Genomic DNA, 288,358 nt, shown 5'->3' with positions numbered 1-288,358 from the left:
CCATCCCCCATCTCCAACCCTGCTTTTAAGCCTCTGTGTCCTGTGAAGAATCCAGTTTGCACAGGGCCGGATTTAGGTTGGATGAGGCCCTAAGCTACTGAAGGTAATGGGGCCCTTTATATGTCCAGCTGTTCTTTGTCAACCACAAATTTTCGCTGTTTTTTTGTGTTGAATATATGCTATATGGTAATTTATGGACCTAACAGGTATCTAAAGCCATTTGCACATGCAGAATGTAGGCACCCTATATATAGAAATGAGCAAACCAGTGATATTTTAGGGAGCAGGCTAGCAGGCGGGGCCCATGACTTACATCATAGGAGCCTACACAACACAAAACATTGTTGCTGTATGTAGGTTTTATTTTATTTGTTTTTTTATCTTATATTTTGGAAATGTACATCCAGTTTTATTTTCCTTTACATTTTTTGGAGGGCCCCAAGAGAGTGGGAACCTAAGCTATGGCTTGTTTAGCTTATACGTAAATCTGCCACTGAGTTTGCACATTATTTCCTCTTTTTGTCAAAAAGCCTTAGCAGTCATCCATCCCTTCCCGGCTGGGAGTTTGCTTTGTCCAGTTTGTTCCCTGAGCTATGCTCTGCCCTCTTTTTGCTCCTGAAATTACTTCATTTTCCCCCTGCCAATTGACTTTGCCTGTCTCCTCGCTCTCCCCCTTTTTTTCAAGGAAACCTCGCCAGCTCCATCTTTAGAGGTCATCCATTTAATTTGCTGCTTGTTAATCAGAAAGGGGTCCTGGTCTTCCTTCCTTCTCTCTCTCTCTCCCTCTCTCCGCCTTCAGAGTTCAGACTGGAGTGCCACCACCCCGACACACACACACACACACACACACACACAATCACACACTGCTTTTGCTCATCTAGCCTCCATCTGCATCTCCTTTCCTGGATTCCTCCCCAAGTCTTCGTGATAAAAAAGTACCAGATTGGAGTTACTGTGTAAAAGTGTTCATTTGCCATTTGCCACCATATGGGCCCAAAAGCAAAATCGTCAGCTAGGCGATTAAATCAAGTATGTCGAACAAAATGTTATGAACTGACATTATGGGTATATAATTTTATGCCATTTGTTGCCATCTGTTTATCTAAACAGTGCCTGTTCCACACAAACACACACAAATCTCTGCCACACACAAGGCTCACCGCACAGCAGCCAGCCAGCTCTTGAATCTCTCTCGCTATTCTGCTTCTCCTTTTGCCCTTCTTTCTGCTTTTTCCCTTCTGCCTGACTCCCAATGACAAGGGGCAGAGAAGCAGCATCACCTGCAATTTTATTGCGGTGGCTGGGGGGTGGCGGAAGGAAGGAAGGAAGGAACAATTCAATAAACAGTGGGAGCGCCTCTTTAATTTCTGTCCTTTTGCTCCCCTGTATTTATATACCAGCTAAAAGTCAGTCTAATAATAATAATAATTAATAATAACAATAATAGTTACCTGCCCCTCAGAATAAGATTCCAGGACTTTTAAAAATAAAATAAAATGAGCCAGTACTCACCATGAAGTGGTAAACTTTCTATAAATGCCACACTTTTAACGGGGGGGGGGGGAGGAAGGTGCCAGTTACAACCATGTAAACATACATTAAAATTAGTTAAAACATGATGTGCTACCCTGGATACGGAACTCCAAACATTTCTTAGTTTAAGAGAATCCCCAGGCTTTATAGAAGTGCATTAGACAATCCGCCCAAATCTATAACCCAGCAAAAACCTCAAATTAGCCTAAGAAAAATATGAAACCGAACTGCATTCGCAGTGAAAATCGGTTGTTTTGAGACTTCGGAAACGGAATGTTGAAGTGCACTCCTTGGTGAAGTTGAAGGCCAACATATCTCAAAGAGGAAGTTGTTTCGTATGTCGTATGTTTCGTATATAATATCTGATTTCTTTTTTAATGGAAAATATCCCCCCCCCACGCTTCCCGGAAAAATAAATAAAGGTATTCTCCAAATCATATTTGGATTCTGAAATGTAATGTGTGAGATTCAGGAACCAAAATGTTGGATACTGAGATATTGTGTGTAAGAATGAATTTCAAAATGCTACTGTAATAGCGTGGGGTTAGTGATTCAGCACCTCAGCATAGCGGCAGGAGACAGCTTCTTCATGTATAGGGACAGAAGACTGGCTAGAAAGGATACATTTTGGAGGGAACAATCTCAAGCAATCACAAAGCTGGCTTTTGGTGGGAACGAGTAAGACTGAGGATCCAAATGCAGCAACTTGAATGAACCAATAGTAGCTGTGCCTTCTGGAACAGGAAGGCAGTTACTTTCCCCTAATGTGAATACAGGCAATAGTAATACAGATAAGATAACCCTTGAATCAATACACAACAATAACAGAGTTTGGGGAAGTGTCGGGATTCAAGCTGAATAAAGAAAAGTCAAAATTATTAGTAAAATAAACGAGGGTTCTGCTTTGGCTTTGCTCAACAGCAGGAAATTGTTCTTTGGGGTAGCTTTTCTACCATCGTTCCCTAGATTTCAGGAGGGATTGAGCTATTTGCAGGGGCTAGTGTAAGAAGGCTTGCAATGAAGGCCATCACCCTGTTCAAGGAGTTTTGATTAATCGTGTAAGTTTTGTTCTATTAATTGGCCGGTTTGCATATAATTAAAATGGAAGTTCTGGAGGGTGGGAAGCATGCGTTGCTTTTAGATGATGCACCCAGGTGTCGCAACAGAAGAGGCATTTCCTCCAAAGGAGGAGGAAGGACTCTACTACAATGATTCCGTAAAAGATGGCTACCTTCTATGAAGGCTCTTTTGAAATTAACCTAATCAATTAATTTATACTTATAACAGGACTACTTCCAAACTATCCTGTTGGAGAAGCCTGCTCCAACAACTGTAAGAAGGTCGTGAGGGTGAAAAAGAAGGCAGCAGAGGAAACGAAGGAGACGGGACAAACAGGAGACTGCAGTTGGGATCTGGTGCACACATAGAACAACGGACGAATCCTACCGCTCGCACCCAGGCGGGGACTTTTATTTCTCAACCTTTTTCTGACATAACCACACAATTAGCCAATAACAACAACACACACACAAGTATTTCCTGGCGGGAACAGCTCTGGAGCGTTACCGCGCTTGGTGTTTCCTGCCGCGCTTTTCTCCGACATGCGCAGCGCTGCGTTTGACAGGTCCTGCTGCATCTTCTTCCGTCCTGCGCGCAGCAAGCGCAGCAGGCTCGTTTGCAGCTAATGGCGGCCACGTCCAGCATATTCCCACACTATCCTTTGTCCAATGTGCTTCTTCCTCTCCACACTAGACTTGGGCCACCAGGTCCAATAATCCAAATATGCATGTGGAAGGTGTTTGTGTTACCATTCACCTGAACTTGGTGCTGCTCCTTACTCCACCCCAGCATCTTCTGTCTGAGGCAGCTCCCTCACTCTGCCTAATGTCAGAGCTGGACTTTGTGGGAATGTTTAGGAGTGTGGATGAGTATATATTATTTATATATCTCAATCCCAGCTTGTGTGAGCAAGCTCCAAACTTAGCAGAGTTTACATTCCCTTTTAAAACACAGCAGAAAAACGTTTGCATAGGCTTGCTTAAGCCAGCTATATTCCTGGTATATTCCCCTTGTTCCCTCTTAAAAGTAGAAAGACACAATACTGATTATAAGATATAAAAGGAGTTTACTTACAGACATCCATGAGTTACAGTACATGCTTCAAGGAGGCAGACAAACTTAGATAAATGTATTTACATGCAGTGAAGCTGCTTCCATAAGGGAACAGCCTTCACCCCTGCTTCTCTCAGCTGCAGGCTGAGAGATAGCATGCTGCTTCTTCAAAGGATGAGGCAAAAATGGAGAGTGATCTTTGGGATCTTCCTCCCAGGTAAGACCACACCTACTTCTGGTTCCTGTAACTCAGTCCAGGTAAGCAGGAAGTTAAGCCTGGAGGACTGAGTTACCTTCATGTCCTCTCTAGGAGTGTTGTGTTTGGCTGCTCTGTGTTTACATCCCACAAACCCCTTCTCAGACGAACACAACATACAAAAATATACAACTTTATTCAACCACCCAGAGTCCCAGCTTGACACGTAGATTCTGGAAACTCTCTCTTGGGAGGGGCTTCGTCAGGATGTCCGCAGCCATCTCATTGGTGCAGCAGTACGACAGTTCCACAAGTCCATCCTGGACTGCCTGACGTATATAATGGTACCTCACACCTATGTGTTTTGTCCTGGCAAGGAACTTTTCACTCTGTGTCAGTTTTATGCAACTCTGATTGTCCTCCAGCAAACTGACAGGTTCCTTCCTCACCAAACCAAAGTCCTTGATGAGTTCATCCAGCCAGGCAATCTCTCGGCACGATTCCGATGCGGAAATATATTCAGCTTCTGTGGAAGATAATGCTACACAGTTCTGTTTATAACTGCCCCACACAACAGGTCCATCCCCAAACATAAAAATATGACCACTTGTTGATTTATAATCAGCATTATCCCCAGCCCAATCTGCATCAGTGTACCCCACCAACTTAGGGTCACTGACAGCTGGCAACCTTAATTTACAGTTCACTGTACCCTTCAGATAACGCACCACCCTCTTCACACCAGCCCAATCATGCTCAGTGGGAGAACTCACTTTCCTGCTAAGAATCCCCACTGCATTGGCTATGTCAGGTCTACATGTGGTAACTAAATACAAAAGTTTACCAATTACCGACCTATATTCACTGTTATCTGGCAACAGCTTCGAATCCTGCTGATTCTTCAGGAAGTCTGTGGCCATGGGCGTTGCAACTGTGTTTGCATCTTGCAACTGCATGCATTCAATCAGTTCATTTATTTTCTGTCGCTGGCTGAGAAGAAATGATCCGTCTTCTTCTCTTTCCACTTGGATTCCTAGGTAGTACTTGACGTCTCCTAGTTCTTTGACTCCCACCTCTTTGCTGAGGTGTTTCACAATTTGCACATAGTCTCTGTTATTAGATGTTGCGATAATCAAGTCATCAACGAAAGCCAATATATAAGAAAATTGTCCATTACTTGACTTACTGTACAAGCACTTGTCAGCGTTTCCTTGCTTGTATCCAAGTTGCACCAGCATACTGTGCAATTTCTGATTCCAAGCTCTAGCAGCCTGCCTTAATCCATAAAGTCCTTTTTCTAATTTGCAGACTAGATGAGCCTCATTCGGTTTTATAAAACCCTTAGGCTGTTTCATATAAATCTGTTCTGTAATCTCGCCATGCAAAAACGCAGTCGAAATATCGATGTGACGCACGTCCATTTGCTTAGAGGCTGCTATGCTCAAAAGCATTCTTACGCTACTGTATCTTACAGTTGGTGCAAATGTTTCATCATAATCTTCACCATATTTCTGTGAAAAGCCTTGTGCTACTAGTCTTGCTTTGTAGCGTTGCACTTCCCCTTCTGACCCCTTCTTAACCTTGAAAACCCACTTGCAACCAATGGCTTTCTTACCCGGAGGTAGTTCTGTGAGGGTCCAAGTCTTGTTTTGATGCAGTGCATCCATCTCCTCCTGCGCGGCCTTCTTCCAGAGACTAGCTTCTGCAGTTGGCATCCGCTGAATCTCTTCCCATGTGGAAGGTTCCTGTGGTGACGCCGACCCTGCAAGGTAGGACAACCTTACCGGTGGAACACCTCTGTTGGTTCTGGATGAGCGTCTGACCTCTGGTTCTGGTTCCTGAACCGCATCAGCTTCTTCATCATCCTCCAACGCTGGCATGTCCCCTTCTGGATCCTCTTCGTCTCTGGAGCCGCCAGGATTCTGGTCCTCTGCGTCTTCTGGTGCATCACCTATAGGGGGCGCTATGACACTAGAATGCAGATTAGTACTTTGTGGGGTTACAGAAGGAAAGTGTATAAGTTCTTGAGTCCATTCTGACTCTTTGGAACAGTCAATGACAGTCTTCCTTGTGTCAACCTTTGCAGACTGGCTTTCTGAAAGATCAACCTCATAAACATTATTGATTAGCTTTCCTTGGATATACACTTCACCATGCTTGGTTACATTGCATTGTCCATTTTCAAATGTGACCTTGAAACCTTTCTTTTCAAATGTGGATACACTAAGTAAGTTGCAGTTCAATTCTGGTACAAACAGAACATTAGACACTTTGGTTCTAAATGGTTCATTGTCTACATTGAATTCCAAATGCACAGAACCTGCACCTTTTGACTTCAAAATGCGGCCATCTGGTATCTGAATTTCAGATTCTTCATTATTTAGTTCATCAAAGTAGTTTTCATTAAAACAAAAATGGGAGCTCGCTCCAGAATCTAAATACCACTTATTATGCACATTTTCATAATTCTGGACAGCTAAGCTCCTTTCTTGCAGCAGCATGTTGCACTCATGCTTCCCCCTTTTGTCCCCTTCTGGCTTAAAGGGGCGGGGTTTGTTCACTTTAGGAGATTTACAGTCCTTTGCTATGTGACCTCTCCTCTGGCAATTAAAACAAGTTATTTCTTTGGCCTTTTTAAATTGCTTTGAAGCATAATTACAGTCACTTCTCCTAGAGTTGCGTTCTTGAGAATCCAAGCTTTCTCTGCATTCCTCTCTTAAGTGGCTGATTAATTCATTAAAAGTCAGATCTTTTGTGTGATCCATTAGGCTTCTAAATGAAGAAAATGCTGGTCCTAGCGATGCTAGCAAGAAAGTCACCTTAGTCACTTCATTAAGAGCTTCAGGAGTGAGAGCAATTCTTTGCACAATCTCTGAAAAACTCTTAACATGCTCTGTGAACTGCTCTCTGGAGTTCATCTTTAACTTGAGCAATTTATCTAGCAAATGCCTGTAGGAGTTCTGTGTAGATGCTCCATAAATCCGCTCAATGTCTTTTAAAATCTGGGATGCATCATCCTCAATGTTTATTAAGGATAGATGCTCATCGCGAAGTGCACTTAAAATTATGTGCTTGGCTTCGCTATTCTTCCTTTCCCAGGCTTCAATTTTGGCTAAATCTTCTTCTTTATCTCCTGTAGGCTTTTCATCTTTTATAGCCTGCAGAACGTTCCTTGCACTCAGATATACCATTAAGCGTTGCTTCCAGTGCACAAAATTATGGTCGTTCAGCAGCATATAGTTTGGCCTTGCTTCACTAACAAAAGCTACACTAGCCATCTTAAAATTCAAAAAGTTGAAAAAATTTCAAAAATCCAAAAATTTGTCAAAAATTCCAAAAATCAAAACCTCAAAAATGCTCAAAAATACAAAAACCTCAAATAAATCTTCACTGCCTCTGAGTACTGTAAACTCTGAGGGAGGGGAGGGGGTTAATCCCTTTTCAGCACAAAGAACAAAGACAAAGAAACATGTGCTCACCAGGAAGTACTTTAAAAAAAAATCCAACTCAACTCAAAAACACAATCCAATGCAATCCTTCAAAAATACACAAAAATATGCAATACTGGGGCCAATAACCCTTTGTGGGAATGTTTAGGAGTGTGGATGAGTATATATTATTTATATATCTCAATCCCAGCTTGTGTGAGCAAGCTCCAAACTTAGCAGAGTTTACATTCCCTTTTAAAACACAGCAGAAAAACGTTTGCATAGGCTTGCTTAAGCCAGCTATATTCCTGGTATATTCCCCTTGTTCCCTCTTAAAAGTAGAAAGACACAATACTGATTATAAGATATAAAAGGAGTTTACTTACAGACATCCATGAGTTACAGTACATGCTTCAAGGAGGCAGACAAACTTAGATAAATGTATTTACATGCAGTGAAGCTGCTTCCATAAGGGAACAGCCTTCACCCCTGCTTCTCTCAGCTGCAGGCTGAGAGATAGCATGCTGCTTCTTCAAAGGATGAGGCAAAAATGGAGAGTGATCTTTGGGATCTTCCTCCCAGGTAAGACCACACCTACTTCTGGTTCCTGTAACTCAGTCCAGGTAAGCAGGAAGTTAAGCCTGGAGGACTGAGTTACCTTCATGTCCTCTCTAGGAGTGTTGTGTTTGGCTGCTCTGTGTTTACATCCCACAGACTTGTCTCCCCTATCCAATTTCTACCCAAACATACACAACAAATATTTTAAAAAAAAAACTAAGATCATGGCCGCTGGTCCCATCACCTCCTGGCAAATAGAAAGAGAAGAAATGGAGGCAGTGAGAGATTTTACTTTCTTGGGCTCCATGATCACTGCAGATGGTGACAGCAGTCATGAAATTAAAAGACGCCTGCTTCTTGGGAGAAAAGCAATGACAAACCTAGACAGCATCTTAAAAAGCAGAGACATCACCTTGCCGACAAAGATCTGTATAGTTAAAGCTATGGTTTTCCCAGTAGTGATGTATGGAAGTAAGAACTGGACCATAAAGAAGGCTGATCGCCGAAGAATGGATGCTTTTGAATTATGGTGCTGGAGGAGACTCTTGAGAGTCCCATGGACTGCAAGAAGATCAAACCTACCCATTCTTAAAGAAATCAGCCCCGAGTGCTCACTAGAAGGACAGATCCTGAAGTTGAGGCTCCAGTACTTTGGCCACCTCATGAGAAGAGAAGACTCCCTAGAAAAGACCCTGATGTTGGGAAAGATGGAGGACACAAGGAGAAGGGGACGACAGAGGATGAGATGGTTGGACAGTGTTCTCAAAGCTACCAACATGAGTTTGACTAAACTGTGGGAGGCAGTGGAAGACAGGAGTGCCTGGCCTGCTCTGGTCCATGGAGTCACGAAGAGTCGAACACGCTAAACGACTAAAAAACAACAAGAGCTGAGATGCTGTTCCTAACAAAGAGCACTGCTCTTGAAGCTCCCTCAGGTAGGGTGTCATCTGGAGACATGGATTACAGCTGTGGGTATGGAGCAGAGAGAGAATGGGGTGCTCTCCACATGTTTTTGGATGGTAATTCTAATGATGCTTTATCATTGGCTGTGCTGGCTGGAGCTCCTGGGAGTTGGAGTCCAACAATATCTGAAAGGTGCCATTTTGGCAGCCATGGCATAGTCTCTGACTAATTACAGTATTGGAGACATACTTTCATGCTATGCTTTCCTCTGAAGGAGATTTATGCTCTCTTGTGCCTATTTTTGGGGGGTTGGATCCAACAGTGACACTTAACAGTAAGGTTTCTGTCAATGGAATGGGGAAGGAAACAATTTTCAGCAATTCCCCACTTCCCCCCTAAAGTCCCCTTCACTCCCTGTATCAGCTATGGAGGGTCCCCCAATCTCCTGGATCAGGCTTAGTGGTGGAGGGATGTATTACTGAAAATTACTTCCCTTTTGATCCTTACCATTGTTACAGAAATTATGGGGGGGGGAGTCACCCAAGCAAAGTCTCCTCCCGAGCAAACTCATTGGGGTATGGAGTGATGCCCTTAAGGGAACCCATCTCTCAAAATGCTTCCTCTAGATCCACCCAAGTGACAACTATGCAAACCAAGGTTCTATTGTTCTTTCCCAGTAGGTACTCAGGATGTAATACTTATCTCTTTTCCGGTATAACCCTTTCATTTCCTGATGTAGCAATGATGAAGTGTTTTGTCCCTCTTTTCATCCACAGCAAAAAAAAAAAGAGTAAGGAGATACAAACCGTAATTTTTTAAAAATCTTTTAGTCTTTCTTCCCTGTTATGCGAAACAAGTTTGAATCCCTGCTATATTAGTTTACTTCCCTATATTTTTAGGTTACAAATAATCTGCTTTTCATTTATTAAATTAGTTTTCCATTATGTCTATGAAATAAGCACAACCAAGTATTCTTTTGTTGGTGTTAACCCATTTTTCAGTATTTTTGCTATTAACATTCTAGCTGATGTTGTCACATAAACTAACACTTTTAGTTTCATTTGGGAACCATTGTTAGAAATTGTGTGTTTTAGCATTTATTTTTGGTTCCTCATAGATCATGTTTTTTATATTTTGGGGACATGTCGATCACATGTTGTCATTTGTTGCATCTCCTAAACTTATGGCTGATATTTATTTATTTATTTATTTTGACTAACTTGGATGGGGTCAGGTACCATCTATAAGTTTTTTTTCTCATAAAGTTCACTTTTATCAGATAGCACATTGTTTAAATGTGGATCTAATTTTTGTGCATGTGTTTCCTTTTAAAATTTTCACCGTTGGGGGGGGGAACTTACCAGGTAATAAAAGTAATTATCTAGAAATGTGATGATAATATTGAAATGAATAAAATGCTTAACGTGTTAAGATTTTATTTTGCAGAGACCCAAGGAGACTTTCCCTTTGGTTCTTTTGCCCCTTCCCTCCTAACTGTCTTTTAGCCCCAAGTACTCTTATTCCATTACAGGCTATTCCTTCAAAGGATGTGTTTATGAAAACTGGACAATGAACCTACAGTCTAACTCTTCAGCAGTTGAACATCATCAAAAGTGGCCACATCTATCTCACTCCAAAAGGATATGGACTGACTGGGGGTGGGGGGCTGCTGACAAGGGGAGGGGGAGCTGAACTGTAAGGACATTTTCTCTCCTTTGACTTCAAGACTCTGTGCCCCAGAATTGTCTCAAGATCACTATTGCTTCAAGATATGGAACTGATATATAATTGCTACGTTTTATGTTGTGTGACATTATGCAGAAACCTTGAACTATGTTTGACAGTATATATTATTTCCACAAAGGGGGGAACCCAATTTTTGTGTGTAATTGTTTTCATGTTTACTGTATGGTGTCTTGGTGTATATTGCTTACACCCCAATGGAGGATTCTCATGCATTTTATGTTTTCTAATAGATCAGACTATTGCGTAGCCCAATATTAAGTTAGACCAATTTATGACCACATTCCTTGTCTCACCTGGTATTCCAACCTTCCCTGCACATTTTAGATTGTTTTAGGTCATTTTATCAAGAAGAAACTTCAAGATCAAAACAAAACCCCAGATAAATGAAGGTGTTTATGCTTTGATTTGGCAGGAATGGTTGCATATATGTTAAATTATTAATTGGACCACTGCCTTTTTAGAATGGTTTTTCACAGATTGGTTTGGAAAGTGAGAACCATGGGCCTATATAAATTTTAATTGGACTTCATTTGAATTGGACAAGTGTATCCAAGGTGTCATTGGCTTACGTCCCTTTAAATAGCAAGAGCACGGGCCCACCCCTTTGAGAGCAGGACCAAAGCCACAGAGGTCCCAAGGATGGGCAGGATGGGGCATTTCTCTCCAGGGAGTGTCACACCTAACCACATGGGGGTAAAAGGCTTTAGGTCAAGTCAATGCAAGCCCTTACACCAGGGATGCATGTTGATGGGTGTTGCTGTGGCATGCTGAGGGTCAAGAGACCAGAGGACAGCTAGCTTTGACACCTGGGAACACACACAAAAAAGAGAGAAAAACAAAACAAACTGCATTTTCAGTCACTGGCGGACCTTTCTGGTAAATAAGCATAAACCACTATTGGAAATGATTCTCCCAAAGTGCTAGAATAGTAATTTAGTAACAAAATGTAGCATATGTTATTTTTACGTAATATCCTATGACTAGCTAGGTACACTGATACACTTCCAAAGGGCCTTAAGAGGCGTGACATGCAAGTCCCTTTCAGGTTACATACACCCACACCTGGGAGGTTGGATGCCATGATAATATTTAGTGTATATAACATGCGGGACGAAAGGGGGGTGGGAAATATGTCTATCTCTGAACTGTAGTTAAGTGCGGAGAAAGGATTTGCGGTTCTTTAAGAACCTGATGCAAATCTATCTCCGAAGGGGGGACTGTTACGGAAATTGTGGGGGGGGGGTCACCCAAGCAAAGTCTCCTCCCGAGCAAACTCATTGGGGTATGGAGTGATGCCCTTAAGGGAACCCATCTCTCTGCCATGATCCAGTAGGCGAGAGACCACGTACACAGGGAAATGCCTCAGCAGGTAATCTCTGGGTGCTTCAGGAAGCCACTGGGCTAATATCCCTCAGCTGGAATCCCATTGTTCTCTCCCAGATAAGTGCTCAAGGTATCCTTGCCAATACTTAACACCAATTCACATTGGCTCAGGGCTATCTCCCTGATATTGCTCTGTTTCCCCCATATGTTAATCTTGTTTTTCCTATATGTTAATCATGTATAACCCTTCCCTTTCGTGATGTAGTGATGATGTTTTAGTGATGTAGTAATGATGTTTCCAAACTGTATTCTGGGATATGATAGTTTTTAAAAGTTCTTGTAACGCTGCTCTGGGTGTGCAGTTTTGACTGTAACCTATTGCGCAATAAACCCTGTCTTGTCCTTGCTCCAGTGGCTGGACTTCTTTTATTTAACTCCGCAGAAACCAGTGGGCTTATCCCCAAGGGCCAGGTGCCTGGGCAGTTCCACACCTGGGATTTTCCGTTACACCATTGGACTGAATGCATTATTTATCAATGTTGGTGCAGCATAAAGTTGTGCTAGAACTGAGTCTCAGCCAACTCAAAGCATAACAAAACTGCTTCTCCCTTCTCCACTCTCCCGAAGGCAAACTGGGATGGCCTCCGCACAGAAGATTGTGGGACTCAATCTTCTACTGTCTTGTCTGTGAGTTCATGCCATTCTGCTCAAGAGAAAAAGAAATCTCTCTCTCCTTTGCACTGCAAAACTTTATGGCTGCAATGTACTAATTTTCCAAAGCATTACTGTTCAGGATCAGAGCAAGATATTCCTAGTTGGTTGGCATGGGTGTAAATCCTCCAAAAGTATTTAAAAGCATTAAAAATACTTAAGAAACTGAGATTCTGCCTCCACCAGTCCCACCAGAAGTCTCCCCCCACCCCAAACAAAAGTCTGCTCCCCGTAATGTCAGATTTTTACATTCGAAAGAAAATGTCTGTGATCTCCCCCAAAAAGTTCAGCATTTTTTAGGTTCTGCCCCCTCAAAAAATCCTGGCTACGCCCATGGTGGTTGGTGAAGGATACCAAGACAAGGCCCCGTTTTCAATTCTGTAGTTTTCTAGTCCATATCCTTCTTTTCTATTTTTGTTTTTCATGAATTCTCTTAGAGCCAAGATTAAGAGCCACCAATCAGAAACTGAGCGGCCTCCCTTGACTAGATTATCCTTGCACATCTCGACATTTATAACTCTGCCTTTAATGATTTACTCAGCAATTCTTCCTGCTCCAGATGTGAGGCTCATTGAAACCTGTAATTCCCATGATTGCCCTTAACACCTTTTGTAAAAAGACATGAGTTTTGCAGGTTCACCTCCAGCCCTCACTTTGTCAGCTCTTTTTTTATGATAGATGACGCAGCTTTTCTTAGATCTCCTTTAAAACACACACACCACGTGCTTCCAGAGTTATTGTTGTTCTAAATAAGGACTATCAGTTCTTGGGAAATTCACTGCAACTTATTTGTTTGAAATATTTCAATATCCTTCACTCCAATCATTTCAAGCAAAAGGGAACCTCTGCTACCATCTTACAAGTAGGGCAGTGGTGTCCAGACTTTTTTCAAAGAGGGCCAGATTTGATGAAGTGAACATGTGTGAGGGCCGACCAAAGTTGTTGACCTTTTCTTAGGATTGAAGCTGTTGACCTGGTTTAAGGATTTTACCCAAGGAAATAAACTGATGCAGGTAGGCCGGATTAGGCCCCCAGGCCGGACTTTGGACATGCCTAAAGTAGGGCAATTGTTGTTTGCATCACACACACACACACAATCACAATATCTGTATCACCACCACCCACTACCTAATAAGGTGTTCTGGGGGTTCTCCTGAACTTTGGAGCCAAAGTAGTCCATGCAGCAAAATATTGGGGTCCAAGCCATTGCTCGCTCTCCCATGTAAAGACACATGTACCAAATATCATACACACCCATCCTACAAAGGTGTCTCCCTGAGGTGGGAAGAAGACAAGTCCATTGGAAAGAGTGTGCAGGTTGAACATCCCAACTCACCTGTGCCTCATTTCCCCTATTTGAAGAATGACAATGTCACCTAACTTGCAATGTCTTGGAAAATGAGGTGATGCATTGCTTTTTCCCGTGGAACTCCTTCTGTGTTGTGGCCAAGGATGAAGGCATCTTCAGAGGTTGTCATCTTTCAGGAAAAACTCAGCCCTTAGTTCTCCAACACTTTCCCTCCACTCTTTGCAAATGCTCCAAGGCTGAAGAAGAAGCGCATAAAGGGGAGCAGGACCCTGAGAGTCAATGTCTCTTCCAATTGGGAATACCTTCTCTTGAGAGATCCACCTCAAGTCAAAGCCCTTGGTATCTGCCCCCTCCTAACCATCAGTGGAGATGGTTCTTTGTGGTCAAGGCTAAACAAGAGGCAAGAGGGGCAGCAATATCATATCTCCTGCCACTCTCTACTTTCTTTCGATTTCATATATAAGTCTTTAGTTGTTGTTGTTTTAACAACTGGCCCAGATCAGGAAAGTATGGGACAGAATAGAGTGGAACCTCGGTTTTCGAACATAATCCGTTCCAGAAGACAGTTGGACTTCCGAAACGTTCAGAGACCGAAGATCAAAGGGCAGTCGGCAAAATCTGTTGAAAATATGGAGAAACGCGCCTCAGAAGCCGTTCGACTTCCGAGGCGTGTTCGAAAACAGAAGCAATTACTTCCGGGTTTTTGGCGTTCGGGTTGCGAATTGTTCATCGATGGAGACGTTCGCGAACCGAGGTTCCGCTGTATTTTTAAATGCTTGGCAGGCACATCCTCCTCAGGCGCAGCATCTTCCCAATTCTGGCACATGGCGTGTGGGGAGAACCTGTGGCAACTTAGAAGCCCTGTTTTGTGAGTAACTACGACGTACGTCTGAACAAGAGCAAAGTAAAACCCAAGCAGGGATCGGCACAGGTGTGTAGCTAAATAGAGAAATGTGAGGAAGTGCGTAAAACCCAAGTTGTCGTGACTCTGTCTTTTCCTAGGCCTAAGACCCTCGTAGGAAAACTGTGCACTTTGGTTTCCAGCAGCTCTCTGTGACTTGGAACGCATCCCAGGCTCATTCCCTGTGCAGCCCCTGCCTCCTGTTCTGGTCCCCGTTCCTTCCTGCTGTCAAGCTCTTTCCGAACAGAGTTTGCTGAAAGAGAGCGTCGCCTCCCCTCGCCCTCCCCCTTGCCGCAGGCAGGCGAGCAATATGGTACAGTGAGGTCTCCAGCTTCCCTTTAGCCAGTGTTTAAGCATTTTCACGCTGTATTTGAAATGAGATTATAGACTGGTCCACTCAATTGACTTAATGGATTTTAAGAGAGTAGATCCTATTAATGCAGTTGGTGCCCCCAGGGCGTCTCTCCTACTGCAGACAAGATAATCTGCCATGCAAATTAAATCCTGCCTCAAGATGCAGGGTCTGCTTAATGTGATCCATTACACAGTTTACTTGTTTATATCTAATATTGTAACAGGAATAGGCTTCTGAGCAGCAGGACCCAACTGAAGAGAAGAGTAAATTACCAGGAAAATGAGCTTTTAGCGCCTCTCCCTCTCTCTCTCTCCCTTCTTTTCTTTTTTTCTCCCTGTCGCTTTTCTCTCTCTCTCTCTCTCTCTCTCTCTCTCTTGAAATCAGGCTCTTCTCACACAGGGAGGCAACCAGGGAAAATAAAGGAAAAGCAAATTGCTGGGTGGTTGGCTGGCTGGCTGGCATAAGGGCATTAAGAGATAAAAGGTGCTAATCTAGAGGCGGTGAAGACATTAAGAGCCCCAAAGAGATCCCAATTCCTTCTTTGGCCATTCAGGAACAGAATCGTCTCTTAAAGGTGGAGAGAAAGATATTTAACCAAGAATGGCTGTCCTATCCTAGATGCGTCTTGAACTACCTTCTTCCCACAAGCTACCAATCTGTTGTTGTCTCTGGGTGATCTTTGAGCCAGGGGTAGTCAACCTAAGGCCCGTGGGCCGAATGCGGCCCAATCACCTTCTCAATCCGGCCCACGGACGGTCCAGGAATCTGCGTGTTTTTACATGAGTAGAATGTGTGTTTTTATTTAAAACTAGCTGCCCGGCCACGCGTTGCTATGGGGGTTTTTGCTTTTTTAAATTCTGACCCCAAAAGTATTCTGGAAGCTCCTGTTTTCGTTCTTCCCTGTCCCTGTAGAGTAGGGGTCAGCAAGGGGCGGGGCCGGGCCGGTGGTATTGATCACTTGGGACTGTGTGTGTTCATCATGCGAAGTTGCGGCGGCCATTTTATGTGAGGGCACTGGCCACTTTATGGAGGCCTACTGCGGGCCTTGCTCTGATTTTTTTTACTGTAAAAGCGCAACCCCCCCCCACAAACACCCCCCTCCTCACAATTAACTGGCCCCATGCTCTACGCCATTAAAAAGAGCATTCTCCCCCACCCCAGTCCGAAAATTACGCACCCCAGCGACAAAATCCCCTCAGAGCCGGTCTTACTCACTGCGACCTCTCAGGCAGCCTTTGGCTTATTTTGCTCCCCCCTCTCTTCTGCAACTGCCCTGGATGCTGTTGGAGTCTTCAGTTCTGTTGCTGGTAATGTGTGCACCAATTTTTTTGCCTTTATTCTATATTTTAGGCATGACAGGTGTGTTTTTTAAAAAAAAATTATTATGCTAGATCCTTCCTTGATGGTCATGTTACGCTTTGTCCTAATTTGATGCTGTTTGGTGCAGCGGTTACAGAGCAAGGTGGTGTCGCACACGCACGCAATGGGAACATTTTTATATATATAGATGTATCTCTGGGTTATTTGTGGGGCCTGCCTGGTGTTTTTACATGAGTAGAATGTGTGCTTTTAATTAAAATGCATCTCTGGGTTATTTGTGGGGCATAGGAATTCATTCATTATTTCCCCCAAAAATATAGTCTGGCCCACCACATGGTCTGAGGGATGGTGGACTGGCCCACGGCTGGAAAAGGTTGCTGACCCCTGCTTTGAATGGTCTCAGTTATCCCCGGAGAACCGTTCTTTGCAGGATTGACACCAAGTCTTGAAATAATTACACCAGTGCCTCTATCAAATGAGCCTACACTTTAATCCACTGCAAGTGGATGGTATCCACTCCAGTTTGCACTAGGGCTGGGCGATGTATCAATATATTGTCCAAAACTGGTTTGAAGTCCATATTGTGATACTGGTTTCATAATTTTTGACCTGTTAATATATTGTGAGTCATGATGTGTGTGTGTGCTATGCAAAAATCCAGTGCTTTTTTCTGGGGAGATGCAGGGGGATGCATACCCTCATTGAGGGGCAGTATTTCAACATGAGTAGGAAAATGAGAGTACCCCTAAACATTTTATTAGGGGAAGAGCACTGCAAAAATCACAATGTGGGAAACACCGTTAAGCCATCCAGTGCCTCTACATAGCTCCATCCTTATTTCAGGCATTGTGACATGTATCCTTGCATGAAGGCAATCATCATCATCATCAGGGCTTTTTTTCAGCCAGAACTCAGTTCTGGCACCTCTCAGGTGGGTGCCATTGCCATTATAAGGGTGGTTTTCACAGTGAGTTTTGACACCTTTTTCCTAGAAAAACAGCACCTATTATTATTATTATTATTATTATTATTATTATTATTATTATTATTATTTCCACTTGCTGCACCCCCTGCTTCCTTCTTCTTAATGGAGCAGCAGTGGCAATGATATCTTCCTGCTCTCCCCCCCCCCCCAGATTTTTAATAAGAAAGAGAAAGTCTATATATACCACAGCAAAAGCAGTACTGACAGTTTCTCTGCGACCTCCTTGCCACCTGGAGTGGAAAATAAGTGGAGAGGGGGGCTGAACTGGTTCATTCAGTTCAGTTTTGGGAGCTACCAGTGTGCGGAAACTTGAGCTTCGGTTTTTCTTCATAAGATTTAACCAAAAAAAACCACACACACACACCATGGCCACCTATGAGGGTGGCAGGAGAAGCCATTCCCCACCCCGGCCCTTTGATGTTTTAAATTAAAGATGCTATGGTCATTGTGGTTTTAAAAAACTGCATTAGTTGCAGAAAGAAGAGGAGAACAGAATGGGAATCCTGGAACTGCAGCTGGTATAGTGCTCCATACTTTCTTCCCATAAACAGACATCCATGTTTCCATACCCTGCAGCATTTCTCCATTGAAAATAGGGGTGTCCTGCCACACCCTCCAACACTGACCTGATGAAAATAGGCATGTCCTAAGGAAAAGCAGGACATTCCAGGATCAAATCGGAAACCGGGACGGCTTCTGTAAATCCAGGACTGTCCCTGGAAAATAGGGACACTTGGAGGGTTTTGAAGTATAACTGAGGATCCAGGCAGGACTGGATCCTAAGTCAACAGACCCAAGGCAATCATGGAAGTTTAATGGCAATAGGAAGGAATATCAGGGTCCTCACCTGGAAGAAAGAAAGAAGGGTGGCTGCTTGAATCTGGGAAACATGGCAGCAAATCAGAGTTTGGCTCTGTGTTTCAGGAGAGCTCTGAAATAGTACTCTATTCTAGAACGAGTCCCAAAACAGAGCTGACTTGGTATGCGTTAGTTCACAAAGCAGGCTGGCAGCCCTATCCTATGCCAGCATCCCCAGCGCCTTCAGAGGTTGGTGGAAAGGATGTTCTCCTCCTAGTTGCAAACTCTATGACTCAGCATCAATGTGTTCACACATCAGCCATAAACAGCTGCAGAGGTGTGACATATATTACACTGTTCCAGAAAGTGGACATGATGTAGATTATTGGAAACACCCAAAGCAATAAATCAATAGCAAGGGAGGAATGCACGAAATGCTGTTGCACCGGACACTGACCAGCACAGAAGTGATGCTACAGCTTTGTTCACACGTACATAAATCAAAAGATTTCAAGGCAAAAGGAGGTTAGTTAATGAAATAACGGCGAACAGGCCAGATCAATCATAGACTTGTGCAATAAAGAGAAAAGAATTAAAGCTAGGGCCAGCCCTACCATTAGGCAGAGAGAAACAGGTGGCAAATGCTCACAGGGTGGCAGCAGCTTCTCAGTGCTCCTTCTGGACCCCCAACTATTCTCCTTTGTTGCCACATGACCTCTTCTGTGCTTTATCTGGCCCGCTGTCTCAGGTGTGGTGGGATGCTATCCTGTCACCAGTTTTGCAGCAAGATTTAAGTGCAGTCCAGTTGGCTCCTACACATGAAACCAGGAGGAGGTGTCATCTTGTCCTTTGCTTCGGGTGGCAAAACACCTTGAGCTGCTCCTTATTAGAACATCAAATTATCTGTTAAGTGTTCCTAGGATTGGGCCAGGTAGACACAAGGATATCTATTATCATGAAACTGCAGGTGTTAAGTAGAAGCAATAGTTAAATAAAATGACACAATATATATTTTTTTGCAGAGCACTCAAACATGAAACAGGTCCATGAGAAGTGGTCTCTCACAGCAAGTTCTTTATAAGAATCACACAAGAGACATTTAGCAGAGGTCAAGTCTCTTCTTTTTTCTTTTTTTAAATAGTGCTTTCTTTTACTGAAAATCTGGAGATTTTCAGGACTAAACGACTTGTGGCATTGCGTGCTTTGGTTTAAGAAGTGTGGATCTTTTAGCAACAGCAAATAGCAGCTGGGGGTGTGTAATCAGGATCAAGACATCGAAGCAGGGAGGGAGAAATGAACCCTTCCCTCTGTGGCAGTTCTGATGAAAATCACACACACCAAGCATTGGGAGGGGAAGGTGTTAAACAGGGAAGAAAATAAACAATGGAAGAGGAGCCCCAAGGCACCGACAGGCAGCTACCAACAACAGCAGTGCCTCTATACTTTTATTTGCAAGACACCTGTACAAAATAGGGCAAACCTGGATGAACTCTGCCAGTCAACTGTCTGATGGGAAAGGAGATTCAGGGGAGATTCAATCAAACCTGTCTCAAATGGTCAATAGGGGGGGAGACCCCTCAGTCTGGAGCAGCCCTCATTTTTTCACACAATTTCCGATCCAGCTAGGAAGTTTCAAGACACGGGAAACCACATTAACAAATTTTAAAATATCCCCTAAACACCTCACCAGAACCAAGAGAGTGCATACAAAGCAAGCAATCATTTCAGTGAATTTCAAATTTCAAGGTCAAACGTCTAAATTTAGGAATCTCCCAAAGTTCTGTTTTCCACAATTGTTCATACTTGTTCATGCACCTGTATGGTACCTTATGGTTTGGAAACAGTTTGAGCCAGACATCTTGTTGCAGATGACCAGAAAACAAGGAAAGACCGACATTTCTCCTGGTTGTTGCCATTAATACATATAATTTCCAAAAACACTGGCATCCTTATGAACTGAACACATCCAACGGGTAGTGGCTGCAAATGTCAAACAATTAGAAGCAGTTGTGAGATTTTGCTTCTGGCACACTTTTAAAAATAAGTCATGATTGCAGTAACGCCATCTTTGTCCAAGGCAGACAAAGGAAGCATCTCAAACAAGCAGAGTCCCCGTGGACCCCATGATTTTGAGACCTCTCTCTCTTGTCTCCCAGTCTCACAACTGTGCTGGGTTCAAATCCTATACACTGTTCAAAGAACGCTGGTGGTCCTCTCCCTGCCCCCCACTCAAAGAGGCTTTCAGCGCCGGCATTGCTACATGTTGAAAGTTGATGATCTGCCCCTCCGTCCTGCGCTGTCATAACCCTTTCGTCCATTATGAAACTCCATTGAGATGGGAGAGGTAAATTACGCTATCCATCAACAAGAGTTTGTGACAGCAGGTTTTTGCGCGGCGACCACCAAACCAGGCATCTGTCACTAACTTGCCTCCTGGTGAACCCGAGGCGCACTGTTCCCTCTTCTCCCACCCACCTCCTGCGCCCCAGCTGAGGTATGCCGGAGCTGCCACATAAGGCCAGTGTTTTGTTTTTTTATGGGATGCCTTCTTATCAGGACCCTGAAACTATTTGAGACATGCAGGCAGACAAAAGGCCTGTCTCTCAGCCGCCAAGCAGGCTGAAGGGATCTCTTTCAGCGATCACAGATTGCTCTGTGTTCTCTTAATTGACAGACCTGGCCAACTCTGACAGCAGTGGCATGCAGCTGCTTCTGGCTACTCCTCCTTCGGCAAGGCCACCTTTCAGCGGGGAAATTGCTCTTGATTGGTGTTATCGAGGGCACCTTTTCTTTTCCTGCACTCGAGGCCTGAAAGATGCTAACAGCTTCTCGTCGGGGACCTTTCCTCTCCTGCAGGCATCGATCTCCTTCCTCAAGACCACAGGGCGGGAAGGCCACTCCCCTTGCTGTAAATCGTTCGCACTCGATATTCAAATGCTGTCCAAAATCCCAAGGCCATTCAGGTGTCCAAGATTCTCTTCATTTTCACTCATGGGATCATAGTAATAATAATAATGAGGATGATGATTTATTACCTTATACCCCGCCCATCTGGCAGGGCCTCCTCAGCCACTCTGGGCAGCCCCCAGCAGAATATTAAAAATGCCATAATATATCAAACATTAAAAATTTCCCTAAACAGGGCTGCCTTCAGATGTCTTATAAAAGTCAGGTAGTTGTTTATTTCCTCAACATCTGATGGGAGAGTGTTCCACAGGGCAGGTGCCACTGTAAGACCATAATGGGCTCTTGAGCTCTTGAGCGGTGGATTCAGGAACACGAAGAGGCAAAACACCATGCAGGGTTCAGCAGGATTTATTTTGAGTTACATATGTAAAGCAAAAGGCACAATCCAAAAGTTGGACTGAGCACTGAGAGACTGGCGCGTACTGCTTATAAAGACAATACAGAAACCGAAAATAGAAACCGAAAATTGGCTCAAGGTTCACATGTTCCTTAGGAGTACAACCTCCCAAAGCCTCCCCAACTCGCTCTCCCCAGTCTGGGAATGTGTACCTGGCGAGCTTTGAATGTACTTGGCAGACTTCCCAGAAATATAGCAACATCACCTAGCTTGTCAGTACACAGATCCGCTATTGTATGCTGAAGGTCGAACCTATTCATAAGACATGTGTGTGTGCCTAATCAGCAAGAAAGCATAACTTCAATTAACCGGCAATAATACCTGTTGCATTAGATAGGAAATACAAAAGCATAAATCAATAATACCCATGCAGGGGGATGAGTCTACTAACTAGGAAATACCTTACATCTTAATGGACTGAATACAATATTAATACAGTTGGCAGGAGCCAACTCCAGCTGCATTCCTCCTGTCTGCTCGGAAAGCGCATGCATCCCGTCCAAGGCTGAGAGCCCCCCTTGCTCACACAACTCAGAGCTGCCCCTCTCCCAAAGACCCATAGGAACAATACACAAATATGCAATCAATACATACCAATACATGTAAGGATACGCAACTCCAACAAGCCTGACGCCTCCAGTATGATCAATCAACAAGACCAGCTCTTAAGCCCATTAAAGGCTAACCACAATTAACGGCACATTCCTTAAAAGGGGCTTTCCGTCCCCCTCTCTCATGATGGTGTTTCTATGGTAACAGCCAAGGTGCTATTTCTGTATTAACAGGCCATTGTTTATCAAAACCTTGAAGCTGCTGGCTAGTTTTGGCTGATTTCCCAGAAATAGTTGAAGAAGCAACATTAGGCACATTCCTTTTCCAAGGTCTCTGCCTCTAAGAGACTGTCTCTCTTAATATTCAGCAATACAGAAAAATTATATTTTAAACAGGTTAGAAAAGCAATTAAGGCATTTATAATCAATATGGGATATTTAGCTATTTGAACTGTCCCCTTCACCACTACTGAGAAGGCCCTCTGCCTGGTTCCCTGAAACTTCGCTTCTCACAGTGAGGGAACCGCCAGAAGGCCCTCGGAGCTGAACCTCAGTGTCCAGGCTGAACAATGGGGGATGGAGACGTTCCTTCAGGTATACTGCGCTGAAGCCATTGAGGGTTTTAAAGGACAGCACCAACACCTTTAATTGTGCTCAGAAACGTACTGGGAGCCAATGTAGGTCTTTTAGGACTAGTGTTATGTGGTCTCAGCAGCCACTCCCATCACCTCATCCCGCTTCAAACTGCAGAAATGCCACTGTTACAGGTGCCAATTAATGCTTGTTCAGTCTTTTAGTGTGGCAACTTTGGAACTCCCTGCCTATTGACATATAGCTTTGTTTAAGGTATGGATGAAGTATAAAGATTTACTTGAAAGGAAAACACCCAGATGGCTATCACCTCTAGAAGCAAAAGCCCATAAAAGAGCAAGTATGGACAGACAATGGCCGGAATATAGTGACATTTTGATACAAGAAGAAGTATTTCTCTATATTCTTGTCTTCCACTGTAATATTGGTGATTGTATTTTGTTTTTGTCTCTTTTTTAACTGCCATGCCAGTAATTTACCACATTTATTTGCAGATTCAAAAGTATTTTGCTTCATTAATTTAATTTTCCACTCTATTTCCTGATTTATCAAATTGGAATATTGTACCTGGAGAGCCTTTATTTCCTTGTGGATCTGTAGATCTTTTGGTTTGCTTCTCAATTTTTTCTCCTTTAATTTGCTTCAGGAACAAATCTTTTTTCGTATTCTGCTCCTTTTTATTTGCCGCATTCTGTTGTATAAAGAAACCTCTCATTACTGCTTTACTTGCGTCCCAAATAACCCTTTTATCCAACGATGTAGCTAAATTAATATCAAAATAGTCCTTTAGGGTTTTTTGGGCCTGTCCAATAATTGTTTCATTTCTCAATAATGAGTCATTCAACCTCCATCTAAATGAACCCTAGGGAGTCAGTCTTAAGTCCAATTGTACAGCATTATGATCCGAACATGTCTTTGGACAAATTTCCGCCTTTAAAATTTTTGGTGCCTGGTCTCTTGAAATCCAAATATAGTCCAATCTGTTCCATGCCATTTTTGCATCCGAAAAAAGTTGACTGTTTCCATTGGATTCTTCAACCTCCATGAATCAATCAGATCTAAGTTGTCCATCATATCAAAGAAAGTCTTTGGAAGTTTTCCATCATTGGTATATTTGGATCTTTGAGATCTATCCATCAAAGTGGAGACCACTCCATTCAAATCTCCCAGACATATCAGTTTTTAATCCAATATAGTCCAATAGCATATCATGTAACTTCTTGTAAAAATCTGCTTTACCTTCATTTGGTGCATAAATTCCCAAAGTCAAATTATTATTTTTTTACCTTGCACTGTTATTTCCGCCGCAACATATCTTTTTGCATGAATTAAAAATGGGCCTTCCCCTAGGGTCCTGATGGCCAGAAATTTGGAAGTGTCTTTTACGGGGCAAGGACCCACCGCCCCCGTAGCAGGCAGTCTAATTAAACAGCATCCCTACCCTGGTGATCAGTTTTTGAACTTCTAATTGTGAGGACCACCTCAGAAGGGGACAGTGAAACATCCTGCAACACCAGTCCCCTGGATCCCCCACCTCGAGTGGATTCCAGTACCACTTCACCGACTCTTAGTGAAGTAGAAGGAGGAGACCTGACGTCGGCCGATACAGCCTGACCATTAAAATATAAGAAATCAATCCACGCCTTCCTATAGGTCCTCAGGGTGGAAGGGGCAATGGACGTGGCTACTCCCTGCAGGACTAATTGTTGCCAAGGTTCCAGAGATGGTCCAGGAAATATTCCGGATGTTCCTGCACCTCTGGAGCAAGGGACCTGAAAACACGATATTATAACGAAGGCAGTGCAGTACAAAAGCCCTAAGTAAGGCCGATACCCCAGAGGAATGGGAAGACTGCTTGGCCAACACGTTCACCACCGCCTGATTGTCGGACCAAAAACAGACTCGATGATCTCTGAACTCCTCGACCCATAAATGGACCGCTACTGCAATGGGAAAAAACTCGAGAAAAGTTAAGTCCCACATAATGGCCTCCCCTTGCCAGGCTGTTGGCCATTGCATGGCACACCAACGACCCTTCCAGTACAGCCCAAAACCCAGGGAACCAGCCGCATCTTGCAGCCTGTTGAGCACCCCCCCTTCCTCCTCGAAATGGCTGCTTGCTGCCAAAACAGGCTGAAGTGGGGTGATTCCCTCCACATTTTTCGCACACATGAGGGAATTTGCAGGAGGGACGCTGACAGAACCCTTTATTGAAATCCCAGCAGCAAATCCTGCAAGGTGCTTTGAATGCACGCAGCTTCAGCTTCTGTTGCTCCGGAGCCTTCTTCACCGTGTGAGGGGCCACATAAGTGGACCATACATCCAGATCCCTGTGATCCCAACAGGCTGAGTAGATCTTATGAGCCCTAGTTCTAAATTTTTTATCATAAGCGGTTGCTGCAGCTTCCACATGGAAAAGACCATACGCACGATGGATTGATACACAATTAAATGAAGGGCTCTCTTCGGATAAGCTGCTGCAATCACCCCTGCAAAAACTTGAAAACAATTGAGCCAACGCTCAAAAGTTTTTTCTATTTTTTGTGCATCAGCACACCTCCTGGTGGAAGATGCCATCTTCTCGTTCGTATGTACTATCCTCCGGAGGGGCAAGTTTAAATATGTCTACGTATCAGCCCTCCAAGATCCTAGACCATATTTTTGAGGAAAGGTGACATCCCAGGATGATGTCCTTAACCTTATTGGTGGACACTTTAACCTCTGGACCGGCACACCATCCCTATACTCCTGGGTGGCCCCATATTTGGCTCTATGAGCGTTGGCTGCCACGCCCACCTAGGAAGGCCCGAGGCCTCACCTCCAAAACCCCAGTAGAGTTTCAAGGAGTCCTCAGACTCCTCGTCAGAGCTCGAGGAAGACGACCCAGTGGAAGATGAATAAAATTCGCAGTCCAGGCACTTCTAGTCTGGTTGGCGCCTCCGAAAGCAACCAGCTGGACACAGCTCTGCTCCCCTCCCCTGCTGCGGGCTCCGCTTTCCCTACTTCCACTTCACGGCGCCCTGACCTTCCACTCTCCCCCCTCCCTCTGCCACTGACGACATTGCAGCCAACTTTTCCCTTTCCGTCCCCGTCTCCTATCCAACCTATCCATTCTTAAGGAAATCAGCCCTGAGTGCTCACTGGAAGGACAGATCCTGAAGCTGAGGCTCCAATACTTTGGACACCTCAGGAGAAGAGAAGACTCCCTGGAAAAGACCCTGATGTCGGGAAAGATGGAGGGCACAAGGAGAAGGGGACGACAGAGGACAAGATAGTTGGACAGTGTTCTCAAAGCTACTAACATGAATGTGACCAAACTGCGGGAGGCAGTGGAAGACAGGAGTGCCTGGCGTGCTCTGGTCCATGGGGTCACGAAAAGTTGGACACGACTAAACAACAACAATGCTTTTGATTCTGTATTTTCATTCTGCTTGCACTCGGGACTATTTATTGTCCTAGGTCCCTAATGCAACAACAGCAACAGTTCAGGACTTTCCCCAAAGCAACATCAATAGTTCAAGACTTTTTCGAAGCAGGGAAATGGTGCATTCCTATGTTAGGAAATAAAGGAAAAATTGTGGGGTTTGGCAAGGGAAGACACAAATTATGGACGAGCAGGGCATTACCACTTGGTAGGAGGAAATCTTCCCTGAGTTTTTCATTTTTCCTGCTTTAAAAGTGCTTGTGAGCACTTCCATAGTTGTAGAGACGCTGTGTTGGGGCTTCTGTTTTAAACTGGAAAAGCCTCAAAAACAGTGTAGCACTTGGGAAACACAAATGGCATCCAGCAACGCTTCTTCTGCACTCCCTCTGCTTTCCCTGTGCTTCTTGGCGTTTTGCAAACGCCTCCTGTGCTGTGTTGTGTGTATGCCTTCTTGCCAGCAATAACTTCCACAAAGTCCAGCTTGTTTCAAGCTTTATTTACAAGCATAAATCACAGACCCTCCCGGACTTACGGGACACATCTCGCCCGTCTCCGGTTAAAAGTGAAACTAGAGTAAACAGAAAAACAACAGTGCGTTATATATCACATAGACATCCTGTATACAGCAGATACCCCAGATGTTGTGACATCATCTTCCCTGTGGGCGGGCCAGACTGTTGAGCTTATTAACCCTAAAAGCTCCAAACCTCACACGCTGTGAGGAATGTTTGGCATCTAAAGTAGTCAGGAGTCAGAAAATTGTTCATCTGATCGCTCTCTTCCCCCAAACAAGCCGGGCATTTATTTATTTATTTATTTATAACATTTAAAACCAGTTTTTTCCTATGTAAAACAATATAATCAAGGTGACCACCTATGATGGCATTTTAAATAATGATAATAATAATAATAATAATAATAATAATAATAATAATAATAATAATAATGCAAAAGTAAAATAAAACTAAAGTATAAGGCAGTTGACAATGGAATAAAAGCAGCAGTAAAAGCTAGTGGTGCACATCAGCTCCACAAAGCCTGATGCTACTATGCTGTTCCTGTACCATATAGTTTCATATGTCTCTATATTTCTCTAGGTTCATGGGCTTTGCCTGTAAATTTCATCCACTTTGGCCCCAAGGGGGAGAGTTAGGGTTTGTAGATTCCTTGTCAAAATGAATAGAGATCACAGAGCTTTGTTTTGTACAAAGCAGCTCAGGACCCAAAATACAGATAGAAACAGAGAGAGCACTCAGAAACAGATTGGAATTTTCAAAAACAGAGAGATACAAAGCGAAACCTTTTTCAAAAGACTGTGTCTAAAAAGACCTACCCTTGGAAGAAATCTTAGCTGCCTGCCAAAAGATGAGCAGGGCCAGACAAACATCTTTGGATAGGGCAGTCCATTTTCTTGGCACTGTAAAGAATCTCTCCTTGGTGTCTATTCACTATACTTTCACCAATGGGTGGGAGATACTGAGCAGCCTCTTAGGAGATCCTAAAGTTTGGCCAGTTTCATACGTAAGGAGACAATTACTCAGATATTCCGATCCTGGATCGTTTAGGGCAGAGGTGGAGAACCTCCAACCTAAAGGCCAAATTTGGCCCAGGAGGGGTCCCAAATTGACCCACCATGGTTTCCCCCCCCCCCCGACGAACGAAACCACTACCTACCTGATAACATATTTGTACTGAAGTTGTTGGATGGATTTCAATAAGCAGGAGAGGATATATAAAACTTAATTTATCTCCCCAGTCTCAGTTGAGTGGGGTTTAGAACTCTACTGATTTAAAATATTGCCATCATTTTGCAGAGTAAAATGGAAACTTGAGACTAGGCTGCTTAGCCTTAAATATGCTTATCAAGACTGCCCTAGCAGTCTGAGTTTCCCCTCTTTCTCTCCTACAAAAATAACCAGGCAACAAGCTCTGTAGTAAGTATAAGAAAATGCTATGTTTACTCACATTTAAGTCTTGCCAGGATTCAGCAAGGTACAGTGAAGAATGAATACAAGGCAGGCTGTGATACTTAATTCTTACTTTCTACATTCTAAAATGTGCTAAGAGCAAACTATATGCCCATCTCCACCAGCAGGCAAATGAAAAAGAGAGTGATCTGAGGCAAGGAGGAAATACTAAGGATTTAAATCTTTTGTCTAAGTTTCCCGCCACAGAATTAAAGGGGAATGATATCACAGAGTTCTCTCTAGGCATTCAGCTCTCTTCATAAACTTGTACAGTAAACATAAATTGGCATTTTGGCTGCAGATTTTTCCTACAGATGTGGCTTCAAGGGAACAGCCAGAAGCTTAAAGTGAGCTCCTGGTTGCTCCCCGTTTGTTGGAGCAAAGCACAATCTCGCCATTCATCAGCTGATGGGAGCAGGAAGCTATTTCCATTGAAACCTCAGCTACAGTGGAGCAAAACACCCTCCATTTTAGTAGTGTTTTTGATGGGAACAGCTTCCTGCTCCTGGAGGACTCCTCTTTGGAGGTGCACTGGAATCCCATTAGGAACGATAAGTCAAGGAAGCCAACAGAAGGCAGAGACACAGCCTATGATAGGTGCAGATGACTAATTATATCCCAACCGCCATCCTTCTTCCTGTTGGGTTATGTAGTGACTATGAAGGAGGAATCTGAGAGCCAATGCCACACCCTAGGCTGGTTGTAAGTAAGAAGGCAAGCAGATAGGGGTTGGCTGAGGGCAGACTGAAGTTGGGGGGGTGCCCCATTCACTCCATTGGGCCAGCCCCCAATGCTTCACTGATTAAGTAACCATCCAGGCCCCAAGGGTGATGAGTGCCAATTGAGAAGATTCCTTGTTTGCATTGTGTGCAGCTCCGAAAGAATCGAAAGCCGCTTGCGTGGAGAATGGACTGGCGCAGGCAGTTTCAGAGCTAGTCCTGTTTTGCTGTGCAAACAGGTAGCTGTCGGGATAACCAGTGCCTCACGTGTCACCTCACACGGGGCACCAGTTGTGGGGATTGTTGCAACCGACGCCTCTCGTGTAGCTGTACACGGGGCACCGGTTGTTGGGGCAGCCTGCGGCCGGGACGGCTGGTAATCCTGGAGCCTGCTCCCACCGCGCCGTGAACAAAGGGATCCGCTGGCTGCAATCTGAGGGTTGAGTTCTGTTGAGTCCGTGAAGATTTTGCCTCGTAAATGATTGCAAGCGTCTGTCTGGTCCAAAAAGCTCCGAAGAGGAAAATAAAGCTAAAGGTGGCCAAAACTGAGTGGCCAAATAAAATACTTTTAAAGCAAAAGTGAAAATAAAAGAACCGAGACTGCAGTCTGGAGGAAAATGGCTTTGGCTGCCCTGCGTGGATGGTTTCGCTTTCGCTTTGCCTAGGCTTGTCACGCAACGTTCTTCTCACTGGGCTTCTCCGCGCATTCTCCACACCACAAACAGGGAGCGGCAGCTATTTACTGAGTGAATAACCAACGTCATAACCAATACATTAACCAATCACAACTCTGTTGCTGCCCTAAATTGGGCGGGAAGCAGATTAACTGACCGTTGCCTAATTCAAAGTTTGGAGCCACTAATTGTCCATGGAGGGATCCCAGCAGTGAATCGCCTGCCGGATCCTGCTGCTACGTTTCCTTCCAGGTGGAAGGATACAGTAAAATTAAGCACAAATAAACACAAATAACCACAGGTGCTAGCGCACCTGAAAAGTATATTCCCACAGGTAGCATATTGGGGTTTTTTTTAAAGCAATATATGGTCTCCTTCAACATGCACACATAGGTTATTAAATTAGCTCTGATCCAGAGAAGTATCAATTACTGCAACTAAACGTTATATGCAAGCTTGTTTACTGCAAAGCAGCGTGGGTCGGAGGCACCTTGGCAGGGGAATGGCTACTCCTGAAACCTTCCCCGCCTCCACGGAAAGTGGCCGTCCTTCTCCTGACCTTGCAGGGTTCCAGATGCATTGTCTGTGAAGTCGACATGTCTGGAACCCTGCAAATGATTTCCAGTGGGTGGAGAGAGCACAGAGCAGGGGTCAACAACCCTTTTCAGCTGTGGGCTGGTCCACTGTCCCTCAGACCATGTGGTGGGCTGGACTATATTTTGAAAAAAAAAATATATGAACAAATTCCTGTGCCCCACAAATAACCATTTTAAAGAAAAGGACACATTCTACTCATGTAAAAACACCAGGCAGGCCCCACAAATAACCCAGAGATGCATTTTAAAGAAAAGGACACATTCTACTCATGTAAAAACATGCCAATTCCCGGACCGTCCACAGGCCGGATTGAGAAGGCCCATGGGCCGCATCGGGCCCATGGGCCTTAGGTTGCCTACTCCTGGCATAGAGCTACCCCTCCCTTATCTGTTCCGAGATCTCCCTCCCAGCGCTGCTTCTCAGCAAAAGGAGCAAGCAACCAGGCTTTTAATTCATATGCCTGTGTGTTATATTTAGTTAGCACCTGATTATTCCCAATGGGAAGGAAGGATCCAGTGAAGGCTGAGCCCAGGGATGGGGGTGAGGGCAAGCGAAGGTGGGAGGGCAGCTCAGCTGTAGTAGAGCTGCACAAAGTTGGTCTGTTTAGCTGCCTTTGTGTCACTCTTGTATTTACTGGAGGCAGCAGCAGTTTGTTCTGTTCTTTCAGCTACTGTATGGGACCCGATCAGGGTGCAGATGGAGCTACAAAGCAGCCCTTGTTGTCCGTAATCTGAGTCACATGTCAGACTCTTTATTTGCTGTCAGTGGATTTATTAAAGTCTACAGTTTCAGACCCTCAAACCTTGCCTATTGTGTCCCATGGCCCCACAGATTCTCCTAGGGAGCGCTCACAATTATCAGCTCTCTCACACGAGCACAGAAGCACACTCGGGGGAGGAAGGGCTAACTCCCGCAAGCCCGGGGGGATGCATTTCATAAATTTCGGCAAGCAAGGCCAAAGGAGCTGGTGTGCACACAGGGGAAGGCCATTTAGGGAGAAGGAACAGTCTCCTTAATGCAAGGAATATGCCGCATTTGGATGGCAGGTGCTTTTGTGGGCCATGATTCAACACAAAGGACACAGACATGTGTAAAGCAAGGCCATTAAGAATTGGAATACAAAGTCGTATACAGTGGTACCTCGGTTTACGAACCTAATCCGTTCCGGAAGTCCGTTCTTAAACCGAAACCATTCTTCAACTGAGGCGTGCTTTCCCTAACGAGTACTCTCGCCGCCGGTGCCCTTCTGCCGTTCGGCTTCCGTTCTTATACTGAGGTAAAATTCTCAAACCGGGACACTACTTCCAGTTTTGCAGAGTTCGTAAACCGAATCATTCATAAACAGGACCGTTCTTAAACTGAGGTACCACTGTATAGAATTTGTGGAAAGAATTCCTCACAATCCGCTATTTGGACTGTGTTTCCTAAGCTGGCCCTATTGAGCCCTGCTCTACTGTTTGGACCAAACACTAAACTACTTGCCACACACACACAAAAAAACAACAACAACCTGTCTCTGCTGTGAATTGTGTTAAGGGCCCCAGAATCTAATTGGCATTTTATTTTACAACTGCACACCTTCCAAGTGCCCCTATTTTCCAGGGACAGCCCCAGTTTTACAGAAGCTGTAACGGTTTCTGATATGATCCCAGAGAGACCCGCTTCTCCTTGGAACTTCCCTATTTTCACAGGAGAAAAGTCATAAGAAAGCGCATCTCATCTAGATTAACTTCATCAAAAAGGAAAGAAGCTGTGTTACTGCCATTGCTAATGGGTCGTCATCATGGAGTAAAACACCCCTATTTTCATCAGAGAAATGTTGGAGGGTATGTTCTTAGGGTTTTTTTTATCTTTTCCTCAGACACAGATCAGTCAGCCTTTCATACTGATGGCACCTTCAAATAAAAGACGATCCTCTGACAGACCATCAAATAGAGAACTGTTCTCTGTTAGGTAGGAAAAATGGACACTCTAGAATGTCACGCTCAGTTGTTGCTCCTGTATCTTAAACTATCATTAGCAACTGCTTTCAAAAGCAACGCAGAGGACAAAGCACCTCTGCACTCCCCAACTGTAATGTAATGTACACCAGGAATTAGAAGCTCTGGTAATACTGTAGTTGGGTTTTTTATTCCCAATCACTGCAAAGGTTTGAGACAGAAAGCAATTACAGCTCACTGGGATGCCCCCCCAAAACCAGCAGATGATTAGGGTTGCCATATTTCAAAAAGTAAAAACCACTACACCCCCCTCTCTTTTTTTTGGCCTAAGATCCAAAACGGGCGTCAATTCCGTCTTTGAAATCCCATTAATGTCTGGATGTATGGCAGCACTACAGATGATGCTATCTAGGAACCCATGGCCTACACCTGCTAAAATAATATTATTATAGACTGAAATAGACACCTGTCAATGCACAGGGCAGGGGCTCATTTATTCGTTGCCTTTACAGCTAGAAGAGGTGGCAAGTTTTATATATATTTTTATGCTATATTGTTTTAATGGGAGATAGGGTTTTAACTCGGGTGGGTGTTGTTTTATTTGGGGGTGGGGTTGCTCTAAATTGTTTTTAAATGTGATATGTTAATTTGGATTTTTGTATTTGCATTTGTTATATGTTAATTTGGGTTTTTGTATTTGTTGGCGGGGTGTGTGCTGGTCCCGAGGGTAATGCAAGAGGCAAGGTCCAAGTCCGGTCCGAAGTCTAAGGAGTCAACGAGGGGTGAGTCCGAAGAAGTCGAGGCAGGGTGCAAGGCAGGAATCCAGGCAGGGAAAGGAACACAGGCAGGATCAGGCAAGCAGCAATGCTGCTCCCGCAACCTGGGGCGGGATCTGACCGCCCTTTTATCTCCGCCGAGGTAATGGCCGGTCCCGATCCCCCGATGACTTACCACCCTGCCTCGCCTGAAGGCGAGCACTCCTCCTGCGAGTACTCAGGTCCCTCCTTCTCTCAGCTCTTAGTCTCTGCAGCTCAGGAGACGCCGGAGGGTTACTAGATCCAGGGGCCGCCTCAGGCTCTGATGGCCCAGCTGATGGCAATGAGGTATCCTCAGCACCCGGAGGCAGGACAGGCTCAGGCCCCTGACTCGGCCCAGCTGGTGCTTGTTACAGGGGAACCTCTTCAGGATCAGGCCCCAGACTAGGTTCAACTGATGGCTGCAGCAGAGGATCCGATGCGGACTGAGCTTCCTCCAGTTCTGAGTCTGAGCCAAAGTCCCAGGCCATCACAGGGAGACTGTTGGGGGCTTTTGCTGGGGAGGGTATTTTTCATTAGTTTATATACATTAGTATTGTTTGTCGTTTTAATTATTTTTATTATGTATATTGTGCTTTTATATGGTAACTGTTGTGCTTTTATATGGTAACTTTTTGTTGTGAACAGCCCTGAGACCTATGGGTATACAACAGTTTACTACTACTGATAATAATAATAATAATAATAATAATAATAATAATAATAATATCTGAGGAAACTGAGTCTTTAAACCAAAATGTTGTTTATGATCGCTCAGTCCAAAATCTTTAATTTTTTTAAACTTTAAAGAAGCAGTTTTGAGCTTATATGGCTAGAAATAGACCATATTGGATCATAGTAATATCAACTTTCTCAAAACATTATTGACAGTTGAATCGGAGGTATTTTTCTATTTGTGCTGCTAAGATGCTTTCATGCCTATAAACAATGAAAACGTGAGGAACTGGTAGGAAAATTTCTGGCTATGGCCAAAATTATTATTTCAAAAAAATAAATAAAATTAAATAAAAAAGGGAACTTTTGGGGGAGGCAAAGCTAATGCAAGCACATTTTAATGAGTTTTGGTACTCTTTTTTGATTGTCAAAACAGGTTGAATACTGAAAAATATATTATCACTTCCCCATCCCAATAATGGCAAGCTGCATTTCTTTTGTGATTGTCATACACAAGATTAGTTTTGGGGATCCAGTGCTTTTTTTAGGGGGGGAACGCAGTGGTACGCATACCCCTAAACATTTTGTGAATCTTTGTACGTTTGTCCATTTACTGTATTTATTTTTCCCAATTTGAACTATAAAATTGTGGTTTTCTTGAGTCAAAATGAGAGTACCCCTAAACATTTTTATTTTTTTTAAAAGCACTGGTGATATCCAACATGCTCAGAGCAGACAAAGTCTGTTGATTTCAGTGAATCTACTCTGCACCTTGGATATTGCCTTTAGTATTTAGATATTATTCTGTTTACACTTCAACTAACTGTAATAAAGAAAACAAGAAAAGGACAAGCCCTTTTGGAGGCAGTAAGGATGGCCCCGTGCTCCTCATGGCCACGGGCACTAAAATTATAGACAGACTCGATTCAGCTAAGAAGCAGTGCTGACAAGAGAAGATGCAGTGATGTGGATGGTACCAAGTCCAAGAAGAAGAAGAAGAAGAAGAGTTTGGATTTGATATCCTGCTTTTCACTACCCGAAGGGGTCTCAAAGCGGCTAACATTCTCCTTTCCCTTCCTCCCCCACAACAAACACTCTGTGAGGAGAGTGGGGCTGAGAGACTTCAGAGAAGTGTGACTAGCCCAAGGTCACCCAGCAGCTGCATGTGGAGGAGTGGAGACGCGAACCCGGTTCCCCAGATTAAGAGTCTACCGCTCTTAACCACTACACCACACTGGCTCTCTTAACCACCAGTACTGTCCATGGCAGACGAACTTTCAGCGCAGTAACAAAGTTTGCCATAGCTCAGGCAGGCATGTAGTTCCTCTTGTAATCTCTGAGATTCCCACAAGATCCGAATTCTAGAATACTAGGCATTAGATGCAAAAAAAAAAAAAAAAAGGTTGTGAAATGTGCATATGTTCCTAAATCTGACATTGACTGGCTGGAGGGATCACAAGGGTACGCAATGGTTGTGACTACAGCCATGTAACTTTTCCCAATTCTGGCCCCAACCCACCGTTAGGAGTGGAAATGGAAACCCCACACTCAGGGCTGATCTACATTCCTGCTTCCCCGCCACTTTCATACCCTCCAACATTTCTCTGATGCAAATAAGGACGCCCTATTCCATCTTGATGACGACGATAAAGAAAGATGATGGTTTTAATAATTATACCCTGCCCATCTGACTGGGTTGGCAGTTTCCAGCATAAATAAAAACAGAATAAAACAATAAACTTTTTTTAAAAAAACAACAACTTCCCTATACTAGCTGCCTTCAGATGTCTTCTAAAGGTTGCATAGTTGCTTATCTCCTTGGTTTGGGGGGTCGCATAACTCCACACCCTCCCAACTTTTCTCCAAGAAAAATAGGGATGGAAATTCTGGGATCAAATCGGAAACCACGATGGCTTCTGTAAATCTAGGGCTGTGTCTAAAAAAATAGGGGAGCTTGGAGGGTCTGTGTTTCCTCATGATCTTAAATGTGGAGACATGGAGGTTCAGCAAAATTCTGACTCAATAGAAAGTGGGTCTCCAAAGCAGTCGACACCAAATCACCCCGCTACACAAAGCACCGAAGCAAGGTCTGAACCGAATCTTGTCTTCCATGGACACCCCTGTTTTAAACATACCATTAAACATAACCATATTTTATATTGTCATTGTGAACTATAGCCGTATAACAATATTTTTAGGTGTGAATTGCTTATGGCCAATAGTTCTTACATTGTTCCATTTGTGATCCAAAATATATTGGACTTTTAAAAAAAAATCATTTTGGCTGGGAGGGCGCCTTTAAATAATGTTTTAGATATAGAGTTTAATATCTGGATGTCTTGTACTGTACAATTTATTATTATGTGATTAAGGCTTGGAGTTCTTGTGCTATTTTTGTCTTTGCTCCGAAACTTAGTGATTCAACCTCCTTGATTTAAGACCTGCTTTCCCCCACCTCGTGCCTTTTTATAACTTCTTCAGGAGATATAGATCAATTTGAACATGTCACGTAGTCACACAACGTTTTGTTTTGAACGGGCTTCGTTTCCTCCTGCACTTTTGCAGGAAAAGTACTTATTGCAAGTGGGGGGTTGTTTGGGTAATGTAAGTTCTACCGTCGTTGGAGCTTTTTGGAGAAACACACAGTTTCAAGCTTTTAACTATTGAGATGCCATCTTGGTGTTTGTAATTAATCCTTGTCATATTGGACCGCTATCTATAATTTTATTCTGTGTAAGTAGATCAGCATCTCTTTATGATTAAAGTACATGCCAAAACAGGGAAAAGGCTGGCGTCTATGCTCAGTGGTCGGGAATAACAGCGCTTCAATGAATTTTTGAATCTCTGTTTACTATTCCTCCAAAGCATTTTCAAAACACATTTCCCCCATCAATGAATTCTGGGTGCTGTAGTTTCTCAAGGGATTCTAGAAATAGTAACTCTGTGACGGCTAAACTGCAGTGCCCAGAATTCTTTGAGGGGGGAAATGTGTTTCAAATGTGCTTTACAGGAATATTATATGTTCACAGCTTCATCCATTTAGCTTTTCATGGTAAAAGTAGCAAAGAGGGAGTAGGGACATCAAACATTAAAAACTTCCCTATACAGGGCTACCTTCAGATGTCTTCTGAAGGTTGTATAGTTACTCATCTCCTTGACATCTGACGGGAGGGAGCTTCACAGGGTGGGTGCCACTACCAATAAGGCCCTCTGCTTGGTTCCCTGTAACTTTACTTCTTTACCAGAAGACCCTCGGAGCTGGATCTCAGTGTCCAGGCTGAACAATGGAGGTGGAGGTGCTCCTTCAGGTATACTGGGACAGGGCTGTTTAGAGCTTAAAAGGTCAGCACCAACACTTTGAACTGTGCTCGGAAATACTGGGAGCCCATGTAGAACTTTTAGGTGTTATGTGGTCCCGGCAGCCGCTCCCAGTCACCAGTCTAGCTGCCGCATTCTGGGTTAGTTGTAGTTTCTGAGTCACCTTCAACGGTAGCCCCGTGTAGAGTGCATTGCAGTAGTCCAAGCAGGAGATAGCCAGAGCATGTACCACTCTGGCAAGACAAGGCGCAGGCAGGTAGGGTCTCAGCCTGCATACCTGCTTCCCTGAACACAGCATTGACCTGCGTCTCCATGGACAGCTGTGAGTGTAAAATGACTCCCAGGCTGCACATTTAGTCCTGGCAAGACTTATAGAGTGCTGGAGGGGCTCTATAAAAAAATCCCATACGCCCAAAGACTCTGCGTATGCCCATTAGGGGAAATAGGAAGCCCTGAACACTCGTTCTTCAGATGCCCTCTATATGAAGAAGCTCGAAGGGAGATCATGGACCCCATACTGGTGAGGTTTGCAAGCCTCCCAGAAAAGCAGTTATACAACCTGCTCTTGTTAGGTAAAGACCTGATGATTACCAGGGCGGTTGCCAGATTTTGTGTCCAAATTTGCAGATATAGACCTTCTTCTCAGCCCATCTAAGTTTCTCCTCAATGGAATCTCGAGCGAGCCGGGCTCAGCTTTCTGCAGCCACTATTTTAAATTTTTAACATTGTAATGCAATTAATAATTTTCTTTTCAATCTTGTTCAAAGAGTTTTATATATGTAACATCCCCGGAAACTGTTTCGTCAAAGGGATCCGTTGTATTTATTTTTATTTTTACTTTACCTCCTTTTTAAGAGCTGGTCTTTGACCGTAATAAAGAATGATGATGATGACACAGTTACCCCATTCAGGACCAGGGAGTCCCCTACCCAACCCCTGTCCCCCTAGGAAATATTACTTTGCAGGTGATAATGCCAACATATTTGCCTTCCTTCTCTATATTGTGGCTCAAGATTGAGGCAGGGACCTGGCTCAGCTTATATCTGTCCAGCAATTATTTAAACCTTAGAAATAATAAAACAGCTACCTGTTTGATGCTGTGAGATATAACCAGACTGGACAACAGAGCAGACCTGGTCTCCTGTATGTGCCATATGTATTTTCCCCATCCTGCGCTAGGCAAGAGTTCCTCTTGAAAGGAGCTGTTTTAGCTCCTCTGAGAGTGAACATGCATGCTTCATGCCTTCCTTTGGGTGCTTGAGAGCTCAGTGGAGCTGGACTTATTTTGCAAGCAAACACTCCGTGGTGTTTGCACACACAACACTGCTGCGTATTTTCCTTTGCCCAGTCAAGTGAGAAAAGCGCTGAGCAAAAACAAAGGTTATGGTGCTCCCTGCTGGCCAATTACCTTTTTCAAACCCAGGTGGTCAATCCAGCTTTCTGGCCTCCTCACCTTCGTAAAAGCCTTTGTTTGAATGTTCCAGGCGGCAGACACGCTGATCCGCTGCCCTTCAAAAGGACAAAGCAGGCCTTGATGCTTCAAAGCATCGCCAATTTTGCTCCTATTTTGAATCTTTGCTGGTTCAAAAAACTGGAGGTGAAGTAGAATCATAGCATCGTGGAGTTAGAAGGGACCCTGAGGATCATCTAGGCCAGGGTCTCCGAAACTCAGATCTCCACTTGTTTTTGGACTACAACTCCCATCATCCCTGAACGCTGGTCCTGCTAGCTAGGGATCATGGGAGCTGTAGTCCAACAAGGAGCTAAAAATGCAAGCATGGGAAAACCTGATCTAGTACAACACCCTGCAATGCAGGAATATGCCGCCGTCCCATACGGGGATCGAACCTGCAACCTTGGTATTATCAGCACCACGTTCTAACCAACTGAACTATCCAGTGGTCCATCTGAGCTATCATCCTTTCCATTTTCCTCCTATTCCTCACTCCTGTTTCATGTCGGAGATGTTTCAGCAAAGCTTGCCAGCCTTTCAGCTCATCATTGTGACTGACTTCCAACAGCAGCTTGATGTGCAGGCATCATTGGGTGATAATGCGTACCCCCCTGTTGCGAACAGCTTCTCCGCCTGATGTTCTGCGCATCAAACCGATGACAAAAGCAGGGCAGGAGAGTTTCCAATAAGTTATCTGGCAACCAAAACTTCCTTTCAGGAAAGTCCAGGCTTTGCCTGAAAAGCACTGTCCCTCAGCCTCCACGTTAGGGCATGCTGAAACTAGTTCTTCATCACTCGTTTTAACGTCGAAAGTGTCCCTGCCATTTGTCCAATGGCAGGGTACCAAAGCCATTTCTTCATTCTTCAGCAGTGGAAAAGGACTTCAGCTGGGTGACTGTGGCAGAAGGGAAAGGATGTTGATGCCAGTTGTGTGGGATTGGTGAAGATTGACATCGGGGAATAGGGAGCTGCCTGATATTGTACCAGACCATTGGTCCATCTAGCTCAGTATTATCTGCAGGGGGTTCAGGCAGGGCACATTCCCAGTCATACCTGGAAATGCCAGGCATTGAACCAGGAACTCTCTGCAAATAAAGAAAGTTCTCTACAAGGGAGAAGCAAGATAGAGCAAAGGAGGCAATGACAGGAACATGAGGCAGGCAGGCAGAAGAAGAAGAAGAAGAAGAAGAAGAAGAAGAAGAAGAAGAAGAAGAAGAAGAAGAAGAAGAAGAGTTTGAATTTGATATCCCGCTTTATCACTACCCTAAGGGACTCAGGTGGCACTGTGGGTTAAACCACAGAGTCTAGGGCTTGCTGATCAGAAGGTCGGCGGTTCAAATCCCTGCCACGGGGTGAGCTCCCGTTGCTCGGTCCCAGCTCCTGCCCACCTAGCAGTTCGAAAGCACGTCAAAGTGCAAGTAGATAAATAGGGACCGCTGCAGCGGGAAGGTAAACGGCGTTTCCGTGCGCTGCTCTGGTTTGCCAGAAGTGGCTTAGTCATGCTGGCCACATGACCCAGAAGCTGTCTGCGGACAAACGCCGGCTCCCTCGACCTATAGAGCGAGGTGAGCACCACAACCCCAGAGTCGTCCGCGACTGGACCTGATGGTCAGGGGTCCCTTTACCTTTTTAAGAAGTCTCAAAGCGGCTAACATTCTCCTTTCCCTTCCTCTCCCACAACAAACACTCTGTGAGGTGACTAGCCCAAGGTTAGGTGGCAGGCAGCAGACCCTCCAAAGGTGTCTGTTTTCCAGGGACAGATTTACAGAAGATGTCCCGGTCTCTGATGTGATCCTGGAAAGTCCTGCTTTTCCTTAGGACACCCCTATTTTCATTGGAGAAATGCTGGAGGGTTTGGAAACATGGGTGGCTGTTCTGGGAAGAAGGCAAGGAGCACTGTGCTCTGCTGATATTCCATTAAATTGAATTAGAATTATTTCAGTTGAAGGGTCGCACACACACACACACACACACACACCCCAGCAAGAGCTTATGGGCCGCCTGGCATACTCCTGGGTGGAGAGGGAAAGGCAGGAGAAAACCACAGAGGCTCACCACCTTTCCGTTACCACATATACCAGCGACATATTCAATATTCAGGGCTTCGTTTTGTTGGCCGCCGAATATCGCACAATTTTTTTATCGCCGTTTGTTTAAATTGTATCAATAATCTGCCAAGTTTTAATGGGAGCTTTCTATGAATAGGCAACAAGCCATGAAATGTGGTGTTTTCATCATGAACGACCCAGGAAATTAGTTAGTGTTGCCCTTGATTTATATGGTGCGCTGGCAAGTTCCTCGAGGTAAACGTGACATGACGTGGCTCCATTCTCGTTCCCTCTGGTTCTTTTGTCATCTGTGGGTGGAAGGTATAACAGGCCGCAGACACTCGCTCTTGCCTCCCGTAGGTGGAAAGGATGGGAAATGGCAAGGCCCAGAGTGAGTGGAGAACTTCCATGCCTCAGAATGGGACCCGCGCAAAGTACTTCTAATAATGTTTGTTTCTTTGCTAAATTTGTACATTGTACTTCGTCTGAAGATCTCGGAGAGGTTCACAGCATAAAAATGCAAAGTAAAATAAATAAATAAATAAGAAAAACAAGAAGAAAAACAAATAAAACCAATAGCCCACCTCCCACAAACACGTTGAAATGGACATTTCTCCGATGAAAATAAGGCTGTCCTATTCCATAATATGACTAATAATAATTTTATTATTTATACCACACCTATCTGACAGGGTGGCTTCCAACATATATAAAACCACAATAAAACATTATACATTAAAAGCACTTCCCTATGCAGGACTGCCTTCAGGTGTCTTCTAAAGGTTGTACTTATCTCCTTGGCTCGGGGGTCGCATATCTCCATACCCTCCAACATTTCTCTAATGAAAATAGGGGTGTCCTACCATACCCTAAGGACACGGGTGGCGCTGTGGGTTAAACCACAGAGCCTAGGGCTTGCCAATCAGAAGGTTGGCTGTTCGAATCCCTGTGACGGGGTGAGCTCCCGTTGCTCGGTCCCTGCTCCTGCCAACCTAGCAGTTCGAAAGCACGTCAAAGTGCAAGTAGATAAATAGGTACTGCTCCGGCGGGAAGGTAAACGGCGTTTCCGTGCGCTGCTCTGGTTCGCCAGAAAGCAGCTTAGTCGTGCTGGCCACATGACCCGGAAGCTGTACGCCGGCTCCCTCGGCCAATAAAGAGATGAGTGCCACAACCCCAGAGTCGTCTGCGACTGGACCTAATGGTCAGGGGTCCCTTTACTTTTACCTTACCCCCCAACATTTCTCCTGCATGGCCTCTACTGAGCCAATTGGCAGGGGATGAAGACAGGCGAAAATCTTGGGCAGACTGGATGGCAGCAAAACTCTGAGAGTCAAGCCTACCATATCCTACCACCCCCCATAGCTATGCTGTTGCTTCTCATTCTGTCACACACAAACACACCCTTGCTCTTTTGAGCACTGCCGGACCTGCCATTAATATGTCTTCTTCTTTTTTTTAAGGAAAAAATTAACTCATATAGATCCTAGCGCTTGCCTTTCTATGAAGGCTGCCAAGTGCTACAGTAGCATGGGTTGTAATAATTGCTCAGCGGGCAGCTTGGCCCTTGCGATGAGATTCCCTGCTCTCTTGCACACACTCAAACACGTACACCCCTCTCTGCCTTTCCCCCCTCTCCTCCCCACCGGGCTTCCTGCTAGGCCGTGTACACATCTCCCCAGGTAGCAGCTGGGCTCTTCCGCCTCTCCTTTTGTGATACTGCCACTAAATGAGGCGATTCCCCCCCCCCACCTCAACTCCACCCCGAGCTCCTCTGCCTGGTTTGCCCACCCTTCCGCTCTCAACGTTTGCCCCTTAAAGGTTCGGGTTTTGTCTTTCGTTTGTCCCTCTGTGTCCCCCACCGAGTCAGATTTTTTTACACCAAACTAAAAATTGGAGTACAGGGAAGGAGAAAGAAAGAAAGAAAGAAAGAAAGAAAGAAAGAAAGAAAGAAAGAAAGAAAGAAAGAAAGAAAGAAAGCGAGCCCAAGGGGCTCCCGCCCAGCCATTCCAATCAGGTCAGTGTTTCTTTCCCAATTAGGATGGATGCAATGCACATTATTAAAAATAGGTCTGTGGCCCCATCTGTGTTGATTATTGTCCTCTGTTTCCGTCCTCTGGCCAACTCTGTTAATTAATAAAGAAACTGTCAGGGAAGGGAAGGGGGGGGCGGGCAGGGGACTTCCCTGACTGGAGCCTCCTGTTTAGAGAGTTCAAGAGAGAAATTGGACACTTGAATCTCCCTGTCATCCCCCATTGTGTGCAGCTCTCCTAATGATGTTGGGCTGGAAGTCAGCTCCCCGCACCAGCACCGACTGCCTCTTTCATTCAATTACTCACTTTGGAGTGGGGGGGGGGGCCGGAAGAAGAGGCAGAAGAAGAAGAAGAAGTAGACGAAGAAGAAGAAGAAGAAGAAGCAGCAGAAGAAGAAGAAGATTCTTGTGGTGGAGCCTAGCCAGCACTGCTGCATCCCCAAGACGCACTGGAAACAACTACCAAAACAAATAACAGCACTACGGGATTCGAGTGTGCTCAGTAATCAGTCGGAGGAGTGAGGGGAATCGAGATATCGTTGTGAGGGGTGAAACTTGCCTTCATTGGCCTGGGACTCATTTGTGTTCCACGCGACGCACCTAATGCTGTTGCTCCGTAACCTCCAACATTTCCCCGATGAAAATAGGGACGTCCTAAGGAAAAGCAGGACATTCCGGGATCAAATCCGAAACAGGGACAGCTTCTGTAAATTTGGGGTTGTCCCTGAAAAATAGGGACACTCGGAGGGTCTGTTGCTCCTGCTTCTTGGCCTTTCGGTGCCACTTTGTTAAAAGGGGGACAAAAATCTTCCCTCTTTCTGTATTCACGAGATATCTATACAGGCAGATATAGATGTACATACATGCTTCTGATGGTGCTCTGGCCCATGAACACCTAAACTAGAAAACGTGTGTGGAGCACACTCCTCCAAGAACCTGTGTGGGTGGCAATACCAGACTCCTGCATACCTGAAAGAGAATCTCTACCCCCATCGTTCAGCCCAGACACTGAGGTCCAGCTCCGAGGGCCCTCTGGCGGTTCCCTCCCTGCGAGAAGTGAGGTTACAGGGAACCAGGCAGAGGGCCTTCTTGGTAGTGGCGCCCTCCCTGTGGAATGCCCTCCCATCAGTTGTCAAGGAAATAAGTAACTGTACAACCTTTAGAACAGTGTTTTTCAACCTTTTTTGGGCAAAGGCACACTTGTTTCATGAAAAAAATCACAAGGCACACCACCATTAGAAAATGTTAAAAAAAAATAACTCTGTGCCTATATTGACTATATATAAAGTAATTTTTCAATTTTTCCCACGGCACACCAGGCAACATCTCGCGGCACACTAGTGTGCCGCGGAACAGTGGTTGAAAAACACTGCTTTAGAAGACATCTGAAGGCAGCCCTATATAGGGAAGTTTTTAATGTTTGATGTCTTACTGTGTTTTAATTTGTTGGAAGCTGCCCAGAGTGGCTGGGGCAACCCAGTCAGATGGGTGGCATATGAAGAATAAATTATTGTATTATTATTATTATTATTATTATTATTATTAATTCAAAAGTACTTCAGACACAATTCCCGCTACACCCCCACCAACTAAATGCTGAGAGTGCCAATGGCAGGGCTGTCATACGTCCAGGATTTGCCCATCAAAAATGGCACCCATAAAAATGTCAAGGGAAACCTGGGCAGATGACAGCCCATATCAAAAGTGTTGTTGATTTATTTGCGAATTCCAAAAAAAAAAAAACCCAAAAACTTCTCTCTCTCTCTCTCTCTCTCTCTCTCTCTCTTTGGAGATTTTGCCAAAAAGCTCAACAGCTTTTGGCAACCCTAGCCAATGGAGGTGGAGATGGAGAGAGAAATCATGGAGGCATACAAAACAGGAAGTGTGGTATTAATGGCTAGCTTCCATTACCTCTTACATACGCTAGATTAGGGGTAGCCAAGTTGGTGCTGTGGTCTGCAATTCCCATCATCTCTGACCACTGGCTGCATTGACTGGGGCTGATGGGAGTAGAGAGTCCAAAACATCTGGTGGGCACAATATTGGCTGCCCCCCCACATGTTCTGGTAAGCACAAAGATGCAAAACTTATAGATACCCTAATTCCTGTGCCTTAGAATAGTGGGTCACAGAACCAACCAGAGAGGAAATGACCCCAGACTTAATCCTAAATGGTGGCCGGGATCTGGTGTGAGATGTAAGAACTGGGAAGATTCCCTGTGAAGAAAAGCTACCATATTTTTTCGTGTATAAGACGACCCCTAATTTTTTTTTAACCCAAAATGAAGAAATTAAGTTTTTTAGCTTTTTTGGCGGGTGGGGGAGGTCACTTCTGCCAATCGCTCACCTGCCTGCCCACCACTGCTGATTGCTTGCCAGAGCCACTGCCGATCGCACACCTCACTGCAGCCACCAACTATCTGCCCGCTCACTGCCACCAACAGCCCCCCCACTTGCTACAGCCGCCAATCGCCTGCTTCGCCACAGCCGCCAATCACCTGCCCAATTGCCACAGCCAATCTCCTGCTTGCTGCTGCCATTAATCGCACATCTCCCCCTCTGCATTCACTGTCCATGTATAAGACGACACCCAATTTTTGCCTAATTTCTTTGAGCAAAAAGCATCCTCTTATACACAGAAAAATATGGTATTTAGTTTAGTGGAGGGAGTAACGAATGGTGTCCAAATGTTTTTTTAGGATTGAAGTTGTTGACCTTTTTCTAGGGTTGAACTTGTTGAGATTGAAGGTGAATTTTTAGGATTTTGCCCCAGGAAATAAACTGCCATGGGGGCCAGATTAAACTGACCGGCGGGCCATGTTAGGCCCCCGAAACAGACTCTGGAGTAAGGGGAGACGCAAGCCAGGTATATAAAATTATGCACGCTGTTGAGTTTCTCTCCCTCTCTCATAATACTAAGCCTTGCGGCTCATCCTATGAAGTTGAATGTTGGTCTGTTCAGGACAGGCAAAAGGAAATATTTCACGCAGTGGATTTCATGGATATAAAGGGGGAATTAGACAGATTCAAGAAAGCTATCCATGGATAATAGTCAAGGTAAAGAGATAAGGAGAGCCATGCTGGATGAAGCCAAGGACCCACCTAATCCAGAACTGAGTTCTCACAGTTTCCAACCAGATTCTTATTCTTTTCATATTTTTATTTGCACCCCCGCCTTTCCCCCTGACTGGACTCAGCCAGGTACCAATGCAAAGCCCGCAAGCAACAGCAGCAATCCCCACTTGGGGATTTCCAGCAACTGGTCTTCAGAGGCGTATTGTTTCCACCAACGGAGGCAGAACACAGCCACCAACGCTGGCCTCGCCCTCCATGAATTTGGCACATTGTCTGCTGAAGCCATCACCGCCTCCTTTGGGCTCCACAGGGCTCATCCACAATTCCGTTTGCCCCACTGCTTTCCCCCATTGCAAATTTGTGCTTTAGCGCTAAACTGGAACAAAGGGCAGTTTGGTTTTCCATGATTGCCGTTGGTTCCGATTTAGTGCTAAAGAGAGAGCTGTCTTGGGGTAAGCAGTGGGGCAAAGGCAAAACTGCCCAGAACCCATGCCGAGAAAGCAACCTAGAGCAACAGAAAACCACTCAGGTCCATGCTTTTTTAGGTGTGGGGAAAGGCAGGTGTATGGACAAGCCCATAGTTTAACTGTGTGGTGTGTGATGGAATGCTCTGGTCACAAGACAGAGAATCCACCGAGGAAGGGTTTTAAATATTGTTTGCATGCTGCCTGAGGGGAAAATTACACCGATGTAGGATTAACAAATAAGGGATGTGGGTGGCACTGTGGTCTAAACCATAGAGCCTAGGGCTTGCTGATCAGAAGGTCGGCGGTTTGAATCCCCGTGACGGGGTGAGCTCCCATTGCTCAGTCCCTGCTCCTGCCAACCTAGCAGTTTGAAAGCACGTCAAAGTGCAAGTGGATAAATAGGTACCGCTCCAGCGGGAAGGTAAACAGTGTTTTCGTGCACTGCTCTGGTTCACCAGAAGCGGCTTAGTCTTGCTGGCCACATGACCCAGAAGCTGTCTGTGGACAAACGCCGGCTCCCTCAGCCTATAGAGTGAGACGAGCGCCGCAACCCCAGAGTCGTCCACGACTGGGCTTAACAGGGATCCCTTTACCTTTACCTAGGATTTATGAGCTAGAGGAGGGATGCCTTTGTGGGTGTCTCTTTGGTTTGGGTGAGGTTGAGGAAGAAGTGGGGGAGCTTGAAAGAAGAATCACCCGAGTAGGAGCCCTGGTCTCAGCTATACGGCTGCAAATACAGTGGTACCTCGGGTTAAGAACTTAATTTGTTCTGGAGGTCCGTTCTTAACCTGAAACTGTTCTTAACCTGAGGTACCACTTTTGCTAATGGTGCCACCTGCCGCCGCCGCGCGATTTCTGTTCTCATCCTGAAGCAAAGTTCTTAACCTGAGATACTATTTCTAGGTTAGCGGAGTCCATAACCTGAAGCGTCTGTAACTTGAAGCGTTTGTAACCCAAGGTACCACTGTAAAATGTTTTGAATGTGTTGTGAAGTGCAATATGCAATTCTGACACTTGATGGCAACTGCGAGTTATAGCAAATTGAATGCATTTTTCAAAATGATTTAAGGGGAAAGGGCATTTTCACGTTTTTAACATGTGTGCGGATTCCACCCCTGACCGCAAAGCATCAGAGGGCCCTGCTCCCCTTGCATCCAGTGCTGTCGAGAGGAACACACGGAAAAGCAGAGCAGTGCATGTGCCGGGAGAGGGTCACAACCTCCTCCATTCTTCTCCGGAGGGGGCTTGGATAATGAAGGAGAAAGCAGCGAAGCTGAGGGCTAATTTGTCGTGGCATTTCCTGGCCTCTCTTCTGCCAATGAAGCTCCGTTTCATCTTTTAGCCTTATCAATGCTGTGGTCATGAGGCTTTCTGCTTGCAAGCCTCGGGCCTCATCCGCCCACCCCCCTGCCCCCCACAACCTATCTACACCTACCCTGGTCTTTGATGGTAATGGAAAGGTTGCTGGTGTCATTAATCCACTGAGAGGTACAAATCAAAACTATAACCGCGCATTTAAACACAAGAGATGGTGGCATTCTGATGCTACGTAACCTCTGTTGCACTTTGGCAGGGACTTTCAGACCCTCCAAGTGCTCCTATTTTCCAGGGACGTCCCTGATTTTGAGAAGCCATCCCAGTTTCTGATTTGATCCCAGAATGTCCCGCTTTTCCTTAGGGTGTCCCTATTTCCATTGGAGAAATGCTGGAGGGTATGGAATTATCCGAGCCCCGAGCTGTCTGAAGGCAATCCTGCATAGAGAAGGTTTTTTTTTACAAAAAATGTTTAATGTTTTTAATGTTTTTATATATGTTGGAAACTGCCCAGAGTGGCTGGGGCAACCCAGTAAGATGTGTGGGGTATAAATCGTAAAATTATGGAACGGGATGTCCCTATTTTCATCAGAGAAATGTTGGAGGGTTTGGAGTTTGCATATCTTGATTGGCGGGTTTTTCGTCTTCTCTTCCTCACACTTTTTTGCTGAAATTCAGAAGGTTCCTGTGCCATCCCCCCATTTTTTGGGTCACGTCCAATGACTTTCCTGGATCCTGGATCTTCGGCATGTGTGCCCTGCCTCTGGCCCACATCCATTTTCACAGCTTCAGGGTGCACTTCCGCAGTGCTGGGATGGAGCAGAAAATGCAGAAGGAGCAGCGCATTTGCTGAAGACAGTGTGGCATAGTGGTTATGAGTTCTGAACAAGGAAGGATCTGGGAGACCAGGCTTCAATTCCCCACTCAGCCCTGAATCTCATTGGGTGACCTTGGGCTAATCGCTAACTCTCGGCCTAACCTACCTTGCAGAGTTGTTCTGGAGGTGAAACTATGTGCATCACTTTGAGCTCCTTGGAGAAGAAGGTGGGATATAAACACAATCAGTGAATAAAGCTGCTGCATCAGGATGGAACTACACGTTTGCAAACCCATGTTTACCTGGGACTCAGCTACATTAGTAAAAAAGAAAAGAAAAAAGTGTTTTAAATGCGTTATAACACAGTGGCGCCAGGTGGCGCTATAGAGTTTGATGTGTCGGCAATGTGATTTCCCATTATGAGCTTTACAACATGTTTTCCTGAAGTGTTTTTTTTTTTAATATGTCTAGATCCAGCCCTGGTATCCCTAGGATGGATGTGCAGGTGAGATCTGGAAGCAGGATTCGCCACAACCGATGGGGCAATCTTCCACTGTGCATATTAAAAGGCAGTATCAATGTTCCTCAGTAGCATTTCCAACAACACAAGAGACGACTCTACACATGGACATCACCAGATGGGCAGCATTGAAAGGAGGAGACTCTTGAGAGTCCCATGGACTGCAAAAAGATCAAATTTATCCATCCTTAAAGAAATCAGCCCTGAGTGCTCACTGGAAGGGCAGATCCTGAAGTTGAGGCTCCAGTACTTTGGCCACCTCATGAGAAGAGAAGACTCCCTGGAAAAGACCCTGATGTTGGGAAAGATGGAGGGCACAAGAAGGGGATCACAGAGGATGAGATGGTTGGACAGTGTTCTTGAAGCGACTGGCATGAGTTTGGCCAAACTGCGGAAGGCAGTGGAGGATAGGGGTGCCTGGCGTGCTCTGGTCCATGGGGTCACGAAGAGTCGGACACGACTGAATGACTGAACAACAAAATCAATGTTCAGCTAAGCAAATGCGGTTTGGAGATAGCCACTGATCAAAGATAGCCACGCTTGCCTTCTCCTCTGGTGTCGACACAATGTGTTCATCAATTTATTCATTGTGATCCAGACACTGTTCCACAAAAAATGGCAACCTTCCAGTGTTTTCCCTGTTGCTCTCCATTCCTGTGCCCCATGCTTCCAGTATGAGGTTTCAGGTGTGAACTGGCACAACGCCTGTGGCTCCTGCATTTTGAAGCATTAGTTGCCCTCCGGCCTCCTTGCCATGCCCTTCCCTGTCCACCCTCTTTGCTTTGCCCATTAGATATGATGTGGACGATAATGTGATTAGGCTCTCCCACAGTTTTTGTTTAACCAATTAGCAGCTCCGCAAGGCTACTTTGAAGATCAGGGAAGTGGTGTTTTGGGAGAAGACGTTGAACTCTTTCTTCCCATGACATTTCCTCAATCTGAATCCTTCCCCCCCCCACCACCACCTTTTCCCCTCACTGGAATACTGATTAGCTCCAATTATTTCGCCTCCTTTTTTTGGAGTTTGGATGGTGTTTTTTTTTTTTTTCCAGAGCTTGATTTTTTGGGCGTTTTATTCTGTTTTCCACTTTCAATGGCTTAATGCCATCTGAAGCAGCCTATTAGTTTGTTTAAACATAACAAGGAGAGGAGGAAGAAGTAGCCTTGCAGAGGGTTGTTTTCTGTTGCTTCCACATGTTGCTTCCAGATAACAACAAAAGGTGTAGAAGTGCATGATCTGATCTGTAGCTACCTTGCATCACCATTCATAGAATCGTAGAGTTGGAAGGGACCCCGAGGGTCATCTAGTCCAACCCCCTGCAATGCAGGAATCTCAGCTAAAGCATCCATGACAAAGGGCCATCCAACCTTTGCTTAAAAACCTCCAAGGAAGGAGAGTCCACAACCTCCCAAGGGAGACCGTTCCACTGTAACTCCCATCAGTCCCAGACGGCACAATCTAGAGGTTCTCGGGTTGGGAAAGGTTACTGCAAAGTGCTATGCAATAATAATAATAATAATAATAATAATAATAATAATAATAATAATAATCTGGCTAGATTAATGTAATTTAATAATTTGAACCCTGGTCCTTTCTGCTTTCACCAGCTTCCAGTTCATTTCCAAACCCAATGCAAAGTGTGTGTTTCAACCTATAATGTGTTTTTCAACCTATAAGGCCCTGTCTGGCTTGGGATTGCAGCACCTCTCTTTCTGCAGTGAGGAGGAGGCAGCAAATGCTAGGAGGACAGAGCTGTGGGGCCCTGCAGCCCCAACCCCAAGTCTGCCTGCTGTCTTCAGGGGCAATAGAGGATGACCTCCTGTCACCAGTGCTGAAGCGAAAATCGGGCAGTTTCCATGCACAGAACTTTCAAGGGGTGGAAGGCACCATCTCCCCGTATTGTAGGCTTGTTGGAATCTTAAAAATGGCGCATAGGGAACCGTACAGTGGACACTCGGGTTGCGAACGCGATCTGTGCGGGAGGCGCGTTCGCAACCCGCGCCACTGCGTCTGTGCACGCACGTGACGCAATCCGGCGCTTCTGCGCCGGAAATAACCCATTCCAGTACTTCCAGGTTCGGCGCATTCGTATCCTGAAAACGCGCAACCTGCAGCGAGCGCAACCCAGGGTATGACTGTATACGTAATCCTGCAAAACAAGGATGTGTTAAATTTCAGTAATATGTTCAATGATTGTGTGGGCTGGTGGCATGCAGAGGAGTGGTGGGAGCCTTCAGCTGGAGAACCCCCAAGGGAAGAAGGCTCAGAGCCAGGGGATTGGTGGCGGGATGAGTGGTCGGAGGGAGAAGAGGAAACAGACTGGGAGGAGGAGGTGTCAGAAGCTGAAGAGGGAACAGGGTTTAGTGAGCAGGAAGAGACTGTGGCAGAGAGCAGTCCAGAATCAGAGGCTAAGATGAAGCAGGCTGCTGAAGAAGCCAAGTGCTTGTGATTCCGCATGGCAAAACCCAAAAACAAAATCTCACAAAGGTTGTGATAAGTGCAATCAATTTAGCACTCCTATTTGTCAAGGGCATTTGTCAAAAGCTTCTTGGGGCATCTAATTTGGGGAAAAAATATTTCTCTCTGACTACAGCTTCATTAAGCTTTAAAAGAAATCTACTCAGATGCCTATTCTCCCATTTTTTTCCTGGTGACCACTGGTGAACACAGGGCCGTCTTAGAGGGATCGGCCACCGTGGCGCAGCGATCCCTCGGCGCCCCCGGCGTGCCGCCTCTCCGCCCACCTCCCTCCCGCGCTGGCCGCCCCATGGTAGGGGGGTGGGCGAGCGGGGGGTGAGGGGCGTGGCGCTGGAGTGGCGCAGGGCTCTGCGTGCCCTTCCAGCGCTCCAGTTGGGGCTCCGGGAGGCGAGGGCGGCTGGCTTTCAGCCCGCACGCCCGCCCGTGGGGGCAGGGGCGGGTTGGGGAGGGGTCACCTGGTATGCCGGTGGGCTCGCGGGGGTGCCCCTGGGGGGCCCGGCGCCCTGGCGCAGCGCGCCACCAGCCCCTATGGGCGAGACGGCCCTGGGTGAACACAAGGTAGGATTGGCAATTGACTTAAATTATACCACATCCCTCTACTCTTTACAGCCCCGGAGCAACCAAATGGGAACGGTATGGTCTGTTTGTACACGATACGGCTTGGCATCGGGTCTTAAAACAACATCCTGTGTCTTCAAACACGTATTCCATTCATCCCGCTGTTTTCTGCCTTCCCATTCTGACAGCTACTCGCCTGAATGATGAGACTTCAGGTTATGACCTCATATCATATACACAATGAGCACAAGCCGCTTCTCTTTGTCACTTCCATGTATGTCAAAGCATCCGAGACAGTGGAGGGTACCCCCTGGGCTGTGTAAAACAGTTTCTGCTTTATACAGGTCCGAAGGGTTCTGGAATCCTTGGTATTAACACCTGAAACTATTTTGAAATTAACAATTCTTCCACAAATAAATTCACTCTCGAGTTCAGGCTGGGTCAGGGCCTTTATAAAATATGGGAAAATAGCTTACCACTGCCATGGTTATTTCTTGCACCTCCTGGGTGTGATGCACGATAACAAAATGTCCTGTCTTTGAATATTTCCTGCGCTGTGCTCCTCTGGCTGGGCAAAGCTCTCTGGTGTTAGGAACTTTCCCCACATATTGTACACCCTAAAAGCATGGCCCATTTTGCTGCAGGATTTTGGCACAGGGGTGTGAGTGATAACCATATTTTGCCATATTTCGAAGAGCTAAAAAAGAGGATGTGTTGGTTGACGTCTACTTTTAATGATGGATTGGTAGGACGACTCTCGTTTTACATACCCATGAAAAGGAAGGTGTGTCCTGGGAAAAGAGGACATATGGCAACCCAGCAGCAGCCCACCCTTAAGGCAAAGGGATGCAACTGCCTCGGGCGTCAGCACCCACAGACGCAACAGATCCAGCCTCCAGGGAATGCATCACCTGCTGCTGTGATGGCAGCAAGATCTGCAGACAGCTCCTTGGAAGCCAGATCTTCCACCTCCCCTGCAAGTCCCCCCACCCCACGCCATATCTACAGGTGAAACTCGAAAAATTAGAATATCGTTGAAAGGTTCATTTCTTGCAGTAATTAACCTTAAAAGGTGAAACTAATATATGAGATAGACTCATGACATGCAAAGCGAGATATGTCAAGCCTTTATTTGTTATAATTGTGATATTATGGCATACAGCTGATGAGAACCCCAAATTAACAATTTCTATCTCACATGTTAAACTCCAGTAGCTAATGAGAACAATTGCTTACATAAATGGACTTTTCCATGATATTCTAATTTTTCGAGTTTCGCCTGTACATATCTCTTGGTGCATAGGAGAAGACTACTGCTGGTCTCCTCCCAGCCCTTATTTCCTGGGGTGGGCGGGCTGTTTTTGAACGAGTTCCTGAGTGATTATAGCGTGTGAGGAGTGACTCTGACTAAGTAACAGATGAAAGGCAGGTTTAAAAATAGAGTGATGGGGGAGAGCAAGGGGGAAAGAGAGTCCTGAGCTAAGAGCCAGGCACTTTAGGATAGGGGAAGCTGAAACCCCACTCCTGACCATTATCTGTTTCATGGGCCTGGAGTCGGCTTCACCTGCTGAACAGCAGCCTGAAGGAGCAGAAGGCGAAGGGACTCCACCTGCTGCTGATCGGCCTTCTTGCTCCTGATGAGAACCAGCTGGCTCCAGCTTTCTTAAGCAGGGTTCCCAGCCTCAGTCAGTTGCTGGAAACAACATTCCTGGCCAGACCTTGCTGCTTCTTGTGACCCTGGACCCTTGGCTTTCTTGACACACACACACACACACACACACACAAACCCCAGATCGTCTGGCTACGTGAACTGAGATATTCCTGACCTTGTATACGGACTCTGACTCCAGGCAAGTACCTGGCTTTTCCCTCCCTGCCGTTGCTGGCAGCACAGGACTATGACAATCTGAAGCGGCTGAATGCCTGCAGGGGCTTGGTCTTTTATTAGGTCAGCCTTTCTCAACCTTGGGTCCCCAGATGTTGTTGGACTACAACTCCCATCATCCCTAACCACTAGTCTTGCTCGCTAGGGTTGATGGGAGTTGTAGGCCAAAAACATCTGGGGACCCAAGGTTGAGAACCACTGTATTAGGTGATCATTGGGATGGGTTTACCCCAGGGCCGGATTTAGGTTTGAGGAGGCCCTAAGTTACTGAAGGTAATGGGGCCGTTTATATGTCCGGCTGCCCTTTGTCAACAACAAATTGTCGCTGTTTTTTGTGTTGAATACAGTCATGCCTCAGGTTACGGCTGCTTCAGGTTGTGTTTTTTTATCTTAAAAACGCAGCAAACGGAGAAGTGTTTACTTTCGGTTTTTGGAGCATGCGCAGAAGCGTTCTGCACACTTTGTGCGTGCGCAAAGGTGCTGCTCTGGTTGTGGACTTTTCGGGGTGTGAACAGCACCCCGGAACGGATCGTGTCCGCAAACAGGTACCACTGTATATGCTATATGGTAATTTATGGACCTAATAAGGATCGAAAGCCATTTGCACATGTTGCCATGCAGAATGTAGGCACCCTATATATATGGGCAAACCAGTGATATTTTAGGGAGCAGGCGGGGCCCATGACTTACATCATAAGAGCGTACGCAACACAAAACACTGTTGCTGTATGCAGGATTTATTTTATTTGTTTATCTTATTTTGAAAATGTACATTTTTTCCCCTTTAAATTTTTTGGGGCCCCCAAGAGAGTGGGGCCCTAAGCTATGGCTTGTTCAGCTTATACGTAATTCTGGCACTGATTTACCCAATCCCCCATTCCAATGCTTGCTGAATATCCCTTCCTACACCACTAGTAGGGAGGGATGGACTAACTTGCGCCTGGGTTATTCGACCTTGGGGAAAGTCCTTCTGCTTGTCCAGTCCACCAGCTATATGGACTGACATTACTCACTGTCTTGTCGATACCGTGAGACTCTAGGTAAAGGTAAAGGGACCCCTGACCATTAGGTCCAGTCGTGTCCAACTCTGGGGTTGCGGTGTTCGTCTCGCTTTATTGGCTGAAGTAGCCAGCGTACAGCTTCCGGGTCATGTGGCCAGCATGATTAAGCCGCTTCTGGTGAACCAGGGCAGCGCACGGAAATGCCGTTTACCTTCCCGCCGGAGCGGTCCCTATTTATCTACTTGCACTTTGACGTGCTCTCGGTTTGCTAGGTTGGCAGGAGCAGGGACCGAGCAACCGTGAGACTCTACTTTGGGGCTAAAATATCTCCCCAGCGCTGTTACTCTCCCCTAAAATGCATGTGTTTTGTTTCTATGACTGGCCTACTATGGGGAAACGGGCAAGAGGTCCCTCTGCTTTCCCTATATTTCATTTTGGGATGGGGAGAACGGCATGCATTAATTGTGACAGGTTGCGGAAAGTGGGAGGGAAATAAGTTTGATGGGTGGTGGATGCAGAGAGCGACAGAAGACTGGGGACAGGTGGGCATTGGAGCATGTGACTGCTTCATGACAAGGTGACACACAAGTCAGCAACAGGAAGGAGAAGGTGAGTCTTGCATTTATTAGTTAACATGCACAGGACTGGCCTTTTCAGCAAGTTGCCTCTGCTTAAAATGTTAATTACATCTTTAGAATTTACAAGCAGAACGGAGCAAGTCTGGTGTCCTGATAGCTGGATATCCGTTTTGTTAGTTTTACCTTTCGTTCAGGTTGCGCAAGATAGCTTCAAAGAAGGCTTGCAATGGTTATAGAAACCGAATTCAAAAACTGGAAGCATTCATCCCTCTAAGAGCGAACTGAGGTGGTTGGATGTGCACTAGATTGGTGGCAGAAAGCATCCACTTAGAAGGTTGTAGTTTCTATAAATTTGAGGAGCGACTCTAGGTATGCGGAAACATGCAAGTTCATAAATTTAAAGAAAAACGTTTTTTAACCCCCAAAACAGACGGCGGGGGATCTGCAACTTCCATAAGGTATGGACTGTTGAGGGAAAGGGAAGGAAGGAAGGAGAAACTTGGGGTCTGGAGTAGAAGAGAGAATTGGCCTGCTCAACCCTCTTAACACATTTCACCTGAGAACCACGTGGTCTCTTGTGTCTCCTTGGGCAGGAAGGGAAGCTGTGCTGGACAAGGTCAAATCCAAACATGAGTGGGGCCAAGGGTGCACATGCAAACCATTCACACAATAGATACTTCATGCACTCTCCATTCATGAACATCCACACAGTCCACCCCAGTCACAGACCCTCACTCAAACTATTTGTAATAACTATTATCCTCACTCAGAACTGGAAATAGAGATGGTGGTGGTTATTCAACTCCAGGCCTTGACTGTTCAGAGAAGAAGAAGAAGAAGAGTTTGGATTTGATATCCCGCTTTTCACTACCCGAAGGAGTCTCAAAGTGGCTCACATTCTCCTTTCCCTTCCTCCCCCACAACAAACACTCTGTGAGGTGAGTGGGGCTGAGAGACTTCAAAGAATTGTGACTAGCCCAAGGTCACCCAGCAGCTGCATGTGGAGGAGTGGAGACACGAACCCGGTTCCCCAGATTATGAGTCTACCACTCTTAACCACTACACCACACTGGCTGCTGTAGGCAGCCTTTGCGGTACAACAAAGTGGGGAGCATTATCTTGTGAAATGCACAGACTGACACCACACTACTTACAATTTTCAAACCATGCCCCTCCTCGAATCTGTGTGCTTAAGGAGGTGCCCAAGGCTACCTCTCATAAAAAGCAAAAGTGTGCGCTGATTTTATGTACCTGCCCACACTTCTGTTTGGCCTGCCACTTCCCTCCCCCCCCCCCCCGAGAAACCTGCTCTTCAGCACCAAATGAGAGCAAACATCAGTCCGAAGAAAACCCAACTTGACGTTTTCTCCAATTCGACGGTAAACGGGATGAGCAGAAGGGTGGATGGGCCCTGTGTGTGTGTGTGCTTCAATTGGTACCTTTTCCACCATAGTCTTTCCTAACATCTCGCATCACAAAAGGTTCTCCATCCCCATCCATCCTTTGCTCCAGAGATACATTAGACCAGTGGTTTGGGTCTCTGTTTCTGAACTACAACTCCCATCATCCCTAGCTAGCAAGACCAGTGGTTGGGGATGATGGGAACTGTAGTCCAAAAACACCTGGAGACTAAAGTTTGGGAAACCCTGTTCTAGGCTATGGATAAAGTGTTTTAACCAGAGGAGGAAGGAGTACCGGCTAAGTAGCATCTTGCATAAGCCATGTTTGTGCTTGGGCAATGTTCATTCATTTCAGTATTGATTTGGCACAACAGAAGTGCCCTGAAAGGAGCAGGTTGCAGCTCCTAGGAGTGCCTTTTTACTTTCCCTGAGACTTTGTACTTACATTGTTGTACATGACTACCGAGCAAAGTGGGAAAACAGCCATGATTGAGTCCATGGAACAAAGTACACATTATCTACTTCCCTGTTTGGGTGCAATCTCTGTCGCCCCTCTTATCTCCATAAAATACCATATTGGCCAATGTTCACAGTGGGGGCCTCAGCCAACCATCCAGCTTTTAAAGTTTAAAAAAAAATATTTTGGCACCCCACTCCACCCCCAGCAGCCTTTGAAAAGGCATCAGTACCAAAGAGATCTCCAGCTTCGTGGCCCTTCTCTTTCAGCAGATCTCCAGGAATTTAGGAAGAAGCTTTTGACCAACTCCTATTGTTGGGAGGGAGACAAAGGCTAAGGACCTCGACTTAAGCATAATAACAAGAAATGCTTTCATGCAGAAAAAACTACCACAGAAAGAAACCCCCCTCTCTGATATACACAAAAGGGGGGGGGAGGGAAAGGGGAAAGAAATCTTTGAAAATAACTAATTAAAGTTGTTTTAGCCTCTCTCACACGCCTCCAAGGGCACCTAATCTCACAGGAGCGGTGGCATGTGGAACAATGGACCCTCGGCCCCCCGACCCACCTCCCCCTTCTCGAAGCCCCCAACCTCTGTCTCAGAGTTTTTAAAACAAGAGGCCACTTTAAGTTAATGAGCTCTCAGCTGACTGGAAGAAGCCTCTAATGAAGGCTGATGGTCACACATTCCCTGGCGGAATGAATGGGATCCTGCCAAACCCATAACTGTCAGAAAGTTTCATTCATAAAATCCACATGCCTGAGAGGTAGGAGGGTTGCAAGGGGGGGGAGGTGGACTGTAATGGGTGGAGGTGTCTGCATGGAACCAGGCTGACCACGAAGCCAAGAAGCAGCTTGCACACATTAGCAGCAGTGGACAAACCCCAGGATTCCTGGACCCGAGCTCCTTGCTCCTTTGTCTGACGGTTAATTAGGAATATCCTCCCCCAATGACGCTGGAGAGGCCGACTGTTGGGATAATCAGGGTTGGGGGTTTCTACTTTCCCGCTGTTATGTCACCATCTCTACGAGGGCCAAAGTCTGGGTGGCGGGAGGAGGAGAGAAAAGTGCCAGAATTGTTCTAAGGAATAGGTGTGGGGACGCCGTGGGTTACCAACCGATGGTAAGAGAAAAGGGGAGGAATAGAGGCCAGTCTCTTGGGGATGCCAGAAGATGGGAGAGGAGAGGTGGGCAAGGACATGGTCATGCCCCAAAAACATGGCAGACTCAAAACGGGAGGCTTGGAGTATGCTCCAAAATGGCTCAGACGAGTATTAAGCTGTAAATTCTCAGGGAAGAACTTTCAGCTTGCTTTTTTGTGGTTTGGAGGAGCCAAAACTCCAGCAGAAGTTAGGAGGTGGGGGTGGTGCTGTGGAAGGATTTAGCATCCACTGCTGAAGGTCGATGGTGACCTTCATTTCCTGGCCCCCATTTCTTCTCCCAAAATGCTCCTAGCAGTGACATTACGCAGTGATGTAGCATTGCCCTGATGGGGGCTTTTGGAAGGGGGAGGGATGCTGTTGCCAAAACAAATTGGCCAAAACAAATTGGTCAAAATGCTTCCTGTCTTGCTGCCTGTGAATGGGGGAGATAGATCATTTTGGTTTGGTCTCAGTTGGATATATCCACACGTGCAAGACAGAAGACATTTGGCAAATGTATATTCCAAAAGTGAATACGTAGAAAGTAGCTGAGAAACTGCATTTATGCTACTTTAAGGAAGTAGTCCTTGGAATATGACAACCTGCTTCTCTCTTCCATCCCGTTTTAAATTTAATTAAAATAAGTGTTTAATTGAATGGGCGTGTAAGGGGTGTGTGGGTAAAGGCAGACAACCCAACATGGGAGTAGGCAAGGCTTTTTTTCAGCTGGAACTCAGTTCTGGCATATCTCATTGCCATCCTAAGAGAATGAGGGAGGCGTTCAAGGTGAGTTGTGGCCCCTCTTTTTCTAGAAAAAAAATAGCAGTGGAAGATGGAGAGATTTATTCATTTTTACCTATTCGTGGTTTTTTTGTGCTGTTGTTTTTTTGAAAAGGACAAAGCAGTTTCATAGCAATAGCAGAATTAAAAAACAAACAATATAGTATGAACAACAGCATAAGAAATAAGGCAGGAGAATTCTGCTCTAGATTTGTGGAGTGAAAGCAGGGGAGAACCAAGCTTATCCAAGTCAGAAAACAAACACACTGACACAGTTCATACTTACATCCCGAGCCAAGGAGATAACTAGAAGACATCTGAAGGCAACCCTGTATAGGTTTCTAAATTTTCTTAATGTTTTATTATGTTTTTATATATGTTGAAAGCCATTCAGAGTGTCTGGGGCGGCCCAGTCAGATGGGCAGGGTTTAAATAATAAAATTGTTACTGCTGTTGTTGAATAAGTCCCTATTTTCATCAGGGAAATGTTGGAGGGTATGCAGCTATTTTGTTCAATACACACCCTCCAATTTGCCCTATTTTCCAGGGACAGTCCTGGATTTACAGAAGCCGTCCCAGTTTCTGATTTGATCCCGGAATGTCCCGCTTTCCCTTAGGACGTCTCTATTTTCATTCGATAAATGTTGGAGGGTATGGAATTATCCATCCCCTGAGCCATTTGAAGGCAGCCCTGTATAGGGAAGTTTTTTTAACGTTTAATGTTTTATATTTTTATATATGTTGGAAGCCGCCCAGAGTGACTGGGGCAATAAATAGTAAAATTATTATTATGGAATAGAACGTCCCTATTTTCTTCAGATAAATATTTGAAGGTATTCAATAGCCATGGTCCACACCAATAAGGAGTACGCCTTAGTTGGATATTGTCACCCAAAGGAAAGCATAGAACAGAAAGCCAAATGCAAGATAAAGGGAAATATGTTGGGCCAAACCCTGTGGGTTTTTTTCATTAGGCGAATGGGAAGGAATCATGGTTTCAGCTGCGTCTTGAGAGAGTACTTGTCTGGCACAAGAGGTTTTTCATCGGGAGCAAGAGCTCTTAAACGCTCAGGAGAGACAAAGGCCTGTTTGTGCAGAGCATGCTTGGGACAAGATGTCTTGGAGCCTGCAAATGGTTCGTGAAGTCAAGTGTCTTCCAAATTGACCATAGTTTGGATAAGCAAAGCAGAGGATCATTGTGAGGCTCAGACTAGACATGTACTATACATGCCTTCTACAGCCAGCGCTATTTTGCCTCCTGCAAATTATTCTCTGCCGATTCTACGGTGAAATATCCATTTGGAAATTCAGTATCTGGTGTTTGGTGTCAATATCTGACATCCAGTGAAATTGTTATTTGGTATTTGAGGCTGTTTGATGATTGACACGTGGCGTTTTATTTGACACCTATTTAGCATCTGGCACGATGTGAAATTTGACAACTGATGGCATTTGAGAGTTGACTTCTGACATTGTATATCTGACTTCATTTGATTATTTGAAGACCAATGATGTTTATAGTTGGCTTTATAGGACCAGTACCATTTATCTTTTATCATATATTAGGGTTGTGACACTTCAGAAAATGAAAATTCGGACACAAAAGTTGTTCAGCTTTTTTTTTTAGCTTGTATTTTGCATCATGCATATTATTGGAATTATAAAAATAGTTAATAATATTATTATAATTAAAAATGGAACTGCTTGAAATACCAGGAGATTCCAGTTCATACTTTGCAAACTCTTTTAGTGTTTGACTGGAATTCATTACTGTGCATCATGCTTTTAGAATAAGTAGTTGAGTCTGCAATCCCTTATCGGGAGGCATAGATTGATGTTATCTATCAGTTTTAGTTTCTCTGCATTTCTCATTTTCTCAATCTTTAGTTCATTCAATTTTTGCATCAATTTGTGACTTTTAAAAAAGCTCATTTCTCCTAATATATGCTCCTCTGTATGCAATTTTGCCTAATATGCACTTTATTAAAATAAATTTTTAATAAGGTAATGTAGTTCTGAATATTATTTCTCCAGATATATGCATTTTTGTGCATACATGGAAGAACTGCACCACAAAATTCAGAGAACTGCAAGTGCTGAAAGAGAGCTATATTTTGGTTCACTTGTTCATTTGAGAAATGTGAATTAGGCAAGTTTCCATAAAAATGCAAATCAGACAAATTCCTCCCCAATCCCTGCCTGGGAATAAGTCCCACCAAATTTACATGTATAAATTCATGTTCTGTCATTAATCCTGCTGTTCTTGAAAGCAGTTGTTTCAGATTACTTTCCATATTTCACCCAATATTTTAAACTTGAGGATTTTTTTTTTTAACGGGAAAACTAAAATTGGGAGCAAACAGAAAATGACAGAAGTCCACAGAAAATCACTCTCCTTAAACATGTGTTCTCTTGGGCTGCCCCAGACAGATATTATCTCTCATGCCTTTAATTCTGCTCCAGTCTTCAAGTACATGGTTCAATAGAAAAAGTAACAAAATTAAGCAGCGCATATGAAACGATGACTTTCCAAGATACTGAAAGGGGTTGACAATTGTTTCTGAAATAGCCGTAGCCCAACCCAAACTAAAAGTTCCATGTTATTCTGTGATGTCTCAAAACAGATGGAAGAAAGTTGTGATCCTTCCACCTCTATTATGTATTTTTCTCATCCTTACAAAACAACCCTGCTTTACACCTGGAAAGAGGTGGGTTCCTCATGACCATATCACTGGCTGGACAGGTATGTATTACCTTGGTTTTGTGAATGTTTCAACACAACATGTGAGAAAACCTGTGTTTCAGAGATCCTTTGCCAGAAACTGGGACTTCCAAGCACAGATCTGCCCCCCTTAAAATGCACAGTGTTGTGGGCCCTTGTGACACACAACATTTATCCACTTTAAGGAGAAATATATGTCTATATGAAGACAGGAGTGCCTGGCGTGCTCTGGTCCATGGGGTCACGAAGAGTCGGACATGACTAAACGACACAACAACAACAACATGTCTATATTTCTGTGGACACGTTCCTCTTTTAAAATAACGATAATAATTTGCACCTAACCAATCCCTTCCTCCCCGTTTCCCTTCCAAAAATTCTTGAGTTAAACATTGTCAGGAGAAAAACTGCATCTCTAATAAGAGAGGCAATTCCGTGTGGCAGTTTAACATAAAAAGATCAGCTGGTATCGACCCACTATTTGAACAAGTGTCATGCTATTGACAGGAAGACAAAATAAGTTAGAGTGACCATGTTTCAAAGATTCTGTATGTACACTCAATCATCGCAGCAGAAATTGAAACCGGGTATATAACAACCCAGCCATGTTTTCTATTTCCCCTGTAGATCAATGCTAACAGAAGGAGGGCCCCCTGAAGATGGATGTTGCTGGAGAGGAAAGGGGGGGGGGGAGGCTCAAAATGTTCAGCAGAGGGTTTGGGTGGCTTAGAGGATAAAAACTTCTAGAGCAGCAGCTGTATTAGTCTGTTACGGCAAAACAAGAAGAGGTGTTTAGATCTCAGGGCTGTCTTAAGCATATGCGGCACTGGGGTGCAAAGATCCGCCCGGTGGGCCCCCCCCCCCAGGTTGTCCAGTTCCAGGCGTGCATGGAGGGCAGACCCGGCCAGCTGCCTCAGCGTCTCACTTGGTCAGTCGCCCCCGAACTCGCAACACAGAGCCGTCTGCAGTAGTAGAGCGCGCCACAGCGCTCCAACTGACGGGCGGGCTCTTCCCTGGACTCTCGGCCTGGCGCCCCTGAGAGCCTGGCGCCTGGGTGCCCTGCGTCCCTAGTGCCTATGGGTAAGACGGCCCTGGTAGATCTTCTCCCTACGAGAAACAGTGGCCAGCTGCTGCCCCCGAGCCTAAGCCATAAAGATAAAGTGGGAAGCCAAACATTTCTGTTTTAAGTACTTGCTATAAATGGAAATGGGAAATGCCGCAACTCATGGAACAAGAATGTAGTTATCCACTTAAGGTGAATGAATGCAGCCAGAAGCACTTTTTCCTACCCTCCCCACCAGGGAAGAAGAAACGTTGGAACAAGGGGGAAATGAAGATCTGCACCAGGATCTGCTGCCCCCTTGCATCCTGCCACCTGAGGCGGTCAACTCATATTGCCTCATGAGTGGGCCGGTTCTGGTTCCTGCTACACAGTATAGATCAGTGTTTTTCAACCACTGTTCCGCGGCACACTAGTGTGCCGCGAGATGTTGCCTGGTGTGCCGTGGGAAAATTACTTTATGTATAGTCAATATAGGCACAGAGTTAAATTTTTCAACATTTTCTAATGGTGGTGTACCTCATGATTTTTTTTCATGAAACAAGTGTGCCTTTGCCCCAAAAAGGTTGAAAAACACTGGTATAGATACACACACAGCGGCAGTTCATAGCAATTCCATTTAAATATCATGATGGTTCACTCTTGGCTGGCATATGCTGCATGAACTTGCCCAAACCATTTTAAAGCCATCTAAAGAGTATAGCCATCTAAACATCTGGTGGCAAGTTAAGTACACTTTGTAAAGAACTGCTTCCTTCTTGCATGTATCATCCTGAATCTGCTGCCGATTGGATTCATTTCATAACTTTGATTTCTAGTATTATGAGGGGGAGGGAAAAAATACAGCATCTCTCAAAATACAAGGAAGCCCACCACCATACTCTCCGGTCAGTTTTTTCCTCCTTTTCTCTTTTTCTCCCTTCCGGTCATTTTAGTTTCTTTTCTGCCACTTTTGGCTGCATGATATACTTCCATTGAGCTGTGGTATCCATACAAAGTATTGCTGTGCCATTGATGTATATAATGGCATTACAGCAACAGGAGACTTAAAATTGACAATACTCAAAATGAGCTAAAGTTCTTTCGGTATAAATTAATGCAGAAAATAATATTTAGGGGTTAAAATTATTGTCGTGTCCTTTCAGTGGATAAATTTGGTGGGTTTCATTGTGGCATTAACGGTTACGAATTTTAAAGATTGTACATCGCTTTGTATGGTGATTGTTCAAAAAAGCAGCATCTTAAACAAGTAAATGACTACCTGATTTTTTGGGTTACAGGTAGGTAGCCATGTTGGTCTTCCATAGTCAAAACAAAATAAAAAATAAAAAAATAAATCCTTCCAGTAGCATCTTAGAGACCAACTACTGTAAGTTTGTTCTTGGTATGAGCTTTCGTGTGCATGCACACTTCAGATACACTGAAACAGAAGTCACCAGACCCTTATATATAGTGAAAGAGCGGGGAGGGGTATTACTCAGAAGGGTGGTAGGAATGGGTGATCAGCTGATAGGTGTGGAAAACCTGTTGACGACTGTTAACGACTGCAATTGGTCTTACAGGAAAAGGCAAGGGGTGAGATGGCTAAAGATAGCTTTGTCCTGCATAATGAGATAAGAATCCAATGTCTTTGTTCAGACCAGGTCTCTCCATGGTTTTAAGTTTGGTAATTAGTTGCAATTCAGCAACTTCTCTTTCCAGTCTATTTCTGAAATTCCTTTGTAGTAAGACAGCTACTTTGAGATCTTGTATAGAACGGCCTGGGAGACTAAAGTGTTCTCCTACTGGTTTCTCTGTCTTGTGATTCCTGATATCAGATTTGTGTCCATTTATCCTTTGGCATGGGGTTTGTCCTGTTTGTCCAATGTAGAGAGCTGAAGGGCACTGTTGGCATTTGATGGCATACACAATATTAGAAGATGAGCAATTAAATAGTCCTGAGATGGTATGTTTGATGTTGTTGGGGCCAGTAATGGTGTTGTCCGGGTGTATGTGGCAGCAAAGTTGGCATGAAAACAGCATGCTGAATTATATTTTCTTAAATGAAATGTTTGTTGTATTTTTTCTTGTGGAAATTACATTGCAATTTTAAACCTTTTTTGTACAATCTGTATAAAATCTATCCCTATTGATTCAAAGTGGCTGAAACTGGATGCTGAAGCATTTTGGAAACTTTGTGTCTGAACCAGAATTGAAAAGAGCAGGGTTTTTTTATTTTATTTTGATGCTGATGAACCTAAATCAAAACAGAATTAAAATATTTTTTCCCCCATGGGGACATTTTTCTATGCGTAGCGCTAGTTTTGTCATTACGGTTGGATCCTTTGGCAACTCTGCAGGAAGCACCTTGCTGCTAATAATGTGGCCTTGGAGTGACATCAAGTGTTCAAATGCCGCACTGCTCTTTGTTGACATTGTTGTTCGCAGTCATAAATAGTGCAGCAGGGCCAAAATCAGGAAGTGGCGATTTAAGGAACAATTTCCAAACGCAGAGACACAAATTGGCTTATACCCGTTCAGCAATATTTCATGCTCCTGCATTAACAGAGTGTAAAACCATTCGCAAAGAGGATTGAACAAAGGCAACTAAACCAATGTGCATTCTTCCCGATTCAACTGTACTGATGGATGGCAGACATATCCTAAAGTGCTGGCGGCAAAGGGAACTGTAGGTCCCATCTTCTCTACCATACCCTCCAACATTTCTCCAATGAAAATAGGGACATACTAAGGAAAAGCAGGGCAGGACCAAATCAGAAACCAGGTCCAACAACATGTCCTGGCCAGGCTGTACTGAGTGGCAAATAAATGCATGGGGAAAGAATATTAACCCTTTCATTGTGCTGGGTGGCTAAGATTGCTTGTGTTTAAGAGGCAAGTTTTTCTTGTTTCCTTAACAAGTAACCCAAATGGTGTTTTATTTTGATAGTAAATCCCTAAGTGATCTCCTTGGGTTTCTTATCTCTGTTCAGTGATTGCAAATATTGAAATACTCCGTAGGGTGTGGAGTTATGCAACCCCTGAGCCAAAGAGATAAGTAACTAAGCAACCTTTAGAAGACATCCACACCCTCCAACTTTTATCCAGGGAAAATAGGGATGGAAATAGGGACATTCTGGGATCAAATCAGGAACCGGGATGACTTCTGTAAATCTGCAACTGATCCTCGAAAATAGGGACACTTGGAGGGACACTTGCAGCTAGCGAGTGTATTTTGCAAAATTACATTTTAAAAAGTATTTTGTATTGATTTACTGGATTTATTTATTCACATGATCCAATCCAATTTGAACTCGCAATATATATGCTAGCAGCCCACTAGGAAGGCGCACATTGTCTCTGACAGAAGAAGGAGCGAGCGAGTCTTCAAAAGTTACCAGGAAGTCTCCTATTCGGATGCGAGTGATCAGTCTGCATTTCTAAGTCTATGTGCAGTGATGCTAATCTGGACCACATCCTCCTCCTCCTCCTCCCACTTTGGGATGAAGGAGGATTCGGAGTCACGTGATTCTTTCAATATCTCTACGCGGGAGCGGGCAGAGGAGGAGCGCAGGTCGCCCGGAGGACGGACAGACCGACCTACAGGCAGGCACGCCCCTAGTGAGTGTTTCCCGAAGCTCTTTACTTTAGCTGCTTGTCGTCGTTTTTGCGCCGCCTCCTGAGCATGTGCAGAGTGCATTCACCCTTCCGGCAGCGTCGGTGCCGGGGCTGTTTTGCGCCCTAGGCGAAGCTAAATACTTGCGCGTGCGCGCACCCACACAAACCCCCCTCCCCTGCTAACTTAGATTTTCAAAAGCAGGGTTGGGGGGGGACGACGGACGGAATTAAAACTTGAAGCTGCAAAGTTTATTTTAAATGGCACGAAAAAGCAGTGCCTCGATCTTAAATTGCCTTGGTCAAACGCAAAAGAAAACTAGTTTGTCTAAAACTGCGCCCCTTGAAGGCTAGTGCTGCGATGGCACCCTAATGATGGCCTCCCCCATCCTGCCTGGGCAAAGGATGCTCAGAGGCTGCTCAAACACCCTTTCCAAATTATTACAAAAACACACACACATCTCTTTGGCGGTTATTGATATTATGATAATTATTTGTGTGTGTGTGTGCTTTTGCAACAGACTGCAGAAATATCCAGCTTCTTTATGGTCCTGCTGTACTTCATATTTGTAAACTGGTCCTCTTTTAGTTCCTTTTTCACGGCAGCCAGGCATGCAGAAACCTAGTTGGTGAGAACCTTTCTCTCCCCCACCCCCTGCCCCCATGACTTCACTGCCACGCTAGGGAAAGTATTCCATGGCACTCTTTACAGTTCGGGACACAAAATCCTTCTTACCGTTGTGGTACTTGCACATATCTACACCTGATTTTAGCTGAACGCCATTCATTCGTTTAACTCCCCCGGTACTCCTTCCTTTCCATTCGATATACTTGCCGCCGTGCGCCAAGACAGATCATTGCCGTTATTCCAGAACATCTGGAACGTAAATGATTACGTATGGAGCCTTTGACAGCTCTAATCACATCATCCTGATACGAGCTCAGCAAAAACAAATGCTTGAATGTGCTATTCCTACTTAGCAGTTTTGTCCCTAAAGCATTTACATCTATAGGTTGCGGTGGTGAGCTGTGGGTTTAAGATCCCCTTTCATTCTACTCAGCATTGTTTACATAGCCCGCCCATGGCTAACTTGCAGGTGGGATTGAGACTCCAGGGAGGAGGGGGTTTATGTAACCGTTTCCTGATGAAAATCACACACCAAGTATTATTGGTGCCCGTAGTGGGGGTGGGGTGGGGTGCTTATCAACAGGAGAATGGGAAAGGATTGTATTCCTAGACACGCATGTATACCTGAAGGAGCATCTCCAGCCCCATCGTTCACCCCGGACACTGAGGTCCAACTCCGAGGGCCTTCTGGCAGTTCCCTCCCTGCAAGAAGTGAGGTTACAGGGAACCAGGCAGAGGGCCTTCTCGGTAGTGGCGCCCGCCCTGTGGAACGCCCTCCCATCATATGCCAAGGAAATCAACAACTATCTGACTTCAGAAAGCATCTCTGTTTCGGGAAGTTTTTAATGTTTGATGTTTTATCATGTTTTTAATATTCTGTTGGGAGCTGCCCAGAGTGGCTGAGGAAACCCAGCCAGATGGGCGGAGTATAAATAAATTATTATTATTATTATTATTATTATTATTATTATTATTGCCGTATTTTCCGGCGTTTAAGACGACCCCCAACTTTTCCAGTTAAAATATAGAGTTTGAGATATATTCGACTGCAGATTCTCCACCCGGTGTATAAGACGACCCTTGACTTTTGAGAAGATTTTCCTGGATTAAAAAGTAGTCTTATACGCCAGACTATACAGTATTATTATTATTATTATTATTTATTTATTTATTACATGCAGTGGGGCATGATCCTGATCATGACTCCTGGTGGCTTAAGAGAGAAAACCCACCTGGTATGCTATGCACTCGTGCATTGATCATGCAGAATTTGGTTCTAAGCTGAGTTGTTAACTGGAATATTCCACTTCTCCTTCACCTGAGGCCGTGTCTCAAAATCAGTAGCTTCCCCAGGGAAGAACTGCTGGGGCCTGTGATCTTTCTTGGCACTTTCAGATTGGGGGGGGGGGACTTGCATTTGCTGGGAAATGCCTGCATCCACTCAGTACAGTACAAAACCACCTGAGTGGCTCCTTGATCTGGCAGAGCGAGCACGTCTCGTATTTTGGCCTACAAATTCAGCATTACGCATTGGAGCTCGTGTCTGTTTGCACTTTGAAATTCTCCCTGTGTGTGTGTGTGCTTTCTCTTCCCCAGGACCCACTCCTGAAAGGAAATGCAGCCGGAGAGAATAATCCAAGATAGTTTGTCAGTCTTCATCCAGAATCATATCCCGGGTGCTGACTTGAGGTATGTTTTATCTCACTTTGGGTCTAGGACAGCCATACAGCAGTGCGCCATGTTTTCCATGCGAAATCACGGTGTGGATTTTCACTAGCGGTGTGTCACAACTGTGCTGGCATCTACAAGCCTTTGTGTCCCTGGGACCCCTATGGTGATATTTCAGTTCCAAATCCAGTTTACGGGAGCCAAGTTCCTAATCTGAAACTGCATGGAGAGGCCTTCACGGTGCCTGCTGTCCAACTGTAGGGCTTCCTCCTTCTGAAACCACAAACCTTACGTAATGACTATTTTTATTTACTGTACTGGATCAAAGTCAAAATTGGCTTGCCGCAGCACTGTGGAGGGTTTGATATGTTTTGTTTTTGTAGAAAATTAGAGTGATGGAGTATATAATTTTAACAAGTTGTTATGGTTGAGTAAGCTGGATGTGTAAACAAATTAATTTATGGATGCAACCTCCTTTTCTCCTTTCCTTTCTCCCTTCTCTCTGGATGCTTTTCAAAGAGGGTCTTATGCACAGCATTACAATGCCGTCATGACATAATGGTCCTCCTACTTCCATAGGTACTCCTCAGTCTTTATTTAGCTGTACTCATACAGGTGAAACACAAAAAAATTAGAATATCGTGGAAAAGTCCATTTATGTAAGCAATTGTTTTCATTAGCTACTGGAGTTTAATATATGAGATAGACTCATGACATGCAAAGCGAGATATGTCAAGCCTTTGCTTGTTATAATTGTGATGAATATGGCGTACAGCTGATGAAAACCCCAAATTAACAATCTCAACTTTGGGGTTTTCATCAGCTGTACGCCATAATCATCACAATTATAACAAATAAAGGCTTGACATATCTCGCTTTGCATGTCATGAGTCTATCTCATATATTAGTTTCACCTTTTAAGTTGAATTACTGAAAGAAATGAACCTTTCCACGATATTCTAATTTTTCGAGTTTCACCTGTAGATGTCAGATGATAGCGTCATTAATGGTGAATGTAAAATTCAATTAATAATTTGTTAATTGCTATCAGTGCCTACGGTAGAAAAGCAGTTGCATAATTGTTAAATAGCTCATGGGAGAAGCTTAAGTGTCAAAATACTTATCCGCTTCCCTCTCCATTCTTCACTAGAAAGCTTTCCTTCTGTTACAGCTTACCTGGCATTCTGGACTTCAGGAAAGGTCAGACTCTTTCCTTTAAAAAATGAAAAAATCACAAAGTTATAGACACGCAAATTAGGGCAAACCCAGTATTTTACATAAACGGCATAACTGTACATTTCTGAGCCAACCTTCATGTGGAAGTAGTATCCCTCAGCTTCCATTTCTGTGAACTGTAAATAATCCTCGATGTGGATATTTTAAATAGTTATATTTTAATTTTCCATTCTTGGGGCAGCAAAGCAGAGGAGCAGGCAGGAAATGGTGAATAATATTCTTCAGGATGAAGAGATTGTTGAAGATGGATTTCCAGTTTTAATTTCTGGCTTTGCCTTTGACTTGGAATCAGGCTCATTGCCACGCCAACCTTCAGAGCAAGGTGAATCAAAAGATCTGTTCCTGGCTGCAGCAAAAGCTTTTTCACAGGGACTTAATAGGCTGCCCCATAGCATTAGTCAATCTTGCTTGGTATTGTCTATGCCAGGATTTTACAAACTTGGGTTTCCAGCTGTTTTTGGACTCCAAATCCCATCATCCCTGACCACTGGTCCAGCTAGCTAGGGGTGATGGGAGTTGTGGTCCAAAAACAGCTGGAGACCCAACTTTGGGAAAGCTTGGTCTAGGAGTGGCCAACTTCCAAGAGACTGTGATCTACTCAGAGAGTTAAAAACTGGCAGTGATCTACCCCCTTTTGGGGCGTTCAGGTCAAAGTTGTTGAGCTTTTTTTTAGGAAGGAAAGCCCTGTTTTGGGGGGTTCACATAAAAGTTGTTGAGCTTCTTTAGGGAAGAGGAAAGCAACATTGAGCTTTTTTTTAGGAAGGAAAGCCCTGTTTTTGGTGGTTCAGGTCATTTTAGGGGTGCAGGGCAAAGATGTTGAGATTTTTTTAGGGGAGCCAAAGTTTTTTAGCTTCTTTGGGAGGAGCCACTGATCTACTGGTGATCTACCACAGACGTCCAGTGATCTACCGGTAGATCACGATCTACCTGTTGGACATGCCTGGTCTACGCTCTCAGGCAGGTTTCGTTCTCGGTCCTCTCTGGAGATATCTAGCCGACGGTGAAGAGTTTAGAGAAGGGCTGGGAGATCTTTGGCCCTCCAGTTATTGTCGCAATTCAGCTCCCATCACCCCTCACATTTGGCCAATCTGACTGGGGTGGAGAGAAAACTGCACAGTGCTTGTTGAATAGTGACTTAACGAAGCACATCGTTCACAAGATTCAAAACGTTTGGGTTGCTGCAACAGCATAGCAAAAATGAGTGCCAATATTATTTATTGTTCTGTTTTCATTCATGGCTTTTTAACATAAGCATGTTTTATAAAGCTGATTGGGGGGGAAACCTAAATGAAACATTAACTGCAGTTCACCTTAAGGAACCACGTGGCTTTTATCCAACAGGGTGTGATGAACAAGCAAATGGAACTTGTCTGGTTTCTATAACCTTTTTGCTTTCTTCCCCCCACTCCCAGTGGTCTGGATGACATTGTTTTCTCCTACATGGCAAGTGTCCTGGAAGGGCTTGGATCCCACGAGTCGTTTGAAGAGAATTTTGACATGGACACCTTTATGGAAATGATGGGAGCATACGTCCCTGGCTTTGCTGAAATCAACAGGTAAATGTCACTGCTTTTAAAAGATGTGATCACACCTGACTTCCGGTTAGGTGCCGGTCAATGGCGGACGGGAGTCCGACGGCTCCGTCCTCCATAAGGCTATAGGGACTACCGTGCCTGCGCCGCGGGTCCCTTAAAGCCACGGGAAGAGCGTCCCGTGGACCGCCTGCCTCGTGGGTCCCAGACGCGCCGTCTTTGCTCCTGATCGACCCTCGTAAGGGGGTAAATCAGGCGAGCGAAGCGCCGGTGCGGGGCTGAAGAGGCGACTGCCTTTGGAGGATCAAAGCAGCGATCCCGCCAGACTCGAGCACCCGACACTTCCTATGAAGAAGTCTCAAAAGGAACTCTGTAAGTAGAACTTTGGAACTGATTTAAAACGCTTAAAGAATAATAACTTACAGAGGAAAGATAAAAGGAAGCCTGCTCCCTTTGAACTGTTTACCGGAGCTTGGTAGCGCTAAAAGATCAAAGCCGCGACTAACGGAAAAGTTTTGCGAACTCTGCCAAACTTTTTAAAAGTGGATTAAAAGTTGTTCTAAGGATGTTTAAAGACCTAAAAATGAGAAATATGGCAAAAGAAGACACCGCTCTCCCTCAGGATTAGGATTCCGGGTCGGTAGCGGGCTGCAGTTATTTGTTGCCATTTTTTCTTGCTACTGTGTCAGTGACTGTTTACCAGTGGAGACTTTTTAGCTATTTTGTGGCCAGTTACAACTCAAAACAAAGACTTGGTGGTAACACTGCAAGGGAAACATAATTTCTGACTTGGATTAAAAAAGAACTAATTTCTTTTTGACTGAAAACTAGTGAGTTTTAAAAATTGTGAACTCTGTGCTTAAAAGTTAAACTGCTGGACTTGTGTGGAACTCCTGGCTCAGCAGTCTCTTTGTTCTCAGGAGGGAATTGCTGGCCACCTGGTGTTTACTCTTAAGACTGTTGGCTTTCTGCTGTGAATGTCTGAGACGGTTACCACAGCAACTGGAGTGACCTTGAGATTACAATTGCAGAGCTCACAGGACATGCATGAGAGCACTAGATCAAAAACATCTAGCTCTGCACAAAGAAAAGGCTCTATTTCCCTAACTTTACAAGAGCAAATGGAGAAATTAGCTGCAAGTGTAGCAGAAATAGCAGAAGGACTTAAATGTGTGACTGAGGGGTTGAAGCAAACGCAGGCTTCAGTTAATACAATCAGCACATCGGTTAATGCTACAGTTAACTCTGCAATAGAAAAACTCCAAGTGGACTTAAAAGCAGATATAAAAAATTCCACAGATACTTTGGAGAGATCAATTGGCCAAATTGAAGAAAATGTAAGAAAGAATAGAGATGAAATAAATAAATTGGCACAGGAGGTAACAACGCTAAAAAAGGACTCTGAGGAATTTAAAGTGGTTAAGGAAAAAATTAAGAAAGTGGAACAGAAATTGGATAATATTGATTTGGAGAATTTAGAGGGAATTGGCACACGACAGAGAACTGTAGAAGAATCTCTTGCTTTTCTTCAACTCCACCAGAGAGAGGGGAACATCCGTCTCAGGGGTCTTCCAGAATTGGAAGGAGAAGACCTAAAAGCCTTTATTGTGAAGCAATTTTCGTCATATTGGGAATTGGAAGAAGTAAACGTCGCAGCACGCATAGTGAAAGCCTTCAGATTTGGGCCTAGAGGGTCCAGAGGGAAGAAAAGCAGCAAAACAGTCAGTGACTGTCTGCTGGTATTGCACGATAGAAACGACAGAGATTTCTTTCTGGATCTACACTACAGAAACAACCTGGTGGTACAGTGGAGCAAAGTCATTTTTTATAAGGACATCCCCAGATTTTTTTTGGACAAAAGAATTCCATACAACGATTTGGTTGCAGAATTAAGAAGGAACAACATCTCCTTCAGTTGGGAATTCCCAGAAGGTCTTGCATTTACATTTGAAGGAAAAAAGATAAGAATTAAATCCCTGGCTGAAAAGCAGAAATTTTTGGATAAACACCTGGAAGAACTCAAGGCAGGGTCACTTGATCCATCTCTACATAGACGCCCAGGAGTATTCCCACCGCCGGGGGTACCAGGACCAAGCGATAAAGACCCAGAAGAAGACAAGAAAGCACAAGCAACTGGAGGAGAGGATTAAAACAAAGGAATATGGCGTTGAAGTTATTGACATGGAATGTACGGGGATTGAACCAGAGACCAAAGAGACGCAGAGTATTTCATGGATTGGAAAAGAAGGATTTGGACATTATATGTTTACAGGAGACACACATAGTTCGGCGACACAGAAGATTATTACAAAACAAAAAGTTAGGCCAAGAGTTCATTTCATCTGATAAGGTCAAAAAGAGAGGTGTGGTAATATACGCAAAGGAGAAATACAATCCAAGACAGTTATTTAAAGATGAAGAAGGGAGATACATCGCAATTGAGATTAAAACACAAGGCGAAAAATTCTTGATTCTGGGACTTTATGCACCAAATGATGGAAAGTCAATTTTTTACAAAAAAATACATGACTTGCTGTTGGACTATTTGGATTACAAACTGATTTGCCTGGGAGACTTCAATGGGGCTGTTTCCACTTTAATGGATAGATCCCAAAGAACCAAATTAACAAATGATGGGAAACTGCCCAAGACTTTCTTTGAAATGGTGGACAATTTAAATTTGGAGGATGCCTGGAGGTTGAAAAACCCCACCGAGACAGAGGCAACTTACTACAGTGAATCTCAGCAGTCATGGTCGAGGATAGACTACATCTGGATATCGAATGAATTGACATCTAAAATATATAAAGCAGAAATCGGCCCAAAGACATATTCGGACCATAATCCTGTACAGGTAACCCTCAAAATGGTTTCCAAGGGATCCTTTAGATGGAGAATGGATGACGCGTTGATGAGAGATACCAAGCTGGTAGAAAGAGCTGTGAAAAAGATGAAGGAGTATTTTCAAATCAACTGGAACTCGGAAGTAGAAAAAAGAATTGCATGGGATGCAAGTAAAGCGGTAATGAGAGGATTCCTCATAAGTGAAAAAGCGAAAAAGAAAAAACTACAAAGTGCAGAAATGGAAAGGCTGTTGAAGTCAATTAAAGTTAAAGAAAAGGAGTTAAGAGGTCATCCCAAATCTTTAAGAATTCAAAAGGAAATTAAATACTTGCAATCCCAGTATGCTAAAATTATGAATCAAGATTTAGAATGGAAATTGAAAATGATGAAACAAAGATCATTTGAATCAGCGAACAAATGTGGAAAACTATTAGCTTGGCAATTGAAGAAAAGACAAAAGGCCAACGTCATCGGCAATTTGGCAGTAAATGGGAAAATAGTGGAAAACCCGGAGGAAATCAGAAAGTGCTTCCAAAAATTTTACAAGCAACTGTACAAGGAGGAGAGGATAAAAGAAGAAGAGATAGACCGGTTTTTGCAACAACATGGTCTGCAGAAAGTCCCAGAGGACAGACTAACAACTCTCAACCACCCAATATCGATCCAAGAAATTGAGGAGGCAATTAAGAACATGCAATTAGGAAAGGCCCCAGGACCAGATGGACTAACTGCAAAGTTTTACAAGACTCTTAAAGATTGGCTTTCACAGCCATTGAAAGAAGTATGCAACAAAATATTGGAAGGAGATAGGGCACCAGAGACATGGAAAGAAGCCTTTATCACGCTGATTCCAAAACCAGACACAGATAGAATGCAAATGAAAAATTACCGTCCAATTTCCCTATTGAATGTGGATTATAAAATTTTTGCAAATGTTATGGCTACAAGACTGAAAAGAGTGCTGAAGGACTATATACACAAAGAACAGGCGGGTTTCCTTCCAGGAAGACAAATAAGTAACAATACGAGAATTATTGTGGACATTCTAGAAAAACTGGAAAGAAACATAAATACCGAGGCAGCACTATTGTTTATTGATGCGGAGAAAGCTTTTGACAAAATATCTTGGATGTTTATGAAAAAGAATTTGGAAAAGATGGGAGTTGGAGAAAGATTCTTAAATGGCATTAAAGCCATTTATACTGAACAAAGAGCTAAAATAATAATAAATGGCGTGATATCGGAGGAAATTGAAGTTGAAAAAGGAACAAGACAAGGGTGCCCTATCTCCCCTTTATTATTTATTACGGTCCTGGAGGTCCTTTTAAACATGCTACGAAAAGAGAAACAGGTAAAAGGAATCAGAGTGGGAGAGAAAGAATACAAACTACGCGCCTTTGCAGATGATCTGATGCTATCCCTACAAGAACCGGAAAGCAGTGTCCCCAAAGCCTTAGAATTAATTGAACAATTCGGACGTGTAGCTGGCTTCAAACTAAACAAACAGAAAACCAAAGTTTTAAGTAAAAATATGAGTGCAGAACAGATACAAAGACTACAGGAGGGCACCGGCCTCAATTTTGTTAAATCGGTAAAATATCTAGGTATCAATCTCACAGCAAAAAACGTGAACCTGTACAAAGACAATTATGAAAAACTGTGGATAGAGATAAAGAAAGACTTGGAGATATGGACAAGATTGAAACTGTCGCTATTGGGAAGAATAGCCGCCATTAAAATGAATGTTCTACCAAGGATGCTGTTTTTATTCCAAGCCATACCAATTTTGGATAAAATGGACTGCTTCAAGATTTGGCAAAGGGACCTATCGAAGTTTATATGGCAGGGCAAAAAGCCGAGAATTAAGTTTAAGGTGTTGACAGACTCCAAAGAGAGAGGAGGCTTTGCCCTGCCGGATTTAAGACTCTATTTTGAAGCAGCTGCCTTTTGCTGGCTAAAAGATTGGTTCAAATTAGAGAATGTAGATGTGTTGGACTTGGAGGGATATGATAATATGTTCGGTTGGCATGCATACCTTTGGTATGACAAAGTTAAAATTCACAGAACTTTTAAGAGTCATATAATCAGGAAATCTTTGTATCAGGTCTGGATTAGGTATAAAGACTTACTGGAGAGAAAGACTCCTAGATGGATATCACCAGTGGAGGCTAAGGCCTATAAGAGACCAAATATGTCTGCTAGATGGTTGCGATATATGGACATATTGCAACAGGAAGGGGACTCATTTAAGCTGAAAAGCTATGATCAAGTCAAAAGTCAAGTCCCTGACTGGTTGCAATATCATCAGGTACATGAAACTTTTAAACTAGACAAAAAAGTTGGTTTTCAGGTGGAGAAATCAAAACTGGAAACAGAACTGATCGAATCGAACTCAAAAAACCTTTCCAAGATGTACAATTTGTTGCTAGAGTGGCATACTAAAGATGAGTTGGTTAAATCAACAATGATAGATTGGGCAAAAGATGTTGGTCATAATATTATGATGGATGACTGGGAGAGATTGTGGAGGAAAGATATTAATTTTACCGCTTGCAATAGTTTAAGAGAAAATGTAATGAAAATGCTATATAGATGGTATCTGACACCAGCCAAGCTAGCTAGAATGAACTCTAAAATGTCGGATGTGTGTTGGAAATGTAAATCGTCAAAAGGTACTTTTTATCACATGTGGTGGTCGTGTTCAGGGGTAAGGGCCTTCTGGGATAAGATTTATAACGAGCTTAAGAAGGTAATGAAAATTACCTTTTGCAAGAAACCAGAGGCTTTTCTCTTGAGCATGACCAATGATGAGATACCCAGTCAGGATAGAGTGTTTTTTATGTATGCCACAACAGCTGCTAGAATTTTATTGGCAAGAACTTGGAAGGGCGAAGAGATACCGACAATTGAAGAATGGCAGATGAAACTGATGGAGTACATGGAGCTTGCAGACCTTACCGCCAGAGTCCGAAACCAGAGGGAGGAGAAGGTGTCACAAGATTGGAAGAAATTTAAAGACTATTTAGTTAATCATGTTAAAATGAATGTTTGAATGTTTGTGCAGGAATATATAAAAGAATCGGCTTTAGAAGCATAAGTAGAACTATAATTGTTTAAGAAGATACTATTTGATTGGATAGATCTATTTGTATAAGAAGATGATAAGATATAGAATATATGTTAAGGAATATTTTGGTTTAGATAAATTTAAAAAATATTAGAATATTGAGTATAAGTTAATGATAAAAGAAATGAAGCTACCTAAAAAGTATATATGTTTTTGAAGACAGAGGAGGGACCAGGGGAAGTCCCCCCAAGAAGTTAAAACAAGTTTAGAAACAGAGATAAGTATTTAGTAAGGTTTGTATAAGTTTGTTTTGCTGTATGGTTTTGTTGTATTTTTGTATTGTTGATTGTTTATTATGTTTTTATGGTGTTTATGCATGTAGGTTTAATGTTGTTTTGTCTTGCTTTATGGAAAAATAATAAAATCTTATAAAAAAAATAAAAAAATAAAAGATGTGATCACACCTGGGGCTGAACCCAGAGCAGCCGTACTAAATGGCAGCTCAGTGAGCTCTTCTGATATATGCTGCCTAGGCCAGGGGTCAGCAAACTTTTTCAGCAGGGGGCCGGTCCACTGTCCCTCAGACCTTGTGGGGGGCCGGACTATATTTTGAAGGGGGGAAAATGAATGAATTCCTATGCCCCACAAATAGCCCAGAGGTGCATTTTAAATAAAAGCACACATTCTACTCATGTAAAAACACCAGGCAGGCCCCACAAATAGCCCAGAGGTGCATTTTAAATAAAAGCACACATTCTACTCATGTAAAAACACCAGGCAGGCCCCACAAATAGCCCAGAGGTGCATTTTAAATAAAAGGACACATTCTACTCATGTAAAAACACCAGGCAGGCCCCACAAATAACCCAGAGATGCATTTTAAATAAAAGGACACATTCTACTCATGTAAAAACACCAGGCAGGCCCCACAAATAACCCAGAGATGCATTTTAAATAAAAGGACACATTCTACTCATGTAAAAACACCAGGCAGGCCCCACAAATAACCCAGAGATGCATTTTAAATAAAAGGACACATTCTACTCATGTAAAAACATGCTGATTCCCAGACTGTCTGTAGGCCGGATTGAGAAGGCGATTGGGCCGCATCCAGCCCCCGGGCCTCGTATTTGCTAGATTTCAGTCGTGGAGAATTTCAGCTTATTTAATAGGCAAGTCATCCCTACAAAGGTCTTCTGCTTTCAAGGATCTGAACTTGTGTTCTAACTTTGGGGGGGGGGGTTACTGAACATCCTTTTTAAAAAAATCATTTTTATTGGATTTTACAGATACAAATTTATAACATCCAAATGCATGTCCATATATAGAGATTACTCTGAATCTCAAAACTTCCCCCCACCCCCTCCATGGTCCTATTGTCAACATATACAATTGCATATTATTCCATATTCTATATTTTAAATCAACCCATATTACCCATGGTATTTGTTACATTACAAGTGGGTTTCAAATCCTGCTATTGTTTCCATCTGCTTGCAGTGGTCTACTAGATAAATTATATTTTTTCCCCATTCTTAAAGTTTTTGACCTCTTGGTTCCTGAGTTTCCCAGTCAGCTTTGCCATTTTAGCGTGATCCATCAGTTCAGCTTGCCATTCCTCTATTGTAGGGACTTTTGTCTTCTTTCCATCAGGAATTACTGAACTTCCATGCCTTATGAACTCATGTCTTAATGGGAGGTCTCACGTAACATCATCCTATAGTCCTTCTAGAGGGACAACACTGAGCCTCTTGGGCTTGCCGATTGGAAGGTCGGCGGTTTGAATCCCTGTGACGGGGTGAGCTCCCATTGCTCCGTCCCAGCTTCTGCCAACCTAGCAGTTCGAAAGCACACCAGTGCAAGGAGATAAATAGGTACCACTGTAGCGGGAAGGTAAACAGTGTTTCTATGCGCTCTGGTTTCCATCAGGGTGTTCTGTTGTGCCAGAAGCAGTTTAGTTATGCTGGCCACAGGACCTGGAAAGCTGTCTGTGGACAAACGCCGGCTCCCTCGGCCTGAAAGTGAAATAAGTGCTGCAACCCCATAGTCGCCTTTGACTGGACTTAACCACCCATGGGTCCTTTACCTTTACCTATAGTCCTTCTAGGTTTTCCCAGCACTACTTCAATCCTGCTGATTTCAAACAGTGGGCTCTGAACAGGTTATTCAGAATGATCGTGTGGCTGCAAATTACATTGGTCTGCGATTCCTTTGCCATTTTGGAATGTTTTGCGATGAGTAGAGTCTCCTTGGCGTTTGCTCTCCTTACCTGTGTCTCCGCTAGACGGGATACTGTGATGGGAGAGGGAATCTCCCGGTTGCTCCTCAGTCTGGTCTTTGCCAATAACGCGCTGTCCTTTCCTTGCAGTAGCAACGTTTGTGAAATGATGGTTTCTCTCTCAGAAAGGCTCCATGAAGCCCGCAGTAAACGTAAGTCGTGTGATGAGCGCTCAGGGGGACAGGCAGTGTTGTCTGGCTAAAGATGTTGTCTGAGAGACTAACTGAAATACAGTGCTTGTAGCACACTGAATAAGAGGAGGTAGAATTAAGATACATCTTCGAGGTCTTGGATACCACACATAATTTCTTAGTATAAAGTGATTTGGGGTGGGTGGGAAGACACCGTGCCTGGCCCTTGAGGAATACAAAAAAACACCCCAGCAGAGTTGCCATTTTGCCACCCATTTTGAATCTTTTTTGGGTTGTGAGTCGCTTTGAGTTGCCTTGGGCAAGAGAAAGCAACCAACAAATTCAATGAATGATAATAATAATTAATAATATTTAGCTTGACCTTTTAACACTTGATTAATATATTAAAGTTGTATTTAATATATGGCACTTAGGGTGGGTGGCAGGTAATAAACTTATAAATGGTGGCAGCTGGAGATGCCAAGGGTTGAACACAGTGTGTCTAGTATAAATGCAAAACTGTCTGGGCAGTGTTTCACGTGGCATGCTAAGATGTATAAGACTGAATCAGATAAGTGCTAGAGATGCAATGAAGTCGAGGGTACGTACTTTCATATGTGGTGAACCTGTAAAAGGGTATTGGGAAATCATTTATAATGAATTGAAAAAGATGTTTAAAAGCACTTTAAAAAAAAACAAAAAAAAAACACCCCAAAACCCAGAGTCCTTTCTGTTGGGGATAATTCAGATGGAAATTCCCAGGTGTCAAAAAAGGTTATTTATGTAAGCCACTACTGTGGCCTGTGTTTTGTTAGCCCAAAAAGGGAAAACGAGCAAAGTCCCAACCAAAGAAGAATGGCAACTGAAACTGATGGAATATGCATAGCTTGCAGACCTACCTTATAGAATAAGAGAACAAGAGGAACATACGTTTAAAGAAGATTGGAAAACATATATTGAATATATTGGGGAGGTATCGTGTACATTTGAAAATGTTGGTAGCATTATGCTAAATGAAACAGTGTAAATAAGTTTTGATGGATGTAGTATTGGGATACTGAATGGTTTAGTTTATATAAAATTTGCAGGCATTTATGTTATGCAAAATGAACCATGGAAAGAGAAGACAGGAAGTCACTGATAGTTTAAGGTTGTTTAAATGAATATTTTACTTTGTAAAACAGAAAATTTAATAAATAATAAATAAACAAGGCGGTACAAATTGTCTTGTTCTCTTTGAGTGGCAGGTAGATGGGTCTGCTAGGGTCTTTTGTGTCTAAAGGTGTTGTGCATCTTCCAGAAAACACCATGCAGGGAAGGAGCCTTGTAAAATCTGAAGCAACAGCCCATGTTCATGAAGAGGGAGCAAGTGTGTCTGAGGACAACAGGTGTTCCCCGGTCGATGGAGCCCCGGCAGAGGTATGGACTGGGAGGTTCAACTTCAGTGGCCTCTTCAGTTAACTCTGGTTGGTGGATTTCTTTGTGAAATTCTTTTTTTCCTGTCCGCTGTGCCATCACAGCTGATTATGTCCCTAAAAACCTAGAGAGGGTTTGCTTTGCGGAGTGGGGTAGCAATAAATGTGTGTTTGCTCCATTGCTAGATCATCTCGGGATCGTGGGTTCAAGCCCCAGGTTGGGCCAAAGATTCCTGCATTGCAGGGGGTTGGACAAGATGACCCTCGTGGTCTCTTCCAGTTCTGTGGTTCATTCTGTTTCTTCCTTGTCTTGACCAGGAAACACGTGGTGATCCAGTGGAAGTGCTACTGGAGATGTTTCCATCCTGCACGGTGAGCAAAGCCCAAAAGGCTCTAGGCATGGCCTTGGGGAACCTGGAAGAGGCAGCGCAGCTCATCCTAGAGGAGAAGGTGCAACTCAACACCCTGGGTACAACCATACAGGTAATAATAATGTTATTATTCATGCCCCACCCATCTGACTGGGTTGCCTCAACCGCTCTGGGTGGCTTCCAACACATAAAAAAACAAAATAAAACATTACACATTAAAAGGCTTCCCTGTACAGCGCTGCCTTCAGGTGTCTTCTAAAGTTTATGTACTTTAGCTTATGTACCTTGACATCTGATGGGAGGGCATTCCACAGGGCGGGTGCCACTACCAAGAAGGCCCTCTGCCTGATTTCTTGCTGTAACCTCACCTCTCACAATGAGGGAACTGCCACAAGGCCCTCGGAGCTGGAACTCAGTGTCTGGGCTGAACGACGGGGGTGGAGACGCCCCTTCAGGTATACAGAGCCGTGGCTTTAAAGGTGAGTGCCAACACTTTGAATTGTGCTCAGAAACGTACTGGGAGCCCATGTAGGTATTTCAGGGCTGGTGTTATGTGGTCCCGGTGGCCACTCCATCACCAGTTATCTGCCATATTCTGCATTAGTTGTAGTTTCTGAGTCACACTGTTAGCCCCACATAGAGTGCATTGAAGTAGTCCAAGTGGGAGAGAAACAGGTATTGTACCATAGCTGTGCCATGCCAGGGAGCAGACTGGGAGAAACCAGGTCATTTTCAGCCAGGTGAAAAAGGAGTTTCAGGACCAAACTGGAGAGTATTCCACCTGTGCTAGGAATCAAAATTCAAATGGTAGCCTGTTAGGAGGTGCACCTTTTGGTCCAGAAGCTGTGCGTGATTCCACTTTATCATCGCTGAACCCAGGTTTCCTCCACAAATCCTCTAAAATAAGTGTGGGGGAACCCTTTTTAGTTCTCAAGCTGCATTCCTCCTTGGGCTGCCCTCCAGAGGTTGCACAGCAAGGCCACAGCAGGCAGAGTGACAGGTGCCAGTCTACTCCGGTACCATACACTGTGTGCCAGAGCCAGGAAAGCCAGAGGTTGCTGTGAATGTGCGTATCTCCATCCGGGCAAACAATGTCTTAGCACATTTCAAAGGCTGTGTTGCAGCCATGCAAACATCACACAAGAACAGCACAGAGAGACTGGAGAGGGGCATGGCCTACGGAGGGTCCCAAGGGCCTGAGATGACTCCTGGGGGGGCCACACTCAGCCTATGAAACAAAGGTGTCCCAGCTCTGCTTTAAAATGTTAAAGGTTTGATTAGTTCAAGATCTGTTGGTGTATGCAGTTGTAACCGTTCCAGCATTTCCTATTTTTTCAGGATGATCTTAGCCTTCCCACTTCTACAATATACCATGTCCTTTTCCTACTTCTGTGTTACAATCTTTAGATTTTAAACAGCCATGCATGTAATACATTCATTTTAGAACATGGTTCGGGGGATGGATAATTCTCTGATGGACCTCAAGAACTTTAGATCACACTCTTCTTTCTTTCTCTCTTCCTCTCTCTCTCTCTCTCTCTCTCTCTCTTTCTTTCTTACTTACTTACTTACAAGGCACCTTCCAGCTTTCCCTACATAATAGCAGTTATGGAAACTGGTTGCTTAGATCACATGATGCTTTCTTTCTTTCTTTCTTTCTTTCTTTCTTTCTTTCTTTCTTTCTTTCTTTCACCTTCCAGCTTTCCCTGCATAATAGCAGTTATGGAAACTGGTTGCTGAGATCACATGATGCCCACAAATACCCAGTATTCTCTAAGCTTGTATTAATACTCCCCAGGCAACAGCTGAATGAGAGTCTCACCTTCTCGTATTTCTGCTTCCGAGTTTCCTGTCCTGCTCTTTCCTTTCAGGAAGCTTCAAGATCCCAGAAGACACCCAAGCAGGGCGAATTAAAGCAATTTATCTTGGAGAAGTAAGTAACAAGCCACAAAAATCAATTCGGGAAGTGTGGTTCAAAGTGGTCAGGCTCGATTTTGGCTTTCAGTCCAGCTCTAGAAATATGTGTGTGTCACCTGTAAATGGGAAAGAGCTTCCTTGAGTCAGCGTTGCCAGGGCTGGAGCCACCAGCAGGGATTATATAAGGGGTCTGCCCCATAAGAGACATTCCAGGCCTGTTCCCTGAATGTTCAGCTTTCTATCCGTAAAACAGTAGCAACAGTGAATTATCCCCCGGTGAATGCAGTACCACAGGCACGGATGATGATGTGTCAGATGCAAATAATTTAAATATACACAGAGCATAAGTGCTAGTATTATTAGTGTACATTATTCTGCTGCAGTTTAATGTCATTCAGCGGGGGGCACAGATGCCAAGTCTCATGTTACTAAAAATGACTGCTGGGCGCAACCCAGAAGCGCATGGCAACTCTAACAATCTGACTTTTTCAATACGAGCTCGGGACACCAAAAATGAACATCAGTGCCAAACATCAGCTTTCATAGGACCGTATAGTTGGAAGGGACACTGACGATCAATCAGGGGTCAGCAAACTTTTTCAGCAGGGGGCCGGTCCACTGTCTCTCAGACCTTGTGGGGGGGGTGGACTATATTTTTTGGGGGGGGGGGGAATGAATGAACTGTGCCCCACAAATAACCCAGAGATGCATTTTAAATAAAAGCACACATTCTACTCATGTAAAAACACCAGGCAGGCCCACAAATAACCCAGAGATGCATTTTAAATAAAAGGACACATTCTACTCATGTAAAAACACGCAGATTCCTGGACCGTCTGTGGGCCGGATTTAAAAGGTGATTGGGCCGGATCTGGCCCCTGGGCCTTAGTTTGCCTACTTGTGATAGTCCAAACCCTTCCCCCATAATAAATTATATTATATTATATTATTTATTATATGGCCAGGCCTCCCAAGCCACTCTGGGTGGCTTCCAACGGGATATTAAAAACACAATAAAAAAATCAAACATTAGAAACTTCCCTAAACAGGGCTGCCTTCAGATGTCTTCTAAAAGTCAGATAGTTGTTTATTTCCTTGACATCTGGTGGGAGGGCGTTCCACAGGGTGGGCACCACTGCCACAATGCAAGAATATGCAGCTGTCCCATACGGGGATTGAACCTGCAGCCTTGGCATTATCAGCACCACATTCTAACCAGATGAGCTATCCAGGCTGATTAAATAGATAACCAATGGATTTCAAACAAAATCACTTTTTTAAGCATCCTGCACCTGCTGGACTGTATTAAACTGGTCTCAGTCAAGAGAAAGGAGTTGGGTTTATTCCCAATTCCCTGTTGGGCTCTCTTTATAGTGCAAGTATTTCCGATATATTGAATTTCTGTGGCTGGAAAGAAAACTGAACAGCATGAGGGGAGAAAACAGGTCCAGCTGTACTATCAAGAAGAGGATTACATCTCTCTGAAAGTCTTACATTTGACCTTAGATTGTCAAAATATTTACTTCTGCACAGCAGGACCTAGTGGGGGAGACAGTAGCAAAAGGTGCAGTCACAAAGCTTTGCAGAGGCATTATTTTTATTTTAAAATCTATATGCTGTTTCATCTGCATCCTTACCACAGAATCGTCAATGGAATCAGCAGTACATGGCAGAACTGGCTGCTAAATTTAAGTTACCTGTAGATCGCACATATGGCTCTGCCGTGTGGGAAAGGGGGTGCCGTCTATATAACAAACTTTAAAACCAACAGGGTGGGATCTTTTCTCCAAAGGAAGAAGGGGAAACTTTCCGCCAGCAAAGGGTTTTGCGCTTTCCTCAAAAGACCCACCTCTCGAGAGTGCTTTGTGCATTTCTTGTGTGTTTTAGGTACATGATGGTAGATAATGAAGAGGATGAGAAAACACACAGGCCAGCACCCCCCAAAGAGGTAAGCAACACAAACGTATGCGAGCCGATAGCTGAAATAGAGGGGATAACATTTACAACCCAGCCTCACTGCTTTGTATCATTATTTGCAGTGGATTGAGGTTGGGCAGACAAACTGTGGGCATGTAACCTGGAACCAGCAAAAAGTAGACAAATGGTTTTAGAGCAGATTTGCCACTCGGAGCTAGGGGGTGGACAACAGGATAAAAAGTTGCATCAACCCCCCCAACATCTCAACATCTCTAGCACCAGACTATTGCTAGCCTCATTTCACTATTGTCGTGTTCATTTTTAGTAAACTGCAACAGATGCCAATGTCACCGGGACTTATTTTATGTACACACAGGGTTTGGCAATAGTAGATCTCAGTAAGCATTCATCCAGGCACTGAAATCAAGATAGTGCCATGTTAAACTTTTCCAGATACAGTGGTGCCCCACTAGACGAATGCCTCGCTAGACAAAAAACTCGCTAGACGAAGGCATTCGTCTAGCGGAAGGCTGCCCCGCTAGACGAAAAAGTCTATGGGGCTGCCTCGCAAGACGAAAAATTTTCGTCTTTTTTTTCCGTTTTGCGGAGCGCGGCTGTCATTGCCGCTCCGCAAGACGAAAAACCCGCTAGACGAAAATTTTCGCAGAACGAATTATTTTCGTCTAGCGGGGCACCACTGTGTGCAATTGCTTTAGAAAGGAATCTCTGGGACAGGCACGTTTTGTAGGGGTCTTTTGTAGGTAAACAGCAATTTGCTCTGCAGCGATTCCATGAACTCAAGAGGTCAGGTTTCATATCACAAGTTCTTGGGGGGGGGGCTACTATGAAAAACAAAGGGAACCCAGTCCACATAGTCCAACATGCCTCAGTCCCTTCAGTTAAGTGAGATCACAACTTAGATGTCCTCCAGAACTGTTCATAAAAGCAAGTAACTTCAAGCAAGAGAATCCAGTTGCATCCTGCAAGCTACCCTCTTTTTATGGTGATCTGTCAGAGTGTATCACTCAAGTACTGTCCCTACCCTTCCAGAATACAGCAAGATGTATAGCTCTTACATCTTAAGTTACTGTAACCCCAAAAAGAATGCCCCCCTCCAATGAATTCCTATCTAAACACAGCAGCCCTTTTTGGAACAAGTCCTTTACATGCAGTATAGTATTCCCCAAAGTATAACTGAGGCACATTTTTTGCACTGAAATTGAAGATACTCCGCATGAAGAGAGGCCATTTCCCTATGTATGTCACTCTTCCGAGCACACGTTTTGTTTAAACAGCAGATTCTGCTGCGTCTCCGTCTTGTAGGTCATTAAATAATGCAACCACAGCCAAATTCCCAGCAGAGGCCGTGTGTTCTGGTCTTTCAAGCTTCCAGTGAGTCATGCGAAGATGTAGCAGCCAGTCTCCACTGTGGGTGGGTCATCTTGAGCTCCCAGGAGCCTTTCGCTAGTTAATTTCTTGCACAAACTACTGCACTATTCCACCAACCAATTCACAAAGGAACAGCCCATTCAGGCTGGAAAGCAACTCAGCTTCTCTTTTCGTTCTTTGCCCTTAGGCTCCCAAGAAGATGATTCGCTACATTGACAATCAGGTAGTAAGTACAAAAGGGGAACGATACAAGGATATCAAGAAGGCAGAGAGTGAAGAAATGAAGAGAACATACATCAGTCTCAAGCCAGCCAGGAAATATAAATTCCACTAAGGGCCACTCAACTCCATCACATGCCTTCTGCTTGGGTACTCGTTTTAGCTGTTTTCTCACCATCTACCAGCCAAGAGTGAAGGAACCCTTCTGCCTATTTATCTGGGGGATGAAATTTAGAATTAGAAGTTTGTGTTTACATGCTTGAGAACTAACTCTCCTTATACAGAAGCAGAGCCTATGGTGACTATAGGAGCTGCTCCTCCTTCTCTATCCTTTTCCTTACAGGAGTTTACTACGCTAGTGTGCTGCTTGTGTTGTTTTATAACGAGTCATTTGAAATTTATGCATAATGTATGATCACGTTCGCCTAACACAGTAAAGCTAGCTTCCATGACTGCTACAGAGTTAAAAAGTGTGCTTCCTTTAAGAAAGCTATTTTCCGTCTGGTTTCCAAAAGATCGGCTCTAAGAATTTTCACTCCAATTCTCACCTTTCGCTGCGAGAAGGTGAGAATCTAATAAATACCCCCCCCCTTTAACCGCATACGCAGAAGAAGCTACATGCACCAGCACACGTGTGAACCACATTTGCCCTTAAAAGCAGGAGGGTATTTGGAGAATGCCACTTTTCTCAGCAGTCTGGTACCACCCTGAAGCTTTTAAGGGCACAAACAGTCCATTGCACACCTGAAGGAAGGTTCTCTCCCCACTCTCTCTAGGAGGGTGTGGTAGGACTTCTCCAGCACTCAACTCAAAGCAGAAAGGAAGTCGTACTAATATTGCCAGCTGTCAACCTTACTCTCCAGTGATAATAGATTCCGCCTGCCCGCCCATCACAAAATCCCTGTTTATCTTTGGAGGTCCACATGGAGTGCAGTTGGGTAAAATGGGTTCAACATCAATGGAACTGCCTGTCAGCAGTCGCTTCACAGCAGAAAGCCCAAAATCCAACTGTAGAATATCCTTGAACATAATGCTATGTATCTGTTAGCCAGGATGCATCAAAACACATCCTTGTTGTCCATTGTAATGCAAGTGGGTTTGTTTTTCTAATGCGCGTACAGGTTCCCAACATGGGGTATTGGTAGCTCTGAACCAGCCCGGCTTGAAGGGATGAGACGTAAACCCTCTCTGCCTCTTGAGCTCCTCAGCGGCAGTATCTGACAGGTCTTCCCGCAGGCAGTCAACAGGGAGAACTGGACAGTGCCTTCCCTTCATTAGATCTGAAGATTGATAAACGGGGCAAAACCCACGACATCTTGCAAGAGAACCAGGGCGCGCTGTAGTGGAGGTTCCACATCTACCTCCACGCCACGATTGCGAAGGATGCTGAGGCTGGATTCTACCACATCATGGCAGTGCTTCACCTTCAGAGCACGCAGCTTGGGGCAGTACTCTGCCAAGGTCCTATCAAAAGAGAAGATGCAAGAAGTTGAAGTTCGCAGTCTCCTGCCAGCTTCAGAGTTGCCCAAACCAGCATGATATTCCTTTAGGGTTGGCTGGGGTGGGGCTACAGCAATAAAGCACACATTTTGCATTCAGAAGGTCCTAGATTCAATCCCGGGCATCTCCAGTTAAGAGAGCCAAGACCGCGGGGTTATTGTTTCAGTCAACAGTACTGGGTTATATCAAACACTGGTTAATGTGTTATAAGAAAGCTTATGTTCAGTGCAGGTAGGCAAGGCTGGTAGGGAAATAGGGCCATAAGAACATAATAGCAGCCTGCTGGATCAGGCCAATGACCCTTCTAGTCCAGCATCCTGTTCTCAGAGTGGCCAACCAGATGCCTGTAGGAATCCTGCAAGAAATTCAACAGCAAGCAGCAAAAAACCTCCATCCTTCATCTCTACTGCTGTCTAGATAATATCCAGCAAATTGACTCTGCCTATCATAGCAGACTAGGGATTAAGTTGCATAACCGCTGTATGATATGTGGGGTTTTTTGCAGTTCTTTTGATACAGAAATTCAAGACAGAACGTGGTCCTATAAATTAGTCAGCTGGCCCAAGGTTACAAGAAGACGTTCCATCTCGTAAAAAGAAAAGTGGCTGTAAATACCCTTAGAGGGGCAGAGTAAAGTCTCTGGCAATCAAGGAAAGGGGTATTTGGTGCTCTTCCCCATGGCTTTTCCTACCTCTGCTAGCCCACGAGTCTCCAAGTAGCCTTTCAGAAGAACACCAGTAATCTCTTTCCATTCACTGGTCTCTGAAAATTGGCCCAGCCAAAATGATACGGGCAAACCAATTGTAAGCCCATGATGCTGTAGAATTTGCATTTACTGCGGCTGGAGAAATTTAGGCTTCAAGCTGCAGAATCTATACTTTTGGTACAGGATTCCACAAACCCTAACTCCAGTACTATTGCTGCCTTTATGAAAAGCCAAAAGAATCCAAGGTTGATTTTTCATTGTACATTTTACTTTTTACTCCCCCCTCCCTGGATCAGGAGGGTAACAACACTAAACATTCAAAATCAAACTGACCCTGCCTAGAACTGACAAGTCCCAATGAATCATCATTCATCCAAGAATCTCACCGAAGGGCAAGAAGCACCAAAAACCGGCAGAGAAATGTCAACTTCCACGTTCCAAAATAAAGATGTAGCTCTTGTGGTGAGAACATAAGGCAAAGGCAATTTTTAGTTAAAGCTTAAAACATAGCGGGACGGATATAAGTTTCAAAGGCCGGAGCTTCCACATCCTTCAAGCTAAAGGAATAAAAGTGGAGCGGGAGGGGACACAACTATAAAAATAACCAGAAGAAACACAAGAAAAAACAGCTGCAAAGTATTGTGGAAAATTTGTGACATTTTAAATACATCCATCAATGGAAAATGTGATTTACTCCTTCATGAAAATGGCTCAAAAAGGACTGCATGCCAGGTAATTTGAGAAGACCTCCATGTTTTAGTTTTATTTTATTGATTTATGCTTGACTGTTTTTAATTAATTTCTCATTTCATTTGCCGTATAAAATCTACCATCCTCCACCCCACCTGGTTTTATATTGGAATGACCTGTGGTTATAAGCAATAAACTGAATAGAAGCTATCATAATAGGATTTATATTGATTAGTGGTTAGTATGTCCAACTAGAACTGGGGAGACCTGGGTTTTAAAACCCACCCTACCAAAAGGCTCCCTGGGTTGCCTTGGGCCAGTCGCTATTTATCAGACTTGTTATGAGGATGAAACCCTGTATTTTGCCTTGAGCTTTTTGGGTGAAAGGCATGATATAAATACACTAAACACACACGCAACTGCTGCACTCCATGTGTGCATCTGTTACCTAATGGAGTTGTTCTTGACCCGCAGGCAGCCTGTGAGGTCGAGGTGCTCCAGTTCGGGACAGGCTTTGGCAATCTCCTCCACTGCCACGTCACCCACATTCGCGTTGACAGCCAGCGAGAGGGACTTCAGTCTGTTACACCTCTGTGCAAGGTAACAGATGGCTTCATCTTTCAGCTGCCGACAGGCTGTAAGGTCCAGGGACTCAAGCTCCTTGCAGTGGTCGGCTAGGCTCCGCAGAGAGAGGCTGTCCACCCACTCGCAATGAGCCAGAGAAAGCCGGCGCAAATTGGGGCAGCTCAAAGAGATGGCCACCAGGGCATGGCGACTCAGCTGTACGCAGCCATTCAACTCAATTTGCTGCAAATGGTGGTTCTGGCCAATCACAGGAAGCAGCTCCTTGTCAGACAGCCAATCGGAACAGTTCTGTAGTGCCAGCTGTTGCAACACCTCATTGTCTTTTAGCAGGATGCAGAATGCAGCTTTTGGAATGTTTGGTCCCACCTACCATAGGCAAGAAGACAAAATGGGTTGTTGCAGCATTTTAATAATCCAAGCGCTCTCTCCTCCAGCCCTAGTTTTTGTTTGCAGAGCTAATAAATGCAATTGGCATTAAAGGGTAGGGTGTGAATTACAGAAAGATAATATCTGTAAATAATAATTAAAAATTGAAGGGAGCAAGAGTATTTTAACCATCCCTTGCCAGCAATAAAATTACTTTGCATAAAGTAACTATTCCTGTTTTGACTCTGCATACTCCTCTTGAGAGTTCAAACTACAGGCTTAAGTGCATTAAAGTAAGCATACTCTTCTAGAAACTTCTGTTATAATCTGGAGAATTTTTTTAAAGTCAATTTGTGGAGTTTATATGCATAACTGGAGATGTAAGCACCAACTTTGTGTACACAATGCTCACATCACATATAGATGCGAAAATTTTTATATGACCAAATATCCCTGTAAAACTATTAACTTTCAAGCTATATTTTACATTAAAAATCTGGTAGAATAAGGATCAGATAAGTTTATTTTCCCTAGAAATAAATTGTCTCTCGTGCCACCCTGCTTTCTTCTGCACAGCTAGGCTTGAAATTCTTTCTTGCCCAGGATCAATTATTGAACAAACTCACTGCTGAAGCTCAAAAGTTCAGCACCAGGAATATTAACTCTTATCTTACACTGACTTATTCCCAACACTAATTGAGAAACCAGAGAGTTTGATCCAAGCACCTACTATTTTCACAAAGTGCGGCAGATAGTGATGGTGTTGCCACTCAATATCTTTTTCTAAATTGTTTTTGTGTTGTTGTTGTTTTTAATATAACAATCAGCCCCACACTCATTCTGCCATGTGACTGAATGCACACATTCTTACCACATGCACACCATTACCCATACCTGCCTAGAATCAAAGCAGCGCATGTTGGTGAGGTAAAGCTGAATTAGAGACTGAAATGCCTTGCTGACCCTCTGCAGGCTCAGGAGTTGCCTCAGAGGGAGATACGAGAGAACACGGGGGAAGAGGATGTCTTCCCAGGGCAGGTCCAATAACTGTTTTCTGGAATAATAATGAAAAAAGGAAGTCAAGAAAGCAGCTGCTTAAAAAGTAGGAGTGCGGCAGGGCAGTCCACCGTGCATGAAAGAGAATCGCTTTTTGCGAACCGCTTTATCAAGCGGCGTGTGAACTTTATGAGATAAATAAATTTATGCCCCGCTGCTTCCCTGACAGGGTCTCGCCCACCTACAGAGCAGTGCCGGATTTAGGGCAGTGCAGGCGGGTTCCCCAGCACAGGTCTCCTAGCAGAGGAGGCATCATCTAACTCAAACGTTTTGCCCTCACCCTTATACAGAGCAACACGGGTCCCTCAGGCGCCCACGTCCCTCCCTTGGGAGAGCTCCAGGGCAGACGTGCCCCTTGCACAGCCACCCTGGTGGGGGGGGGGGGGTCGATTCACAGAACCTTAGAGTTCTGGAAGGTGGGCCCCCAGGGGGTCATCTAGTCCAACCCCCCCCCCCCCGCGATGCAGGGATCTCAACTACTGCACCCATCCAACCTCCGCTTAAAATCGTACAACTTGAGGAGGTGGAAGGGGGAGGGTTCCCTGGGGGTCATCTAGTCTAACCCCCCGCGATGCAGAAAATCCTGCCCTGAGTGGGCTCGAACCGCCCACCTTCCGGTTACCAGACAGACGCGCCGCCCCATCGCGCCACCGGCTCTCTCCACCGCACCCCACCCCACCCCACCCCACCCCACCGAGGCAGGTCAATTATATGACTCGGTGGGGAGGGTTTTTTTCCTCCCCAGACGCCCATCCAGCCTCTCCGCACCTGGCGCCCGCCGGCCCCAAGTGCCGCGCTCCGCCCGGAGGCTCCATCCTTCTGGGCGGCCGGCAGGTGCACCGTCAGACGGACAGCCGCCGCCGTCGCCGCGTAAATGACGTCACGGGCGTCGAAAGCGTCGCTTCTTTTTTGCGGCCTCTGCCGCTTCCTTACCCGGCGGAGGGAAGGACCGCGCACATAGAGCTATGAAGGGTATAGCAAACCCGCCCAGGTTCTCCTGAATTTTTTTTTTATATAACCGCCAGTATTCTGCATTTAATTATTCACAGGGACTCAAGGATGAAATAAAGGCGGCTGGAGACATAGGGCGGGGTGAAGCAAACCCATCCAGTTGTCTTAATGCGAATTGTTCTTATTACTATCATTTAATTCTACCTTGCCTTTCCCACTCCTTCACTGGGGCTCAAGGCCGCTGACCGATAATATAAGGGCAGCTAAAAACATATGGGGTGGGGAGTAAACCCAATCATTTGTCTTAATATGAAAATTTATTTTTATTACGTATTTATTTATACCCTGCCTTTTCCCCTTCACAAAGACTCGAGGCAGCTGATATAAAATAAGGGAAGCTAAAAACAGGGGGGGGGGGAGTAAACCCACCCAGTTGTCTTAATATGAAATGTTGTTGTTGTTGTTGTTGTTGTTATTGTTATTGTTATTATTATTACTTTATGCCTTTTCCCCCTTACAGGGATGCAAGGCAGCTTACAGATAAAATAAGGGAAGCTAAAAACATGGACGGGGAGGAAACAATCATTAAAAAGCAATTCAACATATGTATGGCTTCCAACATACTGTATATAAAAACATAATAAAGCATTAAACAACTTCCCTTTACAGGGCTGCCTTCAGATGTCTTCTAAGGGTTGTATAGTTACTTATCTCCTTGGCTCGGGAGTCATGTCACTCCATACCCTCCAACATTTCTCTGATGAAAAGCGGGCCGTTCCGGGATCAAATCAGAAACCGGAACGGCTTCTGTAAATCCGGGACTGTCCTTGGAAAATACGGACACTTGCGGTGTCTGCTTTGTATATATGTGTGTGTGTGTGTGTTTGAAAACACAGATTATATTGAAAACATACAGATTATTACAATATAAACAGCATGGCAGTAACCTTTTCATTAAAAGCACCATAGGGGTAGGCAGGACACCCACCTGCCATCCTCTGTCCGGCTCTGTCTAGCAGATTCGGAATGAAATACTGTATCTCAACAACAGTTGTTTTAAATTACTTTCGTTTGACCCCCTAACTACTCAGAAAAATCTGTCAAAATCTTTCTACAATTTCTACTTTTAGTGAATTATTTTTATTTACTTGATTTAGGTGGAGACAGTTGCCCTCCGGGCTTCGCCTATGAAAAGCAGTCAGTTCCCAAAGGCCGGTTGGAATAGGAAGGTCTTCAACTGCTGGCAGGAGGACTGACAGCAAGGAAGGAGCCAGTCTGGCTTCTCCAGGGAGGTAGTTCTGGGAGCAGCCACCTGTGAGAAGCCCCTTTCCCGCATTCCTACCAAGCATGCCAGTGAGCGTGGTGAGACCAAGAGAAGCCTCTCCTGAAGATCTCAAAACCCGGGAAGGTTCGTATGAGGGAATAGAGTCTTCCAGATAGCTTGGGCTTTATAAATTTATTTATTTTGTTGAAAGAGTGTGTTTGTAATAACAAGGTTGTGCGCTGCACATATAGTCGAAAGTAAGATTCCATTTTGGTTGCTGTTGCCATTTCCTTCTTTACCGATAGTCACGGGCCACAGATAGAAATCTTGCCCAACTCTTGCATTAAAATCACCCAGGAGGATATCCTCCTTAGGCGTCTCTGATGGGATGGTATCCAGCTGAGAGTAAATTGTTTTCTTTAATGTCTCCATTGGCATCCAGTGTTGGTGCATAAGCACTTAGAATAGTAGCCGGTTGGTTTTTGGCGAGTTTTATTTGAAGGGTTGAAAGTCGCTCATTAATTCCAGTAGGGATTTCTTACAAGAGCTTCACAAGATTGTTTTTGATGGCAAAGCCTACTCCATGTATTCGACTTTCTTGTTCAGGTAGACGTTTCCAGAAGAAAGTGTAGCCTTTTTCTTCCTTCAGTTGTCCCTTTCCTGCTCTTCAAGTTTCTTGAAGTGTTGCAATATCGATGTTAAAACGTCACTACTCTCTTGCAATGATGGCAGTCCTGCGTTTGGGACGCTCATTATCTGTGTTATCCAACAAAGTCCGTATATTCCAAGTTCCAAAGCTCAATTGTCTTTTATGACCCTACTGGGCGCAGTAATCCAGTCAGGGAAAATATATATATATATGGCACCTTTTCTAGCCTCTCCCCCCCTTTTGGGGTGACCAGAGTGGATCCTAAATAGGACTGCTCAGTCACGGATACAGTTGCCGAGCTACTCAACTGCCTCATTCCTTCAGTCAGAATGACTGAATCTGTATCCACCGCCCATGTGCCAGTTCATGACTAGAGGCTTTCAGATTTCATGGTCCTGCCCCCGTTACCATTTGCCAATCGTCATGGGACTTTTTTTGGTTTTGGGATGAGTTTTTGGAAAATGTCTGTGCATGAATTTGTTTTATATGTGTAGATCATTGCACACTGACCAATGCACAGTCTTCACAGTAAGGCTCTATTCTGATGGCAAGAGTATCTCAACAACCAGTAGATTCCTATCTGCTATAGCCTTCATCCACCTTCACAGCCTTTGTAACACGCCACTTATTATATTTCGCCTGTTCTGCCATTGAAGACTTCTTGGATCATTCTTTGTCTCGCTCCTCCCCTTTGAGATTACTGCCTTGGGTGACCCTGCTGGGAGTACAAGACTCCCAACAGCTTCACTCACAAGGATCATAGGAACATGCAACGATGAGGTTATGATCCAGTGAGTGAGGCATTTAAATAGTCAGACTTTAAAGTGGGCATTTAAAAAGGGAGCAATATATTTCACACACAAAAATAGGAGTTGGGTTAGAAAGAGTGTGAACTCTCCTTTTTGCTGATCCCTTTTGTTACTGGTTGGACATAACTGCTGTCCAGGGACACTAGGCTGTGGTATTAAAGCAGGGTGGGGGGAAATAAGTCACCACTTTTCCAGGGGCCACATGCCAATGTGGGTGGGATATTGACATCCATCTGTCTCGAGACAATGGAAGAGTGCACCACTGGGGGTAAAGTCAAATTGTTGAAGATTTACAGCTCCTGCTATGGCTCTGGAGACCAATACAGGAGAGACATGTTTTATTGCAGCTGGGGCAGATGAAGGTGTCCAGTTTTGCTGTTACAGGTGGGCCATGGCTTTTCTTCTCTCTGCTCCTCCCAGCGGTCATTTCTCCTCTGGTCACTTAGTGACCCTTGCTGTAACTTTTGCACCACCCTGACCCTATAAGTGCCAGGATTTCAACTCAAAAGCCGTGAGAAAGGTTGTTGTTGTTGTTGTTCGTACCTTTTCCCTGGTTCGAAGATGCTTGATGCCCTTTGCTTGTTCTCTGGTCCCTTTGGGGGCAAATAAGTGGATGAATCAAGCAACCTTGCTCATGAAAAATAAGTAAAAATAAATGCTTATCTATCTTCTTCAAGCGGGATGCTATTGCAGTCCGCTGAAGTTTTCTTGAATCAGAGACATGCCTCTTCCCTACCCAAAGAGCCAGTTTCTCACTGGCATCACAACAATTCTCCATCAGCACAGGTACCGGTAATTTTCTCACCTGAAGGATCTGAGCCAGTCCTGTCCATCCCTGGGGCAGTAGGCCACTCAAAAATGACGTGGATTTGGACTCATCCTCAGGACCAGTGCTAGGGTTTCTTGCGCCCTAGGCAGACCACCTTCTGGTGCCCCCCGCTGCCTGCCCCCCCGCCAAAGCCTGCTTTAGCGGGAGGTGGGGGTGGTGGAGAGGCAAGCAGCAGTTTCTCCGCTGTAGCAGAGAAGCTGCTGCTCACCCGTCCCACCGCCTGCCCCCCGCCAAAGCCTGCTTTAGCAGGAGCCGGGGGGGTGGTGGAGAGGCAAGCAGCAGTTTCTCTGCTGTAGTGGAGAAGCTGCTGCTTGCCCATCCCGCCCCCCGCCAAAGCCTGCTTTAGCAGGAGCTGGGGGGGGTGTAGGGGGCAAGCAGCACCTCTCCACTACAGCGGAGAAGCTGCTGCTCCCCCCCCCTCCCGCCCAAGCCTGGCCAGCGCCCCCTCCATTTTGGTGCCCTAGTTCGCCTTAATGGACACGCCGGCCCTGCTCATCCTTACAGGCCAAGGGATGGACTTTATGCTTTCAGGAGCCATGCCAAAATCCTCCTCTGCAGAGCTTTCTTTCTCCCTGAAACAAATACTCCAAAAACAAATACTTAGATTTTGCAATCTAAGACAGAGTGAGAAGGTGCTAAGGAACTGGAGGTTTGGTGTCTTAATTCTCTATATCGCTGCACTAAACTTGGGACACCTGACATGTCCAGGTTTAACATGAATTTGCTGTTACACGTAACTTGTGGAGGGTTCAACGTGGGGTTGGATCCACTGAGAATACCTTGTCAAAAGACCCTCTCAAACTTGGATATGGTTTTCTTCTGAGTATGCGCATGAAAGAGAAAGCAAGCCGTTTCACTTGAAGCATGTAAGCTGGTCCTGAAAATGATGTTTTGAGAATAATCCAGCCATGATTAGGGAGGGATGTTCCCCTATTATTCTGAATATACATGGGTAGTGACAGAATCAGAATACAGAAACCACGAAGAAATTCAGCTTACATTTTAAGAGATGTGATGTTTTTCTGTAGAATTCCCCCTGTAATGCCACAAAGCTCTAGCTAATAAAAATACTAGCTAACTTGACTGACCCAATAACTCCATGCTCCTGTTTGTCCCCTGATTTCAAGTCACAGATCTGAGATGGGTTTTTTTTGTCCCACCACTTTATCCTGGAAAACCCGCTGTTTCCTGCTGAATTGGAACAAACACCCATTGGGTGGGGGGCTGATGGGACCAAAAACAGCCTCTTGGACCCATCACTTGAAATCACGGGACAAACAGAAGTGTGGATGTGTGGATGGGCTGTAACTTCCTAGCTACCCCTCTCTTTTCCCTCTCTTAAGTCTGCTCAAATACCTACTTTTTCCAAAGACATCTGACAAGTGTTCCAGCAGGGGGAGGTGTCACAATGAAAGACATGTCACCATTACTGTTACTTAGCAACCTTGCTCAACAATTTACATTCATAGAATCATAGAATTGTTGAGTTGGAAGGTACCCCAAGGGTCATCAAGTCCAACCCCCTGCAGTACATTGTTCCTCTAAATATTAGTGTTTTATATCTTTCTATTTAATTCCGTTCATTTTTAATTACTTTTTTAAAAGATTCTGTATTCCAGTGCAGTGTGTCCAATCATAAAATCACAATATGAGAAAACAGCATAATCTCCTTCAAAGAAAAAATAAATAAATAAATAAATAAATAAATTTATTATATGTACCCCACCCACCTGGCTGAGTTTCCCCAGCCATTCTGGGCGGCTAAAAGAAAAACAATTTAAAAATAATAATAATACTTGAAGCAGAAGAGGCCACACCCAAAGTTTATAACCTGGTGCCAGAAATATTGTAGTGTACCTATTCCATGTGTGTTTTACTGCATTACTTATTCCATGCATGCTTTACTACATGAGCATTTCCAGTTTTCTCAGTTGCTGAAACCTTGGAGCCAAATACAGTGGTACCTTGGAAGTTGAACGGAATCCGTTCTGGAAGCCTGTTCGACTTCCAAAACGTTCGGAAACCAAGGCGCGGCTTCCGATTGGCTGCAGGAAGCTCCTGCAGCCAATTGGAAGCTGCAGAAGTCACATCAGACATTTGGGTTTCAAAGAACGTTCGCAAACCGGAACACTCACTTCTGGGTTTACGGTGTTTGGGAGCCAAAACGTTGGACTCGCAAGGCGTTCGAGATCCAAGGTACGACTGTATTTCAAATTGCTCAAAGGTTACAGAGTGGCGAGATATGGTTTTGGCATTTGCACATAAAGCGGATACAGAAACAATGAAAACATGTTTGCACCACAAAAATTTTAGGTTGACCCCTTTGGCACCCAGGCTGTTTTACTGCGATTAATTAATTGCCTGCTCTTCACCAGCAGGTTCCAGGGCAGATTGCAACAATTTAATATTCAGAATTAAAAACAGTTCAAACCTATTGCAGTCACAAGAATAGGGCGGGTCCTGAAAACACATCTCTCAGGTGTCAAAGGCCAGGTGTACCTTCAGCATTCATGGAAAGCTGTATTGTGAAGACGCTGGGCAGATACTTCTGTGGGGAAGGAATTCCACAATTTAGGGGCTGCCGCAGAGAATGCTCTCTCCTGGGCTATCATCCCCTGATCTACTGAGGGTGGCAGAACGACCAAATGGGTCCTCTCTGCTTATCTTAATGCCTGAGAGCCCCTCTAGGGAAGGATGCAGTCTCAGATATTTGGGACCCAAATAATTCACCTTACTGTGACCGGCTAGCTCAGTTGGTAGAGCATGAGGCTCTTAATTTCCAGGTGGTAAGTTCAAGCCCTGCATTGGGCAAAAGGTTCCTGCAATGCAGGGGGCTGGGTTAGATGAGCCTTGTGGTACCTTCCAACTCTACAATTCTATGATTCCACTACAGCCTAATAATTAGAGTTTTAATCCTTAAAGATCATTAAAGACCACAGCACTAAGTTTAAGAAGCAGGCAGTAACCCGCCCCCCCGCCCCCATATTTTAAGAAGAGGAGTATTTGGCGTCTGGTCACCTGTGTCCACACCCTATTTGGTTTTAATATAATAAAGAACTATCTCAGGCTTGCAATTCTGGTCTGAAATTGTTGCGTTGAGAAAAGGATAATCACTGTCCTTTCTTTCCCTGGCACATAACTTACCGGGTACAAATGTCAAATCTTCCTGAAAACTAGAATTGCTGCTGTTGACATTTCTGGATTTCTGGGCAAGGAACTCTGAAAATATCAACAATCAAACCAGAAATTCTTTCAAAGGGCCAACTAGAGTTAGATTTATATTAGCTTATTCCCCTAACCAATGGCACATTGGTTTTAAAAAAAAAGTTATCGTTGTTGTATCCCATTCAGAATGCTCTAAATGTGTTGTTAGCTTCTCAGCCACTTTCTGGCCAGTGTTTTGTGCAGCTGGTGCACTTTCTCTATACATTATTATGATTTCAGTTTCTATCCTGCCCTTCCTTCCAAAGCAGCCCAGGCTGGCAGACCTTTCAATAAAGAAACATTTTATTAAAATAAAATCTGAAAACAGTTTAAACATTCTAAAAACCCAGAGTTGCCAGGAACAGTGCCTTTCAGCCATCAAATGCATTATAAACATACTATATTTTGGAATTGCAATACAAACCAGGATGTTATGTTATACTGTATCTTGGAGGTTTGGACAGCATATTGCCTCCATGACATTTTCCGTTGAATGGCACTAACTGTTCATCAACTGTAACATTTGCAAACATCACCCTGGTTGTACACAGCAGCGAGCTTGTCTCTGGCACTGATAGTTCAGCATTAAAGCTGATAATCAAATATGAGGACTTGACTGATTCTTCTGAAGTGAGCAAGTCAATAACACATTTTGCAAAGATCTTCCCATGAACAGAGACAAGGTTTCAAATTCATTAAGTGCCTCGTGACATTTCAGGGGCTGAAAAAAATGACATTGTAATAGACAAATCACTCACTTCCTTTAACATCACCACAAATTATATTAGAGTCAACAGCACTCCATGAAATCTTTATACAAACCTGAAGTGTACACTTGTAAGAGGAGAGCCAGGAGTTGTGCTGTGTACAGAACTGCAGGATCAAGCTGAGAGTCAGAACAAAGAGAATTCACTGGAACACACAACCATAAAGATGACCACGGCTCCTTAACCAAACCTCAGTCCAAAGAGGAAACCTTTTTACAGCTCTTTCTATCTAAGAGAGTCAAGTGGACTGTCTGGGTGGGTGAAGTCAGTCTGGGAAATGCTCCAAGCAGCAGTTCTGTGGTTCATCCAGAAGAGGCAGCTGCAGACAGCTGAGGATTCCAGATCCTAGCCCTAATGATTTCTGACAAAATGATTGCTCACATTTCATTTCATTTCATGTCAGGCAGGATCGTATGCCAATGCCTCCATGGGCAGGTTATCTTCAACCCAAGACAAATGTTCTGGTCCAGAAAGGACAGAAAGCAAAGTCTTGCAAATCAGGAACAGGAGCTAGTACCATATAAAGCAGGTGGCCGGTCCACTGTCCCTCAGACCTTGTGGGGGGCTGGACTATATTTTGAAGGGGGGGAAAGAACAAATTCCTATGCCCCACAAATAACCCAGAGATGCATTTTGAATAAAAGGACACATTCTACTCATGTAAAAACACCAGGCAGGCCCCACAAATAACCCAGAGGTGCATTTTAAATAAAAGGACACATTCTACTTATGTAAAAACACACTGACTATCCGCGGGCTGGATTTAGAAGGTGATTGAGCCGGATCCAGCCCCCCAGGAATAGTTTGCCTGCCCATGTCTTATAGCATCACAGAGTTGGAAGGAATTTTTTGGCACTTCTTGCAGCTTGGCAGGCTGCATCGAACCCATGGATCACGAGTTAACCTTGATCTACATACTGACACATAGCTTGTAGACTAGGCATACTGGAGGATGATCTTATAGAATCATAGAGTTGGAAGGGAACCTCAGGATCATCTAATCCAGGGGTCAGCAAACATTTTCATCCACTGTCCTTCAGACCTTGTGGGGGGCCGGACTATATTTTTTTTTGGGGGGGGGGGAATGAACGAATTCCTATGCCCCACAAATAACCCAGAGGTGCATTTTAAATAAAAGGACACATTCTACTCATGTAAAAACACGCTGATTCCCGGACCATCTGCGGGCCGGATTTAGAAGGCGATTGGGCCAGATCCGGCCCCCGGGCCTTAGTTTGCCTACCCATGATATAAAGCCTTGAAAATCATACTATAAATTCAGTGGTCACGCTGCAAAATGCTTGATACAGGAAATAACAGAACTTTTAGCTCCTTGATGAAGCCATATATAATGGATCTCAGGGCTTTTACAGTAATTTCAGATTATTGGGTGTGCAAAATAATATTCTGTAGCAGAATGAGAGGAACTATCTAATAAATTCTAATATGTGCCTGCGACAGCCATGCAACCACGTTCCATATGGCACTGACAATAGCAAGGGAGGTTGGGAGGGAGTAGAGAGAAATTGTATTTTCCAAGCGACACAACATCCCATTTTAAGTGCTGAAAAAATACCATATCCCTGCAGCAGAAACATTTCCCCAGAAAACGGCATCTGATTTGACCACAATATCTTGGAAACCGCTGCATATTTTTGACTGCCTAGAAATGCCCTTGTAGGGCAGCGGCCATTGATAGCTGCTGTCTTTGCCCATGTGTTCCGGAGCTGTCCCTTCAGCACCACAGTAGCTTTTCCAGCCAAAGTCCCAGTACAGTGGTACCCTGTGTTACGTACGTGATCCGTTCCGGGTTGCGCCACGTAACGCGAACAAAGAAAAAACCCGGAAGTTTGCAGGGTTTTGCGCTTCTGCACATGCGCGAAGTGCGCAGAACGCTTCTGCACACCCGCACATTGTGCGCGCTCTGTGGAGGACTTCCGGGTTGTAGAGGTGAGTAACTCGAACGTACACAACACAGAGCGTACACAACACGAGGTATGACTGTACTGGGGTTTTTTACTTGGGTATGTATAAGTAGAAGGGATGCGGGTGGCGCTGTGGGTTAAACCACAGAGCCTAGGGCTTGCCGATCAGAAGGTCGGCGGTTTAAATCCCCACGATGGGGTGAGCTCCCGTTGCTCAGTCCCAGCTCCTACCCACCTAGCAGTTCGAAAGCACGTCAAAGTGCAAGTAGATAAATAGGTACCGCTCCGGCGGGATTGTAAACGGTATTTCCGTGCGCTGCTCTGGTTCGCTAGAAGCAGCTTAGTCATGCTGGCCACATAACCTGGAAGCTGTACACCGGCTCCCTTGGCCAGTAACGCGAGATGAGTGCCGCAACCCCAGAGTCAGACACGACTGGACCTAGTGGTCAGGGGTCCTTTTACCTTTATGTATAAGTAGAAGCCACACATACACCACCACCCAGAATGACTACCATGAATGGTAAACAGAAGCTCCGCAGCAGATATTGACACAGATGTTAAGAATTTCTACATGCTGCAGACAAAACTAAGATCACCAGTCACAGGGAACCCAATTTCTGAGGATGTGGAACTTTCAAAGCAGAGAGGTCCTTTTTGATGATGGAAATTCCTGCTCCGGCCCCCAAATAAAGCCTTAGATAGGAATTATTGTGAGGAAGAAGAGGATACCTTGTCCAGTAGGACACAATTAATACACCGTGAAGTCTCAGGTGGGAAGTTCCATTTGCTACAAGAATGAATAGATATGGAGTATACATGATGTAAAGGTAAAAGTAAAGGGACCCCTGACCATTAGGTCCAGTCGTGTCCGACTCTGGGGTTGCGACACTCATCTCGCGTTACTGGCCGAGGGAGCCGGCGTACAGCTTCCGGGTCATGTGGCCAGCATGACTAAGCCGCTTCTGGCGAACCAGAGAAGCACACGGAAACACCATTTACCTTCCCGCCGGAGCGGTACCTATTTATCTACTTGCACTTTGACGTGCTTTCGAACTGCTAGGTGGGTAGGAGCTGGGACCAAGCAACGGGAGCTCACCCTGTTGCAGGGATTCAAACCGCCGACCTTCTGATCGGCAATCCCTAGGCTCTGTGGTTTAACCCACAGAGCCACCCGCGTCCCTTGATATAAAGGGGGCAGCAAAAAGAAAGTCAGCTCTGGTGAGTTGAATCTGTCAGCTTTATTGTTTCCTTGCCAAATATGGGACTGTGTAGCAACAACGCAGCTGCATTATAGTCTCCATCACATGCATAAATCCACAATGCTTATTTAGCTGAAAGGAGTGAAATAAGGAAGATGGGCACTGTACTCTCTGCTGCCTTATGTGCAGTTACCATAACAACTCCACATAAGTCTTCAATAAAAATAGAAGCTATTATTCCCTCCTGCATTTGCTCTAGGTTTGGACAGCCTCAAAATAACTTATCTCAAAGATTTATATGATGCTTTTAAATGCAGTTAGTTTCCAAATCAGCATACACTTATTTTTTATGATTTAAACAGCAACCCAATGAAGTGCAATAGCAGCATTTGGTTTTTTTAAAAAAGCAGTATCTATTGCTTGATAAAAGCAAGAAAAATACTGATTGAAGTTTGAGCAAATAAGAAGTTTTAAGAACTGGCACCTAAAACTTAACAATGAAGGTGCCAGTCAGGTAGCTGTGGCACAACAAAAAGGCCCTCTCTTCTGTTGTCAGCTGCCTTGTCTTTGGAAGCAGAGGTACTAAGAGGTACTAAGAGGACAGATTGAGGTTTTAATACTGGGGGACTTAAAATCAGCTAAAATTGATCATTTAAATATTGGATGCATCACTTCATTACCTTTCCCATAGCTTTGCAGAAATGGAGAAAGATCATACTGGCAGAGAATATTACATCTAAAAGTTTGATTTCTGGGATTTATTTTTTAATCTCAGGTGAGATGTAAGAAAATACAGTGTGTCTATGAAAGAAGGATGGAGGAATCTGAATGTAAGGCGGGACGAAAAGGATAGGGAAGAAATATGCCAGAAGAATGCTTTTATTTATTTACGGTAAGTGGTTCCTTGAAGGAGATGATTTACAAGATTATGGGCACAACTATATGATGTGTATATGATATCTGCATATCTCCCCTGAAGGGCAAATAGCAGCTTTGGGGGAACAATATGAGGAAAGGTTAACAACATTCCCCTCCATCACCCATCCTCAATGTCCCACAGTGAAAATAAAATACATTTGCAAAAGAGGTAACGTGTTATGATGGCAAGTGGGAGGTGGTGGACAGAGTCTTTTACATATGCATAATGTACATACAAATTTATGCAGAGGTTTGGAAAAAGACTTGCCTTGTTTTGGATGGGACTAGAACAATTTCAGACACAACATCCCGCCATCTGAAACTAACTTTGAAAGATGAACAGTGGGGGATACTTTGGAATTTATTAACAGCAAGACTGTGTGGTTTGCCTCAGTCATGGAATAAAAGTCAAGTGACTGCAATTTTTTCAACATTTGGGTGGGCTGTCCCTTGTGGCTTAGGAGCTGATATCAGGACTAGTGGCATTGATGGGTGCTATTTGCCCAGTCTCGCCCTGGGTGACCTGATATAAGCCTGTGATGGGGTTCATTGAAGATTTTGTGTCATTGGTAACCAACGTAGAAGCATGGAATCGGGCATGTGACAGCAAGTGCTTCATTGACCATGCTGTGGAGCAGGGTATTTGGTGATTATTTTACATTGTGTTATGCTTTCTGAACTGTTGCCCTGTGGGAGGAGCATGCATTTACGGGATGGTGACTTGGAGTGTTCCCCATCCATTCCTTCCCATGCACATGCAATATTTCTGTCATATGCAATTTCCAAAGCCCTGGGGATTACATGGTCTGGTTGTGACCCACCCTAGCTTGGGCTGCTGGGCTCTCCAGTGCTCTTGGTAGTGTTACAAGCCTTCCTTGTTGTTTTGCTCCACTTCCTCTCTGCTTTGGGCTGTCCTGACCCATAGGGTTGACAACCACAATGACTTGGTTGTGACACAGTGTTTCAAGGAGACAGGAAGGTGAAGCAAAGCAGGATCAGCACCTTGGAGAGAAATCTTCAACTAAGTTTCAGAACCATGGACAGTGATCCTATAGCTGAGAGAAAACATGTTAGCAGCTACCGGTATGTCCTGGAGCAACTGGCAGATTTCTACAGCCAATAATAATAATAATAATAATAATAATAATAATAATAATAATTTATTATTTATACAGTACCTTGAGTTGGGTATGTTTATCCTGGAAAAGAGGAGACTGAGATACCATGGTCATCTTCAAATATCTAAAGGGCTGTCACATGGAAGATGGAGCAAGCTTATTTTCTCCTGCTCAGGAGGGTAGGACCTGAACCAATGACTTCAAGTTATAAGAAAGGAGATTCCCTGCATTGCGGAGGGTTAGTCTAGATGAGCCTTGGTGGTCCCTTCTTACGTCCCTTGAAGAAGTTTCTGAGGCATTGCCGGCTAGCTCAGTTGGTAGAGCATGAGGCCAAGGGGTGGGTCAGAGGCAAAGGCAGGGAGAAGAGCTGCCCTCCACTATTGGGCATCGCAGTCGAAACTGCCCTACTGGGCAAACGTGCAGCCCGCTACTGACCTTGGCTTACTACCCATGCACCGTGGGGCTCTAGCAGCTGCGGGGGAGGAGGAGGAGGAGAGGAGGACCCAGACTGCCACCTCGGCCACTGATTGGCTCCTTGCTAGTGTGTGTGTGTGGGGGGGTGTCCGAGTGGGCGTGGCGCATCCCGGGGAGGGCGGGGTCTCCGCGACCCAAGCGTGGCGCTGCTGGCCGCTACCTGCTGGTGGCTCCGCGCGCGCTGAGCGGGGCGGAGCGGCTGCGGCACCTTCCCCTCCACCAGCATCATACAAAACGCCTCCTGGTGGGGCGGGCGGCCCCTCGCCCGTGCTCAGGAGGAGGAGGAGGCGGGCGAGCCTGCAGCACCAGCCTGCCAGAGGTGAGTGGAGCCCGGGGAAAGGGGAGAGACAAAGGCGCCCGAGCTGCCCTGCGCTGCGCTGCGCTGCTCCCCCGGGCTGCCCGGAGCGCGACGCCTGTCATTGTCTCTTGCGCGGCGCCCGGAGATCTGCACTGGGGGAAGGCAGGCAGGCGGGCGAGGCTTTGCGTTTCCAGAATAGCAGGGAATTAGCTTGCCGAGGAAGAGAAGGACAGATGGAGGGAGGGAGGGAGCTGCAGACGGGCAAGCAGCGCGCGCGGGGGGGAGGGATCCTCGCTCTCGCTCTCTTTCTCCCAGTACTGGTGAGGTCCTTGAGTCTTGCGAAGCTCCATGAAGAGGGAATCCCCAGTGTGTATAGGAGCCAACCCCCAATAAAATATTTGTGGGGTCCAGCCCCCCCCCCCCGTTTGATAGGTATTGCCATTCAAATGGTGTGTGCTCCCTATGTCTTGTGATATGATTATGCGGGGTGGGGCTTCCCCCCCCCCAATATTTTATTCAAGTTGGCACCCTTGCAAGGGTTGGTGGGTGCATAGAGAGAGAGAGAAGCTGCCCCTTCTACACGCAGCCTTTGTGGCAGCTGGAAGATGCTCTGTCTGCATCCACCTGCAAGGGGGAGGGGTTGCTATGGTTAAATCATGCCTGGACTGCGCGGGAGGGGCTGCTCGGGAGTTTATTGAGCTGGGGTGGGGTAGAGGATTGGTGAAGTTTGCACCCAGCTGCTTGGACGGTGCTCTGTGGATGAGAGCTGGGTGGGTAGGATGAGGGGGGCCACGTCTGCATCCATCTCTGCAATAGCAGAGTACAGAAAGATTGAGATCTATGCATGGGAGCCACCTCCAGAGCTGCCAATGAGATGGCCATGGCCAGCAAATCGGGGGAAATGCCGTGAGAAGGGACTCTGGGGACACACCAGAGCTCCTTCAGCAAAGGAGCCAGATCCTAGGGGCCAAGGTGCTTTCACACACACCCCAATAAAATATTTGAGGGGGCCAACCCCCGCCCCAAAGTTGATGGGTATTGCCATTCAAATGCTGTGTGTGCAACGCAACATGTGATCAGTTATGCAGGCAGGGCTTACCTGGGCCAATATTTTGTTCAAGTTGACACCCCCAGCCTTCAGCTCTGTCAGAAGAATCTGCTGTAGTAGTAGGATATGGTGCAAGAGCACTGGTCCTGTGTCCGGAGCAAGCTGAGGATATGGGCAACCAAGGGGGGCAGGTGGCTAACTGCTGAGCAGCACCCACGCTGACTGCCTGTGGTGCATAGCCTGGAGTGATAGGGACCATGGCACCAGATGCCTTCCTTCCAGGCCATTTCGGGGTCAGCTTGGGAATTCTACCATCTACCTACAAAGGTAGTTGCTTCGTGCATCTGATGCTGTCATGGGCTGGCGCCCATCAAAGCTCTTGCCAGAATCAACAAATATGCTAAGACTCATTTCCTGGATGAAAAGGATGGCCTCAAGGTGTGCTGGCATCTTTCTCATAAGCAACCACGAGTACAGCTCAAAACTGCCCTGATGTTCATCCCCTGGGTTGGTGACTCAATAGAGCTGGACAGTTGCTTTAGCACATCCCAAATGGCTTCTTTGCTTGAAGTGGGAAACGAAACAGCAGGAGCTTCTAATGAGAAATCCAGCAACTACAAAAGAGATTATGGGCTCATATAACTGTACATAATTGGAGTGGTGGCAATTATGCTGCAAAAGTGCACTCAACATATTTTCTTCAAATGTGCCATCTTTTCGTCCATATCAAGCTGCAGAGAGAGAGAGAGAGAGAGAGAGAGAGAGAGAGAGAGAGAGAGATTGGTTCTAAATACTTCCAGAAAGCCATCTATGCATTTTCCTGGAACTGGAGATGCCAGAAAGCCACCTTTTCCTCTTCACCAACCACTCCTTGAAGCAATTCCCCCTCCCAAAAGAAATGTATCATTATTATTTAAAATTAAGGGGGTGAACATACCCGTACATTTAAGTCACTGAATTACACATGACATTTTAAAAATAAAGGACAGCCTGCCTGAAGCATGAGAGTGGGGAGGTGCAAAGCAAACAGCAGAATAAGCTACTCAGTTTGCTACTCAGTACATCTCTGATGTACATTTGCATTCTGAGCAGGAGGAGCTGAGCCCCGTAAGCCTGGACACAAGAGCCTTGGGAGATACAAACACCCTGTCTCCTAATAAGAAGATGAGTGTGTACTGTATATGTGTTGCCTGGTTTTCTTGGTTTTTTTAAAAAAAATCCTGGCAGGTAGGTCCATCCTCCTCGAAACAGCATTTCCCAGCACCCATCCTTGGCTTTGTGTGTGCTTTAGCCAGTAGCCTCCACACTATCAAAGGCAGAATTAATTATATAGCTATTAAGACCAGACCAGACCTGCCCTGCTACTTATCTACTAGGTGTGTTCCTGATTATATCAACAGCTGCCTTGGCAAGATACTGTCACAGTCATAAAAAAAAGCTTCCTTTGCCTCCCCAACTTAAACCGAACCTGCATCAGTTGACACTGTCTCCCATCGTGACCCTGGAAGGGCCACCTTCACCTGCTTGGCTTTTTCTCTGAGCCTTGGAGCCCAAGGGTTAAAAGTGGCTCGGAACTTGTTTACTGTCTCTTGGATTCTCCAGGAGCTCATTCCCTCCTGGTACAGATGGATGTCACATCTATTCAGGGCTGATCCTTGCTGAGCCAAGAGAACTGGGCCGATCCACGGTGAGGATCAGCTGCGTGTCTCCCAGTAGGTGGGAGGGACTGGCAGGCAGAACCATAAATATCACTCTGGCCGGAGGTGAGACTTGGTGAGGTGAGGTAGCAAGGGCAAAGGACTATGCCCAAGTCCAGGAATGCTGTGTTGTGTGTGTGAAACTTCCTTCTTCTGTCATTGTGTGCTGCCCTCTTATCTATTCCTGGTTCAAGAGACTCCCTTGATAGCAACCAGCATAATACAATTTGGAAATCCTAATCAGACTGGTTTAAGAAAACTGGATTTATTCTTATATATTTCCCATATTGATGTGTGGAGGGTAACTCTTGTTTGTGGGGTTGCATATATGGAGGATGGTGGTGCTTTGAGATTCATCTGTGGAGAGTTAAGCAGTATGAGCGTGTCTCAGGATTGCATATGAGTGCAGTCAGATGTGCCCACAATGTGTGCTGGGCAAGGTATTATTCATACCTGAGCAGAACTTAAATGATTCTTTGTGGTTTGGTCCGCTGTCATGAAGTCTTTCCCTGCTGTAAAACATGTGCTCTACTCAATGATGTGGGTTTTTTTGGGGGGGAGAGTCCGGTGCCCCAAATCACTTTGAATCTGACTTGGTGTGTTTATTTGACTTACAAGTAAACCAACAAAGCATCATCTTAATTGTAGGATATACTTCACAAGTATATCAAAGTTTTTCCAACAACCACTGAAATAGTTGACAGGGAGGAAGAGGTGGAATCAAAGCACACTTACAGTGCAATCATGAGTATTTTCTGATAAACTGAGTTTTAGTCTCTAATGTGTGTTTAGAATTGTGACACGAATGTTGTCGTTATATTCAAACGAATGACAGGGATATCTGTACGTATTTTAAGACCTGACAGTTCAGTGGCATGTTCTCCACCTTGCATTATTCAAATGCAACAACAAAATGTAGAACAGGGAAACTGTTCACACCAAAGAGATCTGCATAGATGTACCAGGTATATTGGTATTTGCTAGGTATGATTTCTCTTCTCATGCTGCATCCACATGTTTGTCCAGTGCATGCAGAGGGAGGCAGGGGGGAGGCAGAATTACACACGGATCTCTGTGTTAGATGCTTGGAAACCCCAGTCATGCCAAGGTACAGTCCTGCTATATATGTACAACCTGCTCTCACCTTCTGCAGAATGCCCAGAGGTGAAGCCCAGGTCTGCAGTTGCCAACCTACTTATTGCATTGGGGGAAGGGCTATAGCTCAGCATCTGCTTTGCCTGCAGAAGATACCTGAGTTCAATCCCTGGCATCTCCCGGTGGGCCAGAATGCCCCCTGCCTTAAATCCTGGAGAGCTACAACAATACTGACCTACATGCAGTGGCGTAGCATTGGTTGCAGGTGCCCAGGGTGTGTGCCGGGCAGGAGGGTGCATGTGTTGGGCAGCCCTTGCCATGCTGGGGTCACTTGCGCAGAGTCGCCTGGTCTGTGCCCCCTCCAAAAATGTGTGCCTTGGGCCACAACCCCCAGCACCCCCAATGCTATGCCCCTGGCAACATGGACCAGTGGTCGAACTCAGTGCTAGGCGGCACCCTATGTTCCTTGATAATAAAAAGAGAGAGAGATGGCTGTTTGAAAAAGTAAACAGCAATCTTGAAACTGCCTTATTTATGGGTATTGCATCCATTCCTTACATTTCTAATTAATCCTATGAAACAATGCATTTTCGGAAGTGAAAAAAATTCTGTGGGAAATCTAAAGTGGCAGCGGTGTTCTGTTTCTGACTCTGCTTCTCCTGCTTCCATTCCTGCATGCTGCCCCCTCTTCATCTTTCTCCTTCTCTCCCCTCCCACCCTGAAAGGATCAAGGTGACTACTACAAGCAGTGTCAGCCCTAATCCTGTGAGCCTCTGCCTTCCTGAAGGGGTGGTGGCAACTGCAGGTGCTCCCAGCTCCCAGCAGCACATCTTTTTCCCCACTGAGGGCTGGGATTTCGGGTTCCCGCTTTCCCGGTGGAAAAGTGCTGCTGCTGTCTATTCCAGGGAGAAGCCCCACCCCATAAATGGTGCAGTTTCCCTAGGGGCCTTGTAGGAAAAAACAAAACAAGGCAAAATGTTCTGCTGAGCGCACCTGTGGTTACTGCTATCTCTGGATTTCCCTTTCCCTGCCCAAAGGTAAGGCTGAATACACACCATACATTTAAAGCAACACACACACCCCACAAATCCTGGGGACTGTTGTTTGCTGAAGGTACTGGGAACTATAGCTTTGCGAGAGGTAAACTACACTTCCCAGGGTTCTTGGGAGGGGAGTGTGTTTTGAATGTATAGCGTATATGCAGCAGACACACTCCACCTTGACCTCTTTGGGAATGAACCAGGAATGCCTGTGCATCCCTCCATGACTCTAACAGATATAATTATTATTATTATTATTATTATTATTATTATTATTATTATTATTATTTATTATTTATACCCCGTCTGATCTCTGTTCCTGTTTAGTGCAGTCAGCCTCTCCCTAGGGAGGTTTTGGCTGGCGCCTTCATTATATACCTTTAGGTGCCAGGCAGAAACATTCCTCTTTAGCCAGGTCTTTGGCTGATTGGCATCCGATTTCCTTCTAAAATGTGTTGGGGAGGGGGGATTATTGGGCTGTTCTTGTTTTATATTCAATATGTATTTTGTGATTTTTATAGTGTGATTTTATGTTGCAAACCACCCTGAGACTTGCGGGTACAGGGTGGTATACAAATTTAAATAACAACAACAACAACAACAACAACAACAACAACAACAACAACAACAACAACAACTTTGCTGAGGGTAGAGCCAATGTGTGCAGCGCATCCGCCTAAAGCACAGATTTACACCAGTTAAGGCTTTTTAAAACAGGCTTTTAAAAATTGTAGCATAGCTTCCCTGTGAAGAACAGGACAACTGTTGTTGTTGTTGTTGTTGAATTTAGTATACTGTGTAATGCCCAAATAGACCTCTAAGCAGTTCACAAAACATAAAAACCAATTGCACAACACTGTTAAAATACACAATAATTAAAAGCACACTGCAATTAAAATACACAATAACACAATCCTATTAAAACATTACAGTATAACCAGCCATTTTTAAAATACGCAGTAAACCAATCCTATTAAAACGGCACTGTGCAAGAGACTTGGGTCAAGAGATGGAGGGAATGCTTATGTAAATTGGTGCATCTTCAGAAGTTGTTGGAATGCCAGTACAAATGCAGTCTCTCCTATTTCAGCAGCGAGGGCCTTCCACAGCTCTGGTGCCATCAGTGGAACAGCCCATGTCCACATCACCACAAGCTGATAACCAGCAAGCTGTGGTAAGACTATCTAGCTGTCTTAATACAAAGAAATTTCAGAAATAGACTGGAAAGAGAAGTGGCTGAATTGCAACTAATCACCAAACTTAAAACCATGGAGAAACCTGGTCTGAACAAAGACATTGGATTCTTATCTCATTATACATAACAAAGCTATCTTTAGCCATCTCACCCCTTGCCTTTCCCTGCAAGACTAATTGCAGCCTTTAAGAGTCGTCAACAGGTTTTCCACACCTATCAGCTGATCACCCATTCCCACCACCCTTCTGAGTAATACCCCTCCCTACTCCCTCACTATATTTAAGGATCTGGTGACTTCTGTTTCAGTGTATCTGAAGAAGTGTGCATGCACACGAAAGCTCATACCAAGTACAAACTCAGTTGGTCTCGAAGGTGCTACTGGAAAGAATTTTCTATTTTGTTTCGACTATGGCAGACCAACACGGCTACCCACCTGTAACTAGGTTCCACTTGTTGACCATAATGCTCTTACTGGGCAATGGAGGGGAAGTTAGTCTTCCAGATAACCTGATCCAGAGTTGCGTAGGGTTTTATATCATGAGGAGTTTGCGGGGGTGAGGACTGCACACAGACAGAATCATAGAGTTGGAAGGGACCCTGAGTATCATCTAGTCCAAGCCTTTGCAACACAGGAATATGCTGCTGTCTCATACGGGGATCAAACCTGCAAATTTGGCCTTATCAGCACCATGCTCTCACTGAATGAGCTATCCAGGCTGACTGAACCATATGTGAGTAATAAGGCCTTAGAAGTGGATTGGATTAGCACAGACATGGTATGGAGCACCATTCATTCCCTGGGCAGCAGCATTCTGCACCAGCTGCAGCCTACAGACCAGGTGTGAGGAATGCACCAAATATAATGCATTACAGTAGTACAAATGTGAGGTTGCCGATGTGTCAATCACAGTGGTCAAGCTATCCCTATCCAAAACAGGGTGCAGTTGATGCAACGGCTGAATCTGTTGATAGGTGCTCTTTGCTGTGGAGGTCTCCTATGCAAATATGGTTCCAATAAGAACACCTCCATATAGAATGGGAGGGGGATCCCATTTCAAATTTAAAAGGGGAAATCAGTGGTGGCTGTTCTTTCACAGGAGCAGTCATGCTCCAGTCAGCTGATCCGTTCACCTAAGCTTTCCCCCCTGGCTCAGGGTGGATTTTCCTTGAACACACTTGCCCCCATCATGCTTAAGAAATCCTGGGGTGGGAAAACTCTCTAAGAACTGGTCACTGCTTGGCAGGGGGTTGGACTGGATGGCCCTTGTGGTCTCTTCCAACTCTATGATTCTATGTAAGCAAGGCAAGGTATTTAAATGGGGTAAGGAATTGTATTGTGTATTTATCATAAATGTCCATTAAAAGACGGTAAAGCTTCTGGGTCGAAGAATAACTGTTCTGATTTAATTTGTGCATTTCTTTGGTTAACAATTCTTAGAAATTAAGGTACAGGTAGGCCTTTGGGCTTGGCAACAGAACTAAGGAGATTTCCATTCTTTATAAAGAAATTATGAGATTTCCATTCAAATTGTTGGAGTCACACCAGGAAAACAGTACACCCACCTAACCTGGTTAGATACAGCTCATTCAGATGTGACCTTTAACGACCTAAAATAACCTGGATCCTCAAACAAACAAACAAACAAACAAACAAAACCCTTCCTAGTTCAGCACAAGGTGTCAGGCTTATCTCACACCGCTTAATTACATTTCAGTGCTGTGTTTTTGACTGGCAGCTGTCCTCAGCGAATTACAAAAATAAAATGAAAACAATGAATTATAACTATATGCATAAATTGTTAATTCAGCTGCTGTGATCTAGGATAAGGCTTCAGTCTGGGAGAAGGAGCCAGAAGCCCACAGGTCAGGTCTGTGGCCTCTTCTCCTCAGCCCCATTCATCACCACAGGGTCATTTGGTGGGGGTCTTCATTCTAAGCCTAAGTGCCACACAGGGCAGGGGGAGGTGATTTTTGTTGGGGTGGCAGCTGGGGAGAAAAGAGAAGGGAGAGAAAGTTTGGGACAAGGAAAGAGGGAGAATGAGGTGGCTATTAAGGAGAAAGACAAGGTGATCCCAACATGCAGCCTGAGAGATTATCCTGAGAGAATGCAGATCTAGATTAAAAAAAAAACCACTTCCCCACTCCTGCCTCCAATGTTTGTCGGTTTTATTAAACCTCCCAAAGGAGGTTTTGACTGTGTGGTGTTGACAAATCAAAAATTGTTTTGGAATAATCTTTTGGAACCCAGTGGTTTTGTCCGTCTCTAGTGGTCCATGATGACTGTTTACTGCTATGAACAAAAAGTCTATGGGGAGGCGAGCCGGGGTGGGGACAATAATCCAATAAACCCAGGACCACTTTCCCAGGAAAAAACATTTCCACCTTCAACCTAGACCAGGCATAGGCAAACTCCGGCCCTCCAGATGTTTGGGACTAAAATTCCCATCATCCCTAGCTAATAGGACCAGTGGTCAGGGATGGTGGGAATTGTAGTCCGAAAAATCTGGAGGGCCGGAGTTTGCCTATGCCTGACCTAGACAGCTCCATCCACCCACTTCTAGCATCTGCCTTGTGAACTGGCACTCGGGCAGAAGAAATGTTCAGTGCTGGGGTTTGGGATTTCCAGCTCCTGAATACAGCAAAGATCCCAGAGAGGCATTAGGGTTGCACTGGTAACTGTGGTCACAAAAGAGATGGGACATTGCAGGTGCACAGTTGTGGGTTGTGAATTTGTCACCGTTGCTCTGTGTGCAATCACTTCTTCCCCCATGCCTGTTGGGTAACTTTCCTTCTTACGTATCGCGTCTTCTTGTAGCCCTGTCCCATTCCAGGGAAGCTACACTGTTCATATCTCCCATCAAGATTGGATTTTCCTTCAAATATTTAAATAGGATTTCTTCAAGTCTCTTATAAAAGTCAGGTTTTTCCCCTCATTATGTGCATATACGCCTATTAACATTTTTTTCCTCCTTGTGATGTTATCGGTATTATCCTTTGTTGTTGTTCAGTCGTTTAGTCGTGTCCGACTCTTCGTGACCCCATGGACCAGAGCACGCCAGGCACGCCTATCCTTCACTGCCTCTCGCAGTTTGGCCAAACTCATGTTAGTAGCTTCGAGAACACTGTCCAACCATCTCATCCTCTGTCGTCCCCTTCTCCATGTGCCCTCCATCTTTCCCAACATCAGGGTCTTTTCCAGGGAGTCTTCTCTTCTCATGAGGTGGCCAAAGTAATAATTGCTTTGGATCTAATTCTGGTTTAAAAACATTACCACGCCCCTCTTCTTTCTCACGTCAGAGGTCACAAAGTCCTTTCCCAATCTTTTATTGATCATAATTCTTCTATGTATCTTCACAGTATGCGTTTCCTGAAAGCAGATTGCATCCAAATTTAACTTTTTTACCACATGTTGGATCTTACTCCTTTTAGTTTTATTATTGATTCCATTTACATTCCAAGTTAAGATTTCTCAACCCCATCTTATCCTTTATTTATCTCTCTTCTCCACTTCTGTTGGTTCTTCTTCTTCTTCTTCATGTCCTGCTACCAAACCAAATGCTCTTTCTCCTGCTAATTCTTTTCCATATTTTCCACAGGGGTATTTTCTAATACTGTAGATGTAGAAGCAGACTTTGAAAAATACTTACAAAAGTCTCCAGATAACACAGCTGTTGGGCACATGGGTTTTGTATTCTTCCTCATTGCCCCTAGTACATGAAGCCATTACTGCATTGTTCCTTTCTTTTCACAGTACAACTTTTGTAAAGAGCCCAATTTTATATTAAGTTGTGATTTTTTGTAATCTCTTTTTTAAAAAAAATCAGAATATGGAAAAAAGGGATAAAGAGATTACTATCAAATATCCGTTTTTATCGAAACTAAAAAGTTTATCCAATTAAAAACACAAACCAAAAAGAAAAGAAAGATAGAGAGAGGGGGGGATGATAAAGGGAAAAGAGAAAGAGAGAGAGAGAAATTAATGAAAGAAAACAAGAAAAGGAGAAAAAGTTAAGAAAACAAATAACTTCCAGTTCTTCACCTGTCAGCTATATATAAAAGATATTCAGTTCATCCATTCCAATATAACACCCAACAAAACTACTTTCTATGAACCCACAATATCTTCAGTCCACAAACCCAAATGTCATTAATTCATTTTCTTTTTCATGCAAAAAGTCGATAAGAGGCTTCCATTCATTAGTAAATGTTAGCAGTAACTTTTCTCTGATGAAACATGTCAATTCTGCCGTCTCTGCTAAGTCCAATAATTTTAACAACCATTCTTCAATTGTTGGTAGTGACGTGTCTTTCCATTTTTGTGCATATAAAAGTCTCACCACCATAATCATATATTGGAACCTATGATTTTTGCAATCTCAGTGAGAGTGGGCTTGAGTATAGAAACTGGACTTCCTTTATGGAGAAATTGGGAACAAGAAGTATGGTGTACCACCCTGCCTCATCTTTGATGCCCTTTCCCTCCAAAGGACATAAACTAAGCCCATCAGTTTTCTGAATGTACTGGTGCCTGTTCAGAATGTTTATCAGCTGAATTCATGACCTCTTACGGTGGTCCAGAGTGATTTAATTGGTGTGCATTTGTGGCAGTAGCAACGTTTCACTTCTTGAGAGCACTCCACTTCCCAGATTTATGCCGGTGGAACGATTCAGTGGGATTTCCAATAATCCAATGGAAAACAATATTGTAGACTGGCCTTTAATAAAGAAAAATAAAGCACATTCTACTCTCGGCAGGCAAGGTGGCTATCGTGAGAATCCTCCCTTGCTCATCCCTCCCCCCCCCCCCGTCAGAGAAGATGCTGATCCTGACATTTCTACTTGTCCTGTTGATGAGCTTTCTGTGCCCTAAGTAATGGGAGGTCTTGATTAATCCCTGCTGTGACTTGCTGGGGAGGCCATCTACTGCTGAGCAGGTTCTTAATCGCCCCCTTTTTTTGCCAGATGCTGCCAAAGCCCATTACTGCTATCCCATAATCTCTTGCTCTTTCTGTGCTGAATGATGAGAGTAATTGGTCCTTGCCCTCACTTTTAACAAAGCCTCTTTACGTTCGGGCAGCTTATTATGGCGGCTTCTGGCTAAAATCTTCGGGGCCATCTTGAAGAAAATGCTGCAGGTAGTTGGGACTGTCAGAGGCGGAGAGAGAGAAGATTTGGGGAGGTGGAGAGGGAGGCAGACAGATCTCGCGCACAGGCACACCACACTAAAATGGATAGAAGCTGCACACAACCATTAGTATGGACCCACTAGAGATAGGCAGAGGCTCCATTCTCATTTATAAGCCTCAATCACCAATGTATGTTGGGTGGGCTCAGAATATTCTCCATGGCCACTTCATGCCGGATGTTGTTTCTATATGGAGAGAGCCTCTTCATCAGCTTCCCAACCTGAGTACTTGGAGCAGCAAAATAACCATGGTGCGGTTCCTCATACCTGATGAATGGTACATGTGTGCTCTTTCTTTCCCAGAGATCGATAGTACACCACAGCACCAAGTGTCCCTATTTTCCTGAGACTGCCCCAGATTTATAGAAGCCATCCCAGTTTTGGATTTGATCCTGGAATGTCCTGCTTTTCCTTTGGATGTCCCTGTTTTCATCGGAGAATTGTCGGAGGGTATGGAGTTACATGAGTCCTGAACCAAGGAGATAAGTAACTATACAACCTCTAAGAAGACATCTGAAGGCAGCCCTGCATAGGGAAGGGTTTTTTTTAATGTTTCATGTTTTTGTTGTGTTTTTGTATATACTGTTGGAAGCTGCCCAGAGTGGCTGGGGCAACCCAGTCAGATGGGCGGGCTATAAATAATAACATTATCATCATCATCATCATCATCATTATTAAGTATTATTATCGAATCGGACAACCCTATTTTCATTGGAGAAATGTTGGAGGGTATGAGATTCCTGGGATTCCTCCCCCCCCCCCGCGCGCCATCTAGAGTTTCACAACCTTAAAATTAACTATCTGTGGCGAAATTAACGAAGGCTATCTTGCAGTCAGCTGTTCAAAGAAAAACATGGTTCCTATTCTTGCTGTTCTCTGTGTTGTGGAGCCCTCCTGTCAAGGAAATATCTCATTACTCACCCAGTGTAAGATATTCCACCTTCTCCTTCTTTAGCAGAGCTTATCTTTTCATTCAGTGAAGCAAACAGCTCACGTGTGTGTGTGTGTGTGTGTGTGTGTGTGTGTGTGTGTGTGAAACAAACCATTAATAGTAGAGAAATGTAGCATAGTAACATACTGACTGAGAGAAATGAAACATCTTGAGGTACGTGACAGTTAACCTCTTTTTTTAAAAAAACTGACAACCTGGAGGAGCCGGTTCTAGATTCTAGATTCTAGATCGCAGCATAAAAACCCTGCCCAATAGAGGCAAGGTATTCTACTAATCAAAAAAGGCATCTCCAAACATTATCTGCATAACTGAACAACTTAGGTCAAGGGTAACTCAAGAATCGCCTGAACCCTTATACCCGAGCTGGCGAGGCTCACTTGATAACAATAAATAGTATCGTTGGCCCATTATTATGGGGCACTTTGTCACTAGTGGTTCAGTGGGCACCTTCTGTTTAAACTTTCAAACACCCGCTGTATGTTGTAGTGGTTAGAGCTGGCTTCCTCAAACACGGACCTTCAGATGTTTTTGGCCTACAACTCCCATCATCCCTAGCTAGCAGGACCAGTGGTCAGGGATGATGGGAATTGTAGTCTCAAAACATCTGGAGGGCTGAGTTTGAGGAAGCCTGGGTTAGAGTGTCAGACTAGGACCTGAGTGGCCAGGGTTCAAATCCCAACTCGGGTACGGAGCTTCTTGGGTGATCTTGGACCTCTCGGCCTAACCCACCTAACAGGGTGGTTGTGAGGATAAAAAATGGGAAGAAGGGAACTGTGTACATCACCTTGTTCTGCTTGGTGGAAATATGGGCTATAAAAGGCAATAAAATACAATACATAAAACTTTTTCTATTCTGCCAGGCCTATGCAGACAACTAAGAATACATCTTTCTGCACTGGTTTAATTGATGTCTGTAGTAAAAAAAAAAATTGTGTGGTTTACTTATTTTAATAAGTAAAATAAAATAATTTTGTTTTAGAGATTTTTCCAAGAACAGGATGACTGGGCATTATAAGGCAATTCTTTGTGCAATTTCAAAGTAACACACTCACAAGAATGCTTCCTTATAGGAAGTTATTTTGTGAAAAATAAACCATGGAACCAAGTAAAACATATATATACATTTTTGGCCCCATCACTTTTGCCTCTGGCCATGCCCGTCACTGCCATGTGGCCCTCAGAAAGTTGGGCAGAAGAGAATGTGGCCTTCAAGCTGGAAAAATGTTTTCTTTCCCTTCTAAATTTAAAATCACGGAGTTAGAAGGAATCACAAGGATCATCTAGATTCTAGTCCAACCCCCTGCAACGCAGGAATATTTTGCCAATGCGGGGCTTGAACTCCCAGCCCTGAGATTAAGAGTCTTGTGCTCTACCAACTGAGCTATCCCTCATTCCCTGCTCCTTGTTCTCTAGCCTTGTTTGTGGACTCCTGCAATGTAGGGTCAGTCCGCAAGCTCTCCCTCCCTATCTCAGCGTGTCTCTAAATCAAATGTGCCGCTGAGATCCTCACCTCTTAACTTTTTGCGTTTGCTTTCAGGGCCACGTAGCACGGCTTACTCCCGCTGGATTTCTTACCTCAGCGCTGCTTGGGAAGTTCCGCTCCTGCTCCTCGCCTTTCCCCGTTCGGCTCCGAATCCGTTTCGCCCGCTCTTTCCTCCAGGATGTCCCAGGCAGGAGCAGTCATGTGCTTTCACCCTGAGGGAGACCACGCCATGTCCCCTCAGCGCTTTGCCCGAGAGCTGAAGAGGAGGCCTTGGCTGTCGCCGTCCAAGAATGTGGAACCTGCTGCCTTGAACCCCCAGCACTGCCTCACGCCCAACCTCAACGCCGGCAGGATCCATCTCCTGCGCAAGGGGCTCACCGTGGAGGCCAAGCGCTCACAACTGGGCATGTATAACAGCACCGGCTCCCTCATCCGGAAGGTCACGGAGATGGGTTACCTTGGCAACAGCAACTGCCCCAACTCAGGGAGAGTGACAGCTCCGTGCACACCGCTGAGGAGCAGGCCTCCGCCCTCACTGTGCTCCCCAGGCAGCCGCATCCCCCTGGTGGCCTCAGCCCCCGGCGGTCAAAGCTCCGTGGTGACCTTCCGCTTCATCGAGAAGGCCAGTGTCAAAACTTTAAATGGCCTCCCTCTGGTGGAGTCCAGGAAGGAGAGTGGCTTGAGCAGGAGTTTGGAGCTCGGGGAAGCCCTCCATTTCGGAAGCCCGGCAAGGAAGCAGGGAAGCGGTTGCCCTGTGGCCCAAAATCTACATTCCCCACAGCGTAACACCGCAGCGTCCCCGGAACCTGTCTCTCAAGAGGCAAATGAGAGCATCAAAGTGAAGACGAACGAGTCTGTCTTGGCCGGTACTGGCCCTGCTGTGGAACAGGCCCCACTGGCCCTCAGCAGTAAAGGCCAGGAACACCTTAGTCATAAGCTGAAGCTGGAGACATCTGCTTCGGACCCTCTCCTGGCTGGAAACAGGTTCCTTTTGGGAGCACAGTCTTCCCTGAGCCTGGGCAATGGGAGCCCACATTCTCTCAATGCCAACTGCCTCTCCAGCTCCCTCACCAACGGCATGATCAGCCCTTCCAACGACATCTCAGCGCTATGGAGAAGCCCACAGAGCAGGGAGTCCCAGTACCAGGTAATTCAGAGTCCCTTCCCTGCCAGGAATGGCATCTCCTCTGCCTCTTCTTCCTACATCTTCCTCCATCCCATGCAAGGAACCTCACAAATAAGCATTTTCTCTCTCTCTCTTTTACAGGGGAGTCCATGGGCATATTCCCGAGAGAGCTCTGCCCACGCCCAGCGCATCGCCAAGGCTAAGTGGGAATTCTTCTACGGCTCCCTGGACCCTCCTGGGACAGGTAATGAGCTTGATGCTAGTACTGGTAGGGGAGAGCATTTGCAGATATGAAAATCAGCATCTCTTCAGCATTCGACCCTCAAAAATGGTATCCTGGCTCAGGTTCCACATACTGTGATGGATGCAGTCGCGGGGGCGCATTTGGATGCTGGCGGTTGCCGACTTTTATAGAGGAATGTCCAATGTGGCTGCCAGATTCAGACAATGCAGGAACAGGAGACGTGCACCCTTAGATAGCAGGCTTCAAATGCAAAATGGGCTCTCATTCGATGGGCTGCTGGTTGGGTGGTGATAAGCTGAAATTCAACAAGGAAAATATGTAAGGAGAGAAGAATCATGTGCATGGGTGTGGAACAACGCACAGGTAGCTGTGGGAAAGACCTGAGATGAACAGGGGGACCCTCGTCCAACCCTTTGTGGGTGTTGAAATGTGAATCGCAGCATTCACTTCCTATGAGGAAGTGGACCTACCATTTGCTAGAGGTCCCGAGAAACTCCTCCTTTTGCATAGGTCCATCCCTGGGATGTTGCGTGCAAGGGCCTAAGGGCTAGGAAAGCTGCAAGTGGTTTTCCATAGTGTCCTCTCCAGCTATTTTTCCTGAGATATGCCCCAGAAGCAACTGATACACTCTACACTTCCTGCTGGAAGTGCTCCTCATTCAGACTCTGTTACAGCTTTTTAGGTTGTGATCCACCCTGAGATCTACAGGTGGTATACACATTTTAACAAAAATAGCAAGCTCGGTAAAAATGGAGATAGGTGCTCTTTCCCCCTAGAATACATTCCTTGCAGCGTCTGGGTAGACAGTGGTTGCGTTCGCACATCATGCTAAGACAAATTATTGCTTAGTGCTGCCTCTTGAAGAGGAATCTGCAGCTACTTTGTTCCTTCCTGGATTGTTTTAATAAGTGCAGCAGCTAAGCCAAGGTTTGGTTTACTGCATCATCTGAACCCAGAGCATGGCTAAGCATCTCTCCACCTTAACTACAACCCATAGCCAGGGTCCCTCCGATGGTTACAAGAATGATCCTGAGTTTGGGCAAAATGCTAAGTTAACTGTAGCCTAGCTGCTATCCTGCACTAGCCTCAAAAGTCAGGGGAGGAGTGAAGCAGGCATGAGCTACTCTCTGGGAGCCAGCCCATTTGTGAAGTCACAATAAGCCATACTCTGTCTTAACATTGATATGCAAACCAGATCACTGTGCGGTGAGGAAAAGAGCTATTAACTAAGAGATTGACTGTGTTACATGAGAGGCCTGGTGCCCTCCTGGTTTTGGACCACAGTTCCCATAAGCTCCCATAAGACCCAGTTCCCATAAGACCCAGGTGGCCGATCAGAAGGTCGGCGGTTCGAATCCCTGTCACGGGGTGAGCTCCCGTTGCTCGGTCCCTGCTCCTGCCCACCTAGCAGTTCGAAAGCATGCCGAAAGTGCAAGTAGATAAATAGGGACCGCTCCGGCGGGAAGGTAAACGGCGTTTCCGTGCGCTGCTCTGGTTCGCCAGAAGCGGCTTTGTCATGCTGGCCACATGACCCGGAAGCTGTCTGCGGACAAACGCCGGCTCCCTCGGCCTATAGAGTGAGATGAGCGCCGCAACCCCAGAGTCGGACACGACTGGACCTAATGGTCAGGGGCCCCTTTACCTTCTTTACCTCCCATAAGCTCCAGTCAGCATGGCCATGCTGGCAGGGGTTGATAGGAGTGGTAATTCAAAAGCACCAGGAGGGCACCAAGTTGGGAAAAGCTGGGCTAGAACCTCTCCTTGCAAGCAGGTGCTCTGACTGTGGGCAGACAAAAAGGAAGAGAGGCTGCAGGCCTCCTTCTCAAGCACAAAAGAGAGCAAACGGTAGCGTTTCTATCCCCAAAAAATCTACCCATAAGCTTCCCAGCAGAGCAACACTTGTGAGTGATGCACATCTTTCTTGACTGCACCCGTACAAAGAACAGTGCGCAAACATACTGTGGCCAAGAGGAGCGATGTAAACGATAGGAATGGCCTCATCCATGCACAACCTCAGTAGCCAGGGAAGTATGTGACATGGCAGAGTCATTGCACGAACCTTCAAACAAAGAGGGGAGCGGGTGCTTGCTGATAAGATATTTTTATCAGTAAGCACCAGAGCCTGCTCTGCTCTTTGTTTGATTCTGCATGGTGCTTCTTAACCCCCTTCCTGCAGGCTGATTGTGTGAAGCTGCCTAATGCAGCATCCATAAATATTGGCCCATCCAGCTTAAGACTGATTTATAAAGTCTCAAGTAGAGATTATAAAAAAAAATAGTCCAGTAGCACCTTAGAGACCAACTAAGTTTGTTCTTGGTATAAGCTTTCGTGTGCATGCACACTTCTTCAGATACACTGAAACAGAAGTCACCAGACCCTTATATATAGTGGGAGGGTGGGGTGGGGTTTTTCTCGGGGGGGGGGTAGTAGGAGATGGGTGATTGGCTCAATGGGCATGGTAAACCTGTTGACGGCTGTTAATGATTGCAATTACCGGTAGTCCTACAGGAAAAAGCAAGAGATATCGACTAATTGCGGTTGTTAACAGTCGTCAACAGTCAAAACATAATGAAAAATAAAAAAATTCCTTCCAGTAGCACCTTAGCGACCAACTAAGTTTGTTCTTGGTATGAGCTTTCGTGTGCAAGAACAAATTTAGTTGGTCTCTAAGGTGCTACTGGAAGGAATTTTTTTATTTTTTATTTTTTATTTTGTTTTGACTATGGCAGACCAACACGGTTACCTACTTGTAGTTGTCAACAGGTTTACCATACCCATTGAGCCAATCACCCATCTCCTACTACCCCCCTGAGAAAAACCCCACCCCACCCTCTCACTATATACAGTGGTACCTCGCAAGACAAAATTAATTCGTTCCGCGAGTGCTGTCATATAGCGGAAATTTCCTCTTGCGAAGCTTTACGGGGGGGGGGGACACAAAATGTTTTCGTTTTGCGAGTCGCGGCCATAGGGAAATTTGTCTAGCGAGTCACCCTTTCGTTAGTGAATGCCTTTCGTCTAGCGAGGCATTCGTCTAGCGAGGTACCACTGTCTGGTGACTTCTGTTTCAGTGCATCTGAAGAAGTGTGCATGCACATGAAAGCTTACACCAAGAACAAACTTAGTTGGTCTCTATGGTGCTCCTGGACTATTTTTTATTATTTTATTTCGACTGCGTCAGACCAACACAACCTACCTGAATCTAGAATCAAGTAGAGATTATTATTGTTGTTATTATCTCTTTAGTTATACCCCGCCTTTTACCCTGACAGGGACTCAAAGCGTCTTAAAGATAAAACATAGAAAATATGGGGGTCATTAAAAAACAACTCTGTGTGTGTGTGATAGCTATTAAAAATATATAGATATATAGATAATTACCATAAACACAACATGGCACCAGCCCCCTCAGTAAAAGCAGTCAGTTCCCAAAAGCCGAAAGGTCTTCAACTGTCGGCAGTAGGGACAGTTGGGTTCTCTGAGGAAGGGAGTTCTAAAGTTGTCTGGGAGCAGCCACCAAGGAGAAGGCCCTTTCCTGCATCTCTACCAAGCATGGCTGTGAGGGTGACAGGGCTGAGAGAAGGGCCTCCCCCCTTCTCAGAGACCCAGGCAGGTTTGTATGAGGGAATATGATCTTTCAGTGAGCTAAGATGTTTCTTTCCAACCCTGAGCTATTTAAACCATGGGTAGGCAAACTAAGGTCCGGGGGCCGGATGCGGCCCAATCACCTTCTAAATCCAACCTGCGGACAGTCCGTGAATCAGCGTGTTTTTACATGAGTAGAATGTGTCCTTTTATTTAAAATGCATCTCTGGGTTATTTGTAGGGCCTGCCTGGTGTTTTTACATGAGTAGAATGTGTGCTTTTATTTAAAATGCATCTCTGGGTTATTTGTGGGGCATAGGAATTCGTTCTACCCCCCCCCCCAATATATATAGGGTCTGAGGGACAGTGGACTGGCCCCCTGCTGAAAAAGTTTGCTGAGCCCTGATTTAAACAAACAAACAAACATGAGAAAGAGATGGAGAAACTGCAAGATGAAATGCATATCCGTTAAGACAATTAACACTGACATTGAAGAATTTGGGATGGACCTTGATAAATGCTAGAATTTGTTTCAATGGACTAAAATGATTAAAAGCAAGAAGGGGAATCTGCAGGTATGAAGAACTAATTAGGAAAAGGGACAATAAATGTTTTCCTTCTTATCAATCTTTTCAATTATATCAGTTAGTCCATTAGAAAACATAAATATTAAAAAAACGGGGGAAGGTATTTCAGAAAGCGCTTCTGCTTCCGATCTTTCCATCGCCCCCACAGTCCTTAAAAGATTTAACAGCCTGTGAAATTGGAGGTAGAACTCTGATTACTCCCCAAGCACTATTCAATTTCAAGGAAGTTATGGCGATTGAATAATGTGTGTTTTAGCTGATACACAAATAATCACGAAGTTAAAAGGTGGAATTAAATTCTTATTTGAGATAAATTAAATTCTTATTTGAATAAGAAGAAAAATACATGCAGATTGTTAAAATATATTAAAGTAGGGCTGAAAAGGGTGCCCTTACAGGGGCAAGTTGCAGGCAGATTTCATTGACTTTTTTGGAGGGGGGCAAAATTGTTCATATGGCTTAGGGGGTGCTTATCATTGCAGAAAGTGGTGGTGGTCTCCTCTTCTCTCCCCCCCCCCCACTTTCTCCAGCTGTCTCCAGGCTGTCACTGTTTTGTGGGAGGCTTTCAAGTTCACAGCAGAAATTTGGGTTTGCTCAATTAAAGCGCACTAAAGAACTCTGTTGCATAGCTGTCAACTTTTCCCTTTTCTTGCGAGGAATCCTATTCGGAATAAGGGAATTTCCCTTTAAAAAGGGAAAAGTTGACAGCTATGCTGTTGCTCTAGCACAACAAATTCACCATGAAAAGAAAGGACAAACTTTTTGCAGTTGGGAATGTGACAGGGAAATGCGCTCAAAAGTGTGAGATGGACGATTGACCAATAGGAAGATGTGGAAACACCCCGTGAACAAACCAGGATGAATGTTCAATATAGGGCAGACATAATTTAACCACTGCGTTAGCTCTGCGCAAAGCAAATTAGAATTCAAAACATGTCAGTCTTCCCCACCTCAGCTTAAGGCATGTCTACTCAGAAATAAGTCTTAGCAAATCAGGATGAAGGGATAGCTCAGTTGGTGGAGCATGAGACTTTTAATCTCTGGGTCATGGGTTTGAGCCCCATGTTGGGCAAAACATTCCTGCATTGCAGGGGGTTGGACTAGATGACCCTCGTGGTTCCTTCCAACTCTACAATTCTATGATTCTAACAGGTTCATTGGTGTATAACCTCCCCATAAACAAGTTGAATTGAATGCTCAGAATTGACCAGATATTGTCTGACCTCTGCATAAGCTTTGTGCTAGCAAATTGGGATTAATCTCAATAAACGGAACCTTTAACAAATGTGAAATGCTTTAGAAAGTGGGGAAACCTGCTCCTCCCTTCCTTCCGCTGTCTGTTTTTGTTTTTCTTCTCCATTTTTCTCTCTGTCTGATTGGGATACACGCTCAGTCTATACTGTGCAACCAGAGGTGTTGACATATTGATGTGGGTGGCGCTGTGGTCTAAACCACTGAGCCTCTTGGGCTTGCCAATCAGAAGGTTGGGGGTTCGAATACCTGCGATGGAGTGAGCTCCCATTGCTCTGTCCCAGCTCCTGCCAACCTAGCAGTTCAAAAGCACACCAGTGCAAGTAGATAAATAGGTACTGCTGTGGCGGGAAGGTAAACTACAGTACGTCTCTGTGCGCTCTGGCTTACATCATGGTGTACCGTTGCGCCAGTAGCGGTTTGGTCATGCTGGCCACATGACCCGGAAAAGCTGTCTGTGGACAAATGCCGGCTCTCTCAGCCTGAAAGCGACCCCATAGTCGCCTTTGACTGGACTTAACCATCCAGGGGTCCTTTACCCTTTCCCCCCTTTGACATATGTCATGTTTCTTTGTGAGTTCCATGGTTCTCATGTAAGGCTCAGAGATCTAGCATCTTCCAGGACTTGGTGAGTAGTTTTTGTTTGTAACCCCGGATCTCTGTATTCCAGGGATGCGTCCTCATAACACACCCGATCCTCCACCTCAGCAGCTCAAGAAATCCAACCACCCGATTCAGCCAAAGCCAGATTGGACAGGACCCGAGCATAGCTTGTGCCACGTGGAGGTGGAAATTGAGATGGCTCCACCAGGCAGTGCAAAGCCTGGAAACTGTGAAACGGGAATTATCCGCAGAACCATAAAGTACTCGGAGACTGACTTGGATTCTGTCCCTTTGAGGTGCTACCACGAGACCAACATTGATGATATATTGGCTGAGAAAGATGAAGCGGATTCAGCCATTGAGAGCCAGAAAGACAGTGAGAGCAATCCAAGTTTCACGGGAATCTTGGGGAAAGGGTGTGCTGTTCCAGGGGACCCCTTTGCTCAGCACTCAAGAGAAGATGATGACAAGTGTCTGAGAAATAAGACACAGGACATTGAGGATGACGAGGTATTTGAAGCCATCCAACAGCATCAGGAGAGGTGAGGGTCTCTCTGGACTGGTCAGTACCCAGCTCGTCCCTTGTAGTGAGCAATATTGTCTGGTTTTGTTCTTACAGAGGTCGAGATAGCAAGAGAAGCTTGCTTGACTTAGTCTCTTCATTCATACAAAGCTACCTCTTTCCTGTTAAGGCTGGGTTGGGTCTTGCCAAAGCTCATCTGGGGGATCTTTTCAGCCATTGAAGCTGGTGACAATTGTCATTACGAACTTCTCGGTCACAAAGGGGAGGCGGAGCGAAGCAGCTTCCCATTGTGTTGCTTCAATACTGCGACACTTTGGTGCTGCAAAGGCATTGGTTTTCTGCAATTAGCTGCAGCAAATTAGAAGAGCTGTTCCACACAGCATATTCCCGATAAAGCAAATCTCACAGTGTCCATTTCCATCGGCAAGAATCTATTATATGTATCTATTCAGAAGTACATCCTTTTGGGCAAATGCCCGCTTCTTCCAGCAGCTATCCCTTTGTTTTCTTCTTTCTTTTGAAGTAGCTTCTGTTTCTAGCACTTTGACAGCTTCCTTTTCACTCATATGGGTGATGTTCCTGAATCAGCCCTTAATTTCCCATGTCTAAACTAAAATATTAATCCAGAAGTAGAAGGGAGAGAGAGAAAATTGTGTCCTCTTTGAAGCCAGACCAATTGCTCATTAATTATTTTATTTTCAGTATCATAATGGCAAAATTTGGCTCGTAAAAACTAAACAACAACAACAACAATTGTTCTGGCCGCAAAGGGAAAGTAAAATAATTAAACTTGTCCCTCTTGACTGGCTGACGGGCAGATTCAGGAATGCTGGGTATGTCAGTGAACAGGAACCAACCACTTAGAGTGACAGAGGCTGGGGCAGAAAATTAAAGGTTCTGGGAAATCTCAACAGCACTGTGAGATTTGGACAGGCTAGGCTGCAGTTCCATTTTAACTCGAAACAATTGCCACGAATCAGGTCAGAGAAAAAAGGTATGCAACAAAACAGAGGCTAGGACGCAACAGGTGGCAAGGTTGCTACCTGGTTACTTTGGGAAAACTCAATGAACAATGATGTTGAGATGCAAGACAAAGGGTGGAATGCAACGTTGTACTGAGGAGGTTGTGTCATCAGTGCAAACATTTCTGCTTGCCAGGTGGAATTATTATTATTATTATTATTATTATTATTATTATTATTATTATTATTATTAATTGGATTTATGTATCACCCTATACCCAGAGGTCTCAGGGCGGTATCTCCTCTCCCCTCCCTGTGTGCTGTTCTGGAGGTTCTCCAAGCAGATTTCAGGAGGGTAAGGCACACAGGGAGATTTTGTGGTGGGGCGGGGAGGAAGCCCCATTGCACTAGCAGGAATCCTTGCGCTGGCTTATGCAAGCACAACAACTTAATTGAATCCTGCACTAACCATCTGATTACACACACACACACACACACACACACACAGGGATGTGTGTAGGGTTTTGGAAACTAAGGAATTCTTGTTCTGTAGAGGTCCATTAAATACCTTCTGGGAATGTTGAAAGACTTCCCTATTTGGATTGGCTTTCAGCAACTGAAGATGAGGTAAATCACTTGTGATCAAATATACACATACATATATTATTGGGTATGCCCTCCGTACCCGCAAAAAAAAAGTTCTTAACCTTTCCTGAGCCCATGGGCAGGGGGAATATTTATTACCGGTAAGATTCTTAGCAGGATAGGCCAACTCCTGAGACAAGGTGAGGAGGCCACCTCAGATAGCATCATCCACAGGGGCAGCAGATCTCAATGTAGATCTTTATTCCTCACTTGTTGCTGATGTAGACCTTCACTTGCCACTTCTTCCCTCACAGGGAGGGCGGACGCCATTTTGTGGTCTGCCTCAGGTGCCAAAATGTCTTGGGCCAGCCCTGGCTCTCAGTATACCCACAAGCATGTCTTGGCAGAGTGGGGGATGAATTCACCTTTTGGGTATTTCGTTTTACTCCCCGTGGAAGCCCTGTTCTTTGCTGCAGACTCTGCACTCCACCGATGATGAGTAGATGAGTAGCTATGTCAGATGTGACTCTTTCCTTTTGACACTGAAAATCTCAGCTCTCCATGAAAATGCTTCATATATGCTAAAGTGTGCTGATCTCAGTAGTCTCAGCAGACTTCAGATTCCGTCAGGATTTTAAAGCCTTGTCTCGGCACAGCAAGATCCCTGTCTAGGCAACAGCATCGCTGTATAGTGACTCCCTCTGTCGGCAACTGAGCAGTCAAAGCATGCAGGGAGTTTTTGGTCCTGGTGGAAGGGGAAGAGAAGCCATTGAAAGGATCTGAGGAAGAGCAAGTTGAATGGTTTCAACAATGGAGAGATGTGAATGGTTTTGATGGCAGAATTGTGCATAGAGGTAGAAATACTAGGGTGTAAAAAAAAGGAGGCCATTGCTACTGTAGCCTTTCTTTTAGCAGATCAAGGTGATCAGATGACAGCAAAAAAAAAAACTGCAAGGTTTTAAGTGGGGTCAATTAGAATATGATCTATTATTTGATTATTGATGTAGACCCCCAAAATGTATTTTCTATAGTTTACTTTTTTACCTCTAGCTTCAGTACATTTTATTTTATTTTATTTTATTTTATTTTATTTTATTTTATTTTATTTTATTTTATTTTATTTTATTTTATTTTATTTTATTTTATTTTATTTTATGGCTGGGCTAGGGCTAGTGTCCAATGCAAATAAAGATTCTTCGAATTCTGAATTCTGAAAGAGCAGTGTGGTGTCAGGAGAAAGAAGGGTATCTAAGGGACAGGGGAAGATGGAGTCTATGAGAAGAAAATGCCTCTCAGGGACATGAGAGAAGGATGACCAGCTATGCAGGCCAAAAGAATACAGCTCCAGAATACTGAAATGGTAGACGCATGTCGTGCACACTTGGCTTGGAGACAAATCATATCTCAAGGCAAATCTGGGTGACGATGCACAACTCCAGGCCCTCCAAGTGTCCCTATTTTCCAGGGACAGTCCTGGATTTACAGAAGCCGTACCCGGTTTCTGATTTGATCCTTAGGATGTCCCTACTTTCATCAGAGGGTATGGAGTTATCCGACCCCTAAGCCATCTGTAGGCAGCCCTGTACAAGAGAAGAAGAAGAAGAGTTTGGATTTGATATCCCGCTTTTTCACTACCCGAAGGAGTCTCAAAGCGGCTAACATTCTCCTTTCCCTTCCTCCCCCACAACAAACACTCTGTGAGGTGAGTGGGACTGAGAGACTTCAAAGAAGTGTGACTAGCCCAAGGTCACCCAGCAGCTGCATGTGGAGGAGCAGGGAATCGAACCCAGTTCCCCAGATTACGAGTCTACCGCTCTTAACCACTACACCACACTGGGAAGTTTTTTAATGTTTAATGTTTTGTTGTGTTTTTATATGTGTTGGAAGCTGCCTAGAGTGACTAGGGCAATCCAGTTAGATGGGCGGGGTATAAATATTATTATTATTATTATTAGATAGGACATCCTTATTTTCATTGACAAAATGTTGGAGTGCATGCAGCTCTATCCTTTCCACTCCCCTTAGCTAAAAGGAAAGATGGGGCACTTCTTGCCACAGCAGCCAGGAGCCCCTGCAGAGATCACTTTCTCTGCCAGAGGAGACGAATGGAACTGGATAGGTTCCCTCTCTTTCTTAAAAAGACAGAATTGCAGGTAGCGCCACTGCAAAGAACATTATTTTTACTTGTCAAAAGCCCTTGGGCAAGTGTGGGCTCTCAGTTGCATAAACTAAGCCAAAAGGGATTTAGTCCCAGCAGAACTTGCAGAAGAAGCACTCCAAACCTGCTCAGCGCAGATACACAGCAGTTCATTGGGCTGGACCTCAGGAACTTCCCTTCCCAACGGGAGAGCCAGAATCCGTAGATCTTCCCCATGCCTTAGATTGGCTGGTACAAACAGAAGAGAGGCTGACTCTGGTTAGCTCCTGACCATGGGCATGGCCAGGATTTATGGGGGGGGGGGCAGGACACCCACCTGCCATCATCCTCTGTCTGGCTCTGTCTAGCAGATTCTAACGTCTCAACAACAGTTGCTTTAAATTACCTTTCTTTTCTGACCCCAAGTGCTCAGAAAAATCTGTCAAAATATTCAGTCACTTGTAAACTAGGAAGTCAAAGAAAAAATCAACACCAGGGAGTCCCTTTCATGTGTTTAACAAGTACATTTTGCAAAATTACAAAGAACACGCCTTTTTCATCTTTAAAGAAAAAATCTAAACTAAAACAAGTTTTCTTGGATTTGCTGAAAACCTTTTCAGCACTTCCTTTTCAAATTACTCCTTCCCCCCCCTCCCCGAAGCAGGTTTTCTGAAACGCTCCCCTGTCATTGTCTACCTTAGCCAGGCCTTTCCTTTCCACAAGAAGAATCGGTAGAATATTCTGATTATTTCTACTTTTAGTTAAGGTTTATTTTATTTTATTTACTTGATTCAGGAGGGGCAGCTGCCCTCCTCCCCCCACCCCACCCCACCCCGGCTATGCCCATGCTGCTGGCTGAGGAAGCATTTCCTGAATCATCACAGGAAGAGCTATCTACCCCTTTGGGAAGACTCTCGTTCTGGTCAGTGGGGTAGAAGACACTTCCCTGAGTTGAGGACTGCTGTGTCTGTTTCTCAGTAACTTGTGCCTCCCTCTTTCTCACCTCCTCATCCCCAATCTCCAGGATCATCAACAGAGACGCCCAAGGGCTGCTCAAGTCCCCAGTGCCCTTTCTCCTCGGACACAGCCTCTCCAGGGACGGCATGGATTCGTTCAGCAGGCATTTTGAGAGCATCATGGAGTCTCACCGAGCCAAAGGGACCTCTTACACCAGCCTCGACTCCATTGACATCCTGTCCTCCCCGGCCCACACGCACAGCGGGACGTACTTCACCTTCGACCTCCCAACTCTCACCCCGGAAGTACAAGAGCAAATTCGAGACAGTGCCAAGCTCATTGAGCAGAACTTCGCCCCCCTGGCCCACCTGGAGCCAGACTCCGGGACAAGCTCCGCCACGGATGCCCCCTGGACCGAGCGAGAAGAGGACCCCAGACAAGGCGGGGAAGGCAGCCTGCAGAGTCCCTGTCACTCCGACGACAGCCTAGGAATCCCCCTGGCCTCCATCATAAGGTGAGTGAATAAAGCTAATTCTATCCAGGGGGTATATGGGATAACATCGTTGGGTGGTTCAGGATCCCAGCTGCAGGGGCGTAGCAAGGGGGGCGAGGGGGGCGGGTCGCCCCGGGTTCCATAATGGAGGGGGTGACAAATTATCAAGGAACAATTGTTTTTGGGGGGGAATTTTTTTTTGGGGGGGAAATGTCTGCTCCGAAGGTCTTATCTTACTATACTACAGATTATATAGCTATGTATGAAATTTCACGCATATCAGTTAATATCTTGACCCTCCTCCACCAAAATAGCTGTTCACTTGGCTGTTTTCCTATGTCATGAAGGCTGAAATTTCAGTTCAGTGGAGCACTTACTGTTCCCAACCCCAACCACGTGGAAAGCCATCTAATTAGACTTTAATTTGATTTTGAGATGTTTTTAGGAGGTAATTTAATTATTTTTTGATTTTATACCAATGTTATGTATCTGATGTTAGCCACCCTGAGCCCGACTTCGGCCGGGGAGGGTGGGATATAAAGAAAAGTTTTTTTATTATTACTTGTTATTATTCCTTTGTAAGAAAATATGAAATAACGTAAAACAATTTTTGAGGGGGGGGAATCAATGGGGGGGTTGACAAGAAATTTTCCGCACCGGGTACCACCTGACCTTCCTATGCCTGGGGGGGTGGGGTTAACAAAAAAAATTTTGCCCCCGGGTACCAATTTACCTCGCTACACCCCTGCCCAGCTGACCTTTTATTTTGCCTGTGGACTCTGCAACAATTCTGCCATCTCACAAGCTGGCAAGGTGATGTGTGTGGCCACCACGACCCTTCCTCTCAGACCTTTAGAAAATGATCTTTAGGCACCTGACAGATGCTGTCTTATAATGGGGCGTATCGCTCTTTGCCAGAGTTCTGCGATGCATTTTCATAGCCTTGTGAGAGCTGCGGTTTTGACAGGTTTCTAAAGCTCCGTGAAAAACATGGTCTTCCGCTGTTTCACAGTGGGGGTTTCCCCCCATGCAAGCTTGGCTCAATTGTTCACCTGAGCTGATGTTTCCTTGATGCTATTTATTATATGCTTTTGAAAGGATCCTGTCCGCACTGTTCACCTGCCAAGTTGTTGCTATGCGTTTTACTTTTTGAAATCTCTTACCGTGTGCCTAGATGATGATGACGATAAGGGTGATGATTATAAACTCCCGCTCTGCGGACAGGTGAGATGGGCCTCAGTTTCGCAATGATCCTAAGGCAGGCATAGGTAAACTCGGCCCTCCAGATGTTTTGGGACTACAACTCCCATCATCCCTATCTAACAGGACCAGTGGTCAGGGATGATGGGAATTGTAGTCTCAAAACATCTGGAGGGCTGTTTGTCTGTGCCTGTCCTAAGGTGTGTGGCTTGTGCAGAATTGCAGAGCCAGCGGTGGTAGCAGGCAGTGATGGCTGATGCCCATTGGGACTTGGTAGGGCAGAAGACAGGGGAGACAAACAGTAGTTAGAGCTGCAGGCAATGATAGGCAGAGCCAGAGCCAATCACAGGTAGATCCAACTAATTCTAGAATCATAGAATCGTAGAATTTGAAGGGACCCCAAGGTCATCTAGTCCAACCCCCTGCAATGCAGGAATCTCAACTAAAGCATCCATGGCAGATGGCCACCCAACCTCTGCTTCAAATCCTACAAGGAAGGAGGGTCCGCCACCTTCCGATGGAGATCATTCCACTGTCAAACAGCTGTTACTGTCAGAAAGATTTTCCTGGTGTTTAGTCAGAATCTCCTTTCTTGTAAATTGAAGCCATTGGTTCAGTTCCTACCCTCCAGAGCAGGAGAAAACAACCTTGCTCCATCTTCCATGTGACTGCCCTTTAGATCTTAGTCTTCTCTTTTCCAGGATAAACATACCCACCTCCCTTAACCATACCTCATAAGGCTTGTTTTCCAGACCCTTTGTCATCTTGGTTGTCTCCTCTGCACATGTTCCAGCTTGTCAATATCCTAATTAAATTGGGGTGCCCAGAACTGGACACTGGACTCCAGTTGCGGTTTGACCAAGGCAGAATAGAGCAGGACTTTTACAGGATCAGGACACTATACTTCTGTTGCTTTCCCAGCAATGTTCATTGAAAAGGCTCAGAGCTTCTGCCTCTCTGTGATTTGGTGCCAATGTTCTCCTTTCAGAGCATACTGCTCTCACAAGACATATGGTTTGCAAGACTCATGAATGTGACAGTTTTCTGTGCCCCCTAAAGCAGAGCAGTATGATTTGAATATAAATCTTTTTCCAGAGACGCTCTTAGCTGCTAACAAATTGAGCTGGTTTCCAGCCCTGTTGCAAAAGATTCTTTTCCAGCAGGACTTGTTCACATTGGAATATAATGCGGATTTGAATTTGCTTGTGCTAAGAACCGTGTTCTCGCATAATTTGTGCTTGTGAACATTCAGGGCAAGATTGGTCTGATGTACAGATGAGGAGCGAGGTGTTTCATCTTGGGAATGTGAAAATCTATAAATTGCAACTGTCTTTGAGATGCCGGCCAAGAAGTTGATTGTCCGTCCTCCATCCATTTTCCTATTCCCCATGCAATTATTTATTTTCCCCAGTAGGTGGCATCTGCCACTTACTGAATTTCCTTGCTTTGGGGCAAAGAGAGAGATGATGAGGATCAAGGTTTAGCAGCTGCAGTGTTAGGATAGGTTCCTTCCATAGCTGTCAACCTTCCCTTTTTTGCAGTGGGAAACAGCGCTGGAATAAGGCAATTTCCCGCAAAAAAAGGAAAAACTGACAGCTATGGTTCCTTCTGTCATGCAGACTGAGGAATATTGTTCAAGGGAGATGTCTGTGCAGTTTGGAGAAAAGAATTGAATTGCCCAAAAGCAGCAAGGAAGCAAATGGGCCAAAGGGAGGAGATTTTCTTTTTCTGGCTTCAATTTAAATCTGATATGAGCCAGAGAAGAACTTTAGGGGCTGCAGTGCTTACCTACTGAGAGCCAGTGTGGTGTAGTGGTTAAGAGCGGTAGACTCATAATCTCGGGAACCGGGTTCACGTCCCCGCTCCTCCACATGCAGCTGCTGGGTGACCTTGGGCTAGTCACACTTCTTTGAAGTCTCTCAGCCCCACTCACCTCACAGAGTGTTTGTTGTGGGGGAGGAAGGGAAAGGAGAATGTTAGTCACTTTGAGACTCCTTCGGGTAGTGATAAAGCGGGATATCAAATCCAAACTCCTCCTCCTCTTCTTCTTCTTCTTCTTCTTCTTCTTCTTCTTCTTCTTCTTCTTCTTCTTCTTTGAGGTGAGCATTCTGAGCCATGAATATACATATTTCCAAGCCATAGAATTTCCTAGCGATATTCCCAGCTACCACATAGTGCTCTATCCCATAATAACAAGATAATAGATGTGGCTAGAGCTGTGTTTCCCAAACTTGGGTCTCCAGCTGTTTTTGGACTACAACTCCCATCATCCCTAGCTAGCAGAACCAGTGGTCAGGGATGATGGAAATTGTAGTCCAAAAACAGCTGGAGACCCAAGTTTGGGAAACACTGGGCTAGAACCTCTTTCAGGTACGTTTTGTGTGACTGCGTGCCTGAGTACAGCCTGAGCCTTTGCTCTTTCAGGACATGTGGAGAGACATTCTCTTCACAAAGGAAAATACCCCTGTACATGTTCAGAGACCCTTAGCTCTAAGTGCCAGAATTTTTGTGAAAGGAAGGTGTCAACCCTAAACAGAGGCCAGGCTGCTAGATGTTTCACCTGGAAAGGACAAGACAGAGAGGAGAGCCCTCTTCATATATCTCAAGGCTGTCACATGGAAGGGGAAACAAGCTTGTTTTCTCCTGCTCTGGAGGGTAGGACTCGAACAAGTGGCTTCAATTTACAAGAAAGGAGATTCCAACTAAACATCGGGAAGAACTTTCTGACAGTAAGAGTTGTTTGACAGTGGAACGGTCTCCCTTGGGAGGTTGTGGACTCTCCTTCCTTGGAGGATTTGAAGCAGAGGTTGGGTGGCCATCTGTCATGGATGTTTCAGCTAAGATTCCTGCATTGCAGGGGGTTGGACTGGATGACCCTAGGGGTCCCTTCTGACTCCATGATTCTATGATCATGCTGACTGGAGCTGGAAGGAGCTCTAGCCATAGCCCAGAACATTTGTAGGCTAGCAGCTTGGCACTGGATCTCGTTTCTTCAGCCTGCCATTCTTTCCTGAGGGTGATATATCACTTGTTTTTCAAGCAGCGCATTGATCATGCTCACAGCGTTATGGGAATCTTACCTCTGCCGGCCAAGAGATCTTACAGCACCCTCTTCCCTGTATTTATGGATTCTAGTCTGTTTTCTAACATGCAGACGTGCTTCTCCCTTTTCCAATTTGTGAGGAAGCAAGCAGGAAATTCCTTTGGAGATACAGTAGTCTGCTTCCCTTCTCCGCAAAAGGAGATCCATTCACCATGCTTTTTCCAAGAGTGGCAGATGTCTGCACAGATAAAAAATAATAATTCTTTTAAAACTGAAGTCATATTCCCCCCTCCCATTTATTTATTTTTCTGTTTAAAATGTTATTTATAAATCAGTCAGACTAAATGCCCCTTTAAAACAATCGGGCTTGAAATAAAGCTTGGATGTTATGTGGGCATGTGAAATTACTCAGATGCCCAGTTCTCACCTGAGAAGAAGCACTTTCATTGAATGCATGAAGTGGGCAGAATGGGATTGTGTCCACCAGCCTGGGACCCCAAAAGAGAAGAGGGGGAAAGGATCCCTTTCCCTTTCTGCCTTCCACAAGCTCACTCCTCTCTAAGAAGCCTGAAGAGGAGCTAAAGGCTTTTATCCCAGGATGGCTGGAACCCTGGAGAGGAGCACTCCTCTTAAGCACAGAGAGATACTTCAACATTTTGTTGCAGTCTGTGGAATATTTTATTGTATATAAGGGCATTCAGTCATGTGAGCTTTGTCTGAAGTCGTTCAGCCTAAAAACAGGTTTACTGCCTCAATGAGAAATGTACATTTTCGACCCTCTTTTTCCAGCTTCTCTCTCTTTCTCCCCCACCCCATATATCTGCCCTCCTACGTGCAAAATTGCTTTTACATGGTGCTATGTTGGATTTGGTATTTATAGTTCATAATGAAAAGCTGCAAGGGTGAAGTTTCTCTGGAAGCCGAGATCCAGGGCCCTCCCTTTTATTCCTTTTTGGGTGGTTGTGATTATTCTGTGGTAAGGGAAATAAACTCTACAGGTGCTCAAATATACTCTCTCTTTTTAAGAGTACAGATTCTGGGATTAATCCGTAGCTGGTTTGTGCCCACAAAAATTATGATCAGCCACCTATTTCCTCCTTGGGGTATTTGCTCTGCAGACACTGGGTGGTTAGGAAAGCATGGTGTTGCTGGTGGAATGATAATCCTGCTTTAAAGAAGAAGGTTTGACTGACTTCCAAAGTCTGTTTTCCTCTGTTGTGTCGAGCACAGTGTCTCTAGAGCCAAGAAAGTGTGGATGCTTCATGGTTCTACTTCTTAGCTCGGCTGGTTAGAGCTCGACGCTGATAACGCCAAAGTTGCAGGTTTGATATAAGTTTTGAAAGCAAAAGTGTTCGAAAGGACGCAAGGCATGGAAACACCCATTCACATCTATGGGTATGCGGTTTCTAGTTTTTAAATGGACTGTGTATTGCTGGAGGTGTATAGTGATCAAGCCCATCTCATGGATGTATTGACTTAACTGTGTTCTTTCCAGTGTATTTACATATCTGGCTTGATCTGTACTCAGAGAACCTACACTTTCTGGCCTCTGCTACGGCAGGCCACATAAATTAAAACTGATGGGTGTTCCAGCCCGGCCCACCCATGAGGCATGGTGGCGAGGCAACCACCTCAGGCAGCAGGATCCTTAGGACCAGCAGATCCTGATGTAGATCTTCACTCACCCGTCTTCCCTGGTGGGCAGCGGGGTACCATTGGGAAAGTGGTTGGGGAGTCGGTGGAGTGTGGGGAGAGAGCAGAAGAGGATGCAGAGAGTTTTGGAAGTGATTGGAGAAAGATCAGAGGAGGCCAGAGAGAGTTGCAGAGCATGTTGGAGGGATTTGCTGGGCTTTAAAAAAAAATCTGGGCTTATGCGATTTTGCTGTACCTGAGATAGCCAGGGACAGTTACGGCTTTACAGAAGCCATTCCGGTTTCTGAATGTCCCGCTTTTCCTTAGGACATTTTCATTGGGAAAACGGAGGATATGATGTCACCATAGCTGTCAACCCTCCCTGCTGTTTCCCAATGCTATAATAAGGGAATTTCCCACAAAAAAGGGAAAGGTTGACAGCTATGGATGTAACCCCTACATAAGATGAGATCTACCTGTTCATTTAAAGCAGTATCATACCACTTTCAACAGTCCTGACTCCTCTCTCTGCAAGAATCCAGGGAACTATAATTTGTTAAGGGTGTTGAGAGTTCTTTGGAGACCCACCATTCGCCTCATAGAGCTACATTTCCCAGATCTCCCGTTGTTCGGTCCCAGCTCCTGCCCACCTAGCAGTTTGAAAGCATGCCAAAGTACAAGTAGATAAATAGGTACCGCTCTGGCAGGAAGGTAAACGGCGTTTCCGTGCACGGCTCTGGTTTGCCAGAAGCGGCTTAGTCATGCTGGCCACATGACCCGGAAACTGTCTGTGGACAAACGCCGGCTCCCTCGGCCTATAGAGCAAGATGAGCTCCACAACCCCAGAGTTGTCTGCAACTGGACTCAACGGTCAGGGGTACCTTTACCCTAGCTCAGTTGGTAGAGCATAAGACTCTTAATCGCAGGGTCATGGGTTCAAGTCCAATGTTGGGTTGGACTAGATGACCCTTGTGCTTCCTTCCAACTCTATAATTCTATGAGTCTATGAAATGCAGAGTGCAGATGAAGCCCTATCTGCCCTGCGGCTAGCCTTTTCATTTAGGGTTCCCCCGCACACCGCCGCTCCTCTGAAGTTCTGCGCGCAACTTGCTTTATTTTCTGCCGCAGAAGTGAACAGCAGCTGTCAGCGACAAGAAGTAAATCACTGCTGAGGTGGGAGGCAGGTTTTGTCTTTGCCTCCGCTGTGACCCTGAGACAACCCGTTCTGTTCCCACACACACACACACACACACCCCAGCGGTTCCCTCTTGACTTACGAGGGGAAAGGAAATTAAGCTGCGTCAGGTTCTCAGTGGGGAAGCAAATCCTGCCCCTGCTCTGGATGAGCCAAGATGTGGGGCGAGGGGAACTTTTGGCTCCTGCCGCAACTTTGCCTCTCATTCAGCCCCTGTGATTTTTCTTGTGACCCCCCCTCAGCAGCTCCTGTGGACATCTGCGGGAGAGAGTAATCACAATCCGTCCTATTGGCAGGCACAGCGCCAGTTAATTAATAAAGATGGGTTAGTTACCAGAATTGGCTCTCTGCTGCTGCTGCTCACTGCTCTCTCCTGCTTGTTGCCTACCTTAACAGTGGGTGCCATGGCAACGAGGAGAAGGAAGGAGGGGGTGCCTAGCAACAAGGAGGGTCTGGCAGCAGAATCCTAAGCAGGACCGTTGGGAGATGGCAGCTGAAAGATACTCGGAGTCCAGTGTGATTTTCATGCTCTTTATTCAGCTCATAGTAGTGAGGAATGCAGTTCCCCCAAAATGTTTGCTTTATATACACTATTTACACAATGGGCCCCATGTGATTGGCTGATTCCGGGATACTCCTGTATGCCAATCGGAATGCGGATTCACTTCCACCTGGAGCTGGATTGGGTGGCTCCTGCAGACCAATCAGACAGCTGCAATCTCAATCCTATTGTTCTGGGACCAGTCAGACTGCTGCAATCTCAATCCTATTGTTCTGGGACCAGTCAGACTGCTGCAATCTCAATCCTATTGTTCTGGGACCAGTCAGACTGCTGCAATCTCAATCCTATTGTTCTAGGACCAATCAGCCTGCTGCAGTTTGGATCCTATTCAACTCAGTACATAACACCCCTCCCCTCTAAGTTCCAGTAGTGCCTGGGAGGTTGCATCCATAGTCCTCAAGGTACGCTGGTCGCCTACGTGTGCGTTGCGGCCTGGGCTGTTCCCTGGTCAGGGGTTCTGGTTCTGGCTCGTGTTCCGAGGCTGCTGGTTGTGATGGGGCTGTTTGGTCTGGCGCAACCAGCTCGCTCTGTCGTGGCTCTGGTTCCGGTGCCCTTTCGGCCTCGCGGGTCCTCTCAGTATTTACTGATTCTGCCTCCCCTGCCAGCCCCTCCTGCTCTACGGGTCTCAATGCCCCACTGTTCCCTTGGGACTCCTCTGACCTGTCCTCCTCCTGGTTTTCTCCTGGGAATCGTCGCCGTAGCTGGTCGCAGTGGCGGCGCCAGCATTGCCCCCCCTCTGTTAGCACCTCGTATGACACGGGGCCAGTCACCCTGGTGACTGTGGCGGGTACCCATGCCGGGCCTGCCCCAAAATTCTTTGCATACACTGGATCCTGGGCCACAAAGGTCCGGGGGTTCCTGCCTTCACCCACCACTACCTCATCCTGAGCTCTGTCGGGGTGGAGGCGGTCCAGTCTGATTGCGAGGCGCCGGCCCATTAGTAGTTCCGCGGGGCTCCGGCCAGTCGTTGAGCTAGGGGTGCTGTGCTGTGCTAGAAGGAATGTGGCAAGGCGGTACTCCCAGTCCCCTTGCGTCATGCGGCGTAGGGTGTCCTTGGTGGTCCGCACCATGCGCTCTGCTTGGCCATTGGTGGCAGGGTGGAATGGTGCTGAGCGGATGTGGCGGATGGCATTCTGCGCTGTGAAGGTCTGGAATTCTTCTGACGTAAATGCGGTTCCATTGTCTGAGACGAGAGTGTCAGGGAGTCCATGGGTTGCAAACAGCCTGCGTAGTACCCGGATGGCTGCAGATGTAGAAGTGGATGGTACCAGTGCGACTTCCAGCCATTTGGTGTAGGAGTCCACCACTATGAAGAATGTTTTCCCCTGGAAGGGGCCCGCGAAGTCCATGTGCAGGCGTGACCATGGTGCTCGGGCGGACTCCCATGACTGGACTGGGGCCCTTGGGGGATCTGGGCGGGATTCTTGGCAGGCCTGGCAGTGTTTGACCCAGGTCTCTATCTCTCCGTCAATTCCTGGCCACCATACATAACTCCTGGCGAGGGCCTTCATTCTCACTACCCCTGGGTGTGTCTCGTGTAGGGCTATAAGGACCCTTTTGCGAAGGGGCTCAGGAACGACGACCCTGCTTCCCCATAACAGGCACCCCTTGTGGGCCGACAGTTCATGTTTACGGGTTCTGTAGCCAGCAAATTCTGGCCCGGGGCTGCTGCTGGGCCATCCCCTCCACACCCAGTCCAGGACCCGGGAGATGACCCTATCTTTCTTGGAATGGTGTGCAACTTCTTGTGCCTGAATAGGGCGGTCGGGAAGCAGCTCCAGGCTCATAACCTCTTGTGCGGGTGCTGGGTCGGGGCCTGTTTCTGGTAGTGGTAGCCTGCTGAGGGCGTCTGCGTGGCCCATCGCCTTCCCAGGGCGGTGAATCAGTGCATACTGGTAGCCGGCAAGGAAAATTGACCACCTGAGAACGCGAGGAGACAGCACTTGGGGGGTCTGCTTTTCGGGGGCAAACAAACCAAGCAACGGCTTGTGATCAGTCACCACGGTAAAGGGCCGCCCGTACAAGAAATCATGGAATTTTTTTACTCCCTTCACGATTGCCAGACCTTCCTTGTCGATTTGCGAGTAGTTCCGCTCGGCTGCGGTGAGTGTCTGGGAAAAGTATGCCACTGGCACCTCTCTTCCATCTGGGAGTTGGTGTCCAAGGACAGCGCCGATGCCATAGGGTGAGGCATCGCATGCTAGCACCACTGGCAGCCTCTCATCGAAGTGTGCCAAGACAGAGTTTGAGACGAGCAAGTCCTTGACTGCCTGGAATGCGGCCTCCTGGCGCTGGCCCCACACCCAAGGGGCCCGCTTGTCCAGGAGTCTGTGTAGGGGCTCTGCTACTGCTGCCTTATGGGGAAGGAAGGCATGGTAAAAGTTCAATAGCCCCAAGAAGGCCTGAAGTTCAGTCTTGCCCTTGGGCGCTGGGGCATCACAAATGGCCCGTACCTTGTCCCCAGTCGGGTGGACCCCTTCTGCATCCACCATAAATCCCAGAAAGTCCACCTGAGGCACTCCTAGTAGACACTTTTCCCGCTTCACCTTGAGACCCGCCGTCTGGAAACGGTGCAGAACGGTGCGAAGGCGGTCCTCAAACTCCTCTGCTGTGGGCCCGGCAATCAACACATCATCGAAGAAGGGGGTGACGCCAGGAATCCCTTTAAGCAGCGAGTCCATTAGATTCTGGAATATGCCTGGTGCCACGCTGACACCGAATTGCAGCCGCTTTACCTTGAACGCTCCCCTGTGCGTCACAATTGTCTGTGCCTCTGCTGTGGCTTCATCTACTGGCAGCTGTTGATAGGCTTGGGCCAAGTCCAGCTTGCCAAAAATTTTTGACCCAGCCAGGGTGGCAAGGACATGGCTGACCACTGGCACTGGGTATGCGTGGGCCATGAGGGCCTTGTTTATGGTACATTTGTAGTCTGCGCAGATGCGGACCGAACCATTAGGCTTGACGGGTGTGACGATCGGGGTTTCCCAGGTGGCATTAGGCACAGGCTCCAGCACTCCTTGCTCCACGAGCCGGTCCAATTCCTCGTCTATACGGGGTTTCAGGGCGAACGGGACCCGGCAGGCCTTGAGCCTGATAGGTCGTACTGCGGGGTCCAGCTGTAGGGCAATAGGGGGGCCCGTATACTGTCCCAATTTCCCATCGAAAACCGCCGGAAACTCCTTGCATATGGCGTCCACATCCACTTGTAAGCTAGTGCGGTTCACCCCGGTGACGGCTAGCCCCAGTGGTCCAAACCATGCCAATCCCAGTAAGCTAACGTAGGAGCCCTTGACCACGAGCAAGTCCAGTTGCCGCGTCCGCCCTCGATATTGCACCCTGAAGGTCCCCACCCCCATTGTGGGGACCTTACGTTTCTGGAAGTCCCGGAGGGTGAATGGGGCTGGCCTGAGTTTGGGACCCCCACTAGGGCACAGTTTCCTTAAAGTCCGTGCCGAGATTATGGATAGGGTTGAACCTGTGTCCAGCTCCATGCGGCACGGGGCCCCCTCTATCTGTACCTCTACATAAATTTTCTCTATGTTGGGGTGGGGCAACTGGTATACCTGGTAGTCCGTGGTCTCCGTCGAGTTGCCTTGGTGCGTTGGGCCCCGGGACCTGGGGCTCTTGGGGCGGTCATCTGATGCCTGGCGTCGGATGGGCCGAGCCCGACACACCCGGGCGATGTGGCCTGATTTTCTGCACTGCCTGCACTCGGCATTGCGGAAACGGCAGGTCCTCCTCTCGTGATTCTCCCCGCAGCTTGCGCAGTTCCCTCCTTCTGGTCGAGGCAGCTGTGGTGTGTGCACGGCTTGAGTGCGCTGCTGTACTCTGTGCACCTCCTCCCTGTCTGATCCTGAATCGTCGATGAGGTCCTCGTGGTGGACCCTTGGTTGGGACGGCACACTCGGCCGTGCCTCTTGCATCGACCTCTCGGCGGCTTCTGTTGCCAGGGCCTCCTCCAGAGCGACCTGGAACGTTAGGTCCTTCTTGGCATAGAGGCGTCGTTGCAGCTTCTCGTCCCTCAGGCCACCGACAAGGCGGTCACGCAGCATGTTCTCCAACTCTGAGAAGTTGCAGAACCGAGCGGCTTGGCGGAGGGAGGTCACAAACCCCGTTATGGTTTCCCCAGGGGCTTGCCGCTTTGCATAGAAGGCATTTCGACGAGCCACCACCGAGGGCTGTGGCGAGAAGTGCCCCTTCAGCCGTTCCATTACTGTTTTGTAAGGAACAGTAGCGACATCATCAGGCGCAAGGAGAGCCCGGGCGATTTCGAATGTCTCCTCTCCACAGACGCTGAAGAATATCGCCCTCTTCTTGGCATCGTTGGTGACCCCTTTAGCTTCTAGAAGAAAGGTGAAACGGGTGGCGTATCCTTCCCAGTCTCCTGATGCTGGGTTGAACGGCGAGAAGCTGCTGTCCGTTGCCATCTTGAGTTCCTTGGGACCCGGAGCTGAAGCCTGGATACACGGTGCGAGGCAGCTGTGCGGCAGGTGGCGTTACTGCGGTGCTGTGTGTGGCAATCAGCTCAGCGGGATCCCACCTTCGTCGCCAGTGAAAGATACTCGGAGTCCAGTGTGATTTTCATGCTCTTTATTCAGCTCATAGTAGTGAGGAATGCAGTTCCCCCAAAATGTTTGCTTTATATACACTATTTACACAATGGGCCCCACGTGATTGGCTGATTCCGGGATACTCCTGTATGCCAATCGGAATGCGGATTCACTTCCACCTGGAGCTGGATTGGGTGGCTCCTGCAGACCAATCAGACAGCTGCAATCTCAATCCTATTGTTCTGGGACCAGTCAGACTGCTGCAATCTCAATCCTATTGTTCTGGGACCAGTCAGACTGCTGCAATCTCAATCCTATTGTTCTGGGACCAGTCAGACTGCTGCAATCTCAATCCTATTGTTCTAGGACCAATCAGCCTGCTGCAGTTTGGATCCTATTCAACTCAGTACATAACAGCAGCGGAATGAGAGCAACTGGAAAGAGGAGTGGGAGAAAGATGTGGAGGGGACAGAGGTGGGGAGGGGCGTCCTGGAGGGTTGTGCAAGATGGAAGTAGCAGAAGCAGCCTTTCCCTTTGCTCCTCGCGAAACTTGCATCTCTCCACACCAATATTCCTGTTGGCGAGTCCAATAAGGGAAGGGGGAGGGTATTGATCACGATGGTCCAACACATGGGGTCTGGCATGGTACCAGAGTTCTCCCACCTCCTTCCCAAAGCATGGTTAAAGCTTCCCCAACTTTGGGAAATAGATGGGACCCTGCCAGAGCCTTGTGCCTCCTTCCCAAGGCACATTCCAACCGTCTTAGGGACTCCACTCCGGATTTGTATAGCCTTATCTTCTCCCAAACATATCCCGCAAGGCAGCAGAGGTCTTTAGGATCAGAGTTTTCCTTCTCCAAGATAGGCTACTTTGCCAGGTGGATAAGCCCCATCTGCCCCCTCACTTCCCTCTTCAGCACGTGCAGAAGCCACCTTCTTGACCTGCTATTTGTCTCATCTCCTCAATCCACCAGAGTCTGTCTTCACATGCAGGGGAAGTCCGTAATTCACCAAGGGTTTGAGACCCTCACCTGGTTTAACCAGCCAGTCAAGGGCATTTTCCAGGGTGTGGCCGCTGTTGCATGTTGACAGCTTCTAGGAGCCACAGGTTGAGAGCTGAGTGCAGGGTAGGTACCAAAGGGGGACAAACTAGCTCAGAAAGACACACTTCTGATATCCTAGCTCAGTTAGTACAGCATGAGATCTCAGGGTTGTGGGTTCAAGCCGCATGTTGGGTGAAGGATTCCTGCATTGCAGGGGGTTGGACTAGATCAGGGGTCAGCAAACTTTTTCAGCAGGGGGCCGGTCCACTGTCCCTCAGACCTTGTGGGGGGCCGGACTATATTTTGAAGGGAAAAAAAATGAACAAATTCCTATGCCCCACAAATAACCCAGAGATGCATTTTAAATAAAAGGACACATTCTACTCATGTAAAAACATGCTGATTCCCGGACCGTCCACGGGCCGGATTGAGAAGGCAATTGGGCCGCACCCCTGGGGCTTAGTTTGGGGACCCCTGGACTAGTTGATCCTCGTGTTCCCTTCCAGTTACATTTCTGTGATTCTATCTGGGTTTTTACCTGCCTAGGAGAGGGGTCTTGTTGGTTCCAGAGATTCTGAGGACCCTCCACAGCCTCACTTGTCTCCTGCCCTCAAGTCACAATCTCTCCTCTGCCAATGATCAGAGCGACATTTACTGCAGCCTGCGCACGTGCAAAAGCCCCTTCCCACCCCACTAATCTCGCGCTTGAAATCTAATAAAGTGGTAATTCTCCTTGTGCTAAGCAAGCTACCAATAATTACTTTTCTCCGCGACGAGGGGCAAAGCCAGTGCTTTCCTGTCCTGTGATTTAGAAGCAGTGGCTGTGACTGGCTTTCGTGGAAACCAGGGATAGCTATAGATCTCTCTTCTCCAGACAATGGCCTGAGGGCTGGGAGGATATATTTTGACACGCAGAGCCCAACCGCTTCCGGATCTATAATAAACCCAGCGCTACCAGTCAGGGCAAGCTGCAGAGAGAGGAAGCATAGGGAGATGCTCTTGCAACATTTAGAATGAAAACGCTGTATTTGCCATAGGCTATATAGAAACAAACGGCAAATTAAGATGGACCGGCTAAACCAGCATAAGAAGAAGAGTCAACCGAACATCATACTGGTTGAAACAGTGACTTAGAAAAGATTCACTCTAGTTTCTTGAGACGTATCCTTGGACTCCCAAATGTTATTAAATATGAAACAATGTGTGCAGAATTAGGCATACACACAATGGAATACTGGGCCTGGACCACCGCTATAAAATACTGGCTGCGCTGCCATTTGCGCTGTCCACCATCAAGCTTGCTCTCTGACCTGCTTAAGGACTCCTATAAATCTAGATGGTACCAACACCTAGAAAACAAAATCAGATCGACAGGCATCGAGCTGGAGCCCTTGTACAACTCAAGCGAGCAACATATCTTTCACAATGTCCAAATTAGACTAAAGGATGTTGAGAGACAAAATATTGTGGCAGCAGTAAATAAAATTTGCTCTCCCATATTCTATGATTTAAATAACCTAGATAGCAGGGTCAACTATGTTACTAAACCAATAATACCAGCCCAACGTAGGGGTAGCCGAGTTTTTGGCAGCAGTGCTTCAAGGAGTACTTTAACAGGACGAAATTCTAGATTTCACTAATACACACATACAATCAGCCTATGAGTTTAATTGTTGTTTCTTTGTGTATATATATTTTAAAGTTCCTGTATGTGATTCTTTCTCTTGCGATTTTACATGTAAATGCCTAATAAAGGTTTGATAAGTAGTAGTAGTGGTTGAAACAGAATGAATTAGTGTAGAAGCCCATCTTACAATCAACACATTTTCATTAGTGGGTTTTGCCAGCCCGTAAGCAGCAAGAGGTGTCTTTACTATCATTTGTCAAAAAGCCATTCTGATTTCTACTGGCTTGGCCAGTTTGAAATCTGGTGTGTGTGTGTGTGTATCTAGCTGAAAGCATATAAAGAAGTGTGAAAGATCTACCAAGCAGTTCTCCAGTTTGTGTTAAAACTTAAAACTGCTTCTGTACCACGGTGGTATTTCTTCTGCTCCTAACAGACAGACATCCTGCTGCATAAACAAGTTAAAAGTCCAAGCTCTGTGGATCTTAAAGGGAGGAGTTCATGCCAGTGGCTCATCTGAATGAATTTCTGGGTTCATGTGGGTGGACCAGAATGAGGCGTGTTCCCCCCCCCCCCACTTTAGGGAGGCTCTTAGTTGTCATCTTTGTAATTTTAATCCAATAATTAAACACCCACAGGTGCTTAAGATAGCACTTAATACTCTCTCTTTTTTGGCACAGGAAGAACATTAAATCCCCAAAACCCTAGTTCCAAAAATGAGCTTTGGATGGAGTTTAGATTAGAATTTGAGTAGCGTTTTCAGGATTGACAATCATAAATCATGCAATTGATAAAGAAGGTAATCTGAAAAAGGAGCTGTTGTGTATCCTCGGTTCACATTGTTCTTTAGGGGGATGTTGCTCTTGAAAAACAACTAGAGTAGTGGCCAGTGTGGTGTAGTGGTTAAGAGTGGTAGACTCGTAATCTGGGGAACCGGGTTCGTGTCTCCACTCCTCCACATGCAGCTGCTGGGTGACCTTGGGCTAGTCACACTTCTTTGAAGTCTCTCAGCCCCACTCACCTCACAGAGTGTTTGTTGTGGGGGAGGAAGGGAAAGGAGAATGTTTGCCGCTTTGAGACTCCTTCGGGTAGTGATAAAGCGGGATATCAAATCCAAACTCTTCTTCTTCTTCTTCTTCTACATTTTAAAAGTAAGGTACAAGTAGTCAGATTGGTTCTGGATAACTTTTCCCATAACAAGTTTTCCATTTAGTTTATCAAATGCTGCCTTGACACCCATAAAGGCTCCATAGTTCTCATCATTTTCCTGCCTATGAAAGAATTGCCAGAGATAGTGGAGCCAGGTGGGAAGGGGGGGGGCGGCTGGCGACCATTGTGACAGGTAAGGCAGAAGGGAAGGAGCTTGGAGACCCAAGCAGAGCCAATTAATTCCAACCCCCTCCCAACATTTCTTCGATGAAAACAGGGACACCCTCTTCTACGTCAGGAAGCTTCTCTCGCATTTGATCTCGCCGCACACATAGGCGTCATATTCACATCGACCTCATTCACCTTGAGCCAATTGCAACTTCACCGCCGAACCTACCTCACAGGATTGTTGTGAAGAAAAAATGTATGAGGGAAGGGATCGTGGACAACACCTTCCCCAGATGCAGTGGAGATTTTCCATTTCCTGTCTCCTTGAACCAGTTAATTCATACAAATAGGTGGGACGTTTGCAACTGGAACCACTTCTTTTCAAGTTTAAGTGGCGGGGGGCCTCCAAAATTGCTGCCTGCTGCTTTCTGGCTTCTGGATATAATTTTGGCGGTGTCTTTAGCCCTGGAACACAAAACTGGGAGTGGCAGGGGAAAGATCCTTCAGGATACCAAATACTTCCGTCACCCACACTGGTCCTGCTAGCCTCTGGTTTACTATTCGGAGTAATAGTAACCAGAACAGTATTTTCCACAGTCCCAATTGGTGTACTTCACACACATACACACCTAAGACTGGGTGATACCTGGGTTTCAACCTCATGAGATATATCACCAGTTAAACATCACAACATTGTGATATATCACAATGTCTGAAATAAGGATGGAGCTATATAAAGGCTTCACAGTTTTTCCCGCATCGTGGTTTTTTCCAGCCCCTGGTCTTTTGATTCACTGCTCCTTGCATGAGGCAGGGAAGAGATGAGCTGGCAGAGTTAACAGGGGCTTAAGGAATCGAGAGAAGCATTGGCTGGTGTAACGAATCAGATCTAAGTTAAGGGATGTTCAGAAACCCACGGTGTTTTATGAGTTAATGGGCACCCCAGTTTGAGTGGCAGGTATCCCATGGGAGGCGGGACATTCCGCTCTTTAAAAGGAGGGAGCAGCCGTTAGAGAGCAGGAGTGGTGACTGGAAGAAGGAGGGCGTGGGGCCAGGATAGTGGTGGGTAGGTTAGGATAGGTTAGGATACGTTGAAGATGTGTATATGATGCTGAAAGAAAGAGTTTACACTGTTATGAAACTAAGCTTATGAACCATCACTGAAACCGTTATGTTCTGAAAGAAATAAAGACTTCTTATTGTTGAGCTAAGAAAATATCGTCGTTCATTTGGTCCAGCGAGCTAAGTATGCTCACGAGGAGGTGAACTCAGGGAAAGGACAAAACTGACCTGCAGGGTGATAGTTTGTGTCTTGGAGTTCCCTCAGGAGGGGCTAGCGGGCGGAAACCCTGGTATTGCCACAGAGTTGCTAAGAGGGCTTAGCTAACTGATGTAGTGAGGGGATCTAATGAAAGAGAGACCCCGAACTGTAGGCAAAGAAGAGTTTAACCCCTGAAGCCCAGAGCAGAGGATATAACCGGCCACGGCCGCTGGACAGGAAAACTCCCGTTACTACTTAGTAACGAGGGGAGAGTGTGAAGTGGAGGTTCGTCGCAGCTGGCTTCATGGTTTTGCCCACATTGTGATTTTTGCATAGCGTGCGCACACACACACACAAACACACACACACACATCATGATTCGTGATATATTGCCAGGTCAGAAATTATGAAACCAATATCCTGATATGGACTTCGAACCAGTTTGGGACGATATATTTGTGCCCGGCCCTGCACATGCCCCAACTCCTCTCTATGTAGCCTTTGTCAACCTGGTGCCCTCCAGATGCAAAACTTGTACCGGCTGGGGATGACAGATGTTGTGGTCTAAAACATCTGGAAGGCACAGATTGATTTAGAAGCGCCTTTGGGGAAGGGCAAGAGCACAAAGGCTTCTGTGACAGCTTCTCTCTGTGTGTGTGTTTGTGTTTGTTTCATTTTAGTGAGCATCCTCTCAGCCAGCTGGTCTCTGACTCTGATTCTGAGATGGACAGCACAGAGCAACTTGCCCTGGGCAGCACAGACACCCTCTCCAACGGGCACAAGGCTGATCTGGAGGCCGCTAAACGCCTGGCAAAGAGGCTCTACAACTTGGATGGCTTCAAAAAGGCAGACGTGGCCCGCCACTTGGGGAAGAAGTACGTGTGGGTATTAGGAGAAAAGATTCTTCCCCCAGAGCTTTGTTAATTCCCCCGAGGGAATGCAGCAGCCTTAAGCGCAGGAAAGTCTTGTGGAGAAGGAGGACCCTCAAAAGGCAGCCTTCCCTCCAGAATGACAAGCAGAGCTTTGGCTAGCTTGCCTTCATCACCAGGCACTCTTAGGAAGGCTGCGTTTTCTCTGTGGCCCACATAGCTATGCCCTAGGGATAGCCTTTCTCCTCTAGCCCTGACGGGAACATTCGCACTCACCACATGCGCCTCTGCTCCCCACGCAGATGGTCACGGGAGAATAAAAGCTCTCCCGAGAGATTAAGGCTCATAAAGGGGTGCATGACAAAGTCCTTCGCCAAAGACCTGTGCATGCTTCTTGAGGGCCTAGTGGTGTGTATTCTGCCTGAAGAATTCTGCCTTGCTGCCGTGTTCCCCTGATGTTCCCCGAGATCTCATCTCCTCCGTGTTTATCCCTCTCTTGTGTTACATATACAGGTTTTAATATATGTATATATATATATCTCCCCCTCCCTCTTTCCTTTCCAGTAACGATTTTAGTAAGATGGTAGCAGGCGAGTACCTCAAGTTCTTTGAATTCACTGGAATGAGCCTGGATCAAGCGCTTAGGTGAGTGTTTAAGGGTGAAACCTCCAGAAACCTGTAAGGAGGTTTGCGGGGCAGGGAATTGAGTTTAGTAGAAACAGAACCTTCTGGAGCAGCAGTGAGACTGCTTTCAGGATTACCCTTCATTTGCATTTTAAAGAACATGGCAGCACTCTCACGTACTTTCACCTGTCCTTTTATGCAGCCAGCCATTTCTTTCTTTGTTTCATAAAATCCATACACTGCTTGATTGTGCAGAAACCTCAAAGAAGTTCATGGTAACTCATCAGCACTGGATAAGCCTCCTATTTTTGAAGCGTACCTGGAACTGCAAACACGGGGTTTGGGGGTGGGGTGGGGGTCTTTTTATTGGTAGGCCACAATGCATAGTGGGTGGTCTCCACTAAGAAGGGTGCCTGACTTAGGCAGGGCGTGTACAAATTATTCTTTTTCAAAGTGTGTCTAGGCTAGGGTTGCTACCTGCCCTGTATAATACAGGTTTGTCCCATATTTCAATGTAAAATGCTATGTGTTATATTGATACAGTTTGTCCTGTATTTCAGGTCTCTCCCCCCCCCCGCCCCTCTCTCTCTGCCAAGATAGGGATCCTCTTCAAATGCATGTGTTTGAAAGGGCATGTGAAAAGTCATGTATTTAAGCTCTGGCTAGGAAAGCACAGGTTTACAAATTCATGTCTGTGTTTGTGCACGCATGCGTGTGTGACAGATTCCCAGAAGCGCTGTCCTGTTAGGCTGCAATAGATTGTAATGGATTGCTTTGAAGTTGCTTCAGCACCGGATGGGGGGCAGGAAATCACCCCCCAACTGCCCCGCCCCACCCTGTCCTACCCTGTATTTTGCCAGAACAAAGGTGTGTGGGAATGTCCAGGGATGCAGGATAGGATATATTGTTTAAGATATCCTATTCCAACTTGTGTTAACAAGTTCAACCATATCAGCAGAGTTTACATTCCCCTTTTAAACACACAGTGGATGCTTTGCTCAGGTTCGCTAAAACCTCTATAATAATATTGTCCTGGTATTTCCCCCTTTATTCCCTCCTAAAAGATAAGACACGACACAGTCTTCTATAAAGGTATAAAAAGAGTTTACTTACACATCTGTTCACAAAAGGATCCCAGAAGGCAGACTTAGCTTAGTAAAAGTTACATGCTTGCTGGAGACTATTCCATATGGGAGATAGCTCCTTTTGTCCTCTCTTGGCTGGAGGCTAAGAAGATGTTGCTTCCTTGAGAGCGAAGTCAAGAGAGAGAGAGATGGCGGCTAGCCTGTGCTTTTGTTTTACCTGCACAGGTGATGCCACACCCACCTCCTCTCACATGCAGAGGAAGTCTGTCCCAGCCCAGGAGAAACAGACATCCCCTTTCTATGTCCACTCTAGGGATGTTGTACTTGACTGCTCCCGTGTTTCACATCCCACAAGGTGGCAACCCTAGTCTAGACCCACACAAGCCCGCAGGCTGGCAGCACTCCCTTGCCTGTGCTAGTGGGTTTCTCTTACTGTCCGTTTTGACTGCGGATGTCTGTTTTAGTGTTCAGGCTGAGTAGTTTGATCATGTGCTGCATACCCTCCAATTGCCCCCGTTTTCTAGGGACGGTCCCAGAATTATGAAAGCCGTCCCAGCTTCTGATTTGATTCCGGAATGTTCCTATTCCCCCTGCCAGTGCCGCCACCACCACCACCAAGTTTGGGGAGGAGGGTGAGCCAGTGGTTGTCCTGCATGGCGATGACAGCAGTGGCAGCTGTATGGCACATCCCGTTGCCTCTCCATGGCCGCCACTGCCAGCCTCCTCTCTTAGGCAGCTCGTGGCAGCTTCTGGAGGGTGGGTGAAGGAGGAGGAGAGGCTACAGCTGCCAAGGCCCAGTCTTGAGTGACACACCAGTTTCGAGGGGCATGCAGAGGGTAGGGGCACCCTGTGCATGAAGAAAGGGGGAGTGGAGTACAAGGGAGTCTTGATTTAAAAAAAAAATGTTTTGTGCATGCATGTCTAATCTTGCCCCTTTCTAAAAATTTATTTATTGGTGTGTCAGTCTTTTTGTCAGTCTGCCAAAGAATGAAATAAAATCAGGATTGAGGGGTTTTTCAGGACAGCGGAGGACGTGTGTGCTGTGCCCCCATTTGGTGTCGTGGTGGTGGAAATGCTCGGGGGGGGGGGAGACACAAAAATGGGGGGGTCGAGGAGGGCCAGTTGGGGGATGGGAAAGGTCCCTATTTTCACCTGAGGAATGTTGGATGGTATGGTATTGTAATTGCGTGTGCTTTTATTCTTTGCAACTGGTTTCCTGTTTGTCAACGTCTTGGTGAACCACCTTGGCAAATAAGAGTTATGTAAATTAAATGAAGGTGATACAAGGGTGCTGCGTTTGTCCCTGGGTGTTGACAGTGCCTGATAAGAGGGGAGAGATGGGGAGAGAAGGGACAATTAGGTGGCCGTGGTAACACAGCACTGTGAATGCCGCTTTCAATTATGTATCTCCGAAGGAAGAGAGGTTTCCGATGCTCTGCTCAAACACCAGGATGTCAGAGGGCAATGGGTATTGCTTTGAGGAGTCACCATTGCTTTGTTTCCTTTCCAGATCATTTCTGAAGGAGCTGGCCCTCATGGGTGAGACTCAGGAGCGGGAGAGAGTCCTGGCTCATTTTTCGCAGCGTTATTATGAGTGCAACCCCAAGGCCATCACTTCTGAGGGTGAGATAATCGTGAAACTAGGAGAAAAGGGGTGGTTGAGGTTCTTGGACCCCCAAAAAAAGGTTCTGTTCACAGAGACGTCTCAGGCTTTCCGTGGCTTCCATTCAGACGATGCAGTGGCGCAGGCAGGCATCTCTATGCTTCATGGCAGCGGTTTTCAACCAGTGTGCCGTGGCAACCTGGGGTGCCTTGAATGATGGTCGGGGGTGCCGCAGGCAACAGTGCCCTCTGTCACTCTTTCCTTCCCTCCCTCCTCTGATTCCCTCTTGTGTCTCTGTCTCCCCAAGGCTTGCACAGCTGTTTGTTGCAGCAGCCCTGGCTGCTACAAGCTCCCCAGGTAAATGGTGCCTCTGGGGCTGGCCAGGGGGTGCTTCTCAGGCCTTTGTGGGGCAGTGTGCGGAGGCACCTCTCTTTGGGGCGGGGGGTGGGGTCAGTGCTGTCAAGTATCCCGTTTTCCCCGGGATTCTCCCTTATTTTAAGCAGTTTCCCGCTGCTCTCCCTTATTTTTTATTTCCCTTAAATTTCCCGTTTTTAATGGAAGCAGCTCCTCCCCTGCTGGCCAAGGACTGGGTGGGAAGACCTCGCCTACTTGGAGAGAAAAGCCTCAGCCCTCAAAGCAAGCGGGAGCCGTTTCCCGTGCTTACAGGGGGGATGTATTCCTCCCCCTGCATCAGCCCCTATCCGTTGCCGCCGAGCCCCTCAGCTGGCCAATAGGGTTAGCTGGTGGGCGGAGCCTGGCTGCCTTTGAGCAGCTGCTGCTTCCTGTCCTGTTTTGATGGGATCAGACAAGAAGACGATGGGGCTCCATTGAGCGGAGCACATGGCTGCCCTCCTCTTTGCTGGCTGCCCTCCTCTATGCTCCGCTCTGAGCCCGAGCCCACTTGGAGTTTACATTGCTGCCCACTTTTGCTTCTGGCTCCGCCCACCACTGACATGTGACTGTCCCCGGGATAGGTGAGACTGCTGATCCCTTATTTTCAAATCAGAAACTTGACAGCTATGGGTGGGGTGCCTCAGAGACCAGGGGTGGCAGCTGCAGCTGCCCAGAAGACAAGGATAGGGAAGAAGAGAGGAGGCTGAGGGAACACTTCACAAGGGAGGGCATTCGAAAAGCGGTGGGGGGGGCTGCCAGTTCTGCAGGCAAGGGGTAGCACAACTGGGCTCCTGAGCCCCACAGGGGTGCTGCAGAAAGAATGTAGTTGCTCAAGGGAGCTGTGGACCTGGAAAGTTTGAAAACCTCTGCTTCATGGGGTTGGAGTGAATTGTTTGAGGCACTAGTTGCTGTTTCCCAAAAGGGAAGGCCAAGAAGCTGAATTTCCAAAGGTCAGAAGGGTTGTTAGAAGGAGGGAGGGAGTTGGTTGGGCTGGATAGAAGGATGAAAAGGAAGAGGTGAAGAATAGAGGGAAGGATGCACTGGCAACTCCAACCTGGCCTGCTGTCCCCACAGCGCCTGTGCAGGTAACAGTAATAATGATCATTTTTATTGCAATTAATACAGCCTTAATGAGTACAGGTAAAGCATATTGTGTAACTGGGGTTAAAACTTATCCCGCACTGAGTTTTTAGGCTGCCTACCTATAGCCTGTTTGGGTACCTCATTCAAAAACACAGAGAGATTATCAACTGGGGAGGGGGGGGGGAAGGGGCAATCTCCCATCCATTAGCTCCCATTGATGAAATATCAAGCAACATGCCTAACAAAAGGAATGGTTGCCTGAATCACAGCATAATGAGCTGCTGCTATGGAAGCTCACATTGTTACCAGGAATACACAGAAAACACAATGATTCACCCAAGAACTAATATTGAGTGTTTGACTTGTGCACGAAGCTGAAAGCGCTCGGGAAGAAGACAACACTCTTTTGAATTTTAAAACCGAGATGAACATGGCACAATAAATATTTTAAAACATGCCCCTTTCTGAAAGTGACAGCAGGTGCGCAGGTGCCTATGGAAGGGTTTAGGAAAGCAACTTCTCTCATCTTAAATGATCTTCTAAACTCCTTGGGCAATATGTAGATATAGGAGATAACTGCTTCAGTCACTTGTGGCGTGCAAAAACCTCGTGTTACTTTCCTTCCAAATAGCCACTCATGAATCTAGTTCTCAGAGGAGTTGTTGTTTGTACAGGGGCTTTAACCTGTCTCACGTTCACTTTCCTATATGTGCCTCTATCTCCAAGACATAGAATCTTAGAGTTGGAAGGAACCACATGGGTAATCCAGTCTGCAATGCAGGAATATTTTGCTCAACATGGGGCTCGAACCCATGGCCTTGAGATTAACAGTTTCATGCTCTATCGACTGAGCTATCCCAACCCTTTGAGCTAGTTAAAAGAGTCTTTTAGCTCAGGTGTGGTCCACGTTGGGGAAGCTTTTGACCAGTGATGATGATGATTTATTAAATTTCTATACTGCCCTTCATCTGAGGATCACAGGACAGTTTACACTACATTGGCTCCCAGTACGTTTCCGAGCACAATTCAAAGTGTTGGTGCTGACCTTTAAAGCCCTAAACGGCCTCGGTCCTGTATACCTGAAGGAGTGTCTCCACCCCCATCATTCAGCCCTGACACTGAGATCCAGCACCGAGGGCCTTCTGTCGGTTCCCTCACTGCGAGAAGCAAAACTACAGGGAACCAGGCAGAGGGCCTTCTCGGTAGTGGCGCCCGCCCTGTGGAACGCTCTCCCATCAGAAGTCAAGGGAATAAACAACTACCTGACATTCAGAAAATACCTGAAGGCAGCCCTGTTTAGGGAAGTTTTTAAACTGTGATATTTTAAATGTATTTAAATATTTGATGGAAGCCGCCCAGAGTGGCTGGGGAGACCCTGCCAGATGGGCGGGGTACAAATAATTTATTATTATTATTATTATTATTATTATTATTATTATTATTAACACTATAAAAACACAAAAAATGCATAAAATAGCAACAAACAACAAAAACAACAACCCCCCCCCACCCAAAGAATAACCCAACAAAGAAACAGGTTTGCCCGCTTCAGCCATTCTTTCTATTAAAGAATGCAGTTTTACCTACATCAAGCCACAAAACAATGGCCAAATCCTGTAACACTGGGATAAAGCTCTATTTCCTTAACTTACATTTTAAAAATTATTATTATTTGTTAAATTTGTATACCACCCTCTACCCGTAGATCTCAGGCTGGTTCGCAACATAAAATTACAAAATAAAAACCACAAATGCATAATCAAGATAAGAACAAAAACAAACCAATAATCCCCCCCCTCCCACAACACATATGAAAGGGCACCGGGTGTCAATCAGCCACAGACCGGGTTGAAGAGGAACGTCTTCGCCTGGCGCCTAAAAGTGTGTAATGAAGGCGCCAGGCGAACTTCTCTGGGGAGAGCATTCCACAAACAGGGAGTCACTGCATAAAAGGCCCGTTCCCACGTTGCTGCTCTCCACCTCTTGTAGAGAAGGCACATGAAGAAGGTCCACAGGGGACAATCTCAGGGTCTGGGTAGGTTCATATGGAGAGAAGCAGTCCTTGAGGTATTGGTCTCTCGGGCCTCTTTTATTTCGTGTAAATTTTGGAATGGTTCACGCAGCATGTAAACACACATGGCAGAGAGAAAGTTAGGTAAAGGGACCCCTGACCATTAGGTCCAGTCATGTCCGACTCGGGTTGCGGCGCTCATCTTGCGTTAATGGCTGAGGGAGCCGGTGTACAGCTTCCGGGTCATGTGGCCAGCATAGCTGTCAAGTTTCGGATTTGAAAATAAGGGACCAGCAGTCTCATCTCTCCCGGGGACAGTCACATGTCAGAAGCAAAAGTGTGCGGAGCAGCAATGTAAACTCCAAGCGGGCTCGGAGCGGAGAAAAGAGGAGGGCAGCCATGTGCTCCACGCGATGGAGCCCCATCGTCTTTTTGTCTGATCCCATCAAAACAGGACAGGAAGCAGCAGCTGCTCAAAGTCAGCCAGGCTCCGCCCGCCAGCTAACCCTATTGGCCGCCTGAGGGGCTTGGCGGCAACGGATAGGGGCTGATGCAGGGGGAGGAATACACCCCCCTGTAAGCATGGGAAACGGCTCCCACTTGCTTTGAGGGCTGAGGCTTTTCTCTCCAAGTAGGCGAGATCTTCCCACCCAGTCCCTGGCCAGCAGGGGAGGAGCTGCTTCCATTAAAAATGGGAAATTTAAGGGAAATAAAAAATAAGGGAGCGCAGCGGGAAACTGCTTGAAATAAGGGAGAATCCTGGGGAAAACGGGATACTTGACAGCACTGGTGGCCAGCATGACTAAGCCGCTTCTGGCGAACCAGAACAGCACACAGAAAAGCCGTTTACCTTCCCGCCAGAGCGGTACCTATTTATCTACTTGCACTTTGACGTGCTTTTGAACTGCTAGGTGGGCAGGAGCTGGGACCAAGCAACAGGAGCTTGCCCCCGTCGTGGGGATTCAAACTGCCAACCTTCTGATCAGCAAGTCCTAGGCTCCGTGGTTTAACCCACAGCGCCACCCGCGTGAGAAAGTTACCAAGCTGCTGCTAAACTGAAGGGTGGCTGGATGGAGGGCTGATGATCTCTCTCTCTCTGGTGCTTGTGCCACAGATGGAGCCCACACTCTGACCTGCGCCTTGATGCTCTTAAACACAGACCTTCACGGCCATGTAAGTGCTTCTATCCTCCCACTCTCTAGCTGGTATGCTGAAAGCCTTTTACTGACATACGTCAAGGCAGCTATGCAGGAAAATGTCCTTTGCTGAGCTGGAAAGGCTTTCTACTAAGCTAAATGAGCTATGGTGTATTGTCGCAGCCAGATTGTGCAATTGTCTGGAAGCTCCCTTGTGTGCCAAATATGCCTGTTCTGCTTCCTACAACCTTCCTTCAGAACTCCCTGCTGCCCAGAAAACAGTGGCAATTTCCCCATGGCAAATCAAAGGAACATGGGGGATTTTTAATTTTTTTAAAAATGCCAGTAGCTGACCTAGCTCAGAAGCAGAATAATGACATTTGCTGAAATGCATCCTGATTCTGAATCTGGAAGGGGGTGCAGAGGAGGGTTAGCTCGCAATGAGCCACCTTCCAGAATATGGCACAATGCTCCACGTCCCTGCGGCAAAATAGAAGGGGCGATTAAAGAGAAGGGAGGTTGTAAACAGGGGTGGGGACAAAATTAAGCAAGCATGGTGGGGGAGGGTGGAGAAAGAGGTGAGAGACTGAAAAGAATGGGTGACAAAAAAAACCAACACAAAGGAAGGCAAGAGGAAAAGATTGCCTGGTGCATGTATATATGCAGGTACATGCATACATACTTGCAGCATCCCAGAATAAGAGATTGTTGTTCTAAGACTCTCCAAATGCTTCCAAGCCAGGACCAGCTCAGTACATTTTGCAGCCTGAGATGAAGGCAGTGGCGTTGCGTCCTTTGCCAGTGCCCGGGGCATGTACACTGGGCAGGACCAGGGGCGAGGCGCAGAGGGGGAACAAAACCTGCCGCACCAGCCCAGCCCTTGCCACCGATGCTGTCAGCTGGGTGCAGGGCACAGAGGCAGGGCCATCTTACCCATAGGCGCCGGGCTCTAAGGGGGACCACGGCAAGAGTCCGGGGACCGAGAGTTCAGTCCAGGGAAGAGCCCGCCTGTCGGTTGGAGCGCCACAGCGGGCTCTTCTGCTGCAGGCGGCTCTGCACCGCGGGTTTGGGAGCGACTGAGCCCGCAAGATGCTGAGGCGGCCGGCCAGCTCTGCCCTCCTGCGCGCCTGGGACTGGGCAACCGGGGGGCGGGCACTGGGTGGATCTTTGCACCCCGGCGCCACATATGCTTAAGACAGCCCTGCACAGAGGGTTCATGGGGCCACACTGCTCTGCCTGCCCGGCCACCCGCCCATGTAGGGGGGTGCCCAGCCGACGTGGCCCTTGGCAGGAGGATCCTCCCAACACTGGCCAGGCGGCGATTCAGCAAGGCGGTCAAGGGCATGGCAGCCAGGCTAGGCTTCAGGGCCACCTAGAGACCCTTGATGGCAAGCAGGGCTTGACAGGGAGCCCTGCATGGGGCAATTTGTTTGCGTACCCTCAAAATTGTGCACCTGGGGCTATGGCGCCATGCTGCGCCTCAGCTCCCTACACTTTATCAAGCAGCTGCCACCTTAGCTATGTAGATTGCGTTAAGCAACCGTGGCTAAAAGCCATTATTGGACACCTGTCCTCCATTACATTGCCTAAGCATTTTTATTTTATAATGCCATACAACCCAGCACCTATCACCATATCTTCTGATACCAAACTCTTAACCTAATAAATCTGATTTCATGGCTTCTGTTTCTCACGACTGTCACTCTTTACTCCTTCCCCCTTTCCTCCTCAACAGAACATTGGGAAGCGGATGTCCTGCTCGGATTTCATTGGGAACCTGGAAGGACTCAACGAAGGCAGTGACTTCCCCCGGGAACTGCTCAAGGTAAATCCCATTAAGAGCTCTTCTTGCGCAGGGCAAGGAGAGGCTGTGGTATCTGTTTGCATGGCATTCTTTCTGGGACAATTGCCCAGGTCTGGCAAGTCCAATAGGGGCTTCCCTACTCCTCAATCCAAGAGAGGCCATTTGAATAGGAAAAAGTGGCACCATTGTCCTGGCCAGCACCGTTTTCAAACAGAGGCTTTCTGAAGCCAGGACGTTTATTCTGCAATATGGCTATGAGATTGCTGTGCTTGGAAACAGAAGAGGATCTCTACTCTCCACACTGAATCCCAGAAGATGCACACTGGTAGTTATCAAAGTGAGCAGAATCCTCCATGCAGTGGCATAGCATGGGGGAGGTGGCCCCGGGCCTAGAATTTCTCAGTGCTCCTGGTGCTGGGTTCGACAGCAGTGGGGAGCCATGTTTGGAGGGCAACAGCAGGACATGCGAGGGCAGCCCTGAGCTCTCCTGGTGCAGATGCCTGCCAGCATGCCCCTCAACCCTGCACCTCGCCACCGCCATCTACATGCCACCTGGCCTGGTCGAGAGGAAGGCAGGAAAGCACCTGGCGTTGGAATTCTGCCCCCCAACCGGTGCATGCTTCCATCCCTGCTGCCCAGTCCACAAGGGGGTGCAACATTTGCCCCCACTCCAGGCACCAGCAACCCATGCTATGCCACTGCCTTCATGGAATCTAGGATGTGGCTTAGAACCCTAAAAACCTGGCTGCTTCAGGGCTCCCCACCTCTAAATAAAATCCAAGCCTTGTATTGGGGAAGACTCCTTTGAAAATGCACATACTGTGTCTGCCAAAACTTCCCAATGACCTGAGTTTCTGTGTCCTGCAGGGCTAACCTACCCATAGGATAAATAGCTGGTGGCCCTCTGTGAATTTCCCACGGGTGATGGTGCTGTTGGTGGTTGAAGAAGTTACAGCAGCCACCAGTTCACAAAGTTTGGGAAAAGGGGTGCTCTTTCAAGTTGCTTAGCCCTTCATAAACAGACTGCTTGGGGACTGAGCTAACCAGGGGTGACAAATAGATAAAAAACAGGGGTAAGGAGGAGGAAATCTCTGCTAGTCTTGACTCAGCCACCCTAAAGCCCAAGGGCAGCTCTGTTCAAAGACTCCCCCTGCTGTCACAAAGTTGGGCTGCCCTTAAAATTGGGTGAAGCAATCAAGAAACAGATGAAGAAATGCATTTTTGCAATGTCTCAAAATTTACACCAAACATACAAATTTACACCCAAACACCTTGTAGAAGACCTTAGAGGGTTTGGGGGGGGTAGTCCTTGCAAGATGTGGTTCAAATGTCACATTTCAAATATGCATTTCTGCTGCTGCAATTTCCTGGCCACTTTCCTATCGACTTACTCAATATATAATAGGGGAAAATATAGTGTCAGACATAGCCAAGAAGTCTTTATTTTGCTGAAACGGGAATTCTCCTGACTCCTCCGGTGGCTGAGCCTGATAAAAAGCCAAAACCTGTAATAAGTAGGGCTACAACGTTTATCCAATTAACTTGCTTTGGAGCAATTAAAAGGTGACTCTTTCAAAGGGGATTAGCTAATTATTTTTAATACGAGAATGTACAGGAACTATGGGTGGCAGGTCCCATCTTAGGGCGGAACTAGACCTTATGGGAGGGAACCCCTCTGACCTCATTTCCTTCATATCACTAATCTAAGATCTGAGGAAGGGAAGCATTTGAAGAGGAGAATCAGGAGGCAAGAAGGGATACTAACTACCACCCCATACAGCTGGGCTCCTAAAGTGGAAGGGGCAGGTGCATCTGGGAAGAAAACAGCCTGTGGAGGCTATTACAGAGGGCAACTGGCGGCAAGAAGTTAGGCACCCTCCTGGATGCACCTATTTGCTAAAATAGTACCTGGTTTCACTTCGGGGGGGGGGGGAGGAACGATCCCTCCCATCTCAGGCAGAAAGGAATGCTTTTGTAAGGCGGTACTTATTGTGACATGTTCGTGCATCATCCGAGAAAAAGTGAGATCACTATTATTAATAAACACTTATAAAGACCGCTCCCCCCCCCACATTTTCTAAGAGCTATACAGCATAGTAAAATAAGACAGCTCTGAGCACAAGCTCACAGCTTAATAGAAAAGAAGCAAAAATCAAAGTTATTCAGGAGGGATGAAGGAAGCACGCATTTGGGAACCATTCTCACAGCTATTGCTTCAGCGTGGTTGTATACTGGGGGCTGGAAGGTGCGATTGCCTAGGGATCCCATCTTGCAGCAAGGGCTTGAACGAAGCAAGCATGCCGCAGGCAACAGCCTTTATTCTCCCTTGCACCCGTGTGCTTTCTCTGTTCTTTTCTCTTCGCAAGAAACTGTGTCTCAGTACACACAGTGCAAGTGTCAGAGGACAACCTCTTCTGTTCTGCTTGTTCATCTTCGTGTTGACACCAGTCTCATGGTGCCGCACAAAAGGAAACAGTTTCATCTTCTCAGTAGCACATCGGTCTAGGAAGCAGTGAGACGCTTTTATTCCATATACAGATCTGCTGCTATGTGCTTTCTGCAGCACCCATGCCTCTGTTTCCCCACGTAATTTCTGCAAGTACCCATTCCTGTAAGTGATGTCCTCAACACACACAGTTTGGAGCTCGGGGTGGTATGCATGGTTCTCTTCCCCCTCCCCATTTTATCAACACAACAGCCCTGTGAAGCAGGTTAGGCTGAAAGTTTTGGTATTTGCCCCGTGGTCACCCAGTGAGCAGCGCACGGAAACGCCGTTTACCTTCCTGCCGGAGCGGTACCTATTTATCTACTTGCACTTTGACGTGCTTTCGAACTGCTAGGTGGGCAGGAGCAGGGACCGAACAACGGGAGCTCACCCCGTTGCGGGGAATCGAACCGCCGACCTTCTGATCGGCAAGCCCTAGGCTCAGTGGTTTAGACCACAGCGCCACCCACGCCCCTATAAAGGTGAGTTAGAAATATGCAAAAGAAATGCATGTTGAGCAACCAGCCTTTTCTGCCAAGGATGCGGGTGGGTGGGTGAGCTTTGCACCTCTCTCCCTTCTGTCAGGCAGAGGTCCTGGAACAGGCTAGACATCTCTTAAAGGTTTGCTGGCTTAGCGATGCAGCCCTGCAATGGCTTCCTGCTCAGATCTCCTGCTACTCATGCACGCACTGACACAACTTGTGCAAACAGCCAGTTAGCAAGGGGCTTCATCTGCCCTTGGCAAGCAAGCAATAACAGCATCACAAGCGTGATACAGGCGTCTGAGTAGAAGCCTGAAATTCTTCCATCATCACTCTTTCCACAATTAGAGCAGCGAAGAGGACCCCCGCCCCTGCACTCCCACACGTACCAAGACAGTGGGTACGGTCGCTGACCTTCTCGGCATCAGCTAAATGGTGTTCTTAGACAGTGAAGCTAAGTAAATTAGAATAGATTCTGATTCATAGTTCAATAGTGCTTCAAGGACGTAGGAGCACAAGGTCTCTCTCAGCTGCTGGTTGCAGCCTCTGCCTAAGAGCAGTCCCCTCCGCCAGGATATTTCTTCGCCCCATATGCTGGGGTGTATGGGCTGTTAGGGGAGCGGTAGTATAGCTCAACATCAAAAAAACTAAGATCATGGCCACTGGTCCCATCACCTCCTGGCAAAAAGAAGGGGAAGAAATGGAGGCAGTGAGAGATTTCACTTTCTTGGGCTCCATGATCACTGCAGATGGTGACAGCAGCCACGAAATTAGAAGACGCCTGCTTCTTGGGAGAAAAGCAATGACAAACCTAGACAGCATCTTAAAAAGCAAAGACATCACCTTGCCGACAAAGGTCCGTATAGTTAAAGCGATGGTTTTCCCAGTAGTAATGTACGGAAGTGAGAGCTGGACCATCAAGAAGGCTGATCACCGAAGAATTGATGCTTTTGAATTATGGTGCTGGGGGAGAGTCTTGAGAGTCCCATGGACTGCAAGAAGATCAAACCGATCCATTCTCAAGGAAATCGGCCCTGAGTGCTCACTAGAAGGACAGATCCTGAAGTTGAGGCTCCAGTACTTTGGCCACCTCATGAGAAGAGAATACTCCCTGGAAAAGACCCTGATGTTGGGAAAGATGGAGGGCACAAGGAGAAGGGGATAACAGAGGATGAGATGGTTGGACAGTGTTCTCGAAGCTACTAACATGAGTTTGGCCAAACTGCGGGAGGCAGTGAAGGATAGGCGTGCCTGGCGTGCTCTGGTCCATGGGGTCACGAAGAGTCGGACACGACTGAACGACAACAAAAGTATCTCTGGTGGGAGATATGTTGTGCTCCTTCTGGGGTTGTTTGTCCACCCTTTTGGTCCCCGCCCTGTAATCAGCTCTCACCCTGTGGCTCCTAGAAGCTGTCCGTAGGTGACAGCAACCACACCATGCCAACTTGGCCTCACAACCGTGGGTGCCTGGGACCATGAGTGCCGTGCATGGCCCTGGCACTGAAATTTGTGGGTGCTCGGCCTCTTCTTGGCAAATTTAGTGGGTGCTTGGGGGGACCCAGGGCTCCAGGGCATTGGCACCTGTGCCCTGGAAAGTGGCTTCAACTGGCCAACAAACCAGATGAGGGTATCTCGAAACTTCAGCAAGTTAGTGACTTGTGAAGACAGGCTGTGGTGGATCCTCTGCTAGCATACATTTGCACCAGGGCCAGTGTGCATGCTGCAGGAAAATGCACTGGGCACCATCAAAACATGTCTCACCAGTAAAGCGTAGCTGGGGGGGGGGGAAGAGAGAGATGTGATCATCCAACTTAGCATTTTCTTAGTCTATTGAGCAGGAGCCAGCGTTGCAGAACAGGAACACACTAATATGACAACGTCACACAGCACAGGCTTTCGATTCAACATTACTGGGGAGGTGTGGATTGGTAATGCTCTCTTGTAACATCTCACTCGGGCTTCAGATCTCTTGTTCCTTCAGATCTCTGCACTAAAGAGAACAGCTTTTCCTAAACCAAATAGAAGATGTTAGTAGCTTTTCATCTCCACCATGGCTTCCTGTATGAGCTGGAGATGCTTGTCTCTTGCAAGCACCTAATCGATGCACACTGGCAGACATGGGGTGTGTTCTGCATCAAGTTCCAGTGAAAAAAAATGCAATTTGCTTCCTGTCCTGTAAGATATGCTAAATCTGCAACCTTGGGGTGCTGTATGGCAACAACGCAATGCAACATCTCCAGTACAACTTACTGGTAGTTGAAACTGTTACATTCCACATTCATGACCACCCCCCAACCACCCCTTTTTTGGTGTCTGCTTTTCACTGCTCCTTGACATTTCATCTACCGTATTTTTCAAACAACTTATCGATACTATAAAGAAATATGCGTAAGTCCACAAACTTTTAGAACTCTGCAGCACTGTGAAAACCTTGAGTTAGTCCACCAACTAAGACATTTCCCCAAAACTGGGTTTAAATGACCTTCATCATTCCTTAATTTGTGATTCCGTTTTCTCAGAGTCTCCCTGACCAAACTGAGTTTTGTCAACGTCTGTTTATTTATACAGTCTCCGTTAGCAATGGATGAGTTTTCATTCCCCAAGTCAACCTGAATTCTGCCCCACCCCACTGACTCATTAACTCATCCCCCTATCTACACAGCCCTTTCCCCCACCCTACTTATCCCCCCACAATCCCCCATTTTTCCTACCCCAAGCAGCAGAAAGGTCTTCCATTTCCCCCTCTCCTCCTTTTGGAGCACCGCATAGAGATGCACCAAGCCCAAAGAGCACATTGGAATTTAGTTTACAAGGACTATTCCATTATTTCCCAGAGGCTACTTTGCACTGCTAAGCAAAGCAACAAGAACAACAGATTGGGAAATGGAAGACCTCACTCAGTTTTCTACCATCAGTTCACGCTGACACATGGAGTAAGTGGGGATTTGAGAGCAGGCTGGCTGACTGGATTTATTATCCAGCTTGGATTAAAATCTAAGCCGGGGGGGGGGGGCGGAATGGGAACAGGGTCATTGGGTAATATGGATTTACGATAAACACATAACATGAAACATATTAACAGGTAATTAAAACACTAACCAGATACTGCTACTAAGGATTAAACATCACACTGCAAAGCCTGGGTAAATAAAAAAAATGTTTTTATTGATGTCTGAAAGCTAGCAGTGAGGGTGACAGGCCTGGCTGTTCTGGGGGGATCATTCTGAAGTTGGGCTCCACCATGGAGAAGGTCCTCCCATTTGTCCCCTCTCCACAAATCCTGCTGTTGACTGCAAACAGAGCCTCGTCTTCCCCCACCAATTTTATGCATCAAATTGGCTTGTATCGGAGGAGGCACTCCAGCAGATATGTGGCTACCAAGCAGTTTAAGGCTTTCGGTAAACTAGAGTTTCCCAAACGTAGGTCTCCATCTGTTTTGGGACTACAACTCCCATCATCCCTAGCTAGCAAGGGAAGCTAGGACTACAATTCCCATCATCCCTAGCTTAGCATGCAGTAAAACCATTAGTAACAACTTGGGACTGAGCTCAGAGCTTTGGGATCAGTGTTCCATGGAATGAGGATTCCATCAGACTTCCACATTTAATAAACCGGCAGCTGCATTCTGCACCACCTACAGTTTCTGCACCATTTCCACCGCAGTTCACATGACTGGGGTTTGGGTTTCTTACAAAGAATAAAAAGGCTCTGCCTAACCTTAAACTCGTTTAAATTGCTCATATAAGCTCAGGAACGATGCAGGCATATTGTTTTCAAGGCTGAGGCACTGTGGCCTAGCCCAGGGACTGCATGTTCCCTGGAGCCTTAAACCTTTGGGGCATTTGCACAGCTGTGTTAGCCAGAACTTGGATAAAAAGCAGAGACATGCTATTACTTTGCTTGGCTGTTTCCCTGCTCCACGTTGTCTATACAAATTATAATACAAAAGCCACCTCCCACACAAAATTCAGCTGGGATAGTTTTCTTAAAAGTGTTGTGGCAGAATCCTGGCTGTGTCTTCAATTGAGTCTGATTGCAAAGTGTGGTAGCTCAGAGCTTCTGAAATCCCTTGCAATGGCCCCAGCTGAACTGAGTGTTGTTTATTTTTCTTTATATCCCAGCTTTGCTCCAAGTTGCTCAAGGTCCTCCACTCCCCTTTTTATCCTCACAGCTACCCTGTGAGGTAGGTTAGGCTGAGAGACCGTAACTGGCACAAGGTTACCCAGTGAGCAAGGATTCGATTTTAAGTTCAGCTGCCATTCTAGATGGCAAATGCTGACAGGTGTCTCAGGAGTTGGCTTACTGGAAACAAATGGAAGAAGCAAATGAAATGAGTGCCTCGGGAAGGGTGGGTACCATTTCCCTTTTTGTCTTGTTTCAGACAAGTGTTTCTTGCTTTACTCGTCCACTGTACCAGCTAAAATGTGAGGGTGAGGGCAATTCACAGCTCTGCCATTTTGTGAAGTTTCCCCTCCACTTTTGCAGCCTTTCTGCTTCTGCCCCAAACATTGAAATGTGCACCACCTGTTTGCTTGCTTCTTTTTTGTTTTTAAAAGCTATGTGCCATAGGAGCCAATTGCTAGGGGCCGAGGTCCCTTGCCCCCCCCCAGTTGATGGGCATTGCCAATGCACGGCATCATGTGATCGGTTATGCAAGGTAGGGCTTATCTACCCTACCCCACCCCCAACTTTATTCAAGTTGGCACCCGTGGCCTGTATCAAGCCTGTTTGGCCCGGGCTGTCCCGAAACCCTGCAAAACAAGGGTCTGTCTTGCAGGAAAGGCGCAGTGCAGCTGCAAGCCCCGCGCACGCTGCAACAAGGCAGGGCCGAAACTAGGGATTTCCTTCACCCAGTTTGGCACCATCCCCACATATCTGCATACACAGGCAGAGGTTGGGAGCCTCCATGGCGCCCCTCTGGAGGCTGCAACCGGGGCAAAAAACCCCTGTCTAGCTCTCCTCCAGCTATGGCTTAGCAACAAGGTGGTCATTTGGGAAAGGGCCCCCTTTCTCCCCGCGGCGCACGCCTTTTCTCTCGGCATTGCGCTCGCTTCTCCTCCATCTTCCAAGCGCGACTCTGGAGGTCGCACGTGTAGCAGCGCCGCCGCCGCCCTCCCCTTTCCGATCACAGTCCCCTCCCCTCCCTTCCCTCTCTTCTCCCCCTCCCCTGCGTTCCGGCAGCCTCCTCGGCGCGCCGCTCGCCTGGCTGCGCAGCGCTCCCCGCCCGCCGTTGGCCGCTGCGGAGAGGGCGAGACAGGAGCCGGGAGACGCTCGCCAGCCCTTGCGCGGAGCCGGGCCCCGATTCCTTGCGCTAGGGCGGAGGCTCTGCCGCCGCCGCCGCCGCCAAGCCCGCAGAGCCCCGTTCCCGGGAGGCAAGGATCTCGGCGAGGCAGCCGGCCTGACGGAGCCGCGCACCGGCCGCGATGATCGGCGTGAACAGCATCAACAGCAGCGGCAGCGCCGGGCGCCTCCGCTCGCGCTCCATGTGCTCGGTGCGCTACGGGCGCAACTGCCGCGGCATGGAGACCTTCTGCTACGGCTGGCCGCAGCGCTCGCGTACCCTCAAGCCCGTGCTCTACACCGACCTGGTGGTCAGCCGCCTGCAGAACCGCAGGAAGAAGAAGCAGCCGGTAAGGGATCGAGGGGGCGCGGGGTGGGGTGGGCAACGGGGGAAAGGAGGCGGCCCGCCGCCGGAGGGAGCCTTGCTCCGGGTACTGCCGTCGTAGAAGGGAAAGTCCGGAGCGTAGCGCGCGTCTGCGCCACCGCCGGCCTCGCTTCTCCGCTCCACGCGCTCCCGTCCAGCCATAGGAGCCAACTCCTAGGGGCACAAGGCCCTTCGGGGCCCCCAATAAAATAGTTGAGGGGGCCGGCCCCCCCCCAGTTTTTTTATTGGCATTGCCATTCAAATGTTGTGCGTGCACTGCATCTTGTTATTGATTATGCAGGGCAGGGCTTACTCCCCCCCCCCCCAATATTTTATTCAAGTTGGCGTCGTCCTTGCACACCCAGCAACGCCCAGGCGGAGGGGGCTTGGCTGCCCCTGCTCTGCTCTCTCTGTCTTGCGCACACGATTGGGGCCGCGAGGCACCTGAGGCTTCCTCCCCACAGGTGTAAATGGGCATGAGTTGAAAGCAGAGCACGGATGGCGCCTCTCCCTCTCTCCCCCACCCTGCTTTTCCCCCTTGTGGCGTGGCCAATTGCAGACTCGCGGCTGGCTGCACCTTACGCACGTTTAGTTAGAAATGCAGCGGGCAGGTGCGTAAAGGACGGCAGCTCCTGTCGCCCATACCGCCCCCGTCGCCCATACAGTCTTGCATCCTGCGAGTCAGAGTAGGCATGTCATGTGGCAAACCCACGCACAGCCCTGGGTAGCTCCCACCGACACCCACAGCTCTGGGTGCACGCCTTCGGATACATTTGTTCCGCGCAGGGCGATGGGCAGGGCGGCTTGGTACGAATCGTGCTGACGTAAATAGTCCTTTTCAATCAGTGTTTTTTTTTTTAAGTTTCTCGTTTCGCAGCTCCTACGTTTGCTGCACGAGAAATTCCTGCACACTGCTAACTGGTTGCTGTAAGATAGAGAAAAATTAGTTTGCAGATAATTAAGATGTTGGTTCTACCTGGAAGCATCGTGCAAAACCTTTGTAGTCTTTTTGTACATTTTGTCCTTTGATAAATGGGGCTGGAGAAAGGGAGATTTGGAAATGAAGGGGTTTCTGTTTTGTTTTCTGGGCAAGGGTCATAATTCATTGTAGTCTGGAGTGGGTAGCAGCACCGGTGGGGAAACGGGGTCCATGGGGCTGCCTAGGAACTTGAAATTTGTGTGCAGAGTCTGCCTCTGGGTGATACATCATTGGAGATTGGGCTGGACTTAGGAAGCCCTCCTTGCTGCCCTGCCAAGAGGGAGAGAAAGCGAGGCCAGAGGAATGGGGTGGAGAAGTGGCATCTGCTCCTCCAAGGAAGGAGGGGCAGGTGAGAGCCCTTATAGGCAGCAGCAACCGCCCCTTGTCCTGTCCTTGCTGCCTAGAGAAAACTAAGCTGAGCAATTGTACGGAGTTAGCAGCTGCCTTCCTCTGCTCGGTCTCCCTCTGGGTGGCCCAGCGAGAGGGATTGGGCTGGCTGGGCTGAATCCCCACTGCTGCAGCCCCCAGAAAGAGAACCTGGACCAGCAAAGATGAGGTGTCTTCCGTCTGCATGGTCAGCCCTCTAAGCTGGGGAGAGAGAGAGAGAGAGCGCAGATAGCAGTGGCAACTTGAACATTCTTTCCAGCCTAGGTACTCCATAGTTGCTTAAAAGAGGAGAAGGCAAGAGCTGCTGCTGCTGCCCCCTTTTTGCTTCCCACCACCCTTCAGCTCAGAGGGAGAGAGAGGGAGGCAGTCAGAGTGGTATAGTGCAGTGTTTTTCAACCTTTTTTGGGCAAAGGCACACTTGTTTCATGAAAAAAATCACGAGGCACACCACCATTAGAAAATGTTAAAAAATTTAACTCTGTGCCTATATTGACTATATATAAAGTAATTTTTCAATTTTTCCCACGGCACACCAGGCAACATCTCGCGGCACACTAGTGTGCCGCGGAACAGTGGTTGAAAAACACTGGTATAGTGGTTTGAGTGTCAGACCAGGACCTGGGAGATCAGGGTTCAAATCCCCACTTGTCTTGGGCCAGTCACTGCCTCGCTCTCAGCCTAACCTACCTTACAAGGTTTTTGGGGGGGGATTAAATGAGGAGCGGGTGAACGACATGCTGGACCTTGAGTTCCTTGGTGAGAAAAAAGGTGGCACAAAACAAACATGAAGGGGAGTTTATGGGGAGTTCCTGACTTTGTTGGGGGGGTGCCCTTTGCTCCCTCCTGCTATTTCTAGCCTCTGCTGGGAGGTTGGGATATGCTGTTTGGTCAGCTCTCTTAACTCAACAGCTGAGCGCAGAGCTGCCTGTCTTCAAAATAAAAGTGGCCATGTCAAGTTTTCTTTCTTTCCTGCTTCAGAGCTGCTTCGGGCCACAATATTTTTTTATGAAGAGATGCAGCAATATTCGATGAGTTTTCCACTCATCTTTATGGTCCAGTTAGCAAGGCATTTGTTTGGACTTCTAATTTTTATTTTATCCTTGTATCTGTGTGTGCGCGCACTCATTTCTGTTCATACAAGGGAGTAGGGGGTGTTTTTTTTGAGGGGGTGGGGTAGGGAAGGATACCAAGCCTAATGGCGCACACCATATGAAAGTGTGCAGCAGTTGGAGGCTCGGTGCTCTCCGTCACTCAGCTGACGCGCACAGAGATTTTTGGCACCCGTTGCTTCCAGGCAGAAGCTGCAGCCGCCCCCTCGCAGCATGTTTGCCAGCATGCAGCAGCTCTTGGCACCCAACGCTCAGCGGCAGCTATTGAGGATCCGCGTGGAACGACGGCTAGTGTGTTCACTTCTCAGCAATACATATATATATATATAGGCTTGGGGAGAACCTTTTTCAGGCAGAGGACCCTTGTTCCTTTTGGGCAATCTTTGAGGGGGAAGGGCCATGTCAGTGGTGGGCGGGACCAAAGACAGAAGTGGGTGGAGCAGTAAAAATGCACCTCTGTTGAGTAGGCTAGTTTCTACACAAGCCCCTTCTCCAACTTCCATCCAGGCAAGAGACACCATCAGAGTTTGAGGACACGTTCCAGCCTGGAAGAAGCCCTCAAGGGTGGCGTCATACAGGGACTGTGAAGGGCATGGCCTGGGGGGGTGGGGATGGCCAAGGAGCACCCGTGCACCAGGTAGGGTAGTTTAAGCTGCTAATTCACCTGAAGGCACGGCCATTTGGAGAGCCTTCCAACTTGCAAGTACAGTCGTACCTTGGTTGTTGAATGGAATCCGTTCTGGAAGCCCATTCGACTTCCGAAAATGTTCAACAACCAAGGCGCGGCTTCCGATCGGCTGCAGGAGCTTCCTGCACGTAATCGGAATCCGTGGAAGCTGCTTCGGACGTTCAGCTTCCAAAGATTGTTTGCAAACCAGAACACTCACTTCTGGGTTTGCGGCGTTCGGGAGCCAAAATATTCTACTCCCAAGGCATTCGGTTTCCAAGGTACGACTGTATGTGTTTCAATGAAATGTGTCACCCAGTCTTCCCTTGTAGGTGCAAGGGACTTCCTGGGGGAAGAGCAGGAGGGGCTAATTAGTTCCCTTAAGGGAGTTCTCCTCCTCCGTGTCTCCCCTGGTCATTCCCCCCATCCACAGCTCAGTGAGTGGAAGTATATAGGACAATGTGGATTCTGGGACAAATGGGGAGAAAAGCAAAATAAAAAAAAATTCCTTCCAGTAGCACCTTAGAGACCAACTAAGTTTGTTCTTGGTATGAGCTTTCGTGTGCATGCACACCTCTTCAGATACATGAAGTGCTAAGGTGCTACTGGAAGGATTTTTTTTTTTAATGTTTTGACTATGGCAGACCAACACGGCTAACTACCTGGAACAGGGAGAAAAGCATAAGGATAAGGACCACAGCTGCCAATGTGGGCCTGATTCAGAGAGCACCAGCTCTTTGCTAACACATCCACAACCTTAGAGTTGTCTTTCCCCCTTGCAGGCCAAGCTCAGGTCCGTCCCCCCCCCATCACACAGAAGCTATTACTTGAGAGGTGAGGAATGCAATTACCCCTAACTTGGTGGATTGGTTGAGATGTTCAGTTTCCCTTTCCTTCTGCAAATCATTCTCCCCAGGGTGAGGGAGACGGGTGAATTATCTGGCGAGAAAGGCTATCTCTTTGATTTTGCTTTACTCACGGTTCAGCCAAATATTTGCCTTGCCTTGCTTTTGAAAGCTGCTCGCATCCTGTCTGCACAGCCTGCCGATGGGTCGCAGATGTTTCCTCTACGCCAGGAGTGGCTAACCTCGGGGTTCCAGATGTTGTGGAACTCCTGCTTCCAGTATGGCCACTGGTCAAGGAGTGAAAGGACTTAGATTTCATAGAATCGTAGAATTGCAATGCAGGAATCCTGTCCACAGCCATCCCTGAGTGGGCTCGAACCACCAACCTTCTGGTTAGCAGCCGGGTGCATTAACTCCCTGCACCATGAGGCTTCCAGCGTCTGGAGGGCAACAGGTTTCCCACACCTGTTCTAGACCAAGACCTTCAGAACAGTTTATCTCTTTCCCTGAGGTTTATGAAATTGCCTGCCGCAGCTGAGGGAAGAACATTTTTGGTGAGGGTGGCAAGTTCTGTGCTCTTCCAAAGAAGGCTGTGACTTTCCTAAAAGTCTCTCCCATCAATATAGCTATGGCTGCTTTGGTTTTTGACGTCTGCCTGCCCAGAGCTAATGAAGAGCTTTTAACTAACTCAGGTGAGAAGAAAAATGAAGCTGTTTTTCTTACGGTTCATAAAGCCTCATCCTGGGCAGCTTTATAATTGCTTCTATTTTTGACGGCACATTCAATCTCCCTGGGGCAGAATGGTGCATTGCTTGAAATTCTTCAAGGTTTCAAATAGGAGGAGGAAAGGATCCGTGAATTTAACGATGGTAGCTGGTTTTGTGAGTGATTTCAGCTCGGAAGTGCAAGAGGTTCACTGTTCGAAATTAGCCAGGCGCATTTTGCACCTGGCTATCGATCACCTGAGACCAAGTGAAGATGTCTGGGTGCCAGGATGGTGCCTGACATTTCCACCATCTGGAGGTGCATGCCTGGGGATCATTGGATCGGGACAGTTTTCACACACTAATACCCCATCCTGTAGAGTTCTATCAGTTATATTTCATCTGCACAATCAGAATGAATTCCAGGAACCACAATGCCTTTTTTGTGCAGCCTGAGCAGGAGCAGCGAACAGAGTTATAGTTAATTGTTGTTGGTTGCCTTCACTTACCCCACCCATCTGCCCTGCTCACAGTTGCGGAGAATATTATTATTTTATGAATGGTTCGTGTCACCATTAAGAAAAAGAGGTCGTAATAGGTCAATAGATATGTGGACTGTCCCTGGACCAAGTGACTTTTCTTCCTTAAGTTCTTAGAGTTCTTAAGCTAGCTCAAGGTTGTCATCTGAACTAGCCAGCTGTTTACCTGAGAATCAATCCGAGTCACTCCCATCATTTGAAAAATAAGACTTTTAGAGCCGTTTTGCCCAAAAATGGCAACTAGACTTTCAATTTCGGCAATTGTAACCTTGGTTTAAGCAGCCATTTGGCACCTAGCTTATATATCTGAAGTTCTAACACTGCATAGCAGATGTAACCCATGGTTGAGCATTCCAGCTCTGATTTAGTTTCCCCCTTGGAAATGGAGTTGCAGCCCAGGGAAAGCCCTAGCCTAGCTCATGCTATGCAGGCAAAAGGACCCTAATTTAGTCCCCAGCACCTCTTTCAGGCTTGAAAAGAACCCTGCCTGAAAGTTGCTGTTTAGTGTCAGTGATACCAGGCTAGATGAACCAGTGGTCTAACTCTTGTATAAAGCATTTTCCTAGGGTCCTTTCTACCTGGCAAATCCCTTAAATGTGTCTTGGTGAAAACCGAAGACTTAAAAGGAAGCCACATGCCCTTCACACTTAAGAAAGGATCATACAGTGAGTAGATTTGGTTCCTTTTGAGCCTACAGCAGGCATGGCCAAACTTGGCCCTCCAGCTATTTTTATATATGTAATTTTTATTGGTTTTTGCATGTTTTCCAAACATAACATCCCATCTTATACAATATAACAAATCTTTGGCTATCACAGCCAACCTCGACTAATGGTTTTCTAACTTTCTTTCTGTTTTTGCATTTTATTTTAATAGTTATTGCCATTAAATCCAAATCTTAAATAAACTCCTCCTTAGTCCTTTTTCGCAATAATTCATATAGTTCTCCTTACAAAACTTCTTGCAACCCTACAAGCGATGTCAATTGATTACAGTTGTCTTTCAAATATATCATTCTTCCAATCTTTCAGGAAAGTCTGGTCTTGCTGGTTCCAAATTTTCCCAGTTAATTTCGCCAACTCGGCATAGTCCATCAGTTTCATCTGCCACTCTTCTTTTGTTGGTAGTTCTTCTTGCTTCCATCGCTGGGCTAATAGTTTTATTGCTGCTGCATATAAAAAACAATTTATCGTGCTTATAAATCTCTGTATCAACTATATGGCCCTCCAGCTATTTTTGGGACTACAATTCCCATCATCCCTTACCACTGGTCCTGTTAGCTAGGGATGATGGGAGTTGTAGTCCTAAAACATCTGGAGGGTCAAGTTTGGCCATGCCTGCCCTACAGTGTTTCCCAAACCTGGGTCTCCAGCTGTTTTTGGACTACAACTCCCATCATCCCTAGCTAGCAAGAGTCAGGGATGATGGGAATTGTAGGGAAGGGTCAGGCATCTATTCTCAGATCTTCTGCTCCTTGTTTTCCTTGGAGATATAAAAGCAGGCTTTTATTCAGCATGTGTGGATAGAAAGTATTGGGTTGACTTGTAAGAGGTGTATGGCATTTTGACATATTTCTGTTAAAAGGCTGGTCTTGTCTTAAACCATTTTTAAAAGACTCACTTAATATAACTGAAATTCCAAAAGCATATCTTTTTAAAAGTCTGCTTTTTTAATATACGCTGGGGAGTAACTCCACCTCCTTAAAAAAAAAATCCTACCATATTTGAGGGCAAGGCCTGTAGGTGTCTGTATTTTACTTATCACCAACCTTACAAAGCTGCTCCATGTTTGCTGCTCTTTCTGTTTAATAATAATAATAATAATAATAATAATATGATTTATTTATACCCCGCCCATCTGGGCGGCTTCCAACAGAACATTAAAATGCAATAATCTATTAAACATTAAAAGCCTCCCTAAACAGGGCTGCCTTCAGATGTCTCCTAAAAGTCTGGTAGTTGTTTGTTTCTTTGACATCTGGTGGGAGGGCGTTCCACAGGGCGGGTGCCACTACCGAGAAGGCCCTCTGCCTGGTTCCCTGTAACTTGGCTTCTCATAGTAAGGGAACCGCCAGAAGGCCCTCAGCGCTGGACCTCAGTGTCCGGGCAGAACGGTGGGGGTGGAGATGCTCCTTCAGGTATACTGGACCGAGGCCGTTTAGGGCTTTAAAGGTCAGCACCAACACTTTTGAATTGTGCTCGGAAATGTGCTGGGAGCCAATGTATGTCTTTCAAGACAGGTGTTATGTGGTCTCGGCGGCCGCTCCCAGTCACTAGTCTAGTTAGCGCAATCTGGATTAGTTGTAGTTTAGAATAAACAAACAGGCTACTTAATATTATTAGGTTTTTGGAGTATGTTGTTAGCAATATGGTGATGATATAAAGAGGGTTTTTTTTTAAAAAAAATTGTGACTTCTATAATCGGAGTAAACATTCTTAAGATCTCTCTGTAAGGCTGCAAGCTCCCTGTTAATTAGGGTAAACACTATAATTAGCAGCGCAATTTTATGTACAAGGACCCTGGAGCAGGGCTGTCTTAAGCATATGCAGCACCGGTGTACAAAGATCCGCACGGTGGCCCCAGTCCCAGGCGCGCAGGACGCCAGAGCCGGCTGGCCGCCTCAGCGTCTCACTGGCTCAGTCACCCCCGAACTCACAGCACAGAGCCACTCGCAGCAGAAGAGCCCATTGCGGTGCTCTGACCAACGGGCGGGCTCTTCCCCAGACTCAACTCTTGTTCCCTGGACTCTCGGCCTGGCACCCCTGGGTGCCCCGCACCCCTAGCACCTATGGGTAAGACGGCCCTGCCCTGGAGGAAAGTCTATGTTTTCAGCAAAGCCTACTTTCACATAAGCATGTGCAGGATTGTGACACTACAGTTACGAATTCAATTCCCACCGATTGTGGAGAAATTTTCAGGACTGCTAACCCCTGGAAACAGCCTTTCTGGCTCCCATAGCTTGCTTGCCTCTGCTACTTATCTGTGGCATCATTTTGGATTGCGTATGTTTTATCTGAGCTTCTGTGATTAGTTTTTGGTTTTTTTTTAATAACCTCTGGTCTTCCTGGAGGGAGTTGACCTTCCTGATTCCTCCCCACCCACCCCCACTCCACTTCAGCTCCCTTTTATCTAATCCCTTCTTATCACCATGTTTCACATTCTGAACAATTTTCACTCCCATGCATACGAACTGGGCTAGCGTTGCGGTCCTTGTTTGCAAGCACTTGAGATCTCAAACTGGGCTGCGCCCTCAGCTTAGGGTTAAATGCTGAGTTGCCTTCCCCTCTTACCATTACTCTAAACATGAATGATATATGCATCTTAAGAACATTGGGCCAGATGCAGCCGAGTTGTTGCACCAGTGGAAGCAAGCACAAAAAGTCCTGCTAGTGAAGCAGGGACCCCCCCAAATCCCCTTGGAAAGGTCCGAGGACCCCCCAAAACAGTGTGCAGGGGGCGGGGGGGGGAGAGGAATTTGCTCTGTCTGGATTGCAAGCAGAAGTGTTGGTTCTGAGGGAGCACTGTCCCTGGCGCCTGGTTGAACTCCACTCCTTTTCCTCTTTGTAATTACTCAGTTAAAAGTCTGACGACGCTTAAACTTCTTTTTCTCTCCACAGGCTCTGTATAGCTCCATCAAGAACGAAAAGCTACAGTGGGCTATGTGAGTACCTCTGCTTATTTTTTTCCCTTTCTCTGAACGGCCCCTTGTTTTCTCCTCTTCCTTTGAACCCTTGCTGTCCTCATTATTTGTTCGATTTGTATCCCGCCCTTCATTCGTAGATCTCAGGGCGGTTCACAACATCACGTAAAGAACACAGAATGCACAATAAAAATAAGAATTATAACAAGCCAATAATCTCCCCTCCCACAACACATCTAAAAGGGCATCGGGTGCCAATCAGCCAAAGGCCTGGTTGAGGAGGAACATTTTTGCCTGGCGCCTAAAGGTGCATAATGAAGGCCCGTTCTCGAGTTGCCACCCTCCAGACCTTTTGTGAAGGAGGCACACGAAGGAGGGCCACAGATGACGATCACTGGGTCTGGGAGGCGGTCCTTGAGGTATTGCGGCCCTGAGCCATTTACCTTCAGCATTTATAGCAGGGAAATGACAAGCTTGTCCTTAGAACGAAGCACATACAATAAGTATGCTGCAAGCACATAACATCCTGCCTGTGTTAATTACAGAAATTGGTATTTGTCATTTGACGTTCTTGCATATCCACATAAAGGGTAAAGGGACACCTGACCGTTAGGTCGAGTCACGGACGACTCTGGGGTTGCGGCGCTCATCTCGCTTTACTGGCCGAGGGAGCCAGTGTACAGCTTCCGGGTCATGTGGCCAGCATGACTAAGCCGCTCCTGGAGAACCAGAGCAGCGCACAGAGACGCCGTTTACCTTCCCGCCGGAGTGGTACCTATTTATCTACTTGCACTTTGACATGCTTTTGAACTGCTAGGTGGGCAGGAGCAGGGACCAAGCAACGGGAGCTCACCCCGTCGTGGGGATTCGAACCGCTGACCTTCTGCTCAGCAAGCCCTAGGCTTAGTGGTTTAACCCACATACCTCTCCTGCAAAAGACTGGGGGAAGAGGAAGGGAAATGGTTTGTTCTAGACGGAAGGCGCACTGCAGTCCCATCACTTTCTTTCCGTTGTCTGCAATGTTGCTGCATTCAGATGACACTTTATTCTGTCATTTTATTTTATTTTTGCATTTTGTGTGATCTTTTACGCACTATGGAAGCCACTTCCGGAATCTAAATTTACGGCTCACTTCTGTGTTAACTGCTTCCAGAAAGGGGGTGAGGGGAAGGATCTACAACCCTGTTACCTTAGAAGGTCACAGGAGCTTTGTAACTTTCCTGTGGTTTTAACAACCATGCCGTACGCTACTCATGTGACAAAATTTGGGGTGGCATTCTGGCAAAAGGTTATTTTCCTGCTCTGCAATATTTCACATGCCCTGGTGGTAGCATCAAAAAGCTACAGTTCCATAAAGCAAACAGGTACTGCAGTAGGCCTATAGAAGGAAAGTTAGAAATTGGGGCAGAGATGCTAGCATTATAGCCAGTAAAACTAAATGCAATAAACGCCCCATCTGAATGCAGCCTGTGCTTTGATGGAAAACATTGATCTATCTTAGACAAGCATAAAGGAATCAGATTTTTTTATCTAACAGACTATTCCTGCAACTCTAAACCACCTAGGTGGGTGCCTAGGGTTTCCTATTACTCGTTTTGGACCAAACTGAGGTGCCAGGCTGGTGTTTTTGTTGTTAAATGAAAAGTAGCTATAGGAGGCTGCAATCTTAAGCAGGCAATGAATGGATGGGGAAGAGTTACTCAGTTCTTCTTCTTCTTTCTGCTCAAAATCCCACCCAGCTTCTATTCTTCCCAAAGACGGAAGGATACAGGTTCCCATATCTTTTTCTCCTCTGGGAGAGAAGTAGCTGGAAAATTACCCCACCCACCAGTAGTCTCTTTAAGATTCCAGCCTTCTGCAGTTGCTTTTTGAGTGTTAAAAAAATCAAACCGCACACCACAGTCCTTTTGTGAAATTGTAATCTTGCATATAGTTTGGTTGGCAATTAGTTTAGGGGTCAGCAAACTTTTTCAGCAGGGGGCCGGTCCACTGTCCCTCAGACCTTGTGGGGGGCCGGACTATATTTTTTTTGGGGGGGGGGAATGAACAAATTCCTATGCCCCACAAATAACCCAGAGATGCATTTTAAATAAAAGGACACATTCTACTCATGTAAAAACACCAGGCATGAGTAGAATGTGTCCCTTTATTTAAAATGCATTTCTGGGTTATTTGTGGGGCCTGCCTGGTGTTTTTACCTGAGTAGAATGTGTATTTTTTATTTAAAATGCATCTCTGGGTTATTTGTGGGGCATAGGAATTCGTTCATTAATTTTTTTCCCAAAATATAGTCCGGCCCACCACATGGTCTGAGGGATGGTGGACCGGTCCATGGCTGAAAAAGGTTGCTGGCCCCTGCTCTACATAGCTCCATCCTTATTTCAGACACTGTATAATGTGGTGTTTAGCTGGTGATAGATTTCGAAGCCGAAAACCAGATAGTGCCCAGCCCTACCCTGTACTGTACATCAGAAGAGAGCCTTCACTGAAGTTATCAGTGGGCAGGCAGAATCACGTAGGCATCCTAATTTAAATACCCCAGTCCCAGTCATTTAGAACTTTAAAGGCAAAAAAAACCCCCACAGCCAACACTTTGAAAGGGGCTCAGAAACAAACTGGGAGCCGGTGAAAATTGAATTACTATATCAGTTTAATATGCCTATGCTCCCATCAGCATTCTGGCAAAACAGTTTCTGCATCCGCTGCAGTTCCCAAACACATTCGAAGGCTCAGATCTGCTTCCTCCAGGAAGAGTTGCAGGACCAATCAACAGGAGCTCACCCCATCGTGGGGATTCGAACCGCCGACTTTCTGATCGGCAAGCCCTAGGCTCTGTGGGTTAACCCACAGCGCCACCCGCGTCCCCAAATGCTAGGTAACTCCTACTAAATTGTGGTGCCCTACTTAGATAATTCTCTCCCCAGAGAGGCCCGCCTGGTACCCATTTTGCTATCTTTCGGGCACCAGGTTTTTTCTCCCAGGCATTCACTGTTTAACTGTGATGATGATGTTATTGCTGCCCAGTTTTTATCCACTATTTCAATGCTTTTAAAACTTGTTACTCAGGTGTGTTGTTTGTTTTTCTGAAGGACAATTAAGTTGCCTCACGGTCCCTTTCAAGAGGTGCTGCTTGTAAAAAGGCAACCACTGAGGGTAGCAATGTTGGTGAAAAAGCTCCTTTGGACTCTAAACCCCCCATGTCCACTTCGGAAGGTGGTCCTGAGTTTAAGTTGCCTTGAAAATTTCTATGGAAGGGTGGCATAGAATTTTTAAAGAATATATAAAATTTAGCAATATTATTTGATTTTGGCTGAGGCACATGAATGATAGATGTCACCTAATCTCAGACTTGGCAAATAATGCAAATGCTGCTGTTTGATATTTATGTACACGTATAATATCCCCCTTTCCCCTTTTTAAATATTTTGCTATTGTCATCCTTTTTGTTTACACTTAAAAGCAGTGCTTTTTTTCTGGGGAGACGCAGGGGAATGCATACCTCTAAACATTTTGTGAATCTTTGTACTTTTGTCCATTTACTATATTTCCCCTGATTTGAATTATGAAATGGTGATTTCCTTGAGTCAAGATAAGAGTACCCCTAAACATTTTTTTAGGGGAAAAAAGCACTGCTTAAAAGTATAACTATGCTATTAACAACAACAACCCCTTCACCCCGAGGTCTCAGAGCAGGTTACAACATTAAAACATTATCTCCTCTTCTACACAGCTTCTGAAGGTGCAGAAGTCCTGGCATCTCTTTCTTTTTCTCACCTGGCCACCATAGGGGGCGGTGTGGTATAAGATGTTGAAGGTTTCACAGGGACTTCCTTTTATCTTGATGAATGCCACAAAACTTTGTGACTGTCCCATTAATGCATGACTATGGGACACAGGTGGTGCTGTGGTCTAAACCACAGAGCCCTAGGGCTTGCCGATCGGAAGGTCGGCGGTTTGAATCCCTGCGACGGGGTGAGCTCCCGTTGCTCGGTCCCTGCTCCTGCCAACCTAGCAGTTCAAAAGCATGTCAAAGTGCAAGTAGATAAATAGGTACTGCTCCGGCGGGAAGGTAAATGGCGTTTCCGTGCGCTGCTCTGTTTCGCCAGAAGCGGCTTAGTCATGTTGGCCACAGGACCCAGAAGCTGTACACCGGCTCCCTCAGCCTGTAAAGCGAGATGAGCGCCACAACCCCAGAGTTGTCCGCGACGACCTAATGGTCAGGGGTCCCTTTACCTTTCATGTGACTATGTCATTTGAATTTGTGTTTCATTACACACGACAACTGTGTCAGTCATCTGTAGAAGTCAATATCGTTGCTTTAGATCTTACCACAATCCACCTCTGTTTAAACCTAACCGAGGTTTAAAAGGAAACCCCACTTACAGGCAATGATTTCATTTAATAAATCACCATATGCATTTATGTTCTGTCCTTGCTATCAACAGAATGGGGCGAGTATCACCCCCGCCCAGAATGCAACCATGCTTTAAAAAAGATTTTTATTAGGGTTCCCCGACGGTATTTTTTAATGTAAGGTTTTGAATCACAACGTACAGCAGAGCTTTCCAAACTGTCGCAACAAATATAGTGTGTTGGCTGCAGTGTGTGTTGCACGAATACACCTTGTGCTCCTCCCAGGACTGGAAAGACATTAGTTTAACTTCCAGTTTTGCTAGTAAAACTGAACTACTATGTCACGAAATGATGCATGTCTTAAAAAATGTGTCACCAACGTGAAAAGTTTGGAAAGCTGGCGTACAGTGCATTTCTATGTGATGTCTCTGCAGTGGGATTAATACGATAACAGAATTTCAGTAAGTACTGTATATCTGATTCTGAAACTCCAAGAGAGGCAAAGAAGGAATTTCAGCAGAAGGAACAGCTAGGCAGAATTAAGGAGATTGGAGAAAATTCAGACTGGTTCAGCTGAGTAGGTAGAGTAGAAAAGAAAACAAGCAGCTGAACTGAGCCATGATGGTACAACCTACTGTGCTTGATGACGTCGCTTGGGAGTTGATGGTGGTGTTTTTGATGCCACTCAGGATGCTAGGAGACCTAATTGGATAACTGCATCCTCCAACTGCCAGCTTCAATGCTCCATTCAGAAAGTAGATCTGTAAAAATGTCTGTCTGGAGACCATTGTCTTCCAATACGTGGAAGTTCCAGAGACCAGTACGATGAAAACTATAGGAGCCTTTCTTGACAGGGTTCAGGGGCAATAGCTAAATGCTAACAAAATGCAAATCGAGGTGATGCAAGTGAGCTTCAGTCACATCTAGGAAAGGGGGGAAGGGCATGGGACCAGATCCAAGTAGAGTAGAAGAGGAAGGAGATGGGAACAGGGATGGTGACACTCCTCTTGAGCTTCTCGGGGACCATTTCTGCTGGAGAACAGAAGGTGCTGGTGCCCTAGAACCAATAGCTGGTGTGCATACTCAGATTCCTGGACCCTCATCTCAGCCAGACAAGGAAGCCAGCACATCACCAACAGACCCAGACACCGTATATAGTGGTACCTTGGTTCTCTTAATCCATTCCGGGAGTCTTTCCGACTCCCGAAACCGTTCAAAAACCAAGGCGCGGCTTCCGATTGGCTGCAGGAGCTTCCTGCACTCAATCAGAAGCCACATTGGACGTTTGCCTTCCGAAAAGCATTCGCAAATCGGAACACTTCCAGGTTTGTGGCGTCTGGGAGCCGATTTTTTCGGGAGCCAAGCCAACATGGCCATAGGTGCAAAGTGAAAATGTTACACACCAGTTAGGAGAGGCGTTTCAAGCCCAAAAGAATGGAAGGAGTGTGACAGGGTGAAAAGGAACATCGCCAGCTCTGTGCGACCTCCTTTTCTGTGTACAGAGAAGATGTGTTGTATCGATTAACAATGCTTCTCGTTAAGTGCGGTCCAGGCTCCCCCTTTCTTCCCTGGGACTAGCAAGAATCCGGCCCAATGTTTCCAAATCCCAGCAATGCTGGGAGAACAGGGTGGCACTTGGAAGAGAGACTCCTGACTACCCTGCAGCGCAGCAGAAACGGGTGCAAAGCGGCGCGTTTGGCAAGATGGGAAGGTTTGGATCTGTTTGTGATCATCTGACATGGAACAGATCTCTTGTCTTCTGCCAAGTCATGCCGTTCGCATCCTGTTCCCCGCGGCCGCTCCCCTCTCCTGCGCAATGTTAACTCGTGCATAGAAATGAGTTACTCCCACGGTAGCTAGCCTTACTTCTGCGCCGGAGCTGCCTCTCTCCATTCGCAGCAGGGAGGGGCTTTTCTTCCAAGGCTGTGCAGCTGTTGGGGGCTGGGGCAGACCGATTGCTTTCCGATCTTAATCCTTACAATTCCAGGTGAGGGAGCCAGAGTAGGAATGGCACCGAGGAGGAGTGAGACTCATCACTCTAATGCTCAAAAACGTTAGAAAGATCTGTCTTGTTACTCATCATTGATGACTAGGCCAGTGGTTATTTGCATGACTGCCCCAATATATTCACTCAGAGTTCATCAGAATTTCCTCTTGTATTTCTTCCTCTTTCCAGAAATTGGGGGGGGGGGACACTACTAGATATCTTTCCCCCGTTCTGATTGTAGGCATTTCTTTAAGGTTATTTCCCCCACTTACCATATAATTTACTAGCTGATGGATAGGAGTTTACATACCCTGAAAGTCTCAAAGTGAGTCATTTCTGGAGATTGTTAAGACAATATAGAAAGTAAGAGTGAACTGGGTTTCTTTTAATTTTTTTAATCAGATTATCAGTGTGTCCCTTTCCTTCCGTTTACAAATCTTGGGAATTCACATGCAGTTTTTCATGTCGCTCTCCAAAACACCCACACGTCCTCACTGCCCAAGTAAGGAACTGCAAAGCAGCAGTCCTGCCTGCCAATCACCTCATTTACCCCAAGTACCACTTGCCTCCAGGTATTCTGATCAATTGGAAAGGAGCAGGAGTGGTTCCTCTCACCTGAAGACATAACTGGAGTGGATCTGTTTGGAGCACATTTGAAGTGTTCCCCCTACAAAGTTTTTTAGAATCATAGAATCATAGAGTTGGAAGAGACCACAAGGGCCATCCAGTCCAACCCCTTACCAAGCAGGAAACACCATCAAAGCATTCCTGACAGATGGCTGTCAAGCCTCCGCTTAAAGACCTCCAAAGAAGGAGACTCCACCACACTCCTTGGCAGCAAATTCCACCGTTGGACAGCTCAATCTTTGTTTGATTTTGGACTGTTTGGTAGTATTCACCACATTTAACTCATCCAACTCAGGTCCATTCATTTTCATATTTCTACTCTGAGTAAATTCAACCCACTAAGTCTGGGACCAGGATGAAACGGTTGCGTTGACGATTTCGCTTCATACGTGGTACTAAGAACCTGCACATTTCACGCAGCGCTTAGAAGGGTGGTGGAGAGCAAGGCAGTGAATCTCAAATCTTTGAAGCCCTGGTTCCAGGAGACTCACATCTTCCATCGGAGAGAAAAGAAGTGGAGTAGATAGCAAAATGGAGGTCCCTTGTTGAGACGTGTTCGCTCTGAGTGCAGCGAAGTAAGCATTTGGATCAAATCCCTTAGGTTTGAATTTATCTGGTTCCATTGCCTCTGGCAAGGTACAGGAAGTGTGGAAAAGCCAGGGCTGCATCTGCAGTCAATTCCAATATCGCCCCTTGGTGATATTACTGTGCTGCTGGACTTAAAAACAGTTTTATTCGGGGCTTTTCAAAGCCGGAACTCACAGAAACTCAATTCTGGCATCTCTCAGGCAGGTGCCATTTTTACTCCTTTCCCCTTCCTTCATTGCTTTATGTTTTACGCTACTGCTAAATCTTGCCATTTTTCAGTGTATCTGAAGAAGTGTGCATGCACACGAAAGCTCATACCAAGAACAAACTTAGTTGGTCTCTAAGGTGCTACTGGAAGGAATTTATTTTTATTTTATTTTTCAGTTAGTTAATCTTTTGTTATTTATTCACTTGAAATATTTATGCTCTGCCATTCCTTTTAAGAAACTCAAGGTGGCATGTGAAGTGATTTAAAGACCAGGGAGAGTAAAAACAAGAAATAGGAAAATAGACAGCAAGCAGGTATTTAAGAAAAAACATAACCCCCTGGTATGTCCGGGGTACTAACGCAGTCAACAGCTTTGACCGTCAAACACCTTCTAAAAGAGGAAAAGGGTCCTCACAAGATTTCAGAATGCCATCAAGGGGATGGGCAAAGACCACCTTCCTTAGTGGGCTGGGACCTCCTCTTTACCAACCGCCTGAATTTGGGAGGACTGCTTTGTTGGTCCATTTTGTTTGGGGCTCTTGAACACTCGGTAGAGCACGAGACTCTTAATCTCAGGGTTGTGGGTTCGAGCCCCATGTTGGTCAAAAGTTTTCTGCATTGCAGTGGGGTGGACTAGACGACTCTTGTGGTGCCTTCCAGCTCTACAATTCTATGAGGGACGCCAGTGGTCTAAACCCCTGAGCCTCTTGGGCTTGCCAATCAGAAGGTCAGCAGTTTGAATCCGTGCTGTGTCGCAAGACTTGAGGGGCTGAGTGATAGCACCCTATACTTACCTGGCAGGGGAGACACCATGATAGCACCCTTTGCAGTTGCTAGGCAATTTAAAGACACTCACTCGGTAGCCTTTTTCAGATTTGCCATGCAACCTAGCAAAACAGGGCTGTCTCATGAATCTAGCTACCATGGGTGTAGTGGTAAGTATCCCCACCTGTCACACAGGAGACCGGGGTTCGATTCCCAACAGGAAGTCATGGACGCGGGTGGCACTGTGGTCTAAAGCACTGAGCATCTTGGGCTTGCCGGTCGGAAGGTCGGCAGTTCGATTCCCCGCAACAGGGTGAGCTCTGTCCCAGCTCTTGCCAACCTAGCAGTTCAGAAGCATGCCAGTACAAGTAGATAAACAGGAAGGTCAAGCTGCATTTCTGTGCGATCTGGCACTTGGCATGGTGTCCCGTTGCGCCAGAAGCTGTTTAGTCATGCTGGCCACATGACCGGGAAAGCTGTCTGTGGACAAACGCCAGCTCCCTTGTCCTGAAAGCGAGATGAGCGCCGCAACCTCTTAGTCGCCTTTGACTGGACTTAACCGTTCAGGGGTCCTTTACCTCTTACCTTTACAATTCTATGATTCTAACAGGTTCATTGGTGTATAACCAGTGAACTATGATTTGGGGGCATGGATCCTTGAAATGGCAGGTGGTTGGTCCAGGCCATGCTGGTGTTTCTCAGGCTGCTCTCTGGAGGAAATAAAGCCGCCGGCGGAGAGAAAGCCTTAGAAGATGCCAAGGTGATCACCCTGCAGTGTACACCATTGATATATAGTGAGGGGTTTCAATACAGTCCTAGAATGATGAGAGGGCACTCTTCCGTTTGCTGCTACCAATATGTTTCCAAGCCAATTCAAGGTGCTGTCTTTAAACCATAAGCCATTAAGTTGTCTGAGTCTTGGATATCACAGGGAGCACTTGCAGAACTCCCCATAGCGTGAGATTGGCTGGGGCAGCCATGTTTTTGGATCTGCTCTGAAGGATCTGAAAGCAGCCCTGTTTAGGGAAGTTTTTCATGTTTTACCCGCTTTTCAATTATTATTATTAATTTTCTGTTGGGAGCCACCCAGAGTGCCTGGGGAAACCCAGCCAGATAGGAGGGGTATAAATAAATTATTATTATTATTATTATTATTATTATTATTATTACTATTGTACTTGGATGTGGTTTCTACTAACGCGTTTAGCATTTTGTAAAGGTTATTAGATTGTTAACCTGTAGGTAACAGATTTGGTTGTTGTTTTTTAACTTCTATATAGCTTTTTGTGTTACCAAATTCCGTATTATTATTTATCATTTTCTTACATTTATGTGCTGCCTTCCGTCCATCATGGAACCCGATGCATCCCATATTTGGTAGAAATAATACAGTTTTTAAAATATTATTATTAGTGTTAGTGTTGATTGCCATCATCCAATGAATCGCAGAAGCCGTCAGACCTAGCGATTTGGGCGCTGTGCTATATTTTAGGTCCCTCGGAAACAAAAGCTGCACCAAAAGGCGAGCTTGGGACAGGATCCATGGGGGGGGCAGGAGCGAACAGAGTGCCCTTCACTCTGGCATTTGCTCTCCGCCAACCTGAAGTGACGTGGGCTGTGCCAGCTTTCCTCATCTGCCCACTTGGCTTCCCTCCCCACAGACTTGTTCAATGGATTTGTTGGAATTAATCATCTTGGTTTGCAACCCTGGCGCCAGGCCAGCATCGCCGAGGCTGTCGCCATGGAGACAGCTCTGCTTGGGCTTGATGCATTTAAGTCTGCGTTGTGTTTGTGAGGGAAAATGCAGCGTGCCAGCTTCCCTCCGCCCTGGCACGGTGTGGAGCCAGTACCGAGGCATGATTCACGAGGCAGACGGCGCATGAGAGACCCGTCACTTGTCCCCAACCGTGAAGGGATGTGTCACTGTGTGGTGCACACCCCGGACTGCTTTAGGGTCCTTTTCCATGTGTGCCTTTGTGGGTGGGGTGGGGAGACAGAATCAACTCTCATCTCTGCGTTCACGGCCAGCTTTTTGTCTGTGTTGCCTCCCTCAGTATCTGCATATCTCTCTCTTTTTTTCTGTAGAGCTCCCTTTGATGCTGGGGAGCTGCAAGGCCTTTCCGCATTAAGAGATGCGCAGAACGCCAGCTTCCTTTTGAAATAAGAGGCAGGTCTTTGCCAAGGCTGCAGAAGCGGCAGATTCTGCTGAAGGGTGCTGGGGAATAAGGCAGAGGAGCGACAGGTCGTTTGCACTTAACCTAGCTCCAGTTCTTCGCTGCAGCTACTCACGTCTCTGCCTCTGAGGCCTTTATGACCCCAAAATTATATTTCAACAAAGCTGGGCACTGATAGAAAGGATAGCCCAGACTCCTCCCGAGCCATAACCACACTGTGGGCTGTGTGCAGTTGATAACTTAGTAGTTTTTCTTTCATATTCTCCTTTACAGGCTTTACTTTTGAAAAATTTTGAGTCATCAGAGTAGGAGTGGATTCTAAGTCAATTAGAGGTAGGAAGCGATTTTGGGTTTCCACCGCAAAGCAATGCTCAGCATGGTCACTCCCTCCTCTATTCCAGTGTGGCTCCAACCTTGATAGTTTTGGTTTAGGGGATGATAGGGGCTCGTCAGAGTCTCTCAAGCGTTTGTTCTGACCCATACTTTCCTCAGGCCAGGGATTATACGATTCTTAAAATAACATAACACTTAACACACAAATAAGATATTTAAGACCACCAGAAGATGGCACCGCGGGTGAAAGCTCCTTGGATGGATACTAATAGTGAAGTTTTCCTCTCCACTACGATAAAATCCACTTACAACAGCAGTCTTTGTGAACACCTCACACCCAGTTTGCTGAAGCATCTCACAAGGGAAGTATTGAGATGTGACAGCCTCAAGATGTCGAAGAGGGTAGGGTGCCAATTGTCCTGGCTCCACTGGCCTCTCACAGTCCTCTATGACAGCAGCCTGGGCACAAACGATGTCTTATCCAGGATTTAAACACCACACAGCGTCTTCCTCTTAAGCCCTCTCTCCTCTCTCCAATTAAGGCAATGGCGTTCTCATCTCTTTTAGCAGCCCAATAGTAGAATATTAGTAGAATATTGTGGGGAGAATGGAAGACAATAGAGATGATTGATGGCTTGATTGATTGACTGATTAGATAGATAAACCTGATAGGTTTATTATGTTCAGGGAATCATAAAATTGTAGAATTGGAAGGGACCCCGTGGGGTCTTCTAGTCCAGGAGGCACTAGGAACATTTTTCACCTGGCGATTGGCCACCTGCAACCAAGTGAAGATGCCTGGGTGCCGGGATGGCACCTGATATCTCCACCATCTGGAGGTGCATGCCTGGGGATCCTTGGATCTTGACGGCTTTCATACACGAGCAAACAATCCGTCTGTTATATTTCTTCTGTACAATCAGGATGAATTTCAGGAACCAAATGTTGTATTGAAAAGACGACAGTTTTCAAGCTCTCTGGCTCAAAAAAGCCAACTAGGCCTTTTGTTTGGAATCTGTAATCCGGTTTAAGGAGCCGTTGGGTGACTAGCTCAGGTGTTTTCAACCTTTTTTGGGGCACACCACCATTAGAAAATGTTAAAAAAATTAACTCTGTGCCTATATTGACTATATATAAGTAATTTTTCAATTTTTCCCACGGCACACCAGGCAACATCTCGCGGCACACTAGTGTGCCGCGGAACAGTGGTTGAAAAACACTGGACTAGCTTATATATCTCAAGTTCTTAACATGGATCTAGTCCAACCCCTGCAATGCAGGAATTCTGTTCTGCACTTTCTCTGTTCTCGTTCTCTCTCTCTCTCTCTCTCTCTGGGAGCTTGTTACCTTTGGCTACCGTTGCCTGCAGTAGAGACCTGCTTTTTCTTCACTGTGCTCTTTCAGCTCAGCTCCCCGCGATGAACAACACATTTCCCACCCACAAAGCTCGTCCCACCCCACTCCTCCATGGTCAGATTAGTTTTGTGCGTTTTTTCCTACTCCTGTAGTGGGTGGGTGGGTTGTGTTTTAAGTAACGTACAGGACATTTGCATGCTTACAACTAATCATTTTAGTTCTTTAAAAATAAAACAACCCCCCTCCCTTGACTCACATGATGAGTAATATACATACAAAGTTTGGATTAGTTTTAAAAGTTTCTTTCTTGATTTTTAAGGTTAAGTCAAAAGTGTCTGCATATGCACTCATCCTGAAAGCAGCAAAAGGCTGCCTCTTTCTAGATAATCATGTTCTGCAATTTCTTAACTTTAAAAATTAATTTTTATTTTAATTAAGTATGTATGTTTCCCCCTTTCAAGCCAGAATTAGGTTATTTGACTTTTTTTTCTGGCCGGCTAAACCAGGGAAGGGTAGCCGATGAGTCTCAAACACTCAGTGAGTTAGGGACTTCACCTGCATGCAAAGACAGGCTGCTGACAGATTAAATGGACAAAACCAATAGTGGGTTCCAACAGTCAAGAAGGTGGTTTCTGCATGTGCTGTAGAGGGAAGTGGGGGGCAAATAGGGCTCATCCACCTGGGAAAGTAGCTCATCTAGAACATGGGTAGGCAAACTAAGGCCCGGGGGCTGGATCCGACCCAATCACCTTCTAAATCCAGCCTGCAGACGCTCTGGGAACCAGCTGTTTTTTATATGAGTAGAATGTGTGCTTTTATTTAAAATGCATCTCTGGGTTATTTGTGAGTCTTGTCAGTTTCATACCCCCATTGGCTTGTATGGGTGGGGAGACCTGTGGCCTCCCACGTGCTGGTGGGTTGCCATCAGCCACAGCCAGCAAGGCCACTTGGCGGGAACGATGGGAGCTGTGGTCTAGCAGCAACTGTGAGGGCCACCGGTTCCTCACCCCTGGGCTAGAAGAAGCAACTGCAGACAGGAGCTAGGAAATGGGGTTTGTCTTCCTGAAGCAGGGCTTTCCTCCCGTTGTCCACTTGAAAATGGTTACGGCACAATGACTGGACCGTAGCCAGGGTGAACTATTGATGGGACCGGTGTGGGGCCTGAGCTAACTTTTAAAACGTTGCTTGTTTGCCATGCAGAGACGAAGAGGAACTGCGCAAGTCGCTTTCCGAACTGGCAGACCCCAACCCCAAGTCCATCAAGCGCATCAGCAGCTGCAGCAACCCTTTCCTGGATTTTTCGCAGGATCCCAGCATCGCTACATACAAGCACAGCCTCCTCTGCGCAAGAGCCATGCCGGAACCCGATTGCAAAAGTAGTAAGTCTGATGATCTTGGTGATGTTGTGTACTGGGCAATGAGGGGGCTTCTCTTGGCAATGGCACAGGCTGGCACATGAGGAAGTGAGCAAGGAGGGGCTGGTCTGCACTGGGCATCGCTTCCTTTTAGCCCCACACAGGCAGGAGGAAAACTTTTTAAATGGCATCACCTTTGAAGGCAGGTTCCTTGCCCTGTCTTTGGCCCAAGAAACACACATTGCAAATATTTCAGCTTTGCCAAAAGGAAAGAATGTGTAAGCAAAAAATTATTATTATTTAGGGAAGTTTTAATGTTTGATGTTTTACCGTGTTTTTAATATTCTGTTGGGAGCTGCCCAGAGTGGCTGGGGAAACCCAGCCAGATGGGCAGGGTATAAAATTACTACTACTACTACTACAGTGGTACCTCAGGTTATGGACACGATCCGTTCTGGGGTGCCGTTTGCACCACGAAAAGTCCGCAACCCGAGCAGCGATATTGTGCTTCTGCACATGTGCAACCTGCGCAGAACGCTTCTGTGCGTGCAGCGAAACCCGGATGTAAACACTTCCGGGTTTGCCGCATTCATAACCTGCGTCGTCCGCAACCCGCAGCGAATGCAACACAAGGTACGACTGTATTATTATATAAAAGCTTGCACAGAAAGACACCCAACCCAGTATTTATTTATTTTTTAACAACCCAGAGGGGCTAATAAGTGATCCGCAACTGATGTTCTCACATGGTGAAACATCTGTGGCAGCCAGGAGGTCTGCTGGGTTTTTGGTCACCAGAGTCTTTGTCCGTGTCTCACTTGAGGAGGGAAGACCCCCCCCCCCCTCTTTTATGTTCATTGAAACTCCCCAGTATGACTAACTCCTTTGCCCTTACCCACGCAGCATATTGTTTGGATTATCTTTCTTGAGATGCACCTATTGGGCAGCTTTTTAAAATTGACCCCCCCCTCTTCTTTCAAAACAATTCAAAGGGAGCTGCAATTTTTTTGCCGGAAACAAAAGCCCACCAATTTTTCTGACGGATTCAGGTTCTATGGGAGTTTGTTTTGACCAGCAATAGCTGTCGCAAAGGGGCTCCGTTCACAAATTCCAGCCAGTCCTTCCCTGTTCCTTAAAGTGTTTCGTATAAGCTCTACAAAGTTACTCTTCCCCTTGTGCCGTCTTGTGGAGTCTCTGCCATTTCTAAAGGGTCTAGGATGGGTTTCTGTACTGTGTTGATGGTGTCACATAAGTCTGCGTCTTAATATCTCCAGCTTCAGCAGTAGAAATCTGGTGAGGAACAGGTTGCAATTTAAAAAAAAAAAGCAATGGTGGTATAGTTTACAACAACTTATCTGAGGATAAATGGCAGTTCATATTTGCCTTAGCAGTGTTCCAGGTGTTTATCTTCAGCTTCTTTGAACAGGGCCACATAAGCACTTCTGTCCACATGCATGTGAACTCAGAAGTAAGCCTCACTGAGTTCAAGTGTCTATAGGATTGCAGGCTAGGGTGGAGTCCAAAAGACATTTGCTTGAAGGAGCAGGTCAGCAATGTTCGAGTCGAGTGTGACTTTTGCTCAGGAAGGATAGCGGAAGCTGCCGCAGATCTCTAGCCTGGGGCAAGGGGGCGGGATGTGGGGATTTTGTGTTTGTTTGTTTGTTGCAGGTTGCTGGGTTTTTAATACCGTTGCAATTTTGTGCCAGATGTGGCTGGCAGCATGGGACGATGCATAACCTTCAGGGAGGGCACTGGGAAGGTTGCACAGAGCAGGGGTGGGCAGGGAGGGAAGGTTGTACTGGAGAGATTGCTGGGGATAAACTAAGCTCATCCTGCCAGGTGACAGCCTATTCCCTTGCGTCTCTTTTTCTGGGCATGGTTTTGAATTAGGGGCGGGGCGAGGGGCAGGGCGACGACATTCTTCCAGGTTCACAGAAGGCGCGGTTAGACGGGAAGGGGAACTGAGCCATTTGCCTGGTGTGAAGGTACCTGGCCCATCCCAAAGAATGCATCCACGCTGCTCCCTCCATTTCCCCTGCAAAATCCTTCCTAATCCCAGGCAGCTAATGCCTTTTTCATCTGATTAGATGCTGTGCCTGTATGCTTCATATCTGTTGCCGAGTACAGAATTACCTGGCAGGAGCCACTCGCTGCGCCCGCTTCCTCTAAGTGGAGCTTCAACAGCTTCCTGATGCCTCTGCCCTAGAAAACAGCAGGATGGGACTCCAGCCCTGTCCTTGCCAGCCCCCCATACAGAAGGTGCTCATTCCCAGACCCCCAGAAATTCATGCCTCCGCTGAGCTTGCTCCCTAGCACCAACTTTTGTAATGACTCTTCTCCCTTTTCCTTGGCAGCCCCAAGAGGGAAGCGGGGGTGGAAGACTTTCCACGCGATCCTGAAGGGCATGATCCTGTATCTACAGAAGGTAACTAAAGCAAGATTTCCATTGGCTGGAACAAGTGAGCCAACCCAGTTTTTCCTCATGGTTTTTGCATGTTCTGCTTCCAATAACTCCGTTCATTAAACTGAAATGTTGACTAGGAAAGCTGGGACTGAAGACGAGGGGTATTGAGATTGGCTGGGCGTGGAGTTCATTGGGAGTCTCCCCTTTCCCTGCCAATTCCCACTCCCCAATCTGCCAAGTTGATCTCAAGCCCCTGCCCGCATTTACGTACATGTGCAATTTCTGACACCTGCGCCAACTCTGCCCATAGCATGAGCTTTCCTACACGGCCAGAGAAATTATATTCTCTTGTCCTCAGGATGTTGTTTAGACCCTTTCCGAACTGAAAGTGAGACTGCATGGAAAGTCCAGCCATGTGTCACGCAGACCAGAGTCAATGTAGAAGATCATCTGCTGTGACAGTCTCTTGGCTTTGCATTGCATCTGCCTTAGTGCTGTCGAGACGAGTGTCTCCTGCAATATCAGGGGGAAAGAGCTCCGCTTCTGCCTAACTGATGCATACTGTCTTGACACCCTTCACTTCACAGGACTGCTTAGGTCCTGCAGGGGTAGCTGGGTCTGGAGGATTAAAAACCGGGACACTAAGCTTGCAGGAAACATTCATATTCCTGCTGCGCAAAATTTATGTGGATACTGCATTTTTGCAGATTCTGCTCTGCAGCAAAGGTTGCAAAACACTTTGCAGGTTCTGTTATAGTTAGCCTCGCGATAGCCCTGTGTAGTAGGCCTCTCAAGTGTTACAGGTCTTAATCCAAACTGAAACGGCATCATTTCCCTTTTTAGAACTCTTGAGGCAACTTGCAACTGTTCTTGCTTTCTTTAACCCAGAAAAATTGAAAGGTGAATCATCCTCCCCAATTTAAGACGAGCCTGAGAGAATTGTGCACATTTTTTTACAAAGGGACAGGCCTACATGCATGTCTGCTTCAGCAGCAGAAGTCTGGCTGAACTGCATCAAAAAGGCAACAGGAGAGAAATTCCTCTCCCGGCAGGCCATGTTGATGCAGCCTACACGATGCACATTTTCCCAAAGGGTTGCAAACGAAGAACATGCAGGATCAGGCTAGCGGCACATCTGGCCCAGCGTCATGTTCTCGCGGTCTGAACAGTTGCCCCTGGGGAAACCTGCAAGCAGATTCGAGCACAAGACCCCTCCCCACTCCTGTGGTGTCAGAAGCATTGCTGCCTCTGACTGTGGAGACAGAGTATAGCCATGGTATCTAGGAGCCCTCACCTCTCCATGCATTTGTTGGTTGGTAGCCATTGCTGTGGGAGCTGCCACTGGTCCTGCTAGCTAGGGATGATTGGAGTTGTAGTCCAAGACAGAGTCTCAAGTTTGGGAAACGCTGGTCCTAGTGGAAGCTAAGCAGCAAGTAGCAATGACTACCTAGATTCAGTTTTAGGTAGCCACTTGGCTGTGTGATAGAAGCCTCAGGGAGACGACAGATAGTAGGGATGGATTCAGATTCAGTCTGCCGCAGAATAGATGTGGCACTGGTGCCAGTCAATGCCAGTGGGCAGAGAAAGGAACAGGAGGCGGTGAAGCCCATGGCTGGCAAAGGGTGTAGTGAGAAGAGATGCAACACGATGCAAATTTGGTAGGGAACATTGAGTGAGATATGCCTTTGGCTTCATATAACACTGCAGGTGCTTCTTAGGCTCCTGTGAGGATGGCCTTGCAAGACCAGCCATTTTGGAGAAGCCGTATTTGTATCAAGGAATTATTTTCACTGCAAAACTCATATTGCTGGAAGCTAACCAGGGACAGATGCCCACACACCCTTGTAATGAGCAGTCCTAAATGCTGGATATCTGTCAATACTTCCAGAGCTCCATTTGGGCAGCTAGGGACTACTCATTTTTTCCTGAATGCTGTTAAGCAGGAACACTTCCTGCTTTAGCTACTGTCTCCTTGAGCGCTGCTAAAGAAGCAAGGGCCAGGGTAGCTGTGTTCCACCACTGCGTGCCTTAATTGGAATGAATTGGACAGCTGTAGCAAGACAACTGCATGACTTAAATTTTGCACAGGAATCACCCTCCCCGAATGTGGATGTTTGGCGGAGTGTTTATGAATTTTGGTCAGGAGAATGGGCAGGGTGGATACCACGGAATGTAATGGCAAGAGCAGGTCATAACCCAAGACCAATAATGAATGGGAAGAAAAATGTCACCCAGAGTCTTTCAGAGAGCCCCTCTGGTTTCAAAGCATTTTTACAAAAATGCCCACCTTCTGCCAATATTACACATCTAAGTAAACATTAAGCTGTTGCAAATTTTATATACATATATACACACAAAACTCAACTGAAACGTGTAATGGTGTATCTGCTCTAGTCCAATGTCCTGCCTACCAGATCTGAGGTCTCCTTATTTGGGATTTTCTGGTGTGGGTGTGCACAAAGTCCCAATCTGCAGTCCTAGAAGCCTCTTGGTACATCACACTCAAACCTAAGATCAGACTCTTGAGATGCGAGAGGGAGCCCCATGCCCTTTTGGGAGGTGGCTGGGTCAGGAGGAGCAAATTCACCAGATCCACTCACTGCCTGCCTTTCAGGAGGAGTACAAGCCTGGCAAGGCCCTGGCCGAGGAGGAACTGAAGAATGCCATCATCCACCACTCCTTGGCCACCCAAGCATCGGACTACAACAAGAGGCCCAACGTCTTCTACCTCAGAACGGCTGACTGGAGAGTCTTCCTCTTCCAGGCCCAGTAAGTCGATCGTCTTGGGGCCCATGTTGAAAGCTCTGGGCATCCAGACAAGAGGGGAGGGAGAGCTAGAAAAGGAAATGGCTTGCTGGGAAGTTGTCGCTCCCACACTGCCCCCTTTTCTCTGATTTAGCTGCCTCTGTGAGCTTAACCAGATCAGAACTTGCTTCAGATCTGCTCCAGTTGCCTCTATTTTTTCCTTCCCTCCTTAAGTGTCCTAGCCACTTACAATCTCCATCGCAAATTGGTTGTGTTTAATAATAATAATAATTTATTATTTATACCCCGCCCATCTGGCTGGGTTTCTCCACCCACTCTGGGTGGCTTCCAACAGATTATTAAAATGCAATAATCTATTAAACATTGAAAGCTTCCCTAAACACAGTAGAGTCACACAGTATGCTTTGGTTAGTTCAGCCCTGTCCTAATCTGGCCCCAAATATAGCCCCGTCCTCTTGTTAAGACACACATAAATACACACCCAACACACACACAAAAACTTTTTCATCTTTTTAATGCAAAACCTGGAAGAAGCTGCAGTCCTAGTGCTAGGAAGGAAGGGAAACCTCATCTGTTGACTTTTGCATCTTCCTCCAGGAACACGGAGCAAATGAATTCCTGGATTACACGCATCAATGTGGTGGCAGCCATGTTCTCCGCACCCCCATTCCCAGCTGCTATTGGCTCTCAGAAGAAATTTAGCCGCCCGCTGTTGCCCAGCTCCACCACACGGCTGTCTCAGGTAAGCGGATGACCAGCAATTGGAGAAAAAAGATATGGTAGGGGGATCAAAGATGCTTGTGGGCACCTTAAAGGCTAACAAATTCATTATGAGCAAAGGATGGAGCAGGAACTGCCATGTTAAGAAAGGAGCTCCCTTGAGGGGCAGGGATGTCATACACATCTTTGTGGGGGGGGGGGAGTATACTTCCAGAAGACAGCGTAAGAAGGCACCAAATTAAGGGCGGGTGGAAGTAATTGTACATGTTTAGCTCAGTGGGGGGAAATGGGGAAGCTGCAGAAGCCCATGCCAGCGGCTTCTCAGCCTCTCTGAAAGGGGATTATAATCAAATCAAATTTAAAACAGCTGCAGTGCAGGGGGTATGGAGGGAAAGGAAGTTAGATGGTGGGGTTGGACAGCTGAAGTCAAGGCAACGTCTTTCCTTCCTTTTCCCAGGAGGAGCAAGTGAAGAGTCATGAGGCCAAATTCAAAGCCATGGCAGCAGAGCTGCTGAGCACCGCTCCTCCCTGCCAGAGAAGAAGGTGAAGGGCAAAGAGTACGAAGAGCTGAAGCAAAAGGAGGAGTACCTGATATTCGAGGTCAGTAAGGGAGCAGGCGGGTGCCAGACACACCTGAATTTGCCACAGCCTGGTGGTGGAGGTTGTCCCAAGGGAAGCGCCACCTTTACAGCCAAATCAGTCCTATACTGGGGGCTGCTTGCCGGAGAGAGGCGACTCGGCATCAGGGACAGTCGTGCTTTGCAAGCCCTTCCTGGATCAGACCAAAGCCCACCAGGAAACCCAGAGTCAAGGCAGGAAAGAAATGTCCCAAGGCAGCTGACATGGTAGACAGAGCAGGGTGGAAGCCCAACGTAGCGTTAAGTGAACATTTCATTGACAGGGGGGCTTCTGTTTGGGTAAGGAAACTTTCTCCTATATCTCCCTGCATCCCCTCCAGCCCTGGAGCAGATTTGGGGAGGGCATACGGGGCAAAGACCCATTGCAGAAATCCTTGCATTGACAATGATGGGTTATAGTTTAACCCTGCTTGCAATTCCTCTGTAGTTGGAGGTACATTCAGCAGCTGCTGAGGCACCTATAGCCCATTGTTCGAAACTAGCCAGGCACATTTTGCTACCGGCGCAGGTTCAATTACGACTACATAGAGATTTCTGGGCTCGTGGACAGTATTAAAACCTCTGCATTAGTCCATACCATGTGTGTTTCTCTTCCTTGCATACTTGGACAAGCAAATTGTTGTACAAGCAAGCTACAGTCAAGCAATGTAGTTGAGACCATAGTATCGTAGCATTGGAAGGAGCCCAAGACTCATCTATTCCAACCCCCTGGCGAATAGACATGTGGCAACTGTAACCTTGGTTTTCAGGTGCCATTTAGTGCTTAGCTTATATAGTTGAGTTTCTAACACTGCCATAGTCTGCCCCGTATCTGTCTAATCACACTATTTAAAAACATTTAATGTGTTTTGGCTGCAATCTCTCTCTCTGTTGACTATTCCATTGGATTTCTTAGGGTAATTTGCATTGTGTGTAAAACACCCTTGATTCTCCCAAACCAGCAGTTTGTCCCTTTTTGGGGGTGGGTGCGTTTCAGGATTGTGAATTTTTATCTCTCCCCACCTTTTTTTAAAATAAACCTTCACATGTAGTCTTTCTCCCATGTAAACTTGCTAGCCCCAAATTGTTAGGCCTGCCGTGTAGGAAAGATGCTCAGACTCCTTTGATCTATGCCTTCCCCTGCTCTACAAATATCCTTTTTGAAATGGGGGTGGGATAAGAACCACACAGTATTTCAAAGGATGGGCAGCGTTCAAATCCCCACTCAGCCAGCCACTGCCTCTCAGGGTTGTTGTTGAGGGCAGAGAGATATGCAGGCCAGCTTCTACTCCCTGGAGCAGAAGTGGGATCTGAATAAACAGGCTAAATAAGGGGTGTGATGTGCAAAGGGGGGTCCCCCAAACCAGCTGCCTCTCATGTCTCCCTTCCCTGCAGAAAACGCGCTATGGGATCTACGCTACGCTGATGCGGGCCAAGCTGAAGACAGGCTCTGAGGACCTCACGGTGCTAGAGGCCGCCCTGTTTGAAACAGCAACCGGCGCAGAGGACAGTGTCAAAAAGTCCAGTCCATCCCTTCCCTGAGCCAAGAGCCAGTCGGCGGGGGACCCAGGATCAAGCGCAGTAGCCGACAAGCTGCCAGCGGTCTGCAGAAGTCCTAGAAGGGTCAGGGGCCTGCCAGGAGGGTGCCGTGCCTGTCCTACAAACCTGCATGATTTCGTTCTTGGTGGCCGGGAGCCGCACCACGGAAGGCCCAAGGCCTCTTCTTCGCTGCGGGACAGAGCCTGTTATCCAGTTCAGCCAGGAGGAGGGCGACCACAGTTCCAGCGTGCGCAGCCTTCCTGGTCTCGTGCGTGAGTGAAGCGACCAAAAACCCTCGTGCGACAAAAACCACAGGGCTGTTTTCCAAACCACACACAGCGGCAAGAACCTTACTTTCTCCCCACCCCCTGCACCGCCCCCATTTCTTGCAAAAGTGAGAAGGGGGGAAGGGCTGAATCCTGGCTGCCTCCACACTGCGCCCCCCCCCTTTTCCTTGCCCGTTTCTTACTGTTTTTGTGATAATATTTTACATTTTTTAGTACCCGGCAACACTGAATCACAAAAGACACTTGCTTCGTTTAAGCAGGGACCCTTTGGCCCAGAGCTTGGGGTGGCAAGGGCCCCCGATCCCTCCTGCAGACACACACTTGCACTGGCTGCCTACGGGAGCACAAGCAACTCCTGCACGGATGCCCAATTTTCTTCTTCACCACCAGCAGCTGTCCACCAGCACAAGCTGGGCCTCGACTCACCCTGATGATACTTGTTCAGCACTTACAGATCGGGGCTTTAGGGGTGGGGGGGTTGCCCTTTGGCTTCAAGGGACCAGCACTAACAGGGTAACCAGGGATAATGGATGCCTCCCGGGTGGCAGCCTGATAAAGCCATAGTAGGGGTGGGGTACCTCCCCCCAAGAGCACACCCCCTCTAATCCCCCCCCTCCCCCCTATGGAGATCACTGTGGATGATGAGCATGCTGGCCTCGTTTTTGGCCTAGTTGATGTGGGGCTTAAACAACGCAGGGGCCAGAACTGAGTGGCCCATAGTCCTAGCCAGAATATATATATAGATTAATCTCACAAGGGTGGGTGGAGGGTTCTGAAATTGCCAGGAGCATTTCCACCCCTCAACCAGTGTTTCTCAAACTTGGGTCCCCGGCTGTTGCTAGAGATGATGGGAGTTGTATTCCAACAACAGCCAGGGACCCAAGTTTAAGAAAACACGGCAACCCCCTTGGCTGCACACAGCCGGCCTGCTGCTTCTCACTTCAAAGGGCTTTAAGGCTGTGGCTCCAATACTTGCTTAAAACAGCAGAAGACGGGTTAAAGAAAGCCCCAGGACAGTCGGGGCAGGGGGGAATGGGACAAAAGCGAATGGGAAATTCTGCAGACGTAAAGAAGGGCAAAGGGGGGGGCAGGGGACTGGCTGGCTGTTTCCAGCACTGACTCTCTGAATGTGTCAATTTTTTATTCTGCTCTTGAATTGACTGTAAAAAAACAAACCTAAAAGAGCTCTGTACAGTTTCTTCCTTTAATTACCTAAGTAAAACTTATTCAAGCACCTTCATTGACCTGGTTCTCCCTGAGCCAAAAGCATCAACACTGCTGTCCTAAACCAACTACAACAGCTGCTCCTACCCAACTGAAAAAAGATAGCGGGGGGGGGGGGCACTACCATGGCAGAAGGGCGGCCATTTTGTTTTTCAACACGCTTGGGTTAGATAAGGCAGGAAGCTGCCTGACCCTTGTGGAAAGTAGGGGTGCCAAGTTGGGTGCCCAACTGCCACCATCCCTGACCACTGGCCATGCTGGCCATTATGGCTGAGAGGAGCAAAAGTCAAGCAGCTCCTGGGTAACTAGTTACCCGGAGTAAGGCCATCGCCACAGGGAACAAGGACACCACTATTCAGACAGTTGAAATACGGTAGGGGCTGGAGAAGCTAAACAGAAGAAGTAAAGACACACGGTTGCTATGCATACACATACAAACAAAATGGGGGCACCTGGAGAAAGACACCATGAAGGGCTGAGCTGGAGGGGAGAAAGGATCAGATGTAGCATGTGACAACAACAGTAGGGTTAAGGAAGGAAACGGACGAAACCAGGCAGCTATCGGGAGGAAGGGAATTCGACAAAGCATTAATACCAACACAGTGAAATACAGTTTGGGGCCCAAGAGCCCTCCAGCTAATTTGGGGCAGTTCTGTCTGTCTCTCTCCCCTGCCATTCTCCAAGAAACACAGCCCATAAGGAGCTGGAGAGACTTTGCAGGGAGGGAAATGGCTTTGCCAACCGCCTTCCAACTTGTACAACTCCATGGATGCTACCCGGGGTTTATCAAGATTAGAGAGTGGAGAACGCTCTAGTTCCTGTCTGATTCTTTTCAAAGTGCATATGTCTATAGCGAGTTCAAAATAAAGCAAAAATGGAGGTGTGTCTGGAACAGCAGGATAAAAGGAGAAGCTGAAGAATAGAGCAACGGCAGCAAGAGAACACAACGAAGGAAGTAAAGACAGTGAAGAGAACACTGCATTTTTCTACAGCAAGTTCTGAAAACTCAGGAGGAGGGGTAGAGAATGGCGGTTGCAATTTTTACTCTGATGATTCATAAAGCAGTTTGAAAGGCTTATTGTATTCTGCATGCAATACAGGGCAATGTGGAAGAGGAGAGGTACTTGGAAAGGGCCAGATCATTCAGCTAACCCTTTTCTGGTAGTGAGTCTTTCCTAACGTTAATAAGCAAGGCTGGGAGAAAAGTGGCACATATATATAAACCACTCTGCTTTGGAAGAGAGAACTCTGCTCTTGGTTGCCATTCCCCACAAATTTAACCAGAAGCCACAGCAACACACCAATCCAGATTCTTACTGCCCAACAGCCACTTGTCTGTCACTTGCCGGGGTCCTGACTAAGCTATCCTCCTCAAAAACCATTTGCAGCCAAGACAAAACCTTGGAGCAGAAACTGTGGTCAAGGGGGAAATAAAGCTCAGCCACAAACCTGGGTTCAAACAGCACAGTAAAACCTTGGCTAAACAGCCATGCTGCACTAAGATAAAATGGACAGAGGAGGCAAGCAGCTCCACTCTCCTCTGAAACCAGCATGCTCACATTAAACTCTAGTTTGGCTTAGTCTTACATATAAACACAGCCTGTGATAAGCTAACGGGACATTTTCTTAATAGACTGAAACAGTATTCACTAACCTTATGCTCTCTAGATTCTTTTGGACCACACTGGGGTTGATTGGAGAGGTAGTCCAAAACGTCCGGAGGACACCTGGAAGGCAAGTGGTCTAGAAAATCGCATTAATCACCATAGAATCAGAGTTGGAAGGGACCCAAGGGTCATCTAGTCGAACCCTCTGCAAATGCAGGAGTCTCAGCTAAAGCATCAATGATGAATGTACTTTTGATGCAGACATGATCACCCTGGAATTTTTATTTATTTTAAAAAACTATCCGCAAAGCACAAAAGACAGAAGTCTTTTGAAAACTACAAAGACTTAGAAATTGGAGTGCGGTTGTGGCAGAACTTCTCAGTCATCCGCTCAATACTTTTGTCCTCTGATGCACCTGTTTCCTTCTTCTATCAAGAGGGCTAAGTTCTCCTTAAAAGGTCTCTTCGCTGTGTATCAAGTAACAGATACTGCAAATTTGCATCATTTATTCCCGTCACAGAAGGGGGGGGGGCATTTCTGAGCCAAGATTGGAATTTTCAGCTCAAAAGGCCCCCCCAACAAACCAGCATGGATTCATAACTGGAAATCTTTACACCAAAGTTTTAGCTACTCAATATTGTAAGAGCACTCCCCACTCACACACCTCTGACTAGGCAGCCCAACTGTCAGCAGCTATCAATGGCCAGAACATGCTTCTCTCTTCACTTGTGGAAAGAGCTTACTGACATTTAATGGCATTCTTTGTCACTTGAAAACAATGTGCAGATTGCACACCTGCTGATAGGCAATTGTTAAAATTGCATGTTAGTGAATTTTCCAAGATGAGCCATTACGTAAGGGTTTGCTCAAATCCAAATTATGATCGTAGGACTAAGCAACAGGTGTGTTCCAAGAGGTTCTGAAAGGGCTGTTACCCTGCTTCACATGACTAAAGGATTGTGCCAAACAGGGTTTCTTGGAACTCTGGGTTTCTTTCGTCCAAACGTATTTTGGGAGTTCTGCCCCAAACTGCCAAGCCACAGGTGAAAATTCAGTTCTGTAGAGCCATTAATTCCCAAGGAGAAGGCAGGCACCTGAATCATTAGGACAATAAAAGGCACTAAAAGGGGACTGATTTGTTGGGGAGTCCAGGAGCTCAAGAGTAAATAGCATCCATTGTCCAACGAAGCCGAACCCATCACAGGCGACGTGGCTGGTGCCAGGGGAGCAAGGTTGTCGCAGGAAGAGGCAGAAGACCAAAGTCCTTGATCAGGCTTGGGCCAGAATTTGATAAAAGGCACCCAGGACAAAAAACAACCGATTATCCCTATCTTCCCCACGTTTGGTGAAGGCCTGGTGAATGCAAGGCAGGCTGAGCTAACTGCAACAGCATCCTTCCTACATTGTGCAGACCAGCCGCGAAAATCAGGAGCTGTGCCAAGCTCTGCACGCCTTCCCAGCTCCTGATGCCCGAGTCCTGGGTCCAAGAGGCACATGTCTGAGATCACCCCTTCCCCCAGCGAGGCTCCGGCTTCTCTCGCTATCAGTGCACTTGCTCCTGCTGGCGTGAGAGGCGGCACTTCCAGCGAGGAGGCTGGTGGAAGCTTCCCAGGCAGGGCTGCTGGCTCTTCCACGGATGGCTCCCATTAGGCGCTATCTTCCTTCAGCTCTGAGAGAAGAGAAGGACGATAGCAGTCAGCAAGTTATCCGGTGCAGTTTTTTCTGTCCCTGCAACCCCAGCCCTAACGTTCCTTATCTGTACCTGTACTCTGTAGCTTGACAAACGTCCTCCGGTCTCTGCAGTAGCTTCACTCCCTCCGTCAGCCCCATGGAGTCAAGCGCTTCCAGCAGACCTCTGAGGCTGCCAGCCGGCAAGCTGGGAGGAAACAGAGAGAAACATGGAGGGTTCAGAGGGGACCTGCTAGGAATAGGTGACAGAGGAGAGGGGGAGGGCAAGGGACAGAGGAGGATCTACTAACCTCATAGCTCAGGAGAAGTCTTCTGCTGGGCGACTCTGCCCCTCTGTAGGTCTCCACCAGGCTGCAGAGGCCCAGTCTCTTGGCTAGCTCTGCCCAGTCTGCCCCTTGGCAGTCATGGTTCAGAAGCTGCTCTAGACTCTGGAGGGTGTCGCTATTCAGAGACAAGACGCTCCCTGGAGGAGAGAAATCAGAGACAGAGGATGACAGGCGATCGCTTCTCTGCACAAAGGTGCCAGCTCTATGCCAAAAGCCATTGCCGTCCTCCCCACACCCAAACCATCCACGGCCCCCGCTAAAGAAGAACGGGTAAGTAAAGTAATGAAATAGGTTGAATCCGCAAAGCTAACAGCTAAAATAAGAGAACTTAGTGACAATTGTTTTTCTTGAAGATCAAAGCCATTTTCAGATCATTTGAAGGAAGACTACAACAGGACGAATCCACGAGCAGGTTTTGAACTGTGACGACAGAACAATAGATATTGTGTTACGACTATGTTAAATAAGAGGGAGGCAGGGTTCAGCAAAGGGGTGGGGATAAGAAAAAACATCACAGAAAATGGGGGAAGTCAGTAACATAAAAGAAAAGATGTTTTAATATGTATTGAAATTTTATGTGCATCGATAGCCAAAGCCCCCTAGTCCAAATCTGAAATGATGCACAGGGGTTATTCTCAGCGGGACCCCAAGCAGAATAGACGCTTTCACTCACCTTGCCTGGAAGCAGGAGTCTCAGCAGACTGCTCCCTTTCTGGGTTCTGCAGCAATGCTTGCTGCAGTATCTCCCGCACCTGGAAGGAAAGAAGCCTTGGTTACCTCTAACTGTCCCCTAAGACTATATCAGGAGACCTAAGAAGGAGCCTCTTCTACTGAGCACATGAGGATGGGGCCCGTCCCATCACAAAACATGGGGTGCAAAGGGGTACGCAGAGAGCTACAAATAGCTATGATCAGAGGTGGGCAATGATCCAAACTGCCTTAGTTGCAGGACGCTCTATAGTCCAGATGTGGACAATGTAGCTTACAACACCAGGGAGGGCAACACAACAAGCCTCAGCCAGCAGCCAGGAATGATGGGAACTGCAGTCCTAAACAGGCTGGTCCAGAACAGGGTTGCCCAAACTTGGGTGCCCAGCTGCTGTTGAACTACAACTATCATCCCTGGCCACTGGTACTGCTAGCTGGGGATGATGCGAGTTGTAGTCCAACAACAGCTGGAAGAAGGAGGAGAGTTTGGATTTGATATCCTGCTTTATCACTACGCTAAGGAGTCTCAAAGTGGCTAACAATCTCCTTTCTCTTCCTCCCCCACAACAAACACTCTGTGAGGTGAGTGAGGCTGAGAGACTTCAGAGAAGTGTGACTAGCCCAAGGTCACCCAGCAGCTGCATGTGGAGGAGCGGGGAATCGAACCCGGTTCACCAGATTACGAGTCAACTGCTCTTAACCACTACACCACACTGGCTCTCAGCTGGAGACCCAAGTTTGGGAAAGTCTGGCCTAGAACATTGCATATGTTACAACTAGGAATGGCTCTACCGCAGCAAAGGTCCAATCTGAACCCCCAAAACTTTACATACCTTCTGGCTCGAAGTCAAGTCCAGTGGCGTGTGCCCCCGCCCCTGCTTGTCAGGCCATTTGCTCTTCAGCTCAGCCACGCAGTCTGCACCCGGCTCCACCAGGGCCTCTCCCATCTCCATGACCCATTCTCCTCTTCCTGCTCCAACTCCACGTCGCTGCCTGGGTTAGACGAGGGGGCCGAGATGGGCTCGTCGTTCTCACACAGGACATCCGCCCCTGGGGAGTTCAACAGGGAATTCAGCTGGCATAATGCTTCAAACAGCAAAGTATATCGGGGGGTGTATCAGGCAGCTCCCTTTGTGACTGATCTGCACCTTGTTCTGGAATTTTAGGGCCAGATTCAACAAACCCTTTCTGCTACTGGAAGCCAGTGCAAAGACTCCCCACTAGTGCAACAGGGCTTTCTCCCATCTCTACACCCAAATCCACTGGAGGCACCGAAATGCCCCCAGAACAGCGCATGGGTAGAGGAGATGAGAGATTGTCTCATTAGCCCAAGCATTTCTGCTTGTCAGTGTGGAATTCCAATATTTCACTGGACCAGTTTGTTGCCCACCCTCTCCTTCCCCCAAACTTTTAAAAGTCTGGGATATTTATTCAATGTCATCTTCCGTTTGCAATCGGCTACATAGCTCATTCCACACACACCCCAGTCCAACTAATGCAACATTTGTTGTCTAGACTGCACCCAAAAATAAGTGGACATGAGAGAGAGAGAGAGAGAGAGAGAGAGAGAGAGAGAGAGAGAGAGACCTTATAACTGAGCACAGGGTCCTGTCCTGAGGAATGGAATGGGTCCCAAGATCCCCACCTCCCATCCCAGTAAGAACTGCTCCCTCTTGAGTGAGTAAAGTTATGGCTGCAGATAACCCAGGTCATCTGCTGGATGCAACCTCAAGTGTTTGCTTTTTGGGAAGCATTTAATACAAACAGATATGCAAAGCGAGAGGAGGGTTATTTGCTGTTAAGTAATTACGAGTGGAAATAAGTGTCTGGCATGAACTGGAAATAAATACCTAGTAGGAAGCCAGATGACTTTCCGTCAATGTAAAGTTTCAGCTCTTCTTAAACCAGAAGGGTGAGAATAGAAAGTGGGCATCCCACCAGCTCCCAGAGGAATCCTTGAGCCCTACTGAGTCCCAGGGACCCTGGAGAGATGATTTACCTGCTTTGATCAGCATCCTGGTAAGGATTGGGGAACCCATGCCTGCTGCCAGGTGAAGAGGCGTATTGCCAGCCGACGTCTGGGCATTCGCATCAGCTCCCAGCTGGACAGAGGAAGGGCACGGGATTAAAGGCTGGCAAGCGCTCTCAGAAAAGATCCACCCCTTCTCACGTACGTGAAGGAGGATGGGGAAGCCATTACTGCACACAGCCAAACCCCACATACCTTCTTCAACAGGTACATCGCCAGGTTAAGGTTCTCCATCTCCACAGCAAGATGCAAAGGGCTCCGGCCACTCTGCCGCTCGGCCGCGTTCACATCTGCCCCCTTCTCAACAAGCAGCTCGATGCAAGCTGGGTTCTTGCACTTCACGGCAAGGTGCACGGGGAATAGCCCTAACAAAGGAGCAAAGGTTGGAAAGTCGTCTCCCCACACTCCACAGTAGGAACGCAGCACCAAAAAGCTGCCTTTGAGGACGGCTGCGAAACCCCTCTAGGGACAGCACTAGGGCTGTGCAATAAAATCGCCTTATCATTGAATCTGAATACCGGTATTGAAGTAAGTGTTTCAACTAGGCAATATACACCCGTGAACAAAAGGTGGAGACTTAACAGCTTCCCAGGGGGTAGCTCAATACTTTGCAGGCACCAGGTGTCTCCAGCTTTAAGCTCTCTCCCTCCTGTCTCCTAACCAATAAGAAAGAAGATAACCCCTCACACAAACCAGCAAATTCTTTCAGCTTCCAGTTATCTTTCCACTTAGAGCTCAGCTAATTATGCAGAGCCTGCTAACAATTCAGGAGCAACCCCAAGAGAGGAAGTAAACAAGAACTGGAAAGGGCTTCTTTCTTCCCTCACCAGTGAAAAAAAAGGGGGGAAGTGTTTTTATTTTCAGGTGGTGTTTTATGTTGTTGGTTCCCCCTAAATAGCTTCCCTCCATATTAAAATGGAAGGGTGTTTTTTAATTCAAATGAGAGTATCTTTTTGCTTGCCTGCCCTCCCTCCCTTTGATAAAAAAAGAAGAGATTGGTGGGATGGGGGAGTCCTTCTGTGTCAGGGGGAAATGGAGGGGAGAAGATTTAGCTGGCTGCCTTACGCTGAAATGGGAGGTTGGGTACTATGTGAGAATGACAGGGAGGCTGTTTTTCGGTAAGCAGTGACAGCAAAAGTGTGTTTACTCACAAACAAGCCCTACAGAATTCAATGGGGCTTACTCCCAGGAAAGTAGAAGTAAGTAAGTTTAGTTGAACTTATGCATGCACAGATTCCACTTATACCTCTGGGTGGGGGAGCAGATGCAAATTCACTAGTAAATCACTTAAACTACTCTTAAATTGGTTAAAAATATATTAAATATAATATACGGAAGTTTATTTAATATTTTTATTTGATCTACTACTTCTTTACATTTTAAGGCCCTCGGCTGCTGTGGGGAAGTGCGGCACACCCTCCACCAGTGGGGAGGTAGGGCAGGACCCCCTGCCCCTGCAGGGAGGCCCAGCAAGACTCTCTGCCACCGCAGATATATATCAAAATATCGTGATATTTAGCTGGTGATATATTGCTATGTAGAAAACCAGTTATCGCCCATCCCTAGACAGCACACCACCTACAGATTATGCACTGCCCTCCCCTCTTGTTTTGAGCTGCTTGGAGACATTCACTCTGAAACCACCCAGCCAGCTCTCGCCTGCCTGAGCCTCCAAAACTATCCCATCACTTACCATAATAATTAGGTGTTTCCAGGAGCTGGAGGGTGTGGGAGCCGAGGTGACAGAGGAGGGTCTTCAGCATCTCCTCATCCCCCAGCTGCAGCGCCAGGTGCACTACTGAGTTGCCATAGCGATCCAGCAGAGTGGGGTCCGCGCCAGCCTGCAGCAAGAACCCAGCCACCCTGGGCTGGTGGGTGATCACAGCCAGGTGCAAAGGTGTCTGCGGAGAAAATGGGGAGACGGGTCTAGTTCTCGCAAAAGAACGGGGCAAGGAATCAAGGTGTTTGTCCTAAGCGCAGAGAGACTTCCTTAGCCCCTTCCCATCTAAGCAATGTTCTGGGATGGCCACTTTCTCTCCATTCCTCCTGAGTAACAGAGGAGGAGGCACTTCCTTGTACAAGACTCAATCAACTACCTGCGCAAGCAACGATCAGACAGGCGTACTCTATGTGGATTCACATCTGGTTCAAGGAAACTAGGACCACTCCTCACTGCTGCCCTTAAACTAAGCAGGGGTGGCCGACACGAGTGCCTCCACCTAGATGTTCTTGGACTTCAACTCCTGCCAGCATGGCAGCCCATGGGGAGGAATGGAGTAGTCGCAGCCCAACAACAGCTGGAAGGCACCATATTGGCCAGCGCCAAAGTGAACAGGAAGTTCACAAGGAAGAATCCCAGCAGACAAGGGAAAAGTTGGGACCAGCTCATTTTCTTAACTCGTTATGGAGTTACGTTCCAATGCCATGGGGTCTGCTTGCAGCAGCTCCTTTATACAGTGGTAGCTCAGTTGTCAAACACTTTGGCTTTCGAATGCCAAAACCCAGAAGTGAATGCTTCTGTTTTTGAACGCGCCTCGGAAGTCGAACGGCTTCCGAGGCGTGCTTCTCAATTTTTTCAATGGATTTTGGGGAGCGCCCTTTGTGCCCCGGTTGTCGAACAGTCTTCTGAAATGGATTACGTTTGACAACTGAGGTACCACTATATGCGTGTGTGTGTGGTGTGTGTGTGTGCATTTCCACACATTTCACATAAAATTCCAATACATAATTATTTTTTCGTCTTGTCGACTTCCCATCCCATTTTGTGTTCTTTATTTAAAAAAATCTGTCCCATTGCTGCACTCTTCTATATCATAACCATAAAACAATAATCTCTCATTCTTTCTGTTGTTCAAATCCTGCTCACATCTTCATCATATTTTAAAGTTTCATTAAATGGTGCAAAAAAGGCTTCCAATTCTTCCATAAAACATTCATCGTTAAGTTCACTCATTTTAGCTGTTAAGTTTTGCTGATTCAGCATTATCCAGCAGCAGCTCCTCTTTAAGAGAAAGCCAAGGAGGAGTCTGTGTAAGGCCATCACAGCTCACCAAGAGCAAAGGCATGGCAGTATCAGAACTTGGAAGGATGGGTGGATTTAGTGAAAACAGAGATTTTCTCTCTCTCTCTCACGACACACAAGCCAAACAGTGCTAGGGAATGTGGACAAAAGGATTAGGGGGCAGGGGGTGGGGAAACTGCATCCTGAAGCTTCATCTACTATACCTGCTGCAAGTGATTTGTGATGTTGAGGATCTGCTGATTGGGGATGCTGACTGCCACTTGGACCAGCTGTGCAATCACAGCTGTCTGCTCATGGATGATAGCCAGGTGCAAAGGCCTGTGGGAATAGACAAGATTATTGTCTTAAGAGTGGGAAGATGCAGTTCTTGGGAACTATGCAGTCAGTCGCAGATGGGACAAGAAGCGAGTCCAACTCTTAGCTCTGGTCTCTGTGCGTCACCAAGTCCCCCTTTCTACAATTTGCAAAGGAGGATCCAAAACTCCCCCTACATTGGGGGCTTTCCAGTCCAAAGAAGAAAAATGTTTGCTCCAGAAACTACTGGAGGCAATTAAGTATTGCAAATGGGACACGTTTTCGTATGAGTAGACTGCAGAATGCCAGAGGATGAGCTGAAGACCATAAAAAGAGTTCTGGTCAGGCCTCCGCTACAGCTCTGTGCTCACTGTTTTACTATACAGGTAGGTAGCCGTGTTGGTCTACAATAGTCAAAACAAAATAAAAAATAAATAAATCCTAGCTATAAAAAAATCCTACTAAGTTTTTCTTAGTATGAGCTTTCGTGTGCACACGAAAGCTCATACCAAGAACAAACTTTGTTGGTCTCTAAGGTGCTACTGGAAGGATTTATTTTTATTTTATTTTATTTTATTTTTTACTATGTTTATTTATTAAATATGTAACCCTGGCCTTCATCTGTAGGTCTCACGGCAGTTCACAGCATAAAAATACAAAATACGTAATAGAACCCAAGAACAACACAAACCAACAGCCGCCACAAGCAACCACTGTTCTCACCATCTGTTGTTCTCACAATTTAAAGGAATTTCAAAAAAGATTTTCAAGTCTGCCCAATGTAAAAGAAAAAAGCTGGAAAAACGGACACAAACCAAAGACTGAGAAAAGGGGATAGCTTTTATCAAAATATCTTAAAAACCTAGCCAAATATATTAAGGGAACAGCAGTTTCTTGGAGTTTATACTAAAGGGCTTAGATCAGGTATCAAGAAATAGCAGGTTATTAATTTATGTAAGAATGTATACATTGCATTTTTGTATGTTGTTTTTCCGCCCCTTATACACTTCTTTGTTCTTTCCCCCACCCATACTTCCCCCTTTTCTTCTCTGTATCATTTTCTTTATAACTGAAACCCTTCCGATAAAATACTAACATTAGATTGGGGGGGAAAAGGTATCAAGAAATGTTTCCTAACCCCGAGAGAGACTGAATATATTGTTCAAGCGGGCAGCAAATTCCCTTCAGACTCTTGCCTCCAACAGAAGGCTTGCAGGAAGTGGGCAAATGTCCCCCGAATTGTGGAGTTGCTGAGGAAGCCTGTTTGCTCCCGCCTCCTCCCCCCACCAGACAGCGCCTGCCCCAAAGGCCCTGCTCCGTCCGCAGCCGACTCACGTGTCTCCGTTCTCGTCCTGAGAGGCAGCCAGGTGCCTCTGCACAGCCAGCAGCATCCGTGGGTCAGCCGTGACTGCGTAGTCGAGAAGAGCCCGAGAGCTGCGCCGAGCGAGCATCAGCATCCACGAGCTGCACTCCTGAGCTGGGGGGACAGGGGAAAGGCACAGAGTAAACACAACCCTCTGCCAGTGGCCAAACTGCACTTCTGGAGAGCCAGTGTGGTACAGTGGTTAAGAGTGGTAGACTCGTAATCTGGTGAACCGGGTTCACGTCCCTGCTCCTCCACATGCAGCTGCTGGGTGACCTTGGGCTAGTCATACTTCTTTGAAGTCTCTCAGCCCCACTCACCTCACAGAGTGTTTGTTGTGGGGGAGGAAGGGAAAGGAGAATGTTAGCCGCTTTGAGACTCTTTTGGGTAGTGATAAAGCGGGATATCAAATCCAAACTCTTCTTCTTGCACTCGGTCAATGTGCATGAATCCCCCTGGACACATCACCACCCTTGTCAAGCTTTGCCCTACTAGGGCAGGGGGTGGGGGTGGGGCCCACAGGGTCCAGATGCGACCCTCCAGGTCTCTCCTATTGGGACCCTCACCTTCCTGTTCCACCCACTCTTGCTGCTGTTGCCTGGGTGGAATGTGCTATTGGCGTACGATAATGTTTCTTGCTTGTCTGGATGGAGGTGTGTGTGTGTGTGTGTGTGTACGCGCAGAAAACTGCCTTTTGCGAGGCTGCAGTGCAACTTACTGTTACAAAAGGTCATCGTGTGCCCCCCCCTCAAAATGGAGGCTCATGGAGGAACACACCCCGCCCTGGCTGAAAATAGTTCTCCCCCGCCCCTGCAATAGGTGAAGGTCACTGGTCCGTGGTAGAACACGTGGCTTTCACAAGCAGACATTCCCAGATTAATTTTTGGGAAGTGTGGAACTAAAAAGCCAGTGGCGCTTGGAGGACTAAGAGTGCCCCCCCCTCCCGGCTATGTGCACATGCCAGAGTCCTACAGCTTGTAGCACCATCGGTTTGGCTCCTGCTGGAGCGGGGAAGGAAGGAGAAGAGATGGGCCACTGTGGCTATGGCTGCATGTGGATGCAACATTTTACACAATGTATATTTCATTCTATATATGCCTATATAGAACTCCCCAGCACATAAGCTGCTTCCGAAATGCCTCTTAACCCCAGACTACTTTGGACAGCACTCGTCTCACAGACATACCATGCTGCAGCAGTTCTGCGTAGCGCTTTTCCTCCGCAGAGATCCGGCTCCCATCTGCTAATGTTTGCTGCTCCCCCTCTTCTGGCTTGGCAGTTCCTGGCATGTGGATGCCCCTCCCTCCTTGGTAGTTGCCCATCGGATAGTTGCCGGAGAGGTAGATGCTGCTGTTGCTGCAAGAGCTGTATCCCGCCGAGTGCCAAGGATTCCCAGCTGGGGTAGGCAGACGTACACAGAGATAGAGAGAGGTTTCTATATTAGCCCAGTTGTGCTCACAGGGTTGGGCAAAACTTGGCTAAATTTCAGGAGCCCTCGGCAAGCATTTCAGACGTCTAGCAAAAAGAACACGTCCCTCCCCAGCAGTCTAGGGGGAAAGCAGGGAAGAATAGGGGAGAAGAACGAGGGGTGGGTGGGCATGCAAGCCCCCTACTATGCACTGTTCGTAAATTGTAGCTGTTGGAAAGCAGAAGGAGGGCAAGGCCCAATAAGTCAAGTCTGCACTTCTGCACTGCTTTGTCACCAGCTGAGGAAAGACACAGCAGTAGCTCCCAAGCTAGAAACGCAGTCAAAATCACCGCTCAACCTAGAACTTTCAGATATCACATTTGGAACTGGCACTGTTCAGTTTACTGCGGGCGAGTTTGTGAGCCTGTATTCTAGTCGTCAACGGCGACTAGACTTTGCTCCCCGCTCTGCAACCCAGAAACCTTGATCTGCGGCACATTCTCCTTTAAAAATAGAAACCAGCCCCCTGGGCATGCTCAGCTCAGTTCTCACTAATTCTGCAACATTTGGCACGCCTGCCGTTTGTTCTGCATAGCCTTGTTATCCAGACCCCTTTTCTGTGCTGAAGACAAGCTAGTAAATTAAAATAATGACACCGTCAGAGGACTGCCTGCTTCAAGAGTGCGTGGTTTTGTCTTTGGAAAGAACGCTCACCTCCTGAGTCATGGGGAAAAGGTGTAAAACGAATTGTAATTAGCAGTTTCCACTTGCTGCAGGAACTGGAACTGCCTCAACAAATTGCGTTGGAAGATCAGCCTTCTCTCTCTCTCTCTCTCTCTCTCTCTCTCTCTCTCTCTCTCTCTAATTAAGCAAACTACTCTGCGCTTTTTTAGCAATTCCACCCCACAAATTGTCCAGAATCGCTCACAGCCGTCAGCAGCAGTGGCTCACTTAAAGCCAGAGATAGGATCGTTTCATATCAAAGAATGATGTGGAACTTAACTACAGTAGCATCCTGTCCCTCAACCCTTTCGTGGGATAGAGAATCACTGTAGCTCAGTGGCTAGAGCTTCTATTTTGCATGCGTTAGACACCAAGTCCAATCACCAGCATCTCTCGGTAGGGCTGGGAGAGACTTGCCTGAATTCCTGGAAAGTTGCTGTCAGTGCAATTGAAGGCAACACTAAGCTAGGTGGACAAATAGTCTTAAGGCAGCTTCTTACGGTCCTAACCTGCCTTACCATTACACCAAAGTGCCTATGCAGATTCTCTGTTTTATCTCTAAGCCAACACAGAGAAGATGTTTATCACATGAAGCACAGAATGAGCAAAGCAAAAAGTGGCCATCGAGTCATCAAATTGTCAAGCTGTAAGGGGCCCCAAGGGTCATTTAATCCAAACCCCCTGAAAGGCAGGAATCTCAACGAAAACATCCATGACAGATGGTCTTCCAAAGGCAAGGCAACTGCTTTTTACAGAAGTGAAAGCCTCTCCAAAATGAAGGACAAGTTACAGCGGCAGAACATGTGTAAACCAAATAATATGGCAAATCAGAAGGGATGACAACAGGCCATCACTAAAGGTGCTTAGGCTAAATCAGTGTTTTCCCAGCTTGGGTCTCCGGCAGTTTTTGGACTACAGCACCCATCATCCCTAGCTAACAGGACCAGTGGTCAGGGAGGATGGGAACTGTAGTCCAAAAACAGATGGAGACCCAAGTTGGGGAAACACTGGGCTAAATGATGGAGACTTCTTTTTTAAAAAAGCACCAGACAGATGAAAAAAGGTGTAAAGGGAGGGGGGTGAGCAAAACACAGAAGAGCTAAAGAATTTTTTTGCCCCTGCTTACATGTCAGATGATGTTGGGGAGAGACCCACAACCGAACCCATATACTTTTTAGCACTGCACCCAAGACATCCATGCAAAGGATGGGCCTATCAACATTTTAGAAACTGACAGCTTAAAACCCAGCTTCCCGTGGCCTTTACACCCAATGAGCTCCAGGGGTAGTTGGCTTCCTATAGGAGTGAAATGCTCAGTGTTCCACTGCCCAGTGCCAGAGTTTTACAAGCTCTCCTGGAGTCTATACTCTGCTGCCAAAACCATTGCAACGAAAAGCCTTCGATCTCAAAACTAGGAAGCGGCCTAAGAGCAAGGCACTCCAAACTCCCCAAGCCTCCCTCAACGAAGAGCAACGTTTACCTCCGCCAGAACCAAATCCACCGGCTCCACCTCCAGCGCCTCCCATGGGCGAGCCGCCCCCAAAGTGCTGAGGGAACTGGGGCAAGGTCTTCTTCCGCTTCCTCTCCACTTCTTCCTTATCTGCAACAAAGGATACAAGAGGAGAGTCGTCAAAGACAGGGCCCTGCATCGGTGTTTGGACAAACGGAAGTAGCGCGACACTTCTTGGTACGAGCTCCCTGTACCTTCCACCACTGGGTAGTAGGTAAACTGCTTGGAGTCACTCACGTCACCCCTCGCTTGCGCTTCAGCTGAAGGAACACGGTGACCGGGCGCTCTATCTTGGTCTTGTGGTAGGGTGGCGTGCGGAACACAATGGCGTACTGCAAGGACACAAAGTGGGAAGAGAGAGAATAGTTACACCACACAAGCCACATCACCCAACTCTTCGGGGCCAGGGTTAGAAGCTCAGGTGTATCAGCTAGGTGCCAAACAGCTCCTTAAACCAGGGTTACAGTCCCCCAAAATGGAATTGCCTAGGTTGCCATTTGGGTGCCAGGCGGCTCAAAAGTCCCCAGTGAGGGGAGAGAGAGACTTTCTGCTGTCCATCTGGCAATGGCTCTTCCTACCTGCCTTGCCCCACCTTCCAACCCTAAGAGTCTTTCCCAGAACATGACTCTGAGAACAGCAGAAGCAGCTGGGAAAAGAAGAGTGGAGTTCAGGGATATTGTCAAAAAATAACTTTGAAAGTTCTATGTCCTTGTTTCTCAATCTGTTCCTTTTGAATGGTTTTGTGGTATTTTATGTGTTGTGACTTGGCGTCATTTTTATTTATTATAGTTCAGTAGTTCTTAATTGTAAACTGTTTAATTATTATTTGCTGATGTTTAATTTTGCTGTTGATAAATTTTGCTGTTGAATATAATAAAAATTATATTCTAATGGATTATTGAATATTGCTTAATTTGATGTAAGTTGCTTATTTTAAAGTTATTGTGAATTTTTTGTATTGGCACAGGTGGTTATCTTTGCTGTGATCTTCACTGTTTTGTCATTTCTTGAGCTTGTAAACTGCCTTGCGTATAGCAATATGGAAAGGCGGTATACGAATTAAAAGGGAAAGGGAAAAATGAAAGGAAAAAAAGTAAGTCGTATTTTCCAATGCAAATTTTCGGTTCCTGAAATTCATTCTGATTGCACAGGCAAAAATCAGAGATAGAATTCTAAAGGATCTGTTGCTCATGCGCAAAAACAGGCAAGATCCAGGATTCCCCAAGCATGAACCTTGGATGGTGAAACGCCAGACGCCATTCCTGGCACCTGGGCAACTTCACTGGTTGCAAGTGCTGATAGCCGGGTGCAAATGCACCTGGGAATTTCAAACACTGCCTCGGGCTAGCTGTGCCTCCTCACTAATATTGTACGTGTACTAAGTGCCATGCTGCCTTGTGTGGTAAATCATGATTCCCACTTTTAAAAAAACAACACCAATTAAAAAAAAATCCTGGCAGAATTAAAGCAAGGATATAGCCTGCAAGTCTCCTGAGCAGCATAGTCAAGGGCACCACATCCAAACAGCAGCAGTTGCTCCACTCCCAGTAGCTTCGCCTGTTGAAACAAGGAGCTTCTGCTCCACATGCAAATGAACAAGAGATTTTCTTAAATAGGTGCTCCCTTAAAGGTAAAGGGACCCGACCGTTAGGTCCAATCATGGACAACTGTGGGGTTGCACGCTCATCTCACTCTATAGGCTGAGGGAGTCAGCGTTTGTCCGCAGACAGCTTCCAGGTCATGTGGCCAGCATGACTAAGCCGCTTCTGGCGAACCAGAGCAGCGCACGGAAATGCCGTTTACCTTCCTGCCGGAGCGGTACCTATTTATCTACTTGCACTTTGATGCGCTTTCGAACTGCTAGGTGGGCAGGAGCTGGGACCGAACAACGGGAGCTCACCCCGTCGCGGGGATTCGAATCGGCAAGCCCTAGGCTCAGTGGTTTAGACCAGAGTGCCACCCGCGTGCTCCCTTAGCTGTCAAGTTATTTGGGGCCTTCAGATCTTGTACTGAGTCAATAAGCATACTGGGAGCAAGTGCCTAACAGGGGGCCCACCTTTTGTTATTTTGAGCGTTCGTATCATGAATCAAATGAAAACAAAGTGGGCAGGGGGAAGGAAGCAAAGCGGTTGTCCGGGAACGCTAGCTCTGCCTCTCTTTTCTGCCACCTTCTACAACGGGGAAGCATCCTGCGCTTGTGTAGATGACCTAGGGCTCTCTATTACCATGCAAGGAGTCTCCACAAAAGCATACTAGTCCCTGTTTGCCCCCCACCCCAGTTCAATTAACCCACAGTGTGAACACCTGAACAGGGTTTAAATGGCAACCCAAGAGGTAGCTCCGACTGATTCAGAGTCAACGTATCATAATGTAAAGAATTTAACTACCACCGTGGGTTAGAGGAGAATCAAAAACAGAGTTGGATGTCATAAGCGCACAGAGAAAAGTGAGCTCATGACTCCCTCCTACCCACAGCGGTTTGATAGAGAGATATTCTTGCAGCACCCGACAGATTAATTCCCATGAGACACAGCAGCAAAAGCCAATCCAATATTAGGAATATGGGAAGCTGTCTTCCACCGAATCAGACCATTGCTCCATCTGGTCCAGTATTGTCTACACTGACTGCAGAGAATTTTCTAGCCCTACCTAGAGACACTAGGGATTGAACCCACTGCATACAAGGCCACTGAGCTACAGCCGTCGCCCAGTAAGTATTAACCCTTCTAAAAACTCGCCAGCCAGGAGTAGAACCATCACAATGCAGTGCCCAAAATAGCTCAGCAGGATTTCATGAGCCTATGATACTGAACAGAGCTGAGGCATCCAGGGAAATATACCTCTAGAAATGTTTCGTCAACTAGGACAACTGCTGCAGCTTATTCCACATCTTGGCCCTGAGTCCCAACTGATGTGTCTGAAGAAATCAGTTTCATCCGTGCACCCCTGTAGCTGCCAAATCACTCACCTCACCCAGGAACAGCAGTGAAAATGGGCAAGTAGTTCCCTGGTTCATGACCTAAATTAAGTCATAGAACCATGCAGAATATAGTTTTATCGCCCTCCCAGCAAACGTTTTATCGGAAGAAAAACCCAGTTTCCCAGGACTTGCGTTCACTGGTCGCGAGAGGTGAGCAAATCAAGGAAAAGGCATGAGCTTTCCCAAGATTTTGCAAAGCACATCAGGTGTAACAGGTGACAACGATACGCTTAGGACCTATGTATACTAGCAAAAAATTTCCCCAGGCAAATGAAATCCCAAGCACACATTTACAATCCTTAAATTCCCATGCACACAAAGTCTGGTGGTCTTTAAACTGTCTTTTAGCCTGCTGCTACATGGAATGCTACACAATTGCTTGACACCTAATTGCTCAAGCTGACAAGAGATTTGCTCTGCAAGACTGATCTTTTTGAGTGGGACCCAGGCCTCCCATGACCCAACCGGTACCTGTTTGTGTACATCTGTAGGGGAGAAGTCCCCAAAGGCCTGCCAGCCATTCTCATCGTCTTCATAAAACCGCACCTCAATATCATCTGGAGGAGGAAGAGGGAAGTTATTTCCCTTGTGAACACCAGTCCTTGCACCAACCCACCCTGTCTCAGGTCCCAGGCATCTGAACTAGGACAGGGCCTCATTTATAACACCATACATTCTCAGTGCAATCAATCCCACTATGTGACCACAGCCCAGCCCTCTAGAGCATCGTTTTCTCCCTTTCCCAAGCCATTTTCAGGCCACATGTCTCCTCCACAGCCACATGGGGTCTTCCTTCATTCCTTCTCCTTGTGCTAATGAAGAGCCCTCGAGGCCCGATTTACAAAGGGACCATCTGCCTTGAAAGCAATGTCTACACTGCTTCTTCTGAAGCAAGCCTGGCAGAAACGCAACAAGTTGTCCTGCTCCATTATAACAAATTTATTTACTTTTCGCAATCCTATTTTCTTAGGGGTTGCTAAGTGGGGGCCCCTGGGACCTTAAGATGAAAGGGCAGGTAAGAAAGTGCATAAACAAACAAACAAACAAACTACATACCCTGTTTCTCCTAAAATAAGACATAGCCATAAAATAAGCCATAGCAGGATTTCTATACATTTGCGAAATATAAGCACGTTCCCAAAATAAGCCATACCCCGAAATAAGCCATAGTGACGTGGTACCTCCCATTAAAACAGCCTGGAGAGGCGTGGCTATGCAGCGTACTGATGCGACGCGGTTAAAATAAGACATCCCCTGCAAATAAGCCATACTGTGTTTTGTTGAGCGAAAAAAATATATAAGACGGTGTCTTATTTTAGGAGAAACACGGTATATATCTGTATTTGGAAAATCCTAGCCAAGTGAAGTAATCTTGAGAACAAAGAAGAAACTAATACAACCAGGTCAGAATTGGGTCTCCGTCCAGATTTCTGAAGAATGTTTATCGAGAGTACAAGGAATCAAGCTCTTAAGACTCACAGGCATAATTGGACAGGGTACCCCCAACCTTTTTAAGCCTGTGGGCACATATGGATTTTTGAACAGATGCTGTGAGGACATTTTTTTCCTGGTCCTTCTGTTCCTCCAGATCAACGCCCCCAGCCCACCCCACAGAAAAGGACCGTGTGTACAGGCTTCTTCCCAATGGATCTGAGTAAAAGTGAAATCCAGTAGAATCAATCTGAGCCTTCAAAAGCATGCAGAGATGAAATAATAAGTGTGCCACTGCTCCTGGAAAAATCTTCCAAGAGAAACCATGCTCATGAGCCTCACGACCAAGGAGGCAGTGGCTTCCTGGGTGCCCAGAAAAGATCTTTTTGGTAACCCCGTCTGATGCTTCCTAATGTTCAAGACCTCAGATGCCACTCCCCCCAAAACATCAACAAATGAAAGATAAGAAATAAAGGGAATAAAGAACAGTGCTCACCTTTCTGGACTTATCACACAGCAGGTAAACTTCATCCCCGCCTCGCACGGAGCCAGCCGTCTTGTCCATTCTTGAAATCTTCAGGTTGGAAGCCCCAGGGGATTCTGAAGAGCAAGGAAAATGCAGAGCTGTGTAAATGAGAATCCAGGCATCTGGAGAGATGTGTTTTTGTATGTAGTCATACGTACAAATGTAAGAAAAGGGACTCCATATAAGAGCCCATTATTCAAGCCAAATGCGTGCCTAGAGGTGCACAAACTTTGGCTAGCCTCGGTAGCCCATTATTTTTGTGATTACCATCACCTTCCCCTCTCAAGTACGCTAGCCATGCACCCAGAGGGTTCAGGGAAGGAATGCGTCAGTCTTTCCATTTGTGCGAAGCTATGGAGACTCAGGAGGTAAAAGGTAAAGGGACCCCTCACCTTTAGGTCCAGTCGCGGATGACTCTGGGGTTGTGGCACTCATCTCGCTTTATTGGCCGAGGGAGCTGGCGTACAGCTTCCGGGTCATGTGGCCAGCATGACTAAACTGCTTCTGGTGAACCAGAGCAGCGCACAGAAACGCCGTTTACCTTCCCGCCGGAGCGGTACCTATTTATCTACTTGCACTTTGATGTGCTTTCGAACTTCTAGGTTGGCAGGAGCAGGGACTGAGCAACGGGAGCTCACCCCGTCGCGAGGATTCAAACCACCGACCTTCTGATCAGCAAGCCCTAGGCTCTGTGGTTTAGACCACAGTGCCACCCGCGTCCCTCAGGAGGAGGGACCTCCAAAATGTGGTGCAGAGAGAGATTCAATTGCTTCCCATGCTAGTTCTGTGCAATGCAAGGAGATCTTGATGGAAGGCCTCACTATATGCTCAGACAGAAAGTGATTTATGGCTACTACTTGCCACCTGGTGGCCATAGTTTGTGGTGTCTCCCATACAGCCCAGTTTCCCCCCCCCCCACACACACACCCCACCTGAGCTTGTAAGCTCTCCAGCACAAATGTGAAGACTTGAAATTAGTGTTCTACAAAGTCTGTAAGATCCAAAATATCAACAATCAGGCCCTGGGAGAAGGATGGCATACACCTCTCAACAGATGTGGATAGCTGTCAACCTTCTCTTTTTGCAGTGGGAAACGGCACTGGAATAAGGGAATTTCCCGCAAAAAAGGGAAAGTGACAGCTATGCAGATGTGTCAACCTTAAGGCCTAAATGCAGCTGTGGTGGTCATCAGATTAGGCACATGGTGAAGACAGGAGTTCCAGGATTAAAAATAACAACGCGATATGTTGTGTGCCTTTGTTTGACCCTTTTACATGGTTTTGTATGTACTGTGGCATTTTACGCATTGTGACTTGCTGTTCTTGTTTTTATTGCTAACGGTTTAGTAATTATTTATTGTAATTGTTAAGAGCGTTAAGAATTATGTTTAATTACAGTTTGCTGACATTTAATTTCATTGTGCACCATTATATTCTAATGGATTACTGAGCATTGCTTTATTTGAAGTAAGTTGTTTATTTTAACGTTTTGTATGCATTATGACTTTTTTTGTACTGGATCAGCTTGTTACAAGGTGTGTGCGTGTGCGTGAAGAAGTGAAATGAAAGCAAGTTGCTGTGAGCCAGCAGGACTCTTCCTAAGAACAGAAGCAGCTGGATGAGGTCAAACCCCCACCCAACCCAGCAAGGTAAAAAGGTAAAGGTAAAGGGCCCCTGGTCGGTTAAGTCCAGTCAAAGGCAACTATGGGGTTGTGGTGCTCATCTCGCTTTCAGGCCAAGGGAGCCGGCGTTTGCCCACAGACAGCTTTCCAGGTCATGTAGCCAGCATGACTAAACCACTGCTGGAAACCAGAGCACACAGAAACGCTGTTTACCTTCCCGCTACAGCAGTACCTGTTTATCTACTTGCACTGGAGTGCTTTCAAATGCTCGGTTGGCAGGAGTTGGGACAGAACAATGGGAGCTCACTCCGTCACAGGGATTTGAACCGCCAACCTTCCAATCGGCAAGCCCAAGAGGCTCAGTGGTTTAGACCAGATGCCTATGTTGAAAACCTGGCCAAGCAGTAGACACAGTGGCAGATGCTTGCTCCATGGCTCTCCTCCCAAACAAGGGTGAAACTGAGGTCAGTCCACAGACCAAGAGAGAAGACTCACTGCTGTCGTGGATAGGGTCCGAGATAACCGGCTTCAGTGCTAGGCTGAAGTTCCCACTGCTGTCACGAAGGTAGGCGCTGAATCGCAGCCGGACAATGCTGAGGTCCATTGTTTTCTTCAGCTCCTTAGCCTCTTGCTCAATCTCCTCTTCTTCAGATTCTGCCAAATTAGATGCTGAATTATACACCTGGCAAACAAGGGCTACTACATCCACGAACCTGGAGGTCCTGTACCCCACGTCGGAGTGTACCCTTCCCTACCAAAGGCAAGAGGTCATCTCAGAATATCTCTGAAGGACAACAAGTACCCCATTCCTGCTGTATGGGCTGCCTTTGAAAATAATGCCATCTGTGATGATGGGATCTGTCTAGCCTGGGCACCAAAGTTTTTTTTTTTTTTTTGAAAGATATGTTTGAACAGTCCCGGATTAATGGTCCTCTTGTTTAGGTCCAGGCAATATCTGATTTTCAACATCGCAATATATCACCAACTAAACACTGCGATATACTGATATATCACAATGTCAGAAATAAGGATGGAGCTATGTAGAGGCATAGGCTGGCTTCAGTTTTTCATAGCACACACACATAATTTTTGCATAGCACACACACACACACACACATATTCATGATATATTGCCAGGTCAAAAATTACGAAACAGGTATCACAATATGGATTTCAAACTGGTTTTGGACGGTATGTTGATATATCACCCAGCCCTACTCTTGCTATCAGAGTAACTATGCATGAGGCAGTATGCTCTCGGTGATTTGCAAACGCAGGTCACGTATACAATCTCCGCCTACCATATGAACCAACAGCTGGAAAAGAAATTATTTTGGATCTACATGGCGCTAAGACGCCTGCAGCAATTGCTGTGTGTTCTCTCCTACCCCTGGGGGACCCTGGTGGGATCCTTCCTTTTACCGCTGGGTTCCCCCACACTCTACTAAAACACGTGGCTTCTTGGCAGTGGCTCCCATGTGGCAGGATGTGTCCCTGTTGTCGGCAAGCGGAAGGCCAATGACCTAACGTTTGCATAGTGCTTTTGAGTTTTTGAAGTGCTCTATATAATCCTTGCAATAACTGCGCACAAGAGAGGTCAGAATCACTATATCTAAATTACAGGTTGGAGATCCAAGGTCAAGAAACTGCAACTGGCCCAAAGGCACCTACAAAGTTTACAGCAGAGGCAAAGATCCGAACCCAGAATTTCTGGGCTCCTGCACCTTTACTGGGTTGATAACTGTGCAGGAAACCAGTTTATGAATTATATCGAAAAGACATAAAGGTCCACATTATAACGGGCATACTGAGAAAAGCAGAATTGAGTTGATTAGAAAGTTATGTCAGTCAATCCCTCGTGATGTCTCAAACAAAACCTTGGGGGCTACAGCAAGGGCGATCCTGACTTGCTTTTGGACCCTTACGCCCTTCTTCCTGGAAAAACACATGAACAAGTTGTCCCATTTTAATCAAACCCATGTAAGTGAGTCTTCCACTGGAAGTGCAAAGCTCCCACTAGGGCCACTGAAGAGCCCAGCTTCTAGAACGGCCTTTCTCAACCTTGGGTCCCCAGATGTTTTTGGCCTACAACTCCCATCATCCCTGACCACTGGTCCTGCTACCTAGGGAAGATGGGAGTTGTAGGCCAAAAACATCTGGGGACCCAAGGTTGAGAAAGGCTGCTCTAGAAAGTCATACTTCAATGCTGGCCCCTATTTTAAGGGGCAATCTTACAGAAAGCGAAGAAAAAAGGAACATTACACAAGCTCAGATGTGATGTTTGTTCCCAGGTTTCAAAAGGGCCTGGCAATTGAAAGGGAAGCTCATGCTAAGCTCCAGCAAGCCATTCCACTCACATGCTCTGTTCTATTCTCAACTCTGCTCTGCCCTTTGACCACTCTCACCTTCCTAATTTCAGTCTTCCCCTTTCCTGTACCTTGCCCCTATCAGGTACACCAGATTTCAAGCCCCCCATACCCCAGAAGGGGGTGATTCTGAGTTAAAGGGCCTTCCTTCTAATTCCAGACATAGTGGGAAGGATCAGATTCTGGCCACTCTATAGAGGGCAATGCCTTCTACACACGCTCAGAGGCACAGTTCTGCATGGAAACCCAAGAGCATTTAAAGTCAGGTGCGTAGACTCAATGTCACCTGGATAGCTCAGCTGGTTAGAGTGTGGTGCTGGTAACGCCAGGGTTGCAGGTTCGATCCCCGTATGGGATAGCTGCATATTTCTGCATTGCAAGGGGTTGGACTAGATGACCCGTGGTGTCCCTTCCAACTCTACAATTCTAATTCTTTGTTTCCTATTTTGTTTCCTATTTCTTTGTTTCCTATTTTGTTTCGACTATGGCAGACCAACACGGCTACCCACCTGTAACTAATTCTAATTCTGTGACTGTGCTATCTCAGGGAAGCTAGATGCATCCAAAACCTCAGCCATGTTTTGTAAACTAAGAATGCTATTAAGAGGGAAAGTGTGTGGAGCTTCTTGTCACTGGCAAGTAACTCTTTTTCATTCATACTTAACCACTGTCTGCCATGCAAACACGTTACACCAATTAATTTGTTGCGCATTTCAAGTGAGAAACGTGGTATGAATCTTGCTCCTCTAGTCCCAGAGTGAACTGGGACTGATCCAGTACTCCAAATCAGTTACAGAACCTCAACACACACACACACCAAATAGTTTAACAGGTAGAGGGGTAGACAGTTCCTAGCAAACCACTCCCCAGATGTTTCCTTTCCAGTTCAAGGTCACCTGTCAGAGACTGCACTCTAGTCCGCATCTTCTGCTTCTTCAGCTTGTCCAGGATGACCTCCATCATGTTTTTCTTGGTCACATGGAGCACACCCAGGTTGTTAAATCTGAGAAAGGACAAATCAACATCTCATGTCAGCAAAAGTGCCTAGTTGGGCAGTGATGCACCCAAGAACAAGTGCAGGAAATCCCAGTCACCACTACTGGGACTGAGCACGTCTTGAAAATATTTAATGGAAGACAAAAGCATACATAACAAGAGGTCAGAATAAAACAATTTATTTAACTCCCCATGTTAATAAAGAGTAAAAGCTAAAGGACCCCTGAATGGCTACATCCAGTTGAGTTTGACTATGGGGTGTGGCACTCATCTCCGCTTTCAGGCCAAGGGAGCCGGCGTTTGTCCTCAGAAAGCTTTTCCAGGTCACGTAGCGAGCAGGACTAAACAGCTTCTGGTGCATGGAACACCATGACGAGTGCCACAGCCCACGGAAACAGAAGAAGAAGAAGAAGAAGAGTTTGGATTTGATATCCCGCTTTATCACTACTCGAAGGAGTCTCAAAGCGGCTAACATTCTCCTTTCCCTTCCTCCCCCACAACAAACACTCTGTGAGGTGAGTGGGGCTGAGAGACTTCAAAGAAGTGTGACTAGCCCAAGGTCACCCAGCAGCTGCATGTGGAGGAGCGGAGCATTTGCCTTCCTGCCGCAGCAGTACCTATTTATCTACTCACACTGGTATGCTTTCGAACTGCTAGGTTGGCAGGAACTGGGACAAAGCAACGGGAGCTCTCCGTGTTAATAAAAAGGCACGACAAATAAACAAGAGGTGGTCATGCTGTTGTGCATGTAGAATCAATTAACCGCAATGAAATCTAAACCGCATCAGCTTTTCTCTTTTGCTCTTCTAAAAGAAATGCAAGCAGCTACGGAGTACTGTAATTTGCTTGCTCTAAATTCTGCAAGGCTACTGTGCAGAGAAAACAAACAGTGCAAGTAAACATCTACCTGGTCAAATCTCCATTTCAAGTTTGCATTTCTTTTTTTTTCTTTTTTTGCTGGATCTGGATAAACAATATTGACATCAAGATCTAACTAGAACCCATGAACCTACCTATTTTGGACCATCAGCAGTTAGCTAAATGACCGGAAGAAACAGCAAAATTTATCCACTGGGCTGCCATGACTAGAGTATTGAACATTCCTTCTCCTCAATGTTAGGACAATGTCCTGGGAAGGGTGACCCCACCTATCAATCTCTGGAGCAAGGGTTTTTGACCATCCTGTCTCCATCACTAAGGGAACGAAGCCACCTTCCAGTCAGGCGCAGTCCATCCATTAAGCAAAATAAGGCCCCTGCTCATCTGTCTCAACTCAGCCTTCTTCTATTTTTAATGTTTCACTACTGCCAACATGGCAGCAAGGCCTCTTCCTCTCCTCTCTGCCTTATTCTGAGGGAAGGAAGCGGTTAGGCTGTCTTTAAGAAAATATAAAGAACTGAGGAAGGGCCTCCTTCTCTTCCTCCGAACTAGGAAGGGAGATGTGCTGCTGCATTGACAGCCAATAAGGATTGAAAACAAGAGAAAGGGGACTGCGGGTGGGAGGGGGGGCTGCAGCTGCGAGGCCATATCCTGCACCAGTCTAGAAAAGCTGCATGGAGGAGCAGGGAGACTTTCCCAGTAGCATCCAACCAGTTCATTTACAAAACTCATTTCCGGCACCTCTCAGGTGGGCGCCATTGCCATTATAAGAGAACAAGCAAGGTGTTCATGGTGAGTTCTGGCACCTCTCTTTTAAAGAAAATTAGCACTGAAAGAAAGTGAAGCAAACACAAATAAATTATGAGATGGGAGTCTTTCACCCATTGACAAGGCTCCCTCAAACACACACACAAACTAAGCTTACTCGCAGATAAACACGTTTTTTAAAAGCCCTCCATGAGCCAGCCAAACACAGCCAAAGGTCAGATGCTTGCTTAAGGGGACTCATGCAAACAGGTTCAAGAGAGAGAAGAGTTCAAATGGAGTAATGTTTCCATACAGGAAATCTGTGCCCTGTTGAGAAAGTGCTGTGCACAATTCAAAGGCAAGACGTGGACATGCTGAAGACTAAATCCAGGACACTGAAAAATGTCATGGATGATTTATCTGCCTAGACAAAGGCCTCAATCCAGACCTGACTGAAGGATAGAATTTGATTTATGGGTGCTTTCAAGGCGTTATTTACATGGGCTCAACACCAAATACATTCTCTATGGGGAAGTGCCACCAAGTGCAAAGTCCCTTTCCTCGTCTTCTTCCCCCAACCCCACTCCGCACCTCTGTTAAGGATTATGATTTAATTTCCTGAAATGGGAATGTTTACTTATGTTAAAATTACTGTGTAGTTTTAACATGGGGGTTTTCCTTTGGCAGTAGCTCTCATGTGATTGGCTGGCTGTGAGTCACATGAGAGACACATTCCATTGTGTTGTGACTGTTATTCCAGTAACTGTCATTTTTAACTGCTTTCTGCTCTCTGTGTGTGGTGAATGGCTGCTGAGAGACTTCTCAGGATACCGCTGAGGACAACGTTGTGTCAGTGTGATCTGTCTGAAGCGAAACAGAGGAAGATCCCTAAATGTTACTAAGGTGTAACCTGTGCAGAAGCTCTCTATAAGAAACAAGGTGAATAAGCATGAGTTTGTAAATACATTCTTTTCAGTTAATGAAAGTAAAGTTCTCTTTGAATATAAAGTCTGGACAATGCATAGTCGTTACAATGAAGTTATCACCAAAAGAGTTAGCTTCCTAGTTGTAAGCTATTCTGTTACTTTGCATTTCAACAATATATTTTCCCACATAAAAGGAAAAGAACGGCAACTGTCCAAGTCTAGGGGATCAAGGGGGGAAACCTGAAGAGCAAAAATAAGGCCAATAGCTCTAGAGCAAAAAAACCACTCTACCCTCCTGCAAAAGTCAGTTAAGAATTGGGAAAGGATTCTTAACCACTGGAATTGTGGAGATGTGATGGTCAACTAGACTTGCCTCCAGAAATGGATGGGCAAACTTACTCTTCACAGCACATCCTCTTCCTCTGAGAAAGAACAATTCTGTTTTATGCTTGCATTAAACTCATCAAATTTATCTTACAATAAAGAAAAGTGCAACAACAACAAAAAAGAAAAATGATTAAGACATCAGAGCCTAACGGCAACATATGGCTCAGCCATCTGGTTCTGAGAGCATGCTGTGGTCTAGAAGTTGCCAGTTCAACCCCCAGCTAAGTCCAGGAAGAGGAAATGCTCTCAATATTTTATATTGCAATGAATGACGGTTCCAAAATCCATAACTAACTGGCTCAGTGTGTAATATTTGGCCTGTGTACAATTTCCAGCTGTACAGTGGTACCTCGGTTCTCGAACATCTCTGTTGACAAATGTTTTGGAACCCGAACACCGAAAACCTGGAAGTAAATGCTTCCGTTTTCAAACGCGCTTCGTAAGTCGAACGGCTTCCGCTGCATGTTTTTTTTTATTTTCTCAATTGAATTTGCCGGCAACCACTTGTGCCTTGGTTTTTGAACGTTTCGGAACTGAAACCGTCTTCCGGAACAGATTACGTTCAAGAACCGAGGTACCACTGTATTGTGAGTTAAGTGCCATTTCTTTAAAGAAACGCTTAGCTCTAGCTCAACAGAGCCAAAAATATAGTCAAAATCCTGCTTTTTACAAAATCAGAATTTTACACTCACAAAAAGCATTACTATCTACGACTGCCCACCCACCAACTCATACGTACTGTGCCGTCATGTCCTTTGGGCCCACGGTTACAATGCAATTGCCAGCTTCGTTGCACTGTTTTCCCACGAGGCTGTGGGCATGCACCTGCGGAGGGTCTGTGTGAGTCACCAGGTCCACTTCTATCCTAGCCATCCCGAAATAATTGGAGATCTGGCAATGAAAAAGAAGAACATGGAAGTCCAAGTGATTAGAGTCCAGTCAGAGAGAGGACAATTGATTGTAACACATACTTTTAGGCCTATGGATCAGTCCCCCCCCCCCCCGAATTCCCATCAGCAATATTACTGGGTTAATTTGAAACCAGAGTAAGCCACAGTTTCGCATTGTGAAAATGGACTTAGCCTCAACCTGGGCTCATACATTCCCACCCCAACCCCCTGCCAGCCTCCTTCGACACAGCTGCAAGGAAAATGGAAGCTTCCATTTTATTTTATTTTTGCTGCTTCATCCAAATACAATGGTACCTCGTGTTATGGACGGGATCCGTTCCGGCGGCCCGTCCGTAACATGAGATGCCCGCAACTCGAAGTGCTGCATCTGCGCAGCCACACAGTGCGATTTGGCACTTCTGCGCATGTGCGAGCAGCAAAACCCGGAAGTAACCCGTTCTGGTACTTCTGGGTTGCCGCGGGAAGTAATGCAAAAAGACGCAACATGAAGCGGACGCAAAACGGTGTACGACTGTAGAAATAACTAGTTAAATCTTCGCCACGGAAAGCAGAAGAAGGGCAACTTCAAGCCACGGTTTATGAAGCTGGGTCATTTTTGCTAGCCACGGTTAAGATTAATTGGTTTAGGGCTCAGACAACATGCTATGCTATGCTTAATCCAAAGTGGAAGTGGAAGGTTCCAATCTCCTCACAGAGAGGGACAGCACCCAAGTCAGGGAAGATGGTAGGCTCGTTCTTGTAATCTAAGCCATAGTTTAGCATTATGCCAGATCACAGCCACTATTTACCTAGCACAAAGCAATTTTCTTGAAAGCAACCATCAACTGCCCAAAAAAGCACACTATAAAAAATTCAGGACAGGCCCCTGAATCAGTGCGGAAATAAGTAAAAAAAGTAAGTTTACTAGTCTCGTGTAAACTTTAGGAGTCACCTCTAAAGGGACTCTGCATTACAGCCAGATTTCACAATCACAATTTTAAATTATTAAATGTTAAAAGTTTAAATTTTAAAATGCAGGTTGCAACCAGATACAGATAAAATAAGGTATGCAATGCAATTGTAGCCAAAGTAATTCATTTTCTGTTATTACAAGAAGAAGAAGAAATGCTGGTGCAGGAATTGGGTTTCTTCACAACAAAGCCTGACTGTACTTTGTGTACCCCTGAAACAGGACTCCCCCCCCCTACAAACATAGCACAAATTATCTCCAAAGACTAGAGTCAGCTTTTCTTTCTGCTGCCACGAATCCCGACGCAGGCAACCTTACACAAAATGAATCTTTACAGTTTAAGTAGCCATCAGAAAGCCAATGCATTCAGGAGTTATAGAATAATTAATAATGTCACCAATCAATGGCGTCTCAACAACGTGAGCACTCCGTGCAGCTCTAGTAATTGCACAGAACTGAAAAACTAGAAAAAGACAAAATAGCTTACTTATAAAGAAGGGGTTAGACAAATGTTAAAAGGAAGGCAGAAGAGTGGATTAGAATAACTAGATAGGGAATGGTTGTTTACTTCTTTTTAACATCTGAAATAGATTTCACCACACTAATGTTGAACAAGAGCTTTAACTCCTATCTATCGCAAGTGTTTATTTTTTCCCCATCCAGTAATACTTGGAACAATTTGCCCCAGAAAATAAAGGCTGCTGCAGCAACGAAGTTCTGAGAAAAACCAGGCAGAGCTGTGGAAAATCATTAACACCTTCATTTAGCAATGCATCCTAAAACGGACTGCTCGGGTACAGCAGTCAATCTGTGAAGCCCAAGGAAACTCCAACTGACAAGCCTGAAGCTAAAAAAAAAATTGGCCAATTCACCTGAAATTCAATCCCACAGCTATATGCCGCTTCTAGGTATCTGCTGCCTCTTCACAACGCTGCAATCCTGCAACTGGCAGCACCCACTGTGCCACCTCATGCCATTAATAAACACTGTTGTTCTCCTCCCACCTTTGTTCCCAACGTAGATCTTTATTTCCACACCCCCTTGTTCCTGAGGTAGACCTTCCCTCACGCCACCTTCCCTGGCGGGGGAGAGCAGCCGCCATTTTGTGGTCCACCTCAGGTGCCCAATGGGTCTTGGGTGACCCTGGCCCTCCAGCTGCGCTGGTTGGGGTTGCTCAAATACAACTTCCATCAGCGCCAGGAGGACAGCAGGTCTCGACTCAGTAACCGTACATCAGCCCAGTCACTAGTCCTTCAGGACTCCTCGACCTGCCAATTTCCTTCCCAATAATACGACGCAGCTCCTCTCACTCACAGCCCCTGTGCCGTTTTGCCTTGTGCTACTTCCCCCATCTTCCTGGCCTCTGCCACCATTTTGTTCCCTCACATCAGGCCCAGATCAAAGCAACTGGAGGCCTTTGGCTAGGAGAATTTGGGAGGCCCAAACTCAACAGCACCTGATCATGAGAAACGAAACCTTGTTCTCTTCTTTACTGTTCCTAAGCAATTGGGCCTAGTCAGGCATAGGCAAACTCGGCCCTCCAGATGTTTTGAGACTACAATTCCCATCATCCCTGACCACTGGTCCTGTTAGCTAGGGATGGTGCGAGTTGTAGTCCCAAAACATCTGGAGGGCCGAGTTTGCCTATGCCTGGCCTAGACAATAAACTCAGCCTTCCTTCCACTACAAAAAATGGCAAGAGACCAAGTCCCCACTAGATTATGAGGCCCTGGGCTGCAATACGTAAATCTCCTCTTCCTTCTTCCTCAAGCCTCAGCCTCCACTAAAAGCCTTCCCTTCAGATCACCATCATCACTTTTAATTTGTATACCGCCTTCAATACTCAAGGTGGTTTACAAGCTGAAGAAACAAAGAATGTTTAACAACCTAATGCAATACAAAAATGTGGTAATAAAACATAGCTTTAAAATAAGCAATCTACATCAAATAAAGTAGAATTCAACGATCATTAGAATAGTATAGAACAACAATATCAGCATATAAAAATTAAACAGAAACCCACTCTTAACAATTACAATAAATAATTTCGAAACTACGATCAATAAAACAACAGCAAGCCACAGTGCATAAAATAATACAATACAATACAAACTGAGAAGCAGAGGGTGGGGTAAGGCAGGTGGAAGGAGGCCTTGCCTGATGGAGTCTCTCCCCTCACAGGGGATGCCTCAACCCATTCGCTCTACACTCTTTGCCTCTGGGGTCTCCTCCCAATTTATTCCCAGTGACTCCACCTGCCCCCAATGTTTAATTCCATCCAGGATAGATAAAATCAATTTTTTTCAATTCAAAAAAACAAACAGATTTTTTTTAAATTTAAATCGATTTTTTATTATTTAAATTGGATTTTTAAAATAAAATGTTTTTGGAGGAAAATTCATTCTGAAGATAGTTTTGTATTTAAGTTACATTACAGTCCAAAGGCTATTCATCAGGGAATAAGGATTTGTTCTAAGTTTTTCATGTGTGCTGAAACTCAGTCTAAGTTTTTTTTTTTAATTGTTTAACCGCATCAGTTAACAAACATGGATACATATGCTATGTTATTGTTTTAGTTAAATAAATTGTTTGTTTTTAAGTAAATGATTGTTTTTCTCCTTCCAATGAAGTACAGCAGAAAAGTTGTCCAAATATAAACAGTTAACTTATTAAACCTCACAATAATTTCATAATTATCTGTCTATGTATTTCTAACAGGATAACCAAATCAGTAATTTTTTATGTAACTGTAAAAGCTACTCTGAAAATTCCAAAAATGAAACCTTCATCTGGTTGTAAATATTAAGATTATACAGTGGTACCCCGCAAGACGAATGCCTCGCTAGACGAAAAACTCGCAAAACGAAAGGGTTTTGCGAGTTTTTAGTTGACTCGCAAGACGAATTCGTCTATGCCTGTTTTTCGCAAGACGAATTCGTCTGGCGAGGTACCACTGTAAGCTGGCTTACCTTTTCGCTCTGGTCGGGAGGGGTGATGTCCGCGTCCGCCATTTTGGATCGACTGTGCATGTGCAGTCGATCCAAAATGGCAGACGCGGACAACATCCCTCCCGACCGCAGCGAAAAGGTAAGCTCCGCTGCCGGTCGGGAGGGGGCCGTGGGATCGTGCCCGATGTCGGGCATGATCCCACGGCCCTCTCCCTCCTTCCCGGAGCCCCGCCGCTGCGTTTTAAGACTGCAACGATCGTTGCAGTCTTAAAACTCGGCGGCGCGGAGCTCCGGTGCCGGTCGGGAGGGGGCCGTGGGATCGTGCCCAATGTCGGGCATGATCCCACGGCCCCCTCCCTCCCTCCCGGAGCCGCGGAGCTGCGTTTTAAGACTGCAGCGATCGCTGCAGTCTTAAAACACAGCACCGCGGAGCTCCGGTGCCGGTCGGGAGGGGGCCATGGGATCATGCCCTATGTCGGGCATCATCCCACGGCCCCCTCCCTCCCTCCCGGAGCCGCGGAGCTGCGTTTTAAGACTGCAGCGATCGCTGCAGTCTTAAAACACAGCACCGCGGAGCTCCGGTGCCGGTCGGGAGGGGGCCGTGGGATCATGCCCGATGTCGGGCATCATCCCACGGCCCCCTCCCTCCCTCCCGGAGCCGCGGAGCTGCGTTTTAAGACTGCAGCGATCGCTGCAGTCTTAAAACTCAGCACCGCGGAGCTCCGCTGCCGGTCGGGAGGGGGCCGTGGGATCATGCCCGATGTCGGGCATCATCCCACGGCCCCCTCCCTCCCTCCCGGAGCCGCGGAGCTGCGTTTTAAGACTGCAGCGATCGCTGCAGTCTTAAAACTCAGCACCGCGGAGCTCCGCTGCCGGTCGGGAGGGGGCCGTGGGATCATGCCCGATGTCGGGCATCATCCCACGGCCCCCCCCCTCCCTCCCGGAGCCGCGGCGCCGTGTTTTAAGACTGAAGCGAGCGAACAGCAGCGCTGCTGTTGGCTCACTGCAGTCTTAAAACGCGGCTTGGCTTGGCTCCGGTGCCGGTCGGGAGGGGCCCCCGGACTTTTTTCCCCATAGGAACGCATTAATTAAATTTTAATGCGTTCCTATGGGAAAAGGTGCCTCGCAAGACGAAATTTCCGCAAGACAAAGAGTCTTGCGGAACGAATTAATTTCGTCTTGCGAGGCACCACTGTACCAGCAAGAATAAGTCTTTCTGTAATAAAATGATTTAAATCAAGCCTTAATGACTAGTGATTTAAATAGTGATTTAAATAAAATCCACCTTGTTTCCAGCCAAATGGAAATGCTCCGCTCCTTCAGAGGAGCTGGACGGCAGAACATCCTTGACCCCTAAGCAACTAAGCACTTCAGCAGCTCAGCCAAGCAGCCGACAAGAGCAAGGTGATCTTTTCACAACACCTGCCAGGTATAATGTCGCAAAGTGTGTCCTAAAAGGCAGGCGGATGAAGACTGCAAACAAAGTATTTCATTGGCACTTTGCACTCTTCCCAAAGCAACAGGTGCCTATCTGCTAGTCAAAAAGGCTATCCTAAGTGGGAATACCAGTTGCCCACGAGAGTATGGCTGTTCTTAAATTTTTAAGATGTTCAAATATAGCCCAACCAAATACCGATTAAACCATCTGATGCTCTCACCTTCAGATAGTTTAATCAATATTTGGTTGGGGTATATTTCAACACACTGAATCTAATAAAAGGGCACAATAAGGATGGACTCTCTGCACCCTGTGGCAAAGAGACAGGTATTGACGAACTGGGGAAAATAAAACGATTGGACTGAATATATGTCCAAAACTCGCTACACATGAACAAGTTGCATACAAAGGGAGACTTGCCATGGACAAATTCAACAATATTTCATATTCATTTTATAAACACTTTATTAGGTTATGGTCTGGTTAATCACAATAATGTTTTTTTGGGGGGGGAGGTAATGTATACAATTTTTTGTTGTTCTGTTTTCTACATGGGTACCATTTCTTCTTTTTGTGTCTTATCTTACTCTTATGTACTTTTTATCTTTCAATGAAAAATATACATTTTTTTTTAAAAAAAAAACCATCTGATGCTCACCTTAACTGTGGGGTAAGTCTTATGTCCCTTCTCACTTGATGCTCCAGGCAGCCCACCATGTGAGGGACCTTCACAGCCATATCGGAACCGGAAACCTCGCTGTGGAAGACAAAGGAAAACAAAGACATCCCATTACATGGCCAGTTACACCAAATCAAGCCATTGGGGAAAGCATGCTTCCAACAGCATATATATATATAGCTGGGGCAACTCAGTTCAATGACAAATGATTACATCCTTACCTGCTTTGGCTGCTCAATTATAGTGAGGAATGGGCCTTCAACTAAGGATAAAAAAAGAAAATATCCTGATTGGACCAATGTATACACAACCACGTGCAATTCCGTTAAGGCAGTGTTTCTCAAACTTGGGTCCCCAACTGTTGTTGGACTACAACTCCCATCATCCTTAGCTAGCAGGACCAGAGGTCAGGGGTGATAGGAGTTGTAGTCCCAACAGCTGGGGACCTAAGTTTGAGAAGCACCGACAGTTAAGCAACAGTTTATGGCCATAACACAGTATGCGCAAGCTTAACTGAAATTTCCCCTCACTTGTACAGTGGTGCCTCGCAAGACGAAATTAATTCGTTCCGCAAGACTTTTCGTCTTGCGGAAATTTCGTCTTGCGAGGCACCGTTTCCCATAGGAACGCATTAAAATTTAATTAATGCGTTCCTATGGGGGAAAAAGTCCGGGGGCCCCTTCCGACCGTCACCGGAGCCTCGCCGCGCTGTGTTTTAAAGCTACAGGGAGCGAACAGCAGCACTGCTGTTCGCTCCTTGCAGCTTTAAAACGCGGCGCGATGAGGCTCCGGTGCGCGGGGGGCGGCGTCGGATCGCGCACGGCCATCCAAAATGGAGATCGCAGACATGCACAGTCGATCCAAGATGGATGCGATGCACAACACCCCTCCCGACCGGAGAAAAAGGTAAGCCTTTACAGCTCCCTGTAATGGCGCGGCACCGCGTTTTAAAGCTGCAGGGAGCGAACAGGAGTGCTGCTGTTGGCTCCCTGCAGCTTTAAAACGGCGCGACGAGGCTCCGGTGCGCGGGGGGGCGGAGTGGGATCGCGCCGCCATTTTGGATGGCCGTGCGCGATCCGACGCCGCCCCCCCGCGCACCGGATCCGCGTCGCGCCGCGTTTTAAAGCTGCAAGGAGCGAACAGCAGCACTCCCTGCAGCTTTAAAACACGGCGGGGCAAGGCTCCGGGGGGCGGGGGGGATCGCGCCGCCATTTTGGATGGCCGTGCGCGATCCGACGCCGCCCCCCGCGCACCGGATCCGCGTCGCGCAGCGTTTTAAAGCTGCAAGGAGCGAACAGCAGCACTCCCTGCAGCTTTAAAACACGGCGGGGCAAGGCTCTGGGGGGCGGGGGGGATCGCGCCGCCATTTTGGATGGCCGTGCGCGATCCGACGCCGCCCCCCGCGCACCGGATCCGCGTCGCGCAGCGTTTTAAAGCTGCAAGGAGCGAACAGCAACACTCCCTGCAGCTTTAAAACATGGCGGGGCGAGGCTCCGGTGCTTACAGTGGTACCTCGCCAGACGAATTCGTCTTGCGAAAAAGAGCCATAGACGAATTCGTCTCGCGAGTCAACTAAAAACTCGCAAAACCCTTTCGTTTTGCGAGTTTTTCGTTGTGCGAGGCATTCGTCTTGCGGGGTACCACTGTAATTTATCATTCCCCAAGGCACACATAAACTTCCAAAAGCGTTCATTACCGGTTTCCATGAGGTCCTTATGCTCAGTCAAAGGAGGGCCAAACTGGAAATCGTCGTATTCTATCCCATCCAAGCACTGCAAACAGAATAGGGGACAAGACAGAAATCTTACGACACATTGCACAGAATTATGAAATACATAAACTCAAGACAGGCCAATGCACAGGCAAGCTTTAAACCATTTGCTAAGGGTATGCAATAGCTAAATGAGGCCTCTATTTATTACCAGACCCAGGGGGTGGAATCCTGCACAATTAAGGTTCCCATCTGCACCAGAAACAGAAATATTTTTTTCAATAAAGCATGCTAACACTCTTCAGGGCTTCGTGCTGTGGGAAGACAAGAGGTAGAGGTAACACCACCCCCACAAATACCAATTTGGAATGCCTCAGGAGAGCTTCAGCATGTTTTTAAAAATCACCTTACTCCACCAGGCTTCAGGAGAAGCAGGTGTGATCATGCCTCCCAACTGGAATGAGGCAAAACAGTGCCTTATGGCTAGGTGCAAAGGGCACTCTCTTTCGCTGCTTAGGGAAAAGATAGAACAGCCTCTAGCACAGGCTTTGGTTTTACCTCCCTCCAAAGACACAGCAGGTACAGTGAGGGAGGGGGAAGTAGTTGATCCCCTGCTAAATTTGCCCGTTTGCCCCCTGACGAAGAAATGACCAGTCCATAATTTTAATGGTAGGTTTATTGTAGCTGTCAGAGACAGAACAACAACAGGAAAACCCCCGGAAACCCAGAAGACAAAAGTCAGAGATTGATGTGCATTATAATGAGTGAAATAAGTATTTGATCCCCTATCAACCAGCCAGATGTCAGGCTACCTGGTTTCTTCACTGTATGTAACGAGCTGAGATTAGAAGCACCTGCTGTAAGGGAGAGGTCTTACTTGTAATCCCAGCTCGTTACAGTACCTGTACAAAAGACACCTGTCGACAGAAGCAATCAATCCAGCAGATTCCAAAGTAACCACATGACCAAGACCAAAGAGCTGTCCAAGGATGTCAGGGACAAGATTGTAGATAGACCTGCACAAGGCTGGACTGGGCTACAAGACTATTGCCAAGCAGCTTGGTGAGAAGGTGACAACAGTTGGTGCAATAATTCGCAAATGGAAGAAACACAAAATAACTGCCAACCTCCCTTGGTCTGGGGCTCCATGCAAGATCTCATCTCGTGGAGTTGCAATAATCAGGAGAACGGTGATGAAGCAGCCCAGAACTACGTGGGGGGAACTTGAGATCTTGCAGAGCCAGCAAGGTCCCCTTGCTCAAGACAGCACATGTACAGGCCCGTCTGCAGTTTGCCAATGCACATCTGAATGACCCAGAGGAGAACTGGGTGAAAAGTGTTGTGGTCAGATGAGACCAAAATCGAGCTCTTTGGCATCAACTCAACTCACCGTGTTTGGAGGAGGAGGAATGCTGTCTACAACCCCAAGAACACCATCTCCACCGTCAAACATGGAGAGGGACACATTATGCTTTGGGGATGTTTTTCTGCTAAGGGGACAGGACACCTTCACCGCTTCGAAGGGACGATGGACGGGAGCATGTATCGTCAAATCTTGGGTGAGCACCTCCTTCCCTCAGCTAGGGCATTGAAAATGGGTCGAGGATGGGTATTCCAGCATGACAGTGACCCAAAACACACGGCCAAGGCAACAAAGGAGTGGCTCAAGAAGAAGCACATTAAGGTCCTGGAGTGGCCTAGCCAGTCTCCAGACCTTAATCCCATCAAAAATCTGTGGAGGGAGCTGAAGGTTTGAGTAGCTACACATCAGCCTCAATCTTACTGACTTGGAGAGGATCTGCAAAGAGGAGTGGGACAAAATACCTCCTGAGATGTGTGCAAACCTGGTGGCTACCTACAAGAAACCTTTGACCTCTGTAATTGCCAACAAGGGTTTTGCCACCAAGTACCAAGTCATCTTTTGCAAAGGGATCAAATACTTATTTCACTCATTATAATGCACATCAATCTCTGACTTTTGTCTTCTGGGTTTCGGGGGGTTTCCTGTTATTCTGTCTCTCACAGCTACAATAAACCTACCCTTAAAATTATGGACTGGTCATTTCTTCATCAGGGGGCAAATTGGCAAATTTAGCAGGGGATCAAATACTTTTCCCCCTCACTGTAGTCTCTTCTGTGGACAGACTCTTTAGGCCAGGCATCCCCAAACTCGGCCCTCCAGCTGTTTTGGGAATACAACTCCCATCATCCCTAGCTAACAGGACCACTGGTCAGGGATGATGGGAGTTGTAGTCCCAAAACAGCTGGAGGGCCAAGTCTGGGGGTACCTGCTTTAGGCAAATAGGAGCACAATCTTACCAACTGCTTTCACAATATTTATTACTTATTATTCTTTATTCAATTTATAATACCACCCTTTATCAAAAGATCCCAGGGCGATGTACAACATTAAAAACACATTACAGAACATCAATGATAAAACGTAATAAAAAAGCCTACTTACATAAGACGGCCTAATCATAAAATAGTCAACATAACAACGGTTTTCTCCACACACACTTTCACAGGCCATAGATTATTTAACAGTCGTAAGCCTGAGTAAAGAGGAATGTTTCTGCCTGGTGCCTAAAGATACGTAGTGATGGCGCCAGGCAAGCCTCTCTGGGGAAAGCATTCCACAATGGTATTGACACTCACCATGAAGTTGTTACAGAAAGTACCACACTTTTAACATTTGGGGAAAGAGGGGGGAAAGGTGTCGGTACTGCGTCCCAAGTACCCTTAACAAACAAAAAAACCACTGACTAGTTCTATCACTTGGGCCATTTTCATCTTCTTGCATTCTTGCATATTATTATAATATTTATATTCTGTGTTTTTCACTAGAAAGGGACTCGAGGCCACTACCCATCCAGGACAAGGAGCTGCGGTTGTCTTGGGCACACAAAACAAGGAAAAAAAACAGATTAGGGGTTTTTCCGTCTCCCAAAATGAGTATGCTGCCCTCTACTAATCAGCAATGTTTAACCTCTGGAGACTAGAAGCCCAAGCTGCCCCGTTTGTTTTTGCATATGGCTCAACCTGGGAAACAGGGCGGGGAAGTGGGGGAATTTCCACGCCCTCCCACCCCAACGAACAAGATGAGCCCAGAGGGACCCCTTTGTGGGCGACTCACCGCGGGGTAGCCGTCGCAATCCATGGCCGGTCGAGGCAGCAGCAGCAGCAATCCCGGAGTTTAGGGCTTCCTGAGAAAGGAAACGGAGAGCCCGAGGAAGGCGAGAGGAGAGGAGAGGAGACGAACGAGCACCGCCTCTGCTGCCGAAAGAGCCTCCGGCGGAAACTGGGCGGGCGAGGAAACGCCGATGGAAAGTCCCTAGAAGCCCAGCCGAGTCGGAAGGAGAGAGGGAGGGGCTCGCTTTGCTTACTGTTCCCGATGGACTCGGCCCGCCCCGCCGACCCGACTCCAGCCGCCCCGCCTGCGCTCCAGAAACCCCGGAATATCCACACGTGCGCTCTGCGCCCTGGGCGCACAGCCAGCCAGGTGCCCCGACGGCGCTTTGCGCGTCTGCAGAGGGAAAGACAAAGCGAGCGCTCGCCTCCCTGGCAGGCCACTCGGGGCCTCCACCTTCCCTTGCTCCCGAGTAGGGGGGGAACCCCTGCGACTTTCTCCCACTCCGGGGAAACAAACACCCGCCACCCCCGATTGGGCATTTCGGGACAGCAGAAACTCCGCAACAAAAGAACAAAACTGTTCCCCTAGGAGTGAATCCCAGCCCCAAGCCCAGGGCCTCCACCCCACCCCCTAAATGGGGAAGGCGACCAGGCCTAGCGACACGAGGGGTCGCACCGCTCCTCTCCCTTCCCCTCTCCTTCCAGCTTGTGGGCATTTAAAAAAAGACCCACCGGAATTATATAAATCGCAGAGTCGGAATGGGGTGCCCAAGGGATCATCTAGTCCAACCCCACCTGCACTGCAATTAAAGCACTAATGAAGCAGGGAGATACACACACACCCCACGCACGCACAGTTTCCACCAGCAGAGGAGGGAAGAAGGGTGGGTTTGGAGAGAGGGGAACTGGCCTGGAGGCCCTTAGAGCCGCTTACCTTCGGGGCAGAGACCCTCCGAGGCTCGGCGTCGCGCCCAGTCTGGAGTCCTCTGGGTGTCCCCCTCCCTGGGATAAGCCACGCCCTTCCTCCCTCCCCTTTCCGAACTCGAGGGTTCTTAGCAATCAGCTGACCGCCGCTCTGAAGGGGCGGGGACTGGTTGCCCGGGCAACGGAAAGCATGGCCCGCGCTCCCGCGCGCGCCCTCGCCAGGCGGGAGGCGCAAAGGCCACTGGCAAACTAAACACTGCAGAGGCGCAAAGCTGACGTGCCTCGGCGAAAGAGGAGTTCGCGCCTGCTGATCAGTTTCTGCTCCCAATTCAAAGTCCTGATTTTGGGTTCATAAAGGCTTAAACCAGTGCAATAGATAAACGGCCTCGGTCCAGCATACCTGAAGGAGCATCTCCACCCCCATTGTTCTTCCTGGACACTGAGGGCCAGCTCCAAGGGCCTTCTGCGAGAAGTGAGGTTACGGAACCAGGCAGAGGGCCTTCTCGGTAGTGGCACCCGCCCTGTGAAATGTCCTCCCTTCAGATGTCAAGGAAATAAACAACTATCTGACTTTTAGAAGACATCTGAAGGCAGCCCTGTTTATGGAAGTTTTTAATGTTTAATAGATTGTGTTTTAATATTCTGTTGGAAGCCACCCAGAGTGGCTGGGGAAACCCAGCCAGATGGGCAGGCTATAAATTATTATTATTATTATTATTATTATTATTATTATTATTCTTCAGGGTGGGGTGGGAAGAACGAGTGGGTTTTTTGCCCAGGGTGAGGCCTCCAGAGAGGCGCCATTAAGGCTCCCAGCCTGTGTGTGTGTGTGTGTAGGTGAATGCGGGGGGGGGGGCTGCCAAACTGGGTCTTTGACCTGGGTGAAATAAAGCCTAGTTTTGCCCCTGCTTAAACGGCTCAGGTCTGCACTTCCTCAAGGACCGCCTCTCCCCATATGAACTGACCTGCCATTTATTGTTATGCCCCCTCCACGAGAAGCCTGGAGGGTGGCAACATGAGAACGGGGCTTTTCTCTGGTGGCTACCCAGCTGTGTGATGGGAGTGCCACGGAGGCTTGCCTGGCACTTTCACTACATATCTTTAGGTACCCAGCAATAACTTTCCTCTATAACCAGGCCTTTGGCATTTAACTATCTGGGTCCTTTAAAACTTTTTTTAGGGGGGTTGGTTTGTTACTATGTTGTGTATTTTTGTGTTTTTATACTGTGATCTCCGAGTGAAGAGCAATGTAGAAATTAAATGTATGTTTGTTCTGGAGGGAAAGGATCGTGGGCTTTACTGTAATGTTAACAATCCTGGTCCTGAATTCTAAAGTATGCTGAAGAGGCAGGAGGCTGCCCTTATTAAGTGGAAATGGGAAGTCACACTCTGCACATGCTCAGAGGCACTTGTTTTTCGAGGACTCAGTGGCGCTGTTACTGAAAATGGGACTCCTGTGCGGAGTCCTGGAGAGCACATTTCGCAACTGAAGTTCTGGGAAGGGAGAGGGCCTGCCTGTGACGAGGAGATGGAGGCGCATGCCTCGTGAAACTAAACAAAACTCAGTTTCGGGGAAGAGTTGCTTGAGGAAGGGTCAGGAGGAGTGTGTTCGTCTTTGATAACAACCATGCTTTCTAATTCCAAATTGTTTATACTGGCCAAAAAAACAACAACAACCGTAAGTGAAGTCTGAAATGATGAAAGATTGAACTTGAACTTGGTGGCCCAAAAGCAAAACCAGGCTTGTCGTGACATCAGACTTCCTCTGCTCTGGGTAAATTCTAAACATTCAGCTAACCTTTTGAAGAGGGCAGCCCCATGCAGCTTTACTCATAAATGCATAAAAGCCACCTCCCTCTCGTGATCTCTGGCAACTGGTATTAAAAGCACACTGCCAGCAATCAGCAATCATGGATAGCCTCAGTCTCTGTGAATTTGTCTAATCCTCTTTTAAAGTCACAAGGACCCAGGTGGCGCTGTGGGTTAAACCACAGAGTCTAGGGCTTGCTGATCAGAAGGTCGGCGGTTCGAATCCCTGCCAGGGGGTGAGCTCCCGTTGCTCGGTCCCAGCTAGCAGTTCGAAAGCACGTCAGAGTGCAAGTAGATAAATAGGGACCACTCCAGCAGAGTCTAGGGCTTGCTGATCAGAAGGTCGGCGGTTCGAATCCCTGCCAGGGGGTGAACTCCCGTTGCTCGGTCCCAGCTCCTGCCCACCTAGCAGTTCGAAAGCACGTCAGAGTGCAAGTAGATAAATAGGGAACACTCCAGCAGAGTCTAGGGCTTGCTGATCAGAAGGTCGGCCGTTCGAATCCCTGCCGGGGTGAGCTCCCATTGCTCGGTCCCAGCTCCTGCCCACCTAGCAGTTCAAAAGCATGTCAGAGTGCAAGTAGATAAATAAGTACCGCTCTGGCGGGAAGGTAAACGGCATTTCCGTGCGCTGCTCTGGTTCTCCAGAAGCGGCTTTGCCATGCTGGCCACATGACCTGGAAGCTGTATGTTGGCTCCCTCGGCCTATAGAGCAAGATGAGCACCACAAGCCCAGAGTCGGGCACGACTGGACGTGATGGTCAGGGGTCCCTTTACCTTTTAAAGCCATCTCTTGCTATTTATCTTACTTATTTCCTAAGATTTATATATTGTTTGATTGTGTGTGGGGGGGGGGATTTCTACCTATGTCTACACACATTTTACTATCTCACCCCCACCCACACTTTTGCAGGTCAGGAATACACAATTGTATAGGCTGAAGAAATCTTATCAGGTTCATTCCTTCTCTCTTTAAAAACGTCTGGTTTATCAGCTGGTTGGTGATAAAAGGAAGGTGAAACTGCCTCTTGTGTCTGGCCTAGCAGGTGGGTGAGGGAAGCTGGGCTAACCAGCCTGGAGAGATTTTACAGGAAGTATTCCCTAGAAAAGGTGAGAAAACACAGAGGGACACATTACCAAGTAAGTCATAAGGCCGTTTTGGCAGTTATCCCTTGTTAAGTGGTTGTATTCAGCCAGTCACAGGGAAGTGTTGTTGCAGGAAAGACACTGAGGGAAAGAACAGGGAGAGCAGCCGGAAATTCAGAGTATAGCTGGCAAGAGAGGACACAGCCACACCCCAGGAGAAGGAGACTACATAGGGAGAAAAAGGAGGAAGTTGCGTTCCAGTAATCCAAGAATTATGTATGCATCAGCAGTATTTTGGGTAAGGGGTGGTAAAACACTGAAAGTAAGGAGCAAGCAAATTCCTCACCAGAATATGAGGAAGGGGCAATGGTGTCAAATGTTACTTCTTCCACTACTGTAATTCGCCCCCTCCCCCCAAACTCGGGGGAGGGGGTGGAACAGTTCTCAAATGCCTGTATTTGGCAGCCCTGATGTTTTAGCAGGACCCCTAATAGAAAAAGAAACAATTAAATTCTCATTTCGAAATCATTTTCCTCCCATTAGTGTTGGTCGTAAATTAGTCAATCTCCGGAGAAAACGAGAACCTGGAAACTGTTTCCCCTGTTGGCCAACATGATAATTATGTTATTCCCCGGAGGTTCCAAGGACAGTCTGGGTATGGGATGGCTCCTCCTCTCTCACAGGTCCCCAGGAATAGAAATTCATGAGGAGAAAAAATGCGTTTTTCCAGCCACAGGCAGCGAGCTGGAGCCTTGCTCTCTCTTCCGCTTCTCGTGTTTAAAGGCTGCAGAGTTTTGCCCTTCATACAGCAGACTAGTGGCAGCCTGCAGTCGAGCAGAAAACGGGGAGATGGGGTGGGGGGGATTGATCCCCACCTCCTGTGCATGCATAAAAGAGGAGTTTGGATTTAATATCCCGCTTTATCACTACTTGAAGGAGTCTCAAAGCGGCAAACGTTCTCCTTTCCCTTCCTCCCCCACAACAAACACTCGGTGAGATGAGTGGGGCTGAGAGACTTCAAAGAAGTGTGACTAGCCCAAGGTCACCCAGCAGCTGCATGTGGAGGAGCGGGGACGCAAACCCAGTTCACCAGATTACGAGTCTACCGCTCTTAACCACTACACCTCACTGGCTGCCTGGATTCGAGACAGAGGCAATGGAAGTTCTGATGTGTGTCTTTGGATGGCGTACAAATGCTGCACATAAACCTTGCTAATCTAATTGCAGAGGAAATTGGTATGGAGAGAGGCAGGCAGGAAGTTGTGAGCAGGACGCTGCCTCCAGGCGGGACTGGCAAGAGAGATGGTGGATAGATTGCAGCTGCTTCTACTTGCCTGCTCGGTCCTGTCCCTTTTACTTACTCCAGTTAGGGTCCCAAAAAGTTAATAGACTGGGACAGTGCTTGTATTCAGATGGTGGTCCCCAGACCTGCTGCTCCCAAATGGAAAGGTGTCCTCCTAAGTCTGTAGGTCAGGCAGGGGCGTAGCAAGGGGGGGCATAGGGGGCGGACCGCCCCATGTTCCATAATGGAGGGGGTGACAAAATATCAAGGAACAATTACTGCCCTACTAGGGCGGTTCATAAAAAACTTTTTAAATGCCTGCTCCAAAGGTCTTATATTACTATACTAGGGATTATATAGCTATATATGAAATTTCATGCGTATCGGTTAATATCTGGACCCTCCTCCACCAAAATAGCTGTTTACTTGGTTGTTTTCCTATGTCATGAAGGCTGAAATTTCAGTTCAGTGGAGCACTTACTGTTCCCAACCCTAACCCTGTGGAAAGCCATCTAATTAGACTTTAATTTGATATTGAGATGTTTTTAGGAGGTAATTCAATTATTGTTTTATACCAATGTTATGTATCTGATGTTAGCCACCCTGAGCCCGACTTCGGCCGGGGAGGGCGGGATATAAATAAAAGTATTATTATTATTATTATTATTATTATTATTATTATTATTATTATTATTATTCCATTGTAAGAAAATATGAAATAACGTAAAACCAATTTTGCGGGGTGGGGGGGAATCAATGAGGGGGTGACAAGAAATTTTCCGTACTGGGTACCACCTGACCTTCCTACACCTCTGAGGTCAGGTGGCATGTGATGTGGAAGACGCATGATCAGGAGCCCCTCCTGCCTTTTAATCAATACATATAATTAAATAGTCCCTGCTTTGAAGGCCAGGGAAGCTGCCAGTGGAAGGGGGGAACGAACCTTCCTTCACCCAGTTTCCCTGCTCTAAATCCCAACATGAAGCTCCTCAGACCAAACAATCATTTTCCAGAGCGAGGATCTTGGGAGTAGAACAGATCTCCAAGATAAGTCACGGGACATGGGGGGCAGGAACACACACACACACCACACCACGTATATGTTTTAAATTATTGCACGTTCATTGTATATATTACATGTATAAAATATTCAGAATGGTCCTTTCGAAAGTATATACAGGCCAACTCAATTCCAACTGGGGAGCAGCACTAGCTCCACTAAACATAAAGCAGCAAATGGGAAGAAGAGGAACTTCCAATTCACCAAGTTCCCCTTTGTATTTTTTTTTTTTTAAGAGATACCATTGGGGGCTTTCTAGATGATGTCATTTTTCACTTTTGTTTCGAGGGTGTGAAATAATCACGCAAGCTGCAGCTCGGGCATTGCATGGGATTCAGACTTATTCCCCCCCACACACACACACAGCGCGATGCTGTTAACTGTCGCTATACTAAATTTCCCCAGCCCTTGTTTTGCCGCGGCTGACCCGAGTGCGATTCCTCCCAACGCGACGGCGTCGCTCGAAATCACGAGTGCTGTGTGTGGCGTGCCGTTGCGCAAGCTGATACCCAACCGTGCCCGAGATATCATTGGTACGAAACGACACATTTCTCCCCACGTGCACCATTCTGTAAACATACCAAGAAAAAAATGTTTTATCCTTGATTTTAAGAACCAGTGGGTGGGGGAAGGTGTTGCGCTCTGGATGCTGTTGGACTCCAGTTCCCTTGGGCTATGGGTCAGTCAGGCTGGAGTGGGAGGGGGGTTAAATTCAACAGCATCTGCAGGGTTTGCATCTTTGCTTTGGGCAGTAGGTACTTCCCCACTATAACACGTAAGCACAGGCTCATCCATGCAGCCATTTAAATACTGTTTTCACATGGCAAACTTCAAGTCTAACTCCTCATTCCACAGCAACACCCTGCTGCGTTGGAAGTCTTTTTTTTTTCGTTTTCTTGTTCCTTTTTCAATTCCCACAGTGTCTCCATCTCCGCTCCCTATAGAACACACATTTCCCATCGCCAAAGCAGCGGCGCTGGCCCCATCCATTGCGTACAACGGGATATCACACTGCTGGAGGAAAGCTAGCATGGGGTGTCAGGTTAACAGGAGCGGGGGGGGGCCAGGGGGGAGGGAAGCAACTGGAATAATTTGGTGGGATTTATGCACTTTGGTCTTGTCTCGAGATAATTTAGTATGTCATAAGAAAGCGAAGCTGTTCTGCCTGGTACTTTCATCTACTCGTTCAAAAGAGGAGTGCGAGGAAGTAGCAAAAAATGCTCCCCAAATCTTGCTTTTATCATTACCTGTGAATCAAGGCCAATTTGTCTGCTACAAGAACAGTGGTGTTAAAACTCTCGTGCGGCTCCTTTTCGTGGCATTCCAGCGATGTTACAAAGAGGATCTTGGAGGGAGGGACAATAACATGTTTACCTACTGCAGACACATGCCAGATATTTAAAAGCACATTCAACACACATTTAAAGCACGCGAGTCCCCACGAAAGAATCCTGGGAACTATAGTTTCACCCTTACAGAGCTGCAGTTCCCAGCAACCTTAACAACTGCACTTTGCGGAAAGCTATGTGCTTTCAACGTTTGTTGAATTTGCTTTAAATGTGTGGCACAGATTGACCGGAAACACACAGCTGTAAGAACTCAGCCGTGTGTTTCAGCCACACGCTCTGTGAAACAGCTTCTGGGAAGTTTTGAACACCGTCTAGCTGAGAGTTCCAAAGATTATTGTAAGGCACACATCTTTGGGACTTTCGTCCCACATTCCGCACGTAAATCTTTGGAATGTACGCAGGGCAAAGTGATATGAGGCGCAGACCTGAGAAACCCTGCCTGAATAATCAAGAGTAGTACAAAAGGAGCCTGTAAGAGAACACAGATTTCAGAAAACACTGAATTCCTGAACAAAACGCTGCTGAGCATGTTAAAGGCATTTCGGTATGGAGTAAAGCACTAGGTTAACCACAGTCTTGTCTTGTTCCGCAAGATAAGGGTGCAGAATCGGACAAACTTTTGTAACGGCTTGGAACGCACCAGTTTGTCTCCCTAGGTCTCCAGACTTTCCAGCTCTCTGCTGGGAACAAAACAAGTATCCCAAAGTCCTTACAGTTTTAGAATCGCATTTTCAGGGATGGGGAGCATAGCGAAGAAAACCAGGAGGTTAGTCTCTGTTGAGTTCTTTGGAGGCAACAACCGTTGCTAGCACCTAGAACAGGGAGAGGGTGACATCTCTAAGGAAGCTACGCAGAAGATTTTGGTTTCCTATGTGGGACAGCACCACCAGGGCTGTCAACTTGCGCTGCAGGGGGTCCTTCCGGTGAGATTTAGTAATGAGCCGCAGAACTAAAGCGCTGCATCTCTAATCGGAGGCATTCTGGACTTGCCCAAGGCTTCTTTGATAAGCAATCGGGCACCAACTCAGCTGGGACTTTTTCAAGGAACATAAAATTAAAGCCTCTTGTAATTATTGCTCACTGCTAATCCTCTTGCTCGAGTAAACAGAACCGCACTAAGTTGGGTCAAAAGCAACAACTCACGCAACAAATACTTTTGGTCCTGAAGAAATTAAGGCCACTTTAAAAGAGGAATTATCTCCTTGGATGAAAGGAGCATGTTTTATAGGGACAGCTCACATCTGATTCCAAGTCCCAGGTTTGTTTGTTTTTTTAAAAAAGCCCATGTCTGCTGTGGGTCTGAAATCCAGGTCTCGGGGGTCTTTCTTCAACCCAGGTACTAAACTGCAGGTGCCAAAAAGGTGAGCTGTGCCACTTAACCAAAATGAAATCTGCCTTACTCTCGTCAAATGGCAACAGGTGTAGGCAAATACCTACACCTCTCAGTATTGCCATTTGTCACCCTCTCCCTCTTGTGCACATTGGAAGGAGAGTCTTTGATCCAAGGATATGGAAATCTTGCTCCATAAAGGCCACTGGTGGTCCTGGAATGTGGCTATGCCTTCAGAGCAAAATGCCCATGGCACTGCTTTAGTGTGGCACATAGGCAAAATAAATACAAGAGGTGATTCTTAAGGCAAGTTTCACAACAATATTCTGTCTTTTCTCCCTTTTTTGGTATGGTTGGAAGTCCCGGTAAGCACAGCTCGTCCCGGCTCCTGCGAGGAAGCGGTTTCCTAGCCGTCCCTCCCCATCATGGCCATGTTCTCCAAATGGGTGTGGACATGTGACATGCTTGGCGTGCTGCTGTCCACTTTGAAGCTTTTGGGAGTCCGCCTGGCTTTCAGGAGAACCAGGAAGGTGTCCGTAGAGATGGCTCCAAATTCAGCGGTGAAGGTGCCGTAGAAGACGAGGACGTTTATGATGAACATCCATTCGCAGAGGGCGGCTAGGTGTTGCAGGACGAAACTCTGCTGGATGAAAAATACGCCACATGGGGGTGCTAAAGTCAAGGCAAACAAGCAAGCTGTTGGAAGGATCTCACCAGAAACAGGGCAGAGCGGGGCCTAACCGGCTTAGGAAAATTAGTGGTGGGAGGCTCCCATCAGCTGGATCCAGAATCAACTTATTAACAGCTGGCTTTGAGTAGTCCATGCAGGTGCAAAACCGGCATATAATACACTTGTACCAGCCTCATCGTACATTCGAAACACTTAAGCGTCTTAAGGCAAGAAAGACCTATTCAGAATGCTACTCTGAGCAGCCTTACCTGTTTGGGTTTTTTTGGGGGGGGGGGGTTCCTGAACTTCAGCAGACCCACTAATTTTACAGAAAGTAAAGAGTTCAAATGGGGGCCTGCAAGCACCGCTTGTGAAAATCCCCAGCCGTTTAGTGTAGCTGTTTCCTTATGATCTCGGTCTCATAAAACAGTATGCAAACCTTATTTGAACTGAGCTGGCTTCTTGTCGTCAAGTTTCATCGTACTGTAATAAGCAGGCAAAAACTGCGGCAGCAACTTAAAATGCCGTGAAACATTTTGTTTCCCTTTTGAATGAACTATATACTCTCTTCGCTGCTCAGAATTAGCTGTTTCCCCAGCTAATGAATTCTTCTCCTTTTGCAGTATCTCTGGCAGTATCAGCCCATTAGGAAGAGGGCAAGCTGAAAAATGGTCTACCTCGCCTCATTTAGCCTATCTCCTATTCCAAGCACCCCATCCCATGGTAAAGTCAAGGGCCGGCACAACCACTAGGCAGTGTTGCAGCTGCCTCAGGGAGTTGTGGATGCTCCTGAGCTGCAGAGTTGTTCTCTGTGCCATGAGCCCTGCTCTGCAGCTGCCGAGGGAGTTGTCCTATCTCTCGCCTTGAAGTAAGATTCAACTGCCAGTCCAATCGACTTCTTTGCATGGGATTGGGAGGGGCGCCATCTTATCCTGAGCCTCAGGCAACAAAATGTCTTGAGCCATTTCTGGGCTAAAGGTTGGGGAATGCAAAAAAAAAAAAAAAAAACAGTCTCCATGGCAGGGTGAGGTGGAGACCACACACTAGCCCAAATAAACAACTTTTTAAAAATGCAAGACCTTAAACACCCCCCTTGTTATTTGTTGGAGTGGTCACTCATCACACCTCAAAAGGCTTTGGGTGCATATTAACACCCTTGCTTCTAATTTTTTTTTTTCCCGTCTCAAGCCCTGGGAAAGTCCACGTCACATTAATTCCCCTCTTTCGCCCCAGCAACCTACAAGTTAATTATTCGTGGATAGTTTAGAGAGGTGCTGAACTGGAACAACCTAGAACCTGCTACTACACATTTACAGGAAAAGATGTGCCATGTCAGGTTTATTTAGCTACTTATTCCCCACTTTTTAAACATCTACAGCAGGCACCCACACACCCAAAGTCGGCGCTCCAGATGTTTTGGGATTACAACTCCCATCATCCCTAGCTAACAGGACCAGAAATAGAATGGAAAGTGAAGCTGCTGAATTACCAAACTTAAAACTGTGGAGAGACCTGGTCTGAAGAGACATTGGATTCTTCTCTCATTATACATGATAAAGCTAATTTTAGCCATCTCACCCCTTGCTTTTTCCTGTAATACCAACTGTAGTCGTTAACAATCGTCAACAGGTTTACCACACCTATCAGCCAATCACCCTTCTGAGTAATACCCCTCCCCACCCTCTCACTATATATAAGGGTCTGGTGACTTCTGTTTCAGTGTATCTGAAGAAGTGTGCATTCACACAAAAGCTCATACCAAGAACAAACTTAGTTGGTCTCTAAGGCGCTACTGGAAGGAATTTTTTTTAATTTTGTTTCAACTACGGCAGACCAACATGGCTGCCTACCTGTAACTAGGACCAGTGGTCAGGGATGATGGGAATTGTAGTCCCAAAACATCTGGAGGGCCGAGTTTGGGGGTGCCTGATCTACAGTGTCAGGCTTCAGGCCCAACTAAATGTGGCACATTTGTTGCCTCAGTCCTGGTGGGTAGGGAATCTTATTTTTTGACAAAAGCAGTTTAGCATAGGTTGTGGCTATTAAATATAATTTTGAACATCTCACAGAGAGAGAATCTCCCATGTCTGCAAAACAGCGAACGATACACACTTTGGCCAGTGTTTTAAAGCAGGAAACACACCGCCCTCAGTCTGAACTGTGTTTTGGACATCTTTCTGTACTAAGAAAAGATTGAAGCTTCATCACAGGATACCTTTACATTATAGTGAATGTTCATGGAGTGCCTTCAGTCAGCATTTTTTAATACCTTTTCACATCAGTGATACTTTTATTCTGAGTGCAAGTGTTTTTGACTGTTCCCTCTGTTATCCTTCACATCAGATATCGCAGCATCTGCCTTTCATAGAATATTAGGGTGTATATTGATTATCATTTATAAACCCAATGGCGGTGAGGATATGGGGAGGGGGGGGCTTAGTGGGGAACTTCAGCCACACAGAAAGTCACTCCTCTGTAGCATTTGACAAATGCTCCTTCCCCACCCCCCCAGCCACTTATCCCTTGGGCCAGGGGAAACAATGAGATGCACATTGGTTTTCTCCAGTGGGGCTAAAAGCGGCTAGGATGCAGTTTTCGGCTGCAAAACAGCCCAAGACGAAAGTATTAAGGAGCCCCTCCGTATCAGCCCCTTTCAAACTGCTGTCTCGTCAGCTGGTGTTCTGCGTAAACAATAATAACCCCGAAAAATCAGCCCATACAACGCCCCCCCCCCACCCCTCAGTAGGATGCCTCCTGTCTTGAGCAACCCTGATAAAACCTCATTTCGCCTTTGTTTATTTAAATCTCCCAAGGCAGGCACCTTGTAACTTTCCAGGGAGGTTTAGGGTAATATTTAGCCTAAACCTCTCGCTCTCTGTACATTCCATCTGCTGCTCCTTGTCCTTTCCTGAGAAATGCCACAAGTCCAGTACTTCCTGGCCCCTCTTTCTTCTCCCAACCAACCAATTCCTCCCCCCGCCCCACCCTGTAGCAGGCACTATGAAGCTTTCACGCTGCAAGGAGCTGGAGTGTGGACTCTAGAAGGAACCAAATATTAAGCCCATCGCAGAACTGCACGCTGTTTCCAGCGTGAGTCTTCCAGGGCCCAACTGGAAGAGTCGCTGGAGGTTCATGGCAGTGTCTTTCACCCGTCTACATTTCTTAAAAAAATTCAACCACAGCACCTCCTCGATTGCACCAGGACCTCAGCAGTAGGGGTGGAGTGGGGCGGGGCAGGATATCACCTGTTCATTCTGCTCCATTTTCTCAATGTGACTCGGACCCCTGCAGTTTAGGGGAAGCGCATGGCTCTTCCCAAGGAGATGTAGCTGTGAGTCAACGTTTACATGATTTAATACGTAGTCTGGCCCGTCTGTTTCCACAACCCAAATGCATTAAGGGCCCTATTTATAGCCAGGCAGACCTCTTTCCAGTCTCCGCCTCGGCTCGCCTGGCCAAACTCTAATTCAATCTGATCCATCACTCCTATTTGCCTCTGGGTACATCTATTCCACACACCCCTCCCAAAACAACAACAACAACAACCACATTGCTGCAGAAAGGATACTGAAGATGAGGGTGATGAAAGCCAGGGCTGCCAGGATGCTGCGCAGATGCCCAGTCCAGTAATGGCCTCTGGATTTTGCCATGCGGTAAGTCAGGATGGACTGAAGGAATATGAAAAGCATGCTGGTCGGGAACGCCACACCTGCCCCGATGTAATGCAGAACTTTAGCATGGTCCACCTAGGAGAAAGAAGCAGGAAAGAAGTTAGGAATCCGAAACACGCAGTCATAGAACTGTAGAGTTGGGAGGGACCCCTGGGGGTCATCTAGCCCAGTGTTTTTCAACCTTTTTTGGGCAAAGGCACACTTGTTTCATGAAAAAAAATCACGAGGCACACCACCATTAGAAAATGTTAAAAAATTTAACTCTGTGCCTATATTGACTATATATAAAGTAATTCTCTTGAATTTTTCCATTTTTCCCACGGCACACCAGGCAACATCTCGCGGCACACTAGTGTGCCGCGGAACAGTGGTTGAAAAACACTGATCTAGCCCAACCCCCTGTAATGCAGGAATCTGTTGGCCCAATGTGGGGCTCGAACCCACGACCCTGAGATTAAGAGTTTCATGCTCTACCAACAAAGCTACCCCAGCAGTACACAACCAATTAGGTTGCCCAGTCTACATGTGCAGGAAAACGAGAATGTTTCTATGATTCCATTTTTTTGCAGCCAGTTGCTACAGAGAGCTTGTTGCCAAGACGCTTTGCAGGGGTCGTGCCTTGGCAGATCCAGCTCCTTCGGCTTTGAACAGACATCCCTCCACGCCCATTAAGAATAGTCAGAGGCAGGAAGAGAAAGCCAGACACTGCAATAAAGCATCAGCTGCTCCCTCTCCTCTCTTCACAGAGACACAGCAAACATCCCAAGCATGACTGCCAAACGAAGGGAGAGCAAACACAAGGACACAGCTAATACGCCTGGCCCCTCCGGGTGCAGCAGGTTCCCATTGCCCCCAGGTCAGCTACCAGGCCTCTCGGCAACTGACAAGAGGAAAGGAAAGCGCTTGGGCCAGGCCGCTGGAGGAAGCCAAGTGTCACAAAATGCTGGGAAACTTCGAGTGCATGTGTAGAAAATGCCTATAAGCACCTACAAGGGAATCAGGTTCTAGAGAAATCATCAGCAGACATCTGGGGACACTCTTTAGCATTTCTTCTCCCAGTCAATTCCTGCTAGGGATTATCTATCCCAGGGGCGTAGCATGGGACGATTGCCCCAGGCACAGGTGTTAGGACAGGGGTCCCCAAACTAAGGCCCGGGGGCCGGATGCGGCCCAATTGCCCTCTAAATGCGGCCCGCGGACAGTCTGGGAATCAGCGTGTTTTTACATGAGTAGAATGTGTGCTTTTATTTAAAATGCATCTCTGGGTTATTTGTGGGGCATAGGAATTCGTTCATTTTTTATTTTATTTTTCAAAATATGGTCCGGCCCCCCACAAGGTCTGAGGGACAGTGGACCGGCCCCCTGCTGAAAAAGTTTGCTGACCCCTGTGTTAGGAGATCCAAACACAAAGTTTCCACTTCATGTCTAGTCTGACCCACAATGGTTTGATTCAGACCATGTGGTTCAGATCCAATGGGGCTGTGGCTACGTACAAAAGAGGGAGTTTTGGCAGGGCAGCCCAATGAAAAGTTCTTTTTTTTTTATATAAAATTTATTAAATTTTTCAAAACACACAATAAAAAAAACTACACAGCAACATAACTACACTACAAAAAAGAAACCTAAAAAACAAAACAAAGAAAAATAAAAACAATCAAAAAACAATACAATGCATAAAAGACAAAAACAAAATTTTTCTAACTTTTATATTCTTATTTCTAATCTTATTATAGAACTTCCCCCGCTCCCTTATCTGCGTTCTTAGTAAATCTATTTTAGCAGTTTCTTAACCGATGTAATTAACAGTCATAATAATGCTTATTAGTTAACCTTTGTTGTCTCTATCTCAAATTCTTAAAAGTAACACATCAATAGCAACATCTTGTTTAATCATATTATAATATCTTCTTCTACTATTCACTCTTTCCTTCTTATATCCTAATATCTAACATTCTATAGCTTATGCCTATATTTCAGCTGCTTGCACTCAAACAACCAGTCTTTCACGATATTTCAGATAGTCCTTAAATTTCTTCCAGTCTTCTTGCACCACCTCCTCCCTCTGGTCACGTAGCTTCCCGGTCAGCTCTGCGAGTTCCATATAGTCTATTGTCTTTATTTGCCATTCCTCTACAGTCGGTAACTCCTCACTCTTCCAGTATTTCGCGATTAGGATTCTTGCGGCCGTTGTGGCATACATAAAGAACACTTTATCTTTTCTATGTATCTCATGGTTGGAGATGCCCAATAGGAAGGCCTCTGGTCTTTTAGAAAATGTGTATTTAAACACTCTTTTCAACTCGTTGTATATCTTCTCCCAGAAGTCCTTAACCTTTGGGCACGTCCACCACATGTGATAGAAGGTACCTTCTACTTTCTTACATTTCCAACATTCATTAGTCAATCCATGATACATCTTAGCTAATTTAACTGGTGTCAAATACCATCTGTAAATCATCTTCATTATGTTTTCTTTTAACAAATTACATGCAGTAAATTTTATACCTTCCCTCCACAATCTTTCCCAATCTGAAAACAAAATATTATGTCCCACATCCTTTGCCCAATCAATCATTGCGGATTTTACCAGTTCATCTTTCGTATACCACTCCAACAACAAATTATACATCCTGGAGAGATTTTTGGAGTTTGTGTCCAAAAGTTCTGTTTCCAACTTAGATTTTTCTACCTGAAAGCCAACTTTCTTATCTATTTTAAAGACTTCATTTACTTGATAATATTGCAGCCAATCATACACCCCTTCCTTTACTTGGTCATAGCTTTTTAACTTAAAGCTTTGACCTTCTTGTTGTAATATATCTGCATATTTCAACCATTTCGCAGGCATGTTGGGTCTTTTGTGAGCCTTCGCCTCAACTGGAGAAATCCAGTTAGGGGTCTTTCTCTCCAATAAGTCTTTATTACGCAGCCAAACCTGATACAAGGCATTTCTAATTATATGATTTTTAAATGCCTTATGAGCCTTTACTTTGTCGTACCACAGGTAAGCGTGCCATCCAAACACATTATCATGTCCTTCCAAATCCAACAGATCTGTATTTTCCAGCTTAAACCAGTCCTTTAGCCAACAAAAGGCAGCTGCTTCAAAGTACAACCGCAAGTCCGGTAGGGAAAAACCCCCTCTCTCTTTAGAGTCAATAAGAATCTTGTATTTAATTCTCGGTTTTTTCCCTTGCCAAATAAATTTCGATAAATCCTTTTGCCATTTCCTAAAACAGTCTAACCTATCTATAATAGGTATGACTTGAAACAGGAACAACATCCTTGGTAATACGTTCATTTTGATGGCCGCTATTCTGCCCATGAGGGATAACTTTAGCCTAGTCCATGTTTCCAGGTCCTTTTTTATCTCCTGCCATAATTTTTCATAATTGTCCTTGAACAGGTTTATATTTTTTGGAGTCAAATTAACCCCCAGATATTTGACCTTTTTAACAAAGTTCAATCCAGTCAGGTCTTGTAATCTTTGAATCTGCGATGGTGACATATTTTTTGTCAACACTTTAGTTTTGGCTTTATTTAATTTAAATCCTGCTACTCTTCCAAAGTTTTCAATTGTCTCCAACACTCTGGTCACACTGCTTTCTGGTTCTTGTAGAGATAACACCAAATCATCTGCGAAGGCTTTAAGTTTATACTCCTTTTCTCCCACCCTTATTCCTTTTATCGTATTGTCCAATCTAATCATATTCAAAAGAACTTCCAGGACCGTGATAAATAGCAGTGGGGAGACCGGGCACCCCTGTCTCGTTCCTTTTTCAATTCTAATCTCTTTCGATATTACACTGTTGATTATTATTTTAGCCTTTTGTTCTGTGTAAATAGCATTGATGCCATTTAGAAATCTTGGACCAACTCCCATCTTTTCCAAGTTTTTCTTCATAAAACACCAAGAGATATTATCAAAGGCCTTCTCTGCATCAATGAAAATAAGTAGAGCATCTGTATTTATCTTTTTTTCAAGTCTTTCCAATATATCCACAATATTTCTTGTATTACTACTGATGTGTCTTCCAGGTAAAAAACCTGCTTGATCCTTGTGGATATAATCTTTCAGTACTCCTTTCAGTCTAGAGGCCATCACATTTGCAAATATTTTATAGTCCACGTTTAAGAGTGAGATTGGTCGATAACTTTTCATTTGGGTGCCATCTGAATCTGGTTTTAAAATTAGTGTAATATACGCCTCCTTCCATGAGTCGGGTGCCCTGTCTCCCTCCAATATTCCATTACAAACATCTTTCAAAGGCTGGATCAACCAATCCTTTAACACTTTGTAATATTTTACTGTAAGTCCATCAGGTCCTGGGGCCTTTCCAATCTGCATATTACTAATTGCCTCTTCCAATTCGAAAGTCGATATCGGGTGGTTGAGTATTTTTGCTTTTTCTTCTGGGACTCTTTGCAAACCATTTTTATCCAAGAATTGTACAATATCTTTCTCTTCCACATTATCTTTTTTATATAGAAGTTTGAAAAATTTTTGAAAACAATTTCTTATCTCTTCTGGATTCTCTATTGTTTTGTCATTAATCTTCAAACTGGTGATGGTATTCAATTTCTGTCTCTTTTTCAGCTGCCATGCCAGCAATTTTCCACACTTATTTGCTGAATCAAATGTTCTTTGTTTCATCAATTTAATTTTCCATTCAATTTCCTGATTTAAAATCTTAGAGTATTGGGACTGTAATATTTTTATTTCTTTCTGAATAAATTGGTTTTTCGGGTGTCCTCTCAACTTCTTCTCTTTTTTTTTTAATTGTTGCAAGATTCTTTCCTTTTCCAAATTTTGTTGTTTCTTTTTATTTGCTTTTTCCCTTATGAGGAACCCTCTCATAACTGCTTTACCAGCGTCCCATACTGTTCTTTTCTCCACCTCTGTATTTAAATTTAATTGGAAGTATTCTCTCATCTTTTTAGCTGCTTCTTCTGCTAGCTTGGTATCTCTTAATAACGCATCATCCATTCTCCACCGAAATGAATCCTTAGAGTAGATTTTAAAGTCCACCTGTACTGCGTTGTGATCAGAGCACGTCTTAGGGCAAATTTCTGCCTTTTGGATTTTAGGTACCAGACTTCTAGAAGCCCAGACATAATCTAGCCTCGACCATGACTGCTGCGGTTCAGAGAAATAAGTTGCTTCCTTTTCTGTTAGGTTTTTCAGCCTCCAAGTATCAATCAAGTCCAAATTCTCAATCATTCTAAAAAAGGTTTTTGGCAATTTGCCTTCATTTGTAATCTTAGATCTCTGAGATCTATCCATCATTGTAGAGACCGCTCCGTTAAAGTCTCCCAAACAAATTAAATTATAGTCCAAATAGTCCATCAGCAGATCATGTATTTTTTTGTAGAAATCTGATTTTCCTTCATTTGGTGCGTAGAGTCCCAGTATTAAAATTTTTTCGCCTTGTACTGTAATTTCTATTGCAGTGAATCTTCCTTCCTCATCTTTAAATAGGTGCCTTGGATTGTAATTCTCTTTTGCATAAATTACAACTCCTCTTTTCTTGACCTTGTCAGACGATATAAATTCTTGGCCTAATTTCTTATTCTGAAGAATCCTTCTGTGATGCCGAACAACATGGGTCTCCTGTAAACAGATTATATCTAGCTTTTTCTTCTCTAATATGTGATATATTCTGTGTCTTTTCGGCCTCAGGTTCATGCCGTGGACATTCCACGTTAATACTTTCAACGCCATTTTATACCTTCGATCCTCCCTTTGCTCCTTCCTCTTCTTCTTCTTCTTCCTCTTCTTCCTCTTCTTCACTGTTCTCTCCTTCTCCTGATGATGGTTTTCCCGGAGGTGGAAAATCCAATTTTCGCAGCCTTGCTGGATCCAGAGAAGATCCTACAAAATCTGCACTGTGTTTGTCCAGGAATTTCTTCTTGTCCTCAGATGATCTTATTCTTACTCTTCTCTCTTTGTATCTGAAAGTCAGGCCCTCTGGGAATTCCCAGCTGAAGGAGATTTTTCTGGCTCTTAATTCTGTAGTTAGATCGTAGTAGGGGAATCTCCTGTCCAAAAAGTAACGTGGGATGTCTTTAAAAATAATTATTGGTCTCTGCTGAATCACCAAGTTGTTCTTATAGTGGAAGTCAAGAATCTGGTCTCTTTGAATCCTGTTCTGGAAGACCACCATACAGTCATTCACTGCTTTCTTATTCTTCTTTTCTTTCGTTCCAAACCTGTATGCTTTCACTATAGATGTTCGTAGATCCGACTCTTCCAACTCCCAGAATCCCGAAAATTCTTTAATTAAAAAGTCTTTCAGACTTTCTTGCTCAAATTCGGGGACGCCTCTCAATCTTATGTTGGTCTCTTTTTCCTTCAACTGCAAAAAGGCCAAAGACTCTTGTAGATCTCTCTGCTGTGTCTTAATTTTCTGGATCTCTTCTGGTTCCAAATTTTCAACTTTAGTCTCCACTTTTTTAATTTTTTCTCCAACGTCTTTAGCTTCCTTTTTAAGTGTATCAACCTCTTTTCCAATTCTAGTAATTTCAGTTTTGTTCTGAATCACTGTCTTCTCAACAGAAGCAATTGCTGCTTGCAAAGAGTCAGATGATTTTTTAATGTCACTTTGTAATTCCTCTCTGGTCCCTTTAAGTTCTTCTCTTGTTTCTTTAAGTTCACTGTGCACTGATTGCAGACTGACACTTAATTTCTGAATAGCAGATAGCATTTGCTCCTCAAAAGGTTTCGAAGCCGACCCTTTTCTCTGTTTTTCTTCATCACCTTTTTTGGATCTTATCCTGGAAGAGACAGATCCAGATGTAGGTGTTGTTTCCTGGGTTTGCATTCTTCTGCTATACTTTGCTGGCAACTTATTTAAAGCTTACTGCTATCCTGCAGAAAGCTATATTTTTCAAGGTCACCACCAGATATACAAAGTGGCCAGTCTCAAAACAATCTTGCTGCAAATCCCAGGTGGCCGGTAGACCAAACATACAGTGCCAGAGAACAATGAACAGAACAGTCACAGCAGTTTCCAAAATAAAAGTCCCAATGCCTCCAGCTCCAGTAAATCTTTTTCAAAGTTTTAAAACTCCCACAAACTTCACAAACTTCACTCCAAAGTCAAGAAAAGTATCTTAACAGTAACCTCACCAAGGCATCTCAGTCAAATAAGCAGTGTATCCAGGGAAAGTACATCAAAAAAGTAGCCAAATGTAACAGTCTCCAGTTGAAAGCAGAAGTGAAACAAATTTAAACAAAATAACGCAGCCCGCTAACCGACCCGGTCTCCGTATCCAGAGGGTGTAGCGGTGTCTTCTTAGCCTTTTAGTAAATCCAAATAATCACGTTTTAAATCGGTCAACCAGTCAATTCCATTAAGAATCGTGAAAGCAGCTTAAAAAGTCTTTTAAAGATCAAAGAAAAGTCCGCGGCACAGCTTCATTCAGTCTGCTTCCGCCTTGCCGCTGTCAAAGGGAAACGGACTCCCTACTTTTACGTTTCCCTCCGCAAGCCAAATTTCCAATAAAATCTTCAAATTATAATCCAATACGTTCAGTACTTACAGAGTCTCTTTATTTTCAATCAATTTTCGGAAGAATGGGGCGCTCTTTTTAAAGCCCAGCAGATCCCGCTGCTTCGTCAACTTCGGCCAGCAATGGCTTCTTCAGCACCGCGCCGGAGCCCAACTCGCCCAATCCTCCTCCTTACGGGGGTAGATCAGGAGCTGGGACGACGCGCCTGGTGCCCGCAAGAACCCTGTCCACAGGACTCCCCTCCTGTGGCTCTACGGGGGCCGTGGCGCGGTCACAGGTACCCCGAAAAACACCGAAGTTGACCGGAGCGTTAGCTCCCGTCTGCATGAGCCGGCGCCGCCACCGGAAGTGCCAATGAAAAGTTCTATTCAGCGTCTTGCAGCAGTGAAAAAGGCAAATGCAATATTAGGAATTATGAGAAAAGGAACTAAAAATATAGTAGCAAATATAGCCAGGCCGCTAAATAAATTTACAAGACACCTGCAGCCAAATAATTGGTTGGCAGGTTTAAATATATGTGGCATTCAGCTTCCCACACTGCTCCTTGACATTTATTACACCCTTAAAAATTGCCAGGTCGCAATGCTGCAGTGAGAGAAGATGCCACAGGTGGAAGAATTCTCCTTTTCCATGACTATTAAAAGCAGAGGAAGTATGCCAGTGTCTGACACTACAGTTAACCATGCTACGATGGCTTCCTTCTCCACGGATCCTAGTGTCAATAATGACACTCCTGTCAACACTAGTGACGTTTTGCCACATATATGTGGGGTTTGCAGCCAAACCACAAATGCATGTTTTGCTAGACAAGCACGGGGCTACTACACAAAGAGTTCTTGAACTTCCTAGAGAGGGCCCTCTGTGAGGTCACTCCCCTGCCTCCTTTGGGAGAGAATTCTGTAACAAAGGAGTTAACCTTTTATACGTTCTCCTGCCTCTGAGGAGACTCTCTCTCCACCATGCTTACAAAATGATCAGGTGTGTCTAGGCACTCCAGACACACACAGTCATTTTTCAAGCCAACTTTTTATATTTTGTACCCGAGAAGTTTTCTTACTTGCATTCTATTTGCTGCCTGCATTGAAATGTAAGTAAACCATTTTTGTTTATCTTACTAAAAACGTGTGGTTCATTCTCTGCAACGGGGGTGAAGAGGGGGAGATCAGCAGGCCACAAATAAAAGGGATTAAAAGGTGCAGTTGCGTAATTTCTAAACCTTAGTAAGCCACAAAACATATACCGTATATACTCGAGTATAAGTCGACCCAAATATAAGCCGAGACACCTAATTTCCCTACAAAAATGTGGGAAAGCTTATTGACTCAAGTATAAGCCGGTTCACCTTTGCCACTGTGGTAGAGGAGGAACGAGCAGCCCAAAGCAGCCATTTGGGCTGCTCCTTCCTCTTCCTCCTTTGCTGCTGTGGAGCTCACCCTGTCGCAGGGTTTCGAACCGCCATTCTTCTGATCAGCAAGCCCTAGGGCTCTGTGGTTTAACCCACAGCACAATGTTCCCTTGTGTTATACAGAGAAGGCTGGGATCCTGTCCTGTTTAAGCAGGAGCCAGGGAAAGTGAGCACCTGTGGGGTTTCAGTACTTCCTTAACTGATAGGCTTTCTGCCTTCTGGGGTCTAAAGTTTGCATTTATGTGAGCAGTTCAGGAATGGAACAAGCTGCCTGGGGAGAGTAAAGAACCACCGTTCTTGTACGCTTCTTAAGGAATGGTTGACTTGAGTATAAGCCGAGGGCAGCTTTTAAAGCACAAAAAGTGTGCTGAAAAACTAGGCTTATACTCAAGTATATATGGTAAGTGTTTTACCCCAGTAAAAAGGTTTCACAGCCTGCTTACTTTTGTATTTCTCCCATCACATGGATAAAGTTTTAATTTTAATCTACAGATTTAATCCTCAATCTATCTCTTGAAATATAGACATGCCACTTGACTTTAACATCTCACCCCACTCACTCTGTGATAGCACAACACAGAAATTATCTAAAAATAACATAAAATATCTCTACAATGCTCATATAAGCAGACTAGGTAATCAAGGCCACTGTTGTGTGATACTCAAAAGCAGAGCATCCTAGGTAAGACACATGCATTCTCCTCTTTAAATTCAAACTGCCCTCTCCTATCTTAAGGCTTTATATCAGGGACCGAAAGTTTGTGTACCTTCAGACGTTCTGGGACTACAACCCCCAACATTCCCAGCCAGCATGGCCGATGGGCAGGGGTGATGAAAGTTACAATCGAACAACACCTGGAAGGCCACAGATTCCCTACCACACTTTACACAAACGGAGGAGTCAGTCGTCTTACCTGGAAGTTGCCCACCATAATGAGGCCAGCTGCACAGATCCAACCTAAAGCCAGCCCCAAAGTGTTGAGAAGGGAAGAGCCGTAATGCTCTATAACGTGCGCATATCTCAGCAGGCCAACCAGCATCACTAGGAAAAGGAAGCAAGAATCAGCTTCAACCATTGCCTGAAAAGCCTCCACCTAACTTGCACACAGGACCGGCATTTCTGCCCCATCGTAAGCCAGGAAAAGAGCAAGAACGTTGATGCCCCACCAAATGAGTTCTTGCAACTCGTACCAAATGTATGAGGGCAGCTAATGCCTAAAAAGAGAGAAAGATATTCCTAGCCTTTGGCTTATCTATCCATCTATTTCAAAGCATGCCAACACCACCAGCAAAACACCTCCAGTACTCAGGGTCTAAAATCTCAGCTAAAGCATCCATGGCAGATGGCCATCCAACCTCTGCTTCAAAACCTCCAAGGCAGGAGAGCCCACAACCTCCACAGGAAGACCATTCCACTCCTTCACAATTTCCCATTCCACCCCACACCCCTATATTTTGTTCTCTGACACTTCTTTCTTTCGAAACAAATCCAAACATTTGCTTGGGGACAAACCGACTCACCCATGAATGAGCCCAAGCTGCAGATCAGGCTGAAGAAGCAGCTCTCTGGGGGGAAGGTACCACACTTGCTGTAAGGAGAACATTGAGAAGGTATCAAAGCATGTTATCTCATGGGTATCATAAGACCAGATAAGGAGAACAATCCCGGGGAATTTTGGCACCCCAGTCAAACACTTAGTCCCCACTGTGGCATGAAAACCAAGTTTGCCTGGGATAGTTTTCTGCTCAGATTTTCCTGGATCTTATATTCTAGCCTGGAATTTCAATCTGGCCTGGTAAATAAACTCTTAAAAGGTCATGTAGTTAGGACAGCTAAGATTATGTTGGAAGATTTAAATAATGAGGGAGGGGCAATGTACAATTCAGCAGTGTTTAAATTGTAATTAATTTTACTCTTGCATATTACAATCTTTGCATGCAACAGCCACATTATATTTTCCTTTCTCAATGATTCATTTATTATAATGTGCTGTTAATCACTCTTTGATGATGATGACGATGGTGGTGATGATATTTATTTATTTATTTATTCCCCGCCCTCCCCAGCCAGGACCGGACTCAGGGCGGCTAACATCAAAGAGTGATTACATTAAAGGTAAAAATCAAACAATTGATTAAAAGTTGCAGGTAGGTAGCCGTGTTCGTCTGCCATAGTCAAAACAAAATAAAAAATTCCTTTCAGTAGCACCTTAGAGACCAACTAAGTTTGTTCTTGGTATGAGCTTTCGTGTGTGTATCTGAAGAAGTGTGCATGCACACGAAAGCTCATACCAAGAACAAACTTAGTTGGTCTCTAAGGTGCTACTGGAAGGAATTTTTTATTTTGAATTGATTAAAATACAGCTTAAAATCAAATTTGGAGCAGAATAAAATCAGATGGCAACCCACGGATTATAACTATAGGGGATGGGAACAATCGAGTGCTCACCAGGCCCAACTGTTTGTGCTTAGGTCTTTTATAAATAGGACCTGTATACCTGAAGGAGCATCTCCACCCTCATTGTTCAGCCTGGACCCTAAGGTCCACCTCTGGGGGTCTTCTGGCGGTTCCCTCACTGCGAGAAGTGAGGTTACAGGGAACCAGGCAGAGGGCCTTCTCGATAGTGGCACCTTCCCTGTGGAACGCCCTCCCGCCAGATGTCAAAGAGATAAACCATTACACGATTTTTCAAGGCTGAAGGCAGCTCTGTATCAGGAAGCTTTTAATGTGTGGTGTTCTATTGTGCTTTTGTCTATTCTGTTGGAAACAGCCCTGAGTGGCTGGGGCAACCTTGTTAGATGGACAGGGAACAAAATAGTTATTATTATTATTATTATTATTATTATTAGCCCCAGCAATCATCTGGTCAAGCAAGCAATAGTACAATTTAAGGACACACTCCAGCCAGGCAAAAACATGTGAAGAGGATGCAGAGCTGGGCTGGTGAGGAGAAGTTGTGGCCTGGGGAGAGTTCTGAAGGCCAGTTGGATAGGAATGGAGGGCTATATTTGGCCTGAAATTACGCATACCTGGCCTACAAGGCTGCTTCTGAACTCCAGACATCACCCACCAACCAGCCCCAGGGAGCAAGGAATAGCGTTCCTTACCTGACAAGAGGGATATGATCCAACGTACAGCAGAAAATAGGGCTATCCAGCTCACAAGACTGATTATAAATCCTGCAAAGGAAAGCAGAGCGCATTACATGAAGGCTTTGCACCACTAAGCAATGCAAACGATTTTTTAAATTTATTTTCCCCCCAAAGAGGAATAACAGAAGAATGAGTTTGGGTCAATTCAGAAAGATGCCATCCTGTCTAGAAACGGCCCAAAACTCCCCCAAATATCACTTCTATGGGCCAGCAAAAATGAATTACAGGTGCAGAGAGTACAAAGAACCAGGAAGCAGCATACTCACCAACTAGATATACATTCCCAAGGAAAGATATTCTGCAATGCCACACAACGGCTGGGCAAGCATGGAATTCTAAGAATCCCAATTTTTTTGTTTAAAAACGTTCTATCTATCCCCATGAAGAATGGCTGCGAAGAGCACCTCTTTTCAAATTTGCAACCACTGAATGAATGCAGCAGGAGAGCAACAAAATTAGGGACAAGGCCGGATTCTGAAGACCCAAAGACTTCTCAAACATATAAACCTAGTCTGAGGCCCTTATCTGTGTGTCCCTCCCAGAGAGGTTCGGAGGGTGGCAACTAGGGAAGTTTTTTTTCAGTTCACCATCGGAAGCTGTCCCAAGTGAAGCTTGCCCGGTGCTGACAGTGACATTTTTTCCTGTACCACAAAGGCTTTCCTCTTCACGTGGGCATTTTGATGGAAGCTTGGCGTTTTAAAACTTGCCTAGATACTGCTCTGCATCGGGCAAATAACCCCAAGCATAGTGAACTGGGTTAGCACTCCTGGAAGCTCTTGGAACAAAACAAAACAGAACAAATGCTCCTGTATCCTCAGATGCCTTATCGGAAATACAGATCGGATGCAAATGAGGGTGGAGAACCTCCCTTTCAAAGGCAACAGAAGCAGGCCTTTCTGCAGCTGGTTCTGGAAAGTGGAAGTGAGCCACAAGTTCAACAGACTCCAAATGGCCCAGAGGAGGGGGAGAGCTTTCCCTGGAATAGACATGACTCATGCACAGGTTTGGCCAGGAGGATGCAACCATTCCCGGGAAATTGCAAGGTGGCTTTGCCCTAAGGGGGAAACCTCAAGTGGGGAGAGGAAACAAAGCCTGACTTGCTGAAACAGATCTTCCAGTTTCTTGAAAGTCTTCCCCCCCCCCAATGAAAGAGGCCTCTTGTTTCTTTGTCCCATTCACTAAAGGGTGCTTTAGAATTCCTTTATCGTTTTGATGGCTGCGGGTCTGACCTTACCTTACTGGTTGAGAAGTGGCCAAGGGTGGTGGGTGTTTGTGTTTAAAGGTAAAGGTAACGGACCCCAACAGTTACCGTATTTTTCGCTCCATAGGGCGCACCGGACCATAGGGCGCACCTCATTTTTAGAGGAGGAAACAAGATAAACAATATTTTTTCTGGTCTTCCTCCTCTAAAAGCCCTGTTGTTGTTGTTGTTGTTGTTGTTGTTTTTGAATGACAGGATTGCCGGAGGAAGAATGAGCAGAGCAGAACAAGGGTTTTCCTGATTGCATCCATTTGGAAGGACTGCCATACAAATGATTTGCAGCAAAAGGCTCGGATATGGAATCATAGAATTGGAAGGGAGCCTGCGGATGATCTAGTCCAACCCCCTACAATGCAGGAATATGCAGCTGTCCCATACGGGGATCAAACCTGCAACCTTGGCATTATCAGCATCACGGCCTCTAACCAACTGAGCTATTCAAGCAAAGATGTCATGAGAGCATTACTGGAAAACTGGGCAGGTGGGGATCAAGAATGTAGACACCCCCATGCTTGATCCCTTCTCATTTTATCCTCACAACAACTCTGTGAGGTAGGTTAGGCTGACAGGCAGTGATTGGCCCAAGCTCACCCAGTGAGCTTCATGGCCAAGTGGAAATCTGAACCCTGTTCTCTCAGGTTCTAGTCTAGCAAGAGACAGATACCGCCGGGAATATTTTCATTTGAACCGGCTCAGAAATGTGCATGTTAAAATGGCAAATTCTCTCCTATGCCTCACCCCCATCCCCACAAAACCAGACAGATGACATTTGGTGTCTCTCCACGTCCTTCCTAAGCTCTCTTTTGTTTACACCCTGAACTTATTTAAAGGCAAGAACACAAACAGTGGCAACCTCCTTCCTCCTCTCTCCCTCCTTGACCTCCCCCAAACCACAGCATTCTTGGCCCAGCTCAATATTATAATTTCCACACACACCCCTCCCCTGTTTATGCGACAGAAGCAATTGAGAAAACTTGGTGGATTCTTTTCCAGGGCAAGTATGTGCATCCATATTTTATATCAGCTATTTCCCAGCTGGAAATGCGGAATATCAAACTAAATATAAGTCTTTTTCTTGGCTGAAATGCTTGGCCACGAATTGCTTCCAAGAAACACATCCTGCTATCTCTCCAACTCAGCTCCCAGCCTGTGACTTCTCCGGAATAATTTTCATCATTGACTACTTTTGAAAAAAAATGCAAGGACAGTTGTGCCGAGGTTTGTGAAAAACGGGGCAGAATTGTACTCCAAATTCAACTCAAAGGGAGCTAACAGAAGCCTTTGTAATAAAAAATATTGGCTGTATCAAAACTAATTTTAAAGGCTTTTATGTACAATTAAAAAACAACAACCAACCAGTCAGTGCCAGATCTGAACTCCTGCACAAGCCCAATTGCCAAACATAATAGACTGGGGTGTGGACAATTCATTGGTGCCTTCCTAGTTGCATGGGAGGGAATCATACTGGTAGGTGAAGGGATAAGGTCCATCTCTCCACAAGCTGCCTTGCAGTGAGAATTAGCCTCCCCCACCATGCCGATAACTAGTTAGGGTGGAATTGGGGGCCCGTTTTTAGCCTGAGAGCCACACTTCCTTCTGGGAAATTTTCCGGTATCCACATGCCAATGGTGGGTGGGGCAAGAGGGAAAAGTGGGAAGAGCATTGAACCTTTTAGAAATCATAGAATTGTAGAGTTGGAAGGGACCCTGAGGAATATGCAGCTGCCCCCTACAGGTATCGAACCCGCAACCTTGGCATTATCAGCACCATGCTCTAACCAACTGAGCTGAGCCACCCTTTTGGTGTCTAGGGGGGTACATTTGTTCAAATAATAATAATTAATAAGGCTAGGCGAATGCTCCAATAGTTGGAGCAGGGACACAGCCTGCAAAGTAGGGGGTTGGACTAGATGACCCTCAGGGTCCCTTCCAACTCTACAATTCTACGATTCTATGAAATAACTAGGATGACAAAAAAAATGGAGCAGAGATCACTTTTCCTGGTATTTCCCACTGGAGCTATTTGACGACTTAAAATAACACAGCAACAAAATGAGAAGTCCCCAGAGAAACAGGCTGTTCTCCAGCGGAAACGAAGATTTCCCATGCCAAATTTTCAACCGAGGGGACAAACTGTCATCACATTACGCTGAATAGAATTTATGTGCTTTGTAATGACAGAGTGCTGGAAAAGCAGCTGTTCGCCCAGTCCTATTTACCTGGGAAAGTGGCCCATCTAGAAGAAGAAAAACTCTGACTGAACCCACCTACCTGTCAATCCTCTTGACATCAGGATGGTGTCATATTCCTTCGCCCTTGCAGTTTCAACTCAAACCACACGGGCAAAGTCACACGTATGTATTTCCAAGCGCCGACATTCTGCTGATCAGCAGCACCTGTACATTGCACACCCTTCGCCGGCAGAGTTTGAAATCAAGCCACTCCGGCTTGATGGCTGATCCCTGCAAACCATACCAGGCATCATTGTATATGACATCAAGTGTGGGGGAAACGGGCAGGGCTTGGCCAAAACAATCTGAATTACGATGCCTGCAGGTTGGAGGTTCAACACCACTTAAGGTGAAACTGTCTAGCATGCCTCCCTTTCCCCCCACAAGCATGAAGACCCCCAAGTGTTGTTGTTTTTTTAATTTTTAAACCCTGTAATGCAGTGGGTGGGCAGACTCTGTGCTTTTAATGCACCATGCAATTGTTGGCAAAACTGCAAACTTTCACATCTTCAGGCTTTCATAGTTAGAGTTCTTTAGCTACTTACATCATCTGGGTTGGAAAAAAATAAATAAAAGACTATGCAAGCACAGAGTCTAAGTAAACCGTACCATCTTGTGCTTTAAACGCCAGATCAATGTCTTTTTCCTCCTGGCTAGAAGCAGAATACAAGCAAATGAGGAAAGAGATGAGAAACAGCCCAGGAAAACCCACACAGACAGGCACATCCACCAACAAATGCCATTGCGCAAAGGAAGGAAGAACTCTTACCAATTATGGACTGGGCAGATGTGATTGTTGGACAGTGCCATGGCATACCTGTAGGGAATAAAAGAAAGAAGTGATCGTGTCTGCTCTCCTCAAACACCCAACGGCTGCTTCTCAGTTCCCTGCAGCCTAGGAGCAGCCCCCATGCTCAGGTGTTCATTCAGAATGCACAGTAAACAGGGTGTTCGGGCCAAATGTGGGAGCCAGTCTTCAAACTCCAGCCTCCTCAACCACAGATTCGGTGTGTAGCCTTCAGCAAGTCACTTCTCTTAACCTTTGCTGCCCATCTATAAAGTGGACTGGTAGAGATTTTGAGGCAATCTGGGTCACGCTGCACCGCAGTTCAGCCTAGGCAACTGGGTAGCATCCTCTATCACACCTGGGAGCAACAGGTGTGTTAAGGATAGAGGGCCGGCAAGCTGCATTGACAGCACCAAACCAGCACGCAACTTTCACACCAGTGTGCAGTCAATGGTTGGGCTTTGGGGTCAGTGTTAAGATACGGAGATATGAAAGCTAGGAGCTAAATGGCACCTGAAACCCGAGGTTATGGACGCAACAGCGGAACGTCTAGGAGCACTTTTTTAACACAAAGCTGAAAATGAATAAATGGCAGCTAAAATATTACATTCGTTTTTCACATGGTCTAGTCCTTCCCCTGCCCATCCCCCTAATATTCTTAAGAGGGCCTCTTCTCTGGGCTTCAGAGAGTAGCTGAAAGTGGGGTGGCAGAAAAGGGTCCTCCATTCCTTCCACTCTGCAGTTTTAATCTGAAACCTTAGGCGCAGTACTGCGCCCAGAGCTCAGAAACAGCTCGCGCTAATGAAATTCCCTGTCGCAAAATGCACCTAGAACAATGGGAGTTTCGAACACTGTTTGGGATTGTACCCGTGTCCCCTGATTTGAGTGTTAATTGCACAGTTTGGGGGATGGCACAGAAAGTGGGGTTTGTGGCACAAAACCAGCACACAACTTTGGCACCGGTATGGAGTCCAACGGAAAAGGTTGGGTTTTTGGCTATTTACTTGTGACCCCGAATTGCTGGTCAATTACTCGGCTTGGGGGGGGGAGTGCGCGCACAGCACGAAACACGGGATTTGCAGCGTAAAACCAGCAGTAAGCTTTGGCATCGGTTTCGGGGGGATCCATAATTTTGGTGTCCACATGTTAATGGAGCTGGGCTGGCATGCATTGCTGTCCTCCAACAGAAAGGAAGAGCTGATGAACTCTGGAGAAATAGCATCGTCTGTCTGTTGCCTCACTCCAGCGAAGGTGGGGGGCCACCCCTGCACTTGGAATCAGCGCCTTCCCCTGCCAGACTCAGGCAAATGACTATCTGCTTGGCAGTGTTTGTCTAGTGATAAGAGTCCGACATGCATCCCAGGCAAGAATGGCTCCATATGCTTCCCCACCCCTTAGTTAGCAACCTTTTAAGGAAGATTTTTCAGCCCCAGGGTTTCATTTGCTTCTGGGCAGCCATGCCCACATGCCAGCAGTGGGTGGGGTCAGGGCCAAAAGGTGGGTGGAGCAATGAATACAATTTTCTACCCTGGTACAGCAGGCTAGTTTCTAGACCCAGTCGCACATCCCTCTGTATCCTCCATCCAGACAAGCAAGGAGCCAGGTTCAGAGGTCAAGTAAACATTCCAACCAGGCAAAAGCACTCCAGGAGGTTGCAGCCCAAGGCCAGTAAGGGGGTGTGGCTCAGGGAAAGAGGGCGTGGCCTGGTAAGAGTCCCAAGGGCCAAATAAGTGAGGTCAGGGGTCAGTGTTTGACATCTGGGTCCAAGGTTTCCCTGACCCCGACCCCAACACCCTGCATTAAGCAGGACAACGCGCAGAAAGGCAATCCACATACGTACTGCTCACCACTACTGCCACAGGACTGTCCTTTCCATTTAATTGAACATTGTTAATTGGCATGATAACCATCAGCACGTTTAGGGAGCGTCCACCAAATCACAAATTTCTAAGATCCCGCATTCTTAGCTGATTATCTAACAGCAGTATTAATCAATTCACACCTTTTTGCTTTCATTTTCAAAATAAAAACCCAGACTGATGCAGAAATGTGGTGAACTGAACGAAGACGGGGGGGGGGGGAGAGAGAAGGGGAGAGAAAACTGAGTGAAGCCCAAACTGACAGACTTTGTACTTAAAATAATTATTTTTAAATGCAAACTGTTTGCCTGAATAATAATAGAGAGAAAGGCTGGCCAGCAAATCTGTTTCCAAAAACAGGGGGTTGGGTGAAGCCAGGTTTGAGCTGTGGGAGAAAGAATGCAAGTCCCAATTTCCATATATATTTGCATGCACTTGATTTTTTTTAAGCACAGCAATCCTTTTCTGCCTCTGTCAAAACCTAACAAAGAAAAGAAGCGTCTAAATTTCAGCACCCTGGAAAAGCAAGAGGTGAGCGGAACCTTTCTATTTGGTTACAGGTAGGTAGCCGTGTTGGTCTGCCATAGTCAAAACAAAATAAAAAATAAAAGAATTCCTTCCAGTAGCACCTTAGAGACCAACTAAGTTTGTTCTTGGTATGAGCTTTCGTGTGCATGCACACCTCTTCAGATACCCGAAAGCTCATACCAAGAACAAACTTAGTTGGTCTCTAAGGTGCTACTGGAAGGATTTAATTTATTTTGTTCTTTCTATTTGGGTGCAAAGGCATAGGCTCAAATTTTTTGATATTACTACCTGATAAAAATTATAATCTGAAAGGTAAAAAGGTAAAGGACCCCTGGACGGTTAAGTCCAGTCAAAGGCGACTATGGGGTTGTGGCGCTCATCTCGCTTTCAGGCCGAGGGAGTCGGTGTTTGTCCGCAGACAGTTTTCCAGATCATGTGGCCAGCATGACTAAACCGCTTCTGGCACAATGGAACACTATGATGGAAACCAGGGTGCAAGGAAATACCGTTTACCTTCCCGCCACAGCAGTACCTATTTATCTACTTGCACTGGTGTGCTTTCAAACTGCTAGGTTGGCAGGAGCTGGGACAGAGCAACGGGAGCTCACTCCATCACGGGGATTCAAACCGCCGACCTTCCAATCAACAAGCCCAAGAGGCTCAGTGGTTTAGACCACAGCGCAACCCGTGTAGCAGCTCATTTATATCCCACCGGAGTAAACACAATGGGAAGAGTGGATCAGGGAGGGGAAGCGCCTTGCTGGGACTGCCAGAGTGGCAAGGCAGCAGCTCCTCACAAGTCAGTCACATCACTCAGGGAGATGGTTTGGCACCTTTTGGTTGTTGGAAGATGGGCTAGAGTAGCGCCAGACAGAACCTACCCTGTACGTTTGTGTATTCAAGGGGAGACGTGACCAGGGGCATGGCATGGGGGGGGGGTGTCAGGGGGGGCGTACACAATTTTTGAGCGGGCACAAGCCAGGTGCCCCCACCGCAGAGTGGCCCGATGTTCCTCTCTGCCCATCAAGAGTTGCGTTGGCCAGCCGGGATCCCCTCTGTGTGGGCAGGCCGATGGCTCAGCACAGCCCCGCTAGGGGGTGGGGTCGTTCCGGTGGCAAGGGCTGGTGGACCCACCCCCCACCCCGGTTGTCAGCAACTGACGCCGTGCCTCTGGATGTGACCTTTTTTGCCAAGGCAAAATGGAGCACAAGGGATTCTGGGCCTTCACTACAACCACCACGGCTGAGAGTAGCTTACAATAACCCTCCGATATACTTTACTGTTGCACCCTGTTGTGAGGAGGAGGACAGCTTTCAGAAGCCCTGTAAAGTAACCCACTGTGAAATTCCAACCCAGAGATCGAGCCACCGTCAGACCTCCTCCCAGGCCAAACCCAGTTAACTCAAGCGCTTGCTGACTTGCATGCAGACTGGTTGCACTTTTAAAATTTTAAAATCTAAACAAAATTGTTTGTGAATTAAGAGCCAAATTAGAGCACACAACCCATTTTTTATGGGGTTGTGTGGTTTTTTTCAACTCTCTTCGCCACAGGCTAAAACAGGAAACACCAGGCACTTCCAGGCTGTCACCGTATTGTGGGTGGGTTTCAATTCATACAAGAAAGTGGGCATTGCACAATCAGGGTGGATTTGGGCTCTTATGTAATAAACCTGCTTCTCCGCTATCTGCAAAAAACGAGACTTTTTGCAGTATGAAAGGGGGTTAGGAAATTTACTGAAAGTGTGGGGTAACCATTGCTTGACTTGACCTCATTTAACCTGCATGAATGTTCAATAAACATTTAACCTACCTGCAAACTTTGTCCAAATAAATCTGGATGTTCAGTAAACAGGTTGTCTGAAGTGACCACAAGCACGCACCCCAATTATACGCTCCGCAACATTCTGTTTGCTTAAATTCACATCATTTATAAATAAAAAAATAACAGGCAGCCCCCAGTCTATGATGTTATGGCTCAGGCATAGGCAAACTTGGCCCTCCAGATGTTTTGGGACTACAACTCCCATCATCCCTGACCACTGGGTTCTGTTAGCTAGGGATGATGGGAGTTGTAGTCCCAAAACATCTGGAGGGCCGAGTTTGCCTACTTTTCATTTGCTTACTTATTACTTATAGGTCCGAGAAATCCAAGACTGCGCGACCAGCTCTGAACGTTGGCTGCCCCTACCGCTAAACAAAACTCATAGCTCCCTTACCACATCCTTCACTCTCTGGCAAAGGCAGGAAGACAACATAACTGGCACTACCATGATGCAACTTGGTAGAGCATGAGACTCTTGATCTCACGGCCGTGGGTTTGAGCCCTGTGTTGTGCAAGAGAATCCTGCGTTGCAAGGAGTTGGGACTAGAAGACCCTCATGGTCCCTTCCGATGCTACAATTCTACGATTCGAAGTCAGAATAGCTTTTGGCCAATGCCAAGTTTGCAGAATTTATTCTTCAAATAGCAGCTTTCTGGGGGGGGGAGGGGAAGAGATCAGCGGGCAAGACCCCAAGAAGTGCTCAAACCATGCCCAGCCACGTACAAGCATCATTCATCCTAGGATACCAACCACACTTCCATTATTTATGGCTGAGGTATAATAAGCAGCCGGCACCGCCAGCCAAACAAATTAACATGGAGGAATAGTGGCTGGATGGGATGAAGGAGCCTAGACGAAACCACAGACGTCCTGAATCATGCGAGAGAAACTAGCAATTGGCTAAATGCTGTAATTGGTCCCTAGGACTGGGCCTGGAGCTGCAGTTTCTCAGGTGTACTGCTGGGGGGGGGGGCTTCCTGTTGCTGGGTGCCCACATTCAGAATTCTAAGCTGGAGCCCCATAGGGCTCCTTCCTTTCTCCTTAAGGCCATGGCTTCATCTACGGTCCTCATCCAACCTGCTTTGTGTAAGCACAGCATAGCATAGCATAGCATCCAGTCTGCTCTGCTTGCTTTCTCATCATTGCATCCATTGCTTCTGTTTATCGTTTCATCCTTTACTGTGTTGTACAGCAGACCTTCCAAGTGTCTCTATTTTCCAGGGACGTCCTGATTTAGAGAGGCCATCCTGGTCTCTCTGATTTGACCCCAGAATGTCCCACTTTTCCTTAGGGTGTCCCTATTTCCATTGGAGAAATGTTGGAGGGTATGACATTATCCAACCCCTCCGAGCCACCTGAAGGCAATCCTGTATAGGGAAGTTTTTTTATTTAAAAAAAAAGTTTAATGTTTTATTATGCTATTATACTGTATATGTTGGAAGCTGCCCAGGGTGGTTGGGGCAACCCAGTCAGATGCGTGGTGGTATAAATGATCATTATGGAATGGGACGCCCCTATTTTCGTCGGAGAAATGTTGGAAAGTATGGTATAGTAATGTGGTTTAAAGCAAAATTTGAATTTCAATGAGGGTCTGTAATAGCTTGCACATAATCTCTTAAAACCGAGTCCATGACCCTCTTGTCAAACCCATATTTTTCTGTATAAAATGCATACATCATGCACTCAAGTTTCAAAACCAATTTAACATTTAACATGAGAAAAAGTGGTTGCTGTTTGAGACCCCACCCTTGGGCTCCTGGAAATACTTTCACAATTTATTTATCTATTTTTGGAACCTGGCCTTTTTCTTCCAGTAAATTATCTTGCCCTGTCTCCTTGTATGTGGAAATTACCAAACAAAAATCCATTACTTACACAACTGCCCCCCCTGCCCCCTGCAAGAAGATCTAAATCATGTTTTGGGGGGGGGAGCATTGTAGGCTACCTGATGAAAAGATTTGGATTTTGCCCCTAAGAGAAGTATGAAAGACCCGCCATAACTACAAATCTATTATGGTTTTTCATAGGTTCTTAATAATAGCACTTAATCCTCAGTGGCTAGGACCTACTACAGGATATGAGAGCTACCCAACCAATTGGGAACACTGATCTCAGAGGGAATTTGCTGTATTTGATACCTTCCGCTTTCACCCATAGCACCCTCTGGGTGCTTCCCAACTGTTGATATTTTTGGGTGGCATTCAAACACATACTAGCAAACTCAGGCTGGGCAATTATCGTTCGTTGGGAAGTCTTGTGCAATAAACTCACTTCCTCAAAACACTGGACATTTTGTGGAAAAGCCAAGTGAGAGGAAAACGCAACGAAAAGTGCAATGGGTAACATTTGCTTGATTCAGCATGGTCTAAACTCCCTGTGAACAAAAAAATCAGAATGAATGCTCAATAAATAGTTGACCCACCCCAGTAAACAAATCAGGATGCTTGATAAGAAGGTCGTCCGGAAGCTACCTTGCTGGTACTGTCTGCAGCAAACATTCAGACAGAGAAACACAAAGCAAAAGGATTTGCAAGCATTTCTGAACTTGCAATACCTACGGAGAGATGGACAGAGCTGGATGAGTATCACAGCAGAAGTCAAGATCGGGGAGAAACAGGGCGCCTCTCCTGTTTAGGTAGAACTCAACACAATCCTGAAAGAAGCCAATTCAGAAAACAGAAGCTCTCTTGAAGCAGCAGAAGGGACTGTCCTGACTTGCCCCTAAAGCAGCACACCAGCGCAACAAAAGCATGGACCTCATAACCAAAAACCAGGCCTTGTATATTTTTGTAACTGCTATTTATTTTGTGATATTTTGGGATCACTATAAGCAAGGAAGTGCAGTCTGCAAACCTAGCTCATCATCTGCTTCTTCTGGACGCAACAGTTCTATGTCAAAGCCACTCTTGCTTCATCTTTGCCTCATCTCTTTTCCTCTAAGGAGCCCAAAACTGTATTTTAGTTGCGTAGCATCCCTGAGAAGAAGCTCAGGCTGGCAGTGACCACCTGCTGATCTTCGCAAGCCAATGGGAACTTCCATTATCTCATGTATCCTCAACCACCACCTTCGGAAGCTGCCGCTGTATTTCTGCTTTGCAGATTGGCAAGCGGAGTTAGATAATCATTGAAACAAGGTTGGAAGGGACCTCGAGGGTCATCTAGTCCAAGCCCCAGAAAGGCAGGAAAACTTTTGCCCAACATGGGGTTCAAACCCATGACCCTGAGACTAGGAGATTCATGCTCTACAGGCTGAGCTATCCACAGGTAGAAACCAAACCCAAGCCAAACAGCAGGAAGAATTTGACGGACAACAGACATGGACTCCCAGCGTTGTAACTCCTGCTGGTTGCCTTACGAGCTTTCGAGGCAGCAGCTCATGCAACGCTGTTCTCGAAATTAATGCAAACTGGCTGAGATACAAGTGCTGTCACATGGGCTGACAGACAATAAACAACAGCTAATGATCAACAGAAGGGAAGTGTGGGTGGGGGAGCAGAAGGCCTTTCTTAAGGAAACACCCGGAGTGGGAGAAGAGGTGTCACCTCACCACAAACTAAAGTATATATACAGCTCTGCACCTGATCATCCAAAACTGGCCCCACGGGCTCTCATACTCCTGGGCCACAACCCCTGTGCTTGCAAGTTGGCCACATAAAATAGGGGATCTCTGGCGAGCCTCCCCAGAAACGCCTTGCAGCACAGTATATTGGTGGGAGTGATGGGCAAGTCACCTATGGCTTGTATCAACACTGACTCAGAAATAAACCAAGATGCTTCTTGCAAAAAACCAGGGAGTAGTTTGGCTTATTAACAAGCCCAAAGCGAATCCCTTGCCCTATGAAGCTCCAACCTACCCGCTCCCTCCTCACTTTTGTGAATCCCTCTGAAGTCTTTGCCCACTTTCCTGCAAACTCTACTTAGCCTCTGGGAATGGCAACAGCCAACACACCAGAAACAGTGTTCCAAATTTGCCAGGCGTATTTTCCACCTGGCTAACAGCCACTTAGGGACGCGGGTGGCACTGTGGTCTAAACCGCAGAGCCTAGGGCTTGCCGATCAGAAGGTCGGCGGTTCGAATCCCCGCGACGGGGTGAGCTCCCGTTGCTCGGTCCCTGCTCCTGCCCACCTAGCAGTTCGAAAGCACGTCAAAGTGCAAGTAGATAAATAGGTACCGCTCCGGCGGGAAGGTAAACGGCATTTCCGTGCACTGCTCTGGTTCACCAGAAGCGGCTTAGTCATGCTGGCCACGTGACCCGGAAGCTGTACGCCGGCTCCCTCGGCCAGTAATGCAAGATGAGCGCCGCAACCCCAGAGTCGGACACGACTGGACCTAATGGTCAGGGGTCCCTTTACCTTTACCTTTATCTAACAGCCACTTGTAACCAAGTGAAGATGCCCAGGCACCAGAATGACGCCTGGCGTCTCGACCATCTGGAGGTGGCTGCCTGGGCTTCCTTGGAGCTTGACTGTTTTCACACACTAACAACACACCCTGCAGAATTCTATCTGTTATATTTTATCTGCCCAGTCAGAATGAATTTCAGGAACCATCTTGGGTATTCATTCGGGAGGGGGCTTATTACAGTATTTGTTCATCATCTGAAACTCTGGAGAACCGCTGCCGGCCAGTGTAGGTGATACAGAGGTAGACGGTCTGAAATGCAGCTTCCTGTGTTCCTATATACCTGGAGCTATTTGAATATTTGCATCTTGCTCCCTCTCTAGCCAGACAACCCAAAACGCGTTGTCTTGCAGCTGATAGCAGGCAACTGCCTCCTTACAACCGAACAAGACAGATTCAACAAGATACCAATCAGTCAGGTTGAGGCAGCCTTCCTCAGGCAGCACATTTCGGAATATCTGAAAAGGGCAGACAGTTGTAATTTAGTTTAGCCACATATTTTTACAATGCAGATTTCCTGCCTGACGCACCGCAAATGTTTTGAGGCAACTGTCTGCCTCTCCTGTATTGTCCAGAATTGACAAGAAGCCTGGAAAGTGATTCAGCTTGGAAGAATCTGCTAACCAAACACACCAATCAAGGGAAGGCAGCCATCTGGCAGTGACAGGCAACCCTGAGCCCCACTGGGGCCAGACAGGTTGCTTGATCTTTTAGTCCGAGGAGAAACCAGTAGCCCAACACTATGCATGCTTACTCAGAAGTAAATCCCACTAATCCATAGGCATTTACTCTCAAGCCAGGCAAACAATGGCGATTGTGAATGTTTCCAGGGAAGGGCTTAATGTTTTGAAGAGGTCAAGGAAATATCAGGAATGGGTTCTTGGCAACAATGTGTTCTTGTTGCTGCTGCTGCTGCTGCTGCTGCTGCTGCTGCTGCTGCTGCTGTTTAAAAAACAAAACAAAACACTTTGTGGGTATTTCCCCCAGGAACAGTAAAAGGGTGGGGGGCACAGGAGCCAACTCCTAGGGGCCAAGGTACATTCAGCCACCCCCCAATAAAATATTTGAGCCTCCACCGCCCGCCCCACGGTTGATGGGCATTGCCATTCAAATGCTGTACAGGTGAAACTCGAAAAAATTAGAATATCATGGAAAGGTTCATTTCTTTCAGTAATTCAACTTAAAAGGTGGAACTAATATATGAGATAAGACTCATGGCATGCAAAGCGAGATATGTCAAGCCTTTATTTGTTATAATTGTGATGATTATGGCGTAAAGCTGATGAGAACCCCAAATTAACAATCTCAACTTTGGGGTTTTCATCAGCTGAATGCCAAAATCACCACAATTATAACAAACAAAGGCTTGACATATCTCACTTTACATGTCATGAGTCTAAATGAACTTTTCCACAATATTCTAATTTTTCAAGTTTCAACTGTATGTGTGCCATGTTTTGCGATAGATTATGTGGGGTGGAGTTTACCTGTCCGCCCTCCCGATTTTTTTTTCAAGTTGGCACCCCTGAACAGGGGAAAATGCAAGCGTCAATATTTACCAGACACTGGAGGGACCTTTCGGGAGTGAACATGGACCACTGGTACCAAGCAGCCCTACTGGAAAAACTAATCAGCAGACTGAATCTATCATGGGATCAAACAAAAGGAGGCCTTCCCCCTTGTGTGGCTCCTCTTTATCACATACAAAGGACAACAAGACAATGACCCCCTCCCCTGCCCTAACAACATATGAATCAATAGGGCTAACTTAACCCAATGGTGCCCACCCCTCACACACAAACAAAACACCCTGCAACCAATCAACTGCAACTAACCATAACTTGGGCTCTCTGATCTCTCGCTCTGCCAGCAAAAATAAGACACCTACCCATGCGATGCGGACCAAAAAAATCTCCACTCATATACTATGTAAATAATACTACCACAACAAATACAAAACGTCTCAAACTGACTGTAATGGACCTGTGTGAAGGATTCTGTTATTTGAAAACAGAGGCACTGAATGTACATATGGAAAATCTTTCAATTGCTTCCCAATTTCGCCCGCGCAAAGTTTGTGGGGAGGTTAGACAGTGACTGGCTGCGTACTGAACATTTGCTCCGATTCGTTTTCCAGGAGGGTATACGACACTGGGCAAAGCAATTTGTTCCGCCACACTTTCCAGTGCCTTTTCATGTCACTTTCCTTATAGCAAGAAGGTCCAGTTGGAGAGGGAGGGAATCAGGCTTGTTGAGTAAGGGTGCCGAACCAACTTTAATAGAGGCTTGGAATATATCTTGTTCTTAGGTGGCCTCCTCCTCCTTAGGCTTTTGAGAGCAATGCTTTTTATTGCAATAGCTACTGAAATAGTGCAGCAGCAGAGTATAGACTTCAAGAGCTCCTGTAAAATTCTGAAGTTGGGCAGTGGAACCCTGAGCAACTTCCACTCTTGTAGGAAGCCAACTACCCCTGGAGCTCCTTGGGTGTAAAGGCCACCTGACCATGGGAAGCTGGGTTTTAACCTGTCAGTTTCGAAAATGTCTATAGCCCCATCCTTTGCATGGATGTCTTGGGCGCAGTGCTAATATGGTTCACTTGTGGGTCTCTAAACCCCCTGTAGGCAGGGGAAAAGGATTAATCTAGCTGTTCTGTGATTTCCCCGCCCCCCCCCACCTTTGCACCTTTTTTCATCTTAACAGCTGCACTGCCTGTCTGGTGCATTTTTTAAGAAGTCTCCATTATTTAGCCTAAGCACCTTTAGGGGTGCCCTTTTGTCTTTCCTTCTGATTTGCCATATTATTTGGTTTGCACTTGTTCTGCCAGTCCTTCATTTTGGCAAGGCTTTCACTTCTGTAAAAAGCAGTTACCTTGCCTTTGGGTGACCATTTGTCACGGATGCTTTTGCTGAGATCCCTTCCTGCCTCGCCGGGGGTTGGACTAGATGAACCTCGTGGTCCCTTCCAACTCTACAATTCTAACCCAATTGCATGATGAAGTAAACGGAATTTACCAGTAGCTGACTGACTCTCCGTCAAACATTGCAAAGGTTTGGAAATCAACTTTGTAAATGAAAGAGACAGAGGAGAAGCGCACTTTAAAACCTCTGCTTAAAAACCTCTAAGGAAGGAGAGACCACAACCTCCAGAGGGAGACCATTCCACTGTCCAACAGCTCTTACTGCCAGAGAGTTATTCCTGATGTTTTGTGGGAATCTCCTTTCTCTTTTCATTGCTTGATGCAATGTCCCGACATCTCTGGCCAAACAAATCAGAATCAAAGCTCAGCACACCCGGGACGCCACCCAACGCGTGCGCAAAACTGCGCGAAAACAAATCCGGAGGAATGCTTGATAAGCAGGTCGTCGGGAAGACACCGCGCGCGCGCACGAGGAGCGCGCATCGCACTACTGTATAAGCAGCACTCTGGAAACATGTGGCAGGCTGGACGCATTTCCGGGTGGACGATACACAAACACACGACACGCAAAGCATCCTTCCACGCAGATGCTACCCCCCACCCCCACCCCAACAGGTCCCAGCCCTGAAACTTTCCACTGGCACCGGCTCACTTCCACCCCGGCTTGCATGGGTTGGAGGAGAAGCGGAGACGCTTTTTCGAGCAGCTCTGAAGCTGAGGCGCGGGAGATGCGAGGGCCATCCCCGGCTCCGTCCGGAGGGCAGACTCGCGGGCGCAGGGGCGAGCAGAGAGGCCAGGCCAGGGCGCGGGCAGGCAGAGGAGGAGGAGCCGCCAAGAAGCAGCGGCAGCCACGGCTCCGGAGCGCAGCGCAACGCAACGCAACGCGCCACCTTCGCCTCCCCCCCCCCCGGCGGCGCCGGAGCCCCCAGAGCCGCTCGGGGCAAGCAAGCGGGGAACAAACGCCGCTGGCTGGAAGCGTGGCGCGCTCGACCCCTCGCGAGGATCCCTTCCCTCCCGCCTCATCCCGTGTTACTCACACGATCCACATGCCGGTGATGCTGAAGGCGGGCAAGGCGATGGGCAGGATCGCCCAGGCGGGCATTTTGGAGCGGAGGCGCGCCCGACAGGGGGAGCTCGCCCGCCCGCCCAGCCAACGTCCGGTGGGCGCCAGGAGGGAGTCGGCTGCAGCGCGCCTGGCGCCTGCCCCTACAAAGGCCCTCGGCCCCTTTCGCAGCGGACTGACTGGAGCGCGGGACGACGACGACGACGGCGCCAAAGTCGGCGGGGCTCCGGCACGGCGGCGGCCAAAGCGTAACTTCCCGCCCCCCGAGGAGGAGGAGGAGGAGCGAGGCCAGCATGGGTCGGGGCGACCCCGCCTCGGGGGCTGGTCTCCGCGCGCTGCCCGCCCCGGCTTGGAGAGGTCTTTGGAAGGGAGAGCACTGGGCGCGCTCGTCGTTGCCTCAGCGAAAGGGAGAGGCTGTGCCTTTCCACGCCCGCCGGGGAAATCCGCTGGGCTCCTAAGGGGAGCGAGCGGCGCGCCAGAAAGCGCCCTTGTTCGTCAGAAGAGGCTCCGCGTCTCTCCCCACTCAAGGCCAGAGAGAGAGAGAGAGTTGAGTTGGCGCTGCTCCTGGCAAATGCGCGTGTGAGGGGAGAGCGTTGGAAAGTTGTCGCGAGACCGAGACAGAACATTGGTTCAGGCGCAGGGTTACCCCAAACTTGGGTCTCCAGCTGTTGTTGTTTTTTTGTTTTTTTTGGACTACAACTCCCATCATCCCTAGCTAGCAAGAACAGTGGTCAGGGATGATGGGAATTGTAGTGAAATAAACAAATTAAGGTCTTATATAATAACTGTTCAATGTACCAAGCAGACATGTAAACAAGTGTATGGTCCACATGTGTGAAGCAGCGCAGGAGAACAGCCCTGAAACAATTTCTGACTCCCAAACTGACAAAATGTTTCTCTGCAAGGAAGGAGGGGGTGAGGGAACTTTCCCATTGTCTCAGGAATTAAAGTGATTACCATCTCAAAGGAATGGCCAGGCTACTCAGAAAAGGCAATCAGATAAGGCATTATCATATAAACTGGCAGACAGGAGATAAACAATGCACTCGGATTTCTCTTGAAATCTGTTGGAGACCGCCTTTTTGTGATGTAGGTGTGGTGGTCTTGGGTTACACCCTTTTCCGTGATGTATGCATGGTGCTTCTGGGGGTGGTCTTGAACGCCAGCGTGGGCAATTTCAAATATCTACATAAGAGCAGGCACGCCTTTGTTCTAGGTTCCTTCTTTTTCTCCTGTGTGAGAGGGAGGACCCTGTTACAACAGTTCAATAAAGATCACGCTTACTAGCTGCTTTGCTTATCAATATTCTCTGGTTGGCCTCTGTTATTTTCTCCTACCGATGGAAGACCTACAAAGGCTCTTGTGTGCCCCATAAGGGAATAAGGGCAGATTTTTGTTTATAACAGTAGTCCCAAATCAGATGGAGACCCAAGTTTGGGAGACACTGGTCCAGAGTTTCACAGAGTAGGAATGGCTTCCTCAGCTGCATCTGAGGATGCCGGGGCTTGAACCTACAGCCCTGGCACACTCCCTCAAAGAAACTTTGGTTCTAATCTCTGCCTCTCTCCATATGGATGTACTGGCCTGGCTTAGCCGACTAAGTGGCTGCCAAGTCACCTATGCATTCCCCCCGCCCACCATAATGGGCAAGTTTTTTATTATTATTTAAAATGCCACTGCTTTCTCTGTTTGGTTACAGGGGGGTGGGAGACCTGTGGATTCAGTCAGGGTATGATGGTGATTTCTTACCTACCCAGTTTATCAAAAGGTCCCAGGACAGGATAGGAGCGAACTCCTAGAGCCTGAGGTCCCTTCAGCCTCCCCAATAAAATATTTGAGGGGGTCGGGCCCCACCAAAGTTGATGGGAATTGCCATTCACATAGTGGGCATGCACCATGTCTTGTGATCAATTATGCAGAGTGGGGCTTAGCTTCCCCCCCAAAAAAATATTTGGTTCAACCTGCAGGACAGGTTACAGCAATTACAGTCGTACAGATAGATCTACCAAGTCTAGGTGGTAGTGCCCTACTGCTCCTTCCTGGGTGAGAGCAGGGCTCTGGCATTTTAGCCACCTCAGCACTCTAGTCTACAGTGTAGCACCTGTCCTGTCCTGGTAGACAAGGGTGGTCCAACATGCCCCCCTTCCTAGCTCTCGTTGTGCCTTCCCAAAGCTGGGTAAGCAAGGCACTGGGCTTTGGGAAGAGGCATGAGGGCTCTGACAACTGACAACTGACATGACCCGTAGTACCAGGGTCATGAGTTTGAGCCCCACATTGGGCCAAATATTCCTGCATTGCAGGAGGCTGAACTAGATGACCCTTGTGGTCCCTTCAAACTCTGCAATTCTATGATTCTATGAATCCCTCCTAAAGTCTAGTTAACACTTCCTCAGGAAAAAGGTGGGTGGGCTCCAGGACCCTGCCAGAGCCTCCCACACCCAGTGCCTCAGCTGGCTTTGGGAAGGCAGTGCAAGGGTTGCAAGGTGGGGGGGTATCAAATTTTGGCCTGGCTCCTTCCCCCCAACCCCCACCACACAACAAGGCAGTGTGTGTCAGTAGGGAAAAGTAGGCAAACTATCCCCACCCCCACTAACCCCCCCCCCCGGCCTCTCAACCACTATTCCAACATGCAGCACAAAACCTCCAGATAAAAACCTGGCAAGCCAAAGGTCTACACTGTCTAAAAGACTTCTACCAAAACAACAAACCCATACCAGCACAGGAAATACAAGACAAACTAGGGGACACCTAAATACCTCGGCTAACACACCAGCAATTTCATGCCTTCTTAAACAAAATGTACTTTTGTAAACCAAGAAAATCAACAACAACAACAACAACAACAACAACAACGGCAGTGTGTGGCCTGTGGGTTTTGTGTCAAAGTACTCTTGTGGCCCCACTTGGTATGAAATGTTAGACTGCCCTGTGGTACACCTTCGGGGATGATGGCAAAATACTTCAGCATCTCAGAGATGCTGCGCTGTGTAAATCTCTTACTAAACTGAAGACAGGACACTACACATATACTGGTAGGTGTAACTCAGCAAAGCCCTAGTTCCATGGGGAGGCATATGCCACATGCGTGGTCATCTTACCACATCCACAGGCCCAAGTGGGGGGGAACCAAAGGGATTAAGACCTGGATCTTTCAGCAGTCCCTTCCCTGCTCCCAGCCACACTTTTAAAAGTAACTACCATCTGAGATAGGGTAAATTCTGCCTAGCTCAAGAAGCAACTCACTTCAAATTATTTTGTAAGAAAAAAGACTAATACATATAACAATAAGTAAAAACTCACAACTGGGGAGAAAAGGGTTAACCCTCCCATCCCATGTATCGAGACCACTACCCAAACCCAAACCCTACACTGCAATTATGCTTGAAAAGAGCTTTCTATCAGCGCCAGTGGAAGCAGAGTGCTATTGGGGGGGGGGGAGTCCAAAGGCGGAGCCCCAGCTATTTCCACCAAGCCCCAGATCTCTTTCCCCTTCCCCACCCTTAAAGAGAGAGAGGAAGACTTTGTCTCAGATGACATGTCTTGCATTGGCCCTGTTTGGGTAGGGAAATCAACTCTCCATTTATTATGGGAAGGCTGCAATGTGCTAACATATCCCACCTTCAATATCCAATGAAGTACACAGAGCTCCAGATTGCTAACCTTCTCCCCACACTTTTAATTAGTTGAGTCTTGCACAATTCAGCACCAAAGGCATCCTAAGGTTCCCCCAACCCAAGCATAGAGAGCCTGGGTCCTTCAGATGCTGTTGGAGAACCCCCATCAGACCCTGTTAGTATGGACTGGTGGTCAGGGATGATGTTAGCTGGAAGGGTACAGCTTCATCATCCCAGCCCATTTTTTTAATCCAGACTGCCATATTTTAAAGACATGGGAAAGGGAAGCAACTTGTTTCTTACCATTTCTTACCCTCTCCCCCCCCACCCCCAATTCAGGATCTATCTGACATCTAAGCCAGGTTAAAGTTCCAGAATTACTCCACACACAGCCCAAGAAGGGGGAACATCAAAGGTATAAGGGAACAGGTTTAACAACATTTAATGTCTCTTCCAGCAGACCCAAAAGCCAGTCTGACTTTGTGGGCTGTTCTATAATCACTAGACTACACTTCTGTTCCCCCTGCATCCCTTCCACCCATTTCAATTTTGACTATAATGCCAGGAAAGAGATCACACCTGCCAGGTCCCACAAAGAAAAATAGAAGGGTTTTGGTGGACCTCTTTGTAGATTCTTTTGTCCACTGTCAGAGGTTCCCCACAAGGAGAAAAGTCTTGTGTCCATGGCTGGCACAGCAGCAGCAGCTTAAGGAGGAGGCTGCTGTGCCATAAAGCATGTGGCTGCAAGCATAGGAAAACACAGTGAAAATGAAAAGACACACAAAAGGGAGAAAACACAGGTGCCGAGTGCTTCCAAATGGCCAGTTTATTATGGTTTGTTTGCAGGGAGGTTAGATGATAAATTGCATCAAATCAAGCATCCTTCCGACACTTTCCAGTGCATTTCTCCATCATTTTCCTTATTGCAAAATGCCCGTTCTTTGGGGGATGTGGATTCATTGTACAGGAGCTCCAAATTAATTATACTTGTGCAAGCTGAATATGCCAGTATGCAAAACAAAAACAAAAAACAGCAACAGCCTGGAAACACCCCTGGTTCCTCTTGAACCATAAATCATAAATAATCTTGACCACAAATCATTGTGGTGCTGAAATAAAATCAGGGAAGATGTGAGCCCACCCCTTGGAAGATGCCTTGTGCAGGATTTTCCCATGTGTGTGCCTGCATAGTCTACAAAGGGCACAGATCATCATACTATTCAGCTGCAAAGGCCATTGAGTATTAGACACACAAGAGAGACTACTTGTCCAACTCGAATGTACATTTATGCTGGTTCTCCAGACCCTCTAGTGGTCATATTTCATTATGAATAGAGTAGTGTTAGTCCATGCAGTAGCCTCCAGATGTTGGTCTGTAACTTACATCAGCCTCAGGGAGCATAATAGCCAATGGTTGGGGTGATCAGAATTTTAGTGAACAGCAGCTGGAGGGCAGCAAAGAGTCTACCCCTGTTCAATAGTTTAATGCAGCAATAGCCCTGAGGAGCAATGAGCAAATTTCATGTTAGCCACCCTCTATGCTGCACAACACACAATGTCTTCTCTGGTGGAAAAGTGCAACATGTTGAAGTTGACTACTCAGGGAATATACCTCTAGCAGGTGAAGGTTTAAAGGATCCAGTTGCACATTTAATCAGATACAG

At 46.3% G+C, this 288,358-nt stretch overlaps 5 protein-coding genes across 5 annotated transcripts; 2 read left to right on the top strand and 3 right to left on the bottom strand.

Moving 5' to 3' along the window:
- Positions 1-66,083: 66,083 nt before the first annotated feature.
- Positions 66,084-87,236, top strand: CUEDC2 (CUE domain containing 2). Its single transcript, XM_033148041.1, has 10 exons — positions 66,084-66,176; positions 68,395-68,487; positions 71,115-71,258; positions 79,514-79,575; positions 80,855-80,987; positions 81,156-81,186; positions 81,288-81,452; positions 83,212-83,273; positions 85,145-85,205; positions 86,751-87,236. Exons 2-10 carry the CDS (start codon positions 68,414-68,416, stop codon positions 86,895-86,897), a joined length of 879 nt encoding a protein of 292 aa, XP_033003932.1. The 5' UTR covers positions 66,084-66,176; positions 68,395-68,413; the 3' UTR covers positions 86,898-87,236.
- FBXL15 (F-box and leucine rich repeat protein 15) lies at positions 86,703-92,537 on the bottom strand. The gene is made up of 4 exons (XM_033148644.1): positions 92,454-92,537; positions 91,524-91,683; positions 90,127-90,629; positions 86,703-88,246 (listed from the first exon to the last, which is right to left on the bottom strand). The coding sequence occupies exons 1-4, from the start codon at positions 92,498-92,500 to the stop codon at positions 88,057-88,059; spliced, it is 900 nt and encodes a 299-aa protein (XP_033004535.1). The 5' UTR covers positions 92,501-92,537; the 3' UTR covers positions 86,703-88,056.
- A 13,467-nt stretch (positions 92,538-106,004) lies between these two features.
- On the top strand, positions 106,005-201,444 carry PSD (pleckstrin and Sec7 domain containing). The gene is given in 19 exon segments (XM_033148643.1): positions 106,005-106,111; positions 119,840-120,932; positions 121,053-121,155; positions 127,249-127,723; positions 132,413-132,859; positions 150,945-151,139; positions 151,698-151,778; positions 154,353-154,465; positions 159,047-159,105; positions 160,804-160,893; positions 178,331-178,374; positions 191,945-192,123; positions 194,454-194,524; positions 197,118-197,272; positions 197,867-198,011; positions 198,447-198,498; positions 198,501-198,589; positions 200,002-200,137; positions 200,140-201,444. Coding segments are annotated over 18 exon segments (3,489 nt in total). The 5' UTR covers positions 106,005-106,111; positions 119,840-119,963; the 3' UTR covers positions 200,226-201,444.
- Positions 201,445-203,840: 2,396 nt separating this feature from the next.
- Positions 203,841-241,981, bottom strand: NFKB2 (nuclear factor kappa B subunit 2). The gene is given in 27 exon segments (XM_033148642.1): positions 203,841-204,933; positions 205,027-205,051; positions 205,053-205,133; positions 205,238-205,416; positions 205,953-206,031; positions 206,821-206,952; positions 206,955-207,037; positions 207,987-208,089; positions 208,212-208,381; positions 209,710-209,917; positions 211,242-211,356; positions 212,668-212,809; positions 213,882-214,091; positions 216,307-216,426; positions 216,531-216,581; positions 216,584-216,668; positions 219,788-219,873; position 220,373; positions 221,244-221,347; positions 223,390-223,548; positions 226,157-226,263; positions 229,935-230,086; positions 236,100-236,198; positions 236,342-236,382; positions 237,817-237,892; positions 240,968-241,037; positions 241,898-241,981. Coding segments are annotated over 26 exon segments (3,360 nt in total). The 5' UTR covers positions 240,992-241,037; positions 241,898-241,981; the 3' UTR covers positions 203,841-204,205.
- A 7,955-nt stretch (positions 241,982-249,936) lies between these two features.
- LOC117046574 (transmembrane protein 150A-like) lies at positions 249,937-283,297 on the bottom strand. Its single transcript, XM_033148641.1, has 7 exons — positions 283,055-283,297; positions 270,472-270,519; positions 266,167-266,238; positions 264,580-264,647; positions 263,973-264,100; positions 254,039-254,216; positions 249,937-250,463 (listed from the first exon to the last, which is right to left on the bottom strand). Exons 1-7 carry the CDS (start codon positions 283,117-283,119, stop codon positions 250,207-250,209), a joined length of 816 nt encoding a protein of 271 aa, XP_033004532.1. The 5' UTR covers positions 283,120-283,297; the 3' UTR covers positions 249,937-250,206.
- Positions 283,298-288,358: the final 5,061 nt, after the last annotated feature.

This window comes from Lacerta agilis, chromosome 5 (genome assembly GCF_009819535.1).
Source record: "Lacerta agilis isolate rLacAgi1 chromosome 5, rLacAgi1.pri, whole genome shotgun sequence".
NCBI classification, from domain to species: Eukaryota; Metazoa; Chordata; class Lepidosauria; order Squamata; family Lacertidae; genus Lacerta; species Lacerta agilis.
Note: the sequence above shows the minus strand (reverse complement) of the source record. Positions and strands in the feature narration are given on the sequence as shown.

What these genes read in the sequence shown, in the direction of transcription:
- FBXL15 (XM_033148644.1), bottom strand. Translation starts at nt 92,500, where the DNA reads ATGGAGCCTCCGGGCGGAGCGCGGCACTTGGGGCCGGCGGGCGCCAG. An exon ending in GCTGCTTTGATTCTAGGCAG is followed by an intron (nt 90,630 to 91,523) that starts GTATGGGTAATG and finishes TGCCTATGGTAG; the next exon opens with GTGGGACCAAACATTCCAAA. An exon ending in GTCAAGAACAACTCCATTAG is followed by an intron (nt 88,247 to 90,126) that starts GTAACAGATGCA and finishes CTCTTTTGATAG; the next exon opens with GACCTTGGCAGAGTACTGCC.
- LOC117046574 (XM_033148641.1), bottom strand. Translation starts at nt 283,119, where the DNA reads ATGCCCGCCTGGGCGATCCTGCCCATCGCCTTGCCCGCCTTCAGCATC. An exon ending in ATCTGCCCAGTCCATAATTG is followed by an intron (nt 266,239 to 270,471) that starts GTAAGAGTTCTT and finishes TTTCCTTTGCAG; the next exon opens with GATTTATAATCAGTCTTGTG. An exon ending in GATCATATCCCTCTTGTCAG is followed by an intron (nt 264,648 to 266,166) that starts GTAAGGAACGCT and finishes TTCTCCTTACAG; the next exon opens with CAAGTGTGGTACCTTCCCCC.
- CUEDC2 (XM_033148041.1), top strand. Translation starts at nt 68,414, where the DNA reads ATGCAGCCGGAGAGAATAATCCAAGATAGTTTGTCAGTCTTCATCCAG. An exon ending in ATCGTGGGTTCAAGCCCCAG is followed by an intron (nt 81,187 to 81,287) that starts GTTGGGCCAAAG and finishes TGTCTTGACCAG; the next exon opens with GAAACACGTGGTGATCCAGT. An exon ending in AAGCAATTTATCTTGGAGAA is followed by an intron (nt 83,274 to 85,144) that starts GTAAGTAACAAG and finishes TGTGTGTTTTAG; the next exon opens with GTACATGATGGTAGATAATG.